Source organism: Notamacropus eugenii, chromosome 2, assembly GCF_028372415.1.
Source record: "Notamacropus eugenii isolate mMacEug1 chromosome 2, mMacEug1.pri_v2, whole genome shotgun sequence".
Lineage (NCBI taxonomy): Eukaryota > Metazoa > Chordata > Mammalia > Diprotodontia > Macropodidae > Notamacropus > Notamacropus eugenii.
Genome location: NC_092873.1, coordinates 380183306 through 380466020, shown reverse-complemented (window position 1 = coordinate 380466020; position 282715 = coordinate 380183306). Strand labels below are relative to the sequence as shown.

General features: G+C 43.9%; 13 protein-coding genes and 1 long non-coding RNA gene across 27 annotated transcripts; 4 read left to right on the top strand and 10 right to left on the bottom strand.

Moving 5' to 3' along the window:
• Positions 1–6817: 6817 nt before the first annotated feature.
• On the bottom strand, positions 6818–25272 carry RHBG (Rh family B glycoprotein). 2 transcript variants are annotated; one of them, XM_072647230.1, is made up of 10 exons: positions 24992–25272; positions 15269–15455; positions 14376–14526; positions 13986–14133; positions 10915–11081; positions 10323–10460; positions 9765–9898; positions 9409–9530; positions 7947–8020; positions 6818–7440 (listed from the first exon to the last, which is right to left on the bottom strand). In XM_072647230.1, exons 1-10 carry the CDS (start codon positions 25176–25178, stop codon positions 7372–7374), a joined length of 1377 nt encoding a protein of 458 aa, XP_072503331.1. In that variant the 5' UTR covers positions 25179–25272; the 3' UTR covers positions 6818–7371. The 2 variants fall into 2 exon arrangements, with proteins under 2 accessions (XP_072503331.1, XP_072503332.1); XM_072647231.1 differs by lacking the exon at positions 14376–14526 and having other exon boundaries at positions 13986–14065.
• A 4455-nt stretch (positions 25273–29727) lies between these two features.
• LOC140528915 (uncharacterized) lies at positions 29728–44001 on the bottom strand. Its single transcript, XM_072647241.1, has 3 exons — positions 43598–44001; positions 31065–31370; positions 29728–30622 (listed from the first exon to the last, which is right to left on the bottom strand). Exons 2-3 carry the CDS (start codon positions 31189–31191, stop codon positions 29820–29822), a joined length of 930 nt encoding a protein of 309 aa, XP_072503342.1. The 5' UTR covers positions 31192–31370; positions 43598–44001; the 3' UTR covers positions 29728–29819.
• A 3982-nt stretch (positions 44002–47983) lies between these two features.
• Positions 47984–64002, bottom strand: TSACC (TSSK6 activating cochaperone). Of its 3 annotated transcripts, none has more exons than XM_072647245.1 (4): positions 63904–64002; positions 60212–60270; positions 49599–49718; positions 47984–48217 (listed from the first exon to the last, which is right to left on the bottom strand). In XM_072647245.1, the coding sequence occupies exons 2-4, from the start codon at positions 60246–60248 to the stop codon at positions 47997–47999; spliced, it is 378 nt and encodes a 125-aa protein (XP_072503346.1). In that variant the 5' UTR covers positions 60249–60270; positions 63904–64002; the 3' UTR covers positions 47984–47996. The 3 variants fall into 3 exon arrangements, with proteins under 3 accessions (XP_072503346.1, XP_072503345.1, XP_072503344.1); XM_072647244.1 differs by lacking the exon at positions 63904–64002 and adding an exon at positions 61532–61634; XM_072647243.1 differs by lacking the exon at positions 63904–64002 and adding an exon at positions 60823–60977.
• Positions 63790–80304, top strand: CCT3 (chaperonin containing TCP1 subunit 3). Of its 2 annotated transcripts, none has more exons than XM_072647229.1 (14): positions 63790–63966; positions 65767–65828; positions 66447–66497; positions 66611–66673; positions 67000–67096; positions 68409–68526; positions 73777–73963; positions 75788–75937; positions 76683–76815; positions 76975–77056; positions 77748–77928; positions 78877–79122; positions 79443–79574; positions 79960–80304. In XM_072647229.1, exons 3-14 carry the CDS (start codon positions 66489–66491, stop codon positions 80062–80064), a joined length of 1503 nt encoding a protein of 500 aa, XP_072503330.1. In that variant the 5' UTR covers positions 63790–63966; positions 65767–65828; positions 66447–66488; the 3' UTR covers positions 80065–80304. The 2 variants fall into 2 exon arrangements, with proteins under 2 accessions (XP_072503330.1, XP_072503329.1); XM_072647228.1 differs by lacking the exon at positions 63790–63966 and adding an exon at positions 64080–64474.
• LOC140528921 (uncharacterized) lies at positions 75363–75831 on the bottom strand. Its single transcript, XR_011975344.1, has 2 exons — positions 75749–75831; positions 75363–75462 (listed from the first exon to the last, which is right to left on the bottom strand). It is a non-coding gene; the product is annotated as an uncharacterized lncRNA (long non-coding RNA).
• Positions 80305–86355: 6051 nt separating the features above from the next.
• Positions 86356–90278, top strand: GLMP (glycosylated lysosomal membrane protein). 2 transcript variants are annotated; one of them, XM_072647233.1, is made up of 6 exons: positions 86356–86526; positions 86948–87205; positions 87400–87600; positions 87825–88043; positions 89297–89600; positions 89693–90278. In XM_072647233.1, the coding sequence occupies exons 1-5, from the start codon at positions 86407–86409 to the stop codon at positions 89555–89557; spliced, it is 1059 nt and encodes a 352-aa protein (XP_072503334.1). In that variant the 5' UTR covers positions 86356–86406; the 3' UTR covers positions 89558–89600; positions 89693–90278. The 2 variants fall into 2 exon arrangements, with proteins under 2 accessions (XP_072503334.1, XP_072503333.1); XM_072647232.1 differs by having other exon boundaries at positions 86357–86526; positions 89297–89553.
• Positions 90279–91246: 968 nt separating this feature from the next.
• TMEM79 (transmembrane protein 79) lies at positions 91247–97609 on the bottom strand. Of its 2 annotated transcripts, XM_072647235.1 has the most exons (5): positions 96705–96806; positions 96072–96125; positions 94865–95641; positions 94111–94324; positions 91247–91838 (listed from the first exon to the last, which is right to left on the bottom strand). In XM_072647235.1, exons 3-5 carry the CDS (start codon positions 95577–95579, stop codon positions 91628–91630), a joined length of 1140 nt encoding a protein of 379 aa, XP_072503336.1. In that variant the 5' UTR covers positions 95580–95641; positions 96072–96125; positions 96705–96806; the 3' UTR covers positions 91247–91627. The 2 variants fall into 2 exon arrangements, with proteins under 2 accessions (XP_072503336.1, XP_072503335.1); XM_072647234.1 differs by lacking the exon at positions 96072–96125 and having other exon boundaries at positions 96705–97609.
• Positions 97610–97679: 70 nt separating this feature from the next.
• Positions 97680–129343, top strand: SMG5 (SMG5 nonsense mediated mRNA decay factor). 2 transcript variants are annotated; one of them, XM_072647227.1, is made up of 22 exons: positions 97680–97929; positions 101337–101435; positions 102040–102163; positions 102593–102711; positions 104354–104443; positions 105501–105590; positions 106354–106432; positions 107217–107342; positions 107434–107502; positions 107973–108181; positions 108863–109000; positions 109300–109899; positions 110673–110848; positions 115747–115822; positions 116475–116650; positions 118259–118417; positions 120034–120093; positions 120427–120586; positions 124999–125089; positions 126176–126250; positions 126772–126910; positions 127461–129343. In XM_072647227.1, exons 3-22 carry the CDS (start codon positions 102087–102089, stop codon positions 127542–127544), a joined length of 2793 nt encoding a protein of 930 aa, XP_072503328.1. In that variant the 5' UTR covers positions 97680–97929; positions 101337–101435; positions 102040–102086; the 3' UTR covers positions 127545–129343. The 2 variants fall into 2 exon arrangements, with proteins under 2 accessions (XP_072503328.1, XP_072503327.1); XM_072647226.1 differs by having other exon boundaries at positions 97694–97929; positions 102555–102711.
• PAQR6 (progestin and adipoQ receptor family member 6) lies at positions 128013–142612 on the top strand. Of its 5 annotated transcripts, XM_072647237.1 has the most exons (9): positions 128020–128127; positions 130139–130255; positions 134296–134432; positions 135574–135701; positions 136853–137058; positions 137330–137456; positions 137608–137704; positions 138027–138177; positions 141297–142612. In XM_072647237.1, the coding sequence occupies exons 3-9, from the start codon at positions 134382–134384 to the stop codon at positions 141569–141571; spliced, it is 1035 nt and encodes a 344-aa protein (XP_072503338.1). In that variant the 5' UTR covers positions 128020–128127; positions 130139–130255; positions 134296–134381; the 3' UTR covers positions 141572–142612. The 5 variants fall into 5 exon arrangements, with proteins under 5 accessions (XP_072503340.1, XP_072503338.1, XP_072503341.1 ...); XM_072647239.1 differs by lacking the exon at positions 130139–130255 and having other exon boundaries at positions 128013–128127; XM_072647240.1 differs by lacking the exons at positions 128020–128127; positions 130139–130255 and adding an exon at positions 132326–132459.
• A 469-nt stretch (positions 142613–143081) lies between these two features.
• On the bottom strand, positions 143082–145078 carry BGLAP (bone gamma-carboxyglutamate protein). The gene is made up of 4 exons (XM_072647246.1): positions 144729–145078; positions 144189–144227; positions 143778–143847; positions 143082–143433 (listed from the first exon to the last, which is right to left on the bottom strand). The coding sequence occupies exons 1-4, from the start codon at positions 144787–144789 to the stop codon at positions 143304–143306; spliced, it is 300 nt and encodes a 99-aa protein (XP_072503347.1). The 5' UTR covers positions 144790–145078; the 3' UTR covers positions 143082–143303.
• Positions 145079–147078: 2000 nt separating this feature from the next.
• PMF1 (polyamine modulated factor 1) lies at positions 147079–171870 on the bottom strand. The gene is made up of 5 exons (XM_072647242.1): positions 171612–171870; positions 164405–164510; positions 162482–162582; positions 160711–160906; positions 147079–148070 (listed from the first exon to the last, which is right to left on the bottom strand). The coding sequence occupies exons 1-5, from the start codon at positions 171773–171775 to the stop codon at positions 148017–148019; spliced, it is 621 nt and encodes a 206-aa protein (XP_072503343.1). The 5' UTR covers positions 171776–171870; the 3' UTR covers positions 147079–148016.
• A 2332-nt stretch (positions 171871–174202) lies between these two features.
• Positions 174203–185606, bottom strand: SLC25A44 (solute carrier family 25 member 44). The gene is given in 6 exon segments (XM_072647247.1): positions 174203–174549; positions 176575–176702; positions 179850–180487; positions 183854–183907; positions 185404–185461; positions 185464–185606. Coding segments are annotated over 6 exon segments (1188 nt in total). The 5' UTR covers positions 185582–185606; the 3' UTR covers positions 174203–174357.
• A 20449-nt stretch (positions 185607–206055) lies between these two features.
• Positions 206056–235288, bottom strand: SEMA4A (semaphorin 4A). Of its 3 annotated transcripts, none has more exons than XM_072637842.1 (15): positions 235137–235288; positions 225522–225675; positions 217724–217884; positions 216977–217039; positions 215260–215358; positions 214766–214871; positions 213533–213649; positions 213178–213302; positions 212875–213047; positions 212155–212305; positions 211166–211346; positions 209571–209689; positions 209231–209394; positions 208647–208750; positions 206056–207524 (listed from the first exon to the last, which is right to left on the bottom strand). In XM_072637842.1, exons 1-15 carry the CDS (start codon positions 235221–235223, stop codon positions 206932–206934), a joined length of 2397 nt encoding a protein of 798 aa, XP_072493943.1. In that variant the 5' UTR covers positions 235224–235288; the 3' UTR covers positions 206056–206931. The 3 variants fall into 3 exon arrangements, with proteins under 3 accessions (XP_072493943.1, XP_072493944.1, XP_072493945.1); XM_072637843.1 differs by lacking the exon at positions 235137–235288 and adding an exon at positions 226749–227030; XM_072637844.1 differs by lacking the exon at positions 235137–235288 and adding an exon at positions 226791–226929.
• Positions 235289–240340: 5052 nt separating this feature from the next.
• On the bottom strand, positions 240341–264850 carry LMNA (lamin A/C). Its single transcript, XM_072637845.1, has 12 exons — positions 264232–264850; positions 248696–248852; positions 246820–246945; positions 246372–246542; positions 246033–246158; positions 245258–245478; positions 244885–245107; positions 244439–244546; positions 244199–244318; positions 242650–242739; positions 241699–241959; positions 240341–241441 (listed from the first exon to the last, which is right to left on the bottom strand). The coding sequence occupies exons 1-12, from the start codon at positions 264585–264587 to the stop codon at positions 241415–241417; spliced, it is 1986 nt and encodes a 661-aa protein (XP_072493946.1). The 5' UTR covers positions 264588–264850; the 3' UTR covers positions 240341–241414.
• Between the last annotated feature and the right edge of the window lie 17865 nt (positions 264851–282715).

Below are 282715 nucleotides of genomic sequence, written 5' to 3'. Positions count from 1 at the left end.
AATGCTATCCACCTCCTAAAAGAGAGGTGATGGACTCAGAATGAGACGTGTCTTTTTTGGACATGCCCAGTTTGAGAATTTGTTTGGCTTGATTATACATGTTTGTTACCAGGGTTTTGATTTTCTCCCCCCATTCCTCAATAGAGGGGCCGATGAGAGGGAAAGGGAAAAAATAGATTTTTGTTCATCAAAAAAAATTAAATTTAAAAAATGTGAAAAGATGGTACATGAGCTGTCTTGAAAGTAATTCTAACATTCTAATGCATTATATTCTAACACTCTTATGTTTTAAATTTCTTTCCAGCCCTTACTCTGGGTGCTTTTTTCAGATTTTTTAAGTGTCATCACATGGTTTTTTTCCTTTTGGTATGTTTCTTCTTTTACAACATGACTAATATGGAAATAGATTTTGCATGATTGCACATATATAATCTATATCAAATTGCTTACTGTTTTAGAGAGGGGGAAGGAGAGGGAGAAAATTTAGAACTCAACATTTTTTTTAAATGAATGCTAAAACTTGTCTTTACATGTAAACGGAAAAAATAAAATACTATTTATTAAAAAAAAGAGTCATCACATGGAAGTTTACTCTTCTGCTTGTTAGCAGAAAACAGAACTAGAACCAATGGATAGAAGCTATATATAAGAAGATATATATATGATATATATATAAGATATAGATATATAAGAAGATATATAGATTTAGATAAGAAAATGTATAGATATAGATAAATAGATATGGATATAGGGAGGCAGGTTTTGGTTTGATGTAAGGAAAGAATTCCCAATAATTAGATTTTTTGAACAATAGAAAGAGTTGAGCAGTGACAAAAAAAACCAAAATAGAGTTCAGGTCAATTAGAAGAAGGAAACAAAAGTTTATCAATACCTACTACGTGATTAACAGATGACAGGTGTTTTACTGATATTTTCTCATTTCATCCTCACACAAACCTAGGAGGTACTTCCTAGTTGTGGAAACTGAGGCAGAGAGAGAAGAAGTGACTTACCCAGGATCACACAGTAAGTCTCTGAGGTTTTGCTTGAACTTGGGTCTTGCTGCCTCCTGACCTACCGCTCTACCCACTGCACTACCAGGTGCTTCTAGGCAGCTCTCTCTTTCTTAAGTTACTTGATAGTCTCTGGGAAGGCTTACCAATCTGTGTGCTGGACTTTGTTCAGACACTTAATGGGCTTAACTCACTTCAGCCTAGATCTCTGGAGTTCAAGACATCTACTAGCTCCAGCCTCCCCAAAAGCAAAGGTTATAAGCATTTGCTACCATGTCCTTTGAGATCAACTAAATAGTAAGAGACTCGAGATTTGTGAGGATTGACCACTAAGGGATGAAAATATGAGACCATGGTGATTCCTGAAATAGTCAAGTTATGGAATAGTCATGGAGGGGCTCTGACCTTCATGGGCAGACAGAATACCTACAACTGATGACATCATAGACTTTTTTTTTTTGGAGAAGGAAAAGGAAAAGGCAAGAAAAAAGGAAGAAAGATCAAGGAAAAGAAGAAAGAAGAGTTTAGCCACCAAGCAAATCCATAATGGAATGTTCCTAGAACAGAAAAATACTAGAAGGAAGTTTCACATCCCCCATGATGCTTTTGTCTAAGGGAGCATACATAGCATCTGCTGCCTAGTGACATCTAGTATGAATTCAGATTTGGGAGTTGGGGCAAGGGAGGAATTGAGGGAAGGCAGCTTCCCATGTCTTCTATGAAATTTTGAGAAGAAAGCATCAAACCTTATTTCTTCAATACCTGCTTCTCCCCACTCCCAAGTTTGTTAAGACAGTTCCAGCCCCAGCTCCAGAGTTTTCAGCTTCCCCCCCCCGGCCCCAAAAAAGGCTTGATTTCTTCCCCAAGCTGGTTTCTAGTTATCCCTCAGTAACATCCCAGACAACAAGAGATTAGAGAAAGTCAAGCAGAGAAGGGATCCTGGGCTTAAAAGCTGGGAAATACGACACAAGAAAACAGGGTGGAAGGTCTCTGATATTTTTCCTCAGGAGAGGAAACCCTGCAAGCCCACACATCTGGCCTTGAATCTTCTGTAGACCCCACATCTGGGAGCAGGACTGGCCATTGTAACTGGAGAAGAAAGGTGTGAATGCATGTGTTACATGCAGCTTGCATGCCTGAGAAAGGAGAGCTGTGCGCACCTAGGATGCTATATTTGAAGCTGGAAGGAACCTTAGAAATCAGTAAAAAACAAAAACAAAAACAAAAACAAAACCCTTTAGTTCTTCCAAACTCCTCATTTTGTACAGGAGGAAACCCCAGTGAGGGATAGTGTCTCAAACCTTCTCCTCGGGTCCCATCTCAGCTCCATAAGGCCTAGCCTCAGAATGGCTCCTACCCCAATCCTCCTTCATTTTTCTCCACTCTCTCCCTTCCTCTGAGGTAAAAATCCTTAGGTCTTAGGCAGGAGGTCCATGGATGCAGAGAAGGACTCACAGATACCCAGAGACAGAGATATGGAGAGGTGAGGTGGAGGGGGAAGGGTGGTTTGTTTGATTTGGGGGTGGGTAGGGCGGGGGAAGGGTGGTTTTGGAATGCAGAGTCCAGTCGCTGAGGGCTGAAGATGGGCCGGGTAGGAATAGACTGTTCCTCACTCTTTCTTCTCAGGGGCTGGTTGATTAGACTCCTGATCAGACGCCTCAGACAATGGCGGTCTGTCCTGAGTGCTTTTGGGGCAGCAGCTCATCCGTATGCAGAATGACCGCCTTCCCCCACCCCCACCCTTCCCCATTCAGGCCATGGAAACCAGGGAGGGGGAGAGATTTTCACAGGCCGTTGGCCCATTTGCATAGCCCAACTTGTCTCCAGCAGACATTGGATGGCATTGTTTATCGGGCCTACAGGGAATGAGGGAGGGGGGAGCAGAAGAAGGGGGGAGATAGGTCTGGAGGAGTAAGAGGATGGGGAGAGGAGGGAGCTGGGGAGACAGACAAGATGAGGGAGAGGCAGAGACAAAGACAGACAGAGAGACAGACAAACACAGAAGGCCAGAGAAAGAGGAGAAAGGAGAAGAGTATTGAAGAGAGAAGGGGGAGGGAGAGGAAGAAGACTGAACCCGTGAGATTTGGGGTGAGCCAGACAGTGGGAGGGGAGCAATCATGAGGGAGACCATGCAGAGGTCTCAAGCCCAGCCAAGTTTGTCTTTCTTTGCCTCCTCTTTTTCCCTCCATCCATCGTCCTCACTTTGGACACCCATGCCGTGTCTAATGCCTTCTCTATCTGGGACACTGGTTGGTTTGTTGTGATGTGAATTCCAATGGGCTGGACTTTCAAGTCCTTTCCCAGGCTGTTGGAATGGAATCTAGGAAGTCGATTCCCCAAGAGGTCAGATTCTCCAGCTCTTTGCTTCTGAACCTTTTCTCTCTCTTATCAAATCTTACATAAAAGAGGTCCCTTCCCCAACCTTCTTTCCATGTTCCTGTCACTCCCACCCTGAAGAACTTAAATCACCTTCAGTGCACTTTTAGCCTCTCCTCTTATATTTGAGTCTCAGGGTCCTCAGTTCAAACTCTCTACCCCATCCAGGGAAACCTGCCCCATCTATCACATCTTACCTTCCCCCACCTCTGAGCCTTGACCCACACTGTTTTCTGGGTGGTTTTCTCTCTCCACCTGATTCCTCCCCTACTCAATAACCCTGAATCTCCAGGATGCCTCAGACACTCTCCCCGACTCTGGCTCTACTTCCGCTCAACTTCTTCTCACCAACTACACCCATTGGTGACCAGAACCCTTGCTCATTAACACTGTGTATTTTTCTAGGTGTTCTAGGCATGGGTCCCTTCTCTCCCATCGGACTTTGGACTCCACACGGGCAGGGACTGTCTCCTCCTCCCTCATTATTGACCTTCTCCACCTCCCTGCAACCCCCAAAGCCTAGGCCTGGAGGAGCTGGCCCTCTGTACTGTTGGAATGAGAGTGAGTTCAAGGGCAGGGTGAGTGTCCAATTGTCCTTCATTGTTGGGAATAATGGCTGTAATCAGACGGGACATCTTAAGGGACGGCCTGCCTAATTGTCCTAGAGAGGTGAAGAAGAAACACCCCTCAACCCCCTGCACCCGTTCAGCTTGTTTGACCTGTTCATTGTCACCCACTGACCCAGCCTGAATGGAAAGGCCAGTCTGGAGAGAAAATGGTGTGGCTAAAAGAGAAGGCAGACGAAACAAGTGGGTTTCAAGTGGAAGGGAAAACACTGTTCTGGGCAATCTGGGGGGAAGAACTAAAGGGGAAAGGAGACAAGGTCTTACACGTTACATAGAGTACAGCATAGGGGAAAGAGCTCTGCATTTGGAGTCAGGCAGAGGACACAGGTCCAATCCTCACTCTCCTAATCACCAGCTTGTGCTTCTGTGCTTCGGCTGATCTGTAAAATGATGCTGGATGAAATGATTTCTAAGGTACCTTATAGTTCTAAATCCTCCAAGGTCCCTGACCTCAGAGAATTCCTACTGTGATGGAGAGATGTACACATTCCCTCCTCCTCCTCTTAACAACCCTCTTCAATTGGAAAAACTGGCTGTCAGGCAATGGGGTTCATCCTAGAGGTCATGCCTCATTTTCCCTTTGCTGTCCCCCATTATCTCTTCTGTTTCAAAGCCTCTTTGCTGATCTAGCCTCTTTCTATATCCTATTAAGTGATTTGAATTTGTGACACTTACATCCCTCCTATTTCCTTCATGTTCAACAGTTCCTGAATTCTTCATCATCCAAACTCCTCCAGGTAGCCTTGGATTGACCCGATGAAAAACAATAGCTCTCCTTAGCCTCATCCTAGGACAGGGCTCCTCCAAATTCTTCTATTGTCTCCCCTCCCCTTATATTTTCTTGTCCTCCATTCCAATAAATATTTATCCCACAAACACATACCCTTTTGTGAGGTGTATTACATTTCACTCTATAATCACTGCTGTGCTATTTGTGGTCTCTCTGCTGTATGTTCTCTGTGTTTGCCAATAATAGTTTGTCTTCCTCATTGTGATGGTGAGACCTAAGAGATTGTGTCACTCCTGAACACTGCCAGTGGTACCTTCCTCAAATTATCTTGTATTCACTTATCCATTTATGTGTGTACTCCCCAATAGAATGTCATCTCCTTGGCAGCCAGGACTGTAGTTCACTCTTCAATCTTTGGTCTATGAGACAGTACTTTGCAAAGAGAGTTTAAAAATATATATATTCCTTGTTTTCTAGAGTTGTGTTAAAGGTTCAGTGGAAAAAGCCCAAGACTTCAAGTCAGAAGACCTGGGTTCTAGTCTAGACTCTGCCATTGTGTGACCGCAGGCAAATCACTGCCCCTCTCTGGGCCTCAGTTTTCCCCTTTGTAAAATGAAGGGATTAAATTAAGGTTTTTTTCCAGGTTCAGTATTGTGAATCTGGCATTGATAGTTAGTCCATCACAATCCAGTCTTATTTCAGTCTTTCCCTTTTTACAAACACCTATGTTCCAGCCAAACCAGACTTCTAGCTGGTCCTGGATCTCATTTTCTCTAGGCCATCCCCTCATGCCTGCTTCCTCTTTTCCTCTAAGTACTATCATCTCCTCTGTGAAGCTATCCCTGATCCCCAACAAGGGAATAGGAGAGAATAAAGATTTGTATTTGTTGTTGTTCACTCATTTCAGTTGCATCCGACTCTTCATGACCCCGTTTGAGGTTTTCTTGGCAGAAATACTGGAGTGGTTTGCCATTTCTTTCTCCAGGTCATTTTATAAGTGGGGAAACTAAAGCAAGTAGGGTTAAGTGACTTGCTCAGAGTCACCCGGGGGAGAAGTATCTGAGGCCAGATTGGAAGATGAGTCTGTCTTGCTGATTTCAGGCACAGGGCTCTAGCCACTGGGCCACCTAGCTGCCCTAAGGCTTCCCATAGCCCCTATTGTGTCAGGCACTATGCTAAGAGCTTTACAGATATTATCTCATTTGATCTTCACAACACATCTGGGAGGTAGGTGCTGTTAATATTTGTATTTTGCAGTTGAGGAAACTGAGACAGAAGGAGACTAAGTGACTTGTTTAGGGTCTAGTGAGTGTCTGAGGTCATATCTGAACCCAGGTCTTCTTGACTCCTGGCCCAGTACTCTATCCACTGGGACATCTAGCCAACAGTGGGCACCTAATTAAGTGTTTATTGAACTGAATTCAAAAGACAGGATGGATTTGAGTTGGTAGGAAACATTTTCCAAAGAAAGGCACAATGAACCAAGGGAGTGAAGGGAAGGAAGCACTGCCTCCCATGTCCGAGTCCATCTGGGCTAGAATTTGAATGTTTCCTTCTTTGTAGAGACAGAGGAAGCCTGGAATGACTTTGGGAGAGGGAGCTGGGCCTAGAGCCTTAGGCAGAAATTTGCTATCCTCTTCTGCCTGCCTTGGGGCTCCCTCTAGTGGTCACCATTGGTCAGTGTGATGAAGCAGAGGTTTCTGAGAAGGAATCCCGGGATCACAAGAGAGGCCTCTATGACCTTCAGGCCTTTTTCCCCCTCCCTCCATCCCCCTCCACTCCTGGGGTACCTCTGTCTTTCCAATCTCTGCATAATACCCCATTCATTCTTCCCACCCAGGGAAAGAGATTTCAATCAGGTTAGAGGCCGGTTCAGTCAAGCAATTGGGTCCATGAATCTAGTCTGGCATCCCCTGGGGCTCCATTTTCTTCATCACTCATTTCATACCAAGTGGACTTTGTTGTCACATTAGGGAAGGTGAAAGGATATGGCATTTCAGCAGAGTGGAAGGAGGTTAGGTCATGGGAAGGCCTTCCAAGATTCAGTTGAATAAGGAGAAGCGACAGATATGTACAAATGATGCAGAATTTAATCGCCTCCATAGGCTCAGTCTTCAATAGTCTCAGGTTAAACATTGGTTCTGTGACAGGGGACAAATAAATCAACCTCTCAGGTCTGAGACAGACAGACTAGACAGACAGATGAAATGGGGATGGGGGTGGGGCATTTGTCACCCAGTTGACTGTCTCCCCCTCAACTCATACCTGCCCCAGGATGAGTGATCCATTAGCCCAATGCTATAACCATTCTTCACAGAACTTTCTCTCTTACCTGCTCTTTCCCCATCCATTCTCCCTGCCTTTTGTCTCATCCCTGCCTGTGCCTCTACCATTGTAGGTCTCCCAGTCCAGCCCTTACAATCTTTCCCAAACAAGGATTGCTCTTAATTGGTGAATATTTCTCTGTTTCTAGCAAGAGACATCAAAGAACTTCCCAACAAAAGAAGTGAGGAAGAGCCTCTCCCATATTCATTAGTCATAATCCACCCTCATCATCTCTCAGAGAGGCCCTGTAGAAGTGCCCATCTCCCAAACAAGAATGATAATTCTTGCAAAGGGTCATAGTTTAGGCCTGGGTCTCTGTGTCCTCAGACCTCAAGTGTCCCTGGACTTCATCTTCATGCTCAAGAGGAACCTGGAATGTAGAAGAAAGGTAGTTGATGAGGGGATAGAGACAAGAATCAGGGGAAAAAGGTCTTGGACAGGGTATAAGATACAGGGCTCTGGGGATGGGAAATGATCTTCCCATCATCTCTGTAGTACCCTTTCCACATTTAAGTGAGAACGTGACTAATATGAAATACTTCTTACATGATTGAACATACATAATCTATATCAAATTGTTTACCATTTTAGGAAGAAAGGTGGAGAGAGTGAAAGATTTGGAACTCAAAATTGTGTTTAAAAAATGAAGGTTAAAAACTGTCTTTACATATAATTGGAAAAAATAAAATACTACTGAAAATAGGATGAGTGAGAGCTGGGGAGGGGCAGGATGCAAAGAATTGATTTGAGAAAGGGAGGATGTTAGGCTACAAAAAAGTAGGAGAAAGAGAAGGATAATCAGTGAGAGTAGAAAAGATTGGTGATGAAGGAAGAGCCCCATGGGGTATATCTCCAGAATTATCAACTGTATTATACCTCCCAGTAGATCTGGTCCTCATAACACTGGGAATCAGGAGGGGAACTCAGGCAGGGGAGCCTCAGCAGAAGCCCTGAGAAGAGAAGGAGAGGGTGTGAAGTTCCTCATATAGGGACTACATGGAGATGGGGGGTAGGGAAGGTACCACAACAACAAAGACTTGGAGAGGAAGAAGACCCAAAGAAGGTGAGAAAATGACAAGGAAAATGAGCTGCAGAGTAAAAAGAATTGGAATTATGTATCCTGGACTTGAAAAAACCAGAAGAAATGAAATCATAGATCTAATTCTTCTGACAAACTCAACAGGAGAGCTCAGACTCAAGGAAGGTCTTCCTGAAGTCCATTTCCCTAAGAGGCTTTCAGACAAGAATGAAATCTCTATTGATTTATTGAGGAAGGAGAGGTGGCACAGTGGTCTTTGCAAGGCAGCTCTGATCTCTTGGGAAGCAGTGTAGAGTAGCAGAACATTGAACTAGAAGTAAGAACTCCTGAGTTCTAGATCTAGTTCTTCCACTAACTCACTGTTGACCCCAGTCAAGTCCCTTCTCTGGGCCTCAGTTTCCCCATGTTTAAAAATGATGGGGCCAGGTATGGTGCTATACACTTTTATAATTCTTTCTACTGGAGTGATCAAAGCTGGTGGATCACTTGAATAAGGAAGTTCTCAATAGCAGTAGTGCTAGAGCTGATCGAGTGTTCGCACCAAGGCCAGCCCCAATATGGTGAGTCCTAGCAAGTGAGGCTGCCAGGATGCCCAAGGAGGATTGGACTGGTCAGGTTGGAAGTGGAGTCAGTCAAAATTCCTGTGCCAATCAACAATGAGGATCAGCACTGAGTGGCCACTGGGCAAGACAGGGAGACTCAGTCTCAAAAAAAAAAAATAATTAAAATGACCGGATTGAGTTTATTGATCTCTTAGTTCACTTTCAGCTTTTTGACATTTTGATTCTACCTCCTCTCCCCATCCCCATTCACTCGCTGCCTCTAGCTCTGTTGCCTGAGGTTGAGCTGCCCTCTGGTGGAGATAGAGGGCAAAACTTGGAAGGTTTGGGTTACATAGGAAACTATGATCTTCACCTTCAGACATCAATCATGTCCCTCTGGCTCTAGTTGCCTTTTTATCCCTTATTTGGATCTGTGATGGGCCAAAAAGAGTCTCTTCTCTTCTCCAAGATATATGGAGACAGAAATTCCACCACCCCCTCAATGCGGTTGCTACCTAAGCTGCATCCCTCCTACTCCTTTCACACTAAATCCTATAAATGTGGAACCTCATAGCTTTTCTCTCTAGAGAATTCCCATGGAGAGTATTAGATTCCAGGGTGACAACCCCTTTCTTCTCTATCCCTTGACTTCTTTCATCTCCTATATTCATCCTGGTACCCATCCCTTCCTTCTTTCCTCCCAGGATCACAGGGAGTCAAGGATAGTAGGTAACAGGAATGAAGGCTCCTGACTCACCTCCAACTCCTCCTCCCAATGAAGCCAACAACAGGGTGACAAAGAGCCCAAAGAGTTGATATACAGCCTGAGATGTTGCAGTTCGATGGCCTTCAGCAATCAGGGGAAATACATTTTCCAATCTGAAAGAAAAATTTGGGATTGGGGCTGAGAAATTCCAGAAAGAGAGGTGCGTAGACTAATGGTGATGACAGAAAGAGTGGGTCCCTGGAGCAGTTTAATGTATTTTGATGCATATCGAAAAGAGAAGTTCAAAAGACACCTATCAACCTCTGTTCCTGGAAAGTAGTAAAGGAGACGTTACCCCAAGTGACCACTAGCAAAAGTATCCTTTTCCTTGGTGTGGACAAACTCACCCATCTCCATAGGTTTGATGGGTGGCCAGCCCAGCCACAAGAGCACCCAGGAGGGCTCCCAGGACCCCTGGCATCCCATGGAGGTTATGGACTCCACATGTGTCTTGGACTTTGAACTTTGACTCAAGAATGGGCTGAGAAACACCAGGAAGAGACATTATACAAATAAATGAGTTTCATTGGAACATGCTCCACCCGCTCTATGCTCCCCCCCCAATCTCTCTATTCACAGAATCAAAGTTAGAGTCAGTCGAATACTATGATTTTACAAAGAAAACTTGGGGTCAGAGAGAGTTGAATTGACTTGCCCAAGGTCATACGGGTAGTCAGATGGCAGACAGGACATAAACCCAGTTCTTTTGACTCAAATACAATGCTCTTTCTACTGTGCCATACTTCCTTCTTCCAAATTCATTCCTTCCCCACCATAAGAAGACCCAGGTCCAAGGTGACGTGCTAATTAAGTTTAAGGGCTTGGGGCAGGACATTTGGGCCTTAGCCTTAGGTGACTCTCTTTCAATCTCTTGGTTTTCCCAGGATGAAGAAAAATAACTATACCATGAGGAACTTGTATCCCAGGGTGGAGATGGTCCCAGCCAGGAATCCAGCAATCAGAGCCCCAAAAGGCGTAATCATCATTTCCCCAGAAGTCCCCACAACCACCCCACCTGCCAGCGCTGCATTCTGGATGTGAACCTGAGAGTATATTGGGGGGGCGAAATGAAAGTTAAAATGATACTAGCTGTCAGTGGAAAAGCCTTTCTAAGGTCATCACATCCATCCCTTGTCTCAGTGATCAAGAGTTTCCCCCTGAGCCCTGTCATCCTTCTGTCTCCCCCTACCCCACCCCAGGATTCCCTTGCTATGATACTTCCCATTCCTAAGTATCCCTCTTACATTCTGACCTCCATATCTCCTGATATCCCTTGCCTGTGTAGATGGAACCCAGTATGTCCCCTCCCAATTTCTCTTCCAGAGAATCTCCCTTGAAGTCAGCCACATGTTGCATCCTAATCCCCCAAGCTCCCCTCCCCTTTTCATTTCTAGCACTTTGCTTCTCCCAGTGACAGTTCTCTGTTCTTTTAATGGCCTGGGCTGAGGAAGAGAAGCAATTATAGTTAGGAAATTTGATCCTGCTGGATGCTCTTACCATGTCCAGCTTCCCCCCTCTGCTTAGGAGTGCTGAAAAGGCAAAGGTGCTCAAAGTGCTGGCCCCCAGGGAGTAGTACGTGTTGAGGGCTGTCCGGTGCTGACCATCCCCAGTATTTGTGGGGGCTGAGTTGAAGCTTGGCCAAAAGATCCACAGGAAGATGGTTCCTATAAAGCAAGAGAAGGGAACCTTTTTTTTCCTCTCAAGGAGCACACACACACACACACACACACAAACACACACACACACACACACACACACACACACCAGACATACAACACAGATATACAATCAACTGAAGGAATATAAAATATGCATTTGTATATGTCTGCCAGAGTCCTTCAATTAGACACACCTCATGAGAGAAAGAATGGTTCAGAAATACTGTAAAAGATGTATCTTCTGATGACTTTATGACACAGATCTGACACAGCTAGTTCTTTTGCTATTCTCTTTGTCCCAGATCTTGGGCAGCTCAGTAATGTGGCTCCTCTCCACTTTTCTATCCTGGGAAATGCACCCACAGACTCAAAGCTAAAGGAATACAGAGACAATCCAACAGCTCTGCTACTTCTCTGTGATGAGAACCCACCCATTTCCCACTCTGTCCCTGGTCCAAGCACTATCACATCCTGAGCAAGCAGTGTGATGAGGACCAGCCTTCAAACCATAGCACTGAAAACATTGCCACTGTAGGCTGATGCAGGCCACCACCAATATGTTCAATAAGTGATACAGTTCTTAGCACCACTGACCATAGCAGTCCCTTTTTTGCCCTCACAAGTCACCTATTCTACTTTCCTTCTTGTACCAGTTATGAAAAACAAGTGCATATGAGTCAAATAATAAGAGCCAACAAGTAAGAGAGTTTTAACGCTTGCAAAGCACTGTAAATATATATTGATCTGAATAGAGAACATTCTATGATCCTCTTTTAGAATCAGGAATAGGGAACATAAATCAGTAGTCAATGAATGTAAATAGTATTAAAAGATATTCTTCAGATCTGTATTAACTTCTGACAAAGGAGAAAGAAAAACAGAAATAAATGAGTTGTTCTGTATATTTTAATACATGCTTAAAAGAAATAGGTCTAAGATAGAGACTAACTGAAGAAATTAGTAAATAATTTCTCCTGAATGGTAAAACCAAATTTTTATTAACAACAATAACACATTTATGGTACATACGAATGTTACAGAGGACTTTTATCCTCACAACATCCCTGTGAGGTAGACAGTACAAACATTAACATTCCCATTTAACACATGCGGAAATGAGTTTCAAAGAGATGATGTTGTTGTCCAAGGTTACACAACTAGAACTCAAACCACTGTCGTGCTATGTAGCCCTGGGATCCACAGATGGAAGAGGGAACAAGGAACCTCATACTTGTGCCTCATGTCACCCTATCCCCTATAGGAGAACAAGATAATTCATGGAAACTGGAGGAGTGTGGGTAATTGTCATATTCTGCCTTTGGTTTCATTTTGAGTGGAATATATGGAGTGAGGAGAACCAAAGAGGCTTTTGGGGCCACTGTGGTGGCTTGACTAACCACAACTGGAGAGTAAGGCCCTAAGTACTTTCACTGCAGAGAGGGAAGGCTACAATGATTAACCTGGGCAAGTTCACATTGAGATTCAACCCTGGAACTTCCAGCACTGAGGCAAAGGCTGCAACAACCCTGGGATCTTGTTGAGACACCAGAATTGCAAACTGCAGTGTAAATACTATATAAATCCTATGTAAAGATTGGCTAGGTTGACACCAAGGCTTAATTAAAAATAAAAGCAATTTGGAGGAAGTATGTTTAGGAAACAGCACATGAAGAGTACATCCATTATAGTTTTCTGTTCCTGTTTTGTTTTCATATCAATGCCACAGACTCAAAGAACCATGAAACTGGTATCTTCAAAATCATCCAGTTCAGCCTCTTCATTTTACAGATAAGAAAGAAGAATCCAAGAGAAGTTAAGTGACATTAGTGGCAGAGTCAGGATTGTACTCCGGTTCTCTGGGCTCCCAAGCATTTCTACTACTTCCTCTATAGGCTCCAGTCATTTTTGTTGTCTGCATGAGATTTATAGTACCAAAAAAGAAAACACCACCACCCACTGGCAAAAACTTTGAACAGTAAATGCAGTATTCAAACCTATATAGTAATTGAAGAGGGTACACCCATGAAGTCTGAGTCTTAAGGAAGTGTCACTGAGATCCTAGAAATTATTAAAACAAAGATCCAAAAGATCATAGATCAGAATCTGAAAATATCTAATAAATGAATATCAGAAAAGAAGACTCACTGAATGAAAATGAAGGCATTTAATGATCAAAATATTCGACTATTGTGCAGACAAGTATTGCATATTATACATGTTTTCAGGCTTTTTCAACGTGTTGATTGGTTGTGCTGATTTGTTCCTCTTCTTTTTCCTTTTGTCTTTAGAAAATACTATTTGTTATATAGGATGGCTCTTTGTGAAGGAGAAGGGGAAGGACATGGGGAAGAAAACTATGATGATGTAAAAAAAGAAGATATTAATAAAAACATGTTTTTAAAAAAGACTATTATATTGAGAATCTGGATCTTGCCCATAGAAGGATCCTTAGAAGTCACGTATTTCAACTCTTACATGATCAGAAATACTTTCTCCAATATGCCTGACCCTTTTTCAGTCTCTGCTTGAAAATTTTCAGTTATGGAGAAATCACAACTTCCGGAGGTTGGCCCATTCCACTTTTGGACAGCATTAAGTTTTTTGTTACATAGAATTTAAAAATTTTGTGCATTTATATGAAAGTTATCCCTTACAAAAGGTATAGTAATAAACACCATACTTTTGAAAAACTTAAAAAAAAATAAATGGTATACTTTACCTATTTTTTCCCAGGTGCTCCTTAAAACACACAGATATTTATTTTTACTCCTTAATGCTTCCAGTAGACATTAAAGGATGTGGTCTGAATGGAGCCTTGACACTAGGAGCATTTGTCAAATCTTTGTCCCCACCAGACCATTTAAGCCATATTGAGCCTCCCTCTACCCTCAGCCTGCCCTGGCCCCTTACCAATCATAGCAAAGAGATCCGAGTGGTAGACAGACCCTTCCCGATGTTTGCTCTTGTCCAGGTGTGATCTGTAAAGAACTCTGGAGAGAACAAGCCCAAAGTAGGCACCAAAGGTGTGGATGGTCATGGAGCCCCCAGCATCTTTCACCTGGTAGGGAAGAGACTGTTGAGGGAGGGGCTGGTATTCCATCTGCTTTTTCCTCTTTCCTCATCCTCTATTTTCACTTTTTCCTCACCCCGGAATTTTCACTCAGACTGGCCCCCTGCACCAATTGCCCACCCCACCTCCTTTTTCCTGAAAACTTCTCAGATCTAACATATTACATTCACTACTATCACTATCATGACCCCCTAGGGAAGTGGGGAGAAGAAGTAATTGTAGATTCTCACCCCAAGAAGATTGAGGAGAATGAACTCATTGACCCCAAACAGTGTCACCTCCAGTAGGGACATGAGCAGCAGCTGTACAGGGCTTGTCTTGCCCAACACAGCCCCAAATGAAATCAGAACAGCTCCAGTGCAGAAATCAGCATTGATCATGCTGGAAAGAAGGGGAGGTTGGAAGGTAGGGTAAGGAGAAAACCATTCTGGAGACTAGGAATAGGAGATAGTCATGGACATATAGAAGGAAAAAAGAGCTAGAAGGAAATAATGCCTCAGATCTTTGTGGTTCTTTTCAGTTTCCAAATAGTCTAAAAACTCTTCTCATTTAAGCCTAACTATATGCTGTGGAATAGGTAATATCACCATCTGACAGGCTGAGAGAAATGGAGTGAATAGCTCAGGATCATATCAGCTACCAAGAGGCAAAGGCTGGACTTGAACTCAGATCTCCTGACCCTAATTTTAGTACTGGAGATTAAAAAAACCCCACCAGAGACTAGGAGGAGAGCTCAAATAAACTTGGAGGGGAGAGAGCAGAGGAAAAAGAAAGTGGATATCAAACAAAATAGAAAAGAAAAGTAATGATGGAATTCAGAGAAACTGAGATTAAAGAAATCAAACAGTGGGATAATAGATAAGATAGTGGACCTAGATAGGAATTAGACAACAAACTAAAAAAAAAAAAATTATTTAGCCTCTGCTCCAACTTCCAGTTTCTTTTGCATAAGAGATCTTTGGGGCTAGAAGAGCTTTCTAGAGGAATAGGTGTTGGAGGTTTCTATGAAAATATTATACCTGTGCCTACAAATTACCATATGGACTCCTGAATGTGGCCCTAAAGGAAAAGGAAAAGAGAAGAGGGGAGAGCACTTTCCTGTTTTTCATCACCATCCCCTTACCTTTCCACACCAATGTAGATCTTGCCTCCATGAAAGGAGTGGAGGAAACCCTGGACCAGAGTGGACCACTGCAAAGAAAAGGCTGACAGGAGAAAGTTGAAGCCAATGCTGCTGAACCCATAGCGTTGGAGGAAGGTCATTAGAAAACCAAACCCAATGAAGATCATGGTATGGACATCTTGGAAACCTGAGGGGGAAGGGAGAATCTGACATCAGACATTTGAATCTGGAAGAAACACCACTGGGGCAGCCTGGGCCTCGTTAGACAGGGTACCATTGAAATCAAAGGAAGGTGTTTACTTCTTCCCTTCTTCCCTCCAGTGCTCTCTGAAGGTCCCTCCCGCTCCTGCCCCTCTTTCCTACTCTGTTTTCTCCTCTTCAGACTGGCCTGAACTGCCTCTGAGCTGGACAGTGAACCTATAAAACTCCCCAAGGGTGGCTGGGGGGTGGGTGATAAACCATTTCACCTTGTCCTTTGGCTGTCCTTCTCAGAGCCTGGTAGCTTAAGCCAGCATGACTCAGATGAGTCTTAGGTCCCACTGAACGAGGGGTTCTTAGCTCTTTTCTGTGCCATGGACCCCTTTGGCAGTCTGCAAAAACCTACAGAACTCCTCAGAATAATATTCAAATAAAATTCAAAATCAAATATACAACAAATATAGGATTACAAAAGAAACCAATTATATTGAAATAAAAATGTGACTTTTCCCAAGTTCATAGACATCCCCCCTGAAATCTACCCATAGACCCTTTGGGAGTTAATAACCAGGAAAGGACTGGGTTTCCATGCCACTTTGAAGGGCAAGAAAATTTGAACTATTTTTTTGGAAATATTCCCTACCACATCTACCCTGTCCCCATGTCTCTCACATTCCCAGATGTTTAGATGTTGTTTAACCTTCATCTGCATTGGTCCAGTGCCAACATTTTTATTCTCACTGTGGAGACAGAGCCCAGTAGGATTCCCTCCTTCCTCCTCTCTCTCCCTCCTCCATTCAAGCATTCCTGTCTTATGGAAAGTCCTTCTTGCTGTCTAAACTCTACCTCTTTTGACTTAATGCTGGGTTTCTCCTTTTGCTACCATTCCCCTTTGGCCTATATTTATATGCTAATTTCATAAACTTTACATTATTTGCACTCAAAAAAGTAGTAGAGACACTAATAATAATAATAACTCATTTAGCTTAGGAGTATAATACTTGACTTTCTATGAACAAAATTATATTACTTTTCCTACTTTAGCTAGACAGATACTAAAACGAGTTTGCATTCTCTAGATACCCATTGAGTGGGGGGAGTTTCCAGATCTAGACTGAAATCCTGAGGAATGGATTCATTTGGCAAGGGTTTTCTCTATTATGCATGTGGAAACTAATAGATCTGTTGATTGTGTCCAGTTTGGTACTTCTTCTGGGCCTGAGAAGAGAGAACTAAACTGAACAAATGTTATGTCTTGGGTGCTTTTTGTAAAGAAATGACACAGGATGATGGATGTGTGTTGGTCAAGCTGACCACAAGTCCCCCATGCCATCTTTCTGGAGACCTTGGATCAGCCCACACAACCATGCTAATAAAAACAAAGGAGCTTTAGTTTGAAGATGTCCATGTGACAAAATAAGGGAAACAGACAAAGACTTCAGAGAGCACAGGAAACCTGTAACTGGGAACCTGACTAAGAACAAGTTGGATGACCCTACACTTGTCAGGGATATAGGAGAATGGCTTCCTGTTTAGAATCACTTGGACTAAGTGGCTTTCAACTCAGATTCTATGATTCTGGAAAGGGAGGTAAAGAGGAATATCTAGGTATATTCTGGGGATTCATGAACACAAAGTTGTCCTGAGACTAAATACTCACTTCAGATGAGGCAAAAAGTGGCTAAAATTTACATATGTATAATTAATAATTGAATATAAATGTAGGCAGATTTATCATATTCATAAGGAGGCTCACAGCACTGACTTGTAAGCTCACAGAATTGGGCCTGCCCAGGTTTCGCAATATTCCTCTTGCTCTGTCACATCCATTCTCCTTCTACCCTCCCAGTCCTTGAGAGAGCAAGACTCTACCAGTAGCAAACACACCCAGATGTAACCCCACCCCATAATCTATCTCCCAGGCACAGATGAAAAGCTCACTTAAAACCCAACACACTGGAAGCCACGATGAAAGACAGCCTCCTACCTAAATCAATTTGCAAACACTTATTGAGCCTTAGTAGAGTTTAAGGATGGTTGCTGGGGGAGATTCTGTTTAGATAAAACAGAATCCCCCACCCACGGGGAGCTCACAGTGTAGCAGATTAAGACACATACACATACACAAATAATTTGATATACAGTATGACATGATAGCAGCTTTGGAATAGTGTGAAAAGTAATACACGAAGTCAGAGAGGGGAGGAACATCATCACCATTTGTAAGTATCAGAAAAAGCTTCATGAATGGGAAATCATTTCAGTTAGACTTTAAAGAACAGGTGTTGAAGGGAATTCACAGAACACAGATTTACAGCTTGAAGAGCTTTTAGAAGCCATCTAGTCTACTCTTCTCATTTTACAGATATGGAAACAGAGGCCCAGTAGGGTGAAATGACTTGTCCAAAGTCACATGGTTACAAATAACTAGATAGAATTTGAACCCAGGTCTCATGACTCCAAAGTCTTTCTATTATAACATATAGTCTCTATTCAACAGTTTAGGAGGAAAGGGAATAATGTAAGCAAAGGCAGATAAGTGAAAGAAAAGAAGTATGTGTTCAGGAGCCAGAGTAGTCAATCTGTTATGAAATGAAAGCACTAGAACCACAGAGTAGCACTAGATTTAGAAGAGCCTTGAATGGCAGGCCAAGGGGTTTGAATTCCAGTAACCAATAAGGAGACAATGAAGACTTTTTAAGGAGATGTTATATAACTGAGCCTATAAGAAAGAACAATCTAGTAATCTCAAGAATGGGTTGGGATCAGGAGAGAGTGGGAGCAAGACCTTTCATGACTCTGTCAGTCAATAAGTATTTATTAAGCATCTACTATATGCCAGGTGCTGGGCAGCTAAACTAGGTAGCATGGTGGATAGAGTACTGGGTCAGGAAGATTCATCTTTCCGAATTCATATCCGGCCTCAGACACTTAACAACTGTGTGATTTTGGGCAAGTCACTTAACCCTGTTTGCCTCAAACGTAAAATGAGATGGAAAAGGAAATGGAAAACCATTCTAGTATCTGTGCCAAGAAGACCCCAAATAGGGTCACAAAGAATCGGGCACAACTGAAAACAACTGAACAACCACAAAAATAAGCACTAGGGATATAAAAAAGAAGGCAAAAAACAATCAGTCCTTACCCATAAGGAGCTCACAATCTATTTGGAGAGACCACAAGTAAACAAATATGTACAAACAAGCTATATACAGGAAAAAATAGGAAATAATTAAAAGAGGGGAGGCACTAGAATAAAGAGAAAGGTTTGGGAAAAGTTTCCTGTAGAAGAGGGAATTTTAACTGAGACTTAAAGAAATCCAGGGAAGCCAATAGGCAAAGAGGAGAAGAAAGATCATTCCAGGCATGGGAAACTGCCAGAGAAAATTCCCAGAGTTTAGAGATGGAGTATCTTGTTCTTGGAGCAGCAAGGAGGCCAGCGTCACTGATTAAAGAGTATATGGAAGGGAGTGAGGTAGATGAATGGCTTTGGACACCACATAGATTTTGTGTTTTATCCTGGAGGTGATAGGGAGTCATCAGAAGTTGAGTAGGGAGTGACATGGTTGTAATAATGAAATTACTGCAATAGTGCTAGTAGGTGGTGATGAAGAGGGACAGTTGTAGAAATAAAGATGAGGGGAGAGTTGCAAGAGATGTTCCAAAGGTAGCATTGAGAGATCTTGTAATTGATTAAATATGATAAGTAGAAAGAGTCAAAGATAATGGTTACAAAGAGAAAAGAATGAGTACAGTGGTACCATTAACAAAAAAAGGAGATAAGGCAAAAGAAGGAAGAGGCTTAGGGGAACGCAGCTTCAGAAATGATGGATTTGAGATGCTAGTGGGACCTCTGGGGAGAGATGTTCTGAAGGCTCCTGGAGATGAGGGTCTGGGTACAGAAGAGAGGTCAGTGATGGAGATATAGATTTGGGAGTTAAGTGTGTTGAAGTAATAGATAAAGCTATGAGAGTGAATGAAATGCAAGGAAGAGAATAAATAGAGGGAAGATGGCACCTTATGGATCATCTGATTTAAAGGGTTGGGAAGAAAAAGAAACCATAGGAAACAGAGGAGGAGTTAAACGAGTAAAGAGTATGTTCTCTCTGAAGCTGACAGAGGAGAAAGTATCTAGTTAGAAGGACCAGTCAGCGATGTCAAATGCTGCAGAGAGATCAAGAAGGGTGAAGATGGATAAAAAGGATTTGGAAGTTACTGGTGACTTCATTTTTTTTTAGACAATTAGGGTTAAGTGACTTACTCAGGGTCACTCAGCTAACAAATGTCTGAGGCCAGATTTGAACTCAGGTCTTCCTGACTCCAGGACTGATGCTCTATCCACTGCACCACTGACTTTGGAAAGTAGCCTCACCTGATAAGGAAAGGTATGTATTTTTAAAAGGTAGCTTGGTGGCACAGTGGATAGAGCACTGGACTTGGAATTAGGAAGACTCATCTTCATGAGTTCAAATCCAGCCTTGGACATTTAGTAACTAGCTTACTACTTGGGCAAGTCACTTAATCCTGTTCACCTCATTTTCCTCATCTGTAAAATGAGCTGGAGAAGGAAATGTCAAACCACTGTAGTCTCTTTGCCAAGAAAATCCCAAATGGGGACATAAAGATTCAAACAGGACTGAACAGTGAAGATAAGGAAAGAAATAATATGGTAGCTGGATAGGGGTAAGGAAGGGCAAGAGGAGAATTGTTCCTGGACTGGAGATATCTGAGCATGTTTATAGATAAGGAAAGATTGAAGATGAATGAGAGAGAGGATGCTGGACTTTGCTGAAGTAAGGTTCTGGAGGGAATAGGATCCAGGGTGCCAGGTAAAGAGATTAACCTTAGTGAAAAACAGAGGTAATTTTGAAAAATTAGAATTTTTTTTTCAGAATTGAAAGGGACCTCAGAATCCAATCTGGCCCAACTCACACCTGAAAAAGGCTATCCGACAATATTCATTCAATATTGGTTTCAAAACCTCCAGTGAAGGGGAACCCATCGCCTACAAAGTAGCCCTTTCTACTTCTTAACACTTAATTGTTAAGGTTTTTTCTCTACAGTAATTCTAATTTACCTGTTTGCAACTTCTACGCATTTCTCCTAATTCTGCCTTTGAAACCAAATGGAACAAATTCCTCTTCCTCAAGACTGCCTTTCAAGTATTTGAAGATAGTCATCGTGTCCCACATAAGCCAAACTAAAGGCTCCTAGTTCTTTCAATAGATCCTTCTACAGCATTGTTTTGGGGATCTTCTAAAATCTTGTTGCCTTCCTCTGGGTACAACTACCATATAATACTGTTGACTAATTCTGATCTTGTGATCCACTAAAATCTTGAGATCTTTTTCAGACAAACAAACTACACAGCAGTTTGTACTTGTGGATTGTACTTGTGGATTCAACTTCTTTAACCAGAGTATAAAGCTTCATGCTTATCCCTATTAAATTTCATCTTATTTGATTCAACCCAGTTTTCTAACCTGCAGAAATATTTTTGGATTCTGATTCTGTTACACAGTGAGTTACTCATCCTTCTTAGCTAGATCCTTTGCAAAATTTGATAAGCATGTCTTTATCCAAATCATAATAATGTTGAATACAAAGCCAAGCACAGATTCCCAGGCCTCTCTACTTGAGACCTTCTTATGAGTTCTTCTGTGACTAGATGGAAGGAGGACAGAGTAGATGATGACACTGGGAAATTTTTGGAAATGGAAAAGGGAAACCTAGGAGAGCTCATATTGGATGACCTCAGTTTGGGTTCTCAGTTAAGAGGAAATTACGTTGTCTGCTTTAAAAGAGAGTTGGGGTCTGAGTGGAAGCAATGTGGAAATGATATAAAGAGTCAGTACAAACAATTTCTTTTAGGCCCATGCATGATTTCTCTTTATTCCTGAGAATGTGTTCATCTGAATGGTACAGACAGTGAAGGAGACTCGCTGTTCGTTCTCCTTTCTGCTGAGGCCAGGACCTCAGAATGGGTTCTCAGAATGAGACCTCAGAAAGACCACTCTGGGTTCATGCTTCTGTTTCAAAGTTGGGAACCTTCGGCTCTTTGACTGAATCCAAACTTCACAGAACAAATCCCTAGGGAAGTTTGGATTCAATCAAAGAGCCACACTTGGAGACCTGGAAGGTCACATATGGCCTCGAGGCTGCAGGTTCCCCACTCCTGCTCTATTTCCTGCTTGACTAATAGGTGCTAATAGGTTCTTTAAAATGGCAATAATATTTATACCACTACTAGGTTTGTTTGGAATCAAAACTCAGTCCCCAAAACTCTTTCAACTACAACCCATATACTGGAATGGGTGACTGAGGACTATCCTTTCCCGTGGTGAAATTCTCCTCTGGCTATGTGATTAGGCCAGCCTTCCTGTGTGAAGGCTAGCAGATGGTCAAGGTGACCTCTCAAAATCCCTACCAGGTTTGAAACTTGAGGAGTAACTAGTGGCTCTGGCTGTTGTCACCCTCAACACCTTGTACCCTTTCCGTTTATCAGAGGTAATATAACAGGTCTCTGAAGACAGCTACAAATCCATGTTTCTACTTCAGGACACAATCATTAAGCATCGACTTTGTGCGGGCCACTGTGCTAGGCTCTAGATATATAAAGACAAAAACGAAATAGTCTTTGCCTTCAAAGAGCTTCTATGACAAGAAAACATTGAGGTAGAGGTAGTAACTGCAGAGCTTGGAGTCAGGAAGCCCTGAGTTAAAATCTGACTTCAGCTATTATCTACCTGGGCAAGTCATTTAACCCAGTTTGCCTCAGTTTCCTCATCTATATAATGAGCTGGAGAAGGAAATGGCAAACCACTCCAGCGTCTTTGCCAAGAAAACCCAAATGGGGTCATGAAGAGTTGGACATGATTGAAATGACTGAAAGCCATGGTCTTGCACTCCTCTCTGCCCCATAGTCTGGTCTTTGAAATAGAATAACAGATGCCTGAAGAGACAAGGAAGTTAAGGATTAGAAAGCTAGAAAAATCCCCTTACTCTATCTTTTCCTAGAGCTACATATAAACCATGTGAGATAGCTGAACCTCCTGAACTCAGATCCCCAGCCACCCTCCACAACCATGTACCTCCATGCACCTTCTTGCATTTAACCTAAATTTCTCTCCTTTCAGGGCTGCATCATTTCCTGTAGTCCAAGCCCCTAAAGGACATCTTCCAGAAGGAGGTTCTATCTCCCCCCCTAACTAGTTATCTGGTTAGATATGATCTTTCTTTCCTTAGACCTTGAACAGTACTTTGTAACTCAATCTTTTACACACTTATCATACATCACTCCTAATTTGTATTATAGGCATTACTATAACTATGGTTACAGTCATCTAAAGTTATAAATTATAGTAATTTTGGTCATTTCCTATTAAGTTATAAGGTAAAAGTTGTCTTAATCTTTGCTTTCTCTTTCAAGAACTAGCACAATTCTTTGTACACAGTAGGCATTTAACATATGTTTATTACAGTGAACGTAACTTCTTTGGGTCCCTGGTTTCCTCATCTGTATATTGGGAGGGTTGGATTCTGTAACTTATTACTGATTTTAAGAGCACAGACTAAGTGAAGGTGGTAGCCAGAGGCAATGATATTGGGACTGGCCAATTCCACAGATAAGTCAACAGTTACAGTTAACTTTCTTTAATCTTCCAAATGAAAGAGTCTGAACAATACATCAGTCCTTCCCCACGTCATGGGGATAGGTACAGGACGGTAACCATCAAAGCCCTGGACTCTCAGCTTCTCTCAAAAGAAATCCACCCCTCAGGGTCCTAAGTCCACATAGTAGGAAAGTCCAGGACAAAAAGGGGGATGGGAGGGTTTGAGGAGTAGTTTAGGAATTTCACTGCCATCCTTTCAATTGCAATTCACATAAATGTTGTGTTTGAGAGAAAACCTATCACTATTGCTGCAGACTTAGTAAGAGGGATAGACGTTAGATTTTGTCAATAATTTCCCAAAATGCAGGAGTGGGTTACTCTGGCACAGGAGAAGAGTGGAATTTGCAAAGCCAAAGGTTCAGGTGATGTGGTAATATAATTTATATTATGTTAATGTAAAAATTATGTACATATAAAAGTGAGTTATCATTTTATTATCACATCCCTTATTTGTCAGGTGTTGCTTAGGGTCTGGCATTCCATGCCTAAGGCAAATTTTTGCCCCTTTCATTTTCCCATCCTTTTGGGTTTCATTTGCCTCCAGGAGATCAGTGTTCTGACAATTCAGGTGAAAGAAATTATGATAATAATACCTTAGAATGTTATACATTACATCCCACACCCCTTAAATTCTCACTCAGCCCAGGAAAGGAGTAAGAAAGACTTTTCCTAATTTTTCAGGTGGAGAAAATCTAAGGTTTAGTGATGAAGTCACCTATGTAGTGTTACACGACCCTAGGATTGGGTAGGGGTGGGGGAACATCCCTGTAGTTCCTACCGTTGGGGGCACACCCCTGTAGTTCTGCTGCTAAAGTCAGTGAATTGCTTGAGCTCAGGAGTTCTGAATTTCAGAAAAGCTAAAGCTGATCTGGTGTCTGCACTAAGTTGGATACCAATGTGTTGAGCTCCTGGAAATAGGTGTGTCTAAGGAGAAGTTAAATCAGGAAAGGAGCAGGTCAAGGCTTCCATGCTGATAAGTTGTGGGGCTGGCCCATGAGAGTCCAGTACATTTATACGCTAGGTGAGATAGGGAGAACTCTGTAAAAAATACCCTAAAGAAGAGGAACAAAAACCAGGTTCAGTATTAGAAGCCCAGTAGTTTTACCCCCAAGCTAAGCTTTTGTACAGAGACGAAAGCTTTAGTCCTTAGGAAGGAAGATTGAGAATATAGTCTTTTGTTTCCTTTTACTCCTGAGGACCTCAAAGTATTTTTTGAATTTATCTCTCCATGGGAAAGGCATCTAAAATGGACAAGCAGCAGTATACAAGGGAATTGAGATGGGGAAAAATTCTTATGGATGATTTTCTACTGCACTCTGAAAGTGTAAAGGTTTGAGGGGGTTTTGTTGGGGGAGATCTGAAAGGATTAGATGCCAAGATTCTCAACATGTGGCTCATGATACAGTAACCACTCGATCATTTACATATGAGCTATTTGTGGATTATTTGTGGATTATTTATGCCAAGTATTCACCACATGCTGGCTTCCCCCAGCTACCTTCCAAATGCCAACCCCTACCATCGGGCAATGCACAGGAATGCACACTCATTTTAATGTCAGCCAAACAAAACATAATTGGGAAGATAAATCTATTCCCCCAAAGCATTACAGAATTCACCCCAAAGTCAAAGAGAAATGGCCTTTGATTTACCCATGCCATCACAACTCCTTCATTAGTATAGATAATTGTATACAGTGTTTATACAGTGACAGGTCTCAGGCATATCAATTTCCATTCCTAAGAAGAAAGAAACAGATGTCCCTCATGGGAGTGGGAGATACCAGTGAATTCCCTTCACCCAGAGAACAGACGCCCTCCCTTCCTCAATCTCTAGGAACCCCCAAACTCACTTGGATAGCGAAAATAAAAGTCATTATCCATATCGCTGTGGTTGCTTTGGTGCCAGAGGGCAGAGTCTGTCTCATGGTTGTACCGGACAAAAAATGAAAAGAGGATGATGATGGCTGCCTGAAGGAAGAAGCAGAGGACAGGCAACTGCACCCTCAGGCCTGTAGCGTGGCTGGAGTTCCTGGCCATGACAGAGAAGAAGCTGCCGGCTTTGAAAAGAGTCTGGAACTGAAATACAATCCAGAACAAAGTCAGCTGAGGCAAGAGTGTGGGGTGGCTTCATTTGGGAGCTAGAGGCCACTCCCACTCTGGAAGGGAAGTTCCACACACACACCCGCGCTTGCTCCTCCAGGGTCTAGACATGCTCAACTGGATTCCTCATCCCTTTGAAGACAAAGGAAACAGAACTACGAAATATGTACAGAAGTTTCATTCAGCCCATGCTCTGGAACCCTCTGAAAAAGAAAAGGAGCCATTAAGAAGTCCAGGTACGAAGATTCAAGTTCCTGTAGCAAAGTCACGAGAAGTGTCTACAGCCTAACCAGAGAAGATTCTAATCAACGAGAGAAAACATTTGGGAACTCCGGCTCTTTGTATCAGCTCCCAAGGAGAAAGAAATTTAATAAAAGACAAGCAGAGAGATCTAGCTGCTTAGATTCCCATACCCTGCTCCATTCCCAAAGCTCTCATCTCAGAGAACTATGGAAACTCGCAAGTTCATAGGCAATTCTCTCCAAAAAAAAATGTAGGAGGCATATGGCATGGACATCTCCAGGGTTAAAGGGGACTAGGGAATTACTCAATATTTTGATTGCTTAAAAAAAAAAAGAGAGATGAAGAAGAGAGATAAACAGATGGGAATCTCCCAGCATTAATGATTAACTGGCTCAGTCCAGCATTCTCAGCCACACCACTTAGGTCCCAGCTCTCTTCCTCTGCCCTTTTATATCAGTTTTTCTCCTACCTTTCAACTTCCCCCATCTACTTAGTCATGAAGTATTCCTACACTAGCTGGGTTAGGGTCTGACCCAAATTGGCCTGTCAAGAAATTAAAGGTAATGAACCTCTCTTATATCAAGACAGAGATGGGTTCCTAAGGCAGATTTTTCCAAAAAGCACAGGATAGAAAGTGCCAAAATAAGGAAATTGGCAGTCTTGGAATCAATGGAAGGAGGAGGGGGCCCTTCATAGTCTTATTCTTCTTCTTGTAATTTCTGGTTTATTCCAGAGTGGGAGAGGCAGCTGACTTCATATTAAGGATGGCAAGAATGCTGAATTCAGATTCTGCCTGGCAATCTGAGAACTCTAAAGAAGGTATGAGAATGGTGTCCAATGCCTGGGAAAGGGGCAGGTTCTTTATGATTCCTGTAACCTGAACTGTTCCCCTTTTCATTTCTAATAGTTCAGACTCATAGTCCCATGACCACCTCTACAACCCTTAGGGTACTTCAAGAAGAGGAAAAGCAATGGGCAAATGTGAATGCCCAGGGTTTATCGGGATCAGGATAAATTTGACCTTTCTGTACCACTACCTTCTTTTGCTGCTGAAACAATAAGAAAGGGAAGAGATATCTGCTCTTGAAGGGCATTCAGGAAAAGGTCCTAAACGCAAAATCTAAGGCAGTTCACTAAAAGGCCGAGGTCTTCAAACCAACCTAGAAATTTCCCTGGGTGAATGAATGCAGGTGCAAGACCAGATTCCCTGTAGAATGTGTAGCATTTTTTCTGTGGCTTATGGGGAAACCTTTATTATTTTTTTTCACAAGTGGATAAAAGAGGAAAGTGCACAGGATCAATTCTCCAGATAACTGGAATTTGCTGATCTATTTTAGGGAATTTGTTTTACCCTGGGACAATCTTACCTTTTCTCATGTCTCCCTTTCATCTTTTATGTCTTATTCTTTCGTCTTCCTCTTTCCCTTTTCCTTCTTCTTCTTCTCTCCTTTCCTTCCTGCTCTTGGAATAAATCTGTATTTAGTGTTTCCTCCACTGTCACAGTTTTCTAACTGCCAAATTGGGAAGGGAGGAAATTACTCTGTATCCTCCTCTACTGAAAGAGCCTTCTACCTCACCTCTAGGCAGAACTCATTTCAGGAAGGGTACTATGGTGTTCCCTCTTCACAGTAACCTGTGAAGGTAACCTGTTTTTGTATCAGAACCTTGACTTCCACTATTCCTTATTCTCTTCAGATAACAGGTCACCATCATCTGGATAATTATTCTTTAATAGTAACTAACGGATGCCACCTTCCACTTGGTCCCCAATATCTTCCAATTCAGTTTCTTGTTCCTTGTTTCTTTAAGTTTTGCTTAGGAATAATTTTGTTGATGTTGGGGAAGGTAAGTGGTACAATGGATAGAGTGCTAGTCCTACAATCAGGAATCCAGCCTCAGACACTAGCTGTGTGACCCTGGGCAAGTAATTAAACTCTGTTTGCCTCAGTTTCCTCTTCTGTAAAATGAGCTGGAAAAGGAAATTTTTTTAACTTTTGCTTAGGAATAATAGGATTAGTAATATGATAATAATAAAAATAGGATTCTGATCTAGGGTTTATTAACAGGCAAAGATGCTAAGCCAGCCTAGGGAAGTGAAAAATAAAAGATGTCAAACTAAAAAGCATTAATGAAAACAAGACTAATTAAAGCTCCTTTACATACTCACTTAGATTCTGCCAAGAAAATTGTTAGAAAAATCACTTTTTCAATGTTTTTTCTGATTAACCCCAAAATAAACTTTCATTGTAGTGTAGTGTAGTGTAGTGTAACAGTTCCTCTCCTGTAACAGCTGTTAAAGTGAGTGTTGGACTTGTTGTCAGGAAAAGATCTGGGTTCAAAACCCAAATCAGATATTTAATAGCTATGGGACCCTGGGCAAGTCACTAGTGTGAGTCTCTCAGTTTCTTCCCATGGGTTATATTGTCATCTCTTTGTAGATGACTTCAGCCTTCCTCTCTCCTGAGCTCCTGCTTACTGGATATGTCCACCTGGCATCTTCAACTCCACATGTCAAAAACACAACTCATGATCTCTCCCCCTCCGCATCCTCCTAACTTTCTTATATCTGTCCAGACCACAACCATCATTCCAATCACAGAATAATCTTTAGATGCCTCTCACCTCCTTTATCCAAATTCAAGGTGCCAGGTACTACCAATTCTACCACTACGGCACCTCTTTCATCTGTCTCCTCCCCATTCATGGCTACCACCTTCATTCAGACTCCTGTCATCACCTCTCACCTAGACTGGCCTACAGGCATCCTAATTGGTATCCAACCTCTTTTCTGTCTAATCCATCCTCCCTAATGCTGTCAAACTGATCATCCTAAAGCATATGTCACTCCCTCTGTTCAAGAAGCTCCAATGGCTCTCTTGCCTCTAGAATAAAACCCAAATGCCTTTGCTTGGCATTTAAGGTCTATCACAATCTGGTTCCAACCTATCCAGGATGAGAGTTTTTGTGTGGGTGCCATATGCCCCTTTGCCAATCTGGCAAAGACTTTCTCAGAATATTGTTTTTTTAAAAATAAAATAAAATACATAGGATTACAAAGGAAACCAATTATATTGAAATATAGTAATCAAAATTTTTTTCTTTTTTTATCCTCATTTTATTTTATTTTATTTTTATTAAATTTATTTATTTAACTTTTGACATTCATTTTCACAAAATTTTGGGTTCCAAATTTTCTCCCCATTTGTCCCCTCTCCCCACCCCAAAACACCGAGCATTCTAATTGCCCCTATCACCAATCTGCCCTCTCTGCTATCATCCCTCCTTTCCCTTGTCCCCATTTTCTCTTTTGTCCTGTAGGGCCAGATAACTTTCTATACTCCATTACCTGTATTACTTATTTCCTAGTAACAAGAACAGAACTCGACAGTTGTTCCTAAAACTTTGAGTTCCACCTTCTCTTCATCCCTCCCTCCCCACCCATTCCCTTTGGAAGGCAAGCAATTCAATATAGGCCATATCTGTGTAGTTTTGCAAATGACTTCCATAATAGTCTTGTTGTGTAAGACTAACTATATTTTCCTCCATCCTATCCTGCCCCCCATTGCTTCTATTCTCTCTTTTGATCCTGTCCCTCCCTAAGAGTGTTGACTTCAAGTTGCTCCCTCTTCCCATTGCCCTCTCTTCCATCATCCCCCCCACCCTGCTTATCCCCTTCTCCCCCACTTTCCTGTATTGTAAGATAGGTTTTCATACCAAAATGAGTGTGCATTTTATTCCTTCCTTTAGTGGAATGTGATGAGAGTAAACTTCATGTTTTTCTCTCACCTCCCCTCTTTTTCCCTCCACTAAAAAATCTTTTGCTTGCCTCTTTTATGAGAGATAATTTGCCCCATTCCATTTCTCCCTTTCTCCTCCCAATATATTTCTTTCTCACTGCTTAATTTCATTTTTTTAAGATATGATCCCATCCTATTCAATTCACTCTATGCTCTCTGTTTCTGTGTGTGCGTGTGTGTATGTAATCCCACCCACTACCCAGACACTGAAAAGTTTCAAGAGTTACCAATATTGTCTTTCCATGTAGGAATGTAAACAGTTCAACTTTAGTAAGTGCCTTATGATTTCTCTTTGCTGTTTACCTTTTCATGCTTCTTTTCATTCTTGTGTTTGAAAATCAAATTTTCTTTTCAGCTCTGGTCTTTTCATCAAGAATGCTTGAAAGTCCTCTATTTCATTGAAAGACCATTTTTTCCCCTGAAGTATTATACTCAGTTTTGGTGGGTAGGTGATTCTTGGTTTTAGTCCTAGTTCCTTTGACTTCTAGAATATCATATTCCATGCCCTTCGATCCCTTAATGTAGAAGCTGCTAGATCTTATGTTATCCTGATTGTATTTCCACAATACTTGAATTGTTTCTTTCTATCTGCTTGCAATATTTTCTCCTTGACCAGGGAACTCTGGAATTTGGCCACAATGTTCCTGGGAGTTTCTCTTTTTGGATCTCTTTCAGGAGGTGATCTGTGGATTCCTTGAATACTTATTTTGCCCTCTGGTTCTAGAATACCAGGGCAGTTTTCCTTGGTAATTTCAGGAAAGATGATGCCTAGGCTCTTTTTTTGATCATGGCTTTCAGGTAGTCCCATAATTTTTAAATTGTCTCTCCTGGATCCATTTTCCAGGTCAGTTGTTTTTCCAATGAGATATTTCACATTATCTTCCATTTTTTCATTCTTTTGGTTTTGTTTTGTGATTTCTTGGTTTCTCATAAAGTCATTAGCCTCCATCTGTTCCATTCTAATTTTTAAAGAACTATTTTCTTCAGTGAGCTTTTGAACCTCCTTTTCTATTTGGCTAATTCTGCTTTTTAAAACATTCTTCTCCTCATTGGCTTTTTGAACCTCTTTTGCCAATTGAGTTAGCCTATTTTTCAAGGTGTTATTTTCTTCAGCATTTTTTGGGGTCTCCTTTAGCAAGGTGTTGACCTGCTTTTCATGCTTTTCTTGCATCTCTCTCATTTCTCTTCCCAGTTTTTCCTCCACCTCTCTAACTTGATTTTCAAAATCCTTTTTGAGCTCTTCCATGGCCTGAGCCCACTGAATATTTATTCTGGATGTTTGGGATACAGAAGCCTTGACTTCTATGTCTTTCCCTGATGGTAAGCATTGTTCTTCCTCATCTGAAAGGAAGGGAGGAGATATCTGTTCACCAAGAAAGTAACCTTCTATGGTCTTATTTTTTTTTCCCCCTTTTCTGGGCATTTTCCCAGCTGGTTACTTGACTTCTGAGTGTCCTCTCCACACCCATCTGGCCTCCAGATCCACCCAGCCAGTGCTTGGGGTCTGAGATTCAAATGCTGCTTCCCAGCCTTAGGGCTTCAGCAGGGTGGGGCTGCTATTCAGTGTGAGATTAAGTTCAGGTGCTTGGGTGGGGGCAGGGCTGCCACCAGGGCTCAGTTCCCTCAGGGGGTTTATGCAGAGACCTTCAACAATGGATCTGAGCTCCTGCCTGCTTTGGGAGCCCCTGTCCACTGCCCCTTCTGCTGCTGCCTCCCAAGGGGGCCTGAGTTATGGGGACACCCCACTCCCCTCTCTGCGAGCTGAAAAAACCCTCTCACTGACCTCTGGTACCTATGGGTGGAGGGACCTGCGCAGCCGCTGGAGATTCTGTCCCTGAAGCCTGCTTGGATCTGCTCCTCTTGGTGCGGTGGTGCCGAGGCAGGGCGGGCTCTGCTCTGGTCTGGTGCATGACGGACCTTTCATGTCACTTTTTCAGGTCTTTCTGGAACAGAAATCTCCTCCACTCTGTTGTTGTGTGGCTTCTGCTGCTCCGGAATTTGTTGGGAGATCTTCTTTACAGATATTTTATGGGCTGTGGCTTCGGAGCTAGCATATGTGTATCTTTCTACTCCACCATCTTGGCTCCTCCTAATCAAAATATTTTAATGTCAAGTTCATAGGCCTCAAGTTAAGGATTCCTATTCTGAATAATTTCATGGAATCTACTCTCACATGAAGTAATCTGCATTCCAGACAAATTGGCCTAGCTCCTGTTTCCCATACTGGACAGTCCATCTTCCACCACCATGCCTCTACACAGGCTGGCCTTCCCCTCCCCCCCATCCCCCCATGCCTGGATTGCTCTCGCTCTCCTCTTCTGCCTCTTGGAATTTCTAGCTCCCTTTAAAGCTCAGCTCAAGCCTTGGGCTTCAAGGCCTTCCCGATCCTCCAGTTGTGTGTGTGTCAGAAAGGACATCTCTCTCTATAAGTAGCATAGAAGATATCCATTTTCATTAGTAGAAATAATTTCACCTCCTGGAAGCTTCCTAGATCAGTGAAATCACTGGTCCAGTCCTCACTCCAATAAATTACATATTGATATACACTTGTTTTCCCTGAGTAAAGAAAGTGGCCCAGTAGTCACTTAATAAATACCTAGTGAACTGAATCTGTGTTCAAGGTATTGTGCTAAGATACGAAGTCAGAAACAATATATTTTGTTTATTTTTTTTAGGTCTTAAAGGAGCTTCTGTTCTACTAAGGGGATATGTATACAAATAAGTATAATACTAAGAAGATGAGGGAAGAGAGTCTCCCTCACACCCCCACACTCCCTTGGGAAGGGAGGGAGGGGGAAGGGAGGGGGAGAAAAATCTAAAACTTACTGAAGTGACTGTTGAAAACTGAAAACAAATAAATTAATTATTAACCAGAAAAAACTGAAGGGGCTGGAAAAGACTTTGGAGAGGCATCAAAACCTAAGTTGGACTTAAAGGAAGATGAGCATTGAAAGACAAGGAGTGCATCCTAGTCACAGGAACAGCTTATGAAAATGCATGGAGGAGGGAGATGGAGGATCATGTTAAGGGGAAGCCCAGTTAGGCCAGTGACTAAAATGTCTGTGAAGGGAAGCAATAAAAAATAATCCAAAAACAGGTGGGAGCCAAAGACAGCCGTAAGCATTCAGGCAGTCAAAAACCATGCTAAGTGCTGGGGATATAAAGAAAGGCAAAAGACAGCCCCTGCTCTCAAGAAAGGGCAGCTAGGTGACACAGTAGATTGGGCACTGGCCCTAGAGACAGGAAAATCTGAATTCAGTTTTGGCCTCAGACACTTACTACCTGGCATGACCCTGGGCAAGTCATTTTACCTTGTTTGCCTCCGTTTCCTCATCTGTAAAAGGAGATGGAGAAGGAAATGGCACTCCTTCTTTGCCAAGAAAATCCCAAATGGCTAAAATGACTGAACAGCACTCTCAAGGAGCTCACAGTCTAATGGGGAAGATAATAACTATGTTCAATCATGATATAGACAGGATAAATTGGGGGTAGCCTCAGAGGGAAGGTACTAGCATTAAAAAGAATCAGAAAAGGCTTCTCAGAGAAGATGCAATTTTAGCTGGGACTTGACGGAAGCCAGGAGATAAAAATGAGGAGGGAAAACATTTCAGCCACAGAGGATAGTCAGTAAAAATGGTTGGCATCTGAAGATGGGATGTCTTTTTTATTATTATTAATTTATTTATTTTCACTTTTCAACAATCACTTCCATAAGTTTTGAATTTTCTCCCCTCCTTCCCCCTTCTGTCCCCAGGATGGCATGCAGTCTCATATGGGTTCTACATATACATTCTTATTAAACACATTTTCACATTAGTCATGTTGCATAGAAGAATTAAAATGAATGGGAGAAAGCATGAGTAAAACTAAACAACCAAACATAACAAGAGAGAAAATAGTTGGAGATAGAATGTCTTATGAAAGGAACACCAAAAAAGCAAGTGTCATTGGATCACAGAGTGGGTGGGTGGTATAAGGTGTAAGAAGACTTGGAAAGGTAGGAGGGGGCCAGGTTGGAAGCAAGCCAAAGAGTTTGTATTTTGTCTTCTGGGCAATTAACTAATCAATCAATCAATATTTATTAAATGCCTACTACGTTCTAGGCACTGGGAGTAAAAAGATAAAAAATTAAATAGTCCCTGCCTTCAAGAAGTTGAGACCATATCATCAGAAATATGTCCATATAGAAGAACATACAAAAGAAATATAAGGCCATTTTAGGAGAAAACTCTAGGAGCTGGTCAGATGAGGAAAGGCCTCACGCAGGAGGTGGCATTTGAACTGAGATTTGAAGGGCATGGTTAGACCTGTGCGTTAGAAAGATTATTCTCACGTTAGTAGAGGTTGGATTGGAAAGTGGAGAGACAGGAGGCAGGAAGAAAAATTAAGCTGCTATTATAGTAGCACAGGGAAGAACTTATCAGGGTCTAAGCTAAAATGGTAGCTTCATGAGAAGAGAGAAGGGAAGAGAGAAATGATGTAGAATTGATGAGACCTGGCAATTAATTAGACATGGGTATGTGAGGGAAAGAGCCAAGAATGATTCTAAGGTCATGAGGGTAGTGGTACCATCAACAGAAATGGGAAGTGAGGTAGGGGTGGGGGATGGAAATAATGAGTTACATTTCCAGTATATGGCTTGTTAAGTCTATGGAGCATCCAGGAGAGCTATGAAATAGGAGTCTTTTTCTCACCTCCCTCATCTTACTTGATACAGGACTTGAGAAGGTTTTTGAATAGAGCAAGGGGGTTTGGGGAGTAACCTCATCCATTCACCTCTTTCTTAGCTCCTCCCTCCCAACTGTCCTTATCTAAAGAAGATATTTTTGACCTTCAACTTGTAGATTCCCAGCTACAACCAGTACCCACCTCCTCTGAGTTAGCCGAGGGGAACAGGCCTCTGGCTGTCCTCTCCAGATATATATTGGGATGTATGATGTTAATAAGGTTACTGAATAACTTGGGGTTGCTCTGTGTCCTGGTTCCCTTCTGGGTTCATTTCCTCTATGTTCCCATATACCCCTGCCCATGCACAAATAATTCATTCTGTTGCTTAACTCTTGCTGTCTCCTCTGAGCCACCCCTACTGTTTAAAAATATTTTTAAAAACACAGCACCAAAGATATCAGGGGATGAGGACTGACTAAGGCTTGCAGTGTGAGAAAAAAGTCCTTTCTTAGCACTTTTTCTGATTTTCTTGTTCTGACTCAAAATTCAAAAATGACCTCATCACTCCTCCCCCCAGGTCTCTCTTAATCATTCTCTTTCCCTTGTTTCTCAGGCCTTCGGATAAATTGCCCACTACATGAAACTAAATGGGACCCTGAAGTTTTTCCCAAAAATTTTCAAAGATTATGAATAAACCCAAATACAACAAGAAATAGACATCTTTTATGGATTACAGAGAAATCAGTTTACAACCTTGTGGTTTCACTGACACTGCCTTCCCAAACATTTACTTCTCACCCACCCTTCCCATCGGATGCAGACTGGGCTGATAAGCAGATCTGGTCAAAAGGACCTCTGAGGCACAAAAGAAATGTCATTAATATATATTCACAAAAGCATTATCACACTTCAGTTTTCTGCTTCTCCACTTTGGAGATATTCAAGGCAACTTTCTATCTTAATTCTCTCTAGTTATACCCCTGACTTTGGGAGAGACAACAGGAATTTTGAAAACCTCAGACCATTCAAGTGTACTAAATGGGCCTTGACTGTGAGCTGTGGAAGAAAGGCTGTTTGCCCAGTCTCTATAGAGACTAGAAACTGCTCTAGTTTCTTCTTTTGTTGATGTGATGACAGTATAGCCCTTTTTTGAGGTTTTGGAAGCAAAGAGAGAGACTGGGAAGGGAAAAAGGTTGTTAAGAATGTGACTCCTGGTAGAAGTGGCAGTCCTTCCCAAACAGTGAGTACCTAATGCAGGGGTGGGGTAGGGAACCTGTGGCCAAACTTGTAGTTTGGATTCGGTCAAAGGACCATACTTGAGGACCTAGAGGGCCACATATGGCCTCAAAGCTGCAGGTTCCTCACCCATGGCCTAATGTTTTCCTCCTTCATTTTCCAGTAGGCACGAAGGTAGGATGGAAATGGGAGTAAGGGAAGTGCTCAGATGACATGAGGAGGCAGGCAGAACTGTGACAGGTTCTGAATGCCAAAAGTGTTAAGGGAAGGTCCCAGTCTGTATCTCTCTCTTCTTTTCGATTACTGTCAGAAACATTCATGCCCTTGGATTACCATTTTTCTGCTAACATGGCTATCACTCTAGTGAAGGCCTTCATCACCTCCCACTTGGACTGTTACACAATAGCCTGGCTGCTTGGCCAGCCTGTCACAAGTCTCTCCCAACCCAAATCCATCCTCCACTGAGTGGACAGAGCGCCAAGCTTAGAATCAGGAAGATTTATTCTCCTGAGTTCAAATTCAGCCTCAGACACTTACTAGGTGTATGGCTCTAAGCAAGTCACTTAATCCTGGTTGCCTCACTTTCCTCATCTGTAAAGTGAGCTCAAGAAGGAAATGCAAACCACTCCAGCATCTCTGCCAGGAAAACCTTAAATGGGGTCACAAAGAATTGGACATGACTGAAAAACGACTGAACAACAACCATGTCACATCTCCCCTCAACTCAATAAACTCCAATGGCTCTCCATCACCTCCTGGATCAAATACAAAATCCTCTGAATGACATTCACAGTCCTTCATAACCTGATCTCCCCCTCCACATACCTTCTTAGTCTTTTTTACACTTTCCCCCACCCCATATTCTCTGTAACCTAATGACACTGATCTCATTGCTATTCTTTCCACAAGACACTCCCATCTCCTGACTCAGGGCATTTTCACTGGCTCTCCCCTTGTAATGTTAATGTGAGGTTAATGGTGGGTAGGGGAAAGAGTTAAAGATCTTCCCCACCCATTGATAGGCCTCAATACCTTTTGTTAATTTCTGTTGAGGCACTGGGTCAGAGGGTCCTGTCCTCCACATCTGAAAAGTATATAAATACTCTGAGGTGAGGTTTTACTCTGGGGCTTACTCATTGGAAGTGTTTTTTTGGCCAGATGAGATTCTGAGAAGCCGCTAGGGAGCTGTCCAGCTTTGAAAACTCAGATGTTGGTGCTTCTCTGGTAACTATGTATGTATGTAATGGTCAGACAGTTGGATTTGTCTGTTATCTGTGCTGTATCTCTTGCTTATGGTCAGACATTTGGAAGCCCTGTCTGTTGGTCTGTATTTCTCTGCTTGTATTTTCTCTATTAGCATATGTGTTTGATTAAAGTGATCGTTGCTTTCCTTTTAGAAAGACAGATCTAAGAAACTGTACAGCAGGCCCTCCTCTGCACACTGGGGTCCTTGATGTTATACCCCCTTGCCTGGAATGTTCTCCCTCTTCATCTCTAGAACCTGGCTTCCCAGAAGTCGCAGCTAAAATCCCACCCTCTACAAGAAGCCTTTCTCAGTCCCTCTGAATTCTAGCAGCTTCCTTCTGCATGTCATAATCTTGAAAATAGACATTCTTTATCTACTTAGTTTTCTTTTGTGGATGGTTAGATGAAGGTTAGATGAAACTCTTGAGTGGTTACAGACTTCTTCCAGGAGCCTCTACAATGTTCTGAGGCTTGATGTAACCGTCACAATGTCATCTTGAAGTCCAATGTCAAGACAACTAGTGATGGTCCAGGATGCAGTGGGTGACCTTGGCCTTTCTAAATTAAGGTCTTTCCCGGGTCTCAGTGTGTCTAAGGTAATTAGAAAGATAAATAGATAGATAGACAAACAGACAGACAGACACAAGTATCTATATATACATTAGCACGCACATATATAGGAGCAGTTGGTGATGCAGAGAGTATGTTTGATGATTTAGCACAGCTCTGCTTCTCTTAAATCCAATTTACAAGCAAGTCAAGACGTTACCTTCAGAGTGTCACTAGTTCTTTTCAGGAATGAAAGGTGAACAACAATGTTCCTTTATAAACAGAGTACCCGGATTACCTTACTATCCATACAGAATTCCTCTTCAACTTTGATTATGCATTAGATCTTCTCACTTAATAAGGAACTATGGAAAAAAGGATGTTATTGAAAAAGATAGACTCTAAGGATAATAAAGGACTGCTAAACAGCCCCTGTGCTCTATCAGTATTCTTGGAATGTCATAAGAAAGTGAAGGTCCTGACAAACTAGGTGGACTGCCTGTGGCAAATTCATGGAAGAACATGGACAAGAGTCACAGAGAATGGGTAGGCCCAGGGATAGTGAAATTTGTGTCACCGAAGGGAACTTTCACACTGATGAGATCACAAGTCCATTTGAGTAAACTTAAATTGGAAGGGATCTTAGAGGCAGTATGGCCTGATAGATATGGAAATAGATTTAGAGTCAGGAAAACTTGGGTTCAAATCCTACTACAGATACTTAGTGACTTAATTCTGATACTTAATATGACTGAGTAAGTCACTAAACTTCTATAAATCTCATTTGTAAAATGAAGGGATTGGATTTGAAGGCTTCTAAAGTTACTTACAACTCTAAATTATTATATAGATGGGGGTCCATCATCCGTCTCAAATAAGATAAATACAAAATGTAAGTGGAGAGGGACGGTTACAGTGATGAAGTTTTGAATGGGAAAACAAAATGGTTTATGGCCTGTGATGTCTTTGAAGAATGAATTTCTAATTAATTGGGTCAAGAAAGGGACAGCATGATTGAGTAACTAAACAAGTTAACTATAATGCTGGGAGAACTAAACAGGGAAGAATTTTAGCAGTTGCTTCAGTACAATGAAGAGCAGTAGAGGACTCTGGGCTTCAGAATACCTTGGGGTGCTTGTACTAGATAGAAAAAAAGGGTGGGGGGTAGGTGGGATGGGGAGGAAAGCCCAGAGAAACTGTTCTACTCCCTGCCTCCATTGTAAGAGAGTAAGATATCAGGGATAAACTGTGTCAGAGACACAGACAGACAGATACAGAAAGCCACATGAGGGAGGAAGGGAAAGAATTCTATGACCTCAGGAAAGGACTTCCAGTAACCAGGAGTTGTGATTTCACCCTTTGGCCATGTGTGTCCTCAAGACCAGTACCTTTTAAGAGTGAGACCACTCTTCTCAGGGACCTTATGTTCTATCACTTAGCACAGTGCCTGCACATAGTAGGTGCTTAATAAATGTTCATTGAATGATTTAGGGGAAGAAGGAAGGGTTTGAGGGGAATGTTTTATAACATTTTCTTGACATTCCACCTTAGTAAATATGCTTTGCTAAAAAGCCAAATAAGGCTGGCATGCCATTAATGGAAAGTACATTTGTGGGGACTCCTGAGCAAAATAATTCTAGAACTACAGCCCCTCAGAGTTACCCCTAAAACTGTAAGAATAGTAAGCAGCACCCCTCTGGCCCACCCATGGGAATGAGAATTAAGGAAGCAGCTCAGAGAGGTTGCTATGGTATGACCTAGTAATGATGAGAAATACAAACTCCTCTAATAAATAGATCTCTTCTACCCCACCAGTAAATGAATATTCTGCCTCTCTCTGAACACCTAAAAGACCATAACATAAAGTCAGATTTAGGCTGGAAGGGATGAGGATAGTAATCTGGAGTCACTACCTTCATTGTGGATTGTAAGGAAGCAGCATACCATGAATGTAATCCAGAGAAAAGAGTCTAATTAGTCAGCTCTTTGAAAAAATTAACATCTGCTATGGAACATTCCTAATCCTAAAGCTAAGGCAGTATCAGCAAAGCTGTATTTCTATTCAAATTTGCCAATGAATATAGATCTTTTCAGGAATTCTCTTACTAGAGAGAGTCAAAGAAAATTGATGAAGTCATAAAGCACAGATTTACCTAAGCAAATTTACCTTGCTATTATTAAGATGATAATTTTTAATTTATTGGGGTGAGGTTGTCTTTTTTTTTTTTTTTTGAGGCACTTGAGATTAAGTGATACTGCCCAGGGTCACAGAGCTAGCAAATATCTGAGGCCTGATTTGAACTCAAGTCCTCCTGAGTCCTGGGCTGGTGCTCTATCTACTTTATTACGGTTGATGTTAAAAAATGAGGTGATCTGAAGGATTCAACTGAAAGTCCCCTTGTGCTCTACTTTTGCCTGAATAATTCTGAGCAATTACATCCTATTAAAGCCATTAAACATTAAAGCCGAACTCTGCTTTTGACTAGTTAGAAAAATTAACTACAAGAATAAAGTCCAAATGGGTACATGATTTAGGTATAAAGATTGATACCATGAATAAACTGGAGGAGCAAGGAATAGTGTATTTATCAGATCTATGGAGAAGGGAAGAATTCTTTACTAAAGGAGAGATAGAAAGCATTATGAAATGCAAAATGGATAACTTTGATTACATTAAACTGAGAAGTTTTTGCACAACCAAACCCAATGCAACCAAAATCCAGAGGGATGTAGTAAATTGGGAAAGAATTTTTACAGCTAAGCTCGGGGATAAAGGCCTCATTTCTAGAATATATAGAGAACTGACCCAAATGTATAATCATACAAGTCATTCCCCAATTGATAAATGGTCAAAGGATATGAACAGGCAATTTTCAGAGGAAGAAATTAAAGCTATCTATAATCATATGAAAAAATGCTCTAAATCACTATTGATTAGAGAGATGCAAATCAAAACAACTCTGAGGTACCACATCACACCTATAAGATTGGCAAACATGACAGAACAAGAAAATGATAAATGCTGGAGAGGATGTGGGAGAGTTGGAACACTAATTCATTGTTGGTGGAGCTGCGAGCGCATCCAACCATTCTGGAGAGCAATTTGGAACTATGCCCAAAGGGCTACAAAAATGTGCATACCCTTTGACCCAGCAATATCGCTACTAGGACTGTATCCCCAAGAGATCATAAAAATGGGGAAGGGTCCCACATGTACAAAAATATTTATAGCAGCACTCTATGTAGTTGCCAAAAACTGGAAGTCAAGGGGATGTCCATCAATTGGGGAATGGCTGAATAAATTATGGTATATGAATGTAATGGAGTACTATTGTGCCATAAGAAATGATGAACAAGAAGACTTCAGAGAGGCCTGGAAGGACTTATATGACCTGATGCTGAGTGAAAGGAGCAGAACCAGGAGAACTTTGTGCACAGCAACGACCACAGTGTGTGAGAGTTTTTTCTGGTAGACTTGGATTTTTGTAATAACGCAAAAACTTCTTATAAAAAAAAAAAAATCCCAAAGGTGGTTCTCAAGGCAAAATGCCTTCCACACTCAGAGAGAGAAATATGGAAGTCACTCACAAAATGTAGCAGATCATGTTTGTGTATGTGTATGTGTTTGTGTATCATGTTCTGATTTGTTATACGATTTCTTTCATTTATCTTAGTCTGACTACATAGCATGACTATAGTGAAAATATACTCAATAGGAAAGTATATGTAGAATCTATACAGAATTGTATGCAGTCGTGGGGAGGGAGGGGGGTAGTGGGAGGTAGGTGGGGGGGATAAAATCGCAATTGTATGGCAGTGATTGTTAAACATTAAAAAATAAAATAAATAAAATAAATAAAATTAAATTAAAAAAAAAAGAAAAAAAAAGAAAAATTAACTGTGTGACTTGATCTTATAAACTGATCTCCCAAGGAATTCTTCTTCTACAACAACAATTTTGTTCTTCAGCCATGTCAAATGCTCATATATCGTTCAGCAAATACTTATTAGTTGCCTCATAAGCAGAGTGCCATCCTAGGTTCTGGAGAAACAAAGATGAAACCAGACCCTACTTTCAAGGAGTTTATAATCTAGTAGGAAAGTTGAAACAAAAACTCAAATAATTTAATACTATGAGAAATCTGAGAGGGAGAAAACACTTCTAAATGGACATGTTAAGAACCTTCATGATGGAGGCAAGATCCAAGATGGGCCCCGAAAGCGGGGGAGGATGTCAACTGGCAGAGATTTGTGGTGGTGTGTGGGAGGGAGGAGAAGGAGATTCTTTCCAGGCCAGAAGGACGGCTTGAGCAAAGGCATGATGTTGGGAGAGGGCAGGACTAAAATGGAATACAGTAACTAATCCAGTTTAGCTGAGATGTAAAGTGTGAGTAGTTGAAATGAAGCTGGAAAGTTATGTTGGAGTCCAATTGTAAGGGGCCTTAAATGACAGACTAAGGAGTTTGTACTTCATTCTCTAAGCATTGAGAAGCAATGAAGTTTTTTTAAGTAGGTAGGTGACATTAAGCTAATTGATTACTTGGAGTCAAGATGAAGGTTGGATAGAACATGGAGAGTCAGGAACAGGAGAGATCAATTATTATTACAATAGTTCGAGAAGGAGGTGATGTGGGCCTGAATTAGAGAAGACAAAAGGAAGAGACTGATATAAAGGTGGTTGTAGCAGTAAATAGGATGTGAAAACTGATTAAATGTGAAGAAAATGGAAGAGTTAAAAATGACTTTAAACTTTCAAGTTTCAGTTATTGGGAGGATGCCAATATTATTAACAGAATAAAGCTGTTGAAAGGAGGACATTTTGGAGAAATGATTAGTAATTTGGTAGAAATTCATTTTGTGCTAATAAATCTTCTCATTGAAAGGCCATCAAGAGAATGAAAATTATACCTCCTGGGAAAGATTTGTTCAGACAAAAGATCTGGACCTGAGGCTGCCTGCTGCTCTAGTTTAGGACCGAGAAAGAAATCAGTCACCCTTTCTTCAATGTCAGCAGTGATGTAGGATCCAAGATCAGGTTGAAAACATGTGGGCTTCTGCCCCTGTAAGTACAGGGACCTGGTAGGCAGACTTTGCTGATATGGAACAGCCTACAGTTAAGTAAAGGGTTGGCATCTGAAGCCAAGAGAAGTATAATAAATACTATAGTCATCTCTAAAGCAATTTGATGAAATTTCTTTTAAGTTCTGACAAGATGGCTAACATCATAATTTCATACTACAACATCATGCTACGTTAAAAAAAAAAAAACAGTGGGACATGTTATTGTTAATGTTTTTATGCAATCATGCTTAGCCTAAATCCACAAACTCAAGGCCTAAAAGAAATGAAGCCATTCCCAGGGGGAAATCAGACTGCAACTGAACAAAATTAAAACAGAAAACCCAATGCTAGCTCTTAGACTACTGAAGCCACCACTTGGGAATAACTGGGAAACATTTCCCACATTGAGAAAATTTGGAAGTTCATGAAAAATAGTATTCATGTATATATCTGCCAGACTAATTAAAGGATTTAAGAGTAGTAAGTGTTGAAAGAAAATTTAGATGGTGTGAGATTCATGGGCAATGTGAGTTAAGACCTGAATTTACAGAACTTAACAATAAAGCATACACATATAATAAGTATATATGTATATGGAGTCACTAAGAGATTTTAAATCTTTAAACCTAACAGTGAACCTAGGAATAAAACACTAAGGATTTCAACCTCCCAAAGAGAAATCCAAAGCCTAGACGATTGTTGAAGTTGCAGATCATTTAAATTCAGTATATCCAAGAAATACTTCTTGATCTCTGAAACAAAAACCAACAGGATGGAAGAGAGAAAAGGGATGTGGGATGACATTGTTTCACTTCACGGTAAACATTTCCGAGGTGACATTTAATTTCTTTCATGGAGAAAAAAATCTTTAGATACATCAATACCCAGGGGTAGCACAAGAAAAAGAGAGGAGGGTTAAGGAATCAGCCAGAGATAACCTATTAAAACAGTCGAACCAACTCCTGGAGGTTTTAGAATAAACATGCTTGGGTTGGGGGGATAGATAGATAGATAGATGATAGATAGATAGATAGATAGATAGATAGATAGATAGATAGATAGATAGATAGATGATAGATAGATAGATGATAGATAGATAGATAGATAGATAGATAGATGATAGATAGATAGATAGATAGATAGATAGATAGATAGATAGATGATAGATAGATAGATAGATAGATAGATGATAGATAGATAGATGATAGATAGATAGATAGATAGATAGATAGATAGATAGATAGATAGATGATAGATAGATAGATAGATGATAGATAGATAGATAGATGATAGATATAGAGAGGAAGACCGATAGAAGGATGGATGGATGGATGGATAGCTCTGTCTAGAGACAGAGTGGCACTGGTATAGAATACCCTGCAGTTAAGGAAAAGGTTGGCATTTTTAGAAGTGTAATACCACAGTAAACAGGGATGTCAATCTGTCTTTCTGTGACAGGGTCTCCCTATCTCGCCAGGGCTGGACATGCGGTGCTGATCAGCAGGGAAGCCTGCCCCACCATTCCCTGGCAGGCCGGTGGCCCCCCTGGAAGCAGACCTTAGTTTCACCCCGCTGCAGCCGAGACCTCCAGCAGTTCACCAGCCTCCGTTTCCCCCAGCGGCAGGGAGGGCCTGCAGGATCCCAGTCCAATGACAATCAAGGATCCGGGAGGATTCCCCCCAGTCACCGCCCTCCAGAGGCGGGGAGACAGACCGGCTGACGTCCGCAGTCAGTCCGGTCTTTTCCTGCTCAGGTCTCTTCTCTTCAGCTCCTCGAGAGGAGGTCCAAAGTGGTGAAGGAGCAGTCTACCACCGCATCCCTCCTCCCCATTCTGCTTCTTGGCACCTCAGCCCGCCCCCCAACAAAGCTTCCCCCCTCTCTGAGCAGAGGATCATGGGATGCCCTTCCCACAAGCAGAAGTCAACTGGGACCCGCGCTTCCGCGGCCGACGTAGCCATGCCAACCACTACTCTCAGGTCTAGCCTTTTCCACCCTCGAGGCTGCTTTCCCCTCCACGCCGGGAGGCGGCGCTCCTCCGTACTGAGCCAGAAAGCGGGTACGCGCCTTTCCAGATCGAACTAGGGCTGCGCACGCCGCCTGGCGGTGGGGCGAGAGCAAAGCGCGCGACCGTCATCCCTCCTGCACGCATGTTGATTCGCGGCTCCGCGGCCCGCTTCCCGCCACCCACGAACCACCATGCATTGTGGGAGTTGTAGTTTCTAGGCTGGTTCCATTTGTCGCTTCCCTGTCGTTGCGGACTACATTGCTGCAGCCCTAAGATGTCCACCCCCTAGGCTGCTGGAAGGGCCTCTCTCCGCCCTGGTTACCCGGTCACCCTCTCCTCTGCTATAGCAGCAGAATAGCTGGAGGCAGACGGGGCCGGGAAGAGGCCTGCAGGCCGTGCCGCCTCGCTTTCGCTGAGTTCCAAGGCCGCGGAGCCTGGAGAAAGGAGGCCCACTAGGGAGAAGCGAGAGCGGGGCGGAAGACGCAAAGGGCCGAATTTCGGCTCCAAGGCCGGGGCACTTCCTGACAATTAGCGCGGCCCCCGAGCTGGTGGCGAGGGCCTGCTAGGAGGGAGGGTCCCGAGGCGGCCCCAGTGCAGTTCTCGGGATCCTCGTTTGCGGGTCATAGTCTCGAAGGCGGCCCGGCCCGCGGGCCTCCCGACCCCTCGTTTCCCAAGCTCTCCTCCAAGTTCCCCATATCCCCCAGGATGGAAGAGACGGCCAGGAAGGCGGGCTGGAAGCCGGGGATTACGAGGGGGTAGGAAAGATGCGTGGGGCTGGGCCGGGCGGGGGTCCGGGCATCCCCATCCTCCAAATTCACCAGGCTCCTAAGAACCCCGAAAGACCCTTCCCTGCTCTATCCCCCCTCCAGTACGAAGAAAACATCACCCAACCAGAACAGGATGAAAAATGTTCCACAAGCTCAGGTTTTACTTTTTTATTGGTTTCTGAGATTCTACGTAAAAATGTCTTTTTCCAGCAGGGGCAGAACTGGCCACCAGCGCCTCGGTCCGTGGTGGCCCGAGGGGTGGAGCCTTCCTGGATCTCCGGGCGCATGGATGGCATGGCATCTCCGGCTTCAGGGCAGTGAGGAGGGCCCGCCAAGGCCAGGGAAGTCACCTGGTTCAACCCTACTTACCCTGTTGAGTGAAAATGAAGCAATAACCTGAGAGAAAAGCGGGTTCAGGAGCTTCTCGGAGGGGAGCCCCCCACAGTGAGGAGGAGGGTGGCATTCCACCCTGGCTGCCACGGTTGCGGCTCTTCCCAGGAGCGTGAAAGGGGTGCTGTTCTAGGCACCGGACTGTCCTCCCGCTCTTTGGCAATAAACAACGGAGAGCTAGGTGCTCCTTTCAGATGAACCCCAAACTGGGAAGCTCCAGGGAAACGCTCTCCTCACCTCCCCTGCCTTTTGTTTTGTTACAGGAAACTTAAGCCCTGGAGATATTTCTCTCCTCCTCTGTGGTAGTCAGGGTAAATCCCACTTAAAACATCACTAAAGATGTGTAGCCTGCCCACACCGAGCGCTGCGAGAAGCCCTGATGGCTCTTTTCACCCCCGTCTATGCTCTTCCTTTCCCTTCCACGTCTCACCACCCAGCTATGAAAATCAGCAGCCTTGAATTCCATCCATCACCCAGGAAAACTGGAAGGGAGGGAGGGAGACACCTTCCAGAAGCGCCTCTCCATGGGTCTGGGGGGTTTTTTGGTTGTTTTTTGTCAGTCTGAGGGATGGAAAAGATGGAGCAAGACATCTTGAAGATGTCCTACCAAGGAAGAGGAGTTGGGGAAAGCTGATAGAATTTTTTTTTTTAATCAGTCAGAGGCATAGTTGATAGAGAGACCTGGCCTCAAAACCAGAGTTTTAAGATCTCTGTCTCATATTTACTGGCTGTGTCATGGGCAAATCACTTAACTCTCAAGGATTTAGGGCGGCAGTTCTTTTAAGACTATAAAATACGGAGAAGGTGCCAATCTGCATTGGTAAAGGATCCAGTCCCTATTCCTAGTTGGGGAAAGGAGGGGGTGGGGCTCAGGAAGAAGAAAAATTTGAGACATGAAGAGGACCAGAAGGGAATACCCCTTTGTCCATACATCCTATTTCACTGTAATATCATAACGCTAACTTCCAACACACCAGCTAAATGTGTCCATGTGTCCAAAGGAGAAAAACTTAATTTGGAAAAAATTAAGGTAACAATTTTCTTCTTAAAAAGAGGGAACAATTTCATTATTTCACAGTCAAATATGTTTTGAAAATTCACCAATACAGCCTGTCCAGTGAAGGATAATTAATATTACCATATTTAGAATGTAATATTTAATATAAGTCATGTGAAAATATTAGTGCCATTATCTTAGCATTGAATCTCTCCCTGATACATATACCAGAATTATTTTTAAATTATCTTTTGCCCTTTGCTGCTATGGAAGTGGAAATAATTGTCCAAGGAAAAAATGATGACAGTACTAGACTTTTACACAATAATGAAAAGAATATAAAAATACTGAAAGGGGCCTACAAAGATCTTCTTTTCTTCTACCTCCAAGCCTATTTCAATCTAAACAGGAATCTCTCTTCAAATGACTCTAGGTAGAGCCCTCTTCCTTATTCAAGTGCAATAGCCTTGTCAAGTTCTTCCCAACATCTAGCTCTTAGTTCCTCCAGAGTCACTGCCAAGAACCAACTTTTTGCTGCATCCTTTTAGGAGACAGGAAATTTTTGAATACCCTTTCATAGGATCATAGGCTCATATGTACTGAATCATAAGAAATACTAGAAGCAGCCTCAGAGGCCATCTACTGTAACCCCCCATTTTACAAGTTCAGGAAGGCTGAGCAACTTGTCCAAGATCACCCAGGGCATAAGCATCAGAGATGGGACTTGAACCATCTTTGACTCCAGAGCTGGTTCTCTGTCTAGTGTACTGGGCTCAGAAGTTTAAAGACCATGATGACACTTCATTTAACCTTATTACCTGAATCTTTTTTCCCTTCTCTTTACTCCTACCTTCTTATCTAATTCTTCTTTCCAACTTCTCTGTAGGCCCTGAAATATAGAGCCCAGCCTGACCTCTGGGAAGAATACCTAACCAAAGGAGTACTCAATCTTCTAATAAAACCTGAAGAGGAAGATGATGACTTAATGAGGTTCAGACAGCTGAGCCAACCTCAATCCTCTTGACTTCACCAATATGGAAAACTGTAGGAACTGAATGCTTGTTTAAAGCCAAACATCTCCCGAAATGGAAATTTCTGTTGATTTTAGAGGCTCCTCAGTATTTCATGCCTCCAAGAGCATCCATTTATTTCTCTGCTGAATAGCTGAAATCACCCATTCTTCCTGTCTTCTGGGTTATAGTAATTTCACACTGGGGCAGCTGTAACCTCCTTTATATGGTAGCCTTCCAATTTCTAACCTCTGTTCCAAAATATTTTACTTCTGACAGTGCCTGGCACATAGTACTTACTGCTTGTTGGTTGGTTGACTGCTGCCTACACTGATCTATGCCAGGGTAATCCATTCTGCACATCTGGGATGCCCTACACTTATCTACTCTCATCTCTTGCTCTTCCCCAGCTCATTCCCTACAAAACACATGAACCCAGCCTTCTCATGACCTCCTACTTCTTATGTCTTTGAGAATCTGTTCAAGTCCAGTCAACTCATCTTCCTTAACACTCACATGGAAATCTATCCCCTATTAATAATAAAATTAACACTCATCTGTTTTCAAAGCGCTTTCATATGAGATGGTGAACTCCCAAAACTATGTCTGTTCTGAAGTACATACAATGATATGTATGTCTTGTACAATGGTATGTATGTACCCTGTGAGTATTCAATAATATGCTTAGTGATCACCAAATATCCTAGAGAAACATCTACAGAGCCTACACTATGGGCTTAGAGGGGGAGAAGGGAAAAAAGCATACACAGTGACTAGGTCCCAGAGTTCATTTACTGATTTGAGGTTGGCAAGTCAACAGCAAATTTGGACGTATAGCTGGCAGCATAGAGTCCTTACCCTCCCCCCCAGGAATCAGCAGAGTCATGGAGGACTGTAGATCTTCTAGGATGGCCATCTGTTGTTGGGCAAGTTTGGTTTGAAGTTGGAGATTGGCGTGCATACACTCAAGCAGACCTAAGCAATCCTGGGGCTTTTTAATGTCGACTCCTGAAAGAAGAGTGGGATGGGGAAGAGGGACAAAAGGGGAGAGAGACAAATTTTTGGCTGGCCCACAAATGATGGTCCTGTGTTTATCGGGGCTTTGCAGAGATCAGTACTTTGAATTTCCCCACACTCACCGTGTCTCAGACAGACTGGGGAGAGAAGGTGGGGCTTCTCGTGGGCTTCAAGAATTCCACCGGAGGGGCAGCTCACCTGCTCCAGTGCCTCAAAAGCAGTGACCATTAGCACTGACAATTTTCCTGTTGTCTAACTTCAGTACTTCCTCCTGTAACATCAACCCATTTGCTCTAATGTTTTCAACTACCTCATGCACAGCCAAGTCTTAATTAGCCTTGGTAATCATATCTACTTTTTATTGTTTAGGTGTTTCTGCTGTCTTCCCTATTATATCATGAGTTCCACAAAAGCAGAGATCAAGTCTGCTCTGATTACCTGGACCCAGAAAATATTCTGTAACCTGAATAGAATAATGTTTACTCTAAATCCAGAACAACCTAAATTTAACTAGCAGTCTCAATTTCCTCTATTGATGTGAAGTGCTGTGAATCCCTAGAATATCTGACATACTGACATTCTTGTGTACTAGAAAGAACAATAGACTTGGAGCCAGCAAACTTGGTTTTGAATCCCAGCTCTGTCCCTTAATTAGCTCTGTGACTATAGGCAAGTCACTTCATACCTCAGAGCTTCAGTTTTCTCACCTATAAAATGGGGATGATAATACCTGCAATACATATCTGACAAGGTTATTGAAAGGAAATTAAAGATTGTAAAGTACTCTCTAGAAATGTAAGTTATCCTCTTTTTTTTTTTATTAATTCAGCTTATATCCAGCAAGATTTAAATTTTAACCCTTTTTCTACCCCTGGGGAGGTCGCAACAATTAGGGAAATTACCCAACCTGGGGAAGTGGTGGGGAGGGGGGAGGGAGGAAAAGAAAAGTAAAGACAAGAAGAAGCAATAGCACTGGGTAAGCCACAAGCCATCCATTTAAAATTGAGACTTGACTGGACACAGGATTGGTGGCCAAGTCAATGTGAGGAGGACTCATAAAGAACAATGCCATCCACCTCCAGGCAGAGACCTGATGAACCCAGAGTGCGGACTGAAGCATATTTTTTTTCTCTTTCTTCTGGAACATGGTTAATGTGGAAATAGGTTTTGAAAGATTTCAAATGTGTAATGGTTATTGAATTTCTTGTCTTCTCAATGGTAAGGGAGGGTATAGAGGAAGGGAGAGAACAGGGAACTGAAAACAAAATAAAACTGAGTAATTTTAAAATAAAATTTTAAAAAAGAAAAAATGTCAACAGGAAGCCTTGATTCCCAAATCTGTTCCATTTGGGAAATTCTCTCTATAGGTTACCTGTTTGTAGCTTTGCTGACTGATAGTTTTGACAAGTGGCTGGGTTGGTTGCAGGAAGATGAATGAAACTTGGGGAGGGCTTAGCACGACAAAGAGGCAAAAGTTTGCATTCCTCTTCAACTGGAATAAAATTAGAGACAACTAAATCAGTGTCTTCCAATTAAAATTGAGCATTATTAATTAAGACTGTGTGGCAGTGAAAGACTGCTCCAAATCACTAACAATAAGAGAAATAAACAACCCTTAGGTTCCACCATACACAAAGCAATTTGGCAAAGATGGCAAAATCATCAGTCAACAAACATTTATTAAGCACCTAATTATGTGCCATGCCCTATACTAAGCAAAAGTCAGTCCCTGCACTCAGAGAGTTAACAATCTAATGGGACAAGATGCTGAAAGAAAGAAAAAGTAAAAAGGTGAAAGGGGGTGGGGAGGTAGGAGCACCTAGCATGGGCAAATGATGAAGTCCAGAAGAGTGCAGCTGAGGGGGCAATGAAGAGATGGGTACCCTCCTTAAATGGAAGATCTAGGAAGAACGCTCCACTTGCCATCCTCTGCTCTCTAACCAGAGGGAGGGAGGGGGTACCAGGGGCACAGGACACTGAGGAGTGAGTTCCAGGGTGGATATGATCTTGCAGGATGATGAAGTTCCTGGGGACATGATGGAGTTCACAGAAAGATGGGAAATGAATGATACAAGTATTCTGGACAATAATAAGTAATTATGCTAAGAAAGTGTATAACCAGGGGTGGGGAACCTGGGATCTCAAGGCCACATGTGGCCCTCTAGGTCCTCAAGTTCAGCCCTTTGACTGAATCTAAACTTCACAGAACAAATCCCCTTAATAAAAGGTGCCTTGAGGCCACAGGTTCCCCATCCCTGGTATAACTTTTAATTCAGAGATCCCACTTCTAGGAAAATATTCCAAAGAGCTGAAAGGTCCCATAGATACCAAAATATTTATGATAACACTTTTTATAAAAGTAAAAAACTGGAAATAAACTAGATACCCATCAACTGGGAAGAGGCTAAAAAAGGGTAGTACATACAGTAATAGAATACTACTGCACTCTAAGAAATGATGAATATGAAGAATACAGGGAAGCATAAGAACATTTATATGAACTAATGCAAAATGAAATAAGCAGCACCAGGAAGACAATATACATACACAGTGACTTCAATTGTAAATGGAATGAACAGAAAAAACTAACAAAACCGAATCCTATAGAATTAGAATTACTAAGTCTGAAACAGAAAAAGTGATAAGAAAATAGACTTTCCTCTTTTCTCTGCAAAGGTGGGGCACTCAAGGAGCAGAACACTGAAAATACCATCAGATTAAGATGATATGTTGATTAGTTTTACTAAAATGCTTCCCCCTTATTCTTTTTGTCATTATTTAGAGAATATTTTATTAGTTTCTGTAATCAAACCCATGTAAAAAAGACCTTACATATTTAAAAGTGTTACTCCTGTACGAATGGGAAAAAAATTAAATTTAACATTTCTAGACCAATATGACTGTTAATTTCTGTACAATGCCAACTCAACACAGTACAAGTGGGATACTTTTTCCAAAGTTGACATCACAGCTAAACCCCCTTATTCCTTAGTAAAGAAAATGTCTCTCTTCAGGAGTGAGGGGGGATATTTATGGAAATGAAACTGACATAAAAGCAAAAGATAGCAATCTTGTGATGGTAATGGTATCTTAAAGAAGACACCAACCTTCGGCCTCAAATACCCTCCCTCAAGAGTCCTTACAATAAGCAGAAACAAAAGAAATCAGAGACTGCAAAATGGAAATCAGCCCTGAAATTGTATTTAGTCAGTCAACAAACATTTATTATTAAGTGCTACTACTTTCCTGGCAGTCTGCCAAGTGCTAGATATACAAATATGAAAAGGTAGTTCTTGTCTCAAGAATCTTACAATATAAGGGGAGAAGATAACACACAGAAGAAAGCTAAAATGAAGGGGAAGACTGGTGTGGGGGCATGAGGAAGGAGTTTAAAGGAGCGGACCTGGGTGGGAAACGAAGAGATGGCTGGCCAAGGTAATTTCTTAAATGCAGATTTGGGGAAAAGCTCTTCACTTTGTCCTCCAATCAGAGGGACTGAGGTTACTGATGAGCTGTGAGTACCAAAGCTGAAGGATCTTGCCAAATGAAGATGTTCCTGGGGGGTGATAGGAAAATCCAAAGGAGGAAAATAAAGAGATGGCTGGCTCGGACACCATCTTAACAAGAATTTATCAAACACCTAATTTTTGGTTTTGTTTTTAAACTGGCAAGCATTTTTTTCTTCTCCTTTAAAAAAACCTTTGTAACAAATATGAAAATTTGGGGCAGCTAGGTGACACAGTGAAGAATAAGAGTACTGGCCCTGGAGTCAGGAGGACCTGAGTTCAAATCCCAGCCTCAGACACTTGACACTTACTAGCTGTGTGATCTTGGGCAAGTCACAATGAATATTCAAACAAAACAAATTCCCACTTTGGCCATGTCCATAATGTCAAACACCTCATCTAAACCAAATGAGGCAGTATAATGTAGTGAGAATTCTGGTCGAGTCAGAAATTCCTAGGTTCTAATCCTGCCTCTGATATATATATATATATATATATATATATATATATATATATATATATATATGCTTCCAGGTATATGCTTCCAGGTAGCTGCATTTGAACTCTGAGTAAATTATTTAACTTCTCTAAGCCTGTTTCCTCATCTGTATAATGGTGATAATATTATCTTAGGACCTACTTCGTAGAGAAGTTCGCTGTACACTGTCAGAAAGCACCTGGCCTTCCGTAAAGTGCTATGTGAATGTCAGAAATCACAACTGTGATGAAGCTGGATTGTTCTTGGCACCATAAAGGAAACAAAATGCAGTCTCTGCCCCCAAGAGGCTTACAGACTAGTGGAGAAGAGAAGATATTCACATATGAAATATATGTAGACAAGGTTCTACATGTTATGTAGAACTATCAGGTATGCAGAGAGGTATCGAACATGCAACTGATGCTGCCCCAGAGGAATTAATTAGGAAATATCTAACAGAATCAATAAAAATGCAACACAACATAAATAACATTAATATGTGGTTTTCTAAATCAACATGTGGGCTCTAAGGAGGTTTAGTGGCCTGTTTCTGAGTCTGACACCACTGCTCTAAAGGACCAAGACCATCTTATGTGGCTAACAGAGACAGAATCATTACTTGATTCATAAAGTGCAAAGATGAGCACTGCAGATATTAAGTCCTCCAGGAGTTAAGCCCTGAATGATCACTCCTTCTTCTGGAGCAGTCATGAGTCTTCTGGAGCAGCATGAGTCATGCTTCATGAAAGAGGTTAGAGTTGGACTGGACTTGAAGAGTGAACGAGATAAGAATCAGGCCTACATTCCTGGTTGGGGGAAGTGGTGCAAGTAAAAGCATAGGAACACAGTTGTCCCTAGGGCATTCAAGAAATAGTGAGAAAAGGGACCTTAGATGAAATAGCAAGGAGATAGATAGATAAGGCTGGAAGTCAATCCAACCAGTCTTGAAATCTAGTACAAAAATAAGGTCATAAGGTCAATCCTAAAAATAGATTTAGACTAGAAGGTTTCTTCAATTTAATTTAATCTAATCCCTTCATTTTACAGATGAAGAAACTGAGGTCCAGAAAGTATAAGACAATTAACTGTCCAAGATCACAGCTATTAAATGGCACTAAACTATGCCACCTATTCTAAATGTAGACTTTTATCCTAAAGCAGTGAAGAGCCAATGAAAATTTTTAAACAAAAGAGCTATAAAACTGAACATACCTTTACGTGACAAAGAAGTGACAAAAGAAGCAAGAGAACCAAACTAATGTAAAAACATGAGGAAAAAAGGTAGAGGAGAAGGTAATCAACAAGGTCGTACCACAGAGAAGTCAAGAAGGGGAATTTTCAAAGTCACTAAATTTAACAGCCCTTCCTGTCTCAGTTTCCTCACCTGTAAAATGAACTGGGGAAGGAAATGGCAAACCACTCCAGTATCTTTGCTAAGAAAACCCCAAATGGGGTTACAAAGAGTCAAACATGATGGAAAATAACTAAACAACAATAATTTTAACAATTTAATAAAAAATTAACAAAACATTCTGCAACCTTCAAGAACACAGTTTCAAGTAAAGTGATGGCAATCAAAGCCAGACTGTAGAAAGCTGGAGAATTTAAGCAAAGGTAATAACTTATGGTATTATAATAATTTTTATGATTTTTTTTATAGACCTGTGATTTCATCAGCATACAGAACTCCCAATGTGGAAACTCCCAACTATTGCCGGAAACTCAGTCTTAGGGAGTTTCCTGGGACACTCAAGGGTTAATTAAGGGACTTGCTCATGGTCATACAGCTGGTTTATATCCAAAGCAGGGCTTGAAATCAAGTCTTCCTGACTTCAAGGTCAGCCCTCTATCTACTACCTGCCAGGTACAGACACCTTGTTTAATAAATTTGGTAGAGAAAGGAATGGCAGAAATAGAATTATCACTAGAGGGAAAATATTAGGATTGCAGAATCTAATGATAAGAACCTCAGAGCCCATCCCATGCATGAACAGGAATCCCTCCTACAACATCTTTAACAAGCAATCATCCAGCCTTCACCTGAATACTTCCAGTGACAGGGAGCCCAAGGTTTTGTTTTAGGCTCTCTCTTCTCGTCTCCCTCTATATTTTCTCTCTCTCTCAGTAACCTCATCAGCACTCATGGATTGTACTATCAAGCCAGATACCTCAAACTCAATACTGTCCAAAACTGAACTCATTATCTTTCCACTCAAAAACCCTCTCCTCTTTCAAACCTGCCTATTTCTGTCAAAGGCACCACCATTTTCTAGTCTCCCAGGTTCATAAACTCGGCATTATCCTCAGCTTCTCAGTCCCCTTCACCCCACATATCCAATCAATTGCCAAATCTTGGTATTTCTATCTCCACAATCTCTCTTGTACCCCACCACTCCTATGAACTCATACAACTACTAAGAACTAAGTTCTTTAGATATCTGAAGTTATCTGTCATAATCTCTCTTCACCCAAGAGTTACCTTCAACTCAATTAAACATCCTCAACTACTTCATCTGAGCCTTCTATGCCACAGTTTCCAATCTCCTTACCATCCTGGTAACTAATTTATCAATGCTCTTGTTAAAATATGGTATGTAAATGTGAATACAATACTCTGTAAGTGATTTGACCAAGACAGAATAATGACAATTTCATCCTCCAGAAAAGCAGAGACAGGGCCAAGGGGGAACTGCTAATCTCATCAATAAGATGGCACTGGTTGCAGAAGCAAAAACAATGGGAGCCATGGGGGCAGTGATCATTCCATCATAGAAACTATAGGAAAGAAAAGGAAACCTGCCTAAATTTAGGGGTTCCTAAATTTTAGGAAGGAACAAATTTCAGAAAGTTTAGAAAAAGAAGTGATCTAATGATCACTTACATAAGGGATCCCCATATTTGGCAGAGAAAGTGGATTCAGGAAAGATAGAGAGCTCTCTCAAGAAAGAAATCCTGAAGGCACAAGGAGAAATTATTCTAATGAGGAAATACAAGGGAAACTCTCTAAAAAGACTGATGTTTATGAAGAATCACATAATTTTAGAGGTGGAAAGAAACTCAGTAGCCATCTAGTTCAACCTAAACTGTAAAGAAATTTCCTATTGTAACACACCCAATAACTGGTCATCCAGCCTCTGCCTGAAGGCTTCCAATGACTAACTTGGATTTTACGAAGACATGTCTAGAAGATGGAAACAAGGGCAAACAACTGAGGATAAATACAAAAGAGTAGTGCAGTACTCTAAAAACAGTGTCAAAAACACTACAGCTCAGCATAATACAATGCAGTCTTTTGGCTGTACAGGGGAAAAGAAAAATATCAAAAGAAGGGCATCACTGCTGAGAGTGGATGGTATGATAACTTATCATTGATCGATTTCATTTTGTGTATTTTCTCTATCAAGAACAATGATTTTAGGATCGGAAAAGACAGATTAAAAATGGTTAAATGAGATGGTACCCAAAATAAGTCAAGGAATAATCAGCTGCACTGTCAGTGACATTTTATAGAAGCTGTGGAATAGGAGTGGTACCACAAACCTGAAGAGAAGCAGGTATTTTCCTACTTTCAAAAGAGAGGTAAGAATGAAATCTGCAAACTATAGGCCAATGAACTTGACTTCTACTTCCTGGCAAAATTCTAGAACATATTTTTAAAGGAATAGTTTTGTGAGCATTTAAGAAAGGGAAGAAATGAGAAAAAGGATGTCTTGGCTTAATTAAGAAGTCATGCCAGATTAATTTCCTTCCTCAACAGTGTGACTAGAATGGTAGGTCAGGGAACTGTTAGAGACACAGTGAACTTAAATTTCAGCAAAATATATACTATGTCTGTCATGCTATCCTTCGTGCACAAAATGCTGAGCTATAATACAGGCTAGATCAGAAGTTTTCAAATTTTTTGGACTCAGGATCCTTTTAGCCTCTTATAAATTATTGAAGACCCCAAAGAGTTTTTGCTTGTGTGAGTTATATTTATTCATATTTACCATATTTGAAATTAAAATATACTAGTATTATTATGAAAATAATTTTGACCTCATGGACACCCTGAAAAGGTCGTAAGGACCACCATGGGTCCTCAGATCACTTTTTGAAAGCAATACAATTAAGTAGATTTGAAACAAAATGAATAACTGGACCCAAATACTAACAAATGGGTCAATATAATTTTGTAGGGTAGTTTCTAGTGGAATGCCCAGGCATCTGTCCTGGGCTTTATAGATTTATATTCTGTCATCAATGATTTTGATGACATAATATCATTAATGCCTTTTATTTTCACACTAGCTAGCTAGCTGTTATTATCTTCCCTTACTATAAACACCCCCAACTCTACCACTGAAAAATTTTTTGTAACAAAGAAAAATATTTAAGCAAAACAGAAACCACGTCTGACAGGGATATCACATTCTATATCTGTAGTCCCTCACATATCTGCTGAGAGAAATGAAATGAATTTCATCACCAGGTGGACAGAGATTGTTCCACAAGGACTTAGCTTATTTATTCTAATTAATCCAGTTTGGATGCCTTTTAGTGATGTGACATGGTAATCAAAAAAATGAATACTGTTCTAGACTTCATTAACAGAGGCCTCTGGACAGGACAAGAAGTAATAGTTCTCCTTTGCCTTCATTTAGATCATATCTGGAACACTTCTTAGGAAAGATAGAGAAAAACTGGAACAAATACAGAGAAGAACAAGTATCAGGGTCACAGGACTAAAAAATACGCCAGGGGCTATCTATAATCATATGAAAAAATGCTCTAAATCACTATTGGTTAGAGAGATGCAAATCAAAACAACTCTGAGGTACCACATCACACCTATAAGATTGGCAAACATGACAGAACAAGAAAATGATAAATGCTGGAGAGGATGTGGGAGAGTTGGAACACTATTTCATTGTTGGTGGAGCTGCGAGCGCATCCAACCATTCTGGAGAGCAATTTGGAACTATGCCCAAAGGGCTACAAAAATGTGCATACCCTTTGACCCAGCAATATCGCTACTAGGACTGTATCCCCAAGAGATCATAAAAATGGGGAAGGGTCCCACATGTACAAAAATATTTATAGCAGCACTCTATGTAGTTGCCAAAAACTGGAAGTCAAGGGGATGTCCATCAATTGGGGAATGGCTGAATAAATTATGGTATATGAATGTAATGGAGTACTATTGTGCCATAAGAAATGATGAACAAGAAGACTTCAGAGAGGCCTGGAAGGACTTATATGACCTGATGCTGAGTGAAAGGAGCAGAACCAGGAGAACTTTATGCACAGCAACGACCACAGTGTGTGAGAGTTTTTTCTGGTAGACTTAGATTTTTGTAATAACACAAGAACTTCTTACAAAAAAAAAAAAATCCCAATGGTGGTTCTCAAGGCAAAATGCCTCCCACACTCAGAGAAAGAAATATGAAAGTCACTCACAAAATGTAGCAGATCATGTTTGTGTATGTGTATGTGTTTGTGTATCATGTTCTGATTTGTTATACGATTTCTTTCATTTATCTTAGTCTGACTACATAGCATGACTATAGTGAAAATATACTCAATAGGAAAGTATATGTAGAATCTATACAGAATTGTATGCAGTCGTGGGGAGGGAAGGGGGTAATGGGGGGTAGGTGGGGGGGATAAAATCACAATTGTATGGCAGTGATTGTTAAACATTAAAAAATAAAAAAATTAAAAAAAATTTAAAAAAAAAATACGCCAGGGGAGAATTTGTTAAAGGTACTAGACTGAAAAAAAGTAAGTAAGGGGAGATAAGAGTCTTCAACTACTAAAAGGTTATTATTTTGAAGAGGGTTAGCATTCTTTTCCTTAACCCCACAGGACAGAATTAAGCAAGCTGTAGAGAGACAGATTTAGGTTTTAGGTTCAATGTAGAGGAAAACTTTCTAACAATAAGAGCTGACCAAAAGTAGAATGGATTGGTTCAGGAAGAAGTGGATTTTCCATTTAAAAAAAAGTAATAAAACCTACTATGTGCTAGGCACTTTACAGATATTATCTCATTTGTTCCTCATGACTTTTTAGGGGGGGTTGGTACTATTATTACCCCCATTTTACAGATGAGGAAATTGAGGCAGACTGAGATTATGTGATTTGCCTAGGGTCACAAAGCCAATATTTGTCAGAAGTAGTATTTGAATTCTTGTCTTTGTAGTTCCATGACCAGTTCTCCAACAGTTGTGCACACTGCTTCTAAGAACACTACCCTTCTATTAATTTGGCTATTACACCAAAGAGTTTTTTCTTATTGTTATTATAGTTCACTAATAGCTCCAGGTGGTTTATTTTTCTTCATAGGAAGAGTTTTCTGGCCATGTCTCTCCTGTCCTATACTTGTGCAGCTGATCTTTTTAACTCAAGTGTAGAAGAACCTGGTCAAGTCAATAAACTCTCTTTTTCTATCCTCCTCCATGTTTATTTTTCATGGCACTTTGTCTCAAGACAGCATTCTGTATGTTGGCTACATATACTCTTCTATGCTCTTAGGAGGCAGTGAAAGGAAACATGAGGAAGGAATGCAGTAAATGGGTGTACCCCCGTCTGGAGGGGACCTCACAAAACCCTTCTACACAAAGCATCCCCAAAGTCTTAGTTCAGTGTTAAGCTAGGAAAGCTTATATAGTTAACTCTTAAATTGTTCATGGTAAGAGAAGTGACCACACAGTCTGTGAATTCTCTAGGCCTCTCCTTCGTCCATCTTCCTCCAGATTGGGTTGTCTTTGGCCATTTGACTATTGACTAGAAGATGAGCAGAAGACAGAAGAGATGAAATTTAAATTCATTTTTGTTCAGATTCTGAATGTCTTATTAACACTCTAAAATGTAACTCTAACATTTCTCCAAACAATTTAAATCACTTTACCCATAAGCCTTCACTTTTAGAGACAATGTGATATAGAAGAAGAACACTAGACTCAAAGAAGAGTCAAGTGAACACTGGGTTTGAATCTGCCTCTGATATTCATAAATTGCACAACCATGGGCAAATCACTTCTCTGAACATCAATTTTCTCATCTGTAAAATGGCACCTACCTCACAGGGCTGTTGTGAGATCACGTGAGTACATCAAGCAGCTGGCAAACTTCAAAGTGTAACATAAATGTCAGCTATTACTATGAACGCCTTTCCTGCTGTGATGAACAGTTTGAGGAATCATTTACACAAAATCATCATATTTTTAACTACCAATGCAGACTATGGAGTGGAACAGGGTTGGGAGGGAGAGGGAAGGTATTACCAAAAAATCAGAGGGAAAAGATTTGTTAAAATCCAGTTCTTTCAGTTTTTAACTCTAGATTGAACCCCAAAAGTCGAGATGGTAGGAAAGGGGCACTGGTTCGATTTTTAGACCATTCTAGGCCTCTATCTTGACACATTCCCCTTTCTAAAGTGGCCTGAAGCCCACTGAGCTAGAGGAAGAATTATCTAAGGTACCAGAGATAAATGAGAGAGTCCAAGCTATCGATAAACTGAAATCAGCAAACAGTTTGCGAGATATCTCATATCATGCAAATAATATATTCCTTACCTACGTGTCATTTTGGCTTAGATATGGCAAATCACAGAACAAGATTCCACTCTTCCCTGCCTGTATACAGTCATGTTCACGGAAATATGGAGCAGTGTTTATCTCAGACTTTTCACAGAATGCCTATCCAGAAGTCATCCCAGGTCACTGCTAACTTCAACCAGCCCACCTATACTATAAAGTCTGTTGGCCTGAGTTACTACCATGTGTCTGGTGAGCACTGCTAAGAAAGCCTCCTAATAGGTACACTGGGGAGGTACAAAAGAACAGTATCCTTTGAGGTATGACTATTTAACAGAGAAGACAGGGCAAAGGTGAAAATGTACAATTAAAGATGGCAGGAAAAAAATGTACATCCAACTGCTGATTAGACACATTACTATAGAATGAAGAAGGTCTTAGACTTAAAGGAGAAGAGGGGGACCCCTTCCTGCAGGCCACTTACCTTTTCTTTTGGCAGAGTTACTTTTTGGCTTCTCCATCTGATTAGCAAAGTTCTGGTTCCTGAGAAAGAACAGCTATATCACTGGGCTGGAAAACATCTCATTTCTGTACTATTTTAAGTATTCTTATCACAACTATATAGAACTCTCAGTAAATTACAAACCCTCCTCTCCATAACCTTGATAGATCTTAAGCTGTTTCCCCTAGGAAGTGAGCCACCACAAGGAAGACACTGTATTTCCACATTTGTGTCTACATTACAAAGTCAAATATAAACAATTTTTTCATCATCTACTACTTGAGGAGCATCACTGCCTCCCTCACCTTCACTCTACTAATACAAATGATCCAGTGGTGACAAATAAACCAGTACTACCTTCCTGCTTCTGGGCACACGTATACCTACCCCAACCCAGATTTGTAAGACTCTTGAAAAGAACATTTCTGTAAATAACACCCTACCCATACCTCTCAGTGTCTTCCTTTACAGCTAAGAACTCTAGGCTAGCTAATTTGGACAATGTCAACCCTTCCTTCCTTTTCTATCCTACAAGGAAACAAAAAACAGTATTGCCATGATCCCCACAACCTCCCCAACTATCCCTACACAACCTTTTCAGTATGTGGCAACAAAAAAAGAAGGTGATCTGGGAGACTTCAGAGTTCTTAGACAAAGAACAGAGACTGGACCTGTGATTTTTATTGGTATGAAGAATTCTCAGGTAAGGAAATAACTTGTTCCCTGCAGTCATCACCTTATCTGCACTTGATCTTAGAGAATTGAGAAGCTAAGTGCCTTGCCCAGGCCACACAGCCAGGATGTATCAGAGGTGAACCTAGGTCTTCCTCATTTTCCAGAGAGGTCTCTACCACTTTGGCAGACTGCCTCTCAGAGTTCCTCCAAATACTTAATACCTAGCACAGAGTTCCAAAGAGTACAAAGAGCTATGAAACATTACTATCATTTACTTCCACAGAGGCCTAGATTCTGGTTCTGACATTTACTAGGTGTGACAATGCAGCAAGTCATCAAAAATGGGAGCCTCCATTCACACAGCTACCACTCTAGTACAGGTCCTCATCACATGACCAGGGTCTATTACAATAGACCTGCTGGCTTGGTCCCCACCTCAAGTCTCTCCCCAGTTAAGTCCCTTCAGCCAAAGGGATCTGCCTAAAGCTCAGGTCTGACCTATCAACCCACTACTGAAAAAATAATTCTGTGGCTCCCTATTCCCTCCAGGATCAAATATAAACTATTTTGTTTGTCTTGGAAGGTCCTTTTCAACCCAGCCCCCAGGACCTTTCCAAGTCTTCTTACGCTTTTTTCTCCTTCATGTACTCTACAATCCTACTGTCTTGTAGTAGTTCACGGAACAGTTACTCCACCTCCACACTCCGTGCATTTTCACTGGTTGTTCCCCAAGCCTAGAATGTTCTTTTCATGTTGCTAGGCAAGCCTACTATGTCTCTCTCACCCATTCACCATCCAGCTCTCCACAGAGGCTCTTCCCAATTTTTTCATCCCTCCTCAAACCTCTCACAGTTCCCTTCCACCATCCTCTCAGCTAAGAACCTTGCCTTCTATTTTACAGAAAAAAAAGATCGAAGCTATTCACAATAAACTCCCTCTTCTCACCCCTTCCTCATCTCCTATCATTTCCTGATCTCTTATCACTCAGAAGAAGCCTTCTGCCATTACCTGCTCTTCACCTGCCTCACATGATGAAATGGACTTACTCTTTACCAAGGTTAACCCTCTACCTGTTTAAGTGATCCCACTCCATCTCACCTCCTCCAACAGATTGCCTGCTCTGTTATTCCCCACCATAATACTTACTTTTCAGCTCTGGCCTATTCGTTACTGCCTACAAGCATGCACGTCTTCCTCCACCCTCAAAAAACCCTCACTTGATCCTTCCATCTCCACTAACTATCATCCTATATATCTTCTACTCTTTGTGGCTAAATGCCTCAAAAAGACCGTTTACAATAGGTGCCTCCACCTTGTTTCCTCTCACTTTGTTCTTAACCCCCTTACAATTTGGCTTTCCACCTTATTCCACTGAAACTGCTCTCTCCAAAGAGCTCTTAGTTGTGAAATCCAATGGACTTTTCCCAAACCTCATCCCTCTTGACCTCTCTGAAGCCTCTGACACTCTCTCCTCCCTAATACTACTCTCTTCTGTCTAGGTTTTTGGGACACCACTCTCTCCTGATTCTCCTCCTACCTGTCTGACTACTCCTTCTCTATCTCCTTTACTGGATCTTCATCCAGGTTACTCCCACAAAAGGTAGGTGTACTTCAGGGTTCTTTCTTTCACTCTCTTCTTTTCTTCCCTCAATACTACTTCACTCGGGGATCTCATTAGCTTCCAAGAATTATCATCCCCATCCTAATGAGTCTCAAATCTACCTATCCTGCCCCAAACTCTCTGCTGATCTCTAATTTCACATCTCCAAATGCCTTTCAGCTCAAAATGGATCTCCAATAGGATCTCTTAGGCTAAACATGTCCAAAACAGAACTCATTGTCTTTCCCCCTCAACCATCCCCTTCCTCTCCTGCTTTCCCTATTACTGAAACAGCCTGTGCATGGGTCTTCTGGAATCAAGTCTCTCTACTCCAATCTATCCTCCATTCAGTCACCAAAGTGATCTTCCTAAATCACAGGTCTCACCATGTTTCTCCCCTACTCCATAAACTAAAATGCTTTGTTTAGTATTCAGAGACCCTCATAACCTAGCCCTCTCCTACCTTTCCAGTTTTCTTACATCTTATTCCCAGTCAGCACTCTTCGGTCCAGTGACACTGGCCTCCTGACTGTTTCTTGAAGAAAACACTTCACCTCCCAACTCAGGGCATTTTCTTTGGCTCTGCACCATGCCTGGAAAGCTCTTCTCAATTCTCCCTAATGACTCACCTGGCTTCCTTTAAGTCCCAGCTAAAATCCCATCTTCTGCAGGAAGCTTTGCCCAAACCCTCTTAATTCTAGTGCTTTCCTTCCATTAATATTTTCCTATTTATTCTGTATATAGCTTTTGTTGTTTGTATGTTATCTCCCCCGTTAGACTGCAAACCTCTTGGGCATAGGAACTATCTTTTACCTCTTTTTATACCCTCATTGCTTCCCACAACGCTCGGCATTTATTGTTGATTGATTGGTTCTTCCTCACCTGCTAGCTTCCTTCACGATACCTTAAATGCCACCTTCTGCCTTCTTCCTCCCTCCCCCTAGATGTATTCTGTATGTATACAGCTGTTTGCATGTTGTCTTCCACATTCGAATGTGAGTTCCTACAGGGGAGCGCCCGTGTTTTTGCCTTTCTTTGTACCCCCAGCACTTAGCACAGTGCCTAATGCTCGCTGCTGAATAAATCTGTTGATGAGCGAAACGAGGGTGCTCCAACTACATGACTGGCAAGGCTTTTGTATGAAAAGGGCACTGTACATTTTTAGGTGGTATAAAATTGTGAGTTATTATTACTGGTTATCACGTAAACAGCAATAGCATAAGAAGGCAAAGATTCGGTCACAAAGCTAACTGGGCAACCAACTACAAATCCCAGCACGTACAGGGAATGTACTGTTATCCAGTCCTGAAGACTACAACTCCCATATCACCCTGCGGCAAAACGTCACGTTTCTGTCTCAAATGCCGGTTGACGTCTCGCCCATACGCCATTCCCTCACCTTTGCTGGGTTCGAACTGACTGATTGAAGGCTGTTATGTCTTCCTAGTTCTTCAGAGGCCAGGTAAAGCAGGAGGAGATGGTTCAGTTCACTCACTTGCTATGTAAAACAAAAGCATAAACTCTCCCCGCTTCCAGAGCCCCACCCAGGAGCTGTTGCGCTTGCGCGCTGAAACACCAACCAATCAACTGCCTGCGCTAAAGCGGCTGCGTGAAGGGCACCGGCAAGAGTCTGCACGCGGCCCGGCCGGGAGCGGTCATCCAATTGCGCCTGCGCTTGAGCTGCCCCTCCCCTCCGTTCGGCACGCTCTCTACCTAGCTTGCATAGCCGTTCGGGCCAGAGAGGCGGGACCGTAGGTACCGATTGGCTTATATTGGTGCCTGTCAACGAGACGTGTGAGGGGATTGGCTGCAGCACAAAGGATAGCACGTTTAGGTGTAGGCGCTGTAGCGGCGGCGCTGCTCGGGCACCGCATTCTGGCTCTATCTCCAGAAGGTTCCGCCGGTTCACCTAGCTCCCGGTTCCCGGCTCCGCGCCGCCATGATGGGCCATCGCCCCGTGCTCGTGCTCAGTAAGTCGTAGGGGACTAGAGGCTGACCCGACCTTTTGTGCCATGCCTCCCCACACCCATTTCGGAAGGCCCCTGATCCCCAGGAATCCCCCCGCAACTGATCTCTGCGCGTCGTTTCATTTGCCCGTAGTAATGCCCGGATCTCCCGCGGGTGCGGGATCCCTGGCCCTTCGGTCACTCCCCCCCACCCCCAGGACTTCTCTCCCACTGAGGGAGGCAACCCCCTGCGCGCTCCCTGACCGGCCTCCCGATCCAGGGCCCAGGACTGCCTTCTGGCCTTGCAGATCTCCTCGATTCATTAATGCCTCTCCACGTGATTTCTTCCCCCCATCCGCCGCAGATCTCCCTGCCCCCACAAACACATCCTTGTCCTGAGAGGTAGCGGTTCGACCCCTAGAGGGGCCCTTCTCTTCACCGTAGAACGGAAGCAGACCTGCACCCCCCGCCCCACCGGGTCGTTGGGAGGAAAGCGGTTTGTAAAAGCCCCTCTCACTTCGGGGTTCTTTCTCCTCCCTCCATCAACTCCCCGAATTTTTTCCCAGCCCGTGTCGAGTTTTGTTCTTTGAGTTATAGAGGCTGTGTTGTCCTCAGACCGTGTTCGTGGGACCCTGACACGGACTCAGGACGCCTTAGAAGTGACTTGGTATTGGTAGGAATTGCGGCCTCCATACTTTGTGACCTGGGTTGTCTTACCTTGAAGGATTTGAAGATCCTGAAGAGGTAGAACAATTTGATCATGGCTCTAGAGCCGGAAGGAGGAACGTGGGAAGTCGTCTAGTCCATACAGCATCCTCCGCTGCTACCTAGGTTGCTTCAGTGCCTATACATACGTATCTAGGCCGTATGGCATTCTCAGCCGCTGCTCTGGTTACTTCTGTACGCACACCGGAACACTTTTAGTAACGCTAAACAGAAAATCATCTATTAAAAACTTTTCTCCCATTTTTCTCTAACGTCATTGGAATTTGTTCTAGTGAAAAATAAGACCAAAAATATGAGGGGAGTTCTGTAAGTTATGAGATAATGTATTTTTTTTCTCAGTGATGTTGGGAAAATGTCTCTTTCGTGGCTAACTCTCCCTTATATATATCTTATGCCTTGTCTCCTGGGTTAAAAGGTAAAACTCTTTGAGGGTAGATTATCCCAATTTTGTATTTGTGGCTCTGACTCTTAGTACAATGCTTATCAAATACTAATCACTTGATATAAATACTTTTCATTCATCACAAGTGTGAAAAAGCAAAGGCAATCATGAGACATTGTTCAACTGTTTTGTTTTTCATGCATTTCAGGTCAGAGTACAAAACGGGAATCTGGAAGGAAAGTACAATCAGGGAACATCAGTGCTGCCAAGGTATCTTTCATTAGACCCCCTCCCCCCCAGGATTGTTTTAGTCTTACAGTTTGACTTGATTCTCTTTTTTCTGAGTATCACAACAATCCCTCAGTGATATATATACACAAGTAAAGTCAGTAAAGCAAAAAGGTGATATGTGAAGTGAGTGAAAGCTGGTGTTTTATAACAGAAGTTTACTTGCCTGGCGGATTGTGAATGGAATGGACAGTCCCTTTAGTGTCTGACTATTGGGCATGGAAAGCTCAGGGAAACATTTCTTAAGGACCCCAAACTCATCTGCCAGTTAGTTCAACTAGGCTTGTTGGGAGTTCTCCCACATTGACAAAAGTAGCTGTGTGGCCCTCTTCTCCCTCAAAACAGTTTGACACATTCACCTGAAAGATTTTTGACTCTGAGGGTCAGCCATAACTCTTTGTCATTTCTCCTCTTCCTTCCTACTCCCACTTCTGACATTCATGATTTCTTTTGTATATGGAGCTCCAGTTGCGAAAACTACCAGTACAAATAGAGAACTGTTGTACAACTTCTTTATCTGTCACTTTTATTGAAGTTAAATATATATATATATTTAAGGCCACATTAGAATTTGCATATCTATACCTTTTTTCCCATCAGACTATTGCAGATGTCATCCGAACATGTCTGGGACCTAAGTCCATGATGAAGGTAAGTTTAGCTCTTTTAGCAACACTCAAACTAAGAAATACCTCAATTTACCCACCCCTGGTATATTCAACTTAGTGAACATACATCACCAATGTCTTCTGATTTTTTCTTAGATGCTTTTGGACCCAATGGGTGGTATTGTGATGACCAATGATGGCAACGCCATTCTCCGAGAGGTTTGATTTTTATTTTGCGTTCTTGTAGTTTCATAAGTGAAATGGAAGATATTAGCATGCTTTTCCTAAGAAGATTTTGTAGGTGATAAGGGCATTGTGCATGCATTTTTCAGAAAGAGAATTTAAGGGGTGGTTACATAGATAATAAAGGCTGAATTCTCCAGCTTTTACTATGTAGGATCATTTTTATTTGTAATCTTCTTAGAAGCAGAGTAAGAAAATACACAAGTGCATATCTCCAAGGTAGAGAGCTGAATTAGGGACAAGCAGGATAGACAGAAAAAAAGATGTTGGGAATTGTCTTGAATTGTCTTGATCCTCTCCAGATTCAAGTCCAGCATCCAGCAGCCAAATCAATGATTGAAATCAGTCGGACCCAAGATGAAGAAGTTGGTGATGGGACTACATCAGTGATTATTCTTGGTAAGATACAGGGAAGTTAATGAAGGGAAACAGAACACAGTATGAGTAAAATGCTGTACAGATGTATGATAGTAATACAATTTAAATAATTTCTGCTACTTTTCTACATAACCTAATAGATTCAAACATGGAAGGTGAACTTTTCAATCCTAGTTTAGTGATATATAGACCATTTGGCATGGTAGGAATAGCACTAGATTTTTAGTCAGAGGACCTGACTTCATATTGTAAATAATAACCTTGCAAGTCATTTGCCATCTGGTGACTTCATTTTCCTTATCTGTCAGAGGAGGAAGGCTGTACGCATTCCACCTAGGGTAAAGCCATTGTCTTAGTTTGCATTAACTGTCTTCCACTTCACATAATATCTCTGGTATTCTCCTTACCTTCCTGAAATCTTTTGTGCCACTTTTGCTATACATTGATACCATTTCTATATAAATTTCTGTTTGTTGCAGAGTTCTACCAAGAAATACATATTTTTTGTTTAACAAATGAATCTATTTTGTACATGATCTATGTGGGAATTTGTTTTGCTTGAGTATGTGTATTTGTAATATAAGAATTTTGTTTTATTTTTTCCATTGGGGAAAGAGAACATAAAGGCCTGTTAATTGAAAAAACTGTTAAAAGAACAGCTCAGTCAAAAATTGAATAAAAGTATACTTCATGTAAGGACTACATGTCTAAGAGGAATCTTTTTAAATAATAAATACATGGAGTCAAAATTTTAAAAGTTGATTTATTACTTTACAATATTGTCAAGCATGACCCAAAAAGCATATTCCCACCTCAATTACTATATCATGTGTAATATTGGTTAAGACTGTAGTCTATGACTGTTAAATTGGATGGGAATTTGCTAGGGAATCATTAAATCTAATTGCATTTTTGCCTTTACTTCACTATGTTCAGAATTTTTATATTTATCAAGACCAGTTTTGAGCTTTAAGCAAAACTTGAGTGGGCTATTCTGTAAAAGGGAAGGCAGGAGCTGGGTTTCATGAGTGTTTATCAAAAGTAACTCAAAATACGAAGAAATGGCTGAAAATACATCAGGGAAAAGTGGTCTCAGATGTCTAATAGAAATTTCTAACTTTGTCAGATAAAACTAGAACATAACTCACCTGAGTATTATGAGAAAGATGTAGACTCATGCAGGTGATTTTGATTCTGGTGACCTCAAGAGAAGAGCGGTGGTCTCAAAAGCAGTTTCATCTTTGGCAAGATAAAGTCAGTTCTTTTTCTTCTTTATGACCAACATATTGATGGCTAAGTTGGCTCTAGTGTATATGTCTCTTCTTTCCTTTAGCTGGAGAGATGCTGTCAGTGGCTGAGCATTTCCTAGAGCAACAGATGCACCCAACAGTAGTGATCAGTGCCTACCGAAAGGCATTGGATGATATGATCAGCACGCTTAAGAAAATCAGGTATTTGGGAAAGTGACATGTACTGTGATGAATGGGGAAGGTTAAACTGAACCCATCATGTGATGAGATGATGAAAAGTGGCAGGGAGGAAAGTATTACACACTCATTTGCTCTTTTTCCTGCCTTCTCAATTATGGAGAAGGGGTTATAGGAAGGAAGAAAGAAGGTTTAGGAAATAAGTGATACATAGTCAGAACAAGGAGGAATAAAAAGTGATGAGATCGTTCAGAATTCTGGAAAACTGTTCCAGCGGAATAGTGATTAGCTGTTTTCTTTTGGATGTTAGTTGAGAGCACATGGTATCTAAGTTACCCATAAGAAAGAACTTAACTGTCATTTCACATATGCAGTCTAATTGGGCAATGAACATTTTAGTCATCTGATTAAGGGTGGTGGTAAGTCTAGTATCCTCTGCACTGATCAGACTGCATCTGGACTGTCTGGATGGTGACAGATTTTAGAACCATGTGATATGAAGAATAGTTTAAAAAGCATGGAATATTAAGGCCTGGGAAAGAGAAAATGGGAGGGATATAAGTATCTTTGGATATTTCAGGCAGGAGGGATTAGATTTATTCTGTGTAGTTCTAATGTACAAAGCTTAACAAATGAATGGAACTTAAAGGGAGACAAATTTACACTTAGGATAAGGAAAGACTTTGTGGGACAGTAAATCCCATGTAAACATTTAAGCAGAGACTAGGTGAGCATGTATCAGGGGCATTGGAAAGGAAGGGAATCTTTGCATTAGGGAGGGAGTTGGTCTAAAGAAAGGTCCAAAGCCTCTTAACTCCTTTTATTGTATAGCTCTAGCTAGCCCTTGTCTTCATTGAGTTTGCATTGTTGTGGAAGAAACAAAACTAATGCAGAATAGTTACTTCTGTGATCCATGATCTCATTGATATTCTCTTAAACTAGTTTTCACATGCAAGTCATTGGCAACATGTTGCAGTCTCCTGATACCTAGGTTGTATCATTTTTTTGGTCCTCAGAATTTCAGGGTTCCATAATTTTCAACCATATAGCATTAACAGAAGAATATTCATATTGAAAAGTTAGACTTTTGTGACAAGGAACAACTTAATGTTATTGAAAGTTCTCCTAATCAATTCTAGGCCTAGCTTATCCATTTAGTGCCTTTTCTGAATGTTTTTGCTTATGGTCTAAAACAGGCTACCCATCCATCTGTATGCTCTAATGCAGACTAGGGCTTCTTAAACTTTTTCTAATCAGGACTCATTCAACACTTCTTAAACTGTGGGTCGTGACCTTGTGGAGCAGTATATATTCCTCTAGTTTTTTCTGTTGAGTAGGCCAGTATCTTTTGAGTGATCATGAATCTCATTGAAAGGCCCTTGTAGCGTTCCTGGGCTCTATGTAATCTACAAATGGAACCATCTGTAGATTCATTCTGTCCATAGGAAATTCCTCTACTCTTTTAACTTTGAGAGCGACATTTTCCATGATGATGGCAAATGCGTTTGTTGATTATATGACTCCCATTGACTGTATATCTGTTCAGGGAGTAATCTACCTACCTTCAGAGAAACTAATCAACTTAGGTGTAGGGTGGTAGATTTTTCTGCAGCAGTGTAGGAAGTGTCTAGGCTAACAAAACTAGATCTTTAAAGCACATATTTATTGACTTGTTCTTCATGGAATTTCTCTTCATCCTCTACAAAAGATATTGATGCATACACTGCAATAGTTTCTGTTTATTATGAGTCTTTCAGGGTGACATCTATCTCTGATGTGCCCTCTTTCATGGAATTTTGTATGATCTTAACATGCATTTGAGGTACGTTTGAGGAGAACCTTTAAGCTTTTGTTTTGAGTGTGTCAAATGCTTTTTTTTGTAATCAGTGAACAGAGTGCCTCAACACAAGTCCTGTCCCAATGCCTTATCATCGTAGGGAGAAGACTTAGAGACTCAAAGGGCATGTCAGCAGAACGGAAGTTCTGCCACTCCTATGGCCTCTGCTCTCAGATCAACCTTGTCATGGATAAAATAGGTCCCTCAATAGAAGATCGACTGATGGCTGGTGGGGAGGTGGGAGGCAGGAAAGCAGCAACGTAAGATCCATGTCTCAGCATATGGTCTGTTCTAGTCACTAATTGACCATAGCAGAAAAGTTAAAAGTGGGATGGAGGATGTTAATAATCCACTTTTTACACTGTCTACAAACCTTCATTTAACTGCTGGCACTCAGCTTATAATCATAGCTATATTGACATTTTTTGCTATAAGTAAAACCTGGATACATTAAGTTGCAGCTTATACTACAAAAGTTTGTTTTGGTTGACTACATATTTGTGATAAGGTTTTTGTATTTTTAATAAGAGAGGAAGTTTTTGGGGGGTTTTGTTTTCATTTAAAAAGTAGCTAAACAGAAGGATGACTCGCAGAGAAGCAAGCAAAAGATTTGGTTTCATCATACATACGCAACAAATCATTTCATGAAATAGTCAAATAAAATTAAAATTCACTTTTATATAGTATTTAAAGCTTATGGTTTGCTTGTAGCCATTTTTGTGATGTAGATAGTATCCCCCCATGATCTTAGAACTGTTAAGGCAATCTTAGAGATCATCTGGTCTGGGAGTGGGGAACATGTGGCCTTCTGGTCCTCGGATGCAGCCTTTTGACTAGTCCAAGTGTTCCAGAACAAATTCTTTTTTAAGGGGATTTGTTCTTTGACATTTGGATTCAGTCAAAGGGTTGCACTTGAGGACCTAGAGGGCCACATGTGGCCTTGAGGCCACAGATTCCCTAATCTAGACGAACTCTCCTCAAGGTAAGATGGATAAACTTAAGTTCCCCAGGAATCACAGATTTTAGAGCTTACAGAAATAATACAGAGAATTTCTTCCAACCCTCATTTTATAGATGAGTAAAATGAGGCCCAGGAAAAGTTAAACAGAGAGTTAAGATTTAGACGTATGATGCCTGCCAAGAAGGCATCCTTTCCTCTCCTCTCCTCTCCTCTTTAAGCTGGAACACGAGCATGTGGTAATGGTGATCACTATAAAGAGGTGTTGAAATTGTGCACTATAAGTAGTCCTGAAGTACTGGGTTCATGTCCTCTGGCATCTAAAGAGCTTCATAATTTTACAGACACACACACCTCACCCCCACCCCCACACACACACACACCACCACTACCACCACCCCCCACTTGGCTACTCTTCCAGCCTTATTATGTGTTTTACTTTTGCTCGTTCTCTTCGGTTCAGCCAAACTAGCCTTTTTACTGTTTCATCTGTCTCCATGCTGTTTCCCTTACCTTTGTAAATCCCTACTTTTCTTTACAGGTCAAATTAAAGGCCCTCCATGAGGCCTTTCCTGATCTTTCCACCATGTCCTAGCCTCCAGCTGCTTGTACTTTGCCTGTATTTTGTATAGACTTAATTAACATGTATGTGTCTCCTCCTATAAAATGGGAGTTCTTCAATAACAGGTTCTATTTCATTTGTGTCTTTATATCTCCATCACCTAGCACAATGCCTGGCACATAGCATAAGCTCTTAATGAACACGGGTAAATTGATTGAAAAAGCATTATTGAAAGTTGCTTTGAGAGATGTGAAGATTCTGGAGTGTAGGACTTGAACTTAGCCTTGAAGGATGAGTAAAAATGTAATTAAGTGAAGCATAATGAGAGTAAATATAATACAAATTATATGTTAAAACCATTTAGAATGGGTAGACATGATACATGTGTATGTATATATATATATATATATATATATATATATATATATATATATATATATATATATCTCCTGCAGTTTCTTTCAAATAGGAAACTCCTAGTTAAAGAAACTACTTCCGCCAGTGAAGGCCAGAAATGGATCAGGTTCTAGACCTGGTGTCAGGAACATTTGAGTTCAAATCCTGCTTCAGATGCTGTATGTCCCTGGGTTAAGAACTTAGCCTCTTCCACAGTTTCCTCATCTGTAAAATGAGGTTAATAAGAGTACCTATTTCCCAGCATTGTGAGACTTAAATGAGATTATAGGTAAAAAATATTTAGCATAGTGCCTGGCATATACTTGGTGCTTAATAAGTGTTTGTTTCCTTCCTACCTCTCTCAAAGAACTCTGAAGGTGAAATAAGATATTTGTAAGCACTTTGCAAAACTTAAAGCAGTGTATAAATGCTAGCTATCGTTATGCTGTCTCTAGGTATATGCAAAATAAACACAAAGTACTTGGATACAAGATAATTTGTAAGGAAATGAGGGTTTGGGGGATGAGAGGTCAGGAGAAGGTTCATGTAGAAGGTGGTGCTTGAGCTGGATTTTGAAGAAAGATGGAGATTTTTTTGATGCAAAGATGAACAAGGAGTACATTCCACATGGGGGGGTAAGGCGGTGGCGGCAGGTGGTGACCAGTGCAAAGGAACAGAGATGGAGACTAGTGTAGCTGGATTACAGAGTACCAGCTGGAGAAGTGATAACAAGGCTGAAAAGATAGGCTGGTGGGCCAGGTTGTAAATGGCTTTAAAAACAAACTAAGAATTTGATATTTTATCCTAAAGGCAGTAGGATGAGAATGGGAGTGCAATGTTCAGTTCACTTAAGGGAAAATCATTCTGGCAACTCTGACATGCATTAGAGAGAGGAGAGGCTTGAAAAGCAGTAAGATGGGCAAGAGTTGATTCAAGCTTGAACTCACAGTTTCTGTGGGAGTGGAGAGGAGGGGTGGGAGTGCAAGAGATGATGTGGTAATAGAAATCACAAAATTTGGCAACTGATTATAGATGGGTAGGGTGAGACAATGAAAAGTTGAAGAGAGTGCTGCCACTATGAACCTAGGAGACTGAAGAAGGGTGACTGTTTCATCAGGAATAGGGAAGTTTGGAAGAAGGAAAGATTTGGTCTCTTCACTACATACTAAGTTTGAGAGGCCTAGAGGGCATCCAATTTGAAATGTGCAACAGATAATTGGTACATCAGGACTGGAAATCAGAGAAGAAACTGGCACTGGATGTATAAAATAGATGTGTGTGTGTATGTCATCTGCATAGAGAGGGTAATAAAACCCAGGGAGCTGATGAGGAAGAAGTAAAGTTATAGATAAGGGTATAGAAAGGTGAACAAGGCCATTTCTTAATTTTTAATTTTAAGAAAATAGGATCCCTCTCTTTAGCTCATTATTTTAGTCATTTGACATCTATACTGCAAACAACTTTCTTGGTAAATATCCTTCAAACTACCATATGACCATGTGTTTCCTTCCTCTTCCCCAGTGTGCCCGTTGATATCAACAACCGTGATACAATGATGAATATCATTGACAGTGCCATTCGCACTAAGGTGATCAGCCGCTGGTCCTCTCTGGCTTGCACCATAGCTCTTGATGCTGTAAAGATGGTACAATTTGAGGAAAATGGCCGAAAAGAGATTGATATTAAGAAGTATGCTAAGGTGGAAAAGGTAATGTCTTCAGTGCACTTTTAGCCATCCCCCTTAGAAATATAAATCCCGACTAAGTAGGCAATTTAGACTGTCCAGTATGTGGACCTGACAAGGAGTATTTTCTGACCCTAGAGTTATACCCAGTACAAGTTTTAGCAGAGGGTCAAGATTTGTTGGTAGATAAACTAGTTGCCCCTGAGTAAAGGGAAGGCAAAATTGGAACTCAAAATTTTTGGCATCCTTGCATGTAACTACAACACATACCATAGGGCCCTTGATTTCTATTGTGCTTTTAGTTGGAAAATCACAGAGTTGATCTGAGAATAAAGATTTTTAAATGGTAAAATCTTTACCCTTACAGTGTTAACTGCAGATATACATTGTTAATACCTTGTCCTTATGATTTAAGCTCCAGAAATCCTAAATTTACTCTAGGTACCAGTCTCATTGTTTTCATAGGGGAGCAGAGTTAATGTAGTGCCTTGCGGCCAGCAGGGGGAACCCAGAGCCTTATGCTCCTTCCCACACTAAGACTACTTCAGCAATTCTCAAACTGTTTAGTCTGACACAAACCTCCCTCCCCCCCTACATTCTTTAAGATTATTGAGGCTCTCCCCCCAGCCCCACACACACTTTTTGTTTGTACCTTTATATTTATTAGTGTTTATCATATTTGAAATAAAAATATCTTAGTATTACTATGAAAATAGTTTTGACCTCACAGACCCCCTGAAAGTGTCTCAAAGACCACACTTTGAGAGCTGCTTATCTCATTCAGGCCCTTCATTTTATAGATGAGAACGTTGAGATCAAGGAAGGTGAAGTCACTGGCTTGGGATGATGTCCCCAATAATCAGCCAGATTGAGTTACATGTGCATCTCCAAGTAGGCAATGCACTATACCATTTCTCTTGGATATGGAACCCCCTGGGTGGCAAACTTTGCAGTAGATAAAGGGTCTTAGAATAGCATCAGATAAACATAGTGCTGCCTCCACTGTGATACACAACATACCAGAGCTGAATAGGACCTTGGAGAAGGCACAGTCTAATCCTTTCATTTCATAAATGGGGAGACTGTGGTGTAGAGGGAAAAAGTGACTTGCCCCACTTTTTGACTCCCAGCTTATGGGGTTTCCCCTGACTTTTTGGACCCAGATGTTCATCTTTGGACATGTGATTTCAGGAGAGCCTGGAACTTCTGAGGAGGAGATCTCAGTGAAATCAAAACACATTTAGCTACAGTAGGAGATTGGGATTCTACCTGACTTGTAGAAAAAGGGAGACAGGAGATGCTCAGACTATATTTCTCCTAAAAACTAGAGCTGTCTACTACTCAGAACACCTGTTCCCAGATAATATATTCACACAGCAGGTGGGAGGGGCTGAAGAGAAAATGAACCACATTCAAGACCTGGAAGATTTGTAAGAGCATCTCTTGGCCTCTTTCCCCTTTATTCCCTTCAGAAAGCAAAGTGGTAGGATTCAGAAATCCAGAAGAAACGTTCCCAGTACTACCTTAAGAAAAAAAATTGCCATTATATACCATTCTGTGACAAATCAATGAAAATCTCTTGACCTCTCTCAGTGCCACTTTGACACCAGGAGTCATAACCCATGATTCCCACATATCTCTTTGTCTCTCTCCCTCACCCCCCCTTCTCCTAAGAATACTTAGACAGATGAATGTTTTGTTATTTTTCAAATAAAGGCATAGTAGAAATCATGCACCTTGTGATGGTGGTATGATATTTTGGAAGAATTAAAAATTTATGGGAACAATTGAAGCATTCTGTTTCCTTACCTTGGTGATATAGATCGAAACTCTTTTTGTTCTGCACAGATTCCTGGAGGCATAATTGAGGACTCTTGTGTCTTACGTGGAGTCATGATCAACAAAGATGTGACCCATCCACGAATGCGGCGCTACATTAAGAATCCACGAATTGTGTTGCTGGATTCCTCCTTGGAATACAAGAAAGGAGAAAGTCAGGTGAGGGCCACGGTTTCAGCTAATGGGAGAAGGGAAATATATCAAGGGCAAGAAGATTAAAAAATGGACCATTCTGAACTTCAGAGGGTAGTCTCTCTTAAATTTCACTCTTCATTCACATCCTCTGGGGGCCAGAATGGAGATCCTCTAAGGAAAGATTTGTTTAGTATATTGATCTCTTAAGGAGGGGGGCCATTGCCCTGTGGATATGTTATCAAGCAGAGTGGGAAGGTGGGTCTCCTGCCACCACCACACTCTTGAGAGCCAATGTGAGGCTTGTCTAAAGCATAACCACACCTACCCTTCAACCATTTAAGCCCAGGACTTCCACATTGTCTACCCCTTCTCAAACCTGTGTTTGTTTTCAACTTTCCATTTTTATGAACCAGGTGTCAGTGCCTCAGCTGATAACCTAATGTATACTAGCAGCTGAAGCAAAGGAATTAAGAATAGTGCTAAACATCAGAAAAACATTTCTGACTCTAAAGAGGATTAGGTGGGGGAGTTTATTGACTTGGGGGCAGGCAGAGGGAGGTGGTGGTAACCTTGAGGTTATTGGAGTTAGGAAACGATAAGGCTTCAGGCTTGAAGGCCTACAAGCCCATGCAGCTGCTTGATGTTACCTTGTGGTGATCTGGAACAAAGCCATAGAGAAGAGGTAGGAGAGAATGTGGCAGAGGATGTTATACTCCTAGGGAGTCTGACTGGTTAAATTGATGTCTGCCTCCATTCCCTGTTCTTACAGACAGACATTGAGATAACTCGAGAGGAAGATTTCACCCGGATTCTGCAGATGGAAGAAGAATATATTCAGCAGCTTTGTGAGGATATCATTCATCTCAAACCTGATGTGGTCATCACAGAAAAGGGCATTTCAGGTGAACTGGTCCCATTCACTTTCAGAATATTTCTAGGGGGAGGGGGATGTCTCTCTTCTTACTGAGAAAGCATTAAAAAGGTCGTGGTGGAGGAGAAGCTAGGATTTGAGCCCAGGAACACTGATTCCAATTTGATGTGTTTGCACTTCTGTTTTATAGACTTAGCTCAGCACTACCTCATGCGGGCCAACATCACAGCTATCCGCAGAGTCCGGAAGACAGACAATAACCGAATTGCCAGGTGAGTGAATGCCACAACCTCATCTTCTCTGCTTTTTCACTCTGATTGTGGTTCTAACAGTCTCTCTGATATAGGAGCAAACACCATTTAGCTGAAGAGAAGTTAAGTAGTCAGGCACTTGCACTTAACCTGGGCTATCTGTGCATTTTAAGACAACACCTATCATAACGCTAGCTTCCATAAAACAGAATAAATCTACCAGAATTATCATGTCACACATCACAAAACTAGATTGAAATGTTCAGAGGCTTTGGTTTTCTGTGGCCACTGCTTTCTTTACTAGTTTGTCTAAGGAGTTGTCTGTAGACTGGTGCTTAAATATGTATTAGATTCTTGACTATCTTGTTTATGAGTAAGAGAAGAGTGCTGGATAAAATAAAAAAGATAACCTAGAATTGCTTTTAATTTGATTTTGTAAAGACTGCATCGTTCTCCACGGGGGCCAGAAACAGTGTAGCTCCTTCCCTCTCACATCCTTATTGCTGGTTCTGAAACCAAAATGGACAGATGTCTACTTGTCTTTTGCAAAAAGATAAATGGGAACGAATTGCTCATTCTTAGGTGTTTGGGGGTCTTCCAACTGATGCAGAAGCAGCCTCACAACTGTTCCATTCCACCCAACTCCCAGAGTTTGAAACTCCAGAGGGTGAGATGGGGGAAGCATTTCTGAAAACATTGACTTTCTGTGCAGGGCATGTGGGGCTCGGATTGCCAGCCGACCAGAAGAACTAAGAGAAGATGACATTGGGACTGGTGCTGGCTTATTTGAAATCAAGAAGATTGGAGATGAGTACTTCACGTTCATCACAGAATGCAAAGATCCCAAGGCCTGCACCATTCTCCTTCGGGGGGCCAGCAAGGAGATCCTCTCAGTGAGCCATCACCTTTTCCCTCTGTTCCCTTCGTGTGTGAGATAGAGCCAAGTGTCCCACCACAAAGGGGAGCAGGAAGCACCTTCACCTTAAATCCCTTATTCCCTGCCTTTATAGTGGACTTCAGTTCTCTTCCCATACCCCTTTTATTTTTCCAGTTCAAGTGATGTCGTGATAGTTAGTAGTAATTAACATTTACGTGGTGCTTTAAGGTTTGCAAAGCACTTAATTTTATCACTTTTGCTTCTCACCATATATATTTAATAGAGGAGGAAGCTAAGGCTTGAGTGAGATTGAGTGATTTGCCTAGTTATGCAGCTGATAAACCTCAGAGGCAGGATTTGAACTCAGGTCTTCTTGACTCCCAAATCTAGCATGATGATTTACCATCGTACCTAACTGCATCCTCTAGAAACCTTCCAACTTTGTTCTTCTAACTTCAGACATTGGTGAAAAGTCAGGTCACATGAGATAAAATAAAATATCTGTCTTGTGAATTGGTATATTCAGCCTGGATTGGACCCTAAATAAAGGGAAAAAGAAATCCTCAGAATGAGGTGAAACCTGGGCACCTTGAACCATGAAGTAAAGGAATAATCGGATTGTTTAGCCTTGAGGGGGAAAAGTAGCTAAATTTGTTTCTAAATGACCTTTTTCTGTGGGGGATTTACTTAAGTTGGGTATATTAGCTCCCCAAAGATGAGAAAAATTTTCATCCTGAGTAATGCCTGTCAGATTTAGTCCTCATGCTATTTGGGAAGGAGGACAACAGAATGGAGGCTGGGAAGACTCTCAGAAGTTTTCTTAATCACATGGCCTCAGGTAGAATAATCCATCTAGACCAGCTGCTGTCCCAGTTCTCCTGTTGGTATAATGCAAGAAATCAGTTGTGTGGACATGTACTAGGTCAGTGGTCATCTTACCCTGTTTTTCATTTTCTTCCCCCAGGAGGTGGAGCGAAACCTCCAAGATGCTATGCAGGTCTGCCGGAACGTGTTTCTTGAACCTCTTCTGGTACCAGGGGGTGGGGCCTCTGAGATGGCCCTGGCTCATGCCCTGACAGAAAAGTCCAAGGCCATGACTGGCATTGAGCAGTGGCCTTACCGGGCTGTGGCCCAGGCCCTAGAGGTCATCCCTCGTACCCTTATCCAGAACTGTGGGGCCAGTACCATACGTCTACTCACGTCTCTTCGGGTAAGTCCCTATGCCTTTCACCCAGTGGAAGAGAGTTGCCTCAGCCTGTATTCCATCTCTCCTATACCCTTGGAGCCCAGGTAGTAGTTTTCTCTACCCCACTTCCTGCTCCCATAAATTCCTTCTCCCTTCAACCTGCTCTCATTTTGTCTAAATCTTTTTCCTTCCCAGTTCCCCTCAAATCCCTACTAATTTCTAATCAAATTCTTCTACCTGATTTTCTCCTTTAAAAGTCTTAAAAAAGACTCTTTGCATTTCCTTTTTTCCTGTCCTGACCCAAGAGTTTCCCCCTGAGAATCTCTTCTCTGACAAACTTACAGGCCAAGCACACCCAAGAGAACTGTGAGACCTGGGGTGTGGATGGTGAGACGGGCGCCTTGGTGGATATGAAGGAGCTGGGCATCTGGGAACCACTTGCTGTGAAGCTGCAGATCTACAAGACTGCAGTAGAGGTGAGGGCCCCAGAATCCATGCAAAACTGACCTGAGACAGGCAGGTCTCAAGAGGTTTCTGTTCAGCTCTTTCCATTCCCTTTCTTAGCCAAGCAGGACCAGATTTGGAGGATGGGAACCAAAGAAAAATGCTTACGGAAACTAGTTAGATGTCAGGCTCAAAATCTAGTTTAAAAAAAAAAAAAGATCCCAGAAAAACAGAGCTTGAAAGATCTATACCTCCCATAGTGATCCCTTGGGCACAGTTTATAGCGTCCAAGAATGAATCTATTTCAGGTGGTGGAGTGATGCTGGGGGAGGGGAAGAGATCCAGGGATGTGCTTATGGATCAGGGCACCTCCTTTCCCACCACTGAGTTCTCTTGGGCCTTGGTTCTCTTCTGCAGACGGCGGTCCTCTTACTTCGGATCGATGACATTGTCTCAGGCCACAAAAAGAAAGGTGATGATCAGAATCAGTCAGGGGGTCACCCTGATGCTGGGCAGGAGTGAACTATCAACACAAGCATCAGCTGAAGTGAGAGCCCACAGGACCAGCAGGTTTTCTCCATCCTTTTCCCGAGCCAGGCTGCCAGGGGCAAACGTGGATGTCCTTGGTGGAGATTAGGTTGAGAGGCCTCTCTCAGCCTCTTTCTGCCCCAGTTCAGTTTGCAAAGGCACTGACAAGTAACTCCTATTGTAAGCTTTCCATTTAAGTTTGCTTCTGATGATTAAAATCTCAATCATTTGAGACTCCAGTTGTTCTGTGTTCTTTTTAACCTAAGGTAATAACCACTGCCTGTAGGGTAGCAGGGGGCTGGGAAACATGTCAAGCAGAGAATGAGAGTGACACTATTATGTTCTTATTTTCCCACAAGACTATAATCTGGTATCAGGAGTGTTTCCCCCCCAGGGTCATCTGGGTATGGTTAAATTGCTGGTGTCACAAAAATTAGGAATCCCTGCTTGGATTGAGTACCTCAAGTCAGAATTAAAGGGGCTTGACCAAAACATGGGTCTTCCCTAGCTGGAATTGATGGCTGGATATAATAATTCACGTTTATATGACTAACTCTTGCAAGTGCTTGACACACATTCTTTCATCTTCTCTACCTCTCTCAGGGTGAAAGTCAAGTACTTAAGAATCTTTAATTAAATGTCTACTTTTGCTTCCAGCTCAGAATATTTCTTTCCCTACCACCTTCCTCTTCATAGCTGCCTTTAAAACTTTCACCCAAAATTTTCTGCTTTAGAGGAAGTTAACCTTAACCTGCTTAATCATTAAACTCTCCATCTTCCAACCCAAACCCTTTTTAATCAGATTCTTCTGTCTTGCTTTTAGCCTATTCATTCCTATAGGACAGTGACTAGAAAGGGCTCAAATGTTTGACCATGAAACAAAGAAAATGAGGGAAATTCTTTTCCTGAAGCATAAGAATCTCAGGAACTTGTGACTAGTGTATATTTCCCCAAAGTAGGTGATGTGGGGGAGGTGGGGGCAGTAGTAGTTTGTTAACACAAATATAAAAAAAATCAGTTAAAGGGTTAAAGTATATTTTCAGGGGAGTGCTGAGTAATTTTTTTTTTAAAGGGGCAGTAAGCCAGATAAGTTTGGGAACCTCTGATTCTAGTGCATCCTCCTTCCCACTTCATAGATAAGGGAATTAGGGTGGCTTATCCAAGTTTACAAAGTTGGGAAGCCACTGCTGTGACGCAGGTCTCCTGATTCCTATTCTAGAGCCCATGTTTTCCAAGTCCTTGAGCTGCATAATCTTTTTCCCTTCTGCAGTTATGACCCCTCCTCAAGTTGAAATCTTATGATCATTTCTATTTTTAACTAATTAAAAATCTGCAACCAATTAAGGTAGTAAGGGATGCCAATTAAAGGTCGTCAGCCTTGATTTTTTTTTTCCTGTTGCTTCCTCTTGGCTGCTGAACCTTCTAATTTCCCCTTTGCCCCTATGATTCACAAATTCAGTCATCCTAGTCCTTTCTCCCTAGCTGTAAGACTTCTTTGTTCATGAAAAGTTAAGAGGTACTAAGTGGGGGGAGGGGGAAGTTGAGGCAAAACTTTGAGGAAGGGGGTGAAATGTAAAAACTCAGGAGACCTTACCTCTTGTCTCTCACCCATCCTCTCCTGGCATCTCCCAACTCCTAACAACCTTTTCTCCCTCTTCTAGGAGCCCCTAAATAAGACTATCTTTTGCTAAGCACACTTATTTTCTTGGGTTGTTAAAATTTTACCCAGAACTTAGGTCTTTACATGAAGAGGATTATTTCTCAAAACATCTTCAGAATTTTTGAAAAGGGATCAGAGCCTTAGAAAGGTAGATTTCCCTTTCTCCACCCCTTCACTTAAGACCTAACTTTGTGAGAGAACATTAGGAAGTACAAAATGGGTAATTTTGATTACATTAAATTGAAAAGTTTCTGCACAAACAAAACCAATGCAACCAAGATTAAGAGGGAAGCAGAAAACTGGGAAAGAATTTTTGCAACTAGTGTCTGTGATATAGGCCTCATTTCTTAAATATATAGAGAACTAAGTCATGTACAAGAATACAAGTCATTCCCCAATTGACAATCAAAAGATTTGAACAGGCAGTTTTCAGAGGAAGGAATTCAAGCTATATAGTCATATGAAAAAATGCTCCAAATCACTTGAGTAGAGAGATGCAAATCAAAACAACTCTGAGGTACCACATCACACCTATCAGATTGGCTAACATGACAAAAAGAAGATGATGCTGGAGATCTGTGGGAGAAAGGTGGAGAATGTTAGAGAAGATGTGGGAGAGTTGGAACGCTAATTCATTGTTGGTAGAGTTGTGAGCTGATCCAACCGTTCTGGAGAGCAATTTGGAACTATGCCCAAAGGGCTACAAAAATGTGCATACTCTTTGAGCCAGCAGTACCTCTTCTGGGACTGTGTCCCAAAGAGATCATAAAAATGGGAAAGGGTCCCACATGTACAAAATATTTATAGCACCTTTCTTTGTAGTGGCCAAGAACTGGAAATCAAGGGAATGCCCATCAACTGGGGAATGACTGAACAACTTGTGGTGTATGAATGTAATGGAGTACTGTTGTGCTATAAGAAACGATGAACAGGAAGAGAGGCCTGGAAGGACTTATATGAACTGATGCTGAGTGAAAGGAGCAGAATCAGGAGAACTTTGTACACAGCAACAACCACAGTGTGTGAGGAATTTTTCTGGTAGACTTAGCCCTTCACAGCAATGCAAGGACCTAAAAAATTCCCATTGGACTCGAGGCAAAATGCCTTCCACATCCACAGACGGCTCAGGAGGAGAAAATGAGACCAGTGACCTTGCACAGCCCTCCCTTACTCAAAACTAAGTCAAGTGCAAGCCATGTCATCATTTCTCTGATGGCATGGTCTTCTTCAGCAACAAAGGATAAACTAACAACAATCTTCCACATCCAGAGAGATAACTATGGAATTGAATCACAGAATGAAGCAGACTATTTTCTCTTGTGTTATGTTTTGTTTTGTTGGGTTTTTTTCATGGTTTCTCTCATTTTAATTCTTCTATGCAACATGACTAAGGTGAAAATGTATTTAATAAGAATGTATTTGTAGAACCCATATAAGATTGCATGCCATCTTGGAGAAGGGGGGGGGAGGGAGAGGGAGAAAATCTAAAATTTATGGAAGTGATAGTAGAAAACAAAACAAATATTTTTTAAAAAGACCTAATTTTATGGCTACAGGTTAAAAGTCTACATGAGACCCCCAGGGAAATGGTTGGAGCCGGGTAGGTTCCTTCCCATCTCTCTAGTCTGCCCTTTCTATCCTTAGCATTCTTACTGTCCTTGTTGTTTTACTCCAGGACTACTATACGTGCCTAACAAGCTTTCCTGCTTTCAGTCACACCCTCTTCCAAACCATTCTAAATATGAACACCTGATTAATCTTAATCTTGCTTTACCCTCCTGCTTTCCCCTTGTCCATGAAATAAAGCATAAAGCCAATGTGGCATTCAAGACTTCTTGCTCCCACTATACAAATCAGGTTCCACCCTAGCTTTCCAACCCTAAGAACCTCTCATGCAGTGTACATACTACATTCTTAAAATCGACCCCACTTCCTCAAAACATCTTGATTTTCTCACTTCTGAACTTGCTCCCCTTTTTGAAATCCATTGCCCCAGTCCCCACATCAAAATTCCTAGCCGAAAATTATCTTCCTCTCCTGTAGCACATTTGGCAAAAGTTATGTAGAAATCTGTGCAGAGTTGGAACAAAACTTCAGAATTTATCTAGTTCATTTTACACAGGACGAAAAAGTTTCAACAAGATTTTTGACTTGCCTTATATTATCCCTAAAGGATTAATAACTCATATTTGGGGAACTAATTAGACACACAAGGGTCTAATGATAAACCTTACACAAGGCACTTTCCTTATAACCCTGCAAAACAGGTAATGCAAGAATTCTTACCCTCATTTTACAGAAGATAGGAAATGGAGAGGTCATATTTCCTAGAGTCACCAGACCAGAGCAAAGCCTCAAATTTAGACGCAGACCAGTGTTGTCTTCCTTGAGTGCAGATTCCCAGTCTTGTATCTGTTCCCTATGACTTAATAAATCAACCAACAAGCATTTGTTAAAGTGCCTCACATGTACCAGGTATTTCTCTGACCACAGGAATGAAGAATAGTCCTTGCCCTTACGGAACTGAGATTCTGCTGGGAGACTGCAACATATTTTCTTTCATAAGTATACACCAAATACATAAATAAAAACCTATACACAGAGTCAGTATGCCATAGTGGATAGACAGCTTCATAACCAAGAATTGGGTTCAAGTTTTGTCTCTGATATGTAAGGGCTGTGTCCTGGGCAAGTCACTTAATTTCTGTGTGCTCTCAGCAACTCTTACATTGCAGAGGATGCCAGCCTGCTTTGTTAGAGGGATTTTCCTCATCTGGGTATTTTCCTTACCAAGGAAATCACAGATTAGCATCATAGAATTCAGGTGTTGGAAGGGACCTCAATGGTCATCTAACCTAACATGTGAAAGAAGAATCAATACTAGGTCATTTTTGTTTTAGGTGCAATTGGGGATATGATAAGAGAGCCAGGAACTTTATAAGAAGACAAGATAGAGCTGAACTGATTCATCAAAGAAGGGGTCAAGATGGAGAAAAGAGGCTACTGCAGGGATGGTGGCCTGGGAAACAACTGAAGGCTCTGAGATCAGAGGTCAGTGTAGGAAAAAAGTGGGGTTTGGTAAGTGGAAGCAGAGGAAAGATGGAAAGACTACATATAGTCAGATAATCCCTGATTCCACTCTCTTCCAAAGCTCTTCATCCCTTGAATCTCCCAGGGCTTTCCCTCCCTCCACCCACTCAAGCTGAGAATCTTCTTTCATATTTTACAGAAAAAAAAATTCCCCTAGAGTTCTCTCTTTTCCCTACTTCCTCATATCACTCACTTGCCTTCTACCGCTCTATCCTCCATCCCTGTCTCACACAAAAATGTGGCCCTACTCCTGGCCAAATCTCCCATTCCATCCCATTTCCACCAACACACTGGATTGCCCGCTACTAGCATTCCCCATTCTCACTTATCTCGAATCCCTTCCTGTCTACTGGCTCCTTTCCTACTACCTACATATAGGTCTATGTCCCTCCCATCTTCAGCCTGTCCTTTAACCTCCCATCTCCCGTAACTGTCATGCTACATCTCTTCTGTGCTTTGTGGATAACATCTCTCGACTGTGCCCCCTTGTCTCCTGCCACTGCCACCACCCTGGTGCAGATCTTCATGGCCTCCCACCTAGACTGTGGCATAGCCTTCTGGTGGGGCAGCCTGTCTCAGCCTCCCCACTCCAACCCATCCTCCACTCTGCCAGCAAAGCAGCTTTCCTAAAGCAGCGCTGGGTCGGAATGTCCCCTGCCCAATGAACTCCTATCACCCCCAGAGTGAATTTCACGACACTGGGCGTCCCTTTTTTTTCCAGGCTCTTTACCCCTTAGTTCTTGCCAAATACTGATCCAGCAGCCCAAGAAGGAGGCCTCCCTCTGGGCTCCAGGTATCCTCTCTGACCGGAACCCTCCCCCTGCATCTCTCTCCCTCCCGTCTTCCTTCAGGACACTCTCTTCTGCACAAAGCCTTCCCCACCCCCTTACCTTCCAGGGCTTTCCCTCTGCTAGTTACTTCCTATTTGTCTGGCACGCTTGTGTGTACAGTCATTCCCTTATGGTCTCCCCCGTATGACTGTGAGGGAGCTCCCCCACCCCGTGACTCAGCACAGTGCCTGGCACACAGAGGCGCTTGGCAAACGCCCACCCACGGATTCAGGGGTTGGCATTGATGCCCTCCCAAGCGTCGGGGCAGTCAGAAGATGAGGGGCGGGTTTGGAGCGAAAGCTGTTCCATAAGACGTCGTTTGAAGCGTCTCCAGGGGGTCCCCCCATGACCCCCATTTCACCCTGGGTTTTGCCCATCCTCTATAGAGCACCGGGCTTGGAGGCAGACACCTGCTAGCTGTGTGACCCTGGACAAGTCACTTCACCCTGTTTGCCTCAGTTTCCTCATCTGTAAAACGGGCTGGAGAAGGAAATGGCAAAGCACTTCAGTATCTCTGCGTAGGAAAGCACGGAAAAAACTGAGCTGACGCCTGCCTTCGCACAGGCTGAATGGGGGGGAGGCTGCTTCTGGAACCCGAACTTCCCTCTCCCTCCGTGGGGCCGCACCCGCGGGCAGTCAGGCGGTCCCTTTAAGAGGCAGCCGACACTTCCGCCCTTTAAAGGGCTTGGCGGCCGCCGGCGCCGGTCACGTGACGCTAACTTGGGCCCAGCTCCGCGGCGCGGGGTATGCGGCGTCATGCTCGGGGAGCGCCCCCGGACCCGGGGGGTCGCGGCCCCCTGCCGCGCTCTGCTCCTCCTCCAGGGCCTGCTGCTGCTCCGAGCCCCCGCCGGCCTGCTCGGGGACCAGACCCGCCGGGTGAGCGGCGCCGGGAGCGCGGAGATTCGGGGGGAGCCCGGGACAGGGGGGCACGAAGCAGTGCCAGGGGAAGGGGCGGGCGAGGGCTTGGGGAAGGAGGGGCTCCTGACTCCGAGGGACCGGGCCGGGAGAAGAGGGTCAGGCCGGCCAGGCCACCCCTGCTGGGCTCGGTTCTCCGGGGTGGGGTGCTCTGGGCTGGGTCTACACCGGCCAGCTGTTTCGCGTTTCCTCCTGCTCCCTTAGAGTCCCCCTCCTCCCCTCCAAACAGCCTTGTTCTGCCCCGCTCCGTTCCCAGTACCCCAGTCTTTCCTTCCCAAATCCTCAGTACCCCTACCTCTGCCCAATCCCTTTATCCCCACCGGCCCCGACCACAAAATCAGGTAAGTTAAAACCTGTCTTGACCTCTCACTCCTGGGTGCAGGTGTCCCTGGAGGTTATCCCAGGACCGACGGACCCCGCACAAAACCTGCTGCACATTCGGGCCGTGGGAGCCAGCTCTACAATTCACTACGTGTGGAGCAGCCTGGGACCCCCAGGCGTGCTCTTTGTGACCACAGACACCCCTCACAGCGTCCTGAGTGTCAACTGGAGCGGCCTGCTGTCTCCAGAACCTGAAGGAAGCCTGGCTGTGCTCCCTGCTGAGAGTGTTCGATTTTCCTCAGCCCTCTTCTTCCCCCGGGTGAGGAGATAGAGGGAAAGGATCTCAGCTTGAGGGTACAAACTGAAAATTGGTGGGATGGCTCAGGGATCAGATGGAGACCTGGCATCTGGGAGGGGAGAGACTGATTGCTAGGAGTGCAGAAAACAGTCATTTAGGAGCGAGCAAGACCAGGCATGGAAACAAAGCCTCCCATTCCTTCCCCTCTCTGTTAGCTATTTGAGTTTGACAGTACCAAGAGTTCAGAAACAAAGGACGGGTCTCCAGGAAAGCCTTACCCACCCTACCTGCTGGCCAGCTTCTCCTGGGATGATGTCAACAGCACCCTAGACCACACTATGCTGAGTGCCACATTCCAAGGTCGTCCTTTGAAGGATCCCTCCGGGGCCTTCAACAATGGCAGCCTGGCTTTCAAGGTAAGGGATAAGGACCAAGGAACTAAAAATGGAGTCTACCTAGGTTGGGGAGGGGTATCTTGCCATTTATGACTTCAGTAGATGGAGGGCAGCACTATAGTTAGAGGTGGGGAAGTGGAGAGGAAGGGAATCTTTGTGCCTTGTCTCTGTCCTTCCCCTATCCTTTCAGCATCTTTTTCACTGAATATCCTTCCCTCCCCCTACCACCTCCCCCTCAATCCCAGGTCCGTGCTTTCTCAGGTCCTGGTCGTCCAGCCCATCTCCCTCGACTCTTGCATACGGCAGATACCTCCCAGCTAGAACTGGTTCTGTCTGGGATTGTCCCACAAGGGAACCACTCCCTTTTCGGGCTGGAGGTGGCAACTCCAGCTTTGGATTCTGAGTGTCCCCAGCTGAAGGAGCAGGAATCCATCGATGATGAATATTGTCCTTCAGTCTTCCAGGTGAGGTTTCACTGTGGGGATGGAGACATGGGAGCCTATTGGGGATGATTGCCAAAGGTGAGATAACTAGACTTTAGAATGATAGAATCATAAATCATATAACTTGTCTAGCCTTTTCCTGTTTACAAAGCACTTTCACAGAGACCTCACAGAAGTTATTAAATTATTCATTTAATAAATCAATACAGAAACTTATCTTAGATTTAAATGACTTGCTTCTGATCACACAGCTAATAGCAGATCAAAGATTTGAACCCTTGTTTGAGGCAGCTTGGCAGCCCAGTGGATAGAGTGCTAGGCTTGGAGTCAGGAAGATAGAAGTTCAAATCCCTCCTCTGACACTTGTTAAGTGTGTAAACCTGGGCAAGTCATTGAACCTGTTTGCCTCAGTTTCCTCATCTGTGAAAAAAAAAAAAAAGGATCATTAAAAATAGCATCCATCTCCCAAGGGTGATTGTGAGGCTCAAATGAAGTCATAATTATTAAGTGCTTGGCACATAGCACTATGGAAATGATAACTATTATTATTACTATGTCTCCTGACTTCTGGGAAATGAGTGAAAGTGAAAAGTCAATAATGAATGGAACCCTCCTTGCCAACCTGAGTGCCTGAAACAGTAGGGGTACTCTTGACAGAAATAGGGAAGTTAGTTCATCTTTGGATATGTTGAGTTTAAAATGCCTGTGGTACATCCAGGTAAAGACAACCAGCAAGCAGTTAGAGGTTCAGGACTAGGGCTCAGGAAAGAAATATGTAGATGGGGGAGTCATCTCTATTAAGATGATAGTCAAACCCATGGAAGAGAATGAGATCACAAAGAAAGAGAACCTAGGACAGATCCCTGGTTCTGTAAGAGCATAGGGGACATATGGATAGTCCTGCAAAGGACACTAAGAAAAATTGGTCAGACTAGTAGAAAGACAAGCACAGCTGGACAGTATCATGAAAATCCAGGGAGGAAAGAGTAGCCACAAAGAGAGTCACCAATAGTTTTTTAAACATTGCAGAAACCTCTTTTTCTGTCAGATGGGATAATGTGTGTAAAGCACTTTTCAAAACCTTAAAGTGCTCTATAAATGTCACTTGTTAATTCCCTACCCTTTGCCCTACTGATAAGTACTTAGGTGATAGTAGATGGAATAGGGTTGCATGAAGGTGAGGAGTTGGGGAGATTTTAGAGAGGTAAATGACAGGGGTCTCTTTTTCAGATCTGTACTATTTCCCTTTCCACCCCACAACTCTTTCCCTTCAGTTGGATCAGCTACTGTGGCGATCCCCACCAGAAGGCTTCTTACAGTGGCGACCAGTAGCCTTCTCACAGAAGCAGCCAACTTGGAAAACAGTCCTACCCTGCCGAGTATCCCCTCCTCGTCTCACCTTGGCTACCCTGTTTCCCCAATCACCTATTGTCAGAGCCTTCTTTGGCCCCTCTGTTAACTTCTCAGTCTTCAACCTGACGTTTGGAGACTCTACTGGTCTTGCGTATGAAGACCAGCACTATCTCAGTTGGTGAGAGGTGGCACCAGAGGAGGGAAAGGGAATTCTCAGTTGGGCAGGTGGGTAGTGAAGGGAGGGTATGGGATTTGATGTAGGAATAAGGGATAAACCCAAAGCTTTCTTTCTCCCTTCCTTCTTTCCCATCTCCTAGGTCAGCTCTCTTGGGCATAGGAACCCCCCCAATGGATTCCTTCTCACCTCTGGTCCTAGCAATCATTGCAGTGGTTCTGGGGGGCCCTGCACTTCTGCTGGTAGGAGGTGGCCTGAGCCTTCTGCTACTACGACATAGGCGCTATTCTGAGTATGAACGAATCAACTGAGGTCCTGACCTCCTCCCATGTGCCTTTCACACTACGGTGAAAACAAGGATACACCTTGGAGTAAGGAAGAGAAGATACCATGCTTCCTCTTCCTCTGTTTCTGGGCCCTGGTCTTCATTTTAATGCCAATATCCTAACTCTTTCCTTTTTCTAACAGAACCTTCAAACCTCAGTCTCTTCAGGTCTCCCCTGGGCAAGAGGACAGCAGGAAAACCAGTTAATGATGAAAGGGGGATGGGGCACCTAACTTTTAACCTAATATTGATCTTGAATCCCTTCCCCGCCCCCCCCATTCTTTTCTAGTATTTGTGTTGGGTGTGTGAGATTTATACCAGGATCAAAGCATTGAGAAGCCTAACCCCTGATCTTTGGGTTTCCAGAAGGGTAAAGATGAAATATATACTTATTTTTTCACCATGCTGTAGACTCTCTTGGTGTATGTTGAGGGAGGGGCATAGAAAAGTGGGTGAGAGAAAGAGGCCATCAGGAATGAACCTTCCCAGAAGACATTAATTCTCATTGCCATTGGAGGTTCTGTGCCCCAAACACACAGACATATGAATGCTGTGCATCAGAGTTTTCTGGTAGTTTCAACTGAGCAAGTAGGATTCTCAAAAAAGGAAGGAACAGAAATAATATGGTGATCTACTCCATTCCAATTCCCCTCTCCAACATCATTTTTTACAAATGAACCACAGTCTTGAAGCACCTTGCCCTCCCTGTCCCACTGTCCTCCCCACATATACACACATCAATACCCCAGCCTTACACTGCCACATCTCACTTTGGGGAGAGGCTGACTTCACCAGATAGATAAGTGGGTCACTATGGCAGCCCACATTAGGAGGGGTGAGGGGAAGAATGGCAACCCAGCCAAAGCAGTGAAATTGGAGCTATCTGGACTTCATTTAGGATCTTAGGTTTTTAGGGGCTGGAATGGCCCTTACAGGTCATGGAGTTAAATGCTCTCATCTTACAAGTGAGGAAACTGAGACTGAGAGGTTGTGACATGTTTCTTTCAGCTAAGATATAAAGATCACTAAGGGGATATTTAAGGGAAGCCCAAAGTTAAGACTTGCCCTTCTCAGGTCCTGATGAGAAGACATCTATCAGCTTTGAGAGCCTCTCCTATTTGTTTTGGACAGCTAGGTGGGCACAGTGGGTCGAGCACTGAGCATGGACTCAGAAAGACCTGACTTCAAATCCAGTTTCAGACACTTTCCCCTGGGTGGGCCAGTCACTGCACCCTCTTTGCCACAGTTTGTCATCTGTAAAATGAGCTGGAGAAGGAAATGGCAAACTGCTCCAGTATCTTTGCCAAGAAAACCCCCCAAAAAGGGGTCATGAAGAGTTAAACGCAACTGAAACAGCTAAAAGACAACCTCCTGTTTCAAACTGATTTATTAAGTTACTCCACAGGTTTTCTCTTAAGCCAATTAAGACCTAATAAAGGCAGGGATTTTGTTTTCCCCTAACTATTCTCTCCTCTCTAGGAGGCAGGAGTTCCACTAATGCTACAGAAAAATCAAGGCAGTAATAGGCCTCAAGAGGCTTTATGACAAAGTTACCTAAGGCAGTATAAGACCTCTGCTATATGTGTTCCCTGCCCCCTCCTCCCACCACCCACCCCAACATCAGAGTCAAGCATTGTTGAGGTTCAAAGGTCATAGTAATCCAAAATCCATTCAGTGAAGAATTCTGGATCATCTCAGTTCCCTAGGGTTTGGGGGGAAATGGGAGAACATCAAGAACAGGTGAAGTAGGTATCACCCCCAGAGGTGTGGCTTGTAGTCAGCAGCTCGAGCATGGTCTGGGTAGTCAAATCGGCTGTCTGTGGCAGTGAATATACGCTCAGGCTCCACCAGGAACATGTAGTAAAGATTCCACACCAGCATTGAGAGCAGCGGCAGGAAGCTCAGCCCATAACCAAAGCCTCGGAAGGACCGGCCCACTGCAAAAGTCAACCAGTACACCAGCCTGGGAGAGAAAAACAGAATTGGAAGGGACTCAACTGCTTGAAGACCCTGAATGAGAAGGAATCCACCAACTTCTGAAGCAGCCTGTTTAACTTTTGGACAACTCTAAACATTAGGAAGTTCTTTCATTATACAGGATGTCCCAAAAGGATTAAGCTACTGACTTAAAACTGCACTGAGACTTTTTGGGACATCCTAGGTAAAGCCCAAATCTGCCCCTCTGCCTATTTCTCATTGGAACCTTAGGAATAAAACAATCCTAACCTTTCTTCCATGTGACAGCCCTTCAAATATTTGAGGACAGCTATCATGTCTCGTTTATCTTCTCTTATCCAGGTTAAGCATCCTCAGTTCCTTAAATGGCCTGGTTTTCAGTTCTCTCACCATCTCAATCACCCTGCTCTAGACTCAATTCAGCTTGACATTATCCTTTTTGAGATGTGGTGTCCAAAACTGAACATAATACTGCATGTGCCACCTAACCAGGGCAGAGTACAGCTGAGAGATCACGTTCCTCATTCTGGGCACGAAGTTTTTATTGAAGCAGCCCAAGAACACATTATCTTTTGGCAACTAGTATTGAACTTGCAGTCCACTAAAAGTCTTAGGGCTTTTCTGTGTGAACTGTTGCCTAGCCACTCCATCCTGTAGTTGCACAGTTGATTTTTTTTTTTAAATAATTCAAGTGTAGGATTATTTTATCTATTAAATTTCACCTTGATGTATTATATATTTGAAGCCCCTCAAGATTTTTTAGCTAACAAGTTAACAAGACTTCCCAATTTCAGTTCATTTTTGGATTTAAGTATTTATGTCTTTAGCCAAGTCATTGTCTCCTGTTCCACATTTTTAAGAGGGCCAAGGATAGGTTACAGAGGCACCCTACTAGACAGATAGGGTCCAGGGAAGAGATCAAGGTTTCAGGGTAAGCACCAATCCCACCCCCATTCACCATAAAGCAAATGTGGTAGGAGGTTAACATTAAGATATAAAAGTTTAAAAGAGTAGGAGCAGAGGTGATATATTTGGGACCAACCCATACTGGAGGGTAAATACATTGACATTAACTCACAAGGAAGATTGGGTTTACGTGAAAAGAAGGATCTGTATAAATTCTTCCCAATTCCTAGAAAAATGTAAAAGACAGATGCCCCTGATACAGATACATAAACATCTTTAGGCACAAAAGATGGCATGCCATTGACAGGGGACTGATAGCAAAGACAACCTGTATATCAAATTAATATATAATGAAGTGGAACTGGCCAATACTGGAGCACTGCTTGAGTTATCCAGGGTGTCCCAGAAGTTAAAACTGCACTAAGATTTCTGGGATACCCTGGATAACAAATTAAGTAATACTGAAAGGATCTAAGATGGTGTTTAGGAGGCAGCTAGGTGGTTCAGTAGAAAGCACTGGGCCTGGAGTCAGAAAGGCCTGAGTTCATATCCAGTCTCATACACTTACTAGATGTGTGACTCTGGCCAAGTTATTCAATCTCTGCTTAATCCTCTGGAGAAGAAAATGGCAAACCACTCTAGGATGTTTGCCAAGAAAACCCCATGGACAGTATGGTCCACAGAGCCAGACAGGACTGAATAACAGGAAGATGGTTAATACAATGGATAATTCAATGGAAGTTCAAAAAGAACTTAAGAGGCTGGAACTTAAGATCTAATAGGGACAAATGTAAAGTTCTGCATTTGGGTTTTTAAAAAAAGCCTATGCAAGTAGATGATGGGAATTAGAGGAGACTTGGCTTAACACCAGTTCATATGAAGAATACCTGGGGCTTTTATTTAACTATGAGCACAATGTGAGTCACTAGTAGGACAGGCAGCCACAAAAGCTAGGGTGTTTTGAGGCTGCATTAATAGATTACAGAGTTCTGAAAAAGGGAGAGTTCAACCACACTCAGCACATTGTATTCAGTTTCAGACTTCTTTTTTTTTAATGGAAGACACAGAAACTAGGATGTGTCAAAATAAGGATGACCAGGACAGTATGAGGTCATCTTACATGATCATCAGCTGAATCTTTCCAGTGGGAATGTTTCTCCCAGAAAGAACACTTAGGAAAGACATGATAGCCCTGTTCCACTTTTTTATACCTGAAAAGCTGCCATGTGAGAAAGGCAATATATTTGTTTGCAGTCACTTCAGAGATTACTATAAGGAAGAATTTTCTAATGATTAGAAACGTCTAGGTCTTCCCCTCCCCTTTGCTAACCTTCCTGTAAATTGTACAAATACCCAGTTCACCCCAAACTCACCGGGAAATGGCGAAGAGGCCAGTGAGCAGGGGTAGCAGCTTGAGGGTGTCCTGGGGCAGGTAGGTGGCAAGTACAGCCAGGTTGAAGAAATAAAGGATAAAGAGCTGAACAGACTGAGCCACGTATTGCCTGTGGATTTCAACTTCTCTCTGTTGTTCCCCAAAGGGACGGAGTGCGGAGAAGCACAGCAGGGAGAGACCATAGACCAGAAGCCCTGGATTAAGAGACAATGGGATCCATGATATAAAGTGGATAGCAATGAAGATGAGGAGATAGATGGGGAAAAGTAATGAGAAAGGATCAAGGAGAAGCAGGAGGAAGAAGACTAGAGTTGCTGGAGGAAGAAGAGTGAAGCAATGAGATAAAGAGCACATGAGCACAACTGGACCAGGCACATAAGAGCAAATCCATAGGAAGCTGGGGTGTGGTGAGCTTCAAAACATGGAAATGGGGTGAGAAGATGTGAAATGGAGTAGTCCAAAGGCAGAGAATAAGGAAAGGGGGGGCTTAGGATGGGAAGAGGCATAGGCTTGATATGCAGGTGGCCCTTTCAGAATTTTGATGAGTCCAGTTCCTATGCCTAGACTTCCCCACATCCCATGTCTAGACATTGCCATCACTACTCCACCCCACCCACACACTGTTACCTTCTCTGTACCAGATCAAGCTTGTTCACCCTCCTTGGAAAACTACCCCTTAACACAGGCATCCAGTGCCCCTCTGGGATGCCTATTCCCTTCCCACAAATACTCACCTAGAATTATGGGAAAGGTGGCAAAGACCCCACAGCGGAGTGTGTAGACGAGTCGAGAACTCATGGTGGGCAGCCGGGGGGCATCAAAAGGCAAGAAGGCATAAGCTCCATATAACAGGCAGGGAAAGACGATAAGAGCAGCCCCAAAAGAGGCCACAGCCCTTAACCCCTCACGGCCACAGGCTCTACAATTCCCACAGCGAGTTGGGGGCTCTACTGCTGCCTCTGCCCACTTCCGTTCAGGGGGGTCTGAACGGGAAGCCCGTGGCAGCAGAAAGGCCTGGCATTCACCCTCAACTTTTTTGTCACAGTGGACTATGAGCTCTTCTTGGGGCCTCCTCTCAATGCACTGTGGGTCAATTGGCACAAATGCTCGAGCTGCCTGCTCAGGCATCAGGTTAAGGTCTTCCTCAACTGGCTCCTCTGATTTTAGGGGCAGGTCAGCTAGAATGGGTTCTTTATCACATCCTCGCCAACCAGGGGGGTCTGGGAAAGGGGCACTGGGCTGGGGGCCAGTACCTAATGATGTCCTCACCCAGGGCAAAGTAGTAACTTCACTGCCAACCTTCTCAGTCTCATTCTCACAAGAAGCAAGCTCTTCCCCATCTTCCCCCTCTGATCTGAGTCCATTAGGGATGAGGGGCTGGGGCAAATTCTTCTCAAGGGCATCTTGCCCCTTTATCTCCAGCAGAGTCAATGTCTCGGGTTCTGTCATGCTGGGGCAAGGAAGGAACCAGATGTCTGGATTCTGGGGTATAATACTGGATTGCCGTCACCCTAGGAGGAGCAGAGAGAGAATTTGTTAAATATTTTCTTCATCCATAAGGAGAAAGGGCTTTAGGACCGGTACTAGGAGAAGGGGCTTGAGAAAATTAAGTCATTGTTCTCCTATGGTGGCCAGAGTTCCCCATACTCTCTGTAAAAGATTTTGCTCATGTCATTAAGGAGAGCACTGGAGGGAAATGGTAAGAGATATCTCTGTTTCCCTGGAAATTTAACTCAGATTCTTCCTAGTTTGAAAATTCTGTATATCTATTATTTCAATGCCCTTCTCCCCTAGATCTTAGGAAGTGTTGTGGGTAGAAAGGAAAGCAAGAATATTTCCCTGGGAAGGGGAAACTGAAATGGAGTCACATTTTGACATTAGCAGGAAAGGATGAGTCAGGGAGACAGAACTCAGACATCCCTGCTAATCCAGGTCTCTTACCTCCTTCCCTTGGTTCACAACACTGCTGTGGTCTTGGCCATGACCATCAAACATCTAAGAATGAGTGGAGGATACAGTATCTATCTTCAGTCCCTCCTTCTGCCTATCACCCCAAGGTCCAGGACACTCACTCCCCTCACATCAATCTTGTGCCCCTGCTCCTGCTAAGGATCTCTCTGGAGATTCAGATAGCCATACCCTCTCTTTCCCCATTGAAAACTGGAGATTCCCAATCTCCTCCTTGTAAGCCTCCCGCCCCCCCCCTCCCCGGCCCCCCCACATACATCCTGTGGAAGTAAGCTGGAAACCTGAGAAGTGAACAGCACCCACAGAAAAAGCCCATGGTTAGGGTTTGGGGGGTAGGCAGAAACTCAGCCACCAGTGCAACAGCCCATTCTGTTACTTGGCCAACTTCCCATCTCACTGATAAAGTTTAAGGGTCCAACCTTTGTCCACCTGGAAAATCTATTTCCAATCACTGAACATTTCCTCCCTCCCTGTTCCTGTCTATTTTCCCTTCTCCTCTCCCTTCCTTCCTTTTCTTCCAATTCCTCACCATTGACTGTGCTGATTTCCCTCAGGGTCTCCACCTCATCCTCCCCCTCACACCCCGGCCCCATAAGCGTCCCTTACTTTCCATCTAGAGAGATAGAAGGGAGATCCCAGGACCCATCCGGGAAAAGAGCTGCTCCAGCTCCTCACTGGCTCTGCAGGTATTTCTTCGTGTCTCCCTCCCTTTACCTGCAGCTCCAAACCTGTCTGACCAGAGCAGGTGGGGCTGGGATTAAAGGGGAAGGCCCCACCCTCCCTCTTCGGAATCCTCCGACAGAAAAAAAAGAGAAAAGGTCACTGTCCCTAAGGTGTAGGTGTGGCCACATGAGGCGTGTTAAGGAGTGGTCTGTACTAGTGGATCTGGCTAGGAGAGGACACGATGAGGATTGGTTTGGACTGGTTGATATTAATGTGGAACTTGTGGGTTCTAGTCTATGAGATGGAAAAACTTGTTTCCATTTCCACACTTCCCAGACTAGGGACTGGGCTAAATCTCCAGGAAGGATGAAGGTTGGACAGCAACCAAGGGCGTCTTCCAAGAGACAAGAAATGAGAGTGAAATAAAGGATTGCTGCCCTTTCCCGAAAGTCCTTAAAAGGACTGGAGAGAACCCTGTTGTGCCGGGCTGAGTTGGGCGAAGCTAAACCGGGCTGGTCTAGTCTGAGCAAGATGACCACTGGAAATCAGGCTGGAGGTCGTGAAGCAGGAGGCTGGGAGGGAAATCAGTGGAATTAAATCTTTGGAAGGAGAGGAGAGTCTTCATCTACTTGAATCATTTTAAAAGCAGAAGAATGGACTATGTGACCACAGGAGAATAAGGTCACAGGCAGACCTCCTGCTAAACACCAGATCAGACTTAGCTTAGCTAAGCTCAGCTTCCGCCCTCTGCATCGTCTTCTGTCCTTTCCATAGGCTTTGTTAATAAAGTTTTTCGTGAAGGGTAAGAAGCTAAAAAAGCGGCCATGTTGCCCAGAGTTAGTATTGGCAGCTCCCTGCCCACCGGAAGAGATCAGATCTCGCGAGATCTGACGACAGTGGAGGTGCTGGCGCGGCGGTGCTGTTCTCGTGAGATTTGGTGGCCGGAGGAGGAGCCGTCGCGGGCAGCCGCCTCACAGCGATGGCGGCCGAGCAGGGCCGGCGACGGCGGCGGCGGCGGCTACGGCCGGAGACGGCGGCGGTGGCGGTGGGTGGCAGGCGCTTGTAATCGGGAGCCGCCCCTGGACCCGGGCACCATGAGCCAGGGCCCCCCCGCAGCGGAGAGCAGTGAGCCCGAGGCCAAGGTCCTGCATACTAAGCGGCTTTACCGGTGAGAGGGTCCGGGGCGGGAGAGGACCTGCCGGGGAGGTGGGGGGGAGAGGCACAAGGTGGGGAAGGCGGGGGAGGGGAGGGGCGGGGTGGCAAAAGGCAGGCGGGGGCGGGGCCACGTTGAAGGGGCGGGATTATCCCGGGTACAGATGGAGAAAGGGATTTTGGAGGGAGCTGGGAGGGGCGGGACTTTCGAGCTCGGGTTAGGGTCTAAGAGTTGGAGTTGGGGTGGGAAGTGGGTTGGACACGTGGAGAAATGTGCGGTGGCCTCGCGGTTGGGATTGAGTTCCCCGGACGAGTTGGAGTTAGAAGATAAAAATAGAGCTTGAGAAGTGTTGGTGACAGTGAGATCTTTGGCATTCCTTGGGTGGGAAGGAAGGGGGGTGGGGGGAGGCCTTCAGCCTGCAAGAGAAAACTCAGGAAAAGGGAAGGGACCCAGTGGGGAGGGATCGTGGAAGTCTGGAGGCACAGCATGGGTCTAGGAGCTGAAAGGCTGACCCTGTATTGGACACGGGCTTTAGGGAGGTGTAAGGAGTGGTTGATGGGTGTGCTGTCCGGGGACCTGGAGTCTCAGCCTGGTGGCTCATTCCACATACTTTATGCCTTCTCTCTGATTTATAACGTGCCACACCTCGTGGGTCATGACTTTAGTCCTTTTTTTGGAGCAGGATGGCCTCCTCACTCAAGTGAGTGGTCCTAGGGAGATGGGGAGGGGAGGTTGGCAGAATCTTTCATCCCATAAGTGGGTTCCCTTTGGGATCGTGGCATATGCTGCATTTAAGCTTTCCATTCCTAAGCTAGGATTGGTCTTTGCATTTGGCTCCAGCTTGGGGGCTTAGGACAGGAGAAGGCAACTCCTCATATTCTCAGGCTGCATCCCAGAAGGGAAAGAGCCAAAGCTTACTGTGTCTTCTTCAGCAAGTGGGCATTGTGCCTGTTTCAGCTGTGCCAGCCAGAGGGCATGGGGAGATACAAGCTGCTCCAAAAATAGTCCAGCTATCAAATTCAGCAGCCCGAAGGCTCCCACCTTGAGCTGCCCCTCATCTGTCCCTGGATGCATGAAGAGCAGGCTGGGGGTGACACGTGTGTCTCTTCAGTGCTGCCGGGTGTCACTGCTGCCTGTCGCACAAAGCGTGGGCAGGCACTGGGCGAGATTTCTCTCTAATCTCCTGCACCTGGTAGTTGTTCTGACCCTCCTCTGAATCATCTCAGAATCTAGTCCCTTCTAAAAACCACCACTTTGAAATGCTTAAAACCTGGTGTGTTGATACATGCATGTACAGATGTTGGAATTCTCTCTTTGTGCATGGCTTCAGGCATGAGATGTGAGCCATCTAATCACTTGTCATTATTATGTATATGTAGCAAAGGCATTTGGCAGAAGAGAACTGGGGGTAAGGTGTCTTTTTGATTTCTGTATCTAGAGAACGGATTCCATGAATAAGTGTAGGACCTGTATCTAGAGAGATACAATAAGGAGCTATCCCAGTCTTTCTGTGAGTGATTGAGTAAGCAGGGAAAGGGATATTGGAAGTTACAGGGTTACCACATCAGGGGATTCTTTTCTTTTCATACATATACTCACATACTCTTCCCTCCCCCCACCAAACTGTTAATCAGGAAGCATTTTTGAAGTGCTTACCTTGTGCCTGGCAATGTGCTGTGTCCTGAGGAGGCAAAAAAAACAAACTGCTTTCAGGGATCTTAGATTCTAATGGAGGAATGACATAAATAAATATAGAGAAGATGCATATGTGCAAAGGAGAAACGAGATAACCTTAAAGTGGAAGGTACCAGCAGCTGGGGGAAACCAGGAAAGGCTTCCTTCAAAGTGTTTGAGCTGAGTCTTGACCCAAGCCGAGATTCTGAGAGGCAGAAGTGAGAAAGGAGAGCATTCTACACCTGGGAAATAGCCAGTGCAAAGTCACAGAGATGAAGAGGTAGCATGCATCAGGAACAGCAAATAGGCCAGTCTGGCTGGACCACAGAATCTGTGAAGAGGGTAATATGTAAAAAAGATTAAAAATGTGGGAAGGAGGCAGAGAGTTTTAAATGCCTAAAAGGATTTTATATTTCATCCTAGAGGGGATAAGGAGTTGCTGAAGTTTATTGAATAGTCAGGTGATGTAGTCAGATTGTCACTTTAGGAAAATCACTTTGGCAGCTGGGAAATGGATTAGACTAAGGGGAGACTTGAGGGAGAGAAACCATTTAGAGGGTCATTGCAGTAATCCAGGCAAGAGTTTTTCAGCACCTAAATTTCTGTAGTGGCTTTGTGAGTGGAGAGGACATATCAAGTACATGTGATAACTAACACATCATGTGTAGAATGTGAGGAATTGAGAATTGCACTAATTGTGCAAATGTAGGTGACTGATAGGATGATTTGGAAGAGCAGTGGCTTTGGGAGCAACAACAGTGAGATTGGTTTTGGATGTACTGGGTTTGAGATTCTGTTTTGAAAGGTGCAAGGGCCAATTGGTGATAAAGAACTGGAATTCAGGAGAAAGAGACTGGTATTGGATATATAGATCTGCATAGAAATGATGATTGAGCCTCCTTGAGAGGTGATGGGATCGAAAAGTGAGAGTATAGAGAAAAAGAGAAAAGGGCCCAGGAAAGAACCCTGGGATACACAATACACACAGTGGGTAGGTGTTAGTTGTAACATGGATGAAAATCTAGCAAAGGGGAAGTGGCCACTTATTTAGGAAAGCCAAATAAGAACGTGTCAAGAAAACCCAGAGAGGAGATAGTATGTTAGAATAAAACATATATTGAGTTAGTAAGTAGTTGGGACCCTCTGGAGACAATTATTGATATAGGATGGGGTGCCTAATCCTGCTGCCAGAAGTCTGCCTGTCCCTTTCCTCGATATTAGGTACTTCTTGGATTGCCTGTGAAAAGGCCTTGATAACCATTTAGCCAGGGGCTGGCAGCTACCCTGCTGGCACTAGAATAGCTATCTAGGTGCCAGGCTACTGACAGGGAGGCAGAAGTGCTTGCTTCCACCCCAGGCAGGAGAGTAGAACTGGATCTGCTTGGGAGTCTTGACAAGGTTGGTCTTTGACCCTCCAAAGGACATAGGGGAACAGTAAAGACTGACTATGGTCCCTCCACAACTGAAAGACAAAGTAGTTGAGGTGAGAGCTGCTCTGCTTGTTAGTATAATGTCATTCCTGCGTCCTCTCCCTTCATCAGTCCTAGAGTTCCTACTCTAATGCAAAGCAAGACATTAAGAATGGCTTTTCTTTGTGGTTAAGAGATGATAAGTTTGCAAAGGATAGGTTCCAAGAATTCTTCAGTTTGAATGGTATCTCCTTTAACCTTTTTTCTAATCCTAGTTCTTTTACCCATGCCGTCCCATACTCATGGCTCAGGGTTTTTCTGTCTTGTATTTCTCTTCAGGGCAGTGGTGGAGGCTGTGCATCGGCTTGACCTCATCCTTTGCAACAAAACTGCTTACCAAGAAGTGTTCAAACCAGAGAACATTAGCCTAAGGAACAAGTAAGCTGGGGCAACTGCCAAACAACAGTTCTCAATTCTCCTTCGTTTCCATCCCTCCTCATTTACCCTGTTCTTATCCTTAGTAAGCTATGTCAAATTCAGAGATATCCTGATAGCCTAATAAGAAAGACTGTCATCTTGTTGCCCAAGATCTTTAGTTTTTTTGAAGGGCAGAAAGAGGAAACAGCTCCCAGAGTCACTTTTCTTGCTTCATCTTCAGTCTCCATATCCAGTAGATTGGAGATAGGAACCACATTTGAATCATGAGGAAGAATTGTCTATATTTCACCCTGGAGGAAAGGAGAGAAAAAGAAAAATCAGAAGAAAAGAAAACAAGATGTTAGGGAGGGGAGTTGTAGTTTATTGAAATTCTTACATGTCTTTTGGGACTTCTATTTTTTGGAATGGGGATACTCAGTATCATGTCTTTTGTGACTTCTGTTTTTTTTTGGAATGGGGATACTCAGTATCATTTTAGACTGTCTCTTAAGTGAGAGCACAGTTATCTATGTAGTAGGTGTGTTATCAAATGTCTCCTTGTAGCCAGTTCATCTCTTCAGATACCTCAGAAAACTTTCTTTCCCCAACCCCTGCCCCCTCCTAGGCTTCGTGAACTCTGTGTCAAGCTTATGTTCCTGCATCCAGTGGATTATGGGAGGAAAGCAGAGGAGCTGCTGTGGAGGAAGGTGTACTATGAGGTTATCCAGCTTATCAAGACCAACAAAAAGGTAAGAGGAGAGGTAGAGCTGGGGAAGGACAGTGAGGAGGAGCATCTAGGGAGGGGAAGAGCCAATTGAGGGCCAAAGAGGGTGGGATAGAGGAAATGGAAAAGAGTGTCCAGAGGATAGGGAAGGAACCTGTGGTAAACATAGTTGGGGATCACGAGGAAGTAGTATCATGGATTTGGAGAGTTAGGGGAGGAAGGTAAGCAGTGCTAGAGAAGAGAACTGAGGTGGAAGGGTAGGAAGATGTTCTGGTTGTGGTAAGGGTAAACTTCATCCTGGGCTTTAAGACTGTAGGCATATTCCCCCTCTGTAAGAGGCCAGGGTGGTGGGGGGCGGTGCCCTGAGCCCTTTGCTTAGCCGGCCCCTCCCCTCCCCTGATCCACCTGCCCCCCAGCACATCCACAGCCGGAGCACCTTGGAATGTGCCTACAGGACACACCTGGTTGCTGGTATTGGCTTCTACCAGCATCTCCTCCTCTACATCCAGTCCCACTACCAGCTTGAACTGCAATGCTGCATTGACTGGACTCATGTCACCGACCCTCTAATAGGTCAGTGAGTCTCAAGGACTTCTCTTTTAGTGGGAGGTGGAATGTGGGCTAGGAGAGCATGTCATGCACCCTCTACAGAAATTGTATCAAAACTTGAAGATGAAATGCTGCTGGTTTTTAAAAATGATAAAATAAAAACACAGTGAGAGATATGAAAATCTTAAGGAATGGGAGGGACTCCACATTAGTTTGGGATGAATGATGGCAACCTGACTTAGAAAAGGGGGAAAGAAAGGATGACTTTGGGTAGCTCTGGATCTAACAAAGTATATTAATCCTTTTTTTGGCCAGAGCCTTTTTTTTCCTTTTGGCTTTGGGAATTATCTTCCAGTGTTTCATTTAAGAAAACCTTTGGAAGTTATTAATAGGCATTTTCCAAAGTACCACAAATCTCTGCTCTGCCAACAGGTATGCTAGCAACTATAATCCTCACCCCTTCCTTGGTTGGCCATTTGCTCTCCAAAGAACCAGGCCTCCTTTTCCCTTCTCACCTCACCTACTTTCCCTAGTAAGAAAAGATTGACAATCCAGGTAGACAGCTTGTGAACATAATTCTTTGGAGCAGAAGACACTGAGAAGACTTATTGATACCTTTTGCTTTTACATGGCATTCATTTCTGATTGTGCATCTTCCCCTTTCCCATTCAGCAAGTCTTCTGTAAACAGTGATTTTTTTTTTAAGAAAAGGTAGTCCTCCAACTTAATCTTCAAAAAATTAATTTCCTGTTGATTTGCCCAGCTCAATTATGTTCTCTTAAAGTTTTTCCCCAATCCGCTTTAGCCGCCCAACCTAAAATTTCTGGTTCCCTAAAACAGGAAGGCACTTGAACAAGGGAAGAGAGATGGAGAGGGGAAAGGATTGCTTCTTCCCAAAAATCAGTAATTCTTTGAATTAAGGATCAAGGCAACTCAAGATAAAAAGGAAAGATTTGAGAACTCTTGTAACCCAAGGAATCTGATCCCTGGGACCTGTCAGTGGTCTCCTCCCTGACCATATTCATCAGTTATCCATTGGCCAAGATCATTTTCCTCTAGCATGAGATACTTGTTTTGTCTGACTCCAAAACCTGCAGTGGTTGTATTTGTATCTTGCCTCAAATATCAAATCCATAGTTTAGATTCTTAGGCCTTCTTCCATTAGGGTTCTCCCTCTCTCATCTTTAGGTCCTCCCTTCCTCCCACTTTTGAAATAAATGTTAACTCATTTTTAGAATTTCTGGTTCAGCTAGGCAAATCTGCTGCCCATTTCTCCCCTCCCACTTCTAAACCTTCACATAAGTTGGTCCTTGCCCACATCTGACTGCTCCATCCATTCTAACCATATTTCAACCTCTTCTCTTCCAAGAAATTTCCTTAGAATGCCTAGTTCATCCTAGTCTCTTAATACTGATGTCCAAAGCACTGCCAGGATTTTCTATGCTTGTTCCTTTCTACGCCCTCTTCCTACCCATTAGCTAGGAGAGTTTCCAATGACAAGTTCTGCTTCCCTTTTCTACATCTTTTCCTCCTCCCCTATTCTTTGCCCCACCCCAAACCCTCAGTCCCACCTGCCCCAGTGCCTAGGAAAGGACTCTTCCTTACAGGGCATGGTAAAGACATGAGTCAGTGTCAGAGAATAGATTCAAAGGCTTTTCTCCCTCAGGTTGTAAGAAGCCAGTATCTGCCTCAGGGAAAGAGATGGACTGGGCTCAGATGGCTTGCCACCGATGTCTGGTGTATCTGGGAGATTTGTGTAAGAATCTGTATCTTTTTTTCCTTACATCTTTTTTTTTTTTTTGGATGTAGAGAACAGTTAGGCCCTGGGGTAAGAGCTAAGCTGTTTAAGTTTTTGCCTCTATGCTTGGTGTACTGTGTGATCTACGAGTCTAACCTCTGATTCTATTTCTCCCGTGTGCTAACTCTTATTTTCCCACTACCTTTCAATAATGCAGAAAAGGTCATTGAATGATGAGGAAGAAAAGAAAGTAGATTCGAACTCTCAGAATGTTAGAGTTTTTCCATGGTAGGTTAGAGAAAGTTTAATTTTATATTTATCACTTTACCACTGATGTTTCTTATCCCTCTGAGTTATTGTGTGGGAAGAAGGTACCCACTGTCTTCCTTCATGGAACCTCAGAGATACTAGCTCTTTATCAGAGAAGAAATGACAGATTTCAGTAAGAGCTTCCTCACTCTCAAGAGTGTCCACTTCCCTGTCTGCTGTCTCCAGGCCAGACAATTTATTAGGTAACCAAGGCTGTTTTCTACTTTATGTATTATCTGCTGCAAATGTACAATCCTTGGCTTGCTTCCTCCCCACCCAAGTGTTGTGTATGCTTAGGGAATATAAGCTATGTAATATGAGCCTAAGCAAAGCATATTTAGGAAGATTAAATGCACTGCCTTTTCTCTCCCATCCTCCTCTCTACCTCCCCTTACTCCCAGACATATGATATATACCAAAACCAAGTAGAAATTTTGGGGGTTATCCATTGGCTTGGATTATCCATGCCATAGTTCTCACCACCTCCCATATTAGTATAAATAATTAGGTCTTGGTCTCTCTTCTCTCTCTCTCTCTACCTCTCTTTTTTTTGGATATCCTAACAAAGATGGGGGAGGTGTTGAGCAACTTATCAATAGTCACAATGTGGGACTGTTCCAGGGACCCAAAACATTGCCTGTGTTTCAGCTCAGGTTTCTTTATCTCTTGTTGCACTTTCTCTGAACAGGTTCTGAGATGAGGGCAAGTTTCCTTTGAAAGTGAGAAGCCATTGCTAACTTTACATTTTTTCACCATTTTCCCCCAGCCCGATATCAGAATGAGTTAGCTGGTGTGGACACAGAGCAACTGGCTGAGAGATTCTATTACCAAGCCTTGTCAGTGGCTCCTCAGATAGGTAAGTGTCATCCCATTAGTTCTCCTGATCCAACATCATCATGCTTGTGAGAAAATTTCTAACCATAAACACTTTGCAAATCAAGCTCCATAAAGGAAGAAATTGAAAATAGATAAGGAAGCTGTTCAAATTTTCTTTTTCCTCTTCTCAACCTTTATCTCTATAGCATTATAACTTCAAATTCTGTTGATGAAGTTTTCTTCTTGATATTTACTCTGCCCTATTTGAGTTGCTCTCTCTCTCTTTCCCTTCTTTATATTAAAGGGAATTTGAGAGAGCAGTAAGAAGAGCCAAAGCATCCGTGATTGTAACTCCTTGAAGGATGATTTTCTGAAAAAAGATATACTTGACTTGTTGCCATTGAATGAGAAGGGACAAAACTCTTCTAATGGAAGGGATGGAAACTAACAGGAAAGATGACCCAGACAAGAAAAAGTAGGCTGGGATGGTGAAAGAGATATAGGAGATGGTCTTGTGGAGGAAGAAGGCCTGTTTATTCTTGGTGTACCAAGGGAGGATAGAAAGCAGAACAGAATGCCTTAGAGCACAGTGTAAAAAATAAGGGACTCAGCTTCCCCAGGGGTGTCACCAGGAGCAGGAAAATTGAAGTTAGACAGAAATGAAAAGAGAGACAAGAGATTTCCCCTTAGCATTTGATTGTCTTTCTTCCACCTCATCTTCTCTTCTCAGTAGTTGCTTGTGGGTCTCATGTTTCTTGGTGAAGGCATTCTGGCTTTAGCCTGTCTGATTTCTTCCTTACCAGGTATGCCCTTCAATCAGCTGGGTACCCTGGCAGGCAGCAAGTATTACAATGTAGAAGCCATGTACTGCTACCTGAGGTGGTGAGTACACTTCTCCTGCAGAGAGAGAGAGAGAGAGAGAGAGAGAGAGAGAGAGAGAGAGAGAGAGAGAGAGAGAGAGAGAGAGTGTGTGTGTGTGTGTGTGTGTGTGTGTGTGTGTGTGTGTGTGTGTACATATCCCTTCATTAGGAGTCTTAGAATTCTGGAACTTGAATAAGGCAAGGTAAACAGAATTAGTTCCTTGCTATATCGAGTTCATAGAGTTAAAATTCTATTTGTTACAAAGCCATATGGCAGTATATGATTTGTACATAAATGGAGTTTCTGCCTTCTAGAAGCTGACTTTCTAAGATTCACAAGCAGACCCATAAGATTAACAGAGTAAAATAAAAATGACAGCATTAAACCAAGATATAAAAAAATACTAAAGTATTTTGTTTAAGAAACATATAGGTTCAAAGCTAATGTGTTTTAGGAATGGAAATGAGTAAATTCATGGATTGGGGAGAATAGCTTTGGTCTTACCATTTTCAGGCAGGGGAGGTAAGAGGAAGGTAAGGCATGTATTCTTGTCAGATTCTTCTAGGAAGATATTTTCAAAGGAGGGAGATTTTTTTGGCTTGCCATTTTCTTTTTCCTCGTGGCACTTGTCTTCAGATCTAGAGTTGGCTGGAAATGGAAGGTCAGGATGAATACAATTTGTAATTATTGGTGATCCTTCTCCCATATGACATAGTATCTTTTCCCAAAATCTTAAGTATCCTTTATTTCATTTCCTCCTCTGACTTAGTCAGATAGCCACAATGTCTTTCTGCTTCTCCCTCAGCATCCAGTCAGAAGTATCCTTTGAGGGGGCTTATGGGAATCTCAAACGGCTGTATGACAAGGCAGCCAAAATGTACCACCAGCTGAAGAAATGTGAGACTCGAAAACTGTCTCCCAGCAAGAAGCGGTGAGCATAGTGAAGGAGGGATTCTGTGGAGGTGAAACTAGACACTCCTCCAGAGCCTTCAGCAACAGCTATTTGTTCCTTCTCAATTCAGGTGTAAGGACATCAAGAGGCTGTTGGTGAGCTTCATGTACCTGCAGAGTCTTCTGCAGCCCAAGAGCAGGTATGTGAAAGAGTCTGTAAGCTCTGAAAGTAGGCGAGAAGCTGTATTTCCTCTTAATCCAGGAAGGCTCTCTGTCTGAGGAGAGCTAGAAGGGATGAGATGGCAAGTTCTGCCTCAGTGTAGGAAATCCTCTTCCCCAAGTCAGAAAGGTGAAGGGGTTTTCTCTCACTTTATGATCCTTTTACTTGTGAGTGGGAAGTTTTTTCTTGGTGTCTCATTTTCATTCTCAGGGGAGAGCATAGTAGAGTCTATTTCCTTCCTGCCTAGGTAGATAGCTGTCTGCAAAGTAGTCCTTCATCCATTTACATATGGATGGAGACATGAGACATGGCCCTATCTCACACAGTCCTTTAGAGTGCAGGGTGCCATTACCTCTCAGCCTTCTTTTTGGATCCCATTCACAAAGCTCTTCTCCCTCTTTCTTTGTCACCATTAACCTTTCAACTCTGTGTTCCCTGGCATCTGTCTAGCACCCTGGACTCAGAGCTGACTTCGCTGTGCCAGTCAGTCCTGGAGGACTTCAACCTTTGTCTCTTCTACCTACCCTCTTCACCCAACCTCAGTCTGGCTAGTGAGGATGAGGAGGAGTATGAGAATGGCTATTCTTTTCTCCCTGACCTTCTCATCTTCCGTATGGTCATCATTTGCCTCATGAGTGTTCACAGCTTGAAGAGAGCAGGTAACTATCTTGTCAGACTTTAAGCCTCTAGTTAGGTTCCAGGCTCCATAGAACCCCTCTTTGCAGCAACTTGGCCTCAACTTGGCCAGTAAGTCCCATGCTTGCAACCCTTCTACAGCCCCATTCACACTATCCTATACAGAGCTTTGTGGTGGAAACTAAGGGTAAAGGAAAAAATCTTGTTTTCAGATTCCAGTTAGATGAGAGTAGGAGACAATATGCCCCCAGACCCAAGAATAAATATTCCATTAATTAGGTTCCAACCAACCAGAATTTTCTCTGTCCCCACTGAGGGAATGGGGCATAATCAGGCTAAAATCTTTCTTATAATCTAGGGCAGGGTTTAGGAAATAGATGGGATTGGATAGAGTAAAAAGGTGAAGGGACCTTGGTTGCTAGAAATAACCTGTGTCAAGGCTTACAGCAGGAGAGTATTTCATTGTCCACAGAGAGTTAATAAAGGCTATAAATGGAGCAAAAAGTATAAGATTGTTTTGATGTCACAGGGTGGAGAGGACCTCAGCATACAGAGGAGGTAAAATAGGGTAGGAACTTAGGAGGACAGGATGAGACTTCCTTTGAGCTGCTACATGTATGAAAATAGGAAAGCTAAGACTCTTGTCTCCCAGAGGGTGCTCCTACATTACAACCCCTAAAGCCCTTCCCTTTCTCTAATTTTAGGATCAAAGCAGTACAGTGCTGCCATTGCCTTCACCCTGGCTTTCTTCTCCCATCTTATCAACCACGTCAATATCCGGCTACAGGCAGAGCTGGAAGAGGGAGAGAATCCTGTGCCAGCATTCCAGAGTGATGGGACAGGTGTGGAAATAGTGGAAGGGACTGAGGAAAGTAATCAGAGGAGGGGACATTATATAAAGGGGTGGGGGGAGAAGATATAGATAGATACACATATCTATCTATATCAATACATGCAGTTCAGGTATGGGTTGGATTAGATGATCTCTAGCATCCCTTCTAACTGAGATTCTCTCATTCTCTGAGTATTCCGGGATGTGGAACTGAGGAAAAGGTGCTGTTGGATGGTGGGAGAAGACCTCAAGCTTTATCCTGTTATTGAGCTCTCCTTAGACTTTCAGTCATACCATTTTTTCCCACAGATGAGCATGAGCCCAAGGAACCACTGGAGAAAGAGGTGGAGCCAGAGCCAGAGCCCCCTCCCCCAGCACCAAGAGTGAATGAGGCCAAGAAGAGTCGTAAGTACTCCCGCCTGTCTTGCCTTCGTCGGAGACGCCACCACCCACCCAAGGCTGGTGATGACAGTGACCTAAGTGAAGGCTTTGATTCAGATTCAAGCCATGACTCAGCACGGGCCAGTGAAGGTTCAGACAGTGGCTCAGATAAGAGTGATGAGGGTGGGGGTACAGCTTTTGATGCAGAGACAGACTCAGAGATGAACAGCCAGGAGTCACGCTCAGACCTGGAGGACATGGAAGATGAGGAGGGAACACGGTCTATGGCTCCAGACCCACCTCGGTCCAGGCCCGAAGCTTCTGATCCCTCAAATGGTCCATTGGGTCCTAACGAGGCTAGTATTGCCAGTAACCTGCAAGCCATGTCCACTCAGATGTTCCAAACCAAACGCTGCTTCCGATTAGCCCCTACCTTCAGTAACATCCTTCTACAGCCTCCTAATGAAACTCGGACTACTGCTGGTAACAGGACCTGCATCAATGGGGACATGGACAAACCTGAACCAGGTATTTTAGACTCTTAGGATTATCCAGCCCTGGTTCCTATGTCTGTATCAAATGGGACTTATTCAGGTGGGAGGTTCTGTCTTCTTCTGGGAGGTTGCCCCAGCTTTTAATATTCCCCACTCTATCTCTCAGGAAGTCCTTAGTGCAATCTGAATTCTTTTTCTCCTTCTGTAATAAAAGCCTATTCACTCATTCTACCTGCCAGATCTGAAATACTACTTCCTTGATCTTTACTGCTCCTTAGTTTTATACTCTCAACACCCAGCTCCCAGATATTTTCTTCCTCTTTCAGGTCCATCACTCTTACACCTAAGCTTAATGTTCTGTATCTTACATGACAGGTGTGGGGCCAGAAAAATTGACACATAGTGGGATACATTGAAACATATTTGAATGTCAGCATTGTTAAAGGAAAGCTGGGTCCTGTCCGCCCTTCCTTCTAGCTCAGAGATTATAGGATTGTAGATCTAGAGCTGGAAAGAAACTTAGAGGTCCCCTGGTCTCATCCCTTCATTTTGTTGAGGAGGAAACTGGGGCTAAGAGACTTTAATGAAGGTCACACAGGCAGTAAGTGGCAAGATGAAGGTTCAAACCTAGGTTGTCTGACTCCAAATGCAGTTTTTTCCACCTCACCATAATGCCTGAGGGAATCCTAAATGGCCATAGCCAGTCATGCCCGTTAGCCTGCACCTAAAAGAAACTAAATGGCAGACTTAAGGTACCAGATATCAGGTCTTTCATCTCAGCTCTTTGTCCATCATCTTCCACTCTAGCATCTGATGATGGATCTGAGTCAGAGGAGAGTGTGTCCAGTGGACGCTCCTATCACAATGAGAGGAGCATCCAGGAGAAACTTCATGTCTTGACGGCAGAAGGACTTCTTCCCGCTGTGAAAGTTTTCTTGGATTGGCTTCGAACCAACACTGACCTCATCATCATGTGCGCACAGGTCTGCCTCGCTTCCCCCTCTCCTTCACACCACCCTCCCTCTCCCGAAAAAGAAATTATCTGCCTATTGTCTTCATAACTTCTGCTGGAGGGGGTAGCACACAGTACTTTGTGGTGTCTACAAGTGAATTGAGAGATGATCTGTGATGGAAGGCCCCAGAAGGTTGTCTCATATATGCTCCTGTTCCCTTACTTTATTCCTGCCATCTTAGGAGTCAAAAAAAAAAAAGTCCTTAGAGAAGACATTTCCAAAACATTTCCCAAAAAAAGCTCAAAGACCAGCTTCTAGTCCTACCCACCTGAACTGTCAGAATCTTTCTTAAGATATTACTTAAAATTTCTCCTGCTACAAGTTTTCCCCATTTCCTATTGCCAATTTCAATTTCAGTATTCTTCCTACTACTAGGAACTAGAATTGTAGTCAGGAGCTGGGGGGCCTTTTGCATATAGCAAATGGAGCCAAGAAGACCCAAGTTCAAATCCTGCCTCAGACATCTTCTAACTTTATTGACCCTAGGCAAATTACTTACCTTCTCTCTGCCTCAGTTTCCTTATCAATAGAATGTATATAACACCACCATATACCACAGGGCTGTGGTGAGGGTCAGATGAAATAACATGTCATTATTAGTCCTTCCTTCACATTTGGATAAACATCAGTGAAGGGAGAAAGGTGTTTATTATTTCTGTTTAACAAATGAAATGGCTAATACTTACGGAGGTGAAGTGATTTGACCCATGCCAGATATTTAGAATCAAAACTGGGGATTGAGTCCAAGTATCCTAATTCTGAGACAGGTATTCTTTCTGTTATGCCATGTTGCCTACACTATGACCTAGAATAGGTGAAAAAAAATTGGGCAGAGTATGTCGGGAAGTTGGAGAGTAGAGGAAGAAAGGAAAGGAAATTCTAAGTTTGGAGCTAGAAAACAAATTTGATACTCTTAGAGACAAGAAGGGAGTTGGATGTTTTCAGGAGAAAGCAGGTATTCATCTTTTCAGGATAGTAGAGCCCCATGCAGTATGAGTCAGAGGAAGAAGCAGAGGAGTGATGATGGATAATTCCATGCTCAGAGGTGCTACCACAACTCTTTAGGGACCTGATAACAGCAAATAGATCTGGGACACATATTCAACCTGTTGATGATCTCCCAAGTCCTGTCAGAATGGATGACTACTGTGCACTCTAGCTGATTCTTGGGGGCACAAATGATAACAGCCAGAAAGAACCTAAAAATATTGCTAAAGATTGTAAAGTCCTGGGCAAGGAACTGAAGATCCTATGTAGGGACGAAGATAGAATGTTTTCATAGCTGCTTATTGAGGGCAAAGAATACAGGAGAGAAAAATCAGTTTAGGATGTGAACACCTCACCTGGTGGTGTATGAGAATGAGATTGGGTAGGACCACAGCTTTAAAATAAAGGAATGACAGACTCCTCCTGAAGGATGCAGTGCACCTAACAAAGACCTGTAAGAATATATTTGCTGGTTGCCTTAGAAATCAAAAGTTCAGAAGAGTTCTAAAAAGACTGGAAAAAGAAAGCTGCTTATATAGATCCACCAACCTAAACACCATAGAGAGAGACTACAATGAAAGAACAGCAGTTGAAACACTTAGAAGTTACAGAATCTAAGAAAGGAACCAATAATAAATAAACTGTGTGATTTCAAATGGCTGAAGTTTAGGCAAAAAGCAAGAGGGACTATATCTCTGAGTGTGTGTAACATACTTACAAGAAGGAGGATAGCCAAAAGGTCAGGTGGAAAAGCATTCTATGTTAAGAAGGTACGTGAGAAAATCTGAAGAGCAGGGGTAAATATGGTAGAGAGTATTTGGATAAAAATTAATGGAAGCAGTTTTTGTCATTAGAGTGTGCCATCGGCAGCGCTTTTTAAACTGTAGTTTGCAAGTGGGAAAAGTTTAAGAAACCGTGCCCTAGATCTCCTGAACAGAAAGAGGAAATAGATGAATTGGGGACCTCTCAAACCTGACAGAAGGACACAGTGTAGAAGTCATGGGAGACTTACATTGTCCTGATAGATGAAGCTCTCTCTGCCAGCATTTATGATACTTCATCCTTAAAACAGGAGCCTGAAAGGGGAAGTTCTTCCTTGCATCTGAAGGGGAAGATTGTTTGCTTACTTATGAGGTGGAAGTTACAAGAACCTTGAAGGGGACAGTGATCAGGGACCACTGCCTCTCAGAGTTTGTATTGGAAGGAAACCTGAGCAGGATCTAATATGGACTTTTTCTGGAAGTGGATAGCATCTACTTTTGTAGGTCCTTGTCTTTCCATGTTCTTCTAAAAAACCAACTCGTCATTTCTTATAGCACAGTAGTATTCCTTCCCAGTCGTATACCACAACTTGACTTAGCCATTCCCTAATTGAAGGGCATCTGTCATTTTAGTCTACATGGTAGGTGTAAGATGATATCTCAGAGTTATTTTAATTTGTGTTTCTGTAATTGATAATGATTTAGAACATTTTTTTCACATGACTTTATGTAGTTTTGATTTCTTCATTGAAAAACTGTCTGTCCTTATTCTTTGATTACCTTAGTTTCCTGGGGAAATTCTGAAATAGATTTTTCAAGAGATGGTTAGTGAACATTTAGAAAAGGAGGCAGTAATTCCATATGACTTCATCAAGACAAGTCATGCTTAATTTAACTAACCTAACTTTCTTTTTTGACTGAATTACTAAATTAGCGTGTCAGAAGCATTTGATAAAATATTGCATATTTTTCGGGAGAGATGGCTAGATGTGGTCTGGTTAGATGGACTCGGGATCTTTTGAATGGCTGTACTCAAAGAGTAGTCATTTATGGTTTGCCAGAAAAGGTTTCCAGTGGAGTGCCCTAGAAATCTGTGCTTGACCTTGCCCTGTTTTATGTTTTTGTCAATAACTTGGATAAAGACATAGATGGCATGCTGACTGCATTTGCAGATAACACAAAGTTGGGAGAAAAGAGCTGAAACAGTAGATAAGAGATGATCCAAAGTTATCTTGCTAGTCTAGAGCAGAATACTAAATCTTGTTAGCTTATATTCATTTAAACATAACTGCACAATCTTATGCTTAGATTCAAATAAAATCACCTTCTTAAGTAAGGAGTGAAGAGGTGTGATTAGCCAGCATTTTGTCTGAAACAACTCTGAGGGTTTTATTGTGTGCCAGCTCAGGATGAGTCAGCACTGTGATGTGTTAGCTGTTTGCTCATTTGATCTTGGACTGTATTGAGAGGAATAACTTGAAGGAGTAAGGAGATGATAGTCCTGCTTACTTTGTGCAGGTCGGAACACATCTGGAATTGTATTCACTTCAGGTACCACAGTTTTAAAAGGGCATTAATGCTCTGTGCCTCAGTTTCCTCACCTGTAAAATGGGGGTGATAATAGCACCTTCCCCCATGGTAGTTATGAGGCACAAATGAGATAATACATGTGAAACACTTTGCAAACCTTTAAGTGTTATATGTTAGCTATGATTATTTTTACAAGTTTGAGGATATCTAGGATGATAAAAAGGTTTGAGTTATACTACAGGAGGATCAATTGAAGGAACTGGACTCTTAGCCTGGAGAAGAGATGAATCAGGACACCTAGCTGTTTTCAAGTATTTGAAGGTCTGTCATATGTAAGAGGAACTAAACTTGTTATTTGGTCGCAGAAGGCAGAACCAAAAGTAGTGGATAGAAGCTGTAAAGAACTAAATTAGGTTTCATGTCAACTATCCGAAAGCAGAAGGCTTCTCCTTCACTTTAGGGCTTCAAATGGAGGCAGAAAGATTACTTATCCAGTGGAGATGATTTTCAGGTGTGGGTTGAACTAGATTAGCCACTGAGGTCCCTTCTAACTCTAGAATTCTGTGATTATACAATAATTACCAGGATTGAGCTATAGTTTTGTATCTCTTATCACTCCCATATATACCCTCCTTCATAGTAGAACACCTCTTTGCCCCCATGTAAGAGAGATTCTGTCTCTTCCTATTTTCTGATGTGTCATCTCATCTAATAAGTTTGTCACTGACACTGCTGAAATTTGAATCACTAAGATTATTGGGAGAAAGGGAAAAAATGGAGATGTCTCTGAGAGAAACATTTCTGAGCAATCTGCTGTTTTCCTTAGACCAGGTGTGGAGTATGTAGGGTACAAGAATTTATTAAATGCCTACTATGGGCCAGACACTGCGCAGGTTTACAAATATCTCATTTGAAATGCAAACAACTCTAGAAGATAGGTGGTATTATCTTCCCCATTTTATGGTTTAGGAAACTGAGCCAGACAGATGTTAATTGACAGGATCACATAGTTAGTAAGTGTCTACGGCTGGATTTGAATGCAGCTTTTCTGACCCTAACACAAGATCCACTACACTATTTTAGCTGTCTCTACAATAATTGAGGTCTAGGTTTTTATTTTTCAGTTATTCTTCAAACATGTCCTACTCTTTGTGACTCCATTTGGGGTTTTCTTGGCAAAGATACTGGAGTGGTTTGTGGTTTCTTCTGCAACTTGTGTTTTACAAATGAGGAAACTGAGGCAAGCAGAGTTAAGTGACTTGACCAGAATCACACAGCTAGTGTCTGAGGCCAGATTTGAACTCAGGAAAAGGAGTCTTTCAGGCTTCAGGCCCATCATTCTATCTACTGTGTCCCTGGGGGTCAAAATTATTTTTGGGGAATGGAAAAACCTTTCTTTTTATTCTTTTTTTAATTTTTTTTTTGCTCCTTCAATCTGGATTATTGCATGTTTGGAAATCAGTTTTTCCTGTGGCCTAATCTCCATCTCTTTTGTGGATGCATTCTACCCTCTGTGGTGATAGAAATCTCCCCTTACGTTAGTTTTTCTTCAGTCATGCTAAGCCTCTTTCCTTGCTCCTGTCCCTACAGAGTTCCCAAAGCCTATGGAATCGTCTGTCTGTGTTACTGAATCTTCTGCCAGCTGCTGGAGAATTCCAGGAGCCCAGTAAGTCAACCCCTTTTCCCTCCATACCATATCTTAGCCCTCCTCTTCCCCTGATAACTCCTCAGCTATACTTTAACCTAATCCCAAAGGTAAGGAGGTTAATGAGATTCATCCCTGCACCCTTCACAGTTTACAACAGAAGATTGTGGTTCCAGCCTCTCTGGTTTCCCATCCCTAAACGCTACTTCCACTGTGGGACAGGATAACTAATCTGATCCAGTTTGGAGCTCCCAAGGGGGAGAAGCAAAAAGACAACCAGGGACTAGAGAGAGTGGTGACTGGTATCACCCTGATTCCTATGGCGATTGGGAAGCAGTTGTCTCTGCTACTTGGAAAGATGCTATCTGGGTTGACCCCCAAGTCCAAGAAAACTTGTCTCTTTTCAGTGTACCTATCTCATTCCCTTTTCTCTTCCCATCTCTGCTTCATACTCCCTTCTTCCAAGGAACCTCCTCACATTGATTTTTTCACCCATATCTCATACCCTTGGCTTCTGCAGTTCCTTCATATCAGTCCCTGGGTTGGGAGAGTAGGAGTGATAGTAACTATCTTTCCCTTTTTAGATTGGTAGTTCCTCAGGGCAAGGATTCACCCTCTAGATCTCTCCTTGCCTTCCAAGGGTGGGTGCACCAATGTATTTCTCTTTCCCCAGGCCTGGTCTTGTGTCCTGAGGTACAGGATCTCCTTCTGGGCTGTGAACGACCTGACCTTCCCACTTCCCTGCTGCTTCCAGAAGACACAGCTCTCCGCAACCTACCCCCACTCCGAGCTGCCCATAAACGCTTCAATTTTGAACTGGATCGACCATTGCTCAGTCCCACGGAGGAGGTGAGGGTATTCTTGGTTCCCATTTGTTTGTCGCATACACCTCAAATCACAGGACCTCAGAGGTTTGGGAACTTCTTTGACCTATCCCCTTGCTTCTGGGTAAAACCACCCTATGCTAGGCAGAGTAGCCTCCTCTGGCTTATGTTTTTATTTTGGGTCTTCCACCCCCAAATAGGTGAACATGTTATAATAAAAAGAAAGAGTGTGGAGTCTTGGGTGCAACATGGTAGCCCTACTGGGTATCTCCTCTGCTTTCATTAAACCTGCCCTTGGACTATTTTTGTTATTCTCTTGTTGAAAAAATATTGCTACTTGTACTCTGCATTTTAGGTACAAATCTGCCAGAAGTAATTTGTAGTAATTTAACATTCTAAATTCAAGCATACATTTGAGCTGTACTGACAGTCTACTCATCCCCTGGAATATTTTTCTAACACTAGATATTTTGAAGTTACATAGGAATCTTTTTTTAACATTCCATTTTTTTTTGAATTTTGAGTTCCAAATTACCTCCCTCCACCTAGTGAGAAAGCAAGCGGTATAACAGAAATCTTAAACAACAAAATACAACTGACAAAATAAAAGTTGAGTTAACATTCTGTTCTAGCTATCACAATCTTAGAGAAAAGCCACTCATTTCTCATTGACCCTTCCCTTATGGTGTCTTCCCTCAACTGGGGCAGCTAGGTGGTGCAGTGTATAGAGCATCAGTGCAGGAGTCAGAAGGACCTGAGTTCAAATCTCACCTCAGACACTTGACACTCAGTAGCTGTGTGACCTTCGGCCAGTCACTTAATCCCAATTGCTCATCCAGTCATCCTGATGAATATCTGGTCACTGGATTCAGATGGCTCTGGAGAAGTGAGGCTGGTGACCTGCACAGCCCTCCCTCACTCAGAACAAAGTCAAGTGCAGGTCATGTCATTATTTCTCTGATGGCATGGTCTTCTTTGGCAACGAAGGACACACTTCCCTCAGCTGATCCCTAGTGAAGTAATCAAGGAAGACTCCTCCTTCTGAGGTTAGGATCTCATCTAGAAATGTAGAATGGGGTGGAGGTGAGGGTGGGAGCTGTCCTTAAGTAGAATATAACTAATCCCTTTGGGAAATGGGGAAAGCAATGATCTTAACTAAATCCAAAATATTTCTTATTCTAAATTTGGTTACCACCTTTAATCCATTTTCTAGGGCTTTAGCTTTCATTCTTCAGTTTTTAAACATTTGCCTAAAAGAAGTTAGGCCTGAAAGAAAGAATTTTAGTGGAACATATTGTTACTTGAGAAGTTTAAGATAGTTTCCTTCCTTCAGATAGGTCTAGAAAGAACTTTAGACTGGAGAAATATTTATTTTTTAATAGTTTCATTGAAACTATAAAGAAGGTTTTTAATATTCTTCCACACTAGTCTTTCCTCAGAATCTTTGGGGTTCCCACATGTACAGATCTGGAAGCATAGAGATAGAACATAGATAGAATTCTCTGAAAGGAATGAAAATTGGCAGAGTTTGCTGAGATGGAGAAGGAATGTTTGATTGAGTCTGCCTCTCTCCCCCTCCCATACCTTTCCTGTAAAATCTCTTCTGTTTTTCCTCTTCCTAATATCCTTCCAGTCTGTCGTGCGAATCTGTTGCATCCGTAGCTTTGGCCACTTCATAACCCATCTGCAAGGCAGCATCCTGCAGTTTAACTCTGAGGTTGGCATCTTTATCAGCATTGCTCAGGCTGAGCAGGAGAATCTCTTGCAGCAGGCCCAGGCCCAGTTCAGGATGGTAAGTATTGATCCTTCTTCCTAACCTCCACCCTTAAGGATCCTGAGATCCTTCTCAGCACTTTCACTTAAGGTGTATACAGGGGAGCATTGTCTAGTTGGCAAAGGTATGGCTTTCAGTATAGGAGGAGAGATGGAAAGTATCAGAGCAAGTTCGGAAAGGTACATAGCATGGTCGTTTGAGGGCAGTGGGTATGGGGAACAATTTTAGGAAGGCTTCTTAGATAAGGGATTCTAGTCATGATCTGGCAGGGAGAAGAGGAGGAGGGAGAACTCTTTTAGCAAGGAGGCATTGGAGGGCAAAGATAAGCACATAATACAGACAATCCATATACCTGTCATCCCATCCACAGCAGCTTTTCACCTTTGCTTGCCTCACTTCCTCTAAGGGAACCAGGGAAGTAGGAAACCAGCTTCCGTCGCCACTTTCTACCACTCCTTTCGTACATAGTTCTTTCCTGTGGTCCTCAAATCAATTAATACTACCAGAATTCTGTTGCCTTGATTGTTTCTATGTAGTGACCTGGGACCTTCTTCCCTTCCTCACCCTAACAGGAAGAAGGAGACCCTTGACTTCAGAGGAGGGTATTTGTGTATGTGTTGATGGGATGTTGTGGTACAATCATATCTGTTTCTCCTGTGTGTGTTTCTTGCATCCAACTTTTTTCCTTCCATTCCCACTGCAACCATCCTAGTTTGAATCCTTATCTCTTTTCTAGAATATTTTTTGATTGTTTATTATTAACTTAATCATCAAAACAAACAGAGTTTAAGTAACGCTTTTAGTCATGCAAAATCACTAACTCCAAATTAAAGTTTTCTGAAAGGCATACTTTTATCTATATAATATAGATAGATAATATCTTCTGGACTATTCAAGTTATTTCCTCTCCCCACCTCCTACCCCCAGCTTTCTTTGTTGCAGTCTGCCCTGATCAAACATTGCTAGATTGTTCTTCAAACATTGCTTTAATCATGTCACTCTCCCACTCAAAAACTTCCTCACAGGAACCAGTCTATTTTTGCCTGATATTCAAGGTCACTCTTTGTCCGTTAGTTAACTTTGTCAGTCATAGGTCCCATTGTGCTACCCCTGAAACCAGCCAGAATAGGCCACTTGATTTCATTTAATACTTTATATATTCCTGCCCTCTAGTCTTTTGTCCTCTTCAGCTGAGTTTATAAAATTTTCCAAGTCTCACTTCTTGAGGCCTTCTCTCAACATTTCAATCTATCATAATACCTTCCTTCTTTATCTTAATGCCTGTGCTACCCTTACCAAATGATGCTTTGTTTAATTAGTTAAATTTTTATATGTCTATGCCTTCTCTTCCTAACTAGATTGTAAGTTTTTTGAGGGCAGAGACCAAATTTTTGTATCCTCTATAGTAGATGATCATTAATTGTTGGCTGATTGATATGGTGGTTTAGATTCCAGGAATGGACTTTCTTGTACTTCCCTTTCCCAGAACGGACAGTTAAAAGGTATATAATTGCAAGGCTGATGCTTATCTCAGATCCCAGGGATTTTTCCTGATTTTGTTCCTAAGGAAAGAGGTTTTCCAAATCTAATCCTTACTCTTCTCTAGCTAGTCTGTCCTTTTCTTTCATAAACAGGCCCAGGAAGAGGCTCGTCGGAATCGACTGATGAGAGACATGGCTCAACTTCGGCTGCAGGTGGGAAATTGGGAATGCTATCCTTCTCATTTCTTCCATTAGAGTAGTTCCCATACAGAAGTCCCCTGTGCAGTCTTAACTTCCATTCCTTTATTTGCCATCCCTTCATATATTTCACTGGGTTTCTCTACTTTGTCCTCATCTTCTTCCTTCTTGTTCTGCCTTTTCCTTTCTTTTTTCTTCTCTCCATCCTCTTCCTGAAAACCATGGCAAACTTAAAACAGCCAGAGGAACTTTCTAATTGTCCATTTCTCCCTTTTCTAACGAAGTGTTAGTCCTTGAAGAGAGGTAGGAGGGCACCTAACTCACTGCCTTTTACCCTTCTCCCACCAGCTCGAGGTGTCGCAGCTGGAGGGCAGTTTGCAGCAGCCCAAGGCTCAGTCAGCGATGTCCCCGTACCTCGTCCCTGACACTCAGGCCCTCTGTCAGCATCTCCCCATCATCCGCCAGCTGGCCAGCAGTGGCAGGTTCATTGTCATCATCCCTAGGACGGGTAAGGATTGGGGAGTTGGAAGGGCAGGACTATGTCATGATATTGTCAGCAGTGCCATCCTGGACCAACTGTTGTCCAGTCAGTCCAGTCAGAAAGGATCCTCTCTCTAATGGGCTCAAAGGGATATGTTGTGGGACTTTATACATCTTAGCTCACTAGGCCTCCTAACCAGTCCCTGTACCTCAGTCTTTCCCTTTCCTATCCATCCATCACCAGCCACCAAATTAACATTCTTAAAATACAAGTCTGATCATTCTCCTACTTTAGGGTAAAATACAGATTCTTCAGTCTGATAAGAAAGCCCACTTTCTTTCCAAAATGACTTCATGTTACTATTCTTCTCTACTACTACCTTTCTCTGTTCCCCACAAATGACATTCCATCTCCAGCTGATGTACCTGCACAAATGATCTTCTAGCTCTGGAGTCATTCAGTCCTTCCTGTAAACTGATATTAGGTGACTACTGTGTGCCATTCTTTGCTGAACTCTTAGAATACAAGGAATGGCAAAGGCAGTCCCTGCCCTCCAAGTGCTTACATTCTAATAGAGGAGGCAGCATGTAATCAGCTACATACAAACAAGCTATAGACAGGATATATTGGACTAAAAGGTTTAGAAAAGGCTTTGTATAGGAGGTGGGATTTTAGCTAGAGCTTGAAGGAGGAGGTAGATCTGAGGAAGAGCATTTCATGTATGCAGTGAGGGTAGTGAAAGTGCCCCAATTGGGATAGGGGGTATTTTTGTCAAGGAATAGCAAGAAGGCCGGTGTCATCGGATCAAAGAATTCCTGGGTGTGGGGGGAGTGATTATCAGGTACTCTGAATGCCAAACAAGATTTTATATTTGGTCCTGGGATTGGAGTAGGAGGAAGACATGGCCATAGCTGTGCTTTAGGAAGGTCTTTTGACAACTGAGTGGAGGAGGATGAGTTGGAGTAGGGAGAGATATGAGGCAGGCAGACCCACCAGCAGGCTATTGTGATAGTCCAGGTGTGAGGTGATAAGGGCCTGCGCTAGAGTGGTGGCAATGTCAGAGGAGAAAGGGGAGGTGTATTAGAGGGATGTTAGCAAGATAAAATCAGCAGGCTTTGGCAGCAGTTTAGCTATTGTGAAAAATAGTGGTGAGAGTGAGGAGTCAAGAATGACAACTAGTTTTTGAACTTGGGGGCTGGCAGTCAGCTGGTGTCCTCACCAGTAATAGGGAATTGTGGAAGATGGGAGGAAAGCATAAGTTCAGTTTTGGACATGTTGAGTTTAAGATGTCCATAAGATATCCAGTTTGGGGTGTCTGATAGGCAATTGGAGATGTCAGACCAGAAGTCATCAGAGAGGTTAGGTCTGGATAAGTAGATTTGAGCATCATTAGTATAGAGAGGAATCCATGGAAACTAATGAGATCACCAAGTGAAATAATATAGAGGGAAAAGAAAAGAGGGCCCAGGACAGAATCCTGAGGGACATCTACTCTTAGAGGGTGTGATTTTTCAATTCACTAAATATTTATTAAATGCCTGCTATGTGCTAGAGACTGTGCTAAGCACTGGGGATACAGAGGCAAAAGACAGACCCTGCCCTCAAGGGATTCACAGTCTGATGGGCGATAGCAAATATGTCCAAAGTGAGTTATGTACATGGTAAGTAGGAAATAATGAAAAACGGGGAAACACTGGAATTTAGAGAAGCCTTCCTGTGAAAGGTGGGATTAGAATTCAAAGAAACCAGAGGTGGTAAGTAGTCAGAGCAGAGAAGGGAAAGCATGGTGGACAGCCAGATAAAATCCCCAGAGATGGAGTGTCCAGTGTCACTGAGTCAGAGTGTATGCTAGAGGGTAAGGTATAAGAAAACTGGAAAGAAGGGAAGAGGCTAGGTCATGAAGGGCCAAACAGAGCATCTTATATTTGTTCCTAGAAGCAACAGAAAGCCACTGAAGTTGATTGAAGGGGAGGGTTGCTATGATCTGACCTGTGTAGTAGGAAAATCACTTTAGTGTCTGGATGGAGAATGGATTAGTGTGAGATGATAAGAGCATCCACTTGGGTAGTGGCAATGTCAGAGAAGAGAAGGGGATATAAATAGATGTTGCAGAGATGAAATTAACAGCCTTGACAACAGCTTGGATATGGGGGGTGAGAGATTGGAATTCAGGATTATGGAGAGCCTGAGGGATTGGGAGGATGGTGTTGCTGTCTACAGGATTAGGGAAACAGGGAAAGTTTAGGGGGGTAAGATAAATGAGTTATATTTTGGATATAATGAGTTTAAGATATCTACTGGACATCAAGCTATCTGAAAGGCAGTTAGAGATGCAAGATTGGAGGTCAGTAGAGAGATTGGGGGTAGGTGGTTAGCATAGAGATGGTAGTTAAATTCCTGGGAGCTAATGAGATCACCAAGTGAAGTAGTAGAGAGAGGGAGAATAGAAGGCCCAGGACAGAATTTTGAGGAACACCTATAGTTCAAGGGTGTGGTCTGGAGGAGGATCCAGAAAAAGAGACAGAAAGAGTGGTCTGGCAGTTGGGAGGAGAACCAGGAGAAAACCTGGAAAGGAGAGAGGATCCAGGAGTAGAAAGTGGTCACAGTGTCAAAGGCTGCAGAGAGGTTGGAAATGAGGATTAAGAAAAGACCACTGGATTAGGCCATTAAGAGATCATTGGTAAGTTTGGAAAGAACAATTTCAGTGGAGTGAGAATGTCCAAAGCCAGATTTATAAAGGGTTAAGAAGTGTGTGAGGAGAGATCTTTTCAAGGAGTTTGTTCACAAAAGGCAGAAAAGATCTAAGACAGTAATGAAGATGGAAGGATTGAGTGAGTACTTTATGAGGGGGCATATTTTTAGGCATCAGGGAAGCAGCAAATAGAGACTGAAGACAAAGGAGAGACTAGAGATAGCAGAGGAAACTGTTGGAAGCAAGTGTATAAAGGAGCTGGCCTTGGCCAGGCAAGGGTCACCTCTTCATTCAAGATAGGATTAAAGGATAGTGGCAGAAGATGAGGATGGGAGGAGGGGAAGCTTAGTAAAATAGGAGGCAAGGTTCTTGTCTGAAAGGAGAAGGGGAGGCAGGAAGTGCTATGGGAGTTTTGAGGAGGGATGAAGCGTTTTGGAAGAACCACTGCACTGAGTGGGATAGTGACAGTTTGGGAAGTGGGGAAAGGGTGCCGGTCACCATGAGGGCCCAGTCGAAGTTGTGTAAATTTGTAGTGACCCCAGTCAGAAGGGTGGTATGATTTTTTTCTGTCTTCATTCAGCAACACATTTGTAGGTAGGAAAGCAGTGGATGATGAATGATCCAAGGCTGAGACTTGACAGGGTGACATAAGAGGACCAGGGACTTAAAAGAAAAGGACAGTGTAGATTTGAACTCATTTCCTAAGGGATCAGATGAGGAAAACAGAAGAGTGTAGCTAATGGAGGGGTGAGGTAGCCTAGGAGGAAACTAAGGAGGTAAGGGATTAAGAGTTCACAATGTGGGTGAAGAACACAGGGTCTGGGATCAGAAGGTGCCTCATGCAGTTCTTCACTTCCTTCAGACCTGCCTGGGTACTGCCTCCTATAGGAGGCCTTTTCTGATCCTTCTGAAATTACTTGGTCCACATTCTGTATTCAGTGTCAGCACTGAGAAGGAAGCAGGAGACTGTTGTGGTTTTGTCTTCATATGCCCAACCCCTAGCACCATGTTTTATATCTAACAGGCACTTAATAAATGTTTGTGGAATCAAATAGCTGACCTTTCCTGATGTCTTTCTCACTGATTAGGAACCTGTCACCAAAACGTTCCAGTTTGCCCTTAATCACCCATTATATCCCTGCTATCCACCTTAAATTTCTGCGTGTTCATCTTCCATCCCCTTAGTAGATTTAATTATATCCTTTCAATATTTCCTACCCCCTCCTCACAGTTTTCATCCTTGGATCATGGGAGATCAGAATTTGGAACTTCAGTTCTCTCCCTCTCCATTTGGAAGGCACAGAAGAAAACTATTTCATGGTACTTGCCTCCAGAAGAGGGGCTGCTGGTCTCTAGTAGCTTTGTGACTGAGAAAACCTTTCTCTTGTCTAGCCATTGATGCAGTCATTTGCCACCTTCTTTTGTAGACTCAAAAACTGCCTTCCCTCAAAACCTGATCTTTTCCTCTTAACTTTAGAGAAGGGCAGGTTTGAGGTCTCTGCCATTTACCAGTAGGTCTGCAGGGTGTATTTAATCAGATTTTTATTGAGTTCCTCCTATATTTAAAGTATTGTGCTAGGCAACTTCACTCAGTTTCCTCATTTGCAAAATAATAATAATAGTAATATAAAATAATGATTCCTACTAACCAAGGTTGTTGTAAGGTTAAAATGAGATATTTCTAAAGCAACCCTTAAGATACTGTATAAATGGTAGCTATTGTTTTTCCCACCTTCGGGGGAATTAGTGATTGATGGCTTAGACTTGCTGAAGAAGGAACATCCAGGAGCTCGGGATGGGATCCGATACCTGGAAGCTGAGTTTAAAAAAGGAAACAGGTGAGAGCTGGTGCTGGCATGGGTGGGGCTTTGATGGGGCAAGACCAAGGGTTGAAGGAACAGCCCAGTTGTCCATTCTATCCACCCCTTCTCCCCTGTACTTCACTCTTTTGATCCGTTTAGGTTTGGATTAGATTAGATCAATGCTTCTTAAACTATGGGTTGAGATGTGAAAGGGTCTCCAGTAGAAAAAGTTTAAGAAGCCCTGGAGTAGATAGCCTTTGAGGTCCCTCCCAACTCAGATACTTGTCCAGAAGGAGAAGCAGCTTTAAACTGAGAGCCCAGTCTAGGGCTAGGTAGAGGGTTATTAATTCTATCAGGTTCTCTTTGATGGGGAGGAGAGGGGATGGAAGCTAGAGGGAGGGAGAAGCTTCCCACACAGCTGCCTGTTATTCAGGCTGTGGTCTAGGAGGTGATTTAACATTCCCCTTTCTCACTCCTCTCCAGGGAAGTGGTATATTGCAGTCTGGCATCATAGGTGCCCGTGTGTTGAATAGTCAGCCTCTCAAAGCCTTCGTCTCTGTCGATATTTTGTAGAGCTTGTGCTCCCTAACAGCCACTGCCCCTAACAGACCAGGATTTAGTGACTGTTCTTAGTCTGGGAGGGCTTGGTGAGGGGCTGGCACAGAGGAAAGAAAAAGAACTCCCCCTCCTCTCCCCTCCTTCTTGCTCAAGAAATAGCCAGCTGAGCTGGCTGTCTCCTCTCTACACCACCCCGCCCTGTCAGGAAACAGCACAAAGCTGGCTTGTTTAGGCCTTGTCTTCAGAAGCTTCGACTTCAAAAGCATCTATTGCTTTTCTCCTCCTGGCTCTGGGCGTCTCCGGCACCTCCCCAGGGAGGAACCAAAGCGGTGATGTTATCAAGAGGAAAAGTGAGCTGGGCTCAGCTCAGCAGGAAAGCGCCTCAGGTGGCCCTTGCAGACTCAGAGATCTGAGCGCAGGGCTCTTTCCTCCTCCCCCACTGAAAACTGATTCCCACCCCCACCCACCCCCATTCATAATGACCCCCTTTGTCCTGCTACACCCTCCCCCAACACACACCCAGTTTCTAGAACCAAACATCCTCATGCTATCTCTCTTTTACAGGTACATTCGCTGCCAGAAAGAGTTGGGGAAGAGTTTCGAGCGGCATAAACTGAAGAGGCAGGATATAGATGCCTGGTAAAGTTATAGACTTGACATCTTCAGGGCCTGAAATGGGAGGAAGGATGTTCTCAGAGGTACCACCTACCCATCCCTCCTGGGAACACAGAATAGAGCACTGAGAGCTAGAAAATAGTTCTTTGAGCTATCAGCCCGGAGTGAAAACAATTCATCCCTCCCTCTGCCTCTAGAGAATGGCTCCCAAGCTAGGTCCTAAAGATGCCTCTGACTTTTTAAGATGCCACCATAGTCTCCTCCAGGCCCCTATTCCAGATTTTGTACCTCTGATAATTCCTTCCATATGACTTTTAGCTCTTTCTTTGAATTTGTCAGCTTTGTTACTCTGCTGCTATGGAAATACTCAGTATTGTCTTCTCTTCTTCCCCTTAAATATCTCTTTGGGATAAAGCTCTCAGGGTACCCTTGTAACCTATCCCCTTTAGCCTCCCCTCATACCCATTTCTCCTTCCTCTCTAAGCTACGCTGGTTTCTAAAGAGACTCCCAGCTCATGGGCTGATAGATTGTCTGTCCATCACAGGACCCTCTATAAGATCCTGGACAGTTGTAAACAACTGACTCTGGCCCAGGGAATTGGAGAGGATGACTCTAGTGGCATGGTGACCATCGTCACTGGTCTTCAGATGGATGATCCCAGTACTTTCTCTGGCTCCATGCAGGTAAGCAGGTCAGCCGAGCTCAAGGCTGGACCCCATTCAAGCTCAGCTTCCCCTCCTTGTTCTCTTAGGAAGATGACTTCTCCACTCCAAGTCAGGTGGTTTTAGTAGATAATGACAGTGAGAAAATAAAGAGAGATAAAATCTGGAGCTAGAAAAGGCCCTAGCGAGGCAAGTGACCAGCCCAGATCCAGGACTTCTGCAGCCTGCTAGTGGTGCATGTCCTGCCACAGGCACTTCCTGGCCCTGAGAGAGGTCCCTTCCCCTCTGGCCTCTAGAATAGGAATGCTAATTGCACAGAGTTGGCAGGGTTGTTGTGAGGATGGAATGAGATCATATTTGTTAGGTGCTTTGTAAACCTTAAAGCACTTTGTAAATGCCAGCTGTTATTTCAGCTACACCATGAAGTTCTGGGATTATCTGCATAGTTGAGTTTCTGAGGGATCTGTTACCCCATTTCCCTTTTCACCTGTGTTCTCTGGCCCATTCACCTGTGTCACCCAACCCCTGTACTGCATGAACACACAAAAAGGGTCCTCTTCTCCCCTTGCAGGCAGCGATACAAGCAGCCACCCACGCCAGTGTTGAGATCAAGAATGTGCTGGACTTCTACAAGCAGTGGAAGGAGATTGGCTGAGACTTCCTCATGCCCCACACTGGGGTTGACTCCAATCTCTCCTCCCTTCCCCTGCATCCGGGGCTGCCAACAGCAACCATTCCCCCACTGTATACAGATAAACACACATACACACACACACACACACACACATACACGCACATACACATACACACAGACACACACACACAGAGGCACGGTCCCTACCCCGGTCATGCAGAGAGGCAGCAGGGAGGGCAAAGGAGGGGGCTAGGAGGATGGGGTCCCCTCCCCCAGCCTAACCTGTGTCCGAAAAGAAGGGAAAGAAACCTTGGAGCAGGAGAGTGCCTCCGGTTCCTTTAATCCTTCCCATTTTATTTTGCTCCAATCGGGAAGGTCTTGGCACCCTCACCTACCCCAGCCCCCATTGTCACCCTCAGGGGGAAGCTGCAGGCAAAGGGGATTGTATTTCATTTGATTCAAAAGCAGGAGCTGTTTGAGGAGCATTTCCTGGACCTTTTGCAAGGAGGGGACATCAGAGAGCCCCTCTCCTTCCTTACCCAAGATCCAGGGCAGTGGGGGGAGGAGAGGATGACTCGACCCCCACCCCCAACCCCCAGAGGTGGTGAGTTGGTTTGAGGAGTTGTCCCCATACCCCTGTCCCCCTTCTAGTACTTATTCCCCTTTTTCTCCATTACTCTGAGTCAGGTCGGGGAGCAGAACATCTCAGGAGCAAAAAAGAGGCCTGCAGAGAAGGCAGAAATGGAGCCCTGCTCCTTTAGGCAGGATATGGAGGACTTTGGCCTCCATTCAGTATTACTACTCTTATTCCACTCCTGCCTGCTTTGCCCGGAACCTGGGCCCCCACTTCTGCTTTTTGGCTCTCCCCATAGCTGCTGGGGCAGGAAACTGAAGGCATCTCCAGGAGCCATGTGTCTGACCCTCAACCTGAGCAGGGTTTCCTGCTCCAGCTTCAGCCATCTTGCTGTAACCTGGCTGCTGTGTTGTGACAGAGCTGGGAGCCTGTGGGGAGAGTAATGGCTCCCCGGACACCAGAGATTGTGGGAAGGGGCAGCTTCTGGCAGGGGAATGGGGTAGGCCTCCCCAGCTTAGGACTGCAGGGAAGGTTACCTGCACATGTGACAAAATTAGGGGAAGGAGGGACCCAGAAATGTCCAGTTTCTAAAGGCTGGTTGGGTGGGCATGTAGAAAGCCCAGAGTGGCTCCCCAGCTATCCCTGCCCTCCCCCTTCCCATTGTGTCTTCAGGCCCTGACCTTGGGACTTGCTGGGGAGGGAAGTCAGGGTTTCTGGTTTCTTGACTGAGTATGAGTGACTCATCTCCCAGAAGGGTAGTTTTGGGGGTGTTGAGATCAAGATTGGGCTAGTAGGAGCAAAGATCATGGTAAACGCTCGGGGCATTGAGGGCAGATCACGGCAGCAAGAACACACTGGGACTCACTGCCCTGGTATACCTTCTTCCTCCTTCATTTTCCTCAGGACTCTTTGGCACATGGCAGTGCCCCTTCCTTTTCATTCCCCCTGCCCCAGCTCAGTCTTCTTGGGGGCCTGGGGAGGGTCAGGTGGGCACCCAGAGGAAGGGGCTGAAAACAGAAAAGTCAAGTTGAATAACTGAAGGGAGAGGAAGAGTTCGTTGCTTCTCCTGCCCCCAACAGATCCCAATACCAACTTCCCTGACAAGGTTCCCAGAGGAGAGGCACACCTGTCCAGCACCTCTGAGAAGCCAAATCTGGGAGAAGGGAGGCAGGAGTGGGGTGTTCTCTAACCCCACAGCAAAGACTGTAAGACTGAAACATCATTCAATAAAGTCCTCCTAACCCTGTCCCCTGCCTTTTGGAAGTTCCTTTCCACGTGGAGTTACCAGAGGAAAGGAAATGGGGTGGAAATTTTGCTCTTCTCCATAGTTGTCCTTTCCCCCAAACCTCCATCTTCCAGAGAGCGAATCCAAAGAAGTCATTTGTGCTATGTCATCTCCAAAGAGTAACACTGGGGTCCGATATCACCCTATAGTAAGAAAAACTGAAGTACTCATCTCATGTCCACATTCCTTGTGTCAGAGCAGAAAAGTTTGGGAAGAAATATACTTTGACCAGCACCTGTCCTGAACATCGTCAGTGGCAAGAACCCTTTGGGGGATGGGGGTGGAGACTGGGTAAGATATCCAGAGGGATAAGACATGGGTCCTACCTTCCAGGAATCCCTTTCCTCTTGTGAGGCAGGAAGGAGAACAGTCATTGTAAAGAGAACATGGCATTTCAGGAGGTCGGCAGGGTGTGAGTGGTAGCTGAAGTGAGAGGGAAGCACGCTGTAGTGTTAGCAGCTTGGAGTTGGGGACAGAGTGGCTTGGATCTCATTGGAGAGGATGATCCAAATAGGAACTGTCCCAAAGGGAGGTGGTTAGTCCATTATAGGTGAAAATAGTTCTAAGGTAAAAGTAAACAAGTCCCATTTCTGCAAGTAAGAAACCCTCACTTCTCTTTCTAGCCTGGGGAGCCTTCTGCCTGCCTCCTTAGGGGTTGGGGAAAAGCAAATTTAATGGAATCCTAGGAAGATAAGCTAGGAAAGTACTGTAATTTGCCCTAAGGGTTATCACCTCCATTCCTCTGTCTCTGCACAGGATCATAGGATTTAAGCTGGAGGGGACCTTAGAGACCATCTAGACCCTCATTTTACAGATGAGGAATCAGGCCCAGAGAGGATGGAGCCCTCCCCACCCCCAGCTCAACCAGACAGGGTAAGGGTATATCTGAGATCCTGTTCCAGATGGGAGAAGCTGATGTCCAATTTAGTACTTCAGAGAGAGAAGGAATGTTAAAGATCATCTAGTCCAGTCTCCTTTTACAGCTGAGGAAACAGACAATGGGCAGCTTTGTCTGCAAGGCCACTGACATGCAGGGCCAGAATCTGAACCTAGGTTCTCTCACTTCCATTAGGGAGTTTTCTGTCTTCAGACTGATGTTCAGCCCTCTCTGGCTGGACGGAGTGGAGCTGTTAAGGTTGTGGGAAGTCCAATCATACAGAGGCCGGTGGGGACTAACATCAGGGGTGCACCAACAGCCAGAGGAGTTATAGGGAGATAAGAGCTGGGCTGCTTAGGGAATCAGATGCCTGGGGCAGGGGGCCTCAGGAAGCTGGAGGTCAGGAGATAATGTGAGTAGCCAAGGGTCTTAGAGATGTGGATGATAGTGTGTTGGACAGAGCTGGTAGAGACGTATTTCAGAATTACAAAATGGCAATTAAAAAAAAAAAACCCAACAAAAATTGTCAGGTAGGGTTTCTTCCTCACTCTGGGACTCTTTAAACAAAGGCTAGATAACCACTTGGGCATGTCACGGAACAGATTCTCACACCCAGCCTGGCCTCACAAGGCCCTTCCAAATCAGAGATTGTGGCCTTGGTCCTTCAGTCCCCTCATTAACTGATAGAAATAGTCTCAAGTGATATTGCTGTTTAAATAATTCTGTCCTGGGTGCTATGAAGTACAAAAATGGTTAAGAAGTGCTTCCTGTCATCTAACCTTAGGCCCCTCTACTTCAGCAACAGGTTTGTCTGCATTCCTTTGCTGAAGCCTAGGTAGATTTGGAGATGGATCCAAGATGGGGAAGACTTTAAACCATCAGGAGACATCACTAAGTCAGTCTGTTTCCCTGACCCCTCTTTGGGATGAAACTAGTCTAGAAATTCTCCTGACTTAGAAAGGGCCCAGATTTAGTTTGGTGACCCCCTCTGCTTCTATCCTGGGCACACATGCCCATCCCTGTGCATGCATGCACACCCCTCTTTGGCAGAATGGAGAGGGAGGAAGGGCTGGCTATGGCGCCTGTGGGCATAGGGCCCGGGCTATGTGTAGAGCCAGGCAGCAGTGATCTGCCTGCTAATGGGGATGTACAGATTGACAGCCCTGGGGGACTAAGGGTCCCCCACTGACTAGCCCTCCAATTGGCTGTATTGCCACCTCCTTTCTGCCTCCCTCAATTCTTAGTCCCATAACACCATGTCCCACCAAGGCAAGACAAGGCAGGAATTGTTTCCTCTTTGTCTCTCTTCCCATTCTACCCCCACCCCCACCCCCAAGATCCTGCCTCCTAGCCCAGACCTCTGGTACCAGTAGGGAGATTTGCCAGCCTTGCCCAGCCTCTTGGGCCTAAGGAAAGGAAGCCAAGCCATGGATTGAGATTTTCCTGACCACAGCCTCATTGGAGATCCTACCATCCTTGTAGAACAGGACATCCCAGATCAGGCCCTTTACATCAGACATACCATCTTCTGGGTAAGAAATGGCTTATATTTTCATGAGATAGAGACATTATCCTAGGCATTGATGTGATCAAATCAGTCATTCCCCCATCCCCAGGGTACCTCTTGCTCCTCCTTCCCCTCTTTCTGGGGATGCTGAAGCTCAGGTGTCCCCTGCCTCTGGTCATGCCCCTCTGATGCTAAACCACCTTCTTCCCTGGCCCATACCTCCCAATACACCCACATCGTACCCTAATCCTCCCAGGACTCAGTCATCTCCCTGGAGAAAGTCTGTACGTCCCCCCTCACCTATCACCTCCATGGTGATGGTATCTCCTCCTATACCAACCTCAATCTCCTCAGATCTCTAAACATTACTAGCAACTTCCACTTGTGGGACAGAGTGATTTTAAGACTAAGAACTCTTTGCCTGTAGGCTTTGGGGATGTGGAGGGGAAGAATTAAGACCTAGGCATTCTGTACCCTTCACTCATCATTTGAACCCAAGTTCTTCCCCGAGGGCTGTGCCTGACTCCCCACCCCTAACCCTTCCCCTTCCTCTCACACTGGCCATTATATCCTGTGACTTGGCTGGGTGGACAGATTCTTAGATCCTATCCCCATCTTCCCTCTGTGCCCCTCGGGCATCTCCGTGATGTACTACGTGATGCAGTCCTAAAGGAGCCCTGGAGGTCCATTAGGGTGAGAGCAGTGCAGAGAGGTATAAAGGGATTGGGCGTCTGACTCCCCTGGGATTTTCCTGAAGGAAATGAGAAGCACTGAATAGGGAGAACATCGGCAATGAGGGAGAGAAGGGGAGGATGGGCAGTGGGAAACGGTGGAGGAGACAGACCAAGAGAAGCAAACAGACTGTCAGGGAAGGGAATCAAGGAGTTAAAAGGGTAACTGACATACCATTGGAGACAGACAGGGAGCATTGGACCCCCAGGCCAGTAGGATGAAGGGAAGTTGGCAGACAAGGAATAGAACAGGAAAGTTTTATGTGCTGGGGCTGGGCGAGGGCTGGGCTGGGCTGGGCTGGGCTGGACTGGGCTGGACTAGGCTTGGGGTGGGGGGAGTGACATCCCTCCTCCCCTGGGGGCGGTTCCTGTCCAGCTTGGCCCTGCCCCTCCACTTGTGCCAAGGAATGTGCCTGAGAAAGGAGGCTAAAGCAGCGGGAGGGGGAGCCTGGGACAGAGCTGGGGCCAGACGGGGGCCACGGAGCCTGGAGAGCCAGCTTCACAGGTCTGGGGGAGCCTAAAGGGAAAGGGGAGGGCAAAAGATTCAGGAGAGATTGGGACCCAATGTGGAACTCCCCCCAGGCCCCTCCTCTTCCCAAAGAGGACCCAGACATCCAGCATCCCAGGGTCTTTCCCATCCTAGAGGGAACCTAAACATTGTGCACCCCCTGCTCCCAGGCCTTCTCTCATCCAGGTATCTGGGGCCTAACCTATTCCCCATCCCAGCTTGGACTTACTTGTTCTTCCTTCCAAGACTCCCCCCCATTCCCAAGAGGACCCATGTATCCTGCCCCTGGGTTCCTAGCTCCAGGCCTACTTTCTTATTCCTGAGTTCCTCTTTTCCCCTGTGAGATGTTTTCTGGGTTCATCCTGGGCCTGGACACACACAACAACTGCCTGTTGAGTGTCTTCTCTTGGGTGGGGCAGTGTAACAAGGCCAGAACACCTGGGTCCTATGCCTGGAACAGGCTTGGTGGGAAGAGGGGAGACAGACAACCAGGCAACCAGCCCCTTGCCTAGGTCCCCTGAGGCTGCCCAGTCCCTCCTAATGGGATACTTGTCCATAATAGACAAAGGAGGATTGAATGAAATGATCACAGTAAAATGGGCACTGCCCAGGGCCAAGGAGACAAGATAATCACCCTATCCTGATACCAGGCACATAGGGGGAGGTGATTGGGGTCAAAGAACCAATCATCTGGGGCTTTTCTCAGAAAGGGGGGTTGCAGAGGGCTGGGAGCCTAGGTTCCCTCTGGTTGAAGGGGAAAAAAATCAGAAAGTTTCTCTGGGAACGGAAGGGTGTGGGGAGAGGTCAAGGGTCCAGACATTTGAGCCCTCTCTGTGAAGGGAATGGAGGGGTTTGGGAACTATAATCCTGGACAAAGTGGCTATATTTAGGGTGGGGGAGGGGATAGAAGTTGAGGAGGTGGAATATACCGTGTTACATTAGACAATTGTCAGGTGGGGGGCCTAGGCTGGGCTCCTTCCCAAATGGAAAGGAAGTTAAGCCAGGCTTCCCACAGCCCTACAGGAAACCAGGGTGGGAAAGGGCCCCCGACTCCCCTCAGCACACCTCTCCCCGAATACACACAACCATAACATCCCTGTGCCAGGCTAAGTGTCTCCCCAGTCCCTGGTTTGAGCTTCTCAAAAGACTCCAGGAGGAGAGAACAGCCAGTTTGGCCATCTGGGTGCCTGGTGCCCTCCTAACTCTGGCTTAGGGGATTGGTTGGGAGCGGGGCTGGGCTGGCTGTTATGGGTGAGGATGTTTTTTGTTTCTGTTTTCCTTCTTCCATAGATCTAGCACTCCAGGGTCCACTGACTGTGTCTGAGGCAGGGTGGGGGGGCAGCCCTCTCCTGGGGGTGCCCCCCCACTGAGCCACCATGCTGAGCATCAAGTTACCACAGCTGCTCCGGGTTCATCAGGTCCCTCGGGTAAGAGAGGGGTCCCATCCAATCCACCCACCTCCCACTGTTCTCTCAAGCTAAACTAGGGTGAGAATGGTCTCTTTCCAGAGAGAATTTTACTTCTCCATTCTTTCATCTTCTTCTCTCTGATCCTTCGGGAGTCCCTCAGCCAGCCCATCCTTCCAACATCGGGTCATGGTGTCAACTCTTCCTGATATGATCCTTGAAAAGGTGACAATGACAATATTATGGGTTCACATTTATATAGCAATGTAAGGTGGAAAAAATACTTTCCTCTCAGCCCTGTAAAATATATTGCATACCCCTCATTTTGTCCATGAAGAAACCAAATCTCAGAAACTTTAAGTGATTTTTCTGAGCTTGAGGGTATCACGCATTTATTAAGTGTCTTCTCTGGGTGAGGCACTGTTGACTGGAAGAAAGGGTAAGGACAGTCCCTGCCTATGATCCACTCACGATCTAGTGGGGCAGATAACAGAAGGATCAAGAGGGCACTCTGGAGGGAAGGCACTAGAATGAAGAGGGATTCCTCTGGAGGTGGGATTTTAGCTAGGACTTGAAGGAAGCTGAGAAAGGCAAGGAGGCAAGCATTTCTCTCCTGGGGGCCAGCATCAGAGTAGGGTCTTCTTTTTTGGACCAGGGCTTCCTTCATTCTATTTTATCAGTCTTAGTAATAACAGTAATAGTCATCATTCAACATAGTAACAGTATTTCATTTGGGATGATCACAAAAGTAGGAGGACCTGGGTTCAAGTGCTCCCTCTGCCACCTTCTGAAGGTGTGACCCCAGGCAAGTTACCTAAGTTCTCAGTGTTCTAGGCCAATGGTGTCAAATGCTAATAGAAACAGGTGGGAGAAACTGAACAGTAAGGATTGCTGTAAGTCACAGGTTGACTTAGAAAATCACATATTAACATTATCTATGGTTTATTGCATTTTCTATTGTTCAATATTTCCTAATTATGGGGGGCACCAGGCAACTTTCCAAAACTAGATAATCCTAAATTGTAGAGAAGGTACAGACCTATATGAACAGAGGGAATTTTCTCACCTGGACTTGCCTTATACTAATGAAATCCCAAGTCAGGTCTTTATCCTATCTCATAGCACCATGCTCCAGGCTCTGGACTCTTGACTTCTTCCCTAGGTCTTCTGGGAAGATGGAATCATTTCAGGATATCGTCACCCTACCAGCTCTGCCCTGGACTGTGTGCTCAGCTCCTTCCAGATGACAAATGAGACTGTCAACATCTGGACCCACTTCCTGCCTACCTGGTGACAAGAAGGGGTCATGGGATGGAGTGGGGTGGAGGGGACAGCAGGAGGAGAGGTGAGGAAGGAAAAAGAGGGGGAGGAGCCAAGAGAGGTGGGCAGCAGGGATATGGAAAGCATGGAAGCCGAAGGTGTGGGCACAGGTGAGATCTAAAGGGTCAGTGGGTGTGTGGTCTAGAGCTACCTTCCCTTGGAAGCCAAAGACTGAAGAACAGAGGCCAAGGCTAGTAGATCTAATGGTCATATTTCAAAGTACTTTCCTCCCAGCATTTGTGGGAGGCAGATCAGCTATCTAGGTATCATGATCTCCTTTTACTAGGTGAGGAAATTGAGCCTCAGAGAGGTTAAGTGGTTTATAAGGTCTTAGGATGCTGAACTGGGACCACAGAACCCTCGCTCTCTTTTTTACAGTTGAGGAAATGGAAAACCAAGAGAAGTTAAATAATTTGCCCATTAACACAGATAGGAAATAGTTGGATTTGAACCTAGGACAACTGACTTAAAATCTAGTGGTCTTACCCAGCACTATTTGGTAGCAAGGGCCATGGCCCCCAAACCTAATCACAGGGTTCACAGAGGTCATAGAAATTTGGGTATAGGAGTCAGAGGCTCTGGCCTGTGGAACATTGTGACTGAGGGTGTCTGAGGCATCCCTAGGGTCATGTGATTATAGATTTGGAGCTGAAAGAGACCTCAGGGGTCTGTTTTACAGATAAGGAAACTGAGGCCCACAGAGTGACAGAGAGAATAAGCAGTTGATTTGGGGCTTGAAGCCAGGTTCTCTGATTCCTAAACCAGTGTTCCCCTGGGCCATGCCTCCTCCCTCCCACACTATCTCCCCCTCAGGACTTGACTCCCCTGGAGGAGATGCAGGGTCCCTGGGTCCACAGCAAAGTATATCTTCTCAGGGTGGGCTGCAGCCTTGAGGGTGGTGCAGTGACAGGAAGCCTGGTTTGGCAGCCAAGATTCTGGTCCTGGCTCTGTCTTGAATAAGTTTTTGGACCTCAGGTTTCTGAGCTATAAGATGGAAGTTCTACTCGCCACTCTAAACTTCCCTCCTGCTCTACAACCTAGGATCCTATGACTTCTAAAACTGGGGGGAAAGAGATCTTGAGGTTGCTTCTGTCTCTGCTGTCTGTATTCCCTGGTTCTAGGTATTTCCTGTGGCGGCTTCTGGCCCTGGCTGAGGGTCCTGGCTTCTGGTCAGAGCCGTATCACTGGCCACTGCTAGTGTACCTGCTGCTCATCTGCCTGTATCCATTCACATCCTGCTGTGCCCACACCTTCAGCTCCATGTCACCCCGAGCCCGCCACATCTGTTACTTCCTGGACTATGGTGCCCTCAGCCTCTACAGCCTCGGTAAGCCCAGGGACCTCCCATCCTGATGTTGAACTTTTCTCTTTGGGACTCTGGCATGAGGCCTCCCCTCCCTGCTCCTCACAGGCTCCCTAGAATTTCAGGGGCCAGATCTCTACATCTACTTGTTTTGTTTGGTTTTTTAACCAAGAATCCAGGCTTTCCTCCACTCAGCTTTTTCCCCAGGCCAATGCTCAGGGGCCCTGGCAACCCCATTAGGAGCCCCAGGGAACACCAAGAACAGGATTTACAGGCCACCCCTGTGTTCCCCCAGGCTGTGCACTCACCTATGGAGCCTATGCCATGCCTTCCTCCTGGCTCAGCAGCCCCCTGCACCAGCTGTTCGTGCCCATAGCCACAGTCAACTCTCTCCTCTGCACCTGCCTTTCCTGTTATTCGAGGTACCTGCCACCTCAGATGTGGCTGCACTCACTGAAGCAGCCCTCCTGTCCCATCATGCCCTATGTCCTTCCACTCTGCACAGAGAACAAGGCTTCAGGCTCCCCTTGGTGTGGGACTTGGAGGTTGACTCTCTGACCTTCCCCCCTTCAGGTTTCTAGAACTGGAGAACCCACGGGTCAGTAAGGTCTTACGCACAGCGGCATTTGCCTACCCTTTCTTCTTTGACAACCTCCCGCTTTTTTATCGGGTAAAGGTGGGGGACAGCCCCAAACTCAAGCCCTGGCATCACAGCCTCAGCTTCTCACCCCAGTGGTCCAGAATCCTTTTCCTCCTCCCCCACCCCAGGGCCAGTCCTGAGAAACTGAGGCAGCCCAGCTTCCTCCCTGTGACCCACACTCCTCATTCCTAGTTCCAGCCTTGACCTCGAACCCCTAGCTCTAGACCTAGAACCCAGGCATCCCAAGTCTAACCAGGGGCTCCACGTATCTCAGCCCCCAAGACCCAGAACCCAGGGGTCCAAGTGTTAGACACTTTCACCCAATGTGTCCCTTCTCCCCACACCTCCCCAGCTCCTGCTCTGTTCCACTGGAGGCTTCAGCTGTGGGCAGGAAGCTCTGAGTGCCAATCACAGCTACCACCTGCTCTGTGCCCTGCTCACTGGTTTCCTCTTTGCCTCTCACCTCCCTGAACGTCTGGCACCTGGCCGCTTCGACTATATCGGTAAGAGTGAGGCCCATCCTGGGAGGGTAGGGGAGACAACTCCTGGGTTTCTTAAAAGGCAAAATAGGAGGAAATGTGGCCTAGGAGAGATAAAGGGTATAACAGGAGGGGCCTCCCAATGTAGGCTGTGCTCTGAAGATTTGTTTGTAATTTAGCTATTTGGAAAACACTTTTTCCACTAAAAACCATGTTATAAATGCTTAAGCTGATAATGTAGATGCTCACGTTTATAAAGCCCTTTATAAAGCAGCTTCCTGACAATATCCCCATGGAACAAGTGATGCTGATTACCAAGGAAACAGGCTCAGGAAATGACTTCTCAAGGTCACGCAGCTAGTGTCAGTAAGGATTCGAACCTAGTTCATCTTACTTCAATTTCAGTATTCTTTCTTCTTTCCTTTTTCTTTCTCTTCCTTCTTTTCTTCCCTCCCTCCTTTTCTTTCTCTCTGTCTTCCTTTCTTTTCTTTCCTTCCCCCAGTATTTTTCCCCCTCTATCATGATAGCTCCCAATTGTAATGACCTGAGTCATAGGGCCAGTAAAATGGAGACTATGCCCTGTCTACCCTCCCAGGGAGAAAGAGGAAGAAGAGAGTTTCTTCCCTTTTTTGCCCCCAGACAAAGATCATCAGAAAGTCCACTACCCTTCCATCTTCTTTCTGTGTCCCTCCCTCCAGCAAGTCCATATCTTTGGCCCCCTCACTTAGCCAACTCACCCCCAAAGTGCTCCCAGGTGTCACCATCACATGGCTGGGAGGACAGTGCTTTCTTTGTACACCTTGCATTGCTTTAGAAACATAAGTCATTCTATTTCAAGCCTTCAGGTGGTCCTGATCTTTGTGATCCCAAGGCTTTCCCACTACTGGTGCAGACTATAACCTTTCCATGCTTTCTCGTCATTCACAGTTCTTGACTGTGTTCCTCAGAGAATGTGAGTCACATGAACATGTAGTAAGTGCCTGCTATGTGCCAGGCAATGGGCCAGACACTGGGGATACACGGAAAGGCACTCCTGCCCTCAAGGAGCTCATAGTCTAATGGGAGAGTCAATGTGCAAGCAAGTACATACAAACAATATATAGACAGGATAAATAAAAAAATACTCAAAAATATCCAGCAGAGGGAAGGCATTAGAATCAAAAGGGATTAGGAACTACTTCCCTGCTTCCCAGTAGAAGGTGGATTTTAGTTGGGACTTGAAGGAAGACAGAAGGTAGAGAAGAGCAAGAGCATTCTGGACATGGAGGACAGGCAGTGATGCCCTGAGGTGGGAGAAGAAGCGTCTTGCTCAAAGACCAGACCAGTGTCACTAGATCCACTAGGCCAGTGGTGAGGATGGGTTATAAGGTGGAGGGGTCAGATTATGAAGAGCATTGAACACCAAACAGTATTTTGTATTTGATCCTGGAGCTGATAGGGAGCCACTGGCATTTACTGGGTAGGGGAGTGACATGGTCAGACCTGCACTTTTAAGATCTCTTTGGCAGCTGAATGGAGGATGGATGGAAGCAGGAGAGACTTCAGGCAGGCAGGCTCACCATTGCAGTAGTCCAGGTGTGAGGCGATGGTGGTCTGCACCAGGGAGCTGGCAGTGACAGAGGAGAGAAGGGGCCAATATGAGAGATGCTGCAGAAGTGAAATCAGTAGGCTATGGCAGCAGATTGGAAGAGGTGAGAGAGGACAAGGAGTCCAGGATGACCCAAGGTTTTGGGCCTGGAAGACTGGCAGGATGCTGGTGCCTCCCAAGTGATAAGGAAGTTTGAAAGACAGGAAGGTATGGAAGGAAAGATAACAAATTCAGTTTTGGACATGTTGAACTTAAGACGTCTGTGAGAGATCCAGTTGGAGATGACTAATATGCAAGACTGGAAGTTAGCCAAGAGGTTAAGAACAATTAGGTCGATTTTAGAATCATTAGCATGAAGATGATAATTGAATTTGTGAGAACTGACGAGATCACTAAATGAAACTATATAGGAGAAGGCAGTTCAAGACAGAGCCCTGTGGGATGCCCCATTAGTGTTCATGACATGGATGTAGAGCCAGCTATGGAGACTAAGAAGAAGTCATCAGATCGGTAGGAAAAGCACCAGGAGAAGGCATTGTCCTGAAAACCCAGAGAGAAGGCAATATCTATAAGAGGGGTGATTGATAAGAAAGACAAGGATTGAGAAAAGGCCATGGGATTTGGCAATTAAGAGATCATTGGTAACTTTGGAGAGGGCAGTTTTGGTTGAATGATGAGATTGGAAGCCAGTCTGTTGGGGGTTCAGAAGCAAGGCAGAGGTTCCACCCAACCAGTTGAAGAACTCCCTCGAAATCTTTTAAAATTCTGTGGATATCAGTGGAGCACATAGGCTGTCCATCCCTGGTCGTCACTAATTGACCAGCCCACACCTTTGTCCACTCGTACATATCCTTGATAATAAAGACATGATTACCCTTTAAAATGACCTCTTCTTTCACATAAGTAAATCTGTATTTCCTCAGTATCCCAGTAATAGCAGTAACTCCCATCTGTGTGGCTCTTTAAAGCTTATAAAGCCACTTCTCTACCACCCAGGATTAAGTAGTATCCCCTTTACACACCCAAACAGGAGGCTCAAGCCTGAAATTAGTTAATGCTAGGTGGGGTGACAAAGTATAATAAAGATGCAAACCATGAGGGGAAAGGTATTTGGGTGTGTGAGGACCACCATACTGGCAGGACTGTCCAGCCCAGGAGTCAGCACCCTGAAGCTGTTCCTGCTTTTCCCAGGATGCAGGAACCCTCAGTTCTCTAACAGCTAGTTTATTTCATTTTATTTTTTAAAATCCACACACACACACACACACAAACCTCTGGGTTTGTGCCAGGGGCTAGGCAGATGTGTGTGGGGGTCATGTTTATGGGTTGGAGACCTCCTTTAAGTTCATAAAATGTCATTGCTGAAAGGTATAGAGCTACAGAGGGACCTTAGAACTCATCTAGCCCGAACCCTCATTATGTAGAAAGAAAGCTGAGACGGAGAGAGACTAATCATGGACATCCAAAGGAGAAAGGAGCTTAAGAAGAGAAGTTGGGGGGAGGAAAAGGACCAGAGGTGTACACAGACCCCTAATGCCCTTGCCTTCTCCCACAGGCCATAGTCACCAGTTGTTCCACATCTGTGCAGTGCTAGGCACTCATTTCCAGTTGGAGGCAGTGCTAGCCGACATGGGAGCAAGGCGAGACTGGCTGGCAGCCCACAGCCCACCCTCATCCTTGGCAGCCACTGTGGCCACCATGGGCCTTGCTGTAACTGGGAACCTGCTCATTATTGCCATCTTTACAGCAGCCCTGCTTCGTGCCCCCCAAGCCTGCCCCCTACTGCAAGAGACCCAGCCTGAGTCAGTGGGGAGGATCAAGGGGGAATGAGCAGAGGACTACCCTCAGAATGCTGCTTTTCCCCAGAGACCACAGCATCTAATTCCCAGCTTCTGGCTTAATCTGCTACCACCCTTCTCTCCTACAGTTTTTTCATCCCTAGGAAAGAAATAGACCTGGGACCTAGGTATCCAGATCTCCAGGCCCTGACACAGCCCTGGGATGTTAAGGGCAGAATGTCCTGAGCCTGTAAGAAAGAGAGGCTATGAAAGGAGAAGAAAAGTAGAAGAGGAAATGGGGATTGGGAGAGGGCAGAGTGGCTGGGATGAAAGGGCAGTGGAGGAGAGGGAGTAGGAGATCTCTTGTTTTGGGTGGTTGTAAGTGCTAAGGGTGAGAGATGGGACAGGATAGTGAAGGAAGACCTGGGGGTCCCTCAGGTCCCCAAAGTGTGTCCAGGCTCAGGGGGATAGAGAGGATCTTTGAAGGATTCAAACTGAATTTGCTTTTGAGCTGTGTAGAAGAAATCCTGGCATTTAAGGACCACAGATTGGGCTAGAGTAAGCTGTTAGGGATATTAGAAGCTCCAATAGGGGCCACACCTATTAGGTTATTATCTGGGCCTAGGTTAGAACAATATAAGGAAAGTGTTATCAGACACAACTAAACATCATTAGGTCTCAAATCTTAAGGTATCTTACTGGGATCCCTGTTCGGGGTCATGAAAAGAATCCAGGTCAGTCTTTGGGGAAACAACTCTCTTTAGGGACCCTTGGAGTCCCCATATTCAATGATCTCCTCTTCTTGAGGAAACTAATGCCATTAATGTAGACTTCACCAAAGGGGCCACGCTTTAACCCCAACCTTTGGGACCAAACTCAAGAGGGGAGAAGGACAGGAAACACCTGCCTCACCTGGCCCTCTGGCATGCTGAAACGAGCAGAATGTCATCATCTCTAAGCCAACATGAGAGGTGAACTGAAGAAAGGAATTCATTGATTTCTGGGAGAAACTGGATTGAAACAGTTACAACCTCTTGGTGTGTGTATCTGCTTTACTAGCACCTACTTGCCAATAAAGATTTTCTGTCCCTCAGATGCAGCCTGTGGTGGTCTATAGAGCTGAGAAGCCCCTTTCATAGCCCCATGGACAAGGCACACCTTTGCAAAGTCTGAGTATATGACCAGAGATGAGTGGTGTATGCATCCCAAAGAAGGAGGTGATGTGGAACAAAGGACCACACAAAAAGGGACAGAGCTCAAAGGGGCAGGACCCAAGTCAGCCTTTTCTAGGCAGGAGGGTGTGGGAGATTTGGACTGGCTAGAAGGCTCCTCCCTCACTTAGGGGCAGAGGATGGGGACAAGTCCAGGTTTGCCCAGAGTCAGAGGCATAGCTCAGAAAGCTCTGCATTCTCTCCAGCCCAAACACACACACACACACACACACACACACACACACACACACACACACACACACACACACACACACACACACACACACACACACACACACACACACACACACACACACACACACACACACACACACACGACAGACCAGCTGATTCCTCTTCCTCTCATGTTTATTTCTGAAAAAGCCAGAAAGTAGGACCTTTGGAGTGGGCCAGGTACTGGGTACGCGTATGCAAATGCGGGGAGCTCCTGGGAACAGCTGTGTAAGCTTGAAGCCAAGGAAGTGGGCCCGGTGTTTCAGAATGAAGGGTGGAGCCAGGACATCCAGGCAGCATGGGGACCACATGTGAGGGAGGGAGTGGGTGTCCTGGGGTCTAGGCTGTCCCGTAGAATCGCCGATATGCCTCGCTGAAGCCAATGTGGTCAGCTAACTCATCACAGTCAGGGTTAAGCTCACACACCTCCCGTTTCTGCTCCAAGGGGTCAGGGTATGGAGCAGGAAACCTAGGGGAGAGGGCTACATTAGTCTATACTTCCCCCTTCCCTCTACCAGAGCAAGCTTTCCCAACCTTGAGAGTTTTATGAAGGTCTGAACTCCACCCCTTTCCCTTCAGGGCTTCCTCAAGAGTCCACAGATGGGCAAAGAGAATGGGGAAGGGGCTTCTCTAGGATCTGTCATTGCTTTGGGCATTTTATGGCAAATGGGTCACCCAATACAGAGCTTCAGGGAAGAACGAACTGACTCGATCCCCTAGTGGGCTCTAAGAGGTCTCCCCTCCCCTTCCCTAGTTCCTAGGAGTTAAGCCTGAGAGAAGCAGCCCCTCCTCCCTGGGCTGCCAAACACTCACCCTTGTGTGTTGTACAGGTAGCGCTTGGGTCTCCTCACCAGCTCACTGCTCTCACGCTTGGAGGCAAAGGCTGGGGAGCAGGAGAGAGGTCAGTGGCTGGCCACCCCTACTATAGTAGCCCAGAGCCACGGAATCAGTATCTGCAGCAGGCTCCCTCCCCTCACCCCAGTCAAGTAGAAGGCAGAGGGAAGTCTCCACTTTGCCAGCTGAGCCTCAGAGCCATCTGCCTAACGGTGGGCAGAGGCAGCGGAACAGCAGCAGGAGATGGAGGGCCTTGAGGGAGACAGAGGTAAGGGGCACAAGGGACATAGAGGTGCTTAATTACCTTGGCATGTCCTCCTGAAATAAGTGTGCAAATGAAACAATACGTTATGAAAATTAGCCCTGCTCCCTGAAGTCCTCAATACTTACCTGTTCTTTTGCCAGAATCTTGGGAACCAACTTGAGCATCTAAAAGATAATAAGGAACCCGTCTAAGTATTTTTCTTGTATGATCCCTTTCATTTTTTCACTTTGGTTGCTTCTTTTTTCACACAGAGCTGAGAGAAAGCTGGGATTGCATTAGGAGGCATGGGGTAAGTTAAAAAAAAGTGGAATAACCATTTTCTCCTTGGAAATCCTTATTTTTTTTTTTAACTTAAATTTTTTTCCCCTCCTTGGAAATCTTGAGGAAAATGTGTGAACACCAGTCCATACTGGTGAGTGGCTGACCAACCTAGAGGCAAAGGGAGGAAGAGGGTGACCTAAGAGACTATGTCAACTCTCCACTTCTCTCAACCTACCCTCCAGTCCCTAGTAGGCTGTGCTGGTGGTGCAAGAAAGTATCCAAGATCAGTTGTTGAGTTAAGCCTCCCCAAATTCAAGCACTGGGAGGAAATGAAGAATGGCCTGGGGGTGAGGGCCCCCACTCCTTGCACAAAGGCCCATTACCTCCCTCAGACCCATACTCACCTTGCTTGCAGAGGCAGAGGGTGGCCAGGGTCAGCAAGGAGAGAAGCAAGGCTATCTTCATGATGCAGCAATATCCAGCAGGAGGTCACGTTCAGTTCAGTCCACACTGGTGCTGTCTCTCTTTACACCCTTTTCTAGGGCATCCTTTATACCCTCTGAGTTTCCTGGCCCCTGAGGGGAGGAGTATACCTCTGACTGACCACAGATGGGTGGGCCTGAGGTAAACCTTGCCAGCTCTATTTGAAGGCTATCCGGCTTAGGACTGACAGGCTTAAACCTCAAAGGATGTTGTGGTTTGGGAGACATCAAGTGTTTGAAGGATAGGAGGATGAAGACCTGGAGATTTCAATGGATACAGCTGTGTGTTCAGCCACAAGGACTTTTTCCTAATATCCCCATTCTGAGCTGGCCATTGTAGCCCAGCAGTTTTACAGGCAGAGACTAGTGCTGAAATATAGGTAAGATGAAAAAGGAGCTAGGGAAACCAAGCAACTAAGCCCCCAGGCATCCCCTCTCTTCTCCAGTGTCCCCCATTTGGCCATATTCCCTCCACCATGTTCCCTTTCTTCCGCTAGTACATTTTCTTATCCCAGCCCCTTCTCCTTCAAGTTCTTCTCCCTGTCCCTAAATGTAATAGAAGCTTAAATAGATATAATGGAGAGCCAAGGGAGGAAGAAGGGAATTCAGGATGATGGGTTTTAAATAGGTCAATGAGCAGAGTTCAACTTTGTTTCCTCTTGTAACCTATGATTTCCATGAATCTGATCCTAGTGGCTCAGGCCCTATGAGAAGATGCCAAACCCCAGAGAAAACATGCCAAGCAATGCCCTTGATTACCCGGGTCCTGTGACCCCTTTGTTTGCCAAAAGTCAGGGTATGATTTATAAGAAAATAAGAGTTTGAGACTCTGAGTGGAGGCTTGAGCTAGACTCCTTGGGGCTCAGGAGATGAAGAGTTGGGTAAAGGGCTTAGAGAGAATAATGGAAGAAAAGAATGTCAAGGTTCAAATGAGGATAGAGGGTAGGACATGGTAGGTCAGGTTCCAAGCTTCTTGAAAAGGACTCTAAAAATGGGACTGTTGGGTTCCATCTTCAGCAGCATTGGGGGGCACTTACACTGCCACAAGAAGAGTGGAGGGTATCTATCAAGGACTTCCTAGTGTTGGAGGGTTACAGAAGACACTGGGGTACAGAAATAATCTCTTTTCTTGGAGACCCCTGTCTGTGTGGAATGGAAGTGGAGGAGGCAAGAGGATGGGTAATCTCAGGTGCTCTTGGGAAGTTCTGACTCCCATTCTGCTCCTTACCATTGGGATCTATGCAGTGTTTACAGAATCCCAGAGTTGGAAGGGACCACCGGTACCCAAACAAGAATCAGTCCCCTCTGGGACACACCTGCCACGAGGTCTTCTAGTCTTTGCTCTAAGGCCTCTGGTGAGGACTAAACCACAACTTCCTGAAACAGTCCATGCCACTTTAATGCTTAGGAAGTTTTTCTTTACCTAAATCTGTCCCTCTAAAGCTTGTACTCTTTACTCCTGGTTCTGGTTTCTGACTTTGAGAGTCAAATGAACAAATCTAATCCTTCTATGTGATAGTTTCCTCAAATTGAGACACCCCCAGTTCCTTCAACAAGCCCTACAGCACGATCTCACTTAATTAATATTCTTCCTGAAATGTGGTACCTAGAGCTATGCTGGATATACTAAATGTCTTCCTCTTAAGTTTCATGAAGATGGATCCTCACAGGAAATAGAAAGCAAAGTCTCAGAAACCTTCTGCACCAAATGCCTTCTTTTCCCTCCTGATAAAGGTCTGGTCTGAAAGGCAGAGAGAGGCCACTCGGGTCCCCTCTGTCTGGACCGTGACCTAATCAACCCCAGAGGGAGGTAGGACAGACAGTCTGGCCGACTTAACAAGTAAACTAACATTTTCCCCTTGGGCTGCTGGACTGTCACGACTGGGATCAAAGGAGTAGGTAAGAGACTGGCCATTGATGGACTAAAACTCAAATATCATCCTAATTTTCCAAGTAACTATGAGAAATGAAATCATCATTTTTTGGCTTATTTATTCTGTGGAAGTCCTTCCTGCAATCTAAGCTTTCTTTCTACTTGTCTCATCCCCTACTAAACTGTAAGCTCCTTAGGGGGGTGTGCTGCTTTTCATGCGTAGGTCTACCCAATAAACATGGAAATGAGTCTATTCTCCTGCTACCTTGGTGTCCTATTGAGTCTTACTCTGGCTTATTTTGGGGAGTGATGGTGAGCAGGAATTCAAATAAGGAAGAAAGCTGCTTTGTACAGAGTATCAACTTTTTATCTGCACGCACAAGGAAGACTACAACAAAATATGGACATTATAAAGATTTATTCTCAATCAGCCCAGACATAAAACAAAAAAGGTGAGGTGAGAGTCAGTTAGACAAAAAGACAAAATTATATGTCTACAGTCATTGCAATATAGCTGGGGGTTGGGAAAATTCCAGATGTTCTAGTATCAGGGCTAGAGTTAAGGTCCATCTTCTCTCCCAGACCTAGAGGCTCTATATTTTACAGACTGGAAAAACTGATTAGAGCCAGACTGTCCAACTTGCAAAAGGAACTCAAGATCCTGGATCCAAATGCTCCCTGTTAGCCTGGGGACCAGCATAAGGACAGCAAATAAGGGACAGCCGAGGCCAACAGGGGCAAACATCTAGGGAGTGGAGAGATGACAGTGTAGTGTAGGAAGTTTATTTACAGATGCGGGGAGAACATGACAGGGCATCAGCTTGGCCAGCAAGGCAGCAATCAGTGGAGATTGGAAACAGATTCCATGATTAGAGGATTCAAGAACTCTGTGGCTGGGGCAGTCTGGACTGAGAGGGATGTGAGGAGGGGGGGGAACTGTGCTGGGCTCAGTGAAGAAAGAGATATTAAAATCCAAACCAAGATGAGAATAAACAAGATGAAAGAAAACCTGTTGCCCATCTTACTTCAAAGGAGTAGGAAACAGAAGGAAATCACAAGTGGAGTTCAGGAGCAGCACCAGAGAAGCCCAAAATACATGAAGAGGTGGCCTTAACCTGCATCCTTGGTTTCTACTGTTTGGATCAGTGGGCATTTTATAGCCCTCTTCTTAGTGGGGTTTCCCCTCCCAAAGTAGCTCAGAGTTTCAGCCCCTGTAGATTCTACCTCCATAGGAATCTCACTAAATTTAATTTGTCCAGATGATGTGGATCCCTCCAAAGTCAGAGACAAGGGGTCTTGAGGGTATTAGAAGGGTGGGGTCCAGCTGACTGGCATCCTCACTCCGGGTCTTCCAACACTGTTGCCAACTCTCTCTTTTTTTTGCTAAGAGCCTGGGTATGGAGAAAGAAAAACAATATAAGAGTGACAAAAAATAAAATATTTTCCCTCTATGGGTCTCTACTCTGGATTTGGATTTATACTAGACAGTAAAGGCAGGATCTTTTGCTCCATCTTTACTGAGGGCCCAATATGAAAAAAATCATGATAGATGTCTATGACCGTTTGTTGTAAACCATACTTAAATCACAAAGCCCTACTATAACATTTCTGAGGCAGCCTACTCCACTTCTGACAGTGTTAATACTTAAAAAGTTTTTCCTTAGTTTAAGATTAGATGTGTTTTCTGTAACTTCTCCACATTGGCTCTCTTTTTCTGCCCTAGCAAGAACAAGCCTCTTCCACAGGACAGCCATTTAAATATTTTAAAACAAGGATCATGTCCCCATTAAGTCCTCTCTTCTCTGAGAGGCATTCCTCATGGAACCAAAGAATCCCCAGTTCTTTTCAGTGACATTTTGGAGACCTGGTTTAATCACTGTATCTTGGTGTCCTTCCTCAAGACACAGAATAGCTTTGCTGTCATTCAGTCGTGTCTGATTTGTCGTGACCCCATGGACCACAGCACACCAGGCCCTTCTATCTTCCACTATCTCTCCAAGTCTGTCCAAGTTCATGTTCATCGTCTCTATGATATTATCTAATCATCTCATCATCTGCTGTCCCCTTTCTCTTTTATCTTCAATCTTTCCCAACATCTGGGTCTTTTCCAGTGACTCCTGTCTTCTCATTATGTGGCTAAAGTATTTAAGCTTCATCTTCAGTATTTGACCTTCTGGTGAACAGCCTGAATTAATTTCTTTAAGTATTGATTGGTTTGACCTCCTTGCTGTCTAAGAGACTCTCAAAAGTTTTTTCCCAGCACCACAATTCAAAAGTGTTGATTCTGCAGCACTCAGCTTTCCTTATAGTCCAACTCTCACAGCTTTTCTAATCTAAGACACTATGACTCTACTGGAAATAAAACAGCTTTGACTATATGGACCTTTGTTGGCCAGGTGATGGCTCTGCTTTTTAGTATACTGTCCAGACTTACCAAAATTTTCCTTCTAAGGAGCAAGTGTCTTTTAATTTCATAACTGTAGTCTCAATCTCCAGTGCTTTTGGTCCCAAAAACATAAAATCTGACACTGCTTCCATTTCTTCTTCCTCTATTTGCCAGGAAGTGATAGGACCAGTTGCCAAGATCCTAACTTTTTTGATGTAAAAGTCAGCTTTTACACTCTCTTTTAAGAGGCTTCTTAATTCTTCACTTTCTGCCATCAGGGTGGTATCATCGACCTATCTGATATTGCTGATATTTCTCCCAACAATCTTAATTCCAGCTTTTGATTCATCTAGCCAGCATTTTGCATGATGCTGGCAAACAAATAAGGCAACAACACACAGCCTTGTTGCACTCCTTTTCCAATCTTAAACAAGTCAATTGTTCCACATTCAGATTCTAACCATTGCTTCTTGACCCGCATACAGGTTCCTTGAGAGACAAGTAAGATGACCTGGTACTCCCATCTCTTTGAGGATTCACCCCATTTTGTTGTGATCCACACTTTAGTGTGGTCAATGAAGCAGAACTACATGTTTTTCTGTAACTCCTCTGATCTCTCCATAATCCAGCAAATGTTAGTCATTTGGTCTCAAGTTCCTCTGCTCTTCCCCAGGAGTGTACTGGACACCTTCCAACCTGAGGAGCTCATTTTCCAATGTCATTTCTTTTATCATTTTAGTATTGTTTATGTACCTTTTGTCAACTTTCCACTATGACCTGACTGTCTTGAGTAATCCTGCATGCTGTAGCTCACAGTTTCACTGAACTATGCAAGTCCTTGCACTATGACAAAGCAATTATGGGGGAGAGTCCCCTACCCCTAGCAGCACAATAGTTTACCAATGTTCTTTTTAAAACATGGCCCCCACACACACCAATGCCTGACACTGTACACAAGAATAAAGTCAAAATGGATACATGATCTAGGTATAAAGACTGATACTATAAACAAATTAGGGAAGCAAGGAATAGTGTGTATTATGTTTTGGTTTGTTACATGATTTCTCTCATTCATTTTAGTTCTTCTACACAGCATGACTATAGTTAAAATATATTTAATAGGAATGTATGTGTAGATCCTATATAGAATTGTATGAAGTCTCAGTGAGGGAGGGGGGAGGGGTGGGGTAGGTAGGGAAAAAAAATCTAAGTTATATGGTAGTGATTGTAGAAAAAATAAATAAAATTAATATAAAAAAATGTGCATACCTTTTGATCCAGTAATATCGCTTCTAGGACTGTATCCCAAAAAGATCAAAATAATGGGAAAGGGTCCCACATATACAAAAATATTTATAGCATCTCTCTTTGTGGTGGCCAAAAACTAGAAATCAAGGGGATGCCCATCAACTGGAGAATGGCTGAACAAGTTGTGGTATATGAATGTAATGGAATACTATTGTGCTATAAGAAACGATGAACAAGAAGACTTCAGAGAGGCCTGGAAAGACTTATATGAACTGATGCTGAGTGAAAGGAGCAGAACCAGGAGAACTTTGTACACAGCAACAACCACAGCGTGTGAGAAATTTTTCTGGCAGACTTAGTCCTTCATAACAATGTAAGGACCTAAAAAATTCCCAATGGACTCTTGAAGCAAAACACCTTCCACATCGAGAGAAAGAACTATGGAACTGGACTGCAGAATGAAGCAGACCATTTTCTCCCTTTCATTTTAATTCTTCTATTCAACATGACTAAGGTGAAATTGTATTTAATAGGAATGTGTATGTAGAACCTATATAAGATTGCATACCATCTTGGGGAGGGAGGGGAAAAAAATCTAAGATGTATGGAATGAACAAAACAAAACATGGCCCCCAGAGCAGGAAACAACAAATGGAGCAGATCAAAGTGATGTCTGAGCAGGGTGGTGTTTAGAGGGGCTCTCACCCTCCCACCTCCATCCTGGCCTTTGGTAAACACTTTGGCTGCCACATCCCAACACCAACAAATTACTGAGCTCACAGTGCACAAAATCCCCATGTCTCCTCATATGATCTTTTTCCTAGCCACCCCTTCTCCATCCTCAACTTGAGTGGCTTTTTTTTTTAATTCAACTGTAGGATATTATGTTTATGTTTACTACAATATATAGAATCACATCAAAGTAATGGACTCTTTCTAAACGGTAAGAAATTACGAATCCAAAAAATTTAGAAAAAAGAACGGGAAGACCTGAACATATATAAAGTGAAGAAAGAAAAACCAGAAAAACAATATACACAATGACTAAAGCCATTTAAATGAACAAGATGAAACTGAACTCTAATTACAATGACAGAGCTTGGCCCCAGAGAAAAGTTTTAAAAAATGCAATACTGCATATGTGTATATATAAAAAAAAGATTTCATAGAGCCAAAGACTTGATCAGAGTCAGAAGGGATCTCAGAGGCTATTAGTCCAAACCAAAAAAAAATCCCTTCTATCATCTGTTCAACAAGTGTTCATCCAGCGTTTGCTTGAAGACCTCCAGTGAATGGGAACCCATCACCTCCAGGGGTAGCTCATTCCACTTTGGGACAGCTCTGTATGGAGGTATTTTCATACATCAAGCCTGTATTTGCCTATGTGCAATTTCTACCCACTGCTCCTAGTTCTGTCCTCTTGGATCAAGCAGAATAAATCTATGTAACTCTTTTGCAGATGACAATGCTTCAAATGCTTGAAGATATCTATTAAGTTCTTCCTAAGTGAGGTCTTCTCCAGACTAAACATCCCTACTTTCTTCAGCTGATCCTTATATGATATAATCATAAGTCTCTTCACTACCCTGGCTGCCTTTCTCTGGACATGGCATTTTACCAATGCTTCACCAGAATGCAGTGTCCATAAACACAATACAGTCTGACAATGGTAGATTACAGAGGGATTGTCACCTTTCCTAGTCTAAGACACTATGACTTTTAATAAAGCCTTAGTAACTGATTAGTTAGTAATTCCATTAGTACTGTTGCTTTTTTAATGGGCAACAGAGACTCCATTCTTAGGTTCAGTGTGCCCCCAACCAGAGCAGACTACCCACAGTCTAAGCAAATCACCAGAATTTTAAAAAACACATTTAATTTCACCACACTAAGAAAACAGGAAAACATACATTAAAATCATACTCTTTGGGGGGCAGGGTCAATTCTAAATTCATTTTTTTTTAAATCAGCAAAAATCTGCCATCTTTCCCTCTTACACCCATCCGCGCTGAAAAAGCAAGAAAAACAAAGCATCTCCCTCCCTATAGCATTATACTTAGTTTTGCTGGGTATGTTATTCTTGGTTGTAACCTTATATCCTTTGCCTACTGGAATATCCTATTCTGAGCTCTTTACTTCTCTATAGTTGTGACTTCTTAGTCTTATGTGACCCTAACTATGGTTTCCTGGTATTTTAATTGTTTCTTTTTAACTGCCAGCACTATTTTTTCTTTGACCTGTGTTTCTTTCAGGAGGTGATGAGTGGACACTGTAATTTCCATGTTGTCCTTTGTTCTAAGATATCTGGGAAGCTTTCTTCTCCGATGTCTTAAAATATATCTAAAAATTAAGAACTCTGATCGATGCAGTAACCAACCTGAGGACAATCATGACTCCCGAGGATTGATGAAGTATGCTAACCACCCTGACAGACAGGTGATAAAACACAGATTTTTGGATATGGCCAATGAGGGAATTTGTTTTGCTTGAAAATGCAAATTTGTTGAAAGGAATTTTATTTTCTTGTTCCTCTTTTCAATGGGAGGGAAAAATGTTTGTTCATTGAAAAAATTAAAGAAAAATACTTTCTTTATACAACTGTATAAGCAAATTGTGAGGAAATGTGACCCACTCTACTTTATAGTAGTTTCCTGGAATGTCTATGTATTTCAGTGTGTGTAGGGCACAGTATTTGATGAGTCTTAATTTTTTTTCCTTCTCAATATGTTTTTTAAGATCAGTTGTTTTTGTCAAAAGACACCTTATTTGTTTTCTATTTTTCCAGTCTCTTTACTCTGTTTAATATTTGATGTCTGGAGTCATTAGCTTCTAATAAGCATTCTAATTTTTAGGGAGTCAGTTGTTCAACCAAGGTTTTATACCTTTTGTGCCAAGCTGTTAATTCCCTTTCTAATTCTTTCTTCCATAGCTCTCATTTTTCTTCCAGTTTTCTTCTGGTGCTCTCATTTTAGATAAGAAAAAAGTTTAACTCTTTAAAAGAATTTTTTTCATCTCTTCCAGGAATTCTAGTTGAATTTATGCCCAAGGAGTATCTTTCTTTGAGGCTCTGACTATAGATGTTTTGGAGTCATTCTTTTCTTCTAGGTTTGTGTCTTGTATATACATACCATCACCATAACAGCTTTTTAGGATGGGATTTGTTTTTGTTTGCTCATTATTACAGCTACTTCCTTACTTAAGATTTTATGTTAAGTCCAGGCTTTGTGCTTCTGAAGGGAATGTCTGGGCTGCTTCTACTGTTGCTTTCTAGGAATACCAAGTGTTATGTGATTCCAGGATCTAAGAGACAGCTCCGGTTATGGACTGGCAAACTTTCAGGATTTCCCAAGTGGTCCCCATGAGAACAACATCTGATTACTCTCTCCTTGGTTTGAGCTCTGCAAGTTTCTCACCTGGGGTTTGGGTCTGAGCAACACATCTGTAGGCTCACTCTGTATGCAGTTTCAATAGACTTCTGGACTCAGTCACTACAAACCAAGTGGAAAACTCTGCTGGTTCAGAGTGACTAAAGTGCAGACTCCCCTTTGATCTGAGGTTCCGGCACTGATTACTCTGCGGCAGGCTTCAGAGTAGACTGAAAGCTAGAACTGAGACCCTGCTTGGTTCCTGGGGTCAGAGACATACAGCAGCTGCTTGCTCCTGATCTCACTCCTCTCTTGGAACAACACAGCCTTAAGGCCCACAGCTCCTTCTTACCCTGGAGCGTCATGCCTAGGTGCAGGTCCCCTCCTCATCCCACCCTGAATCTATGACTTGGAACAGGATAGTGACAGAACTGCACCTGTTCTTGCACCATGAACAAATTTAAGCCTTCTGTGCTGGATCTGCAGCTTGCTCTTTCCCTCATGCATAGCCTGTCCCTGTGCTAAGTGTGCTCCTGGATAGACCCTATCCCCAGCGTCCACAGACCTTTCTCTGTCTATGCTGACCTGGGCTGGAAAAATGACTTTTTGTGATTTTTTTCATGGATTTTCTGATCAGAAGTCAATCTGGTAGACTCTCTAAATCTATTTGGAAGGGTTTGGGGTTTTGAGGGATTATTTTGGGGAGTGGGAAGCTTGTAGTACTTCTTCCTGTTTCTCTGCTCTTAGCTCCTACATTTAATAATATCATTCTTAATACCTCATAAGCCAATGGAATACAACTTCCCTCAACAGAATGGTGAGAAAAATGAAGAAATAAATCTCTGCCCATCCCCCTGGGGGTGGGGAGTAGTTAGGTAGTATGGTTTATGTTCCAAAGACACAGGAGGGAAAGCCACTAAAATAGTTTTACTAGCGGCTCCAAGTCTCCTGACTCCTGCCTACAGAGGGATTAGAAAGAAGAATGACTTAAGTTACTGCTGGTATAGCACTGTGAGCAGCTGCTTATCTCCTCAGTTGTCACTTTCAATCACAACTAGTTCCTCCTCTGGCTTTCTTTCTCCCATCTGGATAAGCATCCCTGTGCTTCTCTGCTGCTGCTTCAGGTAACAACCTTTTAACTCCAGATCTCCCAGACCATAAGCCAAGGGCATGTTGTTAATAAAGGACTCTTTAAAAGATAAGGGCTATTTATCACCTTCTTTGATCTAACCTTTTCACTTATCTCAAGGTTCTACCAAAGTGACATTCAAAATTGTTTTTTACAGAATCCGATCTCAGAATTGGAAGACATCTCAGAGGCCCTTAAGTCCAAACCATTCCTGAAAAAGAACCGCTCTACAACACACCTTCCCTGGGAACTCACTATGTAGTGAGCACTCCAGCCCATCCATCCCACTTTGGGACACTTTTAGGTGCTATGGAGTTCCTCCTAACCTTGAGATAAATGCACTTCTTCATTCCTGGTTCTGCCCTCTAGAACTGGCAGAACAAGTACAGTCCTTCCTTCAGATGACAAACCTTCAGATCCTTGACGACAGCTACCATTATTTCCCTATGCCCCTAAATCTTCTCTTCTCCAGCTCCATTCCCTTCTCATCCCCAATTCCTCCACTAATCTTCATCCACTGAGCAGCTAAGACACAACAAACCCAGACACAACAGTTACCATGAGCTTCTGGTCATCTATTGCCATCAGTGGAACTGCTGAGATCTACTGCCTGGTCTTATCCCCAGGGGATGACAAGCTCCTACCATCTCTTAACTCTCCTGTTCTTAGCTGAATTCCTGCCTGCCCAGGAATCGATGCCCACTTCCCTACTTCATATTCTCTCAAACCCATTGATGTCAACCCCATCCCTCCCAGATCCCAGCCCAGGTGTGCCTCCCCTTCCACTGCGCCATATGGAATTTGTGTTACATCATTAACAAACCTTTTTTCATTTTACACCTCTTCCTCTTATGCTCCTATCTTCTAAAACGCACAAAACTCAGCCTCATACCACATAATACTTCAATCTAGGATGCTCTGGCATTGGTTGCATCCTCTCACATACCTTGCCCCCAATATACTAATTCTCAAAAGAGTTAGACTTTTCTTGCTCCCTATTGTCACTTCCAGACTCTCCCTCTGACACCATAACTCAGCAGCTTCTCCTCCTTTGAGGTTCACTCTATCCAAATATGCCCCCAGATCCTGGGGGCAATCATCTCCTGGTTCCTACATCATTTTCCCTACTTTCTCATAAAGTTCATTACACAGCCCTCAGTCTTTCCCTCTACTCCTGTTCTTATACTTGGAGTTTTCAATATACATGTTAGTGTTACTTCACTCTCAACTCCTATGACCTATTACTCCCATGACCTATTATTCCACTCAACATTTATCACACACAGGGATAGCCATTAATCTCACTTTCACCCACAAGTAATTATTCCATTTCCATGACCAAGAATTCTAAAATTCCCTTATGCAACAATACCATTATATCACTGTGTTTCTCCCTATGTTTCAGTCCTATAAATGATATCCTTGATCTTAACTATGACCTCCAGCTTCTTCATCTGTGAGGGCCCTCCCAGGCCATCACTTCCATTTCAGCTTGGACAACATTGCACCGCCTCTACTCCTGAATCCTTTGTTCTCTTGTCCTATTGCTCCTGATGCCTTACAAATCCTCACTCTAGATTATTCTCATCTGCCTCATCCACACCCACTCACATATGGTTAAATGAAGCTAGAAGAAGTCACACAGCCATGCGGACTGGGCCCACAACAAATTTATGTTATCTAATTTCAGTGCAGCAAGGCAAACCTTTTATTACTTAATTGATTTTCTTAAAAAAAAAAAAAAAAGCTATTCAAAGTTTATTCATTTCTGTTAAATACAAAGTAAACAAAGTTACTGAGACTTCTAGGAAGCACGAAAGTGACAGTTTAAAAAAAGTGTAGGTTCTTGCCTTCATTTTTGATATTTGCTTTTATTTTCCTTTTTTCAAAAAAATCAAACATACATCAGAACTTCTTCTAAACTTAAGCAGCCTGCCTAATCAAAGGTGAGAGAGGAAAGGGGAAAATGGCCTCCTGAGCCTAGCTTACCCCAGGAGCAGGGAGGCTGTTACTGCTTGCAGAGAAATCCAGGGTTGGCTTTCCTGGGCTTGCTGACATGTCACTTCCTCCAGCACAGGCGCCACAAGCAACCTATGAATTCCCTAAGTGTTCTGGGTATTCCAGCATAGTTGTCATGAATGGACAACTTCACTTCCCAAAGAAACCAGGCTCTAATTTTGGGAGGCGAGGATGGCAGCATTCCTACAGGAGATGTTGCTAGAAGTGACGCCCAAACCCCTCCAGCAGTGGCCACAGGCTGCTCTACATGAAGATCAGCATTGCTTTGCTTCTAATGATGAGACAAACCTTAGTGGTCGCTCTCCAGCAACCTGCCAGATAAAGCTTCAGCCAATGGTCATGGGTGACTGGGTTCCAAAAGACAGGGTCCTGGGTCACAGAGCTTATTTAAGTACAGGAGACGATAGTGAGATTCCTATGATAGCAAAGAGTTCTCTGGATTTCTCACTGATTTTCTGTTGAACTCCCTACAGCAGCTCTTCAAACTTCTCTCATCCCTTTCTTACCCTCCCCTTCCAACATCTATCTCCTGAGGATTTTGCCTCGTACAGTGTAAGAAGGGAGGTGACAACTTCTCCACATCTCAAAATCCCTTTTTTTCTCCATTCTTTCTTTTGCTCCAGTGTCTGATGAAGAGCTGTTCCTTCTCCTTGCTAAGGTTACTCCCATTACATGTACCTATGCTTCCACTAATTCCCATTTCTTTTTGTCTATTTTACTAAATCATTTCCCTCTCCCTCTCTAATCTTTACTCTCTCTCTCTCTTTCCTAGAAGTCCTTCCCTACTGCCTACAAACATGTCTAGGTTTTCCCTAATATAAAAAAACCTTCTCTTGATCCTACCATCCCTTCGAGCTATTATCCTATGTGTCTCCTCACATTCATAGCCAAACTCCTAGAAAAACTGCCTATGTTCCCTGCTGCCCTTCCTCTTCTCTCACTTTTTTTTCAAGTCTCTGCAATACAGCTTCTAACCTCACTCAACAGAAATTGCTGTTTCCAAAGTTACTAATCAAGGACTTAAGAATTCTGACCATTGTAATGACCAACCATAATTCCACTCCATCCTCCTGGACATTCTCTCGTCTTTGAGTTTCCATGGACACAGTTCTCTTTTGACTCTCCTCCTCCATTTAACTGCAATCCCAAAGTCTCCTTTGTTGAGGCATCATTCATATCCTACCCTCTAAATGTGGATGTACCTCAAAGTTTTGTCCTAGGCTGTCTTCTCTTCTCTCTCTCTATTTTTTGGTGAACTCATCAATTCCTGTTGGTTTATCTATTATCTCTTGTAGATGATTCCCAAATCTAAGTATCTAGATCTAGTCTCTTTTTTAAGCTCTAATCCCATATCACCAACTGCCTATGATATCCTGACCTAAATATCTAACAGGTATCTCAAATTCAACATGTCCAAAACAATTCATTATCCTTTCCCCCAAGCACACCTCTCTACCAAACTCCCATGTTTCTGCTGAGGGAAACACCATCCTTCTAGTTACTCAGATTCAAAGCCTCAATCATTCTCCACCTACTACAGATCCTATCACTTACTCATTCTTGTTTCTACTTCTGCATCCATTCCCTTCTCTCTCCCCACAAAATCATCACCATAGTTTAGTTCTTCACAACCTCTCACCTGGACTATACTAATAGCCTCCATTTGGTTTCTTCCATCTCTCCCACTTCCCTTCTTCAATCCACCCTCTATATCACTGCCAAAGTGGTTTTCCTAAAACATAGGACTAACCATGTAATTCTCTGACCCAGTAAACTCAATGGCTCCTTATAGCCTTTAGCATCAAGTACAAGCTGCCGTTTTGCATGTAAAGTCCTTTGTGATCTGCCTCCATCCCGCCTTTCTCATGTCATTCTGCACTACTCCACTTCCAAAACTCTATAGTCCAAACTACATTTCTGCTGTTCCTCACACAAAACCAATCCATCTCTTATCTCCCAGCCTCTACTCAGGCTATCCCTCATGCTTGGAATACATTCCCCTCTTACTTCTGCCACTGGGAATCCCTGGTTTCCTTCAAAGCTCAGCTCAAGTACCACTTTCTCCAGGAAACCTTTCCTAAGCCACAAATTCAGCTGCAGGGGCCTTCTCCCCAATTACTTTGTGTATATTCTGCAAATACTTAGGGATGTACATATAGTCCTCCTCCTTTCTCCCTGCACCCCTGAAGCAACAGAATGGAAGCTCCTTGAGGACAGGGACCATTTCATTTGTCCCTGCATCCTCAGAGCCTAAAACACTGCCTGGCACATCTCAGATGTTTGATAAAGGCTTTACTGACTGATTGACATAGCATGATCCTCCATCATTCTGGCTGCCCTTCCTGAATGGTAGGGTCTAGAACCTAATATAAGGCTGCAGATATGAACTGACCCAGACACGACTACCTCCCACGGCAGCCCAGGCAGCTTTGCTGGCTGACACATCACACTCTAGATTCATGTCGAAACTGAAGTGCATGTATCCCCAAGAGATCATAAAAATGGGAAAGGGTCCCACATGTACAAAAATATTTATAGCAGCACTCTTTGTAGTTGCCAAAAACTGGAAATCAAGGGGATGCCCATCAATTGAGGAATGGCTGAATAAATTATGGTATACGAATGTAATGGAATACTATTGATCCATAAGAAATGATGAACAAGAAGATTTCAGAAAGGCCTGGAAGGACTTATATGATCTGATGCTGAGTAAAAAGAGCAGAACCAGGAGAACTTTGTGCACAGCAACGACCACAGTGTGCGAGAGTTTTTTCTGGTAGACTTGGAACTTCTTAACAATGCAAGAACTTAAAAAAAAAATTTCCCAATGGTCTTCTAAGGCAAAATGCCTTCCACACTCAGAGAAAGAACTATAGAATTCATTCGCAGAATGTAGCAGATCATTCTTGCGTGTGTGTGTGTATTATGTTTTGATTTGTTATATGATTTCTTTCATTTATTTTAGTTCATCTACACAGCATGACTATAGTGAAAATGTATTCAATAGGAAAGTACGTGTAGATCCTATATAGAATTGTATGCTGTCTTGGGGAGGGAGGGGGGAGGTAGGGAGGGGGAAAAAAATCTAAGTTTTATGGTAATGATTGTAGAACATTAAAAATAAAAAATAAAAATAAAATAAAAAAAAAAGAAACTGAAGTCTATTCTCCCAAACTGTTTTTAGACAACTTGTTGTTCAGCCTTGCTTTGCCCATCTTGTATTTGTGGTTTTTTTAAAGATTTCCCCCTCACTCCTCTCCACAAAGGACTTTTAAGCCCTGAATCTTATCTATGTTGAGGCAGATGATAATATTCCTCCACCTCAGAAATAGGCAGCATACCTCATCCCACCTATACAAGCCTCACAATCTTTTTTCTGAGGCTAGGGACACACACATGAACTATGTGCTGATTTTCAACTCTCATCATGCAATCCCATGTAAGCGTTCTTGAAATAAGATAAGCTTCATCAAAATACCAAATGCCTGATGGGGACAGGAAAGGGAGAGGCACTAGTTGTGAGTCCTATGCTAGCATTCTTGACATATAATTGGTCATAATACAACTGCTCTCTTTTTTATCTGTAATGAAGTTTCTGCTTTGGTGACAAAGTAGATAAAAAGTACTGGAAAACCTGAATTCAAAATCTGGTCTCAGACACTTACTAGCTGTGTAACCCTAGGTAAGTCAGTTTCCTCAACTGTAAAATGGAGAAAATAACAACACCCACCTTAGAGGGTTATTTTGAAGATCAGATGAGACAACATATGTAAAGCACCATAAGAGTTGTTACTATCATCACCATCCTTATCCTCAAAATGTCATCAATTTGGGAACTCCACTGGTCACTACTAGCAGAAAGGAGAAGGAAGGAGGACACTTGCCTGCCAAGTTTGCTTCCGGGCCTGGATCTGTTGCTGTAGCTCCAGCACCTGCTTCCGCCCTTCCAGGACCATTTCAGCCAGTTTGACATTCTCCTTCTCCTGCTCCTGGACCAGTCGCTTCAGGGATGACTGCTGCTGTAAGAAGTAGGGCATCAGTGTACTGCGCACATCATCCTCAGGAATTCCACTGGGGCGCCTAGTCAGGAAATTCAGACATGGCAACATAATCAAAGGGGGTAATGAAATCTGGGGAGGAGATGGGGTAGGGAAACGGGAGGGTATTGTCTTTTTCTAATGACTAATTACTTCCTATGGCCAAGCCTAACTCAACTAGGGCTGTGAGCTTTCTTCTATTGCCTTCTACTATATGTCATTTTTAATAACCCCACAAAAAACTATTCCACCTGGGGAGTACCATCCTAACCAGAAATTTTTTCTTTTGTCTCTATTAAGTGCACCATCATGTTCTTCCCAATTCTAACCCTCCCTCATCTCACTGAGGACTGATTTGATTTTTCCATTCTACCTCTCCAAACTTCATCACACCGCCCCTTCCCTACCCATGGTTCCTTCCCTGTCCCTCCACTGGTATTTGGAGTTCTGGCTGGCTGTATCAATGTACCCTTCTCTAACAGTCTCTGAGGCACATCCTGTATCTGTCATCAAACTTGAAGCTCTTGAGAGCTACAACCATATTTCCTCCTCCTAGATCTTCCCTATGGGTCGTGGACTGACTTGATCTATGTTTTACTGTATTTTTGTTTATTTTGTTAAACACTTCCCAAGTTTCTGCTCTAGTCTATTTTTGAACTTTGTAAAAACTTTTATTAGCTGCTGCTCAGTGGATGAGAACCTTGGATTCGAAGCTTCCCTTTTTTCTGCAATCTTTGCAGCAAGAAGCTCTATTAGATCCTCATTCAATAGTCCTTCTCCATTAGACACAATCAACTCCTGCTAGCCTTAAGATTAATCCTAGCCTTAAGATCATCTGAAAAACAAGATTTTGATGTATATATGACAGTTCTGATGTGACCCCCCACAAATCCAATGGAGACAGATCAGGTGAATGCAGTGACTAAACAAGATCCACTGGTTTGAAAAAGTGTCATCCAGAAAATTGAATTAAACTTAAAAAACTTATTAAACAATATTTACAAAACTAAATCAATGTAAAAGAAACTTAAATAAGCTTTCAAGTGATTTTTTGTAAGTTTATAGCTTTTACACTTCTTAAGTTATAAAGTTTAAAACTGCATTAAGACTTCTGGGATACCCTGTATGGTGAAAATACTTAAATGTTAAGCTAAACAGTAGTTTACTATTCTTATTCTATGGTCTCTGCTCTTTCTATGTCAGTATCTCAGGGATCATGCCAGTATAAAATCTGTCAAGCACCAGAGAGGCCAAGGTCTCCCATTACATCCTGGTTCATCCAGTCATCCTGATGAGTATCTGGTCACTGGACCCAGATGGCTCTGGAGGAGAAGGAGGCTGGTAACCTGCATAGCCCTCCCTCACTCAAAACAAAGTCAAGTGCAAGTCATGTCATCATTTCTCTGATGGCATGGTCTTCTTTGGCAACGAAGGACGAACACAATAAACAATAAAAGCTTTATAACGATTATTAATTATAATGATGATTAGGCCCACTTTATCACCCTTTCCTCTGAGTTGCAGCTATTTGGAAGAAAATTCAAACCTTCCCTGAAAGTGACCATACAATACAAGGGGGCCTTCAGTTCCTTTCCTCTTTTATGTCATCAATTCTTACCATGCTGGCTCCTTTCGGTCCTCAGCCTCCTCCACAATCTTATCAAGGGAATTCAAAACAGCTTCTAAGTTCCCTTCTTCCTTAATTGTGGAAATTTCTTCCTGAGAGTAAAGAAGAAAAGAGGCAAAACAATATAGAAAAGAGACAGAACAATATGAAGCACAAGAAGTACACAAAAATTTCCACTGACGTCATATTGCCTATTAGACCAAGTCCACAAATTACTGGCATTTAAGGCCCTCTATCTGACCAATTTATCACCTCCTATTTAGCAACATATTCCTTTCACTATTGCCAGGACAGTTTTTTCTCACATTCTAGGAAGGACACTGATAAATTTCAGCACATCCAGAAGAGGGTAATCATGATGCTAAAAGGGACAACAGATCACACCATAGGAGGACCATTTGAAAGAACTAGGAATATTTAGCTTGGAGAAGAGAAAATTTAGTGTGGATAAGAAAGCTGTCTTCAAGAACTGAAGATCTCTGGTGTAGAAGAAAGATGATACTGTTTTGCTTATTCCCAGAAGGCAGCACCAGGAAGGAACAAGATGTAGGAAATACAGAAAAACAGACAGCATGGAAAAACCACAGTAAGAAGCAGAGCTGTCCAAGGCAGACAAACTGTCCCTGGAGGTAGTGAGCTTTCCATTCTTATTAGAGGTCTTTATGCAGAGGCTGGCCAAACAGCTCTCAGGGATACCAGAAGGTGACTCCTATTCAAGTACAAGTTGGGCTAGATGTGACCTTCCAATTCTGAGACACTCTCATTCCTCCTTCTCCTCCATTTAATATGTCTGCCTTGGCCCTTTCTGCCGATTCAAATCCTTTTTATTGTTGTTCAGTTGTTTTAGTCATGTCCAACTCTTCTTGACCCCATTTGGGGTTTTCTTGGTAAAGACCATTACAGATGAGGAGACTAAGGCAAACAGAGTTAAGTGACTTGCCCAGAGTCACACAGCTAGTAAGTGTCTGAGGCTGCATTTGAATTAAGATCCTCCTGACTCCAGATCTGGCATTCTATCCACTACGCCACCCTAGCTGCCCCAACTCTATCCTACTCTTTAAAATTCCAACACAAAGCTTTCACTGATTCCAGTCTATATGGATTTTGTCTTTAAATACAGTCCACACCACACATTTTGTTATTTAAACATTCTTTCCTGTCTTAATTTTTCTATGTCTCTTTAATTGAAGCATAAGCTACTTTAGAAAATATATTATGTCATTTGCTTTTGCATTCCCCATAATACTTGAGAGTTAACCCAGGGCTGGAAACACAGTAGGGACTCCATAAATGCCCACTCAACTGAATTAAATGTCATAAGGTATTAATGCTTTCAACCTCCTAGCATTTAATGCTTAGAATTTTTTCCATACCCACACACAGGAGGGTATATACTCTGGCACATTTTCCATCCCTCCAGTTCACCACCCCTGAGGACAGAGACCATCATCTTTCATTTCTTCTGTACCTGTCCACTGTAGCAACCACCAGGAGCATATAAGGGCTATATGTACCATGGTCATCAGTTACCAATGATATCACGTGACCAGCTGAGAAGGTGACTGGCAATAACTACAGAGAACTACTGATGAGATAATAGGACTTAGAGCTATTAAAGGTCATCCAGTCTAAGCTTCTTATTTTACAGATGAGAAGGTGAAAGTCCAAAGAGGTAAAAGGACTTTCCCAAAGTCACAGAAGTTACTGAGACTCAGTGCCCTTTGTCCTACACCCAGACAGCCTCAGATGCACCTAACTTCCTCATCCTTATCCAACTAACATGTATATTATCTACTACATGCAAAGTACTAGGTCTAGAGACCAATAAGATATAATTCCCAACCTCAAGGGACTTAAAATTTAGTAGCAAAATCAGCAAACCAAGGGAATTCACTGGGTTTCTTATCTACTTACCCGGATGGATGTCTGCAACTGAGTTATAAACTGGTCATAAATTAGTCGTGTCATTTCTGGCTGGAGTTTGTAGAAGCGCTTGTAACACCTGGCAAATCGCTCATAACTGGACAAAGAGATGAGAAAATAGAGTTAAATCACCATTACAAGGCACTTGCCCAACCGCTGATTTGATTACTTCCCCAGCTCTCCATCACTAGTCATCTCTGGGCTGAGGATTCTGGGCAGATGATCTAGGCTCTCACTTTTCCTGTTCCTTGCTTTATGCTCATTTTGCTGAGAAAGACAGGGAAATTTAAACCTATCTATGCTGTAGCTCTGAGCAAATGCTGCGATGGGAACTGAGGTTGCAGGAAATTATTTCTCTATACATTTCAATTATCTGTGATTTTCTTATCACTCCCCCCTCACCACCCCCAAATGAAGTCTATTTCTAGATCTTTTCCCTCAGATACAAGGAATTAATTAAATTAAATGAGCTATCTTTGCTGCTCTCTCCCACTTTGTGTTCCCTTTCCCTACTCCACTGACTACTACAAAATGGTACATTTTCATACCACCCCACCTTGATGAACTCAAGAAACATGCAAATTTAGTCAGAAAAAGCATTTTGGGGCTGGGAGTGAGGCAAGGGGCCCACATGCAACTCTGGAACACAAGTGGCACAGTACTGCCCCCAAAAGAGCACATGCCTCCAGAGGGAATAGAGGCAACTGTTTGTACTGTAATCCTCTTCTAATAAGTGCCTGAATGTCAAACTTCTCACAAACCAATGTTTATGAGATCCACCGAAAACCACAACATTCCCTACTCTACAATCCAATGCTGAGATGGTGCGTGGGTCCATCCTAGCACAATCACACAACACTGACAGGATAACACTGCTATGTATTTCTCACTCTGTTCCCTCTCTACTGTCTCAAATGATCTCTAAACCCCTATCTCAAATCCACGGGGAAGTATATAAGAAGTGAGAATGACAAGATCAGCTATCCTCCATGAAATTCACTGAAGTGAGTGTGTTATAAGTGGGAATTATGGCACCTAGTTTAAATTCTGCCACTCCTATTACCTCACTATGTGATCTTGAGCAAGTCACTTTCTTTGGAAATCAGTCTCCTGATCTGTAAAATAAAGGGTTAGGACAAGATGATTTCTAAGAATTATCTAAAATTGGATCTATACGGCTTCCCATGAGGGGGTTGCTCATTGCTTAAAATAAAAAAAAGAACAATATACAGGATATGGGTCACAAAACTCCTACTTTCTGGCTAGAGAAGTGGTATCCTACTGACCCAAGCAAAGGCCCAAACAACCAATACAACCAAATTGCTGTTTGCATCTGGTCCCACAAGAAACAAAGTCTGTGGCTACAGAGGATTGGAGAGGAGAAGATGAGGATACCTCATCCTGGGTAATTGTGGGCTAAAGTCTGGTTTAGCTCTTGGAGATGGGTCAATTTCTGATCCTCCTGGTCCCTTCTCAGGACTAGCAAGCAGAAAGCTTGAGCTTCAGACTGTGTTTTCTTCTCAGCTCTATATCCCTAAAGGTAGCTGAAGGAGAAGTGTATATGTATGTTTGTACTGTATCTAGATGTGCATTTATAAACACACACGTGTATCTATAATGTGTGTACACATACATATACACAGGAGCACACACACATGCACGTGAAGAGTGTGACCAGAGAACAGCAAACAGAATAAACACTCTTCCTATCTTCCCAGCACTATACTGATATAGAGGAATGCACTTTAATCAGGGAGACACACAAATTCAGAAAACAAATGTGAATGATGATATGAAAAGCAAGCAGTTCCTTAACTGGCAACAGAGAATGGGAAAAAATTTGAAGTTCCATTTTGGATTCTTTGAACATTCAGGGAGGGGGAAATAATACATTTTGGGAAATCTCCCGAGGTTCCTTCTTTCCCTCAAGAATATACTGTCTACTGGAGTGTAAACTCCTTACTGGTAAGAATAATGTCTTAAACCTCTTTTTCTATAACCAGTGTCTAACACAGTGCTAGGCATGTAAATAGATTACAGGGGGTCAAAGGTGAGTTACTAAATGCATTTAAATGGCACGGCCTCAGGGCTGTGGAAAGAGGCTTATGATTAAATGATGGGAAGAGCTCACTCTGTCACTCTTCTGCCCAGTCATCCCTTTGTATCTGGAGGACACCAGGTACCTCAAGTGCTAGAAGCCTAAGGGTGAGACTGTAGACTTTCACTACCTCTACAGGGGGCCTAGAATCCTACTGATCCAGTGATAGGAAGAAACCAGAATAAGCACTCTGTAAACTGAACAGCACAAAGAAAAGCTTGACCTAGGCCTTAAAAAATAAATTGTGGTTTTTTTAAACCATTTACTGAGTTTAAACAACTAAGGCAAGAAAACAATTTTTGAGCTAACGTGTTGTCGTTTTTTTTATTTTATGCGTCTAACTTACTAAGGGTTTCGAGTTTCTTTTTTTAGAAGCTTTAAAAATCTCAAAATGTTGTTTTTAAAATCAGCATCAATTATTTTAGCCCCATTTAGCTTTTCTTTGTACTTCAGCAGTCCTTATGTGTCAACACGCAGACAGAATGGTTTTGATCTAGATACATTTATTTCCACAAAGATTTGTGCTGATGATACAGGGACTAGCTAAAGTATTCAGTTTGCCCTGTCCTTGACTTCTTCCTCCTCCTTCCCTTTTCTACCAAGCAAGCCAAGCAGGCGGCAAAGAGGGGCTGAGAGAAGAGGGAAGCTCCAGAGTCCATTTTGCTCCTCAAGAACAGCTCTGGTAAAAAAATAAAAAGGCTAAAGAAAAAAGGATGAAAGAGCATTTCATTTGGGAGTCAGGAGATTCAGGCTGCAGTGCTGGCTCTGTAAATATTATCTGTGTGACTGTGGGAAAATCAAGTCACTGCAGCCTCCCAGTCTCACCTCTAAACCTGAATCTAAACAACATGCCCCACATTAGGGAGAGGGAGAAAGGAATGAGCAATTATCAAGTGCCCTGTAACAGATATTATTTCACTTGATCATCAGCCCTGGGAAGTAGGTGTTATTTTTAGCCCCATTTTACAGGTGAGAGAACTGAGGCAGAAGTTAAATGACTTGCCCAGTGTCACACAGCAAAGAAGAGGCAAGATTTGAACTGGGGTCTTCCTGACTCCAGGCCCAAAGCTCTATCCACTGCACCACCTCGTTGCCTACAACAGATCTGGAAAGGGATCATTTAACTTTTGCCAGAAGACTTCTAGCAAGAAGAAATGTACTACTTCCTTGGGTAGGTCATTCTGCTTTTTGATAGCTCCCATTTCCAGGAGATTTTCCCCTAGATTTAATCCTCAGTTCATCTTTCCGACAGCACCTGCTTCACAGGGTTGTTCTTAAGAAGCCAATGAGGTAATATATGCAAGATGCCTTATACAAACTATACAAATGTTGACTAGAATTATTATTATTCCACCTGGCTCTACCCTCTAGGGTCAAAAGAAGTTTAATTTCTCTTTCACACAACAGTATTTAAACGCTTACCGAATTCTGTGCAAAGCACTAGGGATACAAAACCAAAAATCCAACAGTTCCTGTCCTCGAGGAAGTGACATTCTAAATAGGGGGTGGTACAACGTGCACATAATAAATATAATTTCAGGAGGGTCAGGTCACAGACAACCAGAAAAATCAAGGAAGGCTTTGAATAGGAGATGGTGCATGAACTAAGCACTGAAGGAAGCTGGAAGGGAAGGAGAAGGGAGGCCCAGAACAAAGCCCAGTGTGTAAGGAATGGAGAGGAGGCCAGTTTGGCTAGAACAAAGATTTGGTGAAGGGGAAACGATGTGAAATAAGGTCGAAAGGATAGGTGGGGCTGTAGGGGGCTTTAAATTCCACACTGAGGAGGCTGATTTTATTCTAGAGGTGACAGGGAGTTCTGAAGATTTCTGAGTAAGGGAATTCAATGATGAGAACTATTTTTAAGGAATGCTAATCTGGCAACTCTCTGGAGAATGGATTGGGGGGAAGACAATGGACAAAGGCACAGATCAGAACAATATGACAATAGTGTTAGCAAGGGATTCTGAGGGACAGAACTAAGGTAAAGTCAGTGTGAGAGGAGAGAAGGGAGAGACAGAAGAATCAACAGGACTTAGCAACTAATTGAATCTGGTGCTTGAAGGAGAGTCAAAGTCAAGGATACCTGAGTTTGCAAAGGTGGCTGGCCGGTAGATTAGTTCAGGTTAGGGGACTTCAGAAACAAGGAAGAGATGTGGAGAAAAGATTGGTTTTGAGGAAAATATATAATGAGTACTGTTTGGAAATGTTGAATTTGAGATGCCTATGTGATCTCCCAATGGAAGTATCCAGAAGGAGAGTGATGGAGGCTGGACATATAAACATGGGACTTAATTGCACAGAAATGAAAGTCAAATCTATGGGGGCTAATGAGGTCAGAGAGTGTAAGAAGGTCCAGGACAAAGCCTTGGGGGACACCTATGCTTAATAGTCTACAGATGGATGAGGACCCAGCAAAGGAGATGAAGAAAAAATAGTCAGAGAGATAGGAGAGGAGGGAAATGAAAACAGTGTCACAAAGCCAAAGGAGGGAAGAACATCCAGAAGTGCATGATTAATAGTGCTAAAAGCTAAAGAGAAGTAGAAAAGAATGATTCAGAAAAGATAAGTGGATTTAGCAATTTCAAGATCTTTTATAACTTTGAAAAAGGCAATTTTAGCAGTTTTGAAAAAAGTTTTATTTGTTTTATTTTCCAGCTGGGGTTAGGAGCCGGAGAACAGGAAGGATTAGTGTCTAGAACTGGTGAGGAGAAAGTATCACTATACTCTGCCCAGTTAGAACACACATGTGGAGTACATTCAGCTCTACATTTTAGGAAGGACACGGATATGCTAGATAATGTCCACAGAAGAGCAACCAGGAAGGTAAAAGGCCTCAAATTCATGCCATGAGACGTTGGACATGTTTAGTCTGAATAAGAGTCTCTTGTCAAATGGATGAGAGATTAGACTTGTTTTCTGTTTGACCCCAAGGGGAGGAACTAGAAACAAGATGAGGATGTAATAAAAGAGGGCAAACCTAGCCTTGGTGCAAGGAAATATTTCCTAACAATTAGAGCTAACCAAAAGTGTAGGGGACTGCCTCAGCTTAGAGGAAGTCAGTTCTGTCTCACTTGAATCTTTCACGGCCAAATGACCATGCTGAGAGATGCTGTAGGAGAGATTCTATGGGCTGGAACAGATACCTCTTGGGGTCCCTTTTAAGAGTCTATGACTGTGCTGAGGAGTGAGAAAACAGAGAGGAGTGTCTACAATCCCTCTGAGGAGTCTGGGTGCAAAGAGAAAAGAATCAGGATGATGGCTTGAGAGGAGGGGAGAGTGAAATGGAGGGATTTGGGTTTTGTTTTGTCTTTTTTTTTTATTTTACCTCTTTATTTTTAGTTTTCAACATTCCATTTCCACAAGGTTTTGAGTTCTAGATTTTCTCCCCATCTCTCTCCATATAGCCTGTATTCTGATTATCTCTTCCCCCAATCTGCCCTCCTTTATATCACACACACAAACATACCCCTCCTTTTATCCCCTTCCCCCTTACTTTCTTGTAGGACAAGATAGATTTCTATACCCCATTGCCTAGATATCTTATTTCCCAGTTGTATGTGAATTATTTTGTCTTTTTCAAAAGGATTTTTAGGTGTGGGGATTTTTTGAGTGGCAGGGGAATGATAAGATAAGGAAAGTCTTTTTCTCTATATTTCTTACCTGGTGACTTCATCAACTTCATGACTTCAAGTATCTCTACGCAAATGTCTCCCATATCTATATAACCAACTTTTCTTTCTCTCCAGAGTCTTGTATCATGAATTGCTCAGCAAACAGTTCTAACCAAACTCATTATCTCCACCGGACAGTTGCCAAAGTTTGCAGCTTCTACCTTCACAACATATTTTGTGTCCCTCCCTTCCTATTTGTCAGCTGCTCTAATTCTGGCCTTCAAGGCCTCTCACCTGTATTTCTTTCAGTAGCCCCCTAATTGGTCTCTTGCCTCCCCATCTCTTTTACACAGCTCCCAAAGCGATTTTCCTGAAGCAGTTCTGTTCGTGTGACTTCCCCAACCAACTTCTGAGGCGTCCTCTAGTATTTAAAGCTCTTCATCCTCTCATCTCCAACCTAACTTCCCTGCCTTATTGGACATTACTCCCTTTCATACTATCTACAGTCCAGTCACGCTGACCTACTTACTTTCCCTCACTTTCCTCACCAACACCATGCCTTTGCAACGATTGTCCACAATGCTGGCAATGCTCTCTCCTGACCTCTGCCCTTAGCATCTGTCTTCCTGCAAGATTTAGCTCAAAAGCTGCCTTCCGCAGGAGGTTACTGTACCCTTACTGGCTGTGTGACCCTGGGCAGGTCACTTAACCTCTGTTTGCCTCAGTTTCCTCATCTATAAAAGGAGCTGGAGAAAGAAATGGCAAGTCACTCCAGTCTCTCCGCCAAGAAAACCCCAAGTGGGGCCAGGAAGAATCAGACACGACTGAACAGCAGTAACACTGTATTTGCTAGAATGTCATCTCCGTGAAGACGGGGGCTACTTCTGGCTTTGCTTCGTATCCCTAGCAGAGAATACGTTTACTGAAGCTTGCGTGCCCAGGGCAGAGGGGCGGTGCCGGGGGAAAGCCGGAATGGGAGCGGGGGCCCTTTGGTTCCTGCCTCTCCTGCCCCAACATCTAACACAACATCCCGCACGCAGCAGGCGCTTGGGGTGGAAGCCCTGATTCTGGGCTGGTCACACAGCCGAAGGCTGGCAATCTTCTTCGTGTCCCCGCTGCCTGGCCGTTCAGCCTCCGCCGATCGTCACCCAGAGAACCCCTTGGGGGTGGGGAGGGGGGTGGAGGAAAGGGAAGGCACGGCAGGTGCGAGTCCGAGGCAGGAGCGCCCCCTGCTGCAGGGGACGGGTGCTCAACCTGCCGGTGTGGGGTCCCGGCCCCATTCCGTAACAGGCTCCCCGCGAGCGGTTACCCTCACGTAAGGTCTCGGGCCGTATGTCATTTGGGTCCACTGCCCCCTGCAGGTAAAGGCCGGAGCCCCGCCACGAGGCATGCACGTGAGAATTCGGGATGCATTTTTTACCTCCTCCCTCCCCGTACGACCACTACGACTCGAGCACTCGCGAGACTTCACCTCGCACCCCCTTCTTACCTGCCGGCCGACACCAGCTTCTGAAGGAAAGTGTCCACCACGGTGTCCAAAAGCTTCACCTTCGGGACGTGAGCGGTAGCCGACCCGTCCGCCAGGGACGAGTCCTCGCCCCCCCCCACCTCACCGCTACTCCCGCCGCCGTTACTCCCGCTAGCGTTCGCCATGTTAAAGTCAAACCGCCAAAATACCACGGCACCATCCGCCCCGCCCACCAAGAGATCCAATTGGTTGTCCGCACCACCTCCTCCCCGTGATTGGAGGCGATGAAACGTCCGTCAGCGTCACCGGGCGTTCCCAGGCGATCGCTGCGCGGCTGCCGGCCACGCCGGTGGCGCGAGTCAAGAACCTGCCCACTTTGAAGTCGGTCCCTGGTGGTCATCTGACGGCCACAGGAAACAGGCGTGTACGAGACCCGGGGGCTCAAACAATAAAAATTTTTAATCATACGACAAAGACTTCTTACAGTGCAACAGTGAAACCTGTTTGAATAGTCACATTACATGTCACTCAGTATTAATGGTCAAAGAGCAGTCCGTGTTCCCGCGTCTGCTCTGCCGAGCCCCCCGCGACAGGAACACGCGGTTCCCCGCTTCCCTCCCACGAGAGCTTCAGCTCTACAAGTCGAGTCCACGCAAAAACACTCCAGCCTGCCCAGTTTTTTTCCCTCCCGGACCGCATGTTCCCGCCCTGGTGGGAACAAGCCAATCGTCCTCTCTCCCCCTCCCCACTGCTGGACTCAGGGTCGGGGTCAATACGCAGTCCCCAAGCCACAAATCAAGGTTTGCGAGGGGCTCAGTCCTTCTAAGTCAGGAAAAGCAGCGTGGGGCAAGGGGAGGATAAGAGCACGAGAAAACAGCCAGACACGGGTGACAGGTGAGCGGAGGAGGCGTGGGTGAGGGGGGCGGGCTGCGATCCCCTCCGCATTCCCGCCGCACTCCACCCAGCCCAGCTAGGGGAGGGCCCCGAGATCAGAGAGCTGCAGGACAGAGGCCCCCAGGGTGGCAGAGCCAGGGGAAGGGAGGAAGCGATGCCGTTTCCATCACGTGGGTCACTCCAAGCCTAAGAGGTGTATGTCCCAGAATAGGGGGGTGCTTCAGAGAGGGAGAAAAGGACAAGAGAAGAAACCCCTCAGCAAGGTGGAGAAGAGGGGTGGATGAGAGAATGACATAAAGAAGACACAAATATGGTGATGCAGAGAATAAAGTTCAATATAAATTGATGTGGTTTCCTGGATGGGGAGTGGGGGGTGAGGTGTAGAGGACAAGAAATATCAAGTGTGTTGTGAAGCTAGCACCTTTCAATGGAAAGGTACCCTAGCCTTTCCTGGATGGGGAGAAGCAAGAGGTCCTACACAAGGCACCTATGCCAGGAACCAACTCAGCAGCCCCACCGGAAAATCAGCAAGGCTGAATCTAATGCCAATTCACTCTGTGTGAGTTGTAGTGGGAGATGGAGTGGTTCAATTTCCCAGATTTTTGAAGGGCTTCAATAGGAAATCTTGGCAGTATCATGCTGGTAGAATGGCGGTGGCTGTGCATGGAGACAGAGAAAAGCTGCAGTTTTCCCCCTTTTGAGAACCCCTTCTTGGGGAGCTGGGTTCATGGGGCTGTTCCCTACTTCTAGGTATAGTGCCTGTGCTAACTTCTGAGAGAAGGTATCAACTCAATACCTTACAAAGATTCTTATCCTGCAGCTGAGGTGCTCAACAGGGGATGGATGGCATCTGCTCTTACTGATGGAAGAAATGTAGCCATGGCTGGAGATGTCCAGAGCTGAAGATGATCTGTCATGACATGCTTTCCCCTCCTCTGCCTCAGCAACCTTCCTCTTCTCTGTTTTCAAACCCTTTACATGATCAATCTACCTTTTCAGGGTGCTATTTTAGGCCTGCTCTTCCCTGTCAGCATCAGTTATGCAGGCATCATGTCTATTATAGAAAATGTTTGGGAGGCTGGGATGGGGAACCAGTAGTCAGAGGTGCTGCCTAAGGCCTATTGAGAAATGGGAAGACAGAGCATAAGGAACTGGGGGTGCAGTAAAAGATACATATTCCACTGCTATGACAGACATGAGGTCTAACTGCCAGAATAGTATTCTAGCAGGGCTTAAGACAACAAATTGGTTCACAAATTTTTAACCAAAAAAAAAAAATTAATCCACAGAGAATTTCTTCCCATTCCCTCACCCCAGACTATCAATTTTCCCAGATAGAGGGAAGAATTTTCCAGACAATCAGAGGTTCTCTGCTGCTCCCTCCTTGGTCAGATGAGCACCCCCCAATGGTGGGGGAAAGATATTACAATTACATGGCAGCTCCGTCCTAAAAGATTAAGAATCAGCTGGTTTAAGAAAGGGGGCCAAGGGCAAGAGGTGACCGTGGTCCCTTGAAGGTTGAAAAAGCAATCAAAGGGGAAATAAGAATGAAAAGCAACCAGTGTACAGCCTAAGGATGGTGATGGAGGGGAGCTGAGAAAGGTTCCTTAACTATTCCCTTTTAAAAAAAAAAAAAGGATTGGCTAAGGATTAGAAAAGGAAGTCTAGAAGAGGGGGCTCAGATTCACCACAAAATTAAAAACAGGGTGAGCTGGAGATCCAAGCTCAAAACCTATTCATTTAGAACAGTTCGGTGTCCCCTTTACAGGCAGCCAGCCCAGCTGGGACTGTGTGCATGGCCAAGGGAGGGTGTTGTCCCCTTTTTTTTTGTTCCTCTCTTCAAGGCATGGCAGGCTCCTTTCCCTACCACCCATTACCAATGTCCGGAGTCCACTAGTTCTGGCCGAAGGCTGAACTTCTTGAGACTCTCATAGCCTATCACTACAACCATGGTGGAGGGTGTGGCTGCAATGATCCTGGCAGAGAGACCCTTCATGAAGCCCCAGGGCCCCTCCTCTGCCAACAGCTGCTTGAAGGTCAAGATGATTGAGTTCTTGCCCTCCACCTATAAGAAAAAACACAGAGAAGAGTTAGTATATGAATAATAAAAAATACACAGCTCTTTAAAATATGCAGAGGTCTTTATAAAATTATCTCATTTGATTCTCACAACAGCCTTGTATGATACAATGAACAGGTATTATTATTCCTGTTTTACAGATGAAGAAACTGAGGCCCAGAACAGAGCCAGTAAGTGTCAGAGGCCAGAAATGAACCTAGAATTCTATCCACTCAGCCGTATCAGTGAAGCTATATTATTTATTTTTAATGACTCCTCTACCTCTATAACAGCACTAGTGTTGAGAGTTCTGGCTAGCTGGATCTTCTTTTTTACTTCTGTCCTGAAAAAGGGGAAAGGTATGTTTTACTCCTCTCTCAGGACTCTAGAAGACAAGGAACCTCTTCTCTTTTATTCTTCCTCTGGCTAGCTCCTCAGAAGCACCTCTATCTTCAGGAGACTCTATGGCTTAAGGTGACTTATAGGAAAATAAATCACTCCCTTCTCCAGACTTCATTCTCTCCTACCTGAGTCTTCACAGAAGATTTCTCCTTAGTCCCAGAGCAGAACTTCCCAACCCTATCCCTAACTTTCTTAACCCATGGCATAGTGAAAAAGAGTCAGCAAATACTTAGTCAAGTCTCATTTCTGACACTTGCTGGCTATGGGACCATGGGATAGTCACTTAACCATTCCTTTTCAATTGCCTCATCTGAAAAATGTAGATTAATACTTTAACTTCCTACCTCACAAAGTTGAAGTGCAGAAAATGTTTTGCAAGCCTTAAAATGCTACATAAATGAGCCAATATTTACCCTGTACCACACTTCCCTCTCCAGAAAAGCCTTTTCTATAACTTGCTCTGATTCTGCTTCTTTCAACTTTTCCCAAAGATCTTTCAGTTCAACCATCTGCCAAGTTTGTATATCTGACATATTTCTCCCATCAAGCTGGGGACTCTTTAAAAGGTAGAAGTCCCTTCTCCTTGGACCAACTCTCAGCATCTAGAGCAAGATCCACATACCCAGGGGAGCTCAGGTGGACTGTGGGGCAGACTGATTGAATCCAAAGAGGTGTGATTAAACACTGAGTATTAGCCTTTCAGGAGATCTCTATTTCTTTTATCAATGACAGACATGGTATACTCCTTAAATATACAGATGACAAAAAGCTAAGAGGGACAGCTAACATGTTAGATGACAGAATCAGGATTTTAAAAGTCTTTGACAGGCTAGAATGATGGCTGAATGTAATAAGATGAAGTTTAATAGGGATCAGTGTAAAGTCTTATACTTGAGTTTGAAAAATTAACTTCATAAGTAGATTGAGGAAATGTAGCTCAGAGAACAGTTTATTTGCAAAAGATCTGGGAATTTCATTGGAATAAAGGTTTGAGAACCTATACCATAACATAGCATTCAGAAAAACTGTTGTGACCTTAGTCTGCATTAAAAGACTCTCTAGTCACTAGGATGCAGGATATAATATGCTTTATGTCCTTTATCATCCTCAAGCCACATCAGTATTTTTGTGTTCAATTCTGGGCACCACATTTTAGAGAGAACATCAATCAGCTGGAAAGCAACCTTAAGAGGGAAACAAAGATAATGGAGAGCCTTGAGATTAAACCAAGTGAAGAAATGAAGAAGTAGAAATGTTTAGTCTGAAGAAGAGATTTAGGAAGTTCAAGAGGGTTTTCATGTACTTGAAAGGCTAACATGTTGAACAGAGATTATATTTCTGACTGGCCCCAGAGGACAAAATTAGAAACATCAAAACTACAAAACAGATTTAAGCTTCATGTGAGAAAAATTTATTAATAATTAAAGCCATCCTAATATAGAATGGGCTGTAAATGTAAAGTACCACAAGAAGGGATTTGGCTGGAACAGAGGGATCAGGAAGAAATAGGTACAGGGAGATGGGCCAGAACAGACATGAAAGCAGATATTGAAGACGGGACTTAAGCAACGTATGGTCTGGGAGGTCATGGTCAAAATAGGGTTCAACAATGATAAAGAGAATTCTTACCTGTACCCTGGCTCTGACGATGTCCATTGGGTTGGTGATGACAGAGGCAGTAGCTGCAGCCAGGGGTCCAGAAATGGCTTGGAAGATTATGTGGGGACAGTCCTTAGGACAAATGTGGGACAGCTGCTCTGAAGTAGGGGGAAAAACAAACACATATAAGACTTGCAAGTGACTTCCCTGTGTTCCTTGCCTGAAGATGATTGTCCTCCACTGTTGGCCATCTTTTACCTCACCACCCCCACCTTCTTGTCTTCTTCTATTCCACCCTTTCCCAATATCATCTCAATCACATCACCTAATTTAAATAGAAGAGGTCCCCTCTGGGGAAACAGATTCTATAACTTTGCTTACCTACCCCCATGATAGATGGGCAGTTCTTCCTGACATACTTTTATTGAAATACCTCCCATTTCCAAATTAAACTGCAAAATCATTGCTCTGAAAAACTAGTGAACCTCCTTCTCAAAGCCCAAGTCAGCAAAAGTTGACTCTTCAAAAGTACTAGGAAAGGAGATGGTGTCATTTATTCAGCACATGAAAGCCTTCTTGTAGCCTAGCCTCAATCTCCCCACATACTCCCACTGTAATAGCAGCCACCTCCTTTTAGCATATCTTCCATGGAGGTAAAAAATAAGGGCTCACCACCTACATGGAGTGAGGATTTCCTTCAGTGTTCTCTTCTTCAGACTGAGTTACCACAATTCCTACTACTTGTAAAGAAGGTACCTTCTGCTGCCTCTCATCCCCCTCTTCCAGTTTTGGTGGTTTGTTCTTATACTACTTAAGAATGAGAGGGGTACTTGAGACATGGTAAATGAATCACAAGTGACATGGCAAAATTCCTACAATTCATTTCTCCAGTTTCTAGTTCCTTTTCTCCCAAAAGCACAGTACATGAACCAAAACTCTGGCTGATGGTAGGCCAGCAAGAGCAAACTGGATTGGCAACACTATTCCCTGTCCAAATTCCTATTTCTCTCAAAAAGGCAGAGAAAGGACAGAGATTATACAACTGGCAAAGAATGATATCAAACTTGGTAACACCAACCAAAATGAGCTTGTCTACACTGGCCCTTGAACCTTCAAGCTACAGCATGAACCAGGTCCAGTTTCTCACTCTGGCAGAGAGTGGAGAAAGGAAAAGGGAAACGATGGAAAGAAAGCAGTAGAAGGTAGCAAAGATCCCAGTTACTATCCCCTTTCACTCATTCAATAAGATGTTTATTAAGTACCTGCTATGTGTCAGGCACTGAGAAGGATACAAAAATAGATAGTATTTGTGTTCAAGGAGCATACAATACTTGTTACAATGAAGTAATCATCCCAAATCTATGAGAGGTATGAATGAAGTGCTATTCAGAAGATAGAGAAATAATTTTGTAGTTGGGGAAAAAGGAATCAGGAAAGACTTCATAGAGAAGATGGCATTTGAAATGGGCCTTGAAGTAAGATTTTGACAAGCTGACAGATGAGGAAGAAAGGAATTTTAGGTAGGGGGTACTGCACAAACAAATGCACCGACGTGGGAAAGCACAGAAAATAGTCTAGTTTGGTAGAGTGTGGGGTTATGTGAAGGGGAGTGACCTTTATTTGCTAAGCAATAAAGTGCAACTCAAGTCTCCTGATTCATGAACAGACATGATCCTCCTTTTTAAAGGAGACTAATGTGGCAGCAGCGTGCTATTTGGATTTAAGGGAGATTAGAAGATGAGTTAAGAGAATCTAGGGAAAGATAATGAGGTTCAGATGACCCTGGAAACAAGATGGTAGGGACAAGTGTCTGAAATACTGCAGAGGTAGTACTGATAGGTCTTGACAATTGGAGATGAAGTAGGGAGAGGAAGGAGATGTCTCTAAGAATTCAATCCTGGATGAGAGAGGAATGGTGGTCTTATACGTAGAAATAGTTTAGTTGATTACTTCAGTTTTGGATCTGTTTAGGTTAAGAAGTTGGCAGGGCATGCAGATAGAGAGATACAGACTGAAGACATAGACCTGGTAATTTGATATGTAAGATTTATCAACCAGATGGAACTAGTTATATGAAACAATTCTGCGATTTTACTGTGGCTAAGATAATCCAGAGGGTGAGCACAAAGGATTGTTGTTATGCCAAGATCAGGGCACAGCTTGCTTGCTGGGCCTTAGCTATAGAAAACAGAATGTCTCCTAATATCTTGACAGATTCAATGAAATCACCAAGGAATAGAGTATGAAAAGAAAAGGGACAAGGACAGAATTCTGAAAATAGAGGGTGGGAAGAAACCAACAAAAGAGACAAAAAACAATTGAAAAATTGGGAGGAAAAACCAGGACAGTGCATGATTATGAAAGCCAAGGGAAAAATAATTTTAATAAGGTAAGACAATGAATATAGATTGCTCTTAGAATCTAAAGATTTGGCAGAAGATTAAAAATCATCCTATCTAACTTCCTATGTAATGGAGGAATCCCTTGTACACTGTCCCTTACTATCACCAAAAATTTGGTAGTGAAAGTAAAGAAAAGAAGGAATGAGAAAGGATGATAACCAAGAAAACAGCAGTACTGAAAGTTTTCTTTTTAGGAGGAATGGGTGGATCAATGTCAAATGCAACAGACACGTCAAAGTAGAGAACTGAGAAAAAGTAATCGAATCTAATTATTAAACTGTCACTGGTAACTTCTGAGAGAATAGTTTCAGGAGAGCAGGGGAGCAGCTTAATTCCAAGGGAGCATCTGAAGATATGAGACAAACATAATTGATAGAGCAAGATAAAAGAGGATGAATTAGATAAGAGGGCACAAGGGTTATAGGCTGGAAAGGTATATTTCGTGCCCCTGAAAGAGATAAGTAGAAAAATTCCTAGGGTGTAAGTTAGGGAGGTAAAAGGTCACATTCCACCTCAAATCTAACAATTAAAGAAATCTAGCAATTAAAGAAATACATCCCATCCTAAGAAGGCATGTATGATAAAGGCATGTATAGTATGGTAAAGAGTCCTGGACTTGGAATCAAAGAACCTGAGTTCAAATTCAGACTCTGCCTCTTACTACTTGTGTGAAACAGGCAAAATAAAATCCTCTCTAGGCTTCTGTTTCTTTCTCTGAAAAAAAAAAAGTGGGGTTTATAATCTACCCCCAGTATTCTTTCCATGGTCAGTTCAGGCTTCTTTCCCATTCCAATGTCCCATTCCATTAGCTAATCCTGATTCTGCTGCAGAATGTCATTGGCAACTACAATCATTATTCAGTATTTATATTCTTCATTGACTACCCACTTTACCCTTGCGTACCTGCATAGAAGTGGTAGAAGGGCCACCATAAAGCACTGTTGGGTATATAGGTGAGTAGAGAAGCCACATAACCACGGTAAAAGCCCCGTATTCCATCAGCTTGAAGGATCTGCTGAATGATATACTTGGTTTGTCCAAACGCCACTATGCCTCGTCCCTCTGTACCCCGACCCACCTGGAATCGTCCCATGGTCTCGCCCTTGCGCTGCATCATCAGGTGCTGAGAGACCACATCAATGGGCACTGTTATGCTCTGGGCTACCAATGAGGCTGAGCTTCCAGCTACTAGGGACTTCACAGTGTTGCTCTGGCTGTACTTTGACACAAACCTTCGGGTGAGCTCGTAGGTGGTAACATAGCACTGGCCAGAGACCAGGGTGAGTGTGTTAACCAGGAAACCCCGATAGAGGCCTAACACCCCATCTGTCCGCAGAATCTTGACAAAGGCATCAAAGGTTCCTTGATAGAGGCTTTTGCCCTTCTGTATCTGGAGCCGTGTGCGGATGAGGGCAAAGGGGTAGACACTAATTCGGATCATCATTGTCATTGCCAAACCAAAGACATAGAACTTCTTCTTGTCCAGATGTTCCCACTCAATGATTGGGATGTTGCGTTTATCCTCCATTGTGCCTGAATGCCTGGGCAATGCAGGGAGTGGGGTAGAATGAGATGAAGGAAAACAGGAAGAGAAATAGTAGAAAGAGAGGAGGTCAGGATTCCTCTGCCCAATATCTCTACAATTTGAGTTCTGAAGTTGTATCCCTAGGCATCCTAGTTAATGCTTCATCTTCTAGGAACCCCAGTCAAACACCACTTCTGCCCCACAAACTCCTTCTTATCTTAGGTTCACCCCTGGCTATTTCCACCCTCTAAGCTTTTACAAAGGCTGTACCTCCCACCACTGAAATGCCTAATAATCTCAAATTTGCCTAGCCCTGCCCCTTCCAAATAATTTAAACACTCTTGTCCTTTAAGAAGCTCTCAAATTGTTTTTACCAGGCTTCACTTCTAAGTCTGTTCACTAACCCCCAAATCTAAAGTTCTACACGGATGGATAATGTGCCCCGTTTCTGCCTGGATTCTAGTAATATATCCCTGGTCAAGGACTGCGTCACTTTCTTCTCATTCCTCCCAGTAGGCTCCAAAACCTCCCCTGCTAGTGGGGAAGGTTTCGAGGGACTGACATCCTTAAAGATGTCTAATGGAAAGTCCCTGCGCAAGATGGGGAAATAGAGACCTAAAGCCATCGCTCCTCCCATCGTGGTCATCTCCCAATAGCTGATATCCCAATGGCATAATGATCTCTTTCTCTTAGTCTCTTTTTCCTCATGGTTGGAGTATCTGTTGTCACCATTCAACCAGCCCAGTGCTACTCAGTTCTTCCTCTCTGGTCATTTAAACCTCTCTACTTCCAGTCCTATGCTAATCTTTCTGATCCTTAAAGCCTCCTTTCCTCTGCTTCCTCCTTTTCATCCACCCTACCACTTATGGGTTCTAGAAACTTTCTCTTGCTAAACAGAGAGCTGGGGATGGGGAATCATGGTAGCAAGGTATGGACTCCTCTCTCAGTCTCTCTCTATCTTTCTCAACAAAGCTAAGGCTAAAGGGCTAACTTATTACATTCTCAGGAAAAGAAGAAAAAGAGCAACTATTTGGGAAGGTTGACTAGGTTTCTTTAGCATTGTCAGTTAGACTCTTGCCTTTAAGTCCCCAGTCCTGAAAACCCACTATGTGCTGATCCCTGTTCGAGGTACTTAGAGGAAAATCTGGAAGAAAGAGAAGATAAGGTCTTCTCAGAACAGAGAGCTCCCAGTTGGATAAGGTAAATTAGACATAACTCTAGGACACAAACATAAGACACAAAAGTAAGGAACAATGCAAAATAATCCTGCCCCATCCCAAAGTTAAAGTAAATTCACCTTATATAATTTCAAACAAAGAAACAATCAAATGCACCTCTAATTCACTTTATAAAACCTAAAGTTTTGAAGAGAAAGCCTACACTTCCTCCCTTCTCACTCTCTTCCTAACTGTACACTTTGGCTTCCAAACTCATCATTCAAATCAAACTGCTCTGTACAAAGTTACCAATGATCTCTTAATTGCCATATACAATGGCCTTTGTTCAATCCTCATCCTTTGTGACGTCTCTGTAGTTTCTACTGTTGATCACCCTATTCTCCTAGATACTCTCTTCTCTCTTGGCTTTCCTCACCTCATTCTCTCCTGGTTCTATCAAACTGAATCTTTTTAGTTTCCTTTGTTGGAGTTTCATCCAGGTCAGGTCCACTAAATGTGGATATACCAAAAGGCTCAGTTCTGGGCCCTTCTCTTCTCACTCTGTATATTCTTTCACTTAATCTCATCAGCCTCCAAGAATTCAATTAGCAGATTCTATGCTGATGATTCTCAAATCTACTTATTTGGTAGTAACCTTCTGGGCTGACCTTCAGCTGAGCGTGGCCAACTGCCTATCAGACATCTCTAACTAGCTGTCCTATAGATATTTTAAACTCAACAAGTCCAAAATTGAATTTGTTATCTTTCCCCTTCCTATCAAATTTTCCTATAATTGTTGAGGGCAGCAGCATCCTGACAATCCCTCAGGCTCACAACCTAGGTGTTATCCTGACTCTTCACTATTTCTCACCCCCTATAGAAACTCTGTTATCAAGGCTTATCAATTTCACCTTTGTAACATCTCTCCAAGTGTCTCCCTCTCTCTTCTAGCACTGCTGCCACCATGGTACAGAACTTTATCTCCTTACACCTGGACTACTGCAAGAGTAGGGGTCTGCATGCCACAAACCTTTCCCCTCTCTAGTCTGTCCTCCATTTAGCAGCTAAAGTGATTTTCCTAAAGCACAGGTCTGATCATGTCACCCAGCTACTCAATAAACTCTAGTGGCTCCCCATCACTTCTAGGATCAAATATAAAATTATATTTAACATTCAAAGTCCGTCAGAACCAATTCCATCCCCACCCTCCCACTTTCCAGTCTTCTAACATTTTACATGCTACCCACATACTCTTTAATCAACATTAATAGTCTCTTAATTGTTCCTTGAACAAAATATTCCATCTCTTGCCTCTTGGCATTTCCTCTATGCCTAGAATTCTCTCCCATTTTATCTCTAGCTCTGACTTCTTTAGCTTTCTAGCCAACTTTGCTGAAACACAACTTTCATTAAGCAAAAGATACTTGTAGAGCAAACTGAGTACATAAGGGTTGACAGTTCAATCAATAATTTAAAGTAAATGAATGGTCAGGGTTATTCAAGGTTACCCAAGGAAGGCTTCCTTGGAGGAAGAGGGTATAAACATTTGAAAGCAGAAGAGGAGCATGGATTGAGAAAAATGCCCTTTCCATTCCTTTCTAAGTGAAGAACTGCCTAACAAAAAGTTTGACAGTAGAAAAATATGAAAAGATAAAAAATAGACTGGCTTGGCTAGAATGGCAAGTCACAAGACAAGAGATTGATGAGACAGGGAGGACTTTGGGATTGAAGAGTGTAACTACTTGAAAATACCAATACTGAGACAGCAGTACTGAGATAGGGATTGGGAAGGGTGAAGGGCACTTCTTTCTTTCCCTATTCCTGCAGAGGATATTCACCCATCCTAGCATGAGTGTCTCATTCTGAGAGTGAAGAGAAGGACAGCATTAACATTTCTTGTTTCTAGACATAGAAATTTGTCAGATGCATTTCCAATTTGGGGAGTTAGGATTTTTGGTGTGAGGGGTGAAGAGTTTCCACAACAGTTCATTCAATGCTGTATCCATTCCTTCCCAAAAACAGGAGGCACAGTCATGAAAATGTGGCCTTCAGGCCTCCAGATTTGGGTGACGCTGATAGCTAGCTAGAAGCCCAGGCACTGCTTCAAGAAAAATGTCCAAGAAAAATCAATCTCTTTCTCCACTTTTTCTGTTTTCTGAGACAAATGTGCTGTTTTCCTAGGACAAAAACAACAGTTTTGGGAAGATAGGCTTCCTCATACAAACCTGATGATGCACTGGGCAGGGCAGGAACATGAAGTTAAGACAAGGAAAATCTGGCTGAAGGTGGGATCAGTTTAAGAGTTTAATTAGAAGGAAGAAATATCTTTATGACAAATCACAGGTCACCAAGTTATTTTCATTTATTAGCCCTTCTCAATGTTCCTATCCTTCCTGGTCCTACTGTGCCACTTTTTTCCTCTCTAGCTCTCACCTGAACTTGATACTTTAAATTCTCTGAAAGAGAAGGGAGCCCTGAGGCTGCTGAATCACATCATTTCTAATAGGACAGTCAGAAAGAGGATAATCCTCAGAAGTTATTCAACACTTTGGGAGGAAGGCTAAGAAGAGAAACCAGGACACACAGAGTCCCCCCAGTTCCTTCAGGAAGTCATTGCTTCTAATCTCATGTATTTGAATTCTCTCTTCCTTTAGTCTATCCCCTAAACTTTCTGCTACAATATTGCCCCCCAATGCTTTTCCTCTAGGAAAACTCCTGTCAGAGACCCATTTTCCTTCAACTTTATCTTTCAAATTCAACCAGCCCAATTACTTTGTTTCTTTTCTGGTCCTTTAATTGTGTGCATGCCTTGATACTTTCTAATTTCTTCACATTGTGGAGAAACACAAAGGTAAGTATCTGAAATGGAAAGCCCAGTGTAGATAAGGTTCTGGCCCCAAAGGATATACTCTAGGCCAGGGGCAGAGTCAAACCACCAGACAATTTGGCTAAGGGATGGAAAATGTCCTAGGTACAAACACCAGTTCTATTCCTCACACTAGGCAACCAAAAGGTTGAAAGAGATATAGGTCCCCGAAGAGTGTAGGTGGTTTCCTAATCTCCACCAAATAAAATCTATCAAAAGGATCTGCCTGACTCCACCCTGCTTTCATTAGGATTGGACCTTTGGGAGACCATCTTTGACCAGGGCTACAACTTCAGTCCTTTGGATATCGCCGCCTCACTCCAAGCCACAATTTTTCTGCGCTAATCTCCCCTAGAGACTTGAAACTGGGGAGACTGGGTTGGGGGGACTCGAATCCCTCCCACCCACCTCTACTAGACCAATAACAAAGACGTACCTGGGCACACAAGGGGTTGACTGATGCTATAATGATTCAATTTACGAGTTGGCTCCTGGGTCTTTGTTAGCCCTTATATAACCACCTTATGTAAGCCCTTCTGTGATAAACCATCCGTGCACACTCCCCTCTTCGGACGTTACTGACTTCTATGCCATCCATGCAGCTCTTACGTGCCCCATCCTCATCCCGCTCCCCGAAACAAACGCCAAGTGACTCCCCCAACTCCACCTTCCCCGACTTCATACTGACCCTGCCCAGCCACCTGCCCCCAAAATATCAATCCCTGTCCTGAGATTCCAGATTCAAACCTCCTCCCCACCTCACCCCCGCAGAGCCCCAAAGGCAACCCCCCACCAACCAACAGGCCCGGCCCTCCCCTGACCCCGCCCCTGCCTCTTGCCCCGCCCCCAGAGACAGCCCGCCCTTCCCCCCAATTCTCTCACCGGCAACTCCGGCTCGTATTCACCCACCGCTTCCTACCTTCTGAGCCCCGGATGGTCCTGGCGACAGCACCGGCGCTCTGCGGCCGGGATTCCTAGGCTGTTGCTCCTGCCCTAGCTTCAGCTCTCGGCCAGCGGACCCTAGCGGCATCTTCCTCCATATCGGCCCGGCTCCCCACACCGCCGGAGCCGGAAGTGAAGCTGTCATCGACCTCCCCCTCCCACCGTCCCTGATCAAAAGGAGGTGGGGCTGAGTGACATATGGCTTGACCAATGACGTGCTGGAGTCCCTGCTCACTGTGGAAGAGGTGAGTTCGGGGGCGGGTCCAAGAGTGGGATGAGGGGCGGATTCGGAGGCCATCTTAGGAGAGGGCATAAGCCACGCCCCTTCCGCTTCGGTGAACTCCAACCCTGCTGTCTTTCTGGTTTCAGTTTGCTCGTTTCCAATTCATGAAAGTCAAGTCACGAGACACTTCTTAAAAAGAGTCTCGCTCGTGGGTCACCTTGTGGCTGGAGAACAATTGAAGGTTCGAATCCCACTTCCCTAAAGTGGGTTTGGTGGGGGTTTTGCAGATTGATTTAAAATAATACTCATTGACACTTAAATGTAAGTTGACCAATTGATTCCTGTTCCCTACTCAGTTTCTGTAGTCGCAGAAAGCAAAGGGCAGAATCGATAATGAGGTCCTCACAACAACGAAGGGAAAGGCAGGTATTACAGGTCCCCATTTTACAGATGAGGAAACTGAGGCTCGGAGAAGTGAAGTGGTCACACAGCTAGGAAGGGTGTGAGGTGGGATTTGAAGCCAGGTTTTCTTGGAGAACCTCAGTGGTGTAGTGACCAGAGTGCTGAATATGGAGTCAGAAAGAGCTGACTGACCCTTAGTAGTAGTGTGTGGCCATAGGCGGGTTTAACTTAGTTTCCTCATCTGTAAAATAGGTATAATGCTTGTAGTTCCTGCTTCACTAGGTGGTTGTGAGACTCAGATGAGATAATGTATGGAAAGCACTTTACAAACCTTTATATAAGGGTCAGTTATTATTTTTCCCCACTCCAAGTCCTGCATTCATTCCATCTATCCTTTGTGTCATACTGCCTGTCAATCTCAATTCAACAGGAAGATTCTTAGCTCTGCTCTGTGAAATGGCAAATCCTCAGTCTTTGGTCTGGTTACAGATTGGCTCAAACAATCAGCAAGTATTTATTAAGTACCTGCCACGTGCCAGGCACTGTGCAAAGTTGGGGATACAAGTACAAAGAATGAAACAAGGACCTTATACTCTAAATGGAGAGACAACAAGTACATTTATAAATATACAGAATTTATAAATACAAAATGAATAAGTACAAATAACAGTATGTTTCTAGCATAGTTTTAAACTGTAATAGCTATAGATTTAAGCTATTAAAGCTTAAAACTGCTAAAACTTTTGAAACAGCTTGTATGTAATAAGTAGTTACAAATGAGTTCGGGAGAGAGCACCCTCGCAGTTGGGGAGGATCAGCTTCATGCTGATCAAGGAAAAGCTTCATGCAGAAGTTGCCATTTGAGCTGTAGCTTAAAGGAGGAGAAGGACTCTATTTAGAGGAGATAAGAAGGAAGTACATTCCAGTTATGAGGGACAAAGAGTGCAAAGTGAGAAGACAGAGTGTTTCATGTATATGAGAAACAGAAGACCAGTTTTGCTGGAGAGAAGACAGAAGAGGCAATAATGTCCAATGAGGCTAGAAAGATAGATTGGAGTCAGGCTGTGAAGGGCTTAACAACTGAATGGAAATGTTTATGTTTTATCCTAGAGGCAGCAGGGAGACACTGAAATTGATTCAGAAGACATGTCACGTGGTCAGATCTACCACCTGAAATTTTTTGGCAGCAGTGGATAAGGTGGACTGGAGTGGCAAGAGAGTAGGCAGGGAGTTCTCTTAGGATGCTATAGAAATCATCAAGGTGAGAGATGGAAAGGAACTGAAGGTGGAAGTATGTGAATGGAGAGAAAGGTATGGTTGGATGCAAGCTATGTTTCTGAGGCAGAAACAACAAGGTTTGGCAACTGAAAGGAATGTGGGACTTGGAGGATGATGATGTCCTTGGCTGAATGTAAAGGGAGTTAAAATCTTCCCAGTTCATTCACAGGCCTCAGGTGCAGTTGTTAAGGGAGGCTTGTTTAGTATGAAAGCCCACACCTTTTGTTGATTATTAATGAGGCACTGTGTCAGGAGAGTCCTGCCCCTTGACTCTGAAAAGTGTATGTTTAGGCCAGATGAGACTCTAGGTAGCCATTAACGAGCACCACCCCCACCCCGCCTTTGAAAACCCAGATGTTGTTTCTCTCTCTGGTAAGGATGTATATATTGTCTATAGTCAGACAGTTGGAAGCCCTGTTGGTCTTTCTGTTTATAATTCTGTTTGTATTTTCTCTGAAGTTCAGGGTGCTGACTTTTTCCCCCGAAATAAGTGAATGATATGTGTGCTTGATCAAAGTAAGATTATTTACTCCTTTTAAGGTTGATTTCCTTAGAAAAGCAGATCTAAGAACCTGTGCAGCAGGCTCTTCTGTGTATGCTGGGTGCTTGATGTTACACGGAAGTAGGGAAGTTTAGAATAAAGTTTGAAGGGAGATAATGAGTTCAGTTATGGTCATGTTGAATTTGAGCTACCTCCAGGATATTCAGTCTACATTACCAATAGGCAATGGTGATGCAGGACTGAAGCCCAGGGGAGATACAGTGGCTTTCTCTATGTAATGCATATTTTCTCTTTTCTCAATTGTGACACATGGGAGACAATGGCATGGGACTGCCCAGCATAAAGGTGCTCTATGTGTTCTTTGAACAAAGCAGAATTGCAATAGCTCAAAAGAAATGTGAGATTCACAGATTTAGAGACATTTCCACTCCAGATGTTCATGACTGTTTGTGCCTGACCTGTGGTAGAATGTTCTGAGCTTGTGTTGATCTGATCAGCCACTGTCAGACACACTGTACTTTGATCCCCAACATAGTGATGTCATTTTGATCTTCAAGAGAATAAAGGACAACCAACCATAGTGTGTGTGGGTGTGTATACACACACATACACATACATATACATATATATGCATATGCATGTGTATGTATGTATGTATATGTTTCTATGCCATATGCTTATATGCATTATCATCTATTGAGGATTGACAGTGAAACTTGAGATTTGATGAGGTTACTAAAGAGAGAATATAGAGGGAAAAGACAAGAAGACGTAGGAACTTGGGGAATACCCCACAGTTAAGGGGTAGCAAAGAAGACTGAAGACAGATAGGAGGAAAGCCAAGGGAAAGTATTATCGTAAAAATCCAGAGAAAAGACTATCCAGGAGGAAAGGGTGGTCAACAGTGCCAACTCAGAAGTTCCTATGTTAGCCCTACATCCAGGCTTCCCACCTCCAGGCCCCTTCTCTTGGAGTTTCTCAGAGGGCCTTTTATCAGCCTTAGGCCATGGGCCTTTAGCACCTGTGCTCCAGGGACCCACCTTCCACTGCCACCTCTTTCCTCCTTACTGGATTCTCCTGAGTCATACCAGACTTACCTTTGTCTGACTGCTGTGAGACCAGCCTCCTGAGGTCTTACAGACCCCAGCATCACCACTTGCCGTGAGGAAGGACCTTGAACAGTATAATCACCTGCCTCCCTCAGCAACTCTCTCTTCAACAGCTGGTACTCTGGACTATCACTGTCTGATATTCTTCTTATCCTCGTAATTCTGACCCCCCAGCAACTGAAGTACAAATTCCATTCTCTATCCCCAACCTCCTCCTTCTTCACTCCTAACCCCCTTAATCCTACCCCCAACATGTCCCATTACAGCAATTCTCTGTCTCTTCCTCTGTGCTCTCTGGAACACCTGTTCCTTAATTTAAAAACTTGCTATTTTTGACAACGTAAATCTTTTTCCCCCTACTCCTTCCCTCTTCTGACATTGATTGAGCCGACTCCCTCCTGATAACATTGCATACCTGGCCACCATTTTCTGATACTGGTACTGCTTAATGAGACTATGGAAAATCACAAAATCTTGCAAAAGAAGTTCATTACAGATTTCTGTTACATAATCTCACCTGAACCTTCACTGCAGCAAAGCAAATTTTTTGCACTTTCCTAATCAATTTACTGTTTCATTCCTCCTTAAATCTTCCATCACTCCCCCTCATTGCACCCTTTCAGCTGAGAACTTTGCCTCATATTTCATTGATAAAATTGAGGCCATTTGCCAAAATCTCCGTTTTCTCTTCATTCTCACCTCAAGTCATTCAGACATTTCCCTCTACTATTTCTTCCTTCACCCAGTCTCATAAAAAGCTTTCTCTTTTCCAAGGCAAATATTTTTACATGCACAAATGAGCCCATTCCATTCAGTCTTCTCCAGCACATTGCCTCCTCTGTCATTCCCACTTTCTCAATCTCTCCCTGTTGGCTGCTTCCCTGTTGCCTGCAAACACACCTATGTTTCCAACCCTTACTTGATCTAAGCATCCTTGCTAGCTGTGATGCTGTATTGCTTTTCTTTCACGGTTAAACTTGAGAAGGCCATCTACAATCAGTGCCTCCACTTCCTTTTTTTATTCTCTTAACTCTCTATAGTCTGACTTCCAACCTCATCATTCAACTAACTGAAAGTCCTTTTTCCAAAGAAACCAATGATCTCTTCATTACCATATTTAATGGCCTTTTTTAGTCCTCATCCTTTTTTGACTTCTCTTTGGTCTTTGACACTGTTAATCACCTTCTCCTTCATGTGTTCTTTTTTCTAGGTTTCAGAGACACTGCTCTCTCCTAATTTTCCTTCTGTCAGAATTTCTCCTTTGCTGCATCTTCTTTCAGGTCATGCCACTAACCCTGGGTATCTTCCAAACCTCTGTCCTGGGCCCTCTTCCCTTCTCCTTCTATATTCTTTCATTTGGTTATCTAGTCAGATCCAAAAGATCTAACTATTATCTCTATGTTGATGATTCTCAGATCTGATAATCCAGTCCTAACCTCTTTCCTGACTGCAGGTCTCATGTCTCCATCTCCATTCCCTATTAGACATTTCAAATTAGGTGTCCCTCAAACATCTTAAACTTAATATGTTCAATACTGAATTTATGTATCTCCCCAAATCCTTTACCCTTCCATACTTCCCTGTGAATGTTGAAAATATCAACATCCTCTCATTCCTCCAGGCTTACAACCTAGGTATCATCTTAGACTCCTCAGTCCCTCACTTTTCATAGGTAATCTCTTGGCAAATCCTGTCAATTCTACCCTCACATCTCATATATTTATATCTGTGTCTATATATCTGTAGAGATCTCTCTCCCTATATCTATAAAGATATCTATAGATATAGATAGCTATAGCTAGATCTATAGATTATACATATATAAATATATGTCTATCTAGATATAAATGGCTCTATAGATATATGTATTTATAGATTTAGCTAGATAGAGATATCCTTCCTTCTCCTCTCTGACACTGCTACCACCCTAGTGCAGGCCCTCATTTCCTCACACTTGCACAATTGCAGCAGCATTCCTTCTGGTTGATCTCCCTGTCTTACGTCTTTCTTCACTCCAGTCCATCCTTGAGGAGTGCTCAGTCATCAGAGAGATATTTCTAAAATATAAGTTTGACCAAATCATCTTCCCTACCACCACCACTCTGCATTCAATAGCTACTTCATTTGTTGCTTGTTGCCTCCAGGATCAAATAGAAAATCCTCTATTTGACCTTTTTTTAAAAAAATTAATTTTTTTGTTTTCAGTTTTCAACAATCCTTTCCATAAGTTTTGAATTTTCTCCCCATCTCTTCCCATGATGGCATGCAATCTTATATAGGTTCCACATATACATTCTTATTGAACATTAGTCATGTTGCATAGAAGAATTAAAATGAATGAGAGAAGCCATGAGAAAAAACAACAAAACACTAAGAGAGAATAGTCTGTTTCATTCTGATTCCATCGTTCTTTCTCTGAAAGTGGAAAATCTTTTTTTTTGTGGAGGTAATCAGGATTAAATAATTTGCCGTAGTCACACAGCTAGCAAGTATCTGAGGTCACATTTGAACTCAAGACTTCCCGACTGTGGGGCCAGTACTTTATCCACTGTACCACCTAGCTGCCACTCTGTTTGACTTTTAAAGCCCTTCTAAACCTATCCCTACACCCCCCTTTGCAGTTTTCCTTCTTCCACACACTCTGTGATCCTGTGTATTAGCTTCCTTATTGTTCTTCCCACAAGACACTACTCTGTGAATTTTTACTGGCTGCCCTTCCTATTCATGGATGTCTTTCCTTTCTTATCTCTTTATTTTGGCCTCCCAGGTTTTCTTCAAGTCTCAGCTAAAGCCTTTTACAAGAAGTCTTTTCCTGGCTTGAAAAATAAGAGGACTGAGCTTCTCAGTTCTGATGTTCTATGAAACCTTTTCAGGGAGAGATATATAGCAAAAAGAAAAAAAGGCATGGGGAATAGTTTAACAAGTTGTGAGATATGATTGTCATGGAATATTATTGTGCTATAAGAAATAACAAGCAGGAATAAACTCACACAAATCTTCTGCATTTCTGTATGTTACTAACAAAGCCCAACAGCACGACAAACCCAGGGACTATATGAACACAATTACAAAACACTTTTCACACAAATGAAGTCAGATCTAAGAAAGTGGAAAAACATCAGTTGCTCATGAGTGGGCTGAGCCAATATAATAAAAATGACAATTCTACCTAAATTTACTTATTCAGTGCCATACCAATCAAACTATCAGATAATTATTTTATAGAGCTAGAAAAAAATAATATCAAAATTCATCTGGAAGGACAAAAGTTCCAGAATATCAAGGGAACTAATGAAAAGAAATGCTTGGGAAGGTGGCCTAGCTCTACCAGATCTCAAATTGTTATTATAAAGCAGCAATTATCAAAACCACTTGGTACTGGCTAAGAGACAGAAGGGTAGACCAGTGGAATAGGTTAGGTACCCAAGACACAGTAGTCAATGAACATAGCAATCTACTGTTTAATAAACCCAAGGACCCCAGCTTCTGGGATAAGAACTCACTGTTTGACAAAAATTGCTGGGAAAACTGGATAACAGTATGGCAGAAACTAGGCATAGACCAATGCCTGACACCATATACAAGAATAAAGTCCAAATGGGTACATGATCTAGGTATAAAGATTGATACTATAAACAAATTAATAGAGCAAGGAATAGTGTATTTGTCAGATTTATAGAGAATGGAGAAATTTTTGACTAAACAAGAGATAGAAAACCTTATGAAGTGCAAAATGGATACTTTTGATTATATTAAATTGGAAAGTTTTTGCACAAGCAAACCCAATGCAACTAAGATTAGGAGGGAAGCAGAAAACTGGGAAAGAATTTTTGCAACTACTATCTGTGATAAAGGCCTCATTTCTTACATATATAGAGAACTGAGTCAAATGTACAAGAATATAAGTCATTCCTCAATTGATAAATGGTCAAAAGATATGAACAGGCAGTTTTCAAAGGAAGAAATCAAAGCTATCTATAGTCATATGAAAAAATGCTCTAAATCACTATTGATTAGAGAGATGCAAATCAAAACAACTCTGAGATACCACATCACACCTATCAGATTGGCTAACATGACAAAACAGGATGATGATAAATGTTGGAGAAGATGTGGGAGAGTTGGAACACTAATTCATTGTTGGTGGAACTGTGAGCTGATCCAACCATTCTGGAGAGCAATTTGGAACTATGACTAAAGGGCTAGAAAAAATGTGCATACCTTTTGACCCAGCGATGTGGCTTCTTGGACTGTATCCCCAAGAGATCATAAAAATGGGAAAGGGTCCCATATGTACAAAAACATTTATGGCAGCTCTCTTTGTGGTGGCCAAAAACTGGAAATCAAGGGGATGCCCATCAATTGGGGAATGACTGAATAAACTGTGGTGTATGAATGTAATGGAATACTATTGTGCTATAAGAAATGATAATCAGGAAGACTTCAGAGAGACCTGGAAAGACTTACATGAACTGATGCTGAGTGAAAGGAGCACAACCAGGAGAACTTTATACACAGCAACAACCACAGTGTGCGAGGATTTTTTCTGGTAGACTTAGAACTTCATTGCAATGCAAAGACTTAAAAAAATTCCCAATGGTCTCTTAAGGCAAAATGCCTTCCACATCCAGAGAAAGAATTATGGAATTCAATCACAGAATGTAGCAAATCATTTTCTTTTGTATTACGTTTTGGTTTGTTTTATGATTTCTTCCATTCATTTTAATTCTTCTATGCAACATGACTAAGGTGAAAATGTATTTAATAGGAATGTATGTGTGGAGTCTATATAAAATTGTATGCCTTCTCAGGGAGGGAGGGAAGAGGGAGGGGGGGGAAATCTAAGTTATGTGGAAGTGATTGTAGGACACTGAAAACAAATAAAATAATTTTAAAAAAAGAAATAACAAACAGGATGCTTTCAGAAAAACCTGAGAAGACTTTACATGAACTGATGCAAAGTGAAGAAAGCAGAACCAGGAGAACATTGTACACAGTAACAGCAGTATTGTAAATGATCAACTGTGAATGACTTAGCTATTCTGAGCAATACAATGATCCTATACAATTCCAAAGGACTTATGATGAAAATGCTATCCACCTCCAGAGAAAGAATTGATGAAATTTGAGTGCAGATTGAAGCATTTTTTTTCACTTTGTTATTTTTGGGAGGTTTCGGGTCTGCCTTTTCTTTTGCAACATGGCTAATTTGGAAATATTTTGCCTGACTGCATATTTAATAATCTATATCAAATTGCTTGCCTTCTCAAGGAGTGGGGAGGAGAGAGAGGGACTTTCCCAAATTCACAAAGCTAGTAAATGTTAGTCAATTCTTCTTGATTCCAAGAAAAGGAAAGGAAGAGACAGGTTTACTTGATGCCAGAAGAGATAATGGATAAAAATGGCTGTCAGCTAAATTTCCAGGTTTTGAACACAAATGACCAGGCAATGTTGGTAACACTGACAAAAATAGCTAAGTTCTAGAAGTAACTGCCAGTCGTAGGTTGGGAAGGGGAAGATGTTATAGTAGCCCCTCCAGGAAAACGTTGCCCTCACCCATTCACATTGGCAAGCCAAATACTTCAAGGGTGCCTACTGCTACTTCATTCTATAGAGTTTTAAGGGTAACCCTGAAGATCTGGGGTCATTCTTGAACTGTTGCTCTTGAGCCCTCACAGCTATATGCTCCATTGATTATCAGTCAGAGACGGTATTTACTGAGCAAGTATGCACTGGCAATTGTTACAAAAACACTTCCTTTCCCCCCAACTCCTCTGGAATGCATTATGCCCCTGTACTGAGTGCCTTCCCTCTCCTCCCTTTCAGCTTCCATTCATGGGTTGTCTTCTTCATTAGAATGTCAACTTCTTAAGAGTAGAAATTATCTTTGCCTTTCTTTGCATTTCCTGCTTAGCTCAATGTCTGGCACATAAAAGGGCACTTTATCAGTGTTTATTGACCCAGACCAGAGACACACTGTCTCTCTACACAGATGAAATCCCTGGGAATAGAAAGTAATCAAATACAGTGATAATCATTTTGGATCATTTGAACCCCAATAAGGGCCAGAGCCTGAACTAATCAACCAGAAGAAGCACATTGACCTAACAGATCTGAGTAAATTCAGAGAACGCCTTTTGTATCAACAAGGCCAGAGGGAGCTGACTAGAGCATTCTTCTGTTAGTGATTACAAAGGACAAGGTGCCTTAAGCAGGCACTACCTTGAATAATGGAACTTTTTCTTATCTTAATAGTTTATGGACATATGCTATGTTTTGTCATGTTAATGGTAACTGGGTCATAATTTCAACTGAAATTTTTTCAACTCTCTTATTGTATTTACAACCTATTCAGTTAAGAAAATTCCTTTTCTCATATTGTTGAGGTCAGGGAACCATATGTTGAGGTTTAGGGTGCTCTGGACCCCAAAATACCCACACACCGGGTTCTACCAAATAAATTCGACTCAAGCCTTCTTTCAGCCAAAGTAAAACAAAGTTTATTAAAGATTTGCCATGTTAGGTTGACCCTTAAGAAGCCTCGCCATTTGTGATGTTTGTATTAACAAGCGGGCCAGATAGAATCTCAACTAGAATGAATCTTGAGCTGGACTGAATCTGAGTGCCTTCATGGAGCCGAGATGGAATTTACATACAGAAAGACCTTGGGAAAGATCTAGAGGTGGTCTAATAGTCTGGGAGGAGGGTCTGAGAAGGTTCTTGATGAGACTGGGACAATGGAAGACTTGGGTGGGAAGCAGGTAATGGACAGTGGAGGGCCCAGCTAGGCTAAGGGTAACAGGTTGAGTATCAAAAGCCAGATTAAGTGGGAAGATTCAAAGAGAGTTCAAGGAGGTTCTCAGAGTTAGTAGCTCATCAATACCATGGTTAAACATATATGAAGATCTCCTTTTCTGACTCTTCATCCCCGTTTCTCCCTTTCCTTGTCTCCTCCCTCCCCCCTCTCTCCCTGCCCCCCTATCCTATCTCCACCCTTCCTTCCATCCTTTGTCCTTGCTCCCTTCCTCTACCACCACGATGCTGATGCCATGGTGGAAACGATGCTGTGGTGGAGACCACAGAGCCCCAGGAGATGGACATCACAGGGCTGTACTGGACATGTTCTCCAAAATGGCTATGTACCTGTCAGGCAAGCTGACAGCACCAGGGAAGACTATAAACTTCTGGAAAATATGAACAAACTGACCACCTTGAAGTATCTAGAAATGGAAGATATTTCAGTAAACATAAGTAGAAACCTAAAAGATTTAAACCAGAAATAGGCAGCACTTCAGCCTTATCTGGATCAGACCACTTTAATTGAAGAGCACATAGCAGCTCTGGAGCAGGCAGCTTACAAGTTGGATGCATATTCAAAGAAACTAGAAGCCAAGTACAAGAAGTTAGAAAGGAGATGAAAGACTTCTTTAGCATAGACTTTACAAGAATGTTTTCTAAGAATTGAAATAAGTGGGATGGAACTTATCACTATACTTCAGTTCCTAAAAGGAAGCGGTGCTGCTGATCCAAAGAGAATCCCAGCCCTCACCTCTGTTTGAATGTGTAACTCTGGCCATCCCTGATGGTTTTCTAAACCTGTACCCCCTGGAACACTATCTTATGTGTGCTTCGTTGTGTGCCCTGGACCAAGACTCAGAAATCAGGATCAACCCCATCTAGAGTAGACACAGATGAGAGGCTCTTGTCTCCCTGTCTCCTCCCTTCTTCCCTCTCCTCAAGGCCCGCCACTCCCTTCATTACCTGTTCTTGATCTTAAATAATAAATGCAGACCCATAAAAAAAACATATGGAGATCATAAATTTGAATGATATAGATATGCTGAGTTGGGATTATTCTAAAAAATTATTCTATTTAAGGCTGGTCATTCATGCAAACACATATCTGCTAGCTTTAAGGGAATAAATCATATGAATTTATATATCACTATACGTAAGATGAATTTTAGTGTAAGTAAAGTGGATTTTAGTGTGTGTAAAGTGAATTTTTGTTGTTATTTCTCAGAGTTCAGTTTCCCAGGATCCATAGCTATCACAATTTCTGGCTCCCACTAGATATGGCTTCCCACAGTTATGGTTCAAAACATCTTCACTACACTTGCACATAGTTATATAATGGTAAATAACATAAACACCCACTGAGACCGCACAGTGCAATACAGGAATGAGGTGATTATACTTGTGAGGCCATTGCTGGCAGCATGCCTTCTTTGTCTGTTGGCCTATAAAACAGGTCATCACTAGACAGGGAATGGGGAACCTTGAGAGCTGAATGCACAAATGCTCTGTGTACTTCAGCTGGCCCCCATTGAGACTTGGGGAGAACCTTAGGGTTGAGTACATAAGCTAGAATACTGTACATACCTTGATTGGCCCCCATCAAGGCTTGGGGGAACCTGTGTTTGCCTCATCTAGCCCCCATTGAGGCTTGAGGGGATTTAGGGGAAGCACAAGCTGTGCCTGTCTTGATTAACCCCATCAAGATGTAGGGGTAGTTGCCCCCACTTCTCCCCAGCCCCTATGAAAAGGGTGATTAGGGAATGCTGCAGGAGTTTGTGATTTCGTTATCAGCAATCCTCTTCTGAGAAAACTAGACTGGAATAAAGTAAGATTATTAACCCCTTCTTAGTGTCTTTCCTGTTGGACCAAATCAAGAGTGAGCCTGTGCAAGCAGCCCTCAAGAATGCTGTGTTTATCAGTCTTGCAATTATCTAGCCTGTTTGCCTCTTTTAACCAAACTTTCAGGTGGACAATAGAAAGCACATATGGTCAAAAGGTTAATTCTCAGGTCTGTTTACTGGAATGCCTTTTTCAAGGCCTACCTAAGCTCACTTTAGTGTGGCTCTCTACTGGCATCTGAAGGTCAGTGCCCTTCTAGGGTCCTAAAGCTTCCTTGTCTCTCAGTTCCCCAAGCTACTGCTCTGGGGGACACTCCTGACTACATCTATGGGAATTCCTGATCTTCCCATCTTTTAAGTTCACTCTGGTAAATAGGGTTGGGGAGGAAAGAATTCCCTCTCAAGAGGTCTTCGCCACTGGATTTAACCACTACTCAACTCCCTCATGTTGGAATGCATAATTCAGAACTGACTTGCATTGTTTATTGTAGATAGATCTAGTGTATGTCTGATTGGTTGCAAGACATTTACTGTGCAAGTCATCTGTATTCATCCAATGATCAAAACACTTTACTCTTCCCAAAATGATGAAACTTTGTTCCCTTTTAGCCTCTGTGCTTAATTGATCTACTGATTAGATAAAATTGGCTGTCTTTTGTGATTACCATAATTGAGGTGAGGGTAGAAACATGCATCTTCACAAGGATAGTTGTGTTTTAGAATTGTTCAGTTTTAGTCTGGTGGTAAAGTTCAGGATCAAAAGGCAGTTGAAACTTCAGAGCTGAAACTATAAACATCGATTTGGGGTCAACTGCAAAAAAGTTTATAATTGAACTGTGGAGAGTCTATGAGGTCACTAAGGAAGAATGTGATATGGCAGCCACAAAAGTTAATTTCATTTTAGTGATAGGGTACAGACTCTGGGAACCCCCTTGAACTCTCCTTGAATCTTGCCACTTAATCTGGTGTTCCCCTGAGGCCATAAGCTTTTCATTATGGCTATGCCCAAATCTCTGTTACCCTTAAACTATCCTATCCCTCCTTTGTCTCTTACCTCTGGGTTGCTTCTGGCTATCCTTTAATTTATCAAAATCCCATTCTCTTGGTTCTTGGCATCCCACCTCTACTCACCCCAGTCCCATCAAGATCCTCCTTAGACTCCTCTTCTAGTCACTCCTGACTACTTGACCACCCCCTAGATATCTCCCACAGTCTTTCTGCATATAAGATCCATCTTGTCTCCATGAAGGTGCTCAGATTCTGTCTGGGCTGCTTGTCAATGCAAACGTCACACATGTTCAGATTCCTTAAGAGTCTGGCCGATATGGTGGATCCTTAATAAACCTTGTTTTTCTTTGGCTGAAAGAAGGCTTGAGTTGGTTTCATTAGGGCAGTACCCAGATATTGCTATTTTGGGTCCCAGCACCCCTAAACCTCAACACCACCAGAGAGTTAATGACCCCACCTTTGTTCAGTTCAGGGCACCTTTGATAAAAGTGGTTAACAAACTAGAGGGGGTCACCTGCAGAGTATGATAGGCCTTGGTATGATGTCATTGAAGGATTTTTTTTTTAATTAATTTATTTGTTTTCAGTTTTCAACAATCACTTCCATGAGTCTTAAGTTTTCTCTCCCTCCCTCCTTGAGATGGCATTCAATCTTATATGGGTTCTACAGATACATGCTTATTAAACACATTTTCACTTTAGTGATATTATGTAGAAGAATTAAAACGAATGGGAGAAACCATGAGAAAAAAAAACAAAACATAACACAAAACAGTCTGCTTCATTCTGCATTCCAATTCCAAAGTTCTTTCTCTGAATGTGGAAGGCATTTTGCCTGAAGAGTCCTTTGGGAATGTTTTAGGTCCTTGAATTGCTGTGAAGGGCTAAGTATATCAGAAACAATCCTTGTACGCTGTGGCTGTTACTGTATATAATGTTCTCCTGGTTCTGCTCATTTCACTCAGCATTAGTTCATATAAATTAGGCTTTTCTGAAGTCCTCCTGTACGTCATTTCTTATAGCACAATAGTATTCCATAGTTCAAATCTCTGGCTGTGTGATCTTGGGCAAGTCACTTAACCCCAACTGCCTCATCCTGGGTCATCTCCAGTCATCCTGATGAATATCTGTTCACTGGATTCAGATGGCTCTGGAGGAAAAATGAGGCTGGTGACCTGCACAGCTCTCCCTCACTCAAAACAAAGTCAAGTGCAAGTCATGTCATTATTTCTCTGACAGCATGGTCTTCTTCAGCAACAAAGGATGAGCACACACACATTCCATTACATTCATATGCCACAATTTGTTCAGCCATTTCCCAATTGATGGGCATTCCCTTGATTTCCAATTCTTGGCCACCAGAAAGAGAGCTGCTATAAGTATTTTTGTACATGTGGGACCTTTTCCCTTTTTTATGATATCTTTAGGATACAGTCCTAGAAGTGATATTGCTGGGTCATATAAGGATTTGTTGAAGGAACTAGAACTTTTTCTCTGGAGATTTAGGAGGCATGTGATAATTGTCTCCAGGTAACACTCATAGCGCTGAATTTAGATTTATAAGGCCTGGGTTCCAATCCCTCCTTGATACTTACTAGCTTTTTGTATATGGGAAAATCTCAAAGCCTCAGTCTCTTCCTCTGAAAAACAGGGCTTTTTGCACTACCTACCTCCACAGGGTTCTTGAGAAGACAATGCTTTGTACACTGTAAAGTGTACTTTGAGATGACAAATTAATCCTCTTCTTAGTCTCTTGGTCCCTATGAGAGCAGAAAGATGCCTATATCAAAAAGAATTGGCCACTGAACCAGGAAGAACCTTCTATTCCTCTAGGGGTGTGCTAGACCCAGCTCAAACCAGCTTAAAAGAGCCAATCATTAAATTTTCAGTGTGAGTGTTTACACCATTGGCAAAATGCCACAGTTTAGAACTTGACTTATTGTTTAGTCGACTGTCTAAACTTAAAGTGTTGGAGAAAATGTTAACAATTCAGATTAAACTTAAAAGTGCATTCTACAAACAATTCCCTCCACAGCCAACTGTTAAACATTTACCATGCACCAGTGCATTCAGTTTAATTTCAAGAGAAACAACTTTTACTTTCATTACCTTCTTCCTCTCTCTAGAACCTATCACATAGTTCTCTCTCTCTCTCTCTCTCTCTCTCTCTCTCTCTCTCTCTCTCTCTCTCTCTCTCTCTCTCTCTCTCCATGAGAACAGGAAGAAGATCCATTAAAAAAATTTTTAGGCTTTAGTGAAACCTATCAATCCAAATCAATGGAAGATAACTTGCATCCTTCAGGAGTACTAGAAAAGATGATGGAAAAGAAGACAGTCAGCAGAACTCGGACATCCCACTACTGTATATATACCCCAAGAAGAAAGAAATGAGAAAGACACTATATAAACCAAAATATTCATAGCAGCACTTTTTGTGAAAGAAAGAAAGGGAGGAAGGAAGAAAGAAAAAGAGGGAGGAAGGAAGAGGATGCCTTTTAATTAGGGACTAGCTGAATCAAACGTGGTAATCTGAACATGATAGACAACTAGATGGCACAATGGATAGAATACTCCTAGTCTTTCTGGAGTCGGGAAGATCTGAGTTCAAATCCAGCCTCAGATACTTAATAGCTGGATGACACTGGGCAAATCACTTAATTTCTTTCTGTTTCAGTTTCCTCATCTGTAAAATGGGGATAATAATAGCCCCCAGCCCTACGAATTTTTGAAGATCAAATGTGATGGTATTTATAAAGCCCTTAGCACATTACCTGGCACATTGTTGTGATATATAAAATGTTAGCTATCATTATTATAATTGTGTCATTCTCTGAGCCCTAGGCAACTCTCAAATATTATAAATCACAGATATGTTACACATTCATATAAGTAGAGAATCTTCATCAAAAAGGCCCCCATGCCAAAGAAATCACAGCTCTGGACCTAAAAGCAAACAAGGAATATGAAGAATTCAGAAAGACATGAGAAGTTTTATGTGAACTGATACAGAGTGAAGTAAACACAACCAGGAGAATCATATAAATAATGACTACACTAATATATATATATATGAAGAGAACACTAAAACAAGACCAAACTCTGAGAGATAATAATGACTAACCTTGTGGCTCTTTCTTCTTAGGAGAAAGGTGGGGGCCTATGGGTGCAGGACATTGTATATGCTGTGTTGCTTGGTTTTGGTTTTACACTGTTTTTTTTCTTTTCCTTTGAGTGGTATACTTATTGGGGAGGGTGGGGGTGGTTAGGCCTGGACATAGTGTGTGTCTGGAAATGACTGTGATTAAATACAAAAGAGATTAATAAAACTTACTGGGGAAAAAAGAAAAGAACAGATAATAAGATAAATTGGATGAAGCCTTCACATTGGGCTAAAGCTCGACCCTCTGCTTTCCTGCTTTACCTCAGCTTCAGTTTCCTCATCTATAAAATGAGAACAATAGCATTGACCTCACAAGATCTTTATGAGGATCCAGTGAGATATGTATATAGCACTTTGTAAACGTAAAGTATTATATAAATGCTGGGTATTATCATCATTATCATTGTGTTATGTTTGTCCGTTGTTTTCAGAGGACCATGACATCAGGGAAATGATGATGATTTGACTTGCAGTTGACTTTGATTTGAGTGAGGGAGAGCTGTGCAAGGTCACCAACCTCACTTTCTCCTCCTGAGCCATCTGGGTGCAGTGGCCAGATATAGATCAGGATGACTGGAGATGGCCCAAGATGCAGTGGGAGACCCTGGCCCTTTTAGGCTAAGGCCTTTTCAAGTATTCACTCAGAGTGAGGTAATGCCCATTCAGTGAACAGGCATCTTTAAGAAGTGAGTCAAGGGGAGGGGCGGAGCCAAGATGGCGGAGTGAGAGCAATGACTCATCTAAGCTCTTGGACAAACTCCTTCGGATACCTCTGAAAGGAGAATGTGACTAAATTTTGGAGGTGCGGAATCCAGTGGGAGACAAACTGTGACAGATTCAGAGCCCAGGTTAGACTAGAAGGTCCACAGGAAGGATCTGTTCCACTGGGGTGAGCCCCCAGCACACAGCGCAGTGTGGTCAGCGCAGCGGAAGGGACCCGAAAAACCTGAGAGCAGTGGGTAGAACCAGCGGAGCAGGAGACAAGCTGAACCGAGCCAGTGAGAGCCACTGAGCGCCAGATATCAGCACAGCAGCTCCTGAGACCTTCAGCCCGAAGATTAAACTTTGGTAAGTCACCTACTTGAACTTCCGGGAGCCAGGATGGCGGAGTGATCAGTAAATGCTCTCTCCTCCCCCCTTGATGACCATGAAAGAACCATAAAATATTTCCCCAGAAAAATCCTGGATCAGCAGGAACAGCAGAAGGGGGCAAATAGTCTCATAATACCTGAGGCTAGGAAAATAGCTAAGGAGGATTCCTCCTACTGTGGCAGAGGTGAACTGAAAGGACAGAGGACCCAGGGCAGAGAAAACTCGCACTAGGACCCAGGCAAGCCTCAGCACCAGGAGAGGAGCCCCAGGAGGGGTGGGAACATGCATTAGCATCTAGGCGTGCCTCAGCACTCCAGGGGAAATGGGAAGACCATAGGGTAGCTGGGATCACCATTCCCTGAGCTTGCCTTTGCCTCAGTTCAGCTGAGGAGATCTCCTGTGACCAGACCACTCCTCCCACACACTTAACAAGCTAACCCCAGGGTTGATCGGGGAAACAAAAAATAAAAACCTGCTTTTAGCTTTTTCACACATCAGCTCAACACAAAGTTCTGTAGCTACTGACTGAAAGAACCAGAAGCTACAACACTCAGTCAACATCATGAACAATAAAAGGCAGATGAAGGGGGAAAAAACCATAGAATCTTTCTATGGGGATAAGGACCAAAACACAAAACACCAAAGAGGTCAGAGCTGAGACTGTACTTCCATCTGAAACTTCAGAAGGGACTATGAACTTCTCACAAGCACAAGCAGCTCTCCTGGAACAGCTGAAGAAGGAAATAGAAGAAGAACTGGCCAATGATTTTAAAATTATAAAAAAAGAATTCACTGATGAGAACATCACTTTGAAAAGGAAAATTGAACAAATGAAAAAGGAAGTTCAAAAATTAACTGGAGAAAATAATTCCCTAAAAGGAAGAGTTGATCAAACGGAAAAGGAAACCCAAAACCTAACTGGGAAAATTGGTCGAATGGAAAAGGAAGTAGAAGTGAGTCAAGGGATGGCCCCTTTAATTGGAAAGAAAAAAGAAAAAAAAAGAAACAAATGAAGCTGGGAGGGGAAGACCCTCAGGGTTGCTATTCCAAAGAGAAACAGTTAGCAATGAACATTCATTCACTCTAAGCCAGGAGGGCCCAAAATATTGCCATTAAGTGGAATTTGGGCAGGGACCTATTCTATGAGCTTCAAGAGTAAACTGGGCTTAAGGTTTTGGAAAGGGAAGGGGAGGGGAAGAGAGGGCAGGGGAAGGGAAGGCAAGGGAAGGAAGGAAGGAAAACTAACAATCTCCAGCCTATCCATTCAAGTAATTGTAAGAATAACTGTGATTGAGTGTATGTGTATATGTGCAGTTGAACTGTATTAAATAAATCAGGGGAATGTTGTGAATTGGTTTCCCTATCTCTACCATCTCCTTTAGAACCTAGCATGACTTTAGTAGATCTGGAGTAGAAGAGGAGCCCTTAGAGAGGGTGACATTGAAGATCCTGGGGAAATAGAAAACTGGTAGAGAAAAGTTCTGGAGTGAGTTGAATCTTCTAAGAGCAAGAGCACAAATGAAAAGGTTAGCCCCAGGAAGAACTATTTCTCTGAGATAAATGAGGGGGAAAGATGACTAAAAGGATAGAAATTTTGAGAATGGGGGTGACACTGCTCTCTCCTGGGTCTGACCTCTTCTCAGTCTCCTTTGCAGGATCTTCATCCAGGTTATGTCCACTTAGGTGTCTCCCAATGGTATCTTTGGCCCTCTTTTCTTCTCCCTCTATACTGTTTTACTTAGTAATACCATTAGCTTCCAATTATTCAATTATCTCTATAGATTATTCTCAGATTTGTTTATCTAGTCCTAATTTCTCTTCTGATGTCTAATCCTGCATCTCCAACTACCTATTAGCGATCTCAAATTAAATACCCCTTAGAAGTCTTAAACTCTGTTATGTTCAATACTGAACTCATCCTTCCCTCTAAAACCCTATCCTCTTTCAAAATTCCCTCCGTTTATCAAGGACGTCCTTGGTCACCCAGCCTTGTAACTTTGGTATCATATTCAACTGCTCACTCTTACTTCTCTAGAGCCAATTTCTTGGCAGGTCCTATGATTTCTACCTCCTATTCTACCTCCATTTCTATCTCATGATACTCTCCCTTATTTCTGGCACTTCCACTACCCTGGTGATGTCTTTGTCTCCTTACACCTGAACTATTGAAATAGCCTTCTGTCTGGCTGGTCTCCCTACTTTAAGTCTCTTCCCATTTGAAAATCCACCTTCCACTCATGTATCCTTCAGGTTTGACCATGCCACCTGCCCACCCCCTTCATTCAGGAGCCACTCCAGTGATTCCCTATTATCTCCAGGATCAAATCGAAAATCCTGTTTGTCTTTTAAAGCTCTAACTTACCCACCTCTTGCCTTTCGAGCCTTTCTTCCTTTCTCCACATACTCTATGATCCAGTGATACTGGGATTCCTTGCTCTTCCTCCTACATGACACTTCTTCCCCCTTTTCTGCATATTTTTACTGACTGTCGCCCATTCTTGGAATTCTCTACCTTGTCATCTCTGCCTTCTATGGCTTCCTTCAAGACTTTGCTAAAATCCCACCTTCTCCAAGAAGCCTTTCCCAATCCCCCTTAATGCTAATGCTGTGACCTTGAGATTATCTCTAATTTACCCTCTATATCTTGTTTGTACAGAGTTGTTTGCATGTTGTCTTCCTTCATTAGAATGTGAGCAAGGAATGATTTTTGCCTATCTGTATATCTCCAGTGTTTAGCACAGTGCCTGGCACATAGTATAGTCTTAATAAATGCTTGTTGACTTAAAGACAGCAATAATTCATGGCTTCAATCTTTTCCATGAATCTGGTAACCTGAGAGGGAAGAGAATGTAGAAATGGGTTAAAGCAGATCACCACAGGGAACTTGCTAAGGAGTGAAAAAGGGACGAATGAAAGGAATGCCAAGCAGTTGAAACTGGGTAGCATGAATGTGTAGTAAGTGAATTCACTGCTTCTCTAGCCACAGTAGTAGCCTAAAAAGCAGATGGTGGTGGTAATCTTACGTTGGGGATTGAAGGAGGAAAAACAAGAGATTGAGGCAGTCGACAGGACTGGAAAAGGGACATTGAAATGGCTAACCATGGACTTCAAAATGAGACTCAAAATATCGTGAAACTTCTCAGCTCATCGCCCTACCTAGATTCTGCGTCCTAACTTCCCCATTGTGCCTTCATGAAAAAAGTAGTCAACTTTAAATTTTGTTTTTTAATAAAAAATAAATTGTTTGTGGCAAGGCGTATACTTTTCCAAAGATAAAAACAAAGGGGAAGAGTAGAGGAGGGACAGCGCCTCTTTATGAAGACTGGTAAGGTGGAGAAGGGCAGAGTCAAAGTTGAAAGAGGCCACAGTTGGCCAGATTTGTGCAAGGCTCAGATTACCCCATGCCCCATAATTCTGTGGGGGGAGGGGAGGGGAATTGGAAATTGTTCCCCATTGCATCAGGAGAGGCAAAACCTTGGGAGAGAACACCCAAGGGTCATTCATGACAACACTGGAATGAGTAGGAACGTGGCTTCCTGCAGATCCTCATCAAACTGAAGTGGGACAAGAGTGCCAGTAGATATAATGGTCTGAGTCCCAGCACGAGTTATGATTGGGTTTCCAGCCAGGATCAATGACTGTGTTGCTCAGGAATATTGTCACAAGAGGATTTCCTAGCGTGATCTGTTTCTGGAGGGTCTCTTCGAATGGTTTGTGACTGCCAAACTGGTTCCACATTCAGGGCAGTTTCCAGACAAGAGAGGTTACACCCTAATGTTCTTGGTCAGGGTTAGGTACCTAGGGCTGGTGTGTCCTTGCAAGATGGGTCATGTCCCAGGGGTGGTTTTAAGCTGCTGGGTGTGCTCCTCATTATTTCTGTAGAGTGGCTCAGAGTGGCAGAGGGAGGACAAGCTCCTCTTAGTGAGAAGAAGGTAGCTTTCTCTGGCTGTTCCTTCCCATTTGTTATTGTAGGGTCACCCCGACAATTTCCTATGGTAGGGTCAGGTGATCTTTATCAAGAATAACTCTTCACTATACCATAGTATCCATTACAATCTTTCTCATTATCTCACGCTGTTGTAGGGTCTAAGCCACTTCAGTCCCTAGCTGGTTGTTGTCAGCATCCACGCCCCCTCCATTCAGGGTCCTCGTGTCCTTGGGAGGCTGGACAGGGGGCTCTTCACTCAATGGGGCCTTTTCCCCTGGAGGCAGGGTACTGCAGCCCTGGACTTTCCTCTGTGCTTGGAGTGCCCTCAGTGGAGAAGAGGCGAGGCCAATTAGGACTCCTAAGAGCACCAAAGCCAAGAGGACAGTAACAATGATGAAATGGGACCAGTATGACCTAGGAGTGGCCAGGGGGGTGGGTCCCCCAACAGTCAAAGGGCTTTCCACCCGTTCTCTGGGAATCCCTGCCAATTCTGGATCCAGGGGCAAGGGATCCTCCTGGCTTTGTATCCAGTAGGAGACAACAGGATGGGTGAAGCCATTCTCAGTTGCCCAGCACTGGTAGAGGCCTCTGACTTCTTCCTGAAGTAGGAGCATGAGGGAACCATTGTAGACTGCTGAGGAAGAAGTCTGAATCGGGATTGCTCTGTGAGTCCAGTGGTAGGTAGCTAGGGTGGAGGTCTGGGGACAGGGGAGTTCCAAGATGGAGTGAAGGGGAGCCAGGACTTCTTTAACTATGTGGAGAGAGAAGAGGAAAGATGAAGGTGGGGAAAGTAAGGAGGTGGGACTTTAACCTATATCACCCTCTGACATTTGGGACAGGGATTACTATGGGTTGCTTTATTTGTTTTTCTTTCTTACTGAATTCCTGGGGCAATGGGGAGGCAGAACAGGGCTCACAAATAGAGGGGAGCACTTAACATTTTTCAAACAAGGAGGAACAGAGTTTTAGACAACTCCAAATGTTCTCAACCTCTGCTCTAATCCAAAACCTTCCCCTTCACCCAGTCTTGACCCCCCAGTTTTAGTCTTGGGCCAAATATCTTTACTCTCTCCTTCTAACAGTACCCTGCTTCTGTTTCCTACCAGCCGGTTCAATTCCTACGTCTGGATGCCTGTGTTACCAAAATAACCAGGTAAATTGGACAGGTAGAGTTTTAGTGAACAAAATTCTGGCAGGGGAAAGAATGGATTATCCCTACAAATAGGGTACAGACTCCTGGAACTCCCTTAGAATCTTCCCACTTAATCTGTTTTTTTATACCCAAATCTGATACCCTTAACCCAGCCTGGACTTCCATTGTCTACTGCCCTCACCCTAGACCTCTACAGTCTATTACCTCAGGATTGCCTCCAGCAGTTTCCTACCCTGGACCATATCAGAATCCCATTTTCTAGATTCTGTCTGACCCATAATCACCGCAGTTCCATTAACATCTTCCTTGGACTTCTCAAGACTTTGCCTAAACCCCTCCTTCTATCACCCTAGACTACTAGACTGCTCGCAGATCTCTCCCACAGTCTTTCTGTATGGAAGATCCTTCTTGTCTCCATGAAGGTGCTCAAATGCTATCTAGCTCATATTCTATCTAGCTGGATTTAATTTGGCCTTCTTGTAAAAGTGTCACAAATGCTAAGGCTTCTTAAGAGTCAACTCAATATGGCAAATCTTTAATAAACTTTGTTTTTCTTTGGCTAAAAGAAGGCTTGGCTTGAATTCATTCAGGCAGGACCCAGGGTGTCAGTATTTTGGGGTTCCAAGTCCCCAAACCTCAACATTATGGTTCCCTGACCTCAATATCACCACTCCAACATCACACCCTCTTTCCTTCTTCCTGGTCCCATTCCATACTCACTGAGCTGGGGTGGGCTATGGGCCCGGTGACGACTTCTGCCCATGGGTCCATTGCTGCATGCCCATTCTGGGTTACCTAGATCTACATCCTGTTTCCAAGAAGTTCTAGAGAGATAAGAAGACTGAGATGATAAATTGTTGGAGATTAGGAGGGGGAGAGGGAAGGGTGGGGGCCAGAAACTGCTAAAGGAGCAGGTGGGGCTCTAGAAAGCATCTTGTTCTAGAGGAGTAGGGTGAGTCAAAGATCTTAAAACTGCCTTGGGCAATGGAGCCAGATAGTTGGCAGAGAGAAGGCCCAATTACCTCCGGGAGTAGAAACATAGCAAAGATGAGGTGTCTCAAAACAACCATGAGGGGAAGGAAAAAGAACGGTATTTAAGTCATTATGATGGATCAGAGCAGGCTGGGAGACAAGCCAGAATTTGAATCTATATATTGCAATTAGGGTAAACTTCAAATAAGAGATCCCCTCAAAACAGCCATACGAGGGCACAGTACAAGAAAACCAAAGCAGAGAGGAACTGGAAAACATCATTTCCATTTTACCATCCCTAGAGCAAGAGGGGAGCTTTGGGCAACACTTACAAGTCTGTGGAAGTGTTGGAAAATACACGGCAGACTCTTTCAACAGTGTCCCAAGCACAGTGGGGGTCCCTGGCAAGGACACAATCTATACAGCTCCCGTAGACACTGCACTTGGCTCGGGGGACCCTCAGAAGCCCCCCAGAGTAGCCCACAAATAGTGCTCCCTGGGTGAAGGATAGATAGAAAGACACATCAGCCTGAACACAGAAATCCCAAGCCCAACCCAAGAATCCCTTATCCCCAGGAGAGACCCACACTAGGACAGGCAAAACTCTCAATGGCCAGCAAAGTTCCCTCTGTCTCCTTCCCTACTTAAGGTAGAGCTTGGATCCCTTCCTACCTGGGCAGGTGCCAGTAGTAGGTTTCGGATGGGCTCAGGTTTCTGGAACAGCTGGATCTCTTCCACCAGATGTGTATCACTGCCCTTACCTACCACAGCCTTGTGGAGGGAACCTGTGTCTAATAGGAGATACAGAAACACTAGGTCACTTGGAGAAGGCATTTTGGCTTTTCTGTTTCCCTCTCCTTCACTCTGTGCTTTCTTTTCATGTAAGATAACACCTTCTCCTTTTGTTGGCTTCCCTTTTCCAGCTCTCAAGAAAGTTGGTGGTTTTCTTCTTTCTGAAGTCTAACTTGCATCCTTCTACTAGATCATCTCTAAGATTCCTCGTTAATGTTAACTAAGATTCTACAAGATGGATTTCAGAGAATCCTTAAGAATCTCTGGACCCTAGATGCTTATCCCTTCTTTCTTGGTTTCCCCTACCCCCAGATCTGAAAGGCATCATGACATAATGGAAGGAGTCCTATGCTTAAAGTCCAGAGACCTGAGTTTGAATTTGACCTCTGACAACTCAGCCAGTTGGGTAACTCAGTTTGTCCTCTACCTCTCCTTCAGATCTCCAAAGGAAGGTAAAATTTTATGGCCAAAAGCTGCCCAGTTAACTTGGGCTTTACAGGCTACACTTCTTTTCCTTTTTCTTTCTCTCTTTGTTGTCTGTCTCTCTCTCAATACCTTAAACCCAGTTCACTCTAAAGCTCACAGATTGGACCACAGTAGGTCCCTGCCCAAACTCCACTTAATGACTATATTTTGGGCCCTCCTGGCTTAGAGTGGATGTCTATGGTAACTGTTTCTCTTTGGAACAGCTACCCTGAGGGTCTTCCCCTTGCAGCTTCATTTGTTTCTTTTTTTCTTTCTAATTAAAGGGGCCATCCCTTGACTTACCTCTTACAGAGGCCTATTCACTGAATGGGCATTACCTCACTCTGAGTGAATACTTGAAAAGGTGTTAGCCTGAAAGGGCCAGGGTCTCCCATTGCATCCTGGGCCATCTCCAATCTTCCAGATGAATATCTGGCCACTGGACCCAGAAGGTTCTGGGCCCCTGATGTCATGGTCCTCTTTGAAAATGAAGGTCAAAGAAAACAAAGACCTCTGACATTTTCCAATTCTTTTGTTGTTAAGTCATTTTTCAGTTGCATCTGACTATTCGTGACCCCATTTGGGGGTTTTCTTGGCAAAGATCCTGGAGTGTTTTGCCATTTCTTTTTCCAGCTCATTTTACAGATGAGTAAACTGAGGCAAACAGGGCTTAAGTGACTTGCCCAAGGTCACACAGCTGACCTTGGAATTTGAATTCAGGAAGAGCCTAATTCAAAGCCCAGTGCTTTATCTACTGTGCCACCATCTGTGACTTTGGGCAAGTCGCTTTCCCTCTCTAAGCCTCAGTTTCTTCATCTGTAAAATACAGGTAATAATATTTATGCTCCTTATCTTGTTGGATTATTATAAGAAAAACACTTCGTAAACCTCAAGATGCTATAAAAATGGATCTCTAGAAGTCATCTGTGGCTTCCCACATCAAATCTTCCTTTTGCTAGCAATACACGTCTTTATTCAAGTTTCTCTGAGGGGGATCTCTAAGCACTTACTGCTGCCCAAGTACATGACCAAGAAGCCTTTTCCACTGATGTCCCTGGCCATCTCCACAGCCAGCTTGGTGTACTCCACATCCAGTTTCACCAAGAGGGGCTTTCCCACAACCTTCTCATCCATCAGGAAATGTTCTTTCATGAAGGTCAAGGCTTTGTCAGAGGAGGGACCCACAGAGCACTGAAACCAAACAGAGGCAAGGTCAAGGACACCCATTTAAATCTACCACTTAATATCCCCCATTCCCCACTGTCCTTCTTGGGTGACTCTCTCCATGTTGCCTTCGATCCCAGATGGGAGAGAATAGGATAATAATAAAAGTGTGTAATGTGCTTTGTGAATCTCAGCAACTTAGGTGGAACAGGGGATAGGAACATTTGACTTAGAGTCAGGTAGGCATGAGTTCAAATCCTGCCTCAGATATTTACTAACTGTGACCCTGGGCAAATCACTTACCCTCTGCCTGCCTCAGTTTCCTCCTCTGTAAAATGAGAATAGTAATAACACCCCGTACCTCCCAGGGTTGTTGTAAGGAGCAAATGAAAGAATATTTGTAAATCTTTTGAAACATTAAAGTGTTGTATAAATGCTAGTTATTTTATTTTATTATTATTATCATTATTGTTTTTAATCTTAAAGCACTGTAGATATCAGCTCCTACCCCTACTAGTTGGAACTCCTCACTGTGGGGCTGGGCCCTGAGACCTTGGTATCCTGGAGACCAACACAGACTAACTCATTTGGGAGTACTTTCCAAGGCAGGACCTTCCTCCCCTTTACCCTCTCCCCTCACCCAGGTTCCTGGCTCAGGTCTTCCTCCACATCCTTGATTTCCCTAGCTCTCTTTGGAGCTGCCGACACAGACACAGACAGTAAGGGTTGGCAGGCCAAATTCTGGGTGTGCACAGAGAGACAGGGGTTGGCCCATACTTATCAGGCCTGGAAGGTGGAGCTTAGCATGTGTATAGTGTTCAAAGGTGCCACTCACACTGCCAGGCCGGGGGTTGCTCACAGGGCCGCTGTACGTATTCCATCGAGAGCTTTCTTTGTTCATCTCCTTGTATTTCCCCTCGAAGACCTTCTCAAGGTCCGAGAGAGAGAACTCGCAGACTGCTGAGCTTCTGGTCTCTCCAACCTGCCTGAAGACACACACAGGGGCTGGAATGGACCTCTAGCTGGCTGTTCCTTCTGTAGGAAGGGTGGTGCTCAGCACATAGAGATCCTTTCAGTGATGCTGGCCAACCAGCTTGCATCAGGGTCTTTGCCCAGCATGTGATCTGAAGTGTCATTATCCTTAATGAGGATTAATTGGGGCTCAGGCCCTGGGGCAGGTGTCGGGCACAGATGGGTGGAGGTGTTTCTCACACCTGCTGTACTTGCTTGCTTTGCCCAGGACTGAGCGGCTGAATGGGAGGAGTAGTGAGATTGGCAGAATCACAGAATTCAGGTTTTAGAAAAGTCTTAGGAGCAGAAAAGAACAGAAAATAGTTTTCTCTATCCCTTTGAACCAGATCACAGATCTCTTTCAGACCAGACCTTACAGTTAACCAGATATCTAGATACTTTCTGTACAGGGGTGTTGGAACACCAACTAGCTCTCTCTTTAAAATTAAAAAAAATTAAAAAACCTAGATAATTTGAGTGCCTGACCCCTTAATTACCAGACTTTCTCCCTCTCCACCTTTGAGCTCCTTAGCCTCTTACTCACCACTGGGATGTGAAGACTGCATAGATTTTGGAAGAGGCAGGGGGGTCAGCAGGCATCAGGACTGCATGGCGGATCACATTGAAGGGCATCTGGCCAGGCTGAGCACAAAGCAGCTGAGCTTTCAAGAATGTTGTCCACTTCTTCTGCAGTAGTCTCTCCCCACCCACATCATTCTGGGGAGCAGAGCCAGATATTAGGACCCCTTTATTTCTCTTGCTTTAAAGTCCACCCCCTCCTGTCAACTTGACCCATTGGCCCCTCCATTTCCAGTTCCAACATCCTATCCCAAAGGTCCCCTCTGACCTTACAGACTCGTGCTACTCGGGAGATGGTGAGTTTCTCGAAGAAGTCAAACTCTTTGGCTGTTTCCCCAAAGAAGAAGTAAACGACCTGGGTAGAGGGGATGGAGGCCACAAAGGCGGCATCCGCTTCAGGGGGGAAGAGGAGATGGGGTTAGGGTCTGGGAGCCCAGTGGCCTAGGTCCCTCCCCAGAGTGAAAACCCAATGAGTCTAAAGACCTCAGAAGCTAAGTTGCCTGAATGTCTGGTTTCCCTGCTTAGTCTGGATCCTAGGATGCTGTGGTTATGTCCCAGACAAAGTTTGGGACCTGTGCTGAGGTTTGAGGCCACCAGGAGCCACATAACTCAGGGTTCCTTACGCTGCAGCCATCGGAGGAAAGCATCAGTCTTGAGGACAGGCTGAGTTCCCAGGGTGCGCATCAGGATGGGCTCATTGCCAAGGAAGTTGTTCATGGTGCCGGTGTAGAGCATCCCATCTGTGGTGACAGTAGGAAGAAACAGAGGGATGGAGGTTTGGAGGTTCTATCCTGGGAACCAACATTTTGTTTTCCTTTGGTCCCCTTGACCATTCTTCTGCCTACCTCCCTTCTTCCCTTCCTTCCTCCCCTCTATTCCATTAGATTGAGAGTAGAACACCTGAGTTCACACTGGGGCTTTGGGCCTCATTTCCTTTTTCTGACCTCATTTTCCTTTTCTGTAAAATGAAGAATTTTGAACTAGATGATCTCTAAGATTTCTACCAGCTTTAAAAGCTTAATAATGTATCTGACAATTACATAGTTTTTAAAATAATTTTACATAATACTCTCTAATTTAATCTTCACAACAACTCTATGAAATACATTCTGCAGGTATTGTCATCTCCATTTTATGGATGTAGAAACTCAAGCTCAGAGAAGTTAATCTCCTTGCCCATGGTCACACAGCTTATTAAGAATTGGAGGGGCAGTTAGGTGGCACAGTGGTTAGAGCACTGGCCCTAGAGTCAGGAGGACATGAGTTCAAATCCAGCCTCCGATACTTACTAACTGTGTGACCCTGGGCAAGTCACCTAACCTTCATTGCTTAAAAAAAGAAAAAAGAATTAGAGGTAGGATTTGAACTTAGATTTTACTAGCTCCAGCTATATCTACTAAACCACACTGTTGCTTCCTGTGAGCCTATGATTCTCCTCCAATCCAACCGAAGCACTTACAGAAGCCAGAGCAACTTAAAATTGTTTTTCTTATTATGTCACTCTACTGCTCAAAAACCTTCAATGGTTTTCCAGTCACTGACAACAGAGACCAGATGTGATCTAGACCAATCCAGCCTTATTTCCAACCCTACTCTGACTTTCCTTCCCTGAAACATGGCTTATGTTTCTCCTTCTTTGTCTTACTGGTTTCTTACCATCTCTCCTTTTACCCTCCTCCCACCCAAATTGTCTCCAAATTCCCTCTGGGATATTCGAGATATGGGGACATATAAGACAGATTTTCTGTCTTTCCTTCTTTTTGTGGCTGTCCTTCCAAATCTGCAAACTGGAGATCCCCTAGGATGAAAATCTTAGGAAAGAAACTAGGTGTGGAAGAAGGGAGCTTGACACTTACCCACCAAAACTGCTGTGTGGTTGTGGGCAGGGTCAAAAGGGCTCTGTCCTTTGCCATCCAGGATCTTCTCTTCTGGGATAGGGACCAGGGAAAAGTCCTGCACCTCCTGGGTTGGGGGGAGAGTGGAAAAGACTGGAGACCAGGTTAATGGAGTCTCAAGGATGGGAAACAAGTTGCATGGGAGAATGGATGGCTAAATCTTAGGGCCCCAGGGTTCAGATTTGAGAGTCTAGTATGCCAGGTTCCATGTTTGGGAAGGTGATTATCTAGAGGGTGAGGAAAGGTTTTTTGGTTGGTTTTGTTGGCTGTTTTTGTTTTTGTTTTTTTGTAGGAAGAGAGGGGTAAGCTTGGATGCTAGGCCATTCACCCCATAACAGGGGTGGTTAAGGGTTAAGAACGCCAAAGTCCTGTGTCTGGGAGGAGATATTTTTCAAGGGATGGAAAAGAGGTTGTGGCTAGGTAAGGTGGGAAAGCCAGGAGGCCTGAGGACTCACTATGTAGGTACAGGCTGGGCTGAAGGCAAAGGTTCCACAGGCGTAGAGCTGAGAGGCATTGACAGCCACTAGGACTCTGATGAAGTTGAAACATTCAGTCTGAAGGATAAGGGGAGACAATATTTTCCTGATGTTATCCACCTGGATACCTGAGTTTCTCCAAGAACAGGGCCCAAAGTTGATCCAGTGTGGAGCACTGGGAAGAGAGGGGCAGAGGCTTGGGGGCACTGGAGGACAGGGTTAGAAACTGAGAAAGAGGGGCAGGTAGGTGGTGCAGTGAACCAGCCCTGGAATCAGGAGGACCTCAGTTAAAATCTGGTCTCAGACACTTACTAGCCTTGTGACCCTGGGTCAGTTACTTACACTCTATTGTTTCAAAAAAAAAAAAAAAAGGAAACTGAGGAAAAAGGGGAGGAGCTAGGAGATCAAGAGAGAAAGGAGAAGACTGAGGAGATACAGGGGAGACAGGCAGGGACTAGAGAAGACACTGAGAGAGATAAAGGAACAATTGTGGGGAGGGATGAAAGATGGGGAGACACAAAGAGAATGGGGAGGAGGCAATCTTCATCTGACTTGTTACCTCTCCAAATTTTGACAGTGTTGACTGCCCCCATTGGATCTTCTTTCCTCCCTTGGCTTCCCTGACACTGTTTTCTCCTGATTTTTCCAACCTTCCTTCCATAGCCTGGCTCCCATTGTACCTTTTAAGATTCATTTCATATTGCTTTCCTTTCACAAATCCCATATTTGCATAGTTGTAGTTCTCTGAACTCAGCATTCCTCCTCCACCTCCTTGCATCTTGGCACAGCAAATATTCCATTCCTAGAATGCATTCTCTCCCCACCTCCAAACCCTGGCTTCCTCCTAGGCTCTTTGCAGGGGTCACCCTCTACATGAAGCCTTTTCTCATCTTTCCAATTATTAGTGTGCTCTCTCCCTCTCTCTGCTCTAAGCAGCTTACTTGTCTATATACATATGCTCCCATAGAGGGTAAGCTTCTGGAGGGCAAGCACTGTTTTTTTTATTTTGGTATCCCCAACCATTAGCATGGTGCCATGCATAAACATCTTTGTTGAATTGGATTAGATTGGGGACTATCAGTGGACATCTTTACACTACCAAACTAGCATGCAAAGAAGTACCCATCCATTGATGTCCCAGCCTGGGGAGAGCCAGAGACCAAGTGAATTCAACAAACATTTCTTTCTTTCTTTTCTTTTTTTTTAATTTTTCTGAAGCATTTTTATTCCTCATTTAACTCAGGAATTTAAAATTAACTTTGTGATAGTATTTTACACTTGACTAGATGAGACTTTTCTTTATTTACTTCTCCTTGAGCTTTTCCTTGCCTATATGTAATATGTATGCACATATAGAGGATCATTTGGCATTTTCATGTGTAAAGGGTGACTCAAAAGTCTTCGTGGGATTTAAACTGCACAAAGACTTTTGGAACACTTGATATGTACACATGAATATTTTTCTTTTTTAAAAATTAAATTTTTTTTTCAGTTTTCAACAATCACTTCCATAAGTTTTAAATTTTCTCCCCGCTCCCTCCCTGAGGTGGCATGCAATCTTATATGGGTTCTACTCATACATTCCTATTAAACACAATTTCATATTAGTCATTCAACAAACATTTCTTAAACAGGTCTCTGGCCCAAAGGCTCCAGGTTTCACCTTCTAGACCTCTAGGCCCTTACTTCCTCTTACCTCGTTGCTCTTTTTCTTAAAGACACAATCTCTTTTTTTCTTGGGACTGGCTTCCCAGGGAATCTGAAGAGGCAGAAGAAGGAGGGCTAGTACAGAGACAAGTTCATTAGATCACTAAATCCTAACTTTACTCTCCCCCCCACTCTCGCCTTCCCCGCACAGGTTCTGCCCATCAGGTGAAAGTAATTTGTAAAGAATGTGTATCAGTGGACTGCTATTACAATTTTAATTAGCATGCCTATTAGCAATATTAATGTAAATTATTGACCCTCTTAATATTCTTCTCGATATTAATAGTTATAACAGTTCTCCAAACACTTTTACCGTTAAGTGCTTTCGTGTTTTCAAGATTTAGAAATAAAAGAGACTTTTGTAGTCTGATTTCCGCATTTTTCAGAAAGAGGAATAGAGTTGCCCCAGCTCACGCAAAGTAACAAAGTAAAAGAGCTGGGCTTCAGACCCATGCGGGCTAACTCCAGTGGTGCTCCTCAGTACAGTGGTTATAATTAGTATATCAATAGGTGAAACTAATGTTCTTTTTTACCAAAAGTCCAGCATAATTATAATTATTCCAGCATTCGTTATCCTAGGTGATTACATGCTCATTCTAATTATTTCATTAGTTAGTTACATTATGCACGAACATTCAATAATTAGTTATGAGTGAACACACCACACAGCTCACCCAAGAGCCATCCGCCTGTATTCCCTTCCATCAGTGCCCCTGCCTCTCAATCTGGCACTCACCACACTCTGAAGGCCTGGGATGCCTGGTTTGCCAATGTTCAAGGCCAGGATGGAGTCCCGAGCCCCCACATACAGAGTGGCCCCGTCCTCACTTAGAAGCAATTCATCAAAATTCTGAAGACCCTCCTTGCTAAAGAGGCTCACAGAACGCTTCCTATCACCTGGGTGAGGGTGAAAAGAGGAGAGGTCAGAACCTGGTGGGGTAGTTGGAGAGCCAAGCAAGGAGAAAACCCAGCCAGGAAACAGCAGAGGAGTAGAGGAACAGGGAGGGGATGGGCAGTGTGTGTCATCCTCGCGCAGGCTCTGGCAGCAGTATCTCCCTCCTCCTGCCCCATCCGGCTGGCAGTCAGGCCTGCTTTGTGTGAAGTACTAGCTGTTGTTGGAGTGCTGGGCATCCAGAAGGCAGAATAATGACAGCCCCGGGGCTGGGGAGTACAGAGCTTTAAGGAGGAGGACACAGAAAATAGATAAAAGGAGAAACATAGAATGTTAGAGGTAAAAGGGACCTTACAGATCAAATTCATCAAAGTTGATGCCCCATTTTATAAATAAGGGAAATGAGGTTCAGAGAAAGGGACTTGTCCAAGGTCGTGCAGGTAATTAGTTGCAGAGCTTGGACTAGAACCCAGGTCTACCAGCTCCCGTACTAGGGCTTATTTCATTACATATTTGGCATATTAAAGAAAGATAGCAATAGAGAGATCAGGTGAAAGGTGCATATCAAGGTGATGGGGGTTGGAGATGGGTACACCAAAGTCACAAACCAAAGGGAAAGTTAGGAGGAAGGAAGAGGTGTTGTGCATAGTAACAGCAATGTTGACTTGATGATCAACTGTAAAAGACTTGGCTATCCTAACCAAGACAATGATCCAAGACAATTCTAAAGGACTCACCTTTAGAATCCTTTTTATTATCCATGTTCAGAGACAGAACTGATGAACTCTGAGTGCAAATTAAACTATGATTTCTCACTTGCTTTTTTAAAAAAAATATAGTTAATATGGAAATATGTTTTGCATGACTTCACATGTATAATTGATATAGTGCTTGCGTTCTCTGTAGGTGGAGTAGATGTGGGGGGAGAATTTGGAACTCAAAATTTAAAAAGAAAAGAATGCTAAAAATAAATAAATAATACATTAAAATGTTAAAAGAAAAAGAGATGATCTCATAGATAGACATGAAGATAAACAGAAAACTATAGGATCAGCATAGACAGACCAACAAATGCAGAAATAGCCCCCAGACAGGATCACAAACAGGCAGACACACAGATGAGAACAGAAACACCCGTAGGTGGCTGCCTACATGGTGTGATATTTGAGCAGCACCATGTAGCTTTCCCTCCCAAAGACATCTCCCCCCACATCTTAGCCTGCCAGGAGCCTCCCTCTCCTCCCACCTGGCTCAAGCTACCCACTGTTCCTTAGCCTCGATTTTAGACAACCAAAACAGAAGTATTATCTCCAGAAGGCCCCTGGAAAAAAATGCCTTTCTTCCCTGAGAAAGGAGATTAGGAAGTGTATATGTGTATCTTCATGGAAGGGATAGGAGGGTTTCCTCCAACACTCTATTAGTGCAAATGAGTAATCCTAAGAGTGTGAAAGAATGAGCTCCAGATGAAATGCTCGAGAGTGAGCAAAGCCAACCAAGAAAACAATATACTATACCACTATTCCAAAAGGAAATAGCTTTAAATGGCAGCAAACCTTAATACACAGTTAACTCTGAAGTTGTACCAAGTACTTTATATATTGTATCTCATGTGGGCCTCGGAACTACTCTATGAGGTAAATGTTGTCATTACTCTCATTTTGCAGATGAAGAAACTGAAGCTGAAGGAGGTTAATAAGGCTAATAAGGTGCTGAGGTAGCTAAGTGGAGTAGTAACGGAGGCAGGAAGACCTCTTTTTAAATCTTGCCTCAGACAATGCCCAGTGTCAAAAACATTGGGCATCTTTGGTAGTTTCTTGTAAAACACCCCCCTATTCTTTCAGAAAACTGTGAAAGAGTAAGATTGTAAGTGCTATCAGTCACCGTCCTTTTATCTGACTGTTTTCAGGAGTTGTGTAGGGTGGGGGATTTCACGGCAGAGACAGATAGTAGAGATGGACAGATAGATACATAGACAGCATTAATTATTATATGCCAGGTACCGTGCTAAGTTCTGAAGAAACAAATAAAGCAAACAATTGGGGGTTTGTATGGTGTATTAAGACAAAATATAGTAACAAAAAGATTTCAATGGGAAGTTATGGGCAACCTGGGGGCAGGATGAAGGCTATATGTTCTGGGTGGTCAGGGGATAGCCTAGGGCATGGAGGACATATTAATTGGCACAAGAAAGTTTCCAAGGAGATAAATCCCCCAAATCAGGGAAGTAGAGCAATAGTGGCAAGGAAGATAGAGACAACTTTGATACACTCCAGAACTTGGCTTGGGACTACTGACCAAAGAAAACACACATTTACAGACTCATAGTGATGCAGACCCAGAGAGATACGCTGACAAGAGAGAGTCTAGACAAGGAAAGTTTTGGGGGACTGGGGGAAAGAGAATGTGATTTCATAGTCTCTGAAGGGCTGTTCCATAGAAGAGCTTGGTCCCACATGGCAGACATAGGAGAAATGCAGTGGAAGCTGCAGATTTACACTCGATATAAGGAAAATCTTGCCAACAATTAGAGCTCCCTTGAACTGAAATGGGCTCCCTCAGGAGGAAGTAAGTTTCCCTTCCCTTGGGGTCTTTAAAGGCTAAATGAGCACTTTTATTTGGGGGAGGTTCTAAATGCTTTATTACTAAGTAGTAATCGATGTGAAACATTCATCCAAATGCAACAAAGATAATGTGGAAATAGTGTTATCCTAAATTCACAATGCAAATTCAGTAAATACTGTATCTTTCCAAGACTTAGTTCAGTTGTTACCTCCTACAAGAGGCCTTTATGCACGCCAAGTCGCTTTGTGTATATTTTGTATTTATTTGTCTGTGCACGGAGTTATTTACAATGGCAGTTCTTGAGAGAGGAACTTTTTTTGTCTGCATAACCCAGAGTCTAGTATAATGCCTTGCATATATAGTAGGTGCTCAACAAATGTTTGTTGGACTGAACTGAATTGACTTTATCAAGTACCTACAGTATATGGAACACTATTAGGCACAAAGGAAAATAGTTTAAAGAAGACGAGATCCTTGACTTTACGGGGCTTCATAGGTCAGTTGGGGATATGACATATACATAAGCACAGAACATGTGAATGAGCACCTGTAAGGTACCTTGCAGAAGGAATCTTGTTTAAGAATAGGTTAGTCTAGCGATCAATCAATCTGAAATTGTGTGATTCCACGCCAGACAGAAACACAGTTACTTAGATACACATAGACATTAACTCTCATGCAGACAAAGATTTAGACAGATTCACTCAATCAACAAACACTATATACAAGGCGCTGGGTTAGAGGTTGTGGGAGATATACTCACCCTCAAATCTCTCAAACCTTCATAAGCCACATAGATTGAAATGACAAGAACACATCAAACCACAGAGTGAGATGTCTAGATAAGATCACCTCAGCTGAATCCTGCTAACCGCTCCCCTAGCTCTGGACTCAGTAGCTGAAGAAGCCTCAATTTTCCTGTCCCCTTCACCTGTTCAGGCTTAGCTCCAGTCCGGGCCCTAATTTTGACTCCAAAGGAGAAGGATGAACAGTTCCAGATGCCTTGGGGAGAAATCCTAGCCCAGTGTTTTATTGACAACAGGAAGTACATCCCTCCTGAGTTGCAGATAAGGCAACCATGGGCCTCCAGGCAGTGGGCAGGGTGGCCAGAATCCTGCTCTGTGGCTTGGCTGTGTAGTTGTAACCCTTGTGCCAGGTCTACTGTTTCCCATACCCTGGTATAATCATATGATCATACACCTAGAATCGGAAGGGACCTTGGAAGTCAACCAGTCCAACCTCTTTGGAAACAAAGGCCTTATAAGACAGGTTAAGTGACTTGTCTAGCTAATAAGTATAGCAAATGACAGGTAGAATTTTCACTCAACTCTTTTGACTACAAATCTAGCACTCTTTCGAATGCATTATGCTGCTTCATAGCCTTAATTATGAATATGTGCAATGGAATAGGTAGGATCTGCTGATGGCTTATCCACTAGGGATCTCTTTAATTTCCAGATCCAGTGATCTTTTCTCAGTCCTTCTTCTCCTCAATGTCTCTCCAGCCTTTGACACTGCTGATCACTCTCTCCTCCTGGATTCTCTGTAGATTTTGGGGGTACTACTCTTGCCTGATTTTCCTCCTACCTATCTGACCACTCTCTTAATCTCCTTTACTTGATCCTCCTCCAGATCACATCCTCTAACTGCAGATGTCGCTAAGGTTTCTGTCCTGGATCCTCTTCTCTTTTTCTTCTATGTTACTTCACTTGGTGATCTCATCAGCTCTTGTGGATTTAATAACCTCCTCCATGTTGACAATTCTCTTATCTACCTATGCTGCCCTAATCTTTCTCCTGACCTTCAATCTCACACCTCCAGATGCATGCCAGTCATCTCAAAGTGGACATCTAGTGGACATCTTACACTCAACATGTCCAAAATTTAACTCATTATCTTCCCCCCAAAGCCTCCCTGTGAGGTGGCAGCCAGGTGGCACAGTAGATAGAGCACTGGGCCTGGAGGCAGGAAAATTCATCTTCCTGGCCTCAGGCACTTCCTGTGTGACCCTGGGCAAGTCATTTAACCCTGTTTGTCTCAGTTTCCTCATCTGTAAAATGATCTGGAAAAGGAAATGGCAAAACACTCCAGTATCTGCCTAGAAAATCCCAAATGGGGTCATGAAAAGTCAGACTGAAATGACTGAACAGTAACAACAAACCTTTCCTATGTCTTAATTTCCATGTCACTGTCAACATCCCAGTCCCCTCAGGCTTATAGCCTTGGTGTCATGTTCAACTCTTTATCTCTCACCTGCCATATCCCAATCTGTTGTTGAAGTCTGTCAGTTTTAACTTTCTAACATCTCTCCATTATGCCCCCTTCTCTCTGTGTCACTGCAATCACCCTGGGGCAGGCCCACATCACCTCACCCCTACTCCACTGGAACAGCCTACTGCTTGGTCTCTGCCACAAGGCTCTCTTCACTCCAGTCTATTTTCTATATAGCTATCAATTTAATCTTTTTAAAGTCAAAGTCCCACTACATTATTCCTCTATTCAACAAAATCCACTGGCTCTCAGTCACTTCAAGAATCAAGTACAAAATCAAAGCCCTTCATAATCCAGCCTCCTCCCACCTTCCCAGTCCTCTTATGCTTTACTCCCTGTTACATACTTTTGGATCTAGTGATACTGGCTTCCTAGCTGTTCCTTGAGCAAGATACTCCATCTCCCAAATCAGTATCCTCCATTCCTGGAATGCTCTTTCCTCATCTAGGCCTCTGGGATTCCTTTAAGTCCCAACTGAAATCTCATCTTCTATAGGAAGCCTTCCCCAGCCCTTTTAATTCTAATGCCATCCCTCTATTATTTCCCATTTATACTGTGTATAGCTTGTTTATACTTTTTTTTTTTTGGCTTGTTGTCTTCCCCATTAGATCATAAGCTTCTTGAGGGCAGGGACTATTTTTTACTTCTTTTTGTATTCCTAGCACTTAGCAGAGTGCCTGGCACATAGCAGATACTTAAAAACTGTTTCTTGTTCTGTTCCAGCAGATTATGTACAGCAGACTCCCAAGGATTTCTTTGGTATACTTTCAGGGTAGGCAGTGAAGGGAAACCTGTGACCCTGGGGAGCTGAGATGGGGCACAGGCTATCTCCTTTATCTGTACTCCTCTCACACCTCCTTCCCCAACTAACTCAATCCTTTCCCAAGTGACTTTTCACTAGCCATGCATCTCCGTCTCCTCTCCTGCTCCAATGGGTCTCTATTCTCTGACCATTTCCTACAGTGTTGCTCTGTCTCAGTTTCTATAGACATATTTCTTTCCCTTTTTTAATATAACTCTTTGTATATATATGTCTCCTGCCTTTCTTCTGTTATCTCTTCCCTCTCTTTGAACCTCTCCCATCTTTCCCTCTTTTTTCTGTCCTCCTTATCACTGTCACTTAAGGTGTTTATCACTGATCTCTTTCTCACCCATTTCTTTTTTTCTGTTCCTCTACTATTTTCCTCTCAACTGTTTCATTTCTTTTTCTGTCATCCCACAGTAACCAAATTTTGCCTCTATCTTCACACCATTTCACATAGCTGTTCCCCTCATGCCCCTCCCCCCACAGCCACCACCCTAGTTCAGGACCTCATCTCCTCTTGCCTGGATTATTGAAATAGCCTCCTAATTGGTCTCCCTGCCTTAGGTCTTTCTGTACTCTAATACATCCTCCTCCTAACTGTCAAACTGATTTTCCTAAAGTGCAGATCTGACCATATCACTCCCCTATTCAATAAACTTCAATAGCTTCTTATAACCTCTAGAATGAAGTCCAAATACCTGTTTGGCACTTAAGGCTCTATATGACCTGGCCCTAACCTACTTTTGCAGTCTCATTACACAGTCCAACTCTTCCATGAGCATTGGCAGTTCAGTTGGTGTCTGTGTGTGTGTGTATACATATATATAATATATGCAATATATGTACACATATATATACATATACATGTGTTCATGCATTTCATGTTGTCTGTCTGGGTTGTAAGTCCCTTGAGAACAGGGACTATTTTACTTTTATCTTGTTATCTCTGGTACCTAGCCTATTTCCATTTGCCTATTAACATTTAATATTGCTTGTTGATAAACTGAATCTTTGCTACCTCTTTTCTCCCATGTCATTCTCTCTCCCATCTCCCTCTCTCTCTCCTGTCTTTCTGTCTCTGACTCCTCTGTAACTTTCCTGTGTCTCTCTGTCTTTCTTTATCTTATCTCCATCTCCCTCTTCCCTGACTCTTTCTGTCTCTCTGTCACCCTTGTCAAAATATTAGGAAACACAAGCAAGCTGTGTCCTGAGCTTGGTGTAACAACAATCCTTTGCTCTCACCCTCTAGATGATCTCACCCTCTGGCAAAATCACATCATTATTGTATTGCTTTGACCAACACCAGGTATTCTCTGGGCTTGGACAAGCACTGGACAAACTTGGATAAATAGCCATGTTCCAATGAAGAAGCACTATGAATCAAACTTGTCACATTGTTGCAATTACCCCTTAATGTTAGGGCTACAGCTTACTGTGCCGCCATTGGTATGAGTAGTAAGATCTCCCTGCACCGCCTCAGGTCACCCCAGTAGAAGCAGGGTCCCAGCACTTGGATCCTTGCTTGCAAGCCATTTCCCTCACTTTGAAATTAGACTCCTGACTCTCCTGCTTCAAGCCTGCTCTGTTCAGCTGTGGCCATGCACAGGTTAGAAGCTGGTTCAGTCTGGTTGACACCCTCATGTCTCTTTCTCTCCCATTTGCCTGTCTCTCCCATCTCTCTGTGTCTTTCTCCCATGTCTCTCTAGCTGCCTCATACTGATTTCCCATTTTTCTCCTTCCCATCCCTGTCCCCTTCCCTCATTCCTCTCCTTTGAGACTCTTTTCACCTCCCTCTCCCTCTCTGCCCTTTGCTTAGCTGCTGTCCCATTTCTCTGACCTTGCCCATTTTCATCTTCTTGTATCTTCTTTCCCCCATCTGCCTGCTCTTTTGCCCTTCTCTCTCCCACTTTTTTCTTTAACTCAATCTTGCTTTTTCTCCCTCTCTATCCACTTCCTCCTCTTCTTCCTCTGCCTCTGTGTCTCCCCCTGCCCAGCCCTTCTCACCTGCAGCATATTTGACCCTGGGCACTGGACCCTGCCCCAGACCTCCAGGGAACAGCAGTAGCAGCAGCATGGGAGGGAACAGAAGGAAGGGGATCCTGGAGTTTGGGCAGGGGGCTGAGTGAACCATGGTGGCTCCCAGTGTCACTTGTAGGTTCTGCAGAAAGATAGAGGAAGAGGCATATTCTAGCTGAGTAACCCTCCCCACATCCCTTCCTCCCCACCCCCTTCACTCCACCCCCCCACCTCCCCCCACGCCATCTTCCCTCCCCTAACTCAGAGGCACAGTCCAGGGAGGAAGTAGTTGTTGAATGCTAAGTTGGGGGTGGGGCATAGTATGGAAAGTTTCTGGGTAGAGGAAACTTCTATCCCTCACTAAAATTTAGGTGGGTCCCCAACTCTGCCCTTTGTGGCAAATGAAGTAGAAGAGCCCCTGCTCTAATCCCCTCTGGGTGTCCTCTGCCAGCCTTGATGCCCCTCCCACATTCAAGCCTTGTCCCTGCCAAAGTCAAACCTCTATCCCTGCTGCTGAAGGGGACCAGACACCTTCCCTCTTCATCTTTTTTTTCAGGACACACACTAAGCCAGTGAGCCAATGAGAAGGCACACATCCATTCAGGTCACAGAGGGCTCAGGCTTCCCATCTCCTCCATCCTTCCCACCTCCCTCTTTCTTATCATCCTTCCACAGCACTCTTCTTTCTCCATTAGCCTTCCCCCAACCCACATACGGCCCTTGGGCACAGCTCTGCCTTTGCCTGATCCAGTTTGGGCTCTAACCTCCTCAGTTTCTCTCACCCCTTTCCCTTCCCCTTTTCAAGTTTATTTATTTATTTAAATAAAATTGAGTTGAATTGCCCTACCTGATGGAGCTTAGACAGTTTTGACACTAATTACAAGCTAAATGCAAATCAGTCTCCTTCTTGTCTCACTCCCCGACTCAGACTCAGGATGTGGTTCTGTCACACCGGTTCTATTCACTGAATATCGATGGACTAACCAATGTGACAGGCCCACATCTCTCTTTGGTCTCTCTTTCTCTCTAGTCTTTATTTCCCTCTTCAGGTCACCCCAAGTTTCTGTATCTCCTTTCTCCATGTCTGTGTGTCTTGATGTTTCTATGGTTCCCTGTATTTCTCTGTCTTCATACTGTCCTTCACCCTACCCTCTTCTCCCTTGTCCCCTTCAGCACTCTCCCCCTCACCCTCCAGCACTTCCCACTCTCACATACCCTTGAGATGCAGTGCTGAGCCGCCCCTCAATAAGAACTCACATGTCCTGGCTCCCAGCTGGGAAGATTATCCAAGAACAGGTGGAATCAGGAGGGGAAAAGGAAGGGTTGGGGGTGTCAATGCCCTAATGGGACAGTGGGGGGGAAGGCTTAATCTGGCCGAATCAAGAGGGCAGCAATCCAGGTGCCCATGGTGCCCGGAAAATGCCAATTTCAAAGCAGAGAGTCCCGGGGCGGGTGAGTCAAACCAGAATTTCCGCCTCTCAAGTTGCTACAGATCCCAATCCCTACCCGGAAGTTAGGTGATTGGGAGGAGAAAAGGGTAAACTCCCCTTTTCCAGAGTCATCCAGAAAAGCCAAGTCAAACACCAGAATGTTAAAAAACAAACAAACAAACCACCACTCTAGGGTCATATCAGTCATCCCCCTGCTTTTATACCATGCAGTTACTCACCTTCCCTGCCTCCCTAGATCTTCTCTTACCCAAGATCTTCCAGGAAGGAAAAACAACACACCCTCTGATTTTCTCAAATACATCTAACTACAGTCTGGGGTCTTCCCCCCTCCCCCACTCCAGGAAGTCCCTCCTGAAGTCTGATTTTCATCCCTCCTTCCTCTAATCCCAGTCCTTAAAAAATAAAATAATAATGTAAGTACAGAGGATCATGTTTAGGAAACTACTTGATACTTCCCTCCTGATATCTAACCTCAGTCTGTCATGCTGCAGCATCAACCCCTCTCATTTGCCTCCCTCCTCCATGTCTCCCTCTCATTCCCTCTGCCATGAACTTGAAGTCTATGACAGGATACTATCCCACCCACCCTTCTCAGTCAATTTTTCTTGAGGCTCCAGTTCCCTGGTTCATCTTCCCTCTCCTCCTCATTCCTGGCTTCAAGGAAAAACTCATAAAAGCTAAGTTAACAAGGCATCCCTCGATCAGGGGCCCAGCAGCCAATAAATTGAACTTCCTGTTCACCCAGACTAGGTCATCTCCAGCCTCTACCTCCCTGGGGGAGGAAAGGGACCTTAGAGATCCTATGACCCACCTCATTCCAGGTGCTAAAGGACAAGATTCCTGGGTCCTGGTTGCAGCCTCCTAGGAATGGGAGGCATGGGGGTCAGGGCTTATTATACCCATCCTCCTGCCTCTGTGCCCCATAAGCCATGGTGCTTTGGTAGAAGGAGCCCTGGAGGGGGAGTCAGAAGATTTGTATTCCATCAATCAACCTATCAATCAATCAAAAGGATTTATTAGGTGCCTGTTATGTACTATGCTAGACACTGGCAATACAAAGACAAAAAAATGGCCCCTGATCTCAAGGAGCTTATTTTATTGGAGAAGACAATATACAAAAGAAATATGTATAGCTTAAATATGAAACAACTACAAGGTAGTTAGATACAAAGTAGTTAGAAAGGGAAAACACCTTAGTTGGGGGATCAGGAAAGATGGGGTGCTTGAAGGAAATAAGGAATTCTAAGGGAAGTCAGACATCCATTCCTGGCATGGGGGATGGCTAGCACAAAGTAGAAGTAGGAGATAGAGTGCTAGCTGGGAGCTACAGAGAAAAGGCCAGTGTGACTGGACCACAGGATTCAGGAATGGGAGATTGTACATACATACATACACACACATACATAATACACATGCATGCATGCAGGCATCATAGGTATAGATAGATAGTGTGTTATAGGTAGGTATGTATATATGTTTCATACATATATTACACACATGTATATATGTGTGTGTGTGTGTGTGTGTGTGGAGAGAGAGAGAGGTTAGAAAGATAGGTTGGGGCTAGGACAGGGGTGGGGAACCTTTGTTCTGTGAAGTTTAGATTCAGTCAAAAGGCTGAACTTGAAGCCCTAGAGGGCTACATGTAGCCTTGAGGCTTCAGGTTGCTCAACGCTGGCCTAGGGTGTGAAGGAGAAGAAGGGGGGAAAGAACAAGTTTTTGTTAAGTTACTACTATGTGTCAGGCACTTGGGCTAAGTGCTTCAAAAGTATTTTTTTCTTTGATAATATTGATACTTTATAAGCTAAACAGAGAAATTAATTATATTTATTTACTTGTTTATTTTATTTTATCCTAGAAGCTATAGGAAGTCACGGGAGTGTCATACCTAGTCATATTCCTGAAGCAAATCATTCCATCTGCCCTATCTAGTCATTTTCACTGGCTTTCCCCCATACTTGGAATGCTCTCCCTCTTTACTTTGGAATTCCTGGCTTCCCTGACTTCCTTCAAGTCCTCACTAAAATCCTCCTCCCTTAGGAAGCCTTTCCCAATGCATCTTCCTTTTAGTGCCTTCCCACTCCTGATTACTTCCAACTTATCTTGTGCATAACCTATTTGTGCATAGTTGTTTACAAATTGTCTCCCCCATTAGATTGTGAGCTCCTCCAGGGCAGGGACTGTCATTTTCTTTTCTTTTTATTCCCAGAGTTTAGCATGGTGCCTAGCAAATACTAGATCCTTAATGAATGCTTATTTATTACTGACCAATATCTACGCTTAAGGAAAGTTCCTATGTAGAGGCTGTATTAGAGTAGGAAAGGACTTGAGGGAGAGAAACCAATTCTAATCTCTAGTTGGGGGATCTTGAGAAAATTAATCACTTCCGCTGTCTAGATCTCGGTCTTTTCATTTTTAAGTGGGTTGGTACCTGAAGAACCTCTTAGCTTAGTGGGTTGGCTAAATCTTCCTCCCAACAGGAGAATCATCCTCATCTCCTTCCTGGGTTATTGTTTGTTTGCTTGTGTTTTTCTTTTTTTTCTGTAGCATCAGCTCCCCTTGTTCTGTGCCCTCTATAGATCGTATAAAATCAGTCCATCCCAGCTCATAAAGACAGTGCATCCAAAGCCCATTTCCTCTCCCTATGTTACTCTCTTATTCTTGGAGTTTCCGAATCTAAACCCTCCTCTATATCCTCCTGTATATCTGAGGGGCTGTGGCAGGGCCCAAAAGTAGTCCCTCTTCCCAGCCATTATTACCCCAAGTAGTAGTAATAATAATGATACTTAGCATTTATAGAGTATTTTAAGGTTTGCAAAGCACTGTCTATATGCTATCTCATTGGAGGTTATAGTTTTCAACAAGGCATCCTATCTCCCCTACTTCTAGATGCCAGGCTCCCTTTATCCCCTTCAATCCGATCCAGGAGATTGAAGGAAACTGGGTAACTTCCAAAACCCAGCCCATCCCAGCCAGCCTCCACCCTATCCCAGTTCTGATGTAGGTACCAACCCTTTTCATCTAATCCCATCAGAAGAGATACTCATGCATCTGGGTCAGTTGGGAGGAGTTCTGATAAGAAAGGGAGAGGACAGGTGGAGTTGGGGCTGAACCCAGGTCCCCTGAGATGGCTTCCTCACCACCCAGAATGGTAAGGGGCCTGAACAAAATGACATATGAATTGAATGAACTACAAGTGTTTAAACTGGAAGAAATATGATAGTTGTCTTCAAATATTGAAAGGGCTAGCTGTTGGAAGAGAGATTGAACTTGGTCTGTTTGGTTTCAGAGAACAGCACTAGGAAAAATGAGCAAGAATTGCAGAAAGGGAGATTTAGGCTTGATATGAGGAAAAATTCTACCACAATGAGAGCCATTCAAAAGGGAAGTGGAGGTAGTGAATTCCTCCCACCTCCACCCCAAGAGATCTTCAAGCACAGTGGGTATGTGTGTGTGTGTGTGTGTGTGTGTGTGTGTGTGTGTGTGTGTGTATGTGTGTGTGTGTGTGTGTGTGTGTGTATCTGTCTGTCTGTCTCTCTGCTGGATTCCTGTTAAGGTTGCAAAAGAGGACCTTGGAGGTCCCTTTCAACTATACAATTCTGTCATTTGGGGTCCTCAGGCCCAGTCCACTGGAAGGAGGGAATGAAGTACTATTGTGGAGGGTAAAACCTGGGAAGGCATTCTAGCCTCTAGTTTCTCTCACCAGAGGCATCTTCATCCCCACTACCCCTTTCCAACTCCCATATAAACAGATTTATGTGTCTTCCATTCAACCCATGTTGGAGTTTTGCCCTGGGGATAAGTGGGGAGAAGGGTGTGGTGAGGGAAATTCCCATCCCTTCTGAAGCTGGAAACTTATTTCCCTTCCTCTGTCTTGCTGTAGGGGGAACAGAAACCTCAGAAGAGAAAGGCCATTATCCTTGCCCTGCCTTCACAGTGAGCTGCTCTCTCCCTAAACCTAACTCCACAGGAATGGAAAGCACCTTTCTTCCTCCCTATCCCTCACAATCTAGTCTCTCCAAAACCTATCTTCCACAGTGTGAATAGGAAAGGAAGGATGTGATTTGGAGTTCCACCTCATTTTAAAACCAGAGATTGAGCCTTTAGAATAATATCAAAGGGACAGTGCAACCCAGAAGCAGGGGACTGACCACAATGACCTCGAAAAAAGCCCTGGGAAACTCTAAAATAGAAAGCCTTAGAACAGCTTGGGTTCTTCATGCAGGGCTCCTCCCCCTTAGCTTCCAGACCACATCAAACATTAACCCCTTCCTGTCTGTGCTTTATGGCCTTCCAATGGAGACCGAGGTGGGAGTACAGATGGGAGTGAAGCCCCAGGTATCCCCTAGCTTCCCTGTATTAATCACCACCACCCACATGTCCCTCTGAAACCTAAGTCTTGATGTGGATAACTTCCTGAACTCCACCTCAAGCAAGGTGGGAGGGTATGTTCTCTTCCAAGGGGGAGAAAGCCATGAATGAGCTCGTCTGCTCATGGGAAAAATGGAAAAATCCATGCTGGTTCTTGTTCCACCTGTCTACCCTGTAGTTCCCTTTCCATCTGAACTGGCAAGGGGGTGCCTTCCACTCTAGGAAAACCCAGGAAGTCCCAAAGGATTTCCTTTCTGTCGGATGCATCTCTTTTCCCAGCTTTGTTTTTCTATGTAGTTTAAATACTCCCTCCTCATTCCTCCATGTCCTCAGAGCCTCTGGCCTTGCTCTCCGAATGTCCCCCAACCCCTGGCCCTTCTCCTAATGTTTCAGCCTCTCCCTTCTTCCATAGTGTCTCTCATCTTTCCTTCCCTTCCAGTGTGCCTTAACCCCCTACCCCTCTCTTCCTAATAATCTTTCCAACCTTATTCCCTCTCTCCCACCCCCCAATCTTTTCCAGTCCAGTGACACTGAGAGAGCTGGGGTCTCCACACAATAGCCTGCCCCCGCCCTTCAGTCTATCTCTTCCTCAGACAGGAAGCAATACCAGACAATAACATGGCCCCCACCTTCTCAGTATACCATCTGTCTCCTTACTCTCCCCCTACAACACTTACCTGGAGCTTGGGAATTCCGAGTCTCCCTCCCTATTGCAATCGGGATGTTCCCATCTCCCTGTCTCAGTTGTTGCCACACCCCCGCCCCTCACAGCATCCTCATCTCCGCCCCTCTGGTCCTCATGTCGCTATGGCAACCGCATCTCCTTTGGGGGGGTGGGGCCATAATCTCCCCCATCTCTCTCCTCCTACCCTCCCCATCTTCTGCAGCAGGAAACCAGATGTGGGTGAAAGATGTATGGGCAACCCCCAGGCATCTAATCCTCTGCCACCCCGCCCCCACTTCTCCACAGATCAAAGTGCAGATGTGCTCCAGATGTGGCAAGCAGATCTAACTATGGCCAGTACTTCTTGTGCAGACCTTTCCCTCTCCTACACACCCACCATGCCCAAGGGATTATTTGAGAGATGGGCCATCTGGGTTCCAGTTTGGCCCCAGGCAAATTAAAGATGGTAATAGCCTATACAAATAAGTGTGCATATCAGTGGGCAAATGAGATGGTGTACAGTAGCATTCTGGTCCAAAAACCAAAGAAGGGGTTTTTATTCTCTTTTTACCTGCTTTTGATGGCAAAGGGTACCCTAGGATATCAAGTCCCAGCTCTCCTATTTGACTACCCAGGAGGTTTCTTCTCCTGACCTGCTCCAGACAACTGTCTTGGATTATCCACTAATGACACCCAAAGAAGAAGGGAGTGAATCTGGCACTGAAATAAGGATAGAAAATGGATATCAGAAAGCAATCCCCAATGTTTTGATTGGACTCTTCTCTAAAGAGCTTAATTTGGCCAGGTAAGAAAGAGGAGGCACCAGTGGGTTCAGAGGCAAGGGGTGGCCCCCCTGCATTGTCAATCAGGTTGGAGGATCTATGGGTATGGGCTTATTTTATCCTGTGACTCCCCCACCCCACCCCAATTTCCCAGATGTTTTGGTTTTTTTCAGGAACCATCAGGCTGGAGCTTGGTAAAGTAAAAACCTCACTAATCTTATACTCAGGAGACCTAGGTTTGAATCTTAGCTTTGACACTTTCTAGCCATGACATCATAAAACTGGAATGGGAAGGGACCCTGGAGGTCGGACACAAGGTCCAACTATCTCATTCTACAGATAAGGAGTGACTTGCCTAAGGTCACAAAGGTATTAGGTGTCAGAGGCAGGATTTGAATCCAGGTCCTCAGATTCCAGAGTCCATGCTCTTTCCACTATCACACTTAACCTTTTTGAGACTGTTTCCTCATCCATAGAATGGGGATAATCTCTGTCTTACTTGCCTCAAGAATTAATATGAGGAAAATTCTTTGAAAAACGCTGCAAAGCACTGTAGAGGGGCTGCAAGGTGGCACGATGGATAGAACACCAGCCCTGGAATCAAGAGGACCTGAGTTCAAATTTGGTCTCAGACACTTGTTGGGTGGCCCTGGGTAAGTCACTTAACCCCAATTGCCTTCAGGCAAAAAAAAAAAAGAAAGCAGTATAGGAAAATGTTACGTCCAAAGTACTTAAGGCTTTGAAGAGCTACGGTTTTTCCCCAATCAGCTGCATTTCCAGGAAGAAATAAAATACTAATAAGCATGAAGTATGTGGGTGTAATCAGATTTGGAGGGGGTTTCAAAGGTTACACGAAATATGCCAAGTTCCCCTTTAGCATGGCAATCAGTCTGGGGTAGAGTTAGGGGATGAGTAATTTCCTGCTGAGCAAGATAGAAAGCAGAAGATCAGTCGGACCCACATCCCCTCCCTATCACTTCCTGTCAATCTGATCCAGCTTGCCTCATTTGGCATTTTCGGGGCCCCTGTTTGGGTGAGAGCCTAGGGATACTTCCAGGTCTTCCCTCTTTCCAGAACTTAGTATGCGGGAATGTCAAAAGGGGATGGTGACAGTAACCCGAGGAAATGGGGACTGGATTTAGAAGGAAGGCAGTCAGATTGCAGGACAGATATCCCCTTGAGAAATTCTGCCTAACTGATAGCGATGAGCTGTGTCCATTTCCTCAACTGTAAAATGAGGGGATTGAACTCCCTTCTGGCTCTCTGTCTGTGATCCTCTCTTTCCAGACTCATTGAATATGATTTCCTTTCGTATAGCCTGAGATTCAACCAAACCGGCCTTCTCTCTGTTCTTCACTCAGCCATTCCAGTTCTGATCTGTGTGTCTTTGCCCTCGATGTCCCCTCTGTCTGCCACGTACTCCCTCCTGACTTCAACTTTAGAGTCCCGTTAGGATGAAGCTCAGTCACCATCTCCCACATGAACTCTTTTCTGATCTTTCCAAGATCTTGTCCCCTCCCTCCAAAACGACCTTATATTTAACTATTTTGTGGATATGGATTGATGTTTTACATATTTTTATATTTCTTGTCTCCCCTAATAGACTTTAAGTTACTTGCTAGTAGAGATTGTTTGATTGTACTTGTGTCTCCAGTACAGTGCCTGGCAATCGTAGATACTTAATGAATTCTTGTTAATTTAATTGATTGATCCCACTTTACCCAGTTGATTTCTTATGACCCAGTTCCTGCTATTCAAAAAGGAAGCTAAGTTACTATGATAAGAGAGCGAGGACTTTGACCTTGGGCAGAGAAGCAAGGGAGGTGTTGATTGAGATGAGCTAGACACGTGGGTCCTTCCTTCGTGGACCCATGGGAGAGGAGCCTTTTCTTTAGTCTAAACTCCATCTCTCCTGATATAGCAGTTTCATTGATATTAGTTTGCTTCTCTCTCCTTGCCTTAGTTTTCTCATTTTGGGGAAGCTAGTTTGCCTAGAGATTAGATCTGAGACTCCAGGGAACCCAAGAAATAGAGATCTGGGTGGGTAGTAAACTAAAGCCTGGAGAAAGGCAGCAAAGATGGGGATCCAAGTATCCAAACCCCCTGTGTCTTTGTCTCAGGAATGAGCTCAATGAGTTATCCATCTTGTACCTAGATGTCAGAAAATTTCCTACTCCTGGAGCTGTACTCTCTAAAGAATCCAGAAGTACTGGGAACCTAGTTAGGGACCCTCCAGGAACTTGAATTAGAGTTAGAGAAGAAATCCAGGCATCCACATGTCCCAACCCCCAGCTCCAGAGACTCAGAGTCCCTTCCCTCTAACCCCAGATCTTACCCCTGGCCCAGCAGTAGAGACCCCAACCCAGGCGTCCAGGCTCCCAGAAGTGTCTGTATCAGGCAGGGGGCGGGGCAGGGAGGGCATGGTAGGGGGAGGTCCTCTGCTACCAGCCCCCTCTGGTGCCCCAGTTCCCAGGCGGCTCTTAAAGGAGCCAGGTTGGATTAGCTGGGGGCAGCTTAAGGGGGTTGGTATGTGTGGCAGAGTGAATGGTGGGGCTGCTAGGGCCTTAGATCCACTCAACTTCTTTGAGTGCCCCAGATCAACCTGTTCAGTCACTTCTGGGACATGGAAAACCCAGGCATCCTATCTTCCCAGACTCTTGGTTTCTGCTCTTCCTAAGCCTGTACTCCCCTGAGGGATTCTAGTGTCCAAACCTCCCAGTTTCCCTTGATCCCAGGCTACCACTCCCCACAGGGGTCCAGGCACCCAGCTCCCCTCCCCCCCAGCATTAGTGCCACCTCATTTCCTGACTGAGGCTGCCAGCTGGCACTGCCTGGCACAGAGCATGGGCACCCAGCCCCTGAGACAGGGCCCAGGGAGCATAAAGGGAGGGAGGGGGAAGGGAGCCACATCCTCAGATTCTGTAAGACAGACTTTTCCCGTTTAGGGAGCTGAGGAGAGAAGGAAGCTGGGCACCTAGATGCTCAGGGCAGAGATTCTCATGTCCCCTTCTTGTTTGCCTCCTTAAACCTTTCTTGTTTCTGTTGGTGGAGTAATTGTGGAAAATTAGGGCTCTAAGGTGAGTGAGCGGACCGGGCAGCCTGATCTCCACCCTCCCCCTCCTGGGGCTCTAGCCTTTGATAGGAAAAAGGAGAGTAAGCCCATTGACTTAGTCCTTTGTCTGTGTCTGGAAGGGAGGAGGATGGAGCAGTTAGATGGGAGGGTACCAAGGGAGGAATTGTGGACTCTGACCTTCCTGGGCCTCAATTTTCTCATCTACAAAATTATATAATATGTATGTCTGTATACATAATATCTCTGTGTGTGTATATATATATATACACATATATATACACACACATGTGTATGTGTGTTCCTGTATACATATACACATATATATCCAGACCTGTGATTTAATTTAACTGATACAGGCAACTCCTTGTGAGCAAACTCCCTCTACCAATACATATCAGATACCAGTATTTTCTCTACAACACAGAGAATTTTCAAGAGTTGCTGGGGGACAGAGAGGTTAAAGGCCTCACCCAGTGTCCCAGCCAGTATATGCTAGAAGCTGACTTGAATCAACGTCTTTCTGTCTCTGAGGCAGACTATCCACTCTAACATGTTGCCTGGTACAATTTATATAGTACCTTATAAAAGCCATAGCTCACATTTGCCTCGTATGTTAAGGTTTACAAAGTAATCTGCTGACCACAGTCCTGAGGGGTAGGTCTGGCAAGTATTTATTTACCCCCATTTTACAGGTGGAGAAGCTGCAGTTTGGAGAAGTTGCCCGTGACTGAGCTGGGACTTAGATCGCCCCTGACTGACCACATCACCTCTCAGATTAGGTTAATGATTTCTGAGGTCACTTCAAGCTCGGAGATTCAGTGGTGACAGAAAGTGACCAAGAGATAAGCTGAGGCAGCACCAGGTGCCTCCCTGTGCTAAGGGGATGGGTGGATGACCCCCTCAGATGACCAGTCATTTCTGCCTCCTTGAGACTCTTTTCTCATCTGTAAATCGGGGATAAGAATGAAAGTCCAATTCCAGGTTTTCCAAAACACTTTCCAAACACCATCTCATTTGCTCATCATAACAACCTAATGAGGTAGTTATTATCTTCATTTCACAAAAGAGGAAGATGAGGTTCAGAGAAGAAATGACTTTTTCAGAGTCATAGTTATTTGGCCATCCATTTACTGGACCAGAGTAACACAAGAGCCCTGGACAATTCTCAAAGATTTTAAGAGACAGAACAATTTCTAATAGGCATGGATAGAAGGGCTTTGCTTGTTGGAAGTTCCCCACAAGGTTAAGCATTGTAGTTTTGGACCAAACTGATATTTCCAAAATACAGACCTGACTCTAGGATCTCAAATTTATAGCTGGAAGGAACATTAGGAATCCTCAAGCCCAAACCCATTAGGTTATAGATGAGGAACCTTGAGGCCCAGAGAGGTAGACAACTTGGCCAAAGTTCTCTGACCCCGAATCTAGCACTCTTTCCATGCTGCCACACTTTCTTCCATGTCCTCCGTGTCACCCCCTGCTCAAAAATCTTCACTAGCTCCCTATTACCTTGAGGACATAATGCTGCCTGGCATTTAAAGACCTCTACAGTCTTGCTCTCAGCTGTCTTTCTGGTCTCACTTCTTATTCCTCTCCTTCAAGTGCTTGCCCTTCCAGTCAAATTGGCCTACTGGCTGCCCCTAATCTGGGCCACTGTACAAGTGGTCCCCCTTGGGGGAACTGCTTCACCCTTCACCAGCACCTCAGAGAATCCTTCAAGATGTAACTTGGGTACTCATGTGCACACACACACACACACACACACACACACACACACACACACACACACTATGTGTATAGGTATTATATATACATAGTGCAGATTATGTAGGTGTGTGCATGTGTACACATGTGTACAAATATGTATGTACATGTAGATATACACACACATCTGCATGCATCCTCATGCTCACACATATGCATTCTGTGTGCATGTGCTCAGGCAGCACACATCACACAGGACATGCGTATGATGTGTATGTTATGTTCACGTGTGCATGCATAGGTACATACATTGCTGTATACACATGATGCACTGTATCATGTATGTGTATACTGCATTCTACACACATATTACCTGTGTGTATGGAAGGTACTGATGCACACCCACCTATAGTGAATGCGTGCACACATGCACACTGCAAGTATATTACATGCACACATGTATGTCATATGCACACGTATGTCTACACACACATATACACATCTGTCTATAGCCTTTCCTGAATACCTCCATTATTAGCACTCTCTTGCTCTTGAAATTACCATGTGTTACTTTGTAATTACTTGTCTATATACTGTATCCCCCTTATAGAAGATAAGTTTCTTGAAGGGGTGCATTGGCTTGGTTCTCCACATCCTCAGTGCCTGGAAGAGTGACTTGCCTACAAGGGCTTTAACAATGTTCCTTGACTTGAAGCCTAAGAGGCAGGATTTGAACATGATCCCTTCTGACTTCAGATCCAGCAGTGCATCTGCTCTGTCACCCCACACCATGGAGCTGTGCCCTTGTACTAGTTACCATTAAACCGTCTTTGTCCCTGTTACTTGGGGAAATCATCCTGAAGAACAGAGAGCCCAGCCTCGAGCAGGGGATGGGGGAGCAGGAAGAGCTGGGGAGGGGGAATGGGGGCATAGAGACTTTTCCCAGTCAGAGGAAGGCCTCCTTTTAGACTCCCTTCTAGACTTGCCCACTCAGCATCCGGGTTTGCAGGTGCTCACACTTATGTTTCTAAAGACTCTCAACCCTTCTTACCAACCTCCTTCATAATGCTACTAATTATTGTTATTAATAACTCACATTTCTATAGCTCTTTAGGCCTCACAAAGAACTTTCACAGCACCCCATGAGGTAAGTGGTTTAAGCAGCATTAGACCCCATTGTATAGAGAATAATACTTGAGGAAAAGCAGAGCTGGGGAGAGACGCAGACAGAAAGACACAGGGAGAAAGAGGGAAGGAAGGGGGGGAAGGGAGAAACAAAGAAAGACACAGAAAAGGAGGGAGAGAAACAGAGACAGAGTCGGGGGAAGAAAGGGGAGAGGCAGACAGACAAAGAGGCCAGCCATGGAGTCAGAAGATCTGGTTCAAGTCCTGTCTTGATTACATGAGCTGACCGTAGGATGTTGGGCAAGTCATTTAACTTCTCAGGAGCCCCAGACAACTCTCAAAGACATTAAGTGGCAGAACAGTTTCCCGTAGGCACGGATAGAGGAGATTTACTTGCTGCAAGTTTCCTATATGGATTCCTGGGTCTGGACCAAACAGGGACAGAAACAGGACCTGTCATTTCATTAGCATAGGGAACACGAGGAAATTTTCGCTATCCATGCAGGTTGGCACTTTTTCTGGTCTTAAAAAATTGAGAGCACTGAGAAATTAATTAATTAAATTAACTTCTCAGAAGTTTGCTTAGCTAGGACGTGCTAGGGACAGAACTGGAACCCAGGTCTCTGGACTTTGAGGTCAGTTCTAGAGCCACTCTACCTCTCCTAAACCAAATGATAAAAATGGACACTAAGATTTTGGAATTAATTTATGTATATTATCTCATTGGATGAAGAAACTGGATTTAGAGACAGTGTGGTGGAATAGAGAGCAAGTTAGATTGGAGTTCTGCAACTTATTACTTTGCGACGTTGGACATTTCGATTCACCTGTAAAAGGAAGGGAGTGGATGAAATGACCTCTAAAGACCTTCCCAGCTCTGAGTCTGGGGAGGTGGAGGGAGGAGAGAGGAGAAACAGCTAAATCATTCTGCTTCTAGCTTGAGTAGGGAAGTAAAAGTATTTGGACACTGAGCATCATTTAGAGCAGGATTTTTAGCCTGGAGTCTCTGAATTTTTTAAAAATATATTTTGATAACTATTTCAATAGAATTGATTTCCTTCATAATACCCTTTATTTTGTTTTATGCATTTAAAACATGTCCAGAGGCTTCACCAGATTGTCTTTCAGGTCCATGACACAAAAAAAGTTAAGAACATCTGATTTAGTAACTGTGGGCCTTGCCAGATGGGCTTGGTGTGCTTGGGAAGTGACCCACTAGGCTTCCTTTCCCTCACGTCCCTCAGTCCCAGGGCTGGCAGCTTTTTGACTCTACTTAGCCTTTTGATATAAGGATCTAGGTCAGAATATTAAAGGTTAAGGGCTGACCTTGAAGGTGACTACTATGTCTGTGGAGCAGAGTCTCCAATTCTTCTTCCCCAGGCTACACCTTCTGCCTTGAAGAGACACATGGAAGTATAATCGAAATTAAAGTGTGTTGGTTATGAGTGTATTGTGTGACTAGAAGAAGGCAGAGGATATTAACAATAATGTGGCATCTAGGGCACATGGACAGCCATACTTGGTAAAGGGTGTGAACATTGATGGTGCCATATGTGGTTCTCTCCAACAAGTTATTCCCAAGACATGAATCTGCCTCTTAAGGCCCCATCCCAACAAAGGACACCACACAACACAGGGACAGAAAAGTCTAGTGTATTGATTTGTTGGGGTTGGGGGGAGAAGGGGAAATAGGGTAGGAGAAAGCAGATGGGCCGGGGGGTTGGGGGCAAGGGGCTCCTTAGTGTTTGCCAAAAACCACCTGAAAAATCTACTCCTCCACCCCACCCCATCCTCACCCCCCTCCCTTTTCTCTTTGGGGCCTAGGATCAAGGTAGGTTATTGTCCCAGCTCCGCCCCTCCTCTCTTCCTCTCCCTTCATCAACCTTCAGTGACATAATAGAGCCCACCAATCCTAAAAGCAGGTGGAAAGCAGAGACTCAAACTCAGCACCTCCCCTCCATTCCCCAATCCCCTCATTCCCATCCCTTGTCTAAATAAAATGCAGGTAAAGGCACTGTAGCTGGGGGCTAAGCAAAGGCAGGAGGCAGGAGCATCCCCTGAGGGAACAGAGAGCCTCAGCAAGGGGAGTGGCCCGAGTGCCCTTTCTCCCAGCATGCTGGCCACCCCCGGGAGAGCAAGAAAAAGACCCTTGTTCCTTATATGACAGAAAGTGGCTGGGCAGGTGACTTTTCCCACCTGTAGATCAGGCACCATTCAAGAGGGTTCCTGGTTATATGAGGGGAGGAGGATAATGGAAATAGAAGCAGCCAGCATCACAAAGCAAAAACTAGACTCCCTAAAAGCACCTCTCCCCCCTTGGCCCCTACAGGAAACCCTCTTTGGCTTAAAATACATGGTTTGGGGTTTAGAGGAAGGGGAAAGGGAAAAGGGGGACAGACCACTATCTAGAAAGAGGGGACTATTTTTCCTTTTGTTTTTCTTTTTTTTTCTTTTTTTTGCGCTTGTGTTTTTCTTTCAGTATAAAACCACTGTAGAAAATAACTTCTTTTAGAAAAAAAACACAAAACACAGGAAGGGGGAACAGAGAGGAGAACAAAAATCATAGAAGGGTTAGGGGTTTTGTTTTTTGTTTTGTTTTGGGGTTTTTTGGCTTCAGACTCTCCCTCCAGGAAAGGAAGAGGGGGAGAAAATTGGCATGAAGTGGGAAGAGGGAGCAGACAGGGCTGCTGGTCCCTACACCAGGTTCCAGGTTACATGATGCTGCAGTTCTGGGGAGTCTAGGAGAGAAAAGAGGAAGGGAAAGGGTGAATAAACTCCAGAGAATTTCTCTCCCTAGCCCCCCAAATTGGAACAAGTTAACTCTTACCCACCCACCTCCTCTCTGGGGGAGGGACAGGGCCCTTACCCCCGTAGGGGTGGAAGCTCTCTATTGACCCCAAACTACAGAAAAGCTTCTGTAAGTCCTCTCCCCCAGATAACCAGGAGTATGAGGAGTTGGAAATGGAGGGAAGAAGAGGGGAAGGAGCTGACTCACCTGGGTTCTAGGGCGTGAGTTCCCCAGGAGGTAGGATCGGGTAACCAGACTGTCCCCAAAGCCACTGCCCCCAGTGCCCCCAACACTTCGGTAGCTTCGAGTAACGGTGACACTGGAGGCTGAGGAGGCAGAGGAGACAGAGCCACCAGCCCCGGCACCGCTCCCAGACTTGTCAGCTGGCTGCCCACAGGTCCCACACAACACGGTGCGAGAACGAAGGTTGTACTCGGCCGGGTCCCCTGAGCCACTGCAGTGGGCACCCTGGGGAGGGAGACAAGACTCAGGCGGGATGGGGCGAGTCTGGGATGAGAGCCACAGGCCCAAAGTTCCTAGGCTTCCAGCCATGAGGCTAAAAAAAGTAAGGATCTCTGCTCCCTAAAAGATTAGAGGCCAACAGTGGCAGAGTATGAGAAGGGAAGGCAAACCAGGTAGGCAGGGTACCTGCCTTCAGGAGGTGAGGAGTCCTCATTTTAGGGAAGAACTGGAGGGGAAGAATCTGGCTTTGCTTTAGCTGCTCTGAATTGCTAAAGGGATGAGGAAGAAGGGATGAAGCAGAAGACAGAGGTCTATGCATACAGAGGGACAGAGTCAGGGGCTCCATATTGCTCTTATCTTGCTGTTCCTGAGGAAAATCCAGATGTCGCCCACTGCCTTGCTTCCCCTCCTCTGGGAACATTACATGACACCAAGATGTCCTCCCCTCCCTCCCTCCCTCTCTCCCTCTCTAGGACACTCCACTGGAGTCCCAGGTTTGAGGCATAAGGGAGGAGGAGAAGAAAGGCCAGAGCAGCTGTGTGAGGTTATAAAAAAAACTCTTTAATGAGAATGTACTTGGCATGGAAAGGCCCAAGGAAAGGGTTGGCAGGGAGTAAAGAGCACCCCTGTGGGTTGGACAGGGTGCCTAGGCTGAGGGCCACCTGTCCACTTGGCTCAGCGGCGGCTGCCACTCACGTGGTGGTGATGGAGCAGGACTTCTCCATCCTCGTCCTCATCATCATCATTGACAGTCACCGTGCGTACCAGCTTACGCATGGCCACCTCCTGGTAAAGGGAGACAGAATGGAGATGAGGTCAAGGAAAGGGAGCAGGTGTCCACCCCGTGTGATTAAACAGCAGGCTCACTTTGCTCTACCCTCTCTGCCTTCCAAAGAATCCTTCCTTCTGTTCCGAGTTTGGAATACCGTCTCTCCCCTTAGGTGCCTCAATCACCCTTTGCCCCCCTTCCCATCCACTCTCATCCTCTAAGAACCCTTCTTTATTTCAGCTTCATTCAGTACACATTTATTAATCACCTGCTGTATATCAATTACTAATATAACTATGTATACATATGTACTCCATGTAGCTACTACGTATAAGTAATGAGGCAGCTAGGTAGTGAAGTGGATAGAATGCCAAGCCAGGAGTCAGGAAATCACATCTCCCTGGGTCCAATCTGGCCTCAGAAACTTCCGAGCTGTGTGACTGGGCAGGTCACTTAACCCTGATTATCTCAGCTTCCTCATCTATAAAATGAGCTGGAGAGGGAGATGGCAAACCTCTCCAGGATCTTTGCTGAGAAAATTCCCAGTAGGGTCATGAAGAGTGGGACAGGACTGAAGCAACCAAGTAGCAACAATACAGTATAAAGAAAGCACTAAAACTACAAAGATGAAGAATTATGTAACCCTGCTCGCTCAAGGGGCAAGGAGACCTGTACAAAACGTGTAGGGGTGTGCTGGAAGGCAGACCATGCTAGGGCCAAGGGAGAGTCCAGACAAATGCTCCAGTAACAGCTCAGATAAAAAATTCGATTTCTCTCTGATCTTTTTTCCAGAGTTGGGTGGATTCTGCTGCCCCTTCCCAACAATTCTTTCTATGGTCTGACTTCCGCCCCTCCTACAGCAGTGAGACCCCCACTTCCCACTGCCTCATAATTCTAGTATTTTCTCTCTGTTGATGGTTTCCTGTTGAGTCTGGCCAGACATCCTTGGTACCCAGTGATCTGCAGGTCATTTCTCCTATTATTAGATTGTGAACTTTTAGGTTCAAGGGCAGGGACTGTCTTTTGTTTTTCTTTTGGATCTCCAGCACTTAGCCTAGCGCCTGGCACACAGTAGGCACCTAATAAATGTGCAATTACTGAGGTATTGACCCTCTGAGAGATAATCCTCTAAATGAAAACACAACAGAAAACAGATAGGGGTGGAGAGGGGAGAAGGATACAATGCGTTAGACAAATTGGTCACCAGGGGGTGCTCTTGTACAATGAGAGAGAGAGAGAGAGAGAGAGAGAGAGAGAGAGAGAGAGAGAGAGAGAGAGAGAGAGAGAGAGAGAGAGAGAAGGACAAAAAGACAGAAAGATATGTGTGAGAGGGAGAGAGGAGTGTATTTGTGTGAGGTGGGGTATGTATTTGTGTGAGACAAAGAGAAAGAGGAGGGATGTGTGTGTGTGTGTCTGTGTGTGTGTGTGTGTGTCTGTGTGTGTGTCTGTGTGTGTGTCTGTGTGTGTACACCTCACCTCTCCAGTGGCACTGATGAGTGCTGTGCGAAGGCTGTTTCCACAACCCCAAGAACTCTGAGCCTTCCACACCATGTCAGTGGGAGGGCTATGGGTAGCTCCTGCCCCTGAGGCCCAGATCTGAAAAATTAAAGAGGACAAAGTTCACAGTTGATTCTCCCATACATTGCACCAGTCCTCCGACCTTTCTCCAGGATTTCAGAAAGAAAGCCACCCATACGTGCAGGGCATCCCACTCACCGTCACCACCTGCCCAGCCTTGAGAGTGAATTTAGGGGGAAAGCGATAACTCAGCAGGGGCTCATCTCCATTCTGGCGCTTGATCTGCCAGTTGCCCATGGATTGGTCCTGGAAGAGAGGAAGAGGGGGGAAGAGAAAAAGTCAGAGGAGGAGGAAGAAGGCAGAGTAAACCAGAGGAAAAGGGAGCAGGGAAGCCAGCCCCACTTATTGACTCTCCACCCTCTTTCCTCTTTTATACCCAGCCTTGACTCTGAAGTGTCTGACCTTCAATTTTTTATCAGCCCTTGGAAGTCTATCCCATTATTTATACATAGCAGCACCCTATCTCCAGGGCCCTGAGCTATAGGAGGTTGGGAGCTGGGCTTTCCAGGTCAAGGGGTCCTTGGGGAAGCATGCACAAGGTATCCAAGCTCCTTCCCACCCCCTCTTCTCTCTTCCCCACGGACCTCATTGGACTTGTTGCGCAGCCGCACGAACTTGCCCTCTTCGTCCACCTCCTCCACAGCCACTCGACCACTGGTGCGTGCATGCTGTGAAAAGCTGCTTCGGCTCTCGGTGGTCTCTAGCTTTCGCTTCTTGGTGGCACTACCCCCACTCTGGGTGTGGGAAGAGTGAGATGAGGTCCGGCCCCTGCTTCGCTGGGATGTGGGGCTGGGGGACAGCCTCAGCCTGGCATAGGGGGAGGCAGAGGAGGAGAGAGAGAGGAAAACAGGCACATGAGACCCAGGGCTCAGGCTGGGAATCTTGGCCCTGTGCCTGCACTCAGCCCACCCTCCCCCTCATCCCTCCTGAGTGCAGCTTTCCTATTCCTAGCCTCACCTCTCCTCCTCTCCTTCCAGGAGTTTGCGGTAGGCATGGATTTCCATGTCCAGGGCCAGCTTGATGTCCAGCAGCTCCTGGTATTCATCCAGCTGCTGCTGCATTCTTGCCCGCATCTCTGCCATCTCCCGCTCCTTCTCAGCCAGCAGCCGCCGGCTTGTGTCCCGCTCCCGGGCCAGAGCATCCTCCAGATCCCTCAGCTTTGCCTCCTTAGCTGACAGCTATTTGAGAGAGAGATCTTTGAGGATCTAATGAGCTCCCAACAGGGATCTGAGGTTCCAGTGATGAAATCCATGGCTACTGGGGATCGATTATGTTTCCCTTTGTGGTAAGGGGCCAGTCTTTAGGATCTCCAGGAACTCCAGCTAATCCCAATAAGTTGACTGACTTCAAGACCATTTCCCACAACGCCAGGAAACGTTTCACAAAGTCTAACAATTTCAATTACATTCCACAAGCCTTTAAGGAACTAATTGATTCAAAGAGAAAGTGAACCAATCCCTGCTACTCTCAAAAAAAACCCCAAAACAAGCTGCTCACCTGCAGCTAAAAAATCTAGAAGCCCCCACTGTACTTCTAGAACTTGTGTTTAGAGTGTGTTCCAATGCACGGGCTACCCCTGTTTCCTTCTGCTCAGTGGCTCCTGAAGATTTCTCCCCTTACTCTCCTCTCACTGTTTTACCCTGCCTGCTCCAGGGGGCAATCTTTCCTCCTGGCCACTGGTGCTTCCATCACCTCCAGCCTCTCAGTCCCCATTCCTGCCATGGGATAATACCTGCTTCTGGAGCTGGCTGAGCTGGGCAGAAAGGCTATCAATGCGGATGCGTGACTGCTGCAGCTCCTCATGGGCAGCCCCCACCATGTTGCTGTTCCTCTCGGCAGACTGCCTAGCGTTGTCCAGCTGGTGGAGGAGGGGTGGAGAGAAGGTAAGGAAAGTAGTTAAGTCAGCACCACAGAGGCATGGTGAGATGAAGGGGCAAGAAAGTCATTGTCAGAAAGTGGACAGCTCTCACTGGCCAAGCCAGCCCCACTCCCCACGCTTACAGGACAGGAGAAAAGCCTTTCCAGAGCGGGAAGCCCACAAGAGCCCAAGGGAAGGGGAGGGTTGGGGCACCTTGGCAGAATAGGTCTTCTCCAGCTCCTTCTTATATTGTTCTACTTGCTCCTCATGTTGAGCTCGAAGGTCCTGCAGAGCATCAGCAAGCTTGTTCTCAAACTCACGCTGCTTGCCACTGTCAATCTCCACCAAGCGAGTCTCATGGCGACGTTTGGTTTCACGAAGTTCCTAGGGATTGGAAGGGAGCCAAGGAGCGGGATCAGAGTCAGCACCAGCCAAGCACACAACCATACAAGCCCAGGTATCAGGCACCCTTCTTACACCTCAGCAGTGGCTCCACTCCAGGGGTTCCATCTCCCCACCTTCAACCCCTGCCAGCAAGCAAGGTTTCCTGGTGACCCAAGCAGCAGTTGGGCACTCAGCCTGTGCCTTCTAAACAAGCCCTGGGCTTAGCTAATTGGGAGTCCCCGTGAGCCGGGCAACCTTGCTCCACTGCATCCCCCACCTCACTATAGATGTTCTTCTGGAAGTCCAGCTCCTCTTTCAGCGTCTGTAGCCTGTTCTCAGCATCCACCCTCCTCAGCATCTCGTCCTGAAGTTGCTTCTTGGCCTCGCTCAGAGCTGCCTCTAGCTGTGGGGAGAGGGAAACGTCATAAATCCTTAGAAGGGATTTTAGAGATCACTAGAACAGAGGTTCTTATTCTCTTTTGTGTCTTGGACTGCTTCAGCAGTCTAATGAAGCCTACAGGTCCCTTCTCAGACTGTTTTTTATTTGCATAAAATAAAATAGAGGATTCAAAAGATACTAATTATTTTGAAACAGTTATCAAAACTTAAAAAACAATTAGGAACGCCTAATCTAAAATCAATCAATCAATAAACAAGTAAGCACCTATTATGTTTTAAACACTGGGATATAAGCATAAAAAATGAAACATTCCCTTTTCCAAAGGAGCTTACAATGTATGGGGGGAGACAAGCACACAAAAATAAAGCAAGCAGTTAATCCAGTTAATAGAGAAAGCAGTTAGGGAGGAAGGACCTCAGCAATGAGGGGGAAAACAGTGTTAAAGGTAACAGCCTGAGAGGAGGAGTTAGCAGAGTGAGGCCTGAAAGCCTGGTCTCCCATACTCCCAGTCTAGTATGTTTTCCACTGTACCACATGACCTGCCTATCTCTTTCTCCTGCAAAATGGGACATAACTACAAGTCTCCTCAAGGTCACCTAACTAGTGTGTGGCAGGGCCAAGAGTAGAAGGCAGAAACAGATGAGAGAATTCCTTTTTGGACTCTACTACTTTCTTCCTTTTGGTTTAATTAAGAAAATTTTTTTCTCCTTTTTATTTTTCCCACTAGAAGAAAAGAAGAAAGTATAACAAACATGAATAGTCTTGCAAAACAAATTCCCAAACTGGCTATATTTTCTTTTTTAATTGTGTCCTTCTGTACCCTGAGTCTACCATCTCTCAGCAGATATTTACCATTTTCTTCCTTTAAGCACACACGCCTCCTAACCTCCGTGGAGGTGATTCTTATTCTAGCATTTAGTAAGAGTTGGAAACACATCTTCACTGGTTAGGGCTACACTGGATTAATCATCTGCTGTCAGTCAAGTCTCTGCCTCAGAGAGGAACTGTGTGTCACAAGGGCAAGAGAATGCTGAGTCAGAAGGCAGTGTCCCAGCTCTGCCACTAACTAGCTGAGATGAGCTTGGGTTGCTTGCTGAACTTTTCTGGGCCAGTTTCCCTAGCTTGTAACATGAGGATAAGAGGAGATAATAGATAGGAAAGTGCTTTGGAAAGTAAAGCACATTACATAAATGCAACGTGTTATTAGGACAATTACTCTCTGTGTCCTCTGCGCACTGTATAATTAACATCAAATAAATATTCAACTCTCAGTTATGACTTCTGTGTGCTCCTTAGTAACCAACAATCCCTATACAGTGGAAACATGGAAGTCAAAATGAGAGGAGTTTAGAGTCATGCATGAGTAGAACATGTCTGTTCCATAGGTAAACTGAAATGAATTTCAGATTTTTTTACTTCAGTTCTACTCAAGTAATTAATGAGAACTCAACATGCCCCAGAGAAGCATATTATTAGATGTCATTCCCTGACCTCAAAGAACTAGAATCTAGCCAAGATGCACTTGGAATATACTTGGAAGCATTCACATCTCTTCTTCCCCTTCATGACATGACTGAGAGGTGATTATTCTTATGTGTATCTCAAATGAGGAACCTCCTGAGGGCATTGGGTGTATAAAGGAAGATTTCCTGAGTTGGAGAAAGGAGGAAGAATGGGGGAAAAAAGAATGGAAAAAGGAGGAAGTGTGTATATTGTAGTCACTTGTGGAGTCTATAGACAGAGATGGTCTTACCTTGGCTACTTGGCCCCGGAGTTCATGCACTTCACCATCCAGAGTACGCTTCTCACTCAAGGCTGTGCTAAGAGCTGCCTCCTTGGAGTTAAGCAGTGCCTCCAGGTCCTTGAGCCGGGCCTGAGCTGCCAGCAGATCCCCCTCCTTCTTGGAATTGCTGGATAGAAAAGGAAAGAGAAGGTAAAAGAATGCACTGGACAGACCCAGGAAACTAGGATTGTCAGAGATGGCTGGATCTTACGTGGAGGCAGTAGGAGCCCACGTCCTGATAAAGTGGGAAAAACCACTGAAATATCTCAGCTCAGCCACTTATATTAGTTGTGTTAGTGGTGGACAAGTCAGCTAACCTCTCTGGCCCTCAAGTTCCTCAAAATGAAGAATTAGAGGAGATGCCCTCAAAGGTCCCTTTCAGTTCTATCAATAATATCACATCCATCCCCCTTTTAGGTTAGCACTAGACCAAGAGCTGCTCTTGCCTTTCCACTTGACACCAGCAGAGGGTGCCATTGGCTGCACCATTAATTGGTTCCTGCCTATAACAAAGAGTTAGGATACTGCCAGGGTCCCTCCCCTCCCTCCCCTCAAGCCCAAACTCCAGGGAGAAGCCAAGATCACTCAGGTCCCATGAAACATTCCACCTCTCCCATGACTCAGGGGCCAGGAACGTGCCTGGGGGTTGTAGGAAGAGACTGGGTCCCATGATTTGAACGATTCCCCTCTCCTTCCATTCTTCCTCTAAGAAACAGGGGTACCTTTGTTTCCCCACCCTCCCACACAGGGCCTTAACTTTCTCTTCCTTAGGCCCAACCCACCTTTCAAACCAGCCTTCCTCCCTCCCTCTCTCAATTCAGCCACCCACATCGGAACCCAGCCACCATGGCTCTCAAGTTATTTCCATGTCTGTTTCCAAGAAGCTTTTAGGTGGCTGCCACAGCCATCAAGTCTGGGATTCCCTCCTCCCCTGCCCCCTTCTCCTCAATGCAGACCAAAGAACCAAAGAGAGAGTCTGCCTGTCCTAGAGCTTTTGGGAAAGGGAAATCTCATTGGAATCCAAAACTCAAGCCAGTGAATTCTCCCTTTCTCTACTCTAGGCAGTGAAAGATGGCTAGATTCTCTCTACTCTTCCTTTTTCCCAGTCAACCACTTCTCTTGGGGTGTGGGGAGGTTCCGTCAGATCCCTGGGAGAACTCTACCCACCCTTCTTGCAAATAAGGAACCTCAGTATCTGGCCCCAGATGTTGGCTCTGGGACAACTGAGTACATGTGGGTGCTGGTCCTCAGCTTCCTTTGAAATTGTTTAGAACCCAACCTAAAGCAAATCTAGGGATAGCAGGTATGACACTTTAGCTACCCCACCTTGAAGACTCTAGCTATTTCAGATAGAAGGAGAAGTGGATAGAAGGGCTCTTTTTTCTTATTAAAAAAACAAACAAAAACCGTTTGGAATTCAGATTGAAATCCAATGGATCCTAGAGGAGGCAAGAAGAGGGGAGAAAGAGGCCCTATTGTTGTGTAGAAGCTCTGTATATGTATAGTGGGTTTGAAGTCACAGAATTCTAGAATTTCAACTGTATAGGACCTTAGGAAGCATGCAGTCCAACCCTTTCATTTTTTTCAGATGAGTAAATTGAGGCCCTAAGAAGGATTAAGTGAATTGTCTAGGGCCATGTAGCTTGAATTTGAGGTGGAATTTGATCTCAGGTCTTGCGGACTCCAAATCTCATGCCCTACTCGCTTATATCACATTTGAACCACGGCTCTACTTAGAACCTTTGTGACGTTGGAAAAGAAAAGGAGACCTCCCTGGACTTTATTTTCCTGGTCTATAAAATGAAGATGTTAGACTGAATCATCTTTCAAGTTTCTTTTAGCTCTAAATATTAACATCCTGCCTACATGAGGGCACCCTTAGGATGTAGAGGGAAAGGCTTAATAAAGAAGGAAATCAATCCCCACCCCCTTCCCCCAGTGCTATCTGCCTGTCTTAAGAACAAGACCACAGCAGTGGATACCTAGGGAAAAAACCCAACAAAAGCATACTCTCTACCCAGCAATGGAGAAAAAAGTCACACTTTCATTAATGCTTCTAGTATGAAAACCCTAAGAATCACTTAAATTCATACCACAGCAGGACAGATGGAGGTTAGACCTTAGGAGAGGGCATGAGATTGGAATAGGCATATTTCTTCTCTCACCACCCTGAGAATTACAAAGATAAGAAGTCACCCTACCCTAACTAGATCTGATTGGCCCAGAGAGAGGGACGTGATGACCCTGGTGAGGAGGGGTTTGTCACTTTGGAATTTTCTCTGTCTGGGTCACTTCTCCCCAGTACGGCTGTATGCACCTCCTAACCGAGGACAAGGTGCCTTATACAATACTCATTCCATCTACAGAAAGAACTGATTTCTCCCTTCCTCATCTCAGCCAGAAAAGCTAAAAATAAAATCAAAATCCAGCTCTGGTTTTGGCCGCCATCCCGTCCAGACCCTGGCTGGGAATACAGTTCCAACTTTCCATGACTTCAGAACTTTTCCGAAGTTGAAGCAGCTGGAGTAGAGGAGGAGGAGGAAAAGAAAAGGGGAAAATCAGCCAGGAAGTGATAGAGCAGAGAATCCGTCTGACTCCAAAGCTCCAGGGGCTCTGCTTTTCCATGGGCCCTCGGGCCCAGAAGCACATAATAGATGAAATGTCCCAGATCCAGTAAGTTGGATTTAAGGTTAACCAGCAGGAAGGACTTCCTGAGACAGGACCCAGTAAAAGCATGGCAAACAGGGAGGGAGGGAGCCTTCTCTCCTCCTACATAGGTGAGGGTGAGCTGAGAAAGCTCTACCACCCTGGGCAGAAGCAGGGAGGGGAACAAGGTGATCTCAGTGGGTTGGGCTTCCTCAGGTTCCGGATGAGTCAGTCTTATCCTAAAAGGGCTTAGGATCCTAGACTTAAGGAATCTTAAAGCTAGAGATCACCTAGTGATCCTTATCACCATTTCACAGATGGGGAGACTGAGACTCACGGGGGTAATTTGTCTAGGTCATTTCTCCTCTAATTCTGCCATAATTTTCTTGAATACTTTCAGAACAGACAAGTTCATAACACTAACGGCAGGCTAAGGTAGAGAATTCTCACCGATGAGCTAGGTGAGAAATCTTTCCTTTAGTCCAATTACAATCTCTTCCACTGTTGCTCCTAAATTGTGATACTCCTGAGAAAAAACGAATAAGGTGTTTCCCTTTCCTTTTTGGGTGGGGGAAGACTTAGTTATAGTTTAAGAGAGAAGGAGATTAGGGCATGGTAAGGAAGACCAATAGATCAGAGGACTCACTAAGTCATGCTTCTCAGACTAGGGAAGCCTAGCTGAGGAAGAGAAGCTGAGGCTTCTGTGGTTTCTTTAGCCATCCCTTGGGAGAAAGCCACCCCCCCCTCACATGGCCGCATGACTCAGAGCCTGGGGAACCCACAGGCAGTAACCACGAGATGGCATCTGAGCGTGGACCTCCCCTCCCTTCAGTCCTGTCAGCCCACTGCCCTGATCTCACCATCTCAAGAAAACACGATTTCCCAAGTTTCCTTTGTTCCAGGATCTAGAACCAGATCTCTAAACTTAATCCATCTCACTAGAGGTTATACCTTAGGAAACTGAAGGGAATTCTTTTTGTCCTTTCCTTGTGAAAAAGTTGCAAGGGAGGAGCCCTTCAAACTGAAAGTCTGGGGATTAGGAGAAACTCAAAACTGCTGGGCAAAGAGACAGTTTTGAGTTCACTCTGCCTCAGTTTCCTCATCTGTAAAACTAGGGAGTTGGCAGAGTGATCTGTTCTAGTTCTAAACTATATTATTCAATGCCTGTGCTTATGCTCAAGATAGCCATTTGGGTATCAGGATGTGGGCAACAGTCCAGCAGGGACAGCCAATAGTGGTTTGGTGGGCACACATCCACTTCTTTTATTTACGCCTGGGCAAGAGGACTGGAAAGGGTGGGAACCAGGGGTTCCTCAGGTGACTCATCTTCATTCAGACAATACCCGGGCAAGGGAAATCCTCTAGTGCCCGCAGGGGAGACCCTGGCTCTGCTCATGTCCTGTCCCGGACCCCCACACCCGTACCTCAGAGAGAAGACCTAGCTACCCTTTGTCCTATCAGTTAAGATCTCAGATCACAGCTAGGGGTATCCCTTGCTAAATTGTGATAAATCCAATTCCAAGGGAAGAGATGGGGGAAGGGGAGAGGTCAGGTGGGCAAGAAGAAAAGTTAGGACTTAGCAGAAACCCCAAAAGCTGGAAATGAGTGGGTGGGTAGGGAGGAAGAACTGGGTGACCCAGAGATTAGAAAGAAACCCATGTCAGGGGAAGGAATTGAATAGAAGGGAGGGCTAAAGCCTGGGTGGAGTGGGGGTTGGATCTAGAGTCTGTTCGGGGAGAGAATCCTGGGCGCCTCAGGCCTTGAGCAGGGCTGTCAGCCAGGGAGAAGGAGGAGATGTGGGGGCTGCAGCTATGCTGAGAGGAGGGGACCAGAGCCAGGGAAGGCTGAGGGGCTGGGCCAGGTCCAGGGCCAGCCTCTGACCCGCCCGCTGAGTCACCCACACCCAGCCTGGCTCCTACAGCCACATAAGGAAACAAGGGCCAGGGCTGGGTGGGGGGAGGGAGCTATGGAAGCCTGGCTGGCTGGGAGTGTTTGGTGGGGCCTGGGCTGGGGAGGGAGAGGCCCCCATTTCCTCTACTAGGTTGGGGTGGGGCCGGGAAGGGCTGGGAGGAGAGGAGGAGTAAAGTTCCCTGGGCTGGGGCAGACGGACAGAGGGAGGGAGGGAGGAGCTACGGAAAGGGCTGGCGATGAGCAATAGTCCAGCTATGCAGGGGAGACACACACACACACACACACACACACATGTTCCCAAACTAGATGGCAGGAGATTTCTTAAAGACAGGGTGGGGACAGCTCTGCGCTGGTCCATCCCTCCCCCCCCCCCCCCCCCCCAGGCCTGCTCCCAGGCCTGCTCTCCCTTCAGAACTCTGACCTATGCTGTTTCTTCTTGCTGGAGTACGTGCCTTCCATTTTCCTTCTGGCTGTTCCTTCTACACCTAGTACATATGGCCTTCCTCTGTGAAGCCTGAAGCGCTCCCTCAGGCTGACAACAACCATTGGGAATCACATTTATTAAATGGCAAACTCCTGGAGAGCAGGGACTGTGCTTTGTCTCTTTCTGTATCCCTTGCACTTAGCACAGTGCCTGGCACATAAATGTTTATGGATCATTGATTAGTTTAAGTTACACAAAACACCTCAATCACAGGCCTCCCTGACTTTTCCCCTCAAAAGAGAGCGAGACTTGAGATCAGGACTCTTAGTAGGCGTATGACGACTGACAAATCCTTTCCCCTCTGTGGGCCTGCTTCCTAATCTGTAAAATCAGATGATGAGACCTGCAACACTTACTTTACAAGGCTGTCGTTAGGAAATCATTCTGTAAATCTGAAGTACTGTATTAACATGGCATTGCATCTTTTTCATCATAACTGTTTGTTATTTATCACTTAATTACTCTTTTTTTCCTGGGTGTTTCATCTTTATTAGTATGTTCTCCCTACCCCACCCCCAACTCCACCCCCGCCCAAACTAGACAGTAAAGCTTAATCAGAACAAAGACAATATTGTATATTAGCCTTACTCCGCCTTCCCACAAACAAAAAAAAACCTTCTCCCAACTCTACACACAAAAGAGTCACAGAATATCATGCCTGGAAGACAACCTAATTCTCCTCCAGTGGTACTTCATTTTTACACAAGGGGAAACTGAGGATAAGCAGAGAGGTTAAGCACCTTGGCAAATACGCGATTAACACACACACACACACACACACACACACACATATGCTCCATGGGTGAGAGAAGTAGACAGAAATAGCGAGAGACTCATAGGGAGAGACAAGTGTCACACAGAAAGACAACAGTAGGAGACAAACATGGGGAGACAGTGAGGGAGGAGAGAATGACAGAACCACACACACCAGAGAGAGACAGAGACTCCGTGAGGTGCACACACGTACATATAACCTCCCTCACCATGGACTATAGGAAACAAAAAGTAAGTTTTAGGGTTTATGGATTCTCTGCTCCTCAAAACAAACCACTACCTGGTTTCCTGGGTGGTATGTGGCTCTGAAACCAGTTTCGGGTGGGCAGGATGTGGAATCCAGGGACACCTGGGTCTTCTGCTCTCCTTATCTGTCACCTTCTCTGTGCTTTGCCTCACGCTAGATATCTAAGACCCTTCCTTGAGCGGAGAAAAAGTCTCTGGAAAAGGCGGAGGTATATAGGTCAGCAGGCCTGGGGGTTCCAGGATCCCAGAGGCAATATGCTTAGTGGGAGGTACTTGTCAACAGATGGAAATATGAGTCCCTGTTTGGCCAGTTACTACTTATGAGATGGTAGACAAATCATTTCACCCTCTCTATGACTTGGTTTCATCATCAAATTAGGGGGTTCCACTAGATGAACCCCCAAGTTCCTTCTAGATCTGACATTCCATATCTCTGTGATTCTATACCATCCTCACCTTTCTCCTAGCAAGAGGTAGTGCCCATGGTACAAGGTTATAAAGGACTCTTCTTGTTCACCGCTCCTCCATATGCACAGTACCCCACACCACACACAAAACACTGTCTATACCACCTCCTAATTCCAAATATGTGGAACAAAGGTACAGAATACACCCCAGGCACCTCCAAGAGACTTTCATAAGCATGTACTAGGTGTGGCAATTTCTTCCCACACTTCATTTGGTATGACACTTGCCAACATGGCCAAGGCGTGAGGCCCCTGACATCTCCATCCAGAGCCATCAGGCTCCCAGCTGTTCTCCTGCTGCCCCCCTCCCTTAAGTTAGCCATGACTAGATGCCAGGGAGGGGAGATGGGTTTTGTGTGTTGGGGGGAGGGGACAAAAGTTGACTATTTACATGTTCAGACACAACTGGAGAACAGAAAAGCTAGTGGTTGGCAGGTGGCCATGAGGCTGAGTCACAGCTGCTGGGTGTATCAACGTGGCATTGTACAGAGGCTATGGGCCAAAATGCCAAGGCTCTTCATTAAGAAACAAATGGCAGGGGCTTCTGTGAACCCCCAGCCCTCCTAACTCAAGCTCCAGCTAAAGGATTGTCTTCTCTTCATTCCTTACTTCCTTTTATTCCTTAACTTAGTCCTTTTATACTCCTCTCTACCTCGGCCCAAAGTCACCTCTGTTTACTTAGGCAAAAGGAAGCAGAGGGCAGAGAAAGCACTAAAAGTATGGTGGGAAGGGAAGTTACTGAAAAGGTAGTAAAGGGAAGTGATAGGATGAAGGAGGCAGCTGTCCAAGGTATTGAGGCTGAGGGAAATATCCCCCCAAACTTCAACCTCAGCATCACCTCGTCAACTATTATTAATCTTCAATCTTCTAGGTCATGGCTAATAACCCTATTAATCAATAAGAGCGCAGGAACCCCACCCCAGTCATGAAAGGAAGGAAGGGGAAAATCTGGGACTTCTAGTCCCACTACATTCTAGCCCCTGGCCTGCGTAAACACAATGTTCCCTCCCAATCTAAGAAGGGTAAAAGGGGCAGGGTATCGCCACAGCCTAGGAGCTGAGGACTCCAGAATAGTGGACTGCTAAACTATATTCCTCTTCCAATTCCCTTAGCTAGTCTAGAAGAGACTCCTTAGTAACATCAGTAACACCCTCCCCACCACCGTAAGACAACAATATGAATGCAAGGAGAAATAGTTGTCTCTTGCCTCAATTCTCTCTCTTTAATTTGTCCCGTATGGCTATTTCATAGAAGCATGAGGCCAGAGGATTCCCCAGAGATGATTATATCCATCCTGCCAATTCTTCTAATTCTCCAAGTGATACCTCACATGGCTGTTTTCCTGAGTTTCTTCCTCATCCCCACCAAAAAGACCAAGTCTTGACATTTCATTGCCAAAAAGCTCAGGAAACTAACCTCCAACCCTCACAGGAAAGCTGAAGTTTGCCTTTAAAAAGTACTTATTTCCTCAGCCTTCTCTTCCCCAAACTTTATAATCCCATGATCTTGACTTCTGTCTCTCTATCCTAGCTCCCACCATGACTCAGCTCTCCCACCCCTGGGATGCCAGCCAAAATTATGCCTAGCTCCAAGAGAAGAGATTCTAGCTTCCTCTTCCAGTCAGAGAGAGGGAGGCACCCCCACTCCCCTTATGTTCCCTCCTCCCCAAGGGAATAATAAAATCCCCAAACTACCTCATACCCCACCCTGAGGAAAAAGAAGCCAGAAGCCAACAAACAGGACAGAAGGAAGGGAGGAATACTGGCCATGGAAAATGTCACCCCTGTCTTTCTGCAGGGTGACCCCGACCCTGATCTATGGATACTGGAAAATGCTTCCTGTTGTCTCTCCTGTATAATCCTGCATCTGCTCCACCAACACTTCTTTTTCTCTTATCCGAAGTGGAGAAAGGATGAGGAAAGATATCAGAATTCCAATCGACGCAGTAACTCTGGAACTTCAAAGCACTGGCAGCAAACATACTTCCCTCCTTTCAGCAGATAAGTGAGGGGCTATGGGTGTGGAAGAGGGTGTTCCTCATCAAATATGGCAAATGGGTTGGTTTCTTTACTGTACTATATTTCTTTCTTGCCAGAATCCTGAGGGGATATGAGGAAATACAGGGAAAAGACAGGAGTTTTTTAAAAGCACCAGTAGTATCAATAAAATATTTAATTTTTAAAGACCAACTGCTCTTTCTTATTAGCAATTAAATATCACATGAACCAATGGTGTGAAATTACTGACTAGGTGATTAGCCAGTTCTAATCAGTGTTCTTTTAAAACCAATGATATTAATGCTTTAACAACACATTGTATAGAAACGTGTTACTAAGAAACACTTGGTAAATGCCCTTGGTTTTTATATTCATATTTAATGTAAATATTTAATATAATTTAATATTAATATATTGCATCATATAATTATATAAATATATTATATTATTTAATATAATTTGGTATTTAATAGAGTTATTTCTCCATTTTAAGATCAGTTAATAATAGTGCTTTTTTGGACCATGGACCAGGACCTAAAGTCTAAAATGATTTCATATCTCCACAAAGCATTTGAGGGAGAGATTCAGTATTTAACCACTTAGTAAAAATATCAGTAACTTTATGTACTCTATAGGACAAGGGGAAAAAAAACAGACAAAAAGCCTGTCTTTCCTCTGGGGAGGTGTAAGAAAGAGTAAAAGAAGGAATTGCGGTTGGGTAGAAAGAGCACCGGACTTGGGAGTCAGTAAACTTTGATAAACTATGTGACCTTGGGCAAAACATTTTCTCTCTTTGAGGCTCAGTTTCTTCATCTGTAAAATGAGATGGTTAGCTGATCTTTAAGGTCTCTTCCAGCTCTAACATTCTAGCAGGGCACAAGGGCTGTTGTGAGACGGGGCATCTGAACCAGAAGCCAGCTTCTCTCTCCAGTTGTCCCAGACAGCTGTGTCTAGCTTTGACTCTGACACTGAGCTTTATTGAATTGAAGATAAGAGTGAGGTAAAGGAATGTTCAGATACATTGCATATTGAGGTCAGAGTCCCTACCTTACTAGGGCTAAGGGAAGAAATATTCTGACTGATTAAGAGAAACATGAGCAATAGAAATAGAAAAAAAAAAAGTTTTCTTGTGATGCTCTTGAAATTTAAATCCTTTGCAAGCTCTAGGCTGAGGCACTGGATAGGAAGGCCAGTACCCAGGAATAGGTCTTGACCAATTCATTCCCCCCTTCTCTAATCCTTATGTTGGGAGCAGGGATCAAGGAACCCTAAAGGGCTCATTCACACCCACAGTTTGAAGGGGAAACATAATCAGCTATTGTTTCCATCAAAGGGCAAAAGACAGACAGAGGGAGAAAAATAGAGCCAGAGACAGAGAGGCAGAGAAATATCACTTCCAAGTCAGTATTCAGGATTGGTTTCTGGCTAAAGGCAAGATAAAAAGAATTTGTCTATACTTCTGGCATGTATGCACATACTCCAGTCAACCAAATCAACCTTGTGCCTTCACCAATTCCTACCTGTAGATTGGTACAAATCTTCATCATCATGCTGAGAAGTAAGGAGAAGTATAGAAGAAAGAATGAATTATGGACTTGGAGAATAAGAGACCCAAGCATGATGATTCTAGACAAGTCACTTCACCTCCCTGGGGCTCAATTTTCTCATCTGTAAAATAGTAAATGAAGGGCCAATCTTGGGAGTCAGGAAGATGTAGATTCAAGTCATACCTCTGACACATAGTAGTTCTGTGTGGCCATGAGCAAGTCACTTAACTTCAACGAGCTTTAACACTACAAGTTATAGATCAGTGGACCATCTGCACTAGTGGAGGGAGCATCTACAACTTGAGATGATACATAACCAGTCTGACTGCTTCATTCTCTCTCCATAAATAGACACACACACACACACACACACACACACACATATACCACCTGTGTCTCAAGGTTATTTTGATAAAAGATCTTTGTAAAGCTCAAAGTGCAATAAAAATATGAATGATTATGAGCATGGGTGGGGTATGGGTTGTGCCACACTTCTGGAGTTAATGGGGTAGCAGGAGGAGCACAGAGGTAGAACAAAGTCTATCTGAGTCAAAAGGAAAAATTCTGACCCATAGCATACCTCCAGTTCATGAGACTTCTAGCCCCTGAACCTAAAGCTTTCTTATAACTAGATGCCCAAGATAAAGATGGCGCAGGGTGGTATAAAGAAGCATTGGTCTGAGAACTGGGAAACATGGACTCTATTTTTGGTTGATGCCACATTGGCTATGTGATGTTGGACAAGTCCCTTGAGATCTTGGACAGCTGCAAGAGAGGTATAACTTCTAGGAAAAAGGAGGTGACTCCCACTGTACTGTCCCTTGGTCTTACTACATTTGGAGTATCATGCTCTGTTTCAGGAGCCATAGTTGAGGAAGGACATCAAAAACCTGAAGACAGTCAGTTGTAGTATAGTGGAGATCCCTATCATGTATAGATTGAACTAGATGGTTCAAAAGATTCCTCTCAGTTCAGAATTCTGTGGCTATGGGAATCATAGGAGAGTAATGAAGATGCTGAAAGGCCTTAAGTCCTTGCCAGAAGAGTACATTGAAGGAACTGGAGACATTTAGGCTGGAGAAAACTCCGGAGTAGATATAATAGCTATCATCAAACATGCCATTTGGAACAAAGATTAAACTTGCATAGCTTGCTTCTATTGGGTAGAAATTGCAAAGAGGTGAATAATGATGATGATAACCAGCTTTTACATAATTCTTTATATTTTTAAATTTTTTAAAAAGGTTTTCAAAGTGCTTTGCATATGTTATCTCATTTGATTCTCATCACAATCTTGTGAGGCAAATGTTATTATTATCCCCATTTTACAGATGGTTGTAAAAAGAAACTGATGTAAGGAAAAACTTAACAATGGGAATGGGATGATTTGGGAGGTTGCAAGATCTCCTTCATTAGTGGTTTTTAAATGGAGTCCAGATGATCCCTTGCAGGGTGTGTTGTAGCGGGGATTCTTTTTTGGGTATCGGTTGGACTAGATGGCTTTTGAGGTCCCTTCCAACTCTAAAATTTTATGATTCTTAGAAATCAACTCTGGACCTCAGTCTCCTCACGTGTCAGATTAGAGGGTTGGACTCTACACTCTCTAATGCATTTTCCAACTTTTAGAATCACAGAACATTTAGAATCTTCTTAATGCCAGAGGCTCAGCCATCTACTCCGAAAAGGACCTGGTAGGGTCGAGCAATCCAGGAAATCATCAAGCATGAGGACTATGTCTGGAGGGAAGCGACTGTTCCGCTTTTAGAAGCCTGGGGTCTCCCCCTGCTGATTCAGACTTCCTCTTCCTCAGGGACCCTAATGGGGAAAGGGATAAAGGGGCTGATTTTCTACCTCAAAGTTGTCTGGATTTTAGCTCTGTCCCTCTGGACAGAGATTCTGGAATTCCTCCAAGTGGAACAACAAGAGAGGAAGACATTCCCTTCTACTTCCTATCCCTTTCTCTCAAAATAAGGGCTAGGGGAAGAGGAAGGTTCCAAAAGGGGTGATTTCTCCAATGAAAAAGCTTTGTGGTATAACAGAAAGAACAAAGGATTCACAAGAACCAAGTTTGAGTTTGGTTTCACACATGAAATCTGCAAACTTGGGTAGGTATAGGTCTGACTGTGTCACTCCCCTGCTCGAGAAACTTCAATGGCTTTCCCTGTTCCCTCTAGGACAGAATACAAACTCTTCCATTTGTTATTTGAAGCCCTTCACAATCTTGTTCCAACCCATCTTCCTGAATTACTGTTACATTAATTCCATCTCCCATCTTTACAGTTTTGCACAGTCTGTCCTCTATGCCTGTAAAGTTGTTTCTCGTCATCCTTTTCTTCTTAGAATGCTTAGCTCACTCTGGCTCAGCTCCAAGTACCACCTCCTATTTCCTTTCCTGATTCCCCCCACCCACCCAATTATTCATATACTCCCTCCACTCTGAAATTACTTTATATTTACTATGTATACATATATTTTATTGACTTACCTCTGTATGTCGAATGTAAGCTACTTGAAGGCAAAGACTGTTTCATTTTTGTCTCTGTATCTCCATCACCTGGCATGGTGCCTAGCACATAGTAGAAGCTTAATTAAATAGAACCATTTTGAGCCATAGTTTCTCCATCTGTTAGATGGGATTAATAATACTTGTACTTCTTATCTCGTAGCATTATCAAGAAGGCATGTTATAAATCTTCAAAGTGCTTAGGAATGTAAGCGATCTTTATAAGGACCACTCTTGCCAAAGAAAAGGCAATTCGGGCTCTTGGTTATTAGTCCCCAGACACTGAGACCCAACAACCCATCAGTCTATACCCCTTCCCTTTCTTTGAGGTTATCTGTTAGCTACCCTCTCCACCACCACCACCACCACCACTATCACCAGCACCACAGGGTGGGGATATAATAAGGCAGCAACTGTGAGTCACCAATACAGCTGTCCACCATCCCCCTTCCTTCCCCTAACATTTTCCTAAGCTACTGATCCTGACTATCTAAGACCCGGAGCTCCTCTAACTTTGATTCTACTTTCCATAGACTCAGAGGGTGAATCCTATTTGACTCAGTGGAAAAAAAGGAAGGGTCTGAGGGTCACAGATATTTTAAGTGGGGGCCTTGGCTTTGCACACTTAGCAATATGAAGAGTTCTTAGACTTCGGGGTCCAGAATCTACTAAAGGGAAGGTATCGCTGAGGGCAAGCGTTGGGAAAGACTGGCTCCTCCTGTGGCTACCTTCAAACAGAGAGGATGAGAAGAGGGCTGTCCTTAATTCTCTATTATCCTGGGGTGTGCAGAAGGGGACAAAAAAGGTCTGAAAGCACCCTTTATCCCAGTCACCCCAACTCAGAGCCTTCAACTTTCCTTTGAAATTTACCCTCATCCCCACTGCCCCAGGGCACCCAGCCTTCTCCGGAAGCCCAGCCCCACCCCAAGTCAGGATCTGTGGGGGAGAATAGAGGCAGCTGGCTAAATATAACACATACATAGGATACACCCCTGTCTCTACCCCCACCTCCCACCCCCCCACACTGGTCCCAGAAGCCACAATGGGACAGCTGCAAAGTAGGGAGAGTCAAACAACGTTTCAAAATCAAGAAAATAACGAGCAACCCTTGGACACAGTTCTATTAACCCCATTGTTCTTTCCAAAAAGAATAGCAGCCAAAATCTTCCCTTCCAGAAGGAACTCATTTAAGACTATTAACTAGTTCTTACATATTTCTTCTTGACTCATTCGCCTTGAACAGATCACATGGGGAAAAAATGGGTTAAATTATTTAAGCAAGGCCATGAGGAGAATTAGTGTTTTTTTTCCACACTCTACTAACTTGGGTTCTTCCTGGGCCAGTTGCGGAATAAGATTGAAGGAGGGGAAAGGGTACGATGAAATCTAACAGAAAAAGGGGGAGGTGGGAGGTGGGAAGGCACAAGAAATACTCTGGAAATTATTTCGAGAGGAACAGATTTTTGAAAAAAAACAGACTTTAGAGAAAATGGCTAAGAAAGTGCAAGATCCCAAATCCAGAGTTACTGAGGAATCTCTAAACATATTTACTGGTCTCACTAAGGAAAAGGCAGATACAAGCATTAAAATAAAAAATGCCTTAGGACTTGTGGTAAGAAGACCAATCCTCCCCAAAGTCATTTTTTTTAAGTGGGGTGGGGTGGAGGAGAGTAGGAGGGGCCCCAGGGGAGGCTGCCGATTAACAACGGTTGATTTTCAAAAAAGTCATAATCTCCAAGCATTTTAATGAGCAAAGAACAAACGTCAGAGGAAAGGGATGAACCAGATGACATAGTTGCACAAACCTGACCACAGAAAATGAAAGTGACCAGCCCAGGCATAAAGAATGACTGGGGTCTCCAGGAAGGCAAGAAAGATGGACTCGAGCCAACTCAAGATTGAACGCTCACTAAGATCAGGGGGTGCTAGGTTTGCAGGGTAAATACCCTCCCGATTTTCCTCCAAGATAGGACACAGAGCACCATAATCCAGACTGGAATCTCTAGCCACAAGCCCCTTTCTCTTTATTCCCATCCTAGAGAGGCCAAGGAATATGGAAATTCTGGGAGCTAGAACTTTTTTTGTTGCTTAGTCACTGTAAAAAAATAAATAAAGACCCAGGCAATGGGGGAGCGGGAGGGGTACGGGACCTTGCAGAGTCCTTCCAAGAAGGGCAAGAATGCCCGTGCTCACCATTGGCTGGAGGTTTCCATGCCCCCATGTACTAGGGAAAGGGGAATCAGCAGTCTTCCAAACTTCCCTACCACCCCGACAAAAGCATTGCTAGGTATGGTGCCAGGCTTGGAAGCCTATGCTTGACTAGTATACCACGTGCATGGAGACAGCCTGGGCAAGGTAGGCGTGGTGCCAATTCATGCAAGGGTAATACTTGACAGGACCCTTTCAACCACCCCAACACCTCTAGGACTTCCTGCCTGGGCAATGCTAGCTCCAGTTGGTCATTGCCCAATCTTCTCCTTGGGGCTTCAGGAGCCTGGCAAAGTCCCAACTGGACTCAGCCAGTGCTCCTCAGGCAGGGACCCAGGCACTGTGACATATGAGTCTATTGGTAGCATTCTCCGACTTGCTTTCCACCTCACCTCCAAATGCACCCAATTCTCCTAGTTCCTCTACTCAGAGGCTCTTCTGACCTGACATGTAACTGCCATTTGACTCAGCCTAACCACCTAGGAGGTTAGGAACTCTGGAACAGGCAAAATTGTTCCTTCCTAGGGTTCCTTCCACCCCTCTTACCTGAGAAGACCTCCCAGAAGGAAGGATGGATATTTTCTCTCTCCCCACCCCCAGGCTATGCCACCTGCCGCTTCCTCGCTCTGGGGAGCTACAGACACCACCACTGCCACCCCACCCTCCCAATGAATCCCCTTTCCCTGGGCCGAACGGAGCTCCTTGACACCGGGGCCCACTCACCGAGCTTTGAGCTCTTTAAACTCCTCCCGCACTTTGCTCAGCTCCAGCTGCAGACGGGCGCGCTCCTTGGCTACGGAGTCCAAGGTCTTGCGGGCGTCTCCGAGCTCGGCCTCGTAGGCGGCCTTGATGCCGGACACCTCCCGGCTCACCACCTCCTCAGACTCGGTGATCCGGAGGCGAAGGCCCGCGTTCTCCGTCTCTAGCGAACGGACCCGATCGATGTAGATAGCCAGCCGGTCGTTCAGCTCCTGCAAGTCCTCCTTTTCCTGCAGCCGCGTGATCCGAGTCGGGGACAGCGGGGTGGAGCCCGCTGGTGCCCCGCTCCGGGTGGCACGCCGCTGCGACGGGGTATCCATGGCAGGCAGGGTGGCAGCGCCCTGGGGGCAGGGGGTCCCTGAAGATTAAGGACCTGAAGACGGGGAAGGGAAGGTTTGCAGAAGTCGGGCAGCTGAGCCTCCTCTCGGAGACAGGTGCCCGCTAGGGTTCGGAGCTCGGATGGGCGACCTCCCGGAGTTCTGATCTTAGCCCTTCTTGGGTAAGTAGGCCGCCCAGTGTAGACGCGGCGCTCTTGGACACTCTGAGTCTGAGTCACCGGGCTGTGGAGCTAAGGCTCAAATAAGCCTGGGAAGAGGGGAGGGGCCACATTCTTAAAGGAACAGCAGCATGCGCACCGAATTCTTAGGCAGTAGGACCTTAGGTTGAAATGGAGGGGGGGTGTCCAGGCCCTTCATGGTGTTGTCCCCCATGCGCTCTTGTGTACATTGTAACTTTGATGGATGTCTCTATGGTCTGGAACTTGTCTGCCTGCCCAGGGCTTTACCCCTTTCCAAAAGACTAAGAACAGAAGAGTGAAAATGTGGGAGTGGGCAAAGGGTGGATCAGGAGTATCTGGAAGGAGAAATAGGGGCCAAGTAGTAAAGTTGGGGGAAAACATAGTTAAGGGGTCCCATGCAGGTGGGGGCGGGGTAGGCTGGTACCCAAAAAGTGACTCACTCCACTTCTCCCCATGGGTTCCCTTCCATAGTAACCAATGAGTCACCCTCCCCTTACCCCCTCCTGCCCACATCTGGGCAGCCCATTCTGCAACTAAGATTTGAGCAAACCAAGTGTGGGGGAAGGGATGCCTGCATTCAGTTGAGGGGCTCAAGCTCTGGATACCTGAGACATCCAAATCATCTACCCACCTTAAGGTTCTGAATTTTTCTGACCTTTATCCTTCCCTCCCACCCCCACCCCATGCCTCTCCAACCCAAACCCAGGTTGGAGAACAAGACTCAAGGGACCTGCATCCCATCCTTTCTATCTCCCCAAGGTTCATAAACAAGAACCAAGACTGTCAGATATCGGGCCCAGAAGATGGGAGGAAGAACATTCCGAGGTCCCTTCCCCCCCTTCAGCCCCTCTCCGTTTTTAACTGTAGGACTTATTTTTAACTAGTAATTCAAAACAGACGCCCAGAGCCTGTGCGTCATGTTGCCAGGACACCAGGGTCCCAGATTCCTGTGGTTCTTGGAGGGGCCAGGAGGAGGGGAGTCAAGCATTGGGCTAAGAGTCCAGATGCCTGAATCCCTATCCCCATTCTCATCAGAGAGGGGGCAGTGGATTGGAGCTGGGGGATGCAGAGGGAATGGAAGCCTGGACTGTGGAATCCCAGTCCTGACCCTGATTTTCCAGAAACTAAAAGTGAAACTCAGGTTCCCCCACTTGATAAGTCCTAAATAGGTGGCTCTGGAGCAGACTCCCTCGGGCTCTCACAAAAGCTAGGCTTGGAAGTTTCTAATCTTGTCTGGCTCAGCTATGGCAGACTTCTGCTCTTACTCAAAATCCAGGTATCTAGTTCCATTCCATTACCCATACACCCTGAGTAGTTTCCCTACCTTTATCCACCCTTATCCTCCACAGCCTCCAGGGCCAGGTATCAAGGGCCAGACTGTACACCTATTCTAATGTCCTCTCCAAATCCCCTTTCCTCCAGAAGAGCCATGAAAATTGAGCTACATTGCTCTTTTCCAGTTTCACATTCTCTAACTGTTGAAAGAAGGTGCCTAGGTTCTCAAGCTTGGGTTCTGGACCCAGGTAGCATCTGAGGAACAAATAGGACTTTGGACTGAACAAGTTGACATCAAGAAGAATGGGAAGAAACTGGGGCTTGGGTCACATGGGTCCCAATACTAGTGAGACAGAGCAAGGTGGAGAGGGTGGTTTCCTGACAGGGAAGCATAACGTTTGACTTCCATCGTTTGGATCCCATGGGCTCTCCCAATCCCTAAGACTAAAGGAACCATAAACCTGGCTCCCCACCCTAGCAATTCTCTCCCCTCCTAGGGTGTGGCACTTTACTACCACCATCAGCTTCCCCGACAAAACAAAAGCTCTGTTCTCCCTCTTCTGTTCCCCAAACCAGGAGCAGGGTTGTAGGGGGGAGAGGAAGAGAGCCAGGGAAACGTGAAGGATGGGGTTCATGCTGTTCCCAGCTGCCTCAGCCACCCTCCCCTTTGGCATCTTGCTCCCCCCCCCCAGGGCCCCAATGCCCCACCCAAACAGCCTGGCTTCCCTTTTGGGCTGGGGAAGAAAAACCACATTTAACTCTTCCCAATCTGGAGTCTCCCCCTTTGTAGAAAGAACAAAGGGGCAGGAGGCAGCAATAGAAAGAATTGAGCATCCCAAGCCTTTATCTGGGCCCAGAGTAGAGTTTTTGACTCCCCTTTTCCAAGGAATGACCCTTATGATCCTATAAATCTTCTAAATCTCAACCTCAAAGCCTTATGCTAGATACTAGATCAGAAGCCCCAAACTCAAAGCACTTACAGAAACCAGAGGATCTCATTTGCCACTTCTCTCTTTCTACCCTTCCCCAGGAGCAAATAGTCCTGAGGATGGTGCCACAGATTGGGTCCTTGGAAATCAGTATAGTGAATGGATTCAGAAGTTAGTAAGTAGCCAAAAACAGACCAAAAAGTAGAATGAATTTGTGGTGGCAAGGGAAATTTGGCTTGATGTAATAGAAAAAAAGCATGGTACTAACAGTCAAAAGACCTAGGTTCTATTCCAGTTCTAGTTTGCCTTGGGCAAGTGACTATATCATTCTGAGCCTCAGTTTTCCCATATGTAAAATGAATTCTAGAATCTTATGATTCTTATTGAAGTTCTGGAGCCACCAAGAAAGGTGCCATGCAGCGAATAACTAGCAACAAGGCTGCCAAGTTGGAGAATTTGGGGTCTGGTTGGAGAGTGCTTTAAGATAAGTCCACATCAAGAAAATTGGTGTTCATGCCCCTACTCTGCCTCTTTCTTCATGACCCTGTATTGGTCACTAAGCTTCCTGGAACCTTAATTTTCTTGTGACATGGAAAGATTCCTCAACTCAATAAGTATTCATTGCCTCTTTACTGTGTCTGGAGCTAAGAAAGCAGAAGTCTGTGCCCATTCTCAGGCTGCTAGGCTGTACACACATGGAACAAGTTTAAAGATCAGTTACCAAGCAATTTACGAACCCAAAACAGAGCAGGAAGGACAGAATAGTTAGGGTGGGGTGGGGTTAGTCTAGGCAGGCTTCTCGGTGGAGGTGGACTCAGAGCCCAAGCTTGAAGGAGGTGCTCAGCAACAATTGGTTAGATGAAAAAGAGACTCTGGAAGTGGATTGGTGGAAGTGGGAGGGGAAAGAAGGGAAGGGAATGGTTTGTGCAAAGGCTCAAAAAAGTGGAATAAGAACTTATTTGTTGTGCTGGGACCAGTCAGAAGCCTGGTCTGGTTGAAGTGAAGGGACTCATTTGGGGAGTAAGGTAAAACTGGAGAGGGGAGGGATGGGTAACTAATTGGTACAAGGGCCTGGAAGGATGAGCCAATGGGTTGGCTACAGGGCTCCACTGTGGATTCCTGAGTGAGGGTGGAATGAAATGAAAACTGTGTGAGGAAGGTTACTGTGGCATCTTGGGTGGGAAGGGTGTTGGATGAAGGTGAGAAAGCCAACTAGGAGTCAATTGCAGTAATCAAGGTGTGGGATGAAAAGAGCTGCTACAGGGCTATTGACTGAAAAAATGAGGAGGCTGGGAGCCAAGAGAAAATCATGAAGGAAGAACTAACCTTCAGCAGGGGGAAGGACTGACTGCATATGAGGCGTGAAGAGAGGAGTCTGGAAGACTCTTGTACCTTCAAACTTCAGAATGAGGGAGGGACAGACTGTGCCACTGGGGGAGGGAGGAAATAGTTACCCACTTTAGGGAAAGTGTAGAAAAGGAGTTCTGGTTTTGTGTGCTGGGTTTTGACAAGGTCCAATCTGTAAGTAAGATTGGAGAGTCAAACACAGTCAGATGATAGCTATAAGGGGGGACAAGTTCCTTGAGGGTAGGAGAAGGGTGGGAAAAGATTCAAATGCCAAGGCCTGAGCTAGGAGAGCCAGCCCTCCCCTGTCTACCCCAAGGGGTAATTCTGTGGAGTTATAGCAACAAAAGCCTCAAGAAAGCATTTGTAAACAAACAAAAACCAAGCAAACAGCTGCAATCTTCTCCACCTCTTGGCTTCCCTGAGATCTTAACTAAAATCTCACCTTTTTCCAGCAGACTTTTCCAATCCCTCTTAATTCTAGTGCCTACCTTAGTTGATGGCTTCTAATTTATCCTCTATATAGCTTGTTTGCCCATAATTATTTGCCTATCCTCTCCCACTTAGCTTCAGTTTCTTCATCTGTCAAATGAGCTGGAGAAGAAAATGGCAAACCACTCCAGTATCTTTGCCAAGAAAACCCCAAAAGGGATCGTGAGGAGTCAGACATGACTGAAAAATGACTAAATAACAATTCTCTCTGTTAGACTGTGAGGTCCTTGAGGGCAAGGACTGTCTTTGGCCTTCCTTTGTATCCCCACAGTATAGCACTGTGCCTGAAACATGGAAAGAGTTTAATAAATGTTTATTGACTGACAATCAGAATCTCAAAGATGGAAAAGACTACAGAAGCTACTTAATCTACCTACTTATCTGAACAGGAATTGCTCTGCCATAAGCCTTACCAATGGTCACCCAGCTTCTGCTTGTTGACCTCTAATAACAGGGAGTTTGCTATTTCACTAGGCAGCCCATTCCAGAATATTGCCATTACTTTTATAGGGTCCCATAGAGGAGGGCTGATGGTTCTGAGTCCCATCTCTGTGCCAAAGAAAGTTGACAAGGGACTGGTAAGCCTGGGCAAGTTCCCGCTACATCCTCTATTCAGATTGCAAAGAGAGTCTAATGCCAGACTCTGATCCCATGAGACCCTCTCTCCCAAAGCCACAAAAACCTTGAACCCAAATTCTGAGCTCTTCAGATGTCCCTGGTACCCAACATTTCCAACCAACAATACCAGGTAACAGCCAGACTAGATACCAGATTGTGAGTTGAATGAAAGTCAGTCAAAGGATAGAACAGAAATCCAGCTGGAAAGAAATGGCATTTCCTCAGAGATGTAACTACCCTGAAGCACTGCCACATTTGGGGACGACAAAGTCTCAGCTGAAAGGCTAGGGCTCTCTCCCCATCCCAACCCAGTAACTTCCATCGTGAGTTACTTTGCTTCCTCAGATTGCTGCCTGGACTCCCTTCTAGTGTGACATCAGTGGAGGGGCAGGGAAAAGAGGATTACATGGTATCTCCATGGACATTCCTCTTCTTTTGGCAAAAGTTGGCTAAATTATCAGCAACAGGTCAGTTATCAATGCTGTAATAACCCATTAAACTAATCTACACTGTGCTTGTTTATTTTTATGCACTTTGTAACAGCTTCTGGGGCTCTTGGTAAAAAGTTTCTGTGTAGTTCTTGACTTTTTCTTTCTTTTCTCCTTTTCTTCCTCAGCCTAAAGTCTCCATCATATGCTCTTTACCAAGACCTGCCTTGTAACAGTCATAGAAAAAGACTTCTGAAGGAGACCCATAAATGCCAGTGGTGGTTTGGGACCAAACTGCCAACATCTTTGGGGATATAAGGGAATCTAGGAATGACTGAGGGTTACGCGAATTGTACCCCAAGTCCTTGTGGCCCCTGAGGGGGAAGGGTGGCCATGGGTGGAGGGCAGGCAGAGTGAATGGAAGAGGAGCTGAGCTGTGACGCAAGCAGGCAGGAGTAGGAGGTTGTGTGTGTGTATGTACGTGTGTGTCTGTCGTTGCCTGGGGCCTCCCCGGACTCCTCAATGGGGGTTTCCTCTCCTTGTTGCCAAGGAAACAAACAGAAACATTACAACTCTGGCCAGAGTAGAGAATAAGTGAAAAGAGAAGAGAATGGGGGAAGCCCTGTGCTCCCCTTATTTGGAAGGAAGTTTTCCTACTCTGTCTCTATCTCTCTTCTCTCCAACGCACCTCCTCCAGAAAATCTTCCTAAATCGAAAAAGTGGAGGAAGGAGGACTTTTCTTCCCATCAAGTTCCATGGATTGTTTCCTTCCCTTTCATTTCTCCCCTGTTGTATCCTTCCAGATTCTCTCCACAGCAACAACTGGGACTGTACCTAGCAAAGGGGTGGGAGATAAGGCCTCAGGAAGGACCCTTAACAGGTTGAGGATAAAGTGAAACAAAGTGACCTAACCCCCTGGATTGTCAAAGGAAAAGCTACCCTTCTCATTGGTTTGGGTTGTGAAATGATGCTTTGCCACATTCTGGATGGCAGGGAGATGGACAGGGTGATCCAGGGCATCTCTGCTCTCCTCCCAGAGAGGACTCAGTCTCCTAACTAGTGTAAGTGCAAGCCCTATTTCACACCAATCCATTCCCCCAATTCTTTTTCTATCCTTCCCTATCTTCACTTTCCTCAACCCCATCTACCTGTACTTGTCTTGCATACCTTCCCTCTTCATCCAGTAAGACTGTCCTGAACTGTAGCACAGCAATGGATAGGGAGAGGGAGAAGTTTCCAAGCTGTGAGGGGGGCCCCACCTGAGGATAATTAGAGGTTTTTCCTCCCTGGCCTTTCCTCCACTGCCCCAGGGTTAGGCTCAGAGGGCATCTGTTTCCTTTTGGCTTTGGCTTCCTCCAAAGGAGGTGAGAATGGCTCTGGATTTCCTGGCTTAGATTTCCTTGGGACAAAAGGATGGGGTGAGAGCTTCATCCAGCAAAAACATCCGAGTTCTGCTTGACACCCATGAAGCTGGGACCTGGGAGATTTAAGTTCTGTCCTGGGGATGGGTGGGGCTGGCTTCCTATGGGAGGTGTGTTAGGTGAGTGGGAATTCTCTGCACATTCTTAGAGAAGGATTTCCAAAGTTACCTTACTGGTCATCATTGAGTAAAAAGCTCTTCTGGGGGAGAGGAACATGTCTGTGGGGAGCTGCCGTGTCCAGTGGCAGAGAGAGAATAGTAAACGCTACTGGGCAGTACTAGGAATAGAGAATGAAACTAGAGGTGGAGATTTAGGGAGATGTGTAGGAAGGTAGGAAAAAGGAAGGACAATAGTAGAGGAAGGAAGGAAGAAAGGAATGAAGAAAAGGAAGGAGAAGTGAGGGAAAGAAAAGGCAGAAAGACAAGTCAGAGAAGGAGAGAAAGGAAAGGAATTATGGGAAAAGGCTAAGTGAAGGAAGGACATAGAAAAATGGAGGGTGGAAGGAAGGAAAAGAAAGGATAAAGGTAAAATGAGTGGAGAAAAATCCCAGTCCCATGCCTCACTTCCCCACCAAAGATTTCAGAGGGATTTGGAACCCAGGATCAGTGAGAGAACTGGGGGGAACCAGAGGGGTGGAGCTGGGGAGATGAAAGACAAAAGACCAGAATGCCCAGACAGGCTGGGCCAACACAGAAGCTTTAGCCCCAGATCCTGGTGGGGCAAATATTTACCCGTTGCTAAGGAGGAAGAAAAACCAATAGCTGGAAGGGCTCTAAGGCTCCTCCCCCTTTCCCTCTGCCTTACAGATTCTGAGGAAACTGGCTGTACTCCTCCACAGCTCCCTCTCCGGGGCCACTACTGTGACTTCTCTGCATCACCCCCAATAGAGCTGTCACCCCATTTCCCTCTGGTTCCTGAAGCCTCCAAATAGACTTGCACATAAAGCTTCCTGTGTGCAGTGGTCTGGGGCTGAGGAAGACAATCTAGAGGGTTGGAGGGGACTGGCTTAACCCAAGGTTGCAAGGAAAAGAAAGTACACCACCCTGGATGCTGGGACCAGTTCCCAAAGGGCACCAAGTATAGACTCCCCCAAAGATCCATTGACAAATATTGTGGGGGAACATGAAGAGGGGAAAACAGGAGATTAGGTGGGCAGAGAGAAAATAAGGATATTTCTTTGGCAGCACATAGACTAAATTTTGAATGCTGTAATGATTAGCATGATGCCAGTACAAAGATGACAAAGAAATAGGGGAGAACTAAGGAGGGAGGATTAAAGGGAGACTAAGAAGGGAATTATGAAGCAAAGAGTAGGGAGAAGGGACAGTGAGGTAGAGGGAGAGAATTTGGGGACAAATATAAAGACCCTTGCAACCTTAGGCCATTGGGTATCCTGGTGGGAGAGGAAGGATAGGGGCAATCTTTAATGCCTGGAAAGAGGGCTGGGAGTTGGAGTTGGGTGGGGCTGGATGCCTAGGGGGAAGAGGGGGATGGTAAAGGATGCTCAACTGAAGCCAGATGTGGCGTGTGTGGTTGTGTGTTCTCACTGCTGCTGGCACGGCAGCCCAGCCACTGGGAAAGATTAGTCAGCCTGCAAGGGGAAGGATAAAGGAAAGGGGGGGGAGGCAGTGAAGTGAACACCAGGAGGGGAGGGCTAGTTCTCCATCCCAGCAAAGGAAATTAGGAGTTGGGGGGAGGTATGGAGGAAGCCTAAAGTGGTTGGAGGGGAATGATCCTGTGGGCAGCTGGGGTGGCAATGGTCTGTGGCAATAGGGAGTGGTTCATGGAAGTAGACTACCTCTTTCCCCTTTTTGGGTTTCTTCCCCACATATGGAAGCTCTTTTCCCCATAGTTCTTCTTATGTGGAGCTCTCAACTTTTAAAGGAACACTGTAAGTTCTCTTTTGCATAGGATTTCTATGTCTCAGGTTGATGGACGTAAAGCCAATATCAATCTGACTGGGGAGAAACTCCCCTGCTCTCAGTGGTCTGGGATGAGAAGTAGGGAGGAGTCCTGGAACAACCCCCCAACCCCCACTGAAGAGTCAAGGTTTGCTATGCAATTTGTAATGTAAAATGTGGTTTTTCATTTCAAATCTGGAAGCCTAAGGTTGTTGCTTTTTTATCAATTTGTATTAGAGTGAAGGTAGTACTAGAGAAAGCTGGGGAGACTTTATGGGGTAAAAGGAAGGGGGGGCCAAAAGCAGGATCCAGAACAGTAAAGTTTCTTTGGGGACAATAGTGGCCTGGGATCCAAGATTCAAAAGAAGGCATCTCAGAGGATAGGGGAGGCAACTGGTGTTAGGTATTAAGCAACAGCAGTGATGCCCTGGGAGGGAGGGATAGCTACCAGGATGGAGAAAGGGACTGGATGAATGGAGAGGGCTCCATCTCTTTAAGGAGAGAAAGATGGAACCTGCAGCCACCAGAGGTAACAGGGAGATTATACCACAAAATGAACCTCTTTCTTTAGTACAGTGTTTCTCAAACACCCCAAGTTGGTTTTTAAATTCACACTATCTTGTTTGGCAATAGACATGAAAAATAATAATGTTAAAGAATTTTCTACAGAGGTTCTGCTAAAGTTTTGTTAAGACTGAAGGGTTCTACTCTTTTGAAAAAAAAATTGAGAACCACTGATCTAGTGGAAGAGGTAGTGTGACATAAGGGAAGCAACACTGGGCCTAGAGTAAGAAAGGCTTGGATTCAAATTCCACCATTTATTATCATGATCATGTCACCATGGACATGTACTTAAATTTTTTTGAGCTTCTGGAGTTCATAAAGCCTATAATGCTGATAAGGCTGTTTGTAAGGATCAAAGGAGATTATATAAGGTACTTCATAAATCTCAAAGAAACTATATAAATGTCATTGGTGGAAAGGGTATAGGCTCTGACATCAGAAGACTTGGAGTCTAATCCTAGCTCAGCTGTTTACTACCTTGAGCAAGTCACTTTAACATCTCTGTGAGTCAGTTTCCGCATCTGTAAATAAGACTAGATAAACTCTAAGTTTTCCTTTAGCTCTAAAAACTAAATATGGAATGTGTTGAGACTAATAGCCTAACAAAGGAGGATGGATCATAGGATTTTAAAGTATAAGGGAGCTTAGAGATCATCCAACTGACCTCCACACTAATAGCAAGGCAGTTAGGTAATGTTGCAGTTAGAGGTTGGGCTTGGAATAAAAAAATCTTGAATTCAAATCTGGCCTGAGGTATGTACAAGTTTTGTGACTCTGGGCAAGTAACTTAACCTCTGTTTGCCTCAGTTTCCTCATCTATAAAATGGGGGTGATAATAATACTTAGCTCCCAGTGCTATTTTGAAGCTTAAATGAGATAGTATTTGTAAAATGCTTTGCAAACCTTAAAACACTATGTGAAGGTTTGTTATTATTATTAATTTAATAGATCCAGTTCAATTCCATAAATATTTATTAAGAGCCTACTATGTGCCAGGCACTCAGCTAGGTTCTGGAAACATGAACAGGGAGCTTACATTCTACAGATGAGGAAACTGAGGTTCAAAGGGGGTGGGGCAATAGACCTTTATATAAGCAGTAAGCTGCTATCATATTTTCTGACTCCAAATCCAGTAAAGCTTTGAGATTAAGGGTACTTGGAATGGATTATTTCTAAAGAGTGTTAGCATCTCTAAGATTTGTTGAGTCTATGGTTCTTTGAGTGATGGACAGTTGGAAGTGGTCAGAATTGGGATAATTCCTCCCTGATGTCACATACACTCAAGGAAAGCTTTCAATTATCTCCCCTTCATGGATTCTACCACCTAGTGATACTGGTTTCCTTACTGTTCCCGAACAAGACACTCCATCTCCCAACTCCCAACAATACATTTTTATTGGCTGTCTCCTATGCCTTGGAATTCTCTCTCTTCTCATCTCTGTCTCTTGTTTCCCTGGCTTCCTTCAAGTCTCAGCTAAAATTCCACCCCAAGAAGCCTTTTCTGATTCCCCCTAAATGCTGGTGCCTTCCCTCCGATATTATCTCCAGTTACATGTGTATATATGTACCTTATTTTTACATAACTGTTTACGTGTTATTTCTGCCATTAGACTATAAGCTCCCTGATATCAAGGTTGTCTTTTACCTTTTTTTGTATCCTTAGCTTAGTATAGTACCTGGCACATAGTAGGCACTACATAAATACTTGTTGACTTGACTTGGAACTATTAATGTAGGACCTACAGAAAAGCCACACCCAGAGAGGAGAAAAAAACCAAATGGATAGAAGAACCAATGGAGCCCCAGGCTGGCAACTCCAAGGATGTTATTTTCCAAACTTTCAACGGAAAGTTTGAAAACACACACACACACACACACACACACACACACACACATGAAAACGTGACTCACTGCCCCGATTCTTCACTTCCCTCCCCCCTTCCCTAGGCTCTGTGATTTTCTCCCAAGAGTTAATTCAAATCACATTCTCAAAAAGACTAAAACAAGATGTTTAATGAGAAGGGGGTGTGGAAAAAGTGGCTGAGAGATGCCAAAGGGACTGGGAGGAACTGGCTGAGAATGAAGAAATGAAGGGGGTTACTACTCCATAAGCAGGAATAAAGTTAGATCACTGGGAGGACTTACCTGATTCCTGAACCATGAAGGAGCTTGGGAGGGGGATGATCTCAAGGGGCTTATGGCTCCACTACTTAAATTTCTTTCAAAGGAGAAGAGGATCAGAGTGTTTGAAGTTTGGAAAGAACCCTGGAGGTTACCTAGTCCAACCCCTCTCATTTTATGGATGAAGAAATGGAGACCCAGAGAAAATGATTGATTTGTCCCAAGGTCATACAGGTAGTAATGAATGACAAGCTGGGACATGAAGCTAGGTTTTCTAACTTAGAATTCAGTGACATTTAAAAAAAATAATACTAGTTCTCTTTATCAAACCCATACTGGATGCCACTCATGGGCAAGATTCCACAATTGGTCAGCCCATGAGCTGCTCCACTTTTCCATTTTGCTAAACTGTGTCAATTTGCCCCCCTCTTAATGGGCCCTTTAGTTAACCCCTCTTCTTAGAGAACCTGGGGGCTCACCATATAACTTCTGGACTTAGTGGGGATGCCTGATTGGTTTGGTCTACTTCAGTCCAAAACTCATGAGCCCAAGAGATCCACGAATCTCAGCCTCCTCAGTATTAGAGGCATCCAGCACCATGCCCCATTTTCAATGACATTTTTTAAAAATTAAGTCAACCTGTTTCCTCTCCACTCTTCCAGAGCCAAACCCAAGATATCAGCCCCTCTCAGTCTTCTTTGGTCTGTCTCTGACACAAGGCAGAAGCCACTCGTAAGGGTGGGACCTTCACTTGGCTTCTCTATGATGGTTTCCATCCCTTCTTTTCATAAAAATCTCTCCCTTTTGTCTTCTGATTAAGTGTCCTAATAAGTTCCTGGGAGCAACTAGATGACACTGGATAGAGCACTGGCCCTGGAGTTAGGAAAACCTGTGTCCTAATCTGACCTCAGACACTAGCTGTATGACCCTGGGCAAGTCATTTAACCCTGATCACCTCCAAAAGCAAAAAAAAAAAAAGTTCCTCTAACCACACTCTCTATGAAGCTCTCTAACAGGGTTTCTCAAGGCACGGGAATTTTCACCCCAATCCATAAGGCTGAGCTACTATGAAGCCTACACACGCTCAACTGAAGGTGATCTTTCCCTCCTCAGATTTCTTATAGCACTTGGCCTGAACATCAACTTTGCACCTGTTTCATTCTCTCCTGTATCATAGTTAACTGTGTACATATCTTAGGTCTCTCCTGTTGGATTTTAAGGTCCTAAAGAATGTGTTCTTACCCATCTTTGTATCCCCAGCACACAAGAATATTTATATAGCACTTTAAAATTTGCAAAGCACTTTACAAATACTATTTCATTTGATCTTAACAACAATCCTGGATAGTTTCACAGAAGAGGAAACTGAAGCAAACAAAGGACTTGACTTGTCCAAGGTCATACAGCTAGTAAGTGCCTGGGGCAGGATTTTAGCTCAAGCCTTCTTTACTATACGCCTAGCTCTCCATCTACTGTAGCACCTTGCAGATGGTAGGTACTCAGTACACACTTGTCATTTTACAGATGAGGAAACAACTGTGTTCATTAACTTTTCCTTTTTTGGACAGTGTGCATACATATAACTGGTTCAAGGCTTCACATTTTGTCAGTTTGCTGTGTTATTTTTGCTAGACTGCTTTTATTTTTCTCTATTTTTTTTATTCTTTGGTACCAGAGATGACTTGCTAGCAACGGGAGGGACATATTCACAAATAAGGGCGATGTAAAAAACAAAAGATATCAATCTTTTTGTAAAACCCATGATCATTTTCGTATGGCACTTTATAGTGGGGGGTTTTTTAAACACTGTCACAGCTATTATCTTACTTGATCTACACAACAACCCTATGAAGGAAGCAGAGCAGTTATTATTATCCCAATTTTATAGCTAAGCAAACTGAGACCCAGACAGGGCAAAGTGACTGATTCAGGATGCAATCTAGGCCTTCTGATACCCCATCCAAAGTTCTTTCCATTACCCTATGGAGCTAAAGATACTAACATCTGCATGTAGTCTTTCATAGAAAAGGGGAAATGTTACAGGAAGTTTGAAAGAGAGAGGGAAGTTGCTGCCCACCAGCTTAGCTTTTCCTAAGCCTCTCTTAGTTTTTGAACCCCGGACCAATGATCCAGTCTCCATTACAGTGCTAATTGATAGATTCCTTTAATTGCCTATCACAGGGAGGCAATTATGCTCCATTATGGAGCACGAGCTAATTAGTACTCATGCCTTCTGCAGCCTCTCTGCACCCCTCACCCCTCTGAGGTCTGGAGAAATAAGCCAGCCATCTCACAAGTCCCTCCCACCCCCAGGGAAAGGAGTTGCCACCATCATCATCCATGGCAAAAATAACCTTTCCAGATGTGCTTTGCAAAGATGTAAACCTCCTATCTCCCAGTCTCACCTAAGAGGAAGATAATTGATTTTTTCAAACAAGAGGATGTCCCATTAAAAGTCTCACAGTAGTACCTACACCACACCCTTAGTTATTCTTAGAAGCCTTCCTATGATGTAACTGCTACTAGGCCTGCTAGAAAGACATCTTCTTTCATTTGTCTAAGCTAGCCTCTTCCTTCTCTACCTCCACTGTCACAGACACCACCTGGGTGGCAGGTGATCTGAATTTTAGTTGGAGCTCTTCTATTAACTCACTATGTGACCTTAGACAAGTCACTGCCCCTCCCTAGATCTCAATTCCATAGTTAAGAAAAGGAAGAGTTGGAATAGATGATCTATGTAGCATAGGTGCCAGAGCTCTGGACCTGGAGTAAAAAAGACCTGAGTTCAAATTTGACCTCAGACAACTTATTAGCTGCATGACTTTGGGCAAGTCACTTAATTTTCTTCAGCCTCAATTTCTTCATCTGTAAAATAGATCCACCTCCCACGATTGTTGTGAGGATAAAATGACACATTTGAAAAGTGTTTTGCAAATCTTAAAATGTTCTATAAATGTTAGTGATTATTACTATTGTCAAAGTCTTTGAAACTGCAACATGCTGTGATTTCTGTAATTTAAAAGTCCTGTGGGGTAGTAGAAAGAGAAATGGATTGAGGGTCAAAAGACCTGGATTGTAGTCTTGGCTTCAGTTGTGAGGCCTGGGAAAGTCACTCATCCTTTTTCACTACCAATATCTTCATCAGTAGAATGGGAATAATCCTTGTCCTATTATCTTAGAAATTGTTATGAGAATCAAATAGGATAATGTATTTTTGTTTAAAGCGCTTTACAGATAAGAGCTTGTTAACTCCAATCTTTCTGTTTCAGCCTGGAGATATTTCTCGAAGTCTTGGGTGGGGTAGGGATTTTCCTCTTTTATGGCACCTGCCACAAAGACCCTAGAGGGAGGGGATCTCCATTTCCTTGTGAAGCTAGGGGTAGATAGAAGTCCAGTGGATGAGGAAGAATGAAACCAATCTTTTTGAAGACGGTGGTGGCATGATAGGGCCACTCTTAGGAAGGCAGAGACTTAACTCTCTCCTTACTTTGCCACTCTTACTTGCATACCTCTGCCCAGGGAAAAAAGGGAAGGGGATGTATGTGGATGCAATGTTGCTGATATGTAACCCACTGAATTTTACCAGAATGTTAGATAAACATGGTTTTCTACAATTGGTCCTGTGGGCATCAGGTAAAAGAGCACCACTTTTTTTTTTTTTAACTCCTCTCTACAAAAGATCTATGTGTGGAATGTCAAATTAATTGGGACAAGTAGTACTTTTGATATGGTTTCATCTTGTACAGAGAGGCATTATGGTGTAGTGGCTAGAAGATTCAAGTCCTGCTTATATCACATACTGGCTCTGTGATCCTGGGCATATCATTTAATTTCTCGGTACTCTAGATAAATCTCTAAAACTACGTGTTTCAGGAAAGATGCTAACCTACATGAGTAAAAGGAGTTTACTCATTTGGAAGCTCCCTTTATGAATGAAATTACAGGTCCAGTCCCTATCTCCTTCATTCTGTGATAACAATGGTCATTCCTGTGTGCTATGACACAATGTAAGACCTTGATCAAGTGATACCAGATTGAGCTGACTTCCCTACATTTAGTTAGTTCTTTGTTAAGTGCTAGATTTCATGCCATTCACATGTTTCATTCTTCTCTTTTATTTTAATTCTGTGGATTTTAAGAATGGATATTCCTCCAACAAAAGGTATAAAAGTAGTTGCTTTTACAGAGTACACTTCAATGACTGTTAGAGATATTTCAGTGATTGTAAGTATGGGGTAGAAAAGCATTTCAAAGATCATTCAAGCTCACAATGAAATGAAGCACTCACGTTCAAGTATGGTTTAAAATAAAGAACTAAACTATTGCTTTAAAACAATCTAATTCATTCTCAGAAAACAAGAAAAGATCTTACAAGGAACCTGCAATTTAATGGGTTGGTATTACTGATTCCATTATAGTGTGGCATAGGCTTTTTCAAGGTGGAAGAACAGAAAGAAGACCGATTTAAAAAAAAAAAACAACAAACCTGTTAACTATTGCTAACATACTTGTCAAGGGAAATATAATTCAAGGACTGGTGTACTAAAAACTAGGGAAAAGGCAATTTTTAGTGATGAAATTCATTTCTTCATTCAAGCCTATATCATAGCTGTTGTCAGAAGAAGTCCAGGTGAATGTTTAAAAACTGGGCATCTTCATTAGACCATAAAACATCCATTACAAAAAAGCTTGGAGAATTTTTTAAAAATTTGTAGTGGGCCTAGAAAATTTGTCTCCATTGAGGTAATAATAAATTCCGATAAATATAATGATTTTTTTTTATCAGAATACTTCTCAAGCATTTCAATAATATGGATCAGAATTGCTCCAGAATTACAGAAATTCCCACAATTAAAGTGGAATGCTATGACACAAATTTATGCCATGCCACACATCACAAAAGTTAAGAATTTTATCCAAGAGCTAGAGATAAACATTCTTGTATGACCTGAAAACTGTCATGATTCAAATTTCACTGAAAACCTATGGGCTATATATAATCAAGGTTAAACTCGGGAAAATGGACTATTTGCCAAAGGTACCCTTAGTATCGATTTGATGATGAAGGACTTAAACATACATGTCAAAATCTTGTGATCTCAATGCTAAATTATGTAAAGTAAGCAGTTGCGGCAAAGAGAGGATACATCAAATATTAAAGTTTTTTTAACATGTAAAAAGTTTTTTAAAAATGTTATAAAGATGCAAGAAATTGTAAGACTTATTGTCCACATTGACAAGTTTAATTATTTTTGCTTTGTTCCTAGTAATTTGAGTTCCTCTATAATTCCTCTCTGACCTCTCTCCTCCTTTCCCTTCAACTCCTCTCTTCTCTTGCTTTTTCAGACCCATAAAGCATATAAAGGGAAAACTTGTCCTGGAAGCCCCAGCTGTTCTGTCTTGTTCTGTCTTGTCATTCATTTTAGTACTTAGCACCGGATTTCTTTTTCATGTCTTAACATCCCAACTCCTCAATTCTCTTCAGTCAAGTCTATAATGTACTCTAATAGGCAGATTTAAACAGGTAAGGAATGCTGTGGGAGTACCTAAGGAAGAAATGTCTTCCATATCCTCCATTGAAGCAAAATGGTATTAACATGGAAAGGGCCTTGGATTTCAAGGTGCCTTGGTATGAATCCTGACTCTGTTTCCTGCTGGTGCAAAATTGGGCAAATCATTTAATCTTTTTGGGCCTCAATTTCATCCTCTGTAAAATGAGGGGGCTGTGTGCAAATCTGATTCTTCCTCCCCTTCCCCAGCAGCCTGAGGCAGAGGAATAGAGAATGTAGAGGACGAAGAAGGAGCCAGAAAAGCATCGGGTTCCCCCAAACACCCTGCTGCCCCTGGCAACCCTTCCTTTCCTGCAATGAATCACAGCCCAAGGGACCCAGGAGTCCCCTCCTCTCCACAAATACCACCATTTCCATAGCAACAGGGCCTCTTTCCTTCCCTCTCCGTGACTGAGTTTTACCACCAAAACTATATCCCCAGAGGGTGATCTGGGTTCCTAGCTTTTCTTTTTTGTACTGAGTTTTGTTTGGGCTTAGCCTTTGACTCATTAGGAATCTTGTTTGAATATCATACTCATAGTCTTTTTGAGTTCCTTAAAAATCACCCAAACTCTCTTCTCTTTTTTCAAATATCTCCCGCCTCCCTCTGACCACTAAACCACTGTCCCTCTCTCCTACTTTCCCTTCAACTCCTCTCTTCTCTTGCTTTTTCAGACCCAGAAAGTATATAAAGGGAAAACTTGTCCTGGAAGCTCCAGCTGTACTGTCTTGCTTTGTGTCATTCATTTTAGTACTCAGCACCGGATTTCTTTTTCATGTCTTAACACCCCAACTCCTCAATTCTCTTCAGTCAAGAGGCAGCACCTTGGCCAGCAGCCAGATTGGCCACGCCACCTATCGACTCAGGCTCAAACATTAGTGCTTCTCCCCCAGCCTGGCTCCACCCACCCCCCACACCCATCCAGCACACAAAGTGAAACCACCTGTCTGCTCTTCTCAATCCTCAGTCCTCTGTGGGCGAGTTATGTGCTGGAAAGGGGCGGGAGGAAGCTCAGAGGAAGAAAACAATATCTGATTTCAAGAAGCCCCTAGTCTGATAAGAGAGATACAACCCTTGCTCTAAGGGATCACACTCAGTCTGAGGATAAAATCCCTACCCTTGGGGAGTTACCAATAGGGAGGGCCCCAAACATTGTCTTTAGGGAGCCCATAATCTGATAAAGAAGAGTCAATGTGCTAAGCACTCGTGTGTTGTCCTCTCTCTGGTCTCCTGGGGAAGGAATGAGTTAGAATCAGGAGATCATATTCTCAACAAGGGCTTTGGTCAG

What these genes read in the sequence shown, in the direction of transcription:
- RHBG (XM_072647230.1), bottom strand. Translation starts at nt 25,178, where the DNA reads ATGGCCAGGAACTCCAGCCACGCTACAGGCCTGAGGGTGCAGTTGCCT. An exon ending in TGGGATACAAGTTCCTCATG is followed by an intron (nt 9,899 to 10,322) that starts GTATAGTTATTT and finishes GGTGTTTCTCAG; the next exon opens with CCCATTCTTGAGTCAAAGTT. An exon ending in AGGACCAGATCTACTGGGAG is followed by an intron (nt 7,441 to 7,946) that starts GTATAATACAGT and finishes TCTACATTCCAG; the next exon opens with GTTCCTCTTGAGCATGAAGA.
- LOC140528915 (XM_072647241.1), bottom strand. Translation starts at nt 31,191, where the DNA reads ATGCACCAGACCAGAGCAGAGCCCGCCCTGCCTCGGCACCACCGCACC. An exon ending in TCCACCCATAGGTACCAGAG is followed by an intron (nt 30,623 to 31,064) that starts GTCAGTGAGAGG and finishes CCTTCCTTTCAG; the next exon opens with ATGAGGAAGAACAATGCTTA.
- TSACC (XM_072647243.1), bottom strand. Translation starts at nt 60,962, where the DNA reads ATGACTGCAGGGAACAAGTTATTTCCTTACCTGAGAATTCTTCATACC. An exon ending in TGTTGCCACATACTGAAAAG is followed by an intron (nt 60,271 to 60,822) that starts GTTGTGTAGGGA and finishes GTTCTTTCTCAG; the next exon opens with GAACCAGAACTTTGCTAATC. An exon ending in TAACTCTGCCAAAAGAAAAG is followed by an intron (nt 49,719 to 60,211) that starts GTAAGTGGCCTG and finishes ATTTTATTCCAG; the next exon opens with TTGAAGAGGAATGCAAACTT.
- CCT3 (XM_072647228.1), top strand. Translation starts at nt 64,444, where the DNA reads ATGATGGGCCATCGCCCCGTGCTCGTGCTCA. An exon ending in AGCACGCTTAAGAAAATCAG is followed by an intron (nt 68,527 to 73,776) that starts GTATTTGGGAAA and finishes CCTCTTCCCCAG; the next exon opens with TGTGCCCGTTGATATCAACA. An exon ending in GTCTACTCACGTCTCTTCGG is followed by an intron (nt 79,123 to 79,442) that starts GTAAGTCCCTAT and finishes ACAAACTTACAG; the next exon opens with GCCAAGCACACCCAAGAGAA.
- GLMP (XM_072647232.1), top strand. Translation starts at nt 86,407, where the DNA reads ATGCTCGGGGAGCGCCCCCGGACCCGGGGGGTCGCGGCCCCCTGCCGC. An exon ending in ATTGTCCTTCAGTCTTCCAG is followed by an intron (nt 88,044 to 89,296) that starts GTGAGGTTTCAC and finishes CTTTCCCTTCAG; the next exon opens with TTGGATCAGCTACTGTGGCG. An exon ending in GACCAGCACTATCTCAGTTG is followed by an intron (nt 89,554 to 89,692) that starts GTGAGAGGTGGC and finishes CCCATCTCCTAG; the next exon opens with GTCAGCTCTCTTGGGCATAG.
- TMEM79 (XM_072647234.1), bottom strand. Translation starts at nt 95,579, where the DNA reads ATGACAGAACCCGAGACATTGACTCTGCTGGAGATAAAGGGGCAAGAT. An exon ending in CACCTTTCCCATAATTCTAG is followed by an intron (nt 94,325 to 94,864) that starts GTGAGTATTTGT and finishes CTCTTAATCCAG; the next exon opens with GGCTTCTGGTCTATGGTCTC. An exon ending in GGCCTCTTCGCCATTTCCCG is followed by an intron (nt 91,839 to 94,110) that starts GTGAGTTTGGGG and finishes TTTCTCTCCCAG; the next exon opens with GCTGGTGTACTGGTTGACTT.
- SMG5 (XM_072647226.1), top strand. Translation starts at nt 97,856, where the DNA reads ATGAGCCAGGGCCCCCCCGCAGCGGAGAGCAGTGAGCCCGAGGCCAAG. An exon ending in TGTCATCATCCCTAGGACGG is followed by an intron (nt 120,587 to 124,998) that starts GTAAGGATTGGG and finishes CGGGGGAATTAG; the next exon opens with TGATTGATGGCTTAGACTTG. An exon ending in AGGCAGGATATAGATGCCTG is followed by an intron (nt 126,251 to 126,771) that starts GTAAAGTTATAG and finishes TGTCCATCACAG; the next exon opens with GACCCTCTATAAGATCCTGG.
- PAQR6 (XM_072647239.1), top strand. Translation starts at nt 134,382, where the DNA reads ATGCTGAGCATCAAGTTACCACAGCTGCTCCGGGTTCATCAGGTCCCT. An exon ending in GGGTTCATCAGGTCCCTCGG is followed by an intron (nt 134,433 to 135,573) that starts GTAAGAGAGGGG and finishes CTTCTTCCCTAG; the next exon opens with GTCTTCTGGGAAGATGGAAT. An exon ending in ACCCACTTCCTGCCTACCTG is followed by an intron (nt 135,702 to 136,852) that starts GTGACAAGAAGG and finishes CCCTGGTTCTAG; the next exon opens with GTATTTCCTGTGGCGGCTTC.
- BGLAP (XM_072647246.1), bottom strand. Translation starts at nt 144,789, where the DNA reads ATGAAGATAGCCTTGCTTCTCTCCTTGCTGACCCTGGCCACCCTCTGC. An exon ending in CCTCTGCCTCTGCAAGCAAG is followed by an intron (nt 144,228 to 144,728) that starts GTGAGTATGGGT and finishes ATTATCTTTTAG; the next exon opens with ATGCTCAAGTTGGTTCCCAA. An exon ending in TACCTGTACAACACACAAGG is followed by an intron (nt 143,434 to 143,777) that starts GTGAGTGTTTGG and finishes CCTCTCCCCTAG; the next exon opens with GTTTCCTGCTCCATACCCTG.
- PMF1 (XM_072647242.1), bottom strand. Translation starts at nt 171,775, where the DNA reads ATGGCGAACGCTAGCGGGAGTAACGGCGGCGGGAGTAGCGGTGAGGTG. An exon ending in AAGCTGGTGTCGGCCGGCAG is followed by an intron (nt 164,511 to 171,611) that starts GTAAGAAGGGGG and finishes CTCTTTGTCCAG; the next exon opens with TTATGAGCGATTTGCCAGGT. An exon ending in GACCGAAAGGAGCCAGCATG is followed by an intron (nt 160,907 to 162,481) that starts GTAAGAATTGAT and finishes TTTCCTGACTAG; the next exon opens with GCGCCCCAGTGGAATTCCTG.
- SEMA4A (XM_072637842.1), bottom strand. Translation starts at nt 235,223, where the DNA reads ATGCCCTCCCTGCCCCGCCCCCTGCCTGATACAGACACTTCTGGGAGC. An exon ending in TACTACTGGCACCTGCCCAG is followed by an intron (nt 209,395 to 209,570) that starts GTAGGAAGGGAT and finishes TCCTTCACCCAG; the next exon opens with GGAGCACTATTTGTGGGCTA. An exon ending in TCCAACACTTCCACAGACTT is followed by an intron (nt 208,751 to 209,230) that starts GTAAGTGTTGCC and finishes TTATCTCTCTAG; the next exon opens with AACTTCTTGGAAACAGGATG.
- LMNA (XM_072637845.1), bottom strand. Translation starts at nt 264,587, where the DNA reads ATGGATACCCCGTCGCAGCGGCGTGCCACCCGGAGCGGGGCACCAGCG. An exon ending in AGAAGAACATCTATAGTGAG is followed by an intron (nt 246,543 to 246,819) that starts GTGGGGGATGCA and finishes TCCAATCCCTAG; the next exon opens with GAACTTCGTGAAACCAAACG. An exon ending in TCAGCCAGCTCCAGAAGCAG is followed by an intron (nt 245,479 to 246,032) that starts GTATTATCCCAT and finishes TCTCTCAAATAG; the next exon opens with CTGTCAGCTAAGGAGGCAAA.